The sequence below is a fragment of the Eucyclogobius newberryi genome, unplaced genomic scaffold (assembly GCF_026437365.1).
Source record: "Eucyclogobius newberryi isolate DKJ021-1_F unplaced genomic scaffold, fEucNew1.0.hap1 SCAF_20, whole genome shotgun sequence".
In the NCBI taxonomy this organism is placed as follows: domain Eukaryota; kingdom Metazoa; phylum Chordata; class Actinopteri; order Gobiiformes; family Gobiidae; genus Eucyclogobius; species Eucyclogobius newberryi.
The window spans coordinates 7,640,862-7,890,861 of record NW_027315835.1 but is presented as its reverse complement, the minus strand read 5'-3'; the positions used below and the strand labels follow the sequence as shown (position 1 = coordinate 7,890,861).

At 43.1% G+C, this 250,000-nt stretch overlaps 3 protein-coding genes across 19 annotated transcripts in view; 1 reads left to right on the top strand and 2 right to left on the bottom strand.

The window, feature by feature from the left end:
- nrxn1a (neurexin 1a) overlaps positions 1 to 32,766 on the bottom strand; it is a 177,317-nt gene extending 144,551 nt beyond the window's left edge. For 5 of the 17 annotated variants that reach the window (XM_072456744.1, XM_072456739.1, XM_072456745.1 and 2 more), the window contains exons 1-3: positions 31,498 to 32,766; positions 16,714 to 16,731; positions 16,220 to 16,249 (exon numbers count right to left, since the gene is read on the bottom strand). In XM_072456744.1, coding sequence (XP_072312845.1) covers positions 16,220 to 16,249; positions 16,714 to 16,731; positions 31,498 to 32,230 — 781 coding nt within the window. In that variant the 5' untranslated portion in view covers positions 32,231 to 32,766. The remainder of the gene's footprint in view (positions 1 to 16,219; positions 16,250 to 16,713; positions 16,732 to 31,497) is intronic. The other 12 variants (XM_072456735.1, XM_072456736.1, XM_072456738.1 and 9 more) reach the window with 4 other exon arrangements.
- A 76,094-nt stretch (positions 32,767 to 108,860) lies between these two features.
- On the top strand, positions 108,861 to 114,693 carry chac2 (ChaC, cation transport regulator homolog 2 (E. coli)). Its single transcript, XM_072456636.1, has 3 exons — positions 108,861 to 109,214; positions 110,257 to 110,292; positions 113,713 to 114,693. Exons 1-3 carry the CDS (start codon positions 109,080 to 109,082, stop codon positions 114,100 to 114,102), a joined length of 561 nt encoding a protein of 186 aa, XP_072312737.1. The 5' UTR covers positions 108,861 to 109,079; the 3' UTR covers positions 114,103 to 114,693.
- Positions 114,694 to 120,285: 5,592 nt separating this feature from the next.
- LOC140369005 (proteasome activator complex subunit 4B-like) lies at positions 120,286 to 244,539 on the bottom strand. Its single transcript, XM_072456203.1, has 48 exons — positions 244,373 to 244,539; positions 240,765 to 240,905; positions 235,330 to 235,446; positions 234,233 to 234,277; positions 232,911 to 233,060; positions 230,110 to 230,173; positions 228,849 to 228,923; positions 228,641 to 228,763; positions 227,968 to 228,060; positions 224,618 to 224,796; positions 221,493 to 221,579; positions 220,742 to 220,928; positions 219,411 to 219,500; positions 213,846 to 213,910; positions 212,781 to 212,931; positions 205,745 to 205,843; positions 202,709 to 202,778; positions 200,423 to 200,490; positions 197,748 to 197,951; positions 195,667 to 195,824; positions 190,708 to 190,803; positions 190,494 to 190,549; positions 188,890 to 188,946; positions 185,134 to 185,189; positions 184,923 to 185,021; positions 184,780 to 184,842; positions 182,605 to 182,700; positions 181,583 to 181,714; positions 181,222 to 181,431; positions 180,334 to 180,470; positions 178,302 to 178,355; positions 176,937 to 177,066; positions 176,775 to 176,856; positions 176,121 to 176,274; positions 174,312 to 174,378; positions 172,317 to 172,442; positions 169,469 to 169,621; positions 167,135 to 167,239; positions 161,943 to 162,034; positions 152,238 to 152,369; positions 148,858 to 149,063; positions 146,052 to 146,137; positions 141,082 to 141,210; positions 133,151 to 133,306; positions 125,466 to 125,604; positions 124,900 to 125,033; positions 121,159 to 121,294; positions 120,286 to 120,358 (listed from the first exon to the last, which is right to left on the bottom strand). Exons 1-47 carry the CDS (start codon positions 244,504 to 244,506, stop codon positions 121,160 to 121,162), a joined length of 5,382 nt encoding a protein of 1,793 aa, XP_072312304.1. The 5' UTR covers positions 244,507 to 244,539; the 3' UTR covers positions 120,286 to 120,358; position 121,159.
- Positions 244,540 to 250,000: the final 5,461 nt, after the last annotated feature.

Below are 250,000 nucleotides of genomic sequence, written 5' to 3'. Positions count from 1 at the left end.
TTTCCTAAGACTTACCTACTAGTATAAATAACAAGTACTACTAGAACTGCTGCTACTATTCCTACGACTACTATCTTCATACAAACTGGAAGTAGGCAATGGTGAATAGATGAATAAATTAATGTAGACGAATACATAAAAACAACAGTACAAAAAATAAAACTTTGTAAAAACAATAAATATCAAATAAAACATGTCTATTATGCACACCATTATCATTACTACTTCTACTACAACTACAACTATCCTCAAACTAGTACTACAACTGCCCCAACAACCACTGCCACTATCATAAAAAGAACATACTGTTAGTTGGTACTTGAAGTAAGCCAGTAAACACCTCTGGAGACGCATTCTAATTGGCATTCATAGCCGTTGCCGCTGCCGTCGCCGTTGCCACTCAAATGGCGCCGCCGCGTGATAAACCATCTTATTATCTTATCTTAAAGCCTCTCTCGTAATGACTTTATCTCCTGGTTAAATGGGCCATATCTCAGTTTTGTTCTCCAGCACGCAAGTGGCCAACCCGATCACCAGACGCTCTCCGCTCGCGCCGCACCCTCCCTCGCTCTCTCACCTCGCCACCAATTTGTGAGAGAGGCGTTACCGCGACGACAAGCGCGCGCGGATTCGAGTGGCTGTTTATTGCCCGAATATTCGCCGCTGATGAAAAGGATTAGCTCGGCGCCTGTTGGGTGCTTTTTTTTTTTTTTTTTGCCAGCGACTGTTGTGCTAAATTTAAGGTTGAGAAAGAAGAGCGTTCGCGTTTGAACAGTGATGTAACTGTGCGCTTTTGCCATTCGGGGGGAGATATTGACTAAAAGTGACTTCTTGACAGATTAATTTCAGATTTTAACACGGAGGTAACAATAATCAGACGGTTTTCTTGCAATCCGTCAGAGATGTGCTAAAAGGTGGCTGTAAATGGCAGTAAATCGCTCAAATAAAGGCAAATAAACTATAGTATTGGAAGATTACACAGTTTCTAGGTTGCGTTTATGTCGCTGCCTGGACAACTCTATGGGAGATTTGCTGTTTTTGAAAGAAATATCCACGATTATGATGATTTTTCTCCGTACCGTATTTTCTGGACTATAAGTCGCACCTTATTTCCTAGTTTGGCCGGGGTGTGACTTATACCCCAGAGCGACTTAAATATGATATTGTTACTTATTTTCACACTGGCAATCGCATATCACATGTTGATTATTTTCACAATTACAACCACAGGAGGGCGCACACTTACGACAGTTCGTTGCCTGTGCATCATGTAGCTGAAGGTGTTAGCGTTAGCATACGTACACCTATTCACCATGTTCTCTCATCTGTTATTATTTTAAATTGCATTTCAAGATTAAATGTCTGTTCTTGATCTTGGATTTCATCAAATAAATCCCCCCCAAAAATGTGACTTATACTCCAGTGCGACTTATATATGTTTTTTTCTTCTCTATTGTGCATTTTTTGGCTGGTGCGACTTATAGTCCAGAAAATATGGTAATTTATCAGGATTATGCTCCACAAACTTGCTGTGTTAACGTCCTTACAATCACAAACGATCACTTCTTTTGGGGTTGAATAATGGCGTGACCTTCAGTACGTACCGTGCACTGACAGAGAAGACGTTGAACTTCATGCCAGTTTTTGTTTCAGGTGAATGGGCCCAGTAATCACAGAGATATGAACCACAAACTGGGTCAATAAATCTGCAATACGTACAATACTGCTACGCTCGTATCGGTCTGTTGTTGTCGTGTAAACGCAACCTTTTGCAAAGCTGAATTATGGGTTTGAAATGTGTCTTAAAAAACGTTTTACAGTGATCACAAGCAATTGGGTATTTTTCCAACGGATCAATGAACAAAAAGAGGGATAAACATTGTCTTTATAGCCTCAAGAACGCCTGTTAGTAGAAATGCACACTCAAAGTCAGTGGACGCGCGGGAGAAGCTCTGTCACGATCTGTTTTTCTCACAATTAAAGACGCGTTTGCAGCAGGTAAACGCAACAACCCACTTTCCACCCGTCTCGTTGATGGGCGGCGGCTGGAACGCCACATTTTCATCCACGGGTTTTTAAAAAGGCGCTTTTCTATTTTCTGTCGGGAACACCACATACGAGCTGAACATGGAGCGTGATATAGTTTGGATTCTGTATATTTAAGAGTTGAGGGAGTTTTGTTGGGAAAATGTGTCGCGTTTTTCTCATTATTCACAGGGAAATGCGTGAGGTTGTTGGAGAAAGTGTGGCACCGGGAGGCGAAACCACTGTCACGTGTTCTGTCCTGTCGCTCAGAGATATTCGACTGAAGTTCACAACTGTTTTTGATATTGCAATCCCTCTGAACTTTGGAAACATGTACTTGGGCCTCAGAACTCCTGCCGTGGACACAATACATGGATACAGCTTTGGAATGTACAGTTCATGCATTAATTCATTCATTTACTTAGGTTAATTTATTTGTTCCATGTTCCATTTGTAATTTTATTTTGTATTATTTTCACTCTCTGGTCCTGTTCTATGTCTGTTATGTGTTTTATGTGTTTCATGTGTTTTATGTTTTAAAAACTGAATTAAAGAAATATAAAAAAAATAATCCAAAAAACGAAAATTGGCCATTTAATAAATAGTTGTTCCAATTGTTGAATGTTAATCAGAATAACTGCATTTTCTAATATCCAACAGTTTTGTGTGCAGCTGCTATAATAGGGAAAAGCTTAATATTTAATACTGGTTTTGATACAGCAATAATTATAAAAAACACATTTTTTAGACGATTTATTGTAATTTTCAATACAAAATGAACGCACCTTTAAACTACTCAGCACAGGCCCAATTTTGTCCTATTTATGTGGTTTTATTTCAGTACCGAGTCTCGTTCAAATGAGTATCTTGTTACAATCCTAGTTTTGTTGTGATTTTTTTAGGATATTATATTAGGAGGAGGTGGAATAAGGTGAATAGAAAATCCTGAATGTAAATAACTTTGACTAAATAGAATGTGAAAGTATTTTAGTCTATAATAGTACACGCGGTGCTAGTCCAGGGTAAAAGCGAGGCTCTTTGCAGCTGATTTAAAGGCTGTTTGTGTTTCCAATTGTTCTTGAGCTGAATCCAACAAACTGGCAACGGCAAGTGCTGGACGACCTTTGAGCGACGAGCGTGACCTTTGTGGTGTAGGTAGAGCGAGAGTCGGTGTAAATATGCATGAGTGAGGCTGCCCGCATGGACTCTTCACGGTCAGTGACGAGGGATGGAGAGAAGGGAGGGAGAGGGAGAGAGAGGAGAGAAGGAGAGAGGGATGGAGAGAGGAGAGGGAAAGAGAGAAGAGATGGAGAGAGGGGGAAGGAGGAGAGGGAGAGAAGAGATGGAGAGAGGGGAGGGAGAGGGGAAGAGAGAAGAGATGGAGAGAGGGATGGAGAGAGGGGAGGGAGAGGAAGAGAAAAGATGGAGAGAGGGCGAGGGAGGAGAGGGAGAGAAGAGATGGAGAGAGGGGAGGGAGAGGGGAAGAGAGAAGAGATGGAGAGAGGGGAGGGAGAGGGGAAGAGAGAAGAGATGGAGAGAGGGGAGGGAGGAGAGGGAGAGAAGAGATGGAGAGAGGGGAGGGAGAGGGGAAGAGAGAAGAGATGGAGAGAGGGATGGAGAGAGGAGGAGGGGGAGGGAGAGAAGAGATGGAGAGAGGGGGAGGGAGGAGAGGGAGAGAAGAGATGGAGAGAGGGATGGAGAGAAGGGAGGGAGAGGGAGAGAGAGGAGAGATGGAGAGAGGGATGGAGAGAGGAGAGGGAAAGAGAGAAGAGATGGAGAGAGGGGGAGGGAGGAGAGGGAGAGAAGAGATGGAGAGAGGGATGGAGAGAAGGGAGGGAGAGGGAGAGAGAGGAGAGATGGAGAGAGGGATGGAGAGAGGAGAGGGAAAGAGAGAAGAGATGGAGAGAGGGGGAGGGAGGAGAGGGAGAGAAGAGATGGAGAGAGGGATGGAGAGAAGGGAGGGAGAGGGAGAGAGAGGAGAGATGGAGAGAGGGATGGAGAGAGGGGAGGGAGAGGGAGGAGAGATGGAGAGAGGGATGGAGAGAGGGGAGGGAGAGGAAGAGAAAAGATGGAGTGAGGGGGAGGGAGGAGAGGGAGAGAAGAGATGGAGAGAGGGGAGGGAGAGGGGAAGAGAGAAGAGATGGAGAGAGGGGGAGGGAGGAGAGGGAGAGAAGAGATGGAGAGAGGGGAGGGAGAGGGGAAGAGAGAAGAGATGGAGAGAGGGGGAGGGAGGAGAGGGAGAGAAGAGATGGAGAGAGGGGGAGGGAGGAGAGGGAGAGAAGAGATGGAGAGAGGGGAGGGAGAGGGGAAGAGAGAAGAGATGGAGAGAGGGGGAGGGAGGAGAGGGAGAGAAGAGATGGAGAGAGGGGGAGGGAGGAGAGGGAGAGAAGAGATGGAGAGAGGGATGGAGAGAAGGGAGGGAGAGGGAGAGAGAGGAGAGATGGAGAGAGGGATGGAGAGAGGAGAGGGAAAGAGAGAAGAGATGGAGAGAGGGGGAGGGAGGAGAGGGAGAGAAGAGATGGAGAGAAGGGAGGGAGAGGGAGAGAGAGGAGAGATGGAGAGAGGGATGGAGAGAGGAGAGGGAAAGAGAGAAGAGATGGAGAGAGGGATGGAGAGAAGGGAGGGAGAGGGAGAGAGAGGAGAGATGGAGAGAGGGATGGAGAGAGGGGAGGGAGAGGGAGAGAAAAGATGGAGAGAGGGGAGGGAGAGGGGAAGAGAGAAGAGATGGAGAGAGGGATGGAGAGAAGGGAGGGAGAGGGAGGAGAGATGGAGAGAGGGATGGAGAGAGGGGAGGGAGAGGAAGAGAAAAGATGGAGAGAGGGGGAGGGAGGAGAGGGAGAGAAGAGATGGAGAGAGGGGAGGGAGAGGGGAAGAGAGAAGAGATGGAGAGAGGGATGGAGAGAGGAGGAGGGGGAGGGAGAGAAGAGATGGAGAGAGGGGGAGGGAGGGGAGGGAGAGAAGAGATGGAGAGAGGGGGAGGGAGGAGAGGGAGAGAAGAGATGGAGAGAGGGGGAGGGAGGAGAGGGAGAGAAGAGATGGAGAGAGGGGAGGGAGAGGGGAAGAGAGAAGAGATGGAGAGAGGGATGGAGAGAGGAGGAGGGGGAGGGAGAGAAGAGATGGAGAGAGGGGGAGGGAAGAGAGGGAGAGAAGAGATGGAGAGAGGGGGAGGGAGGAGAGGGAGAGAAGAGATGGAGAGAGGGATGGAGAGAAGGGAGGGAGAGGGAGAGAGAGGAGAGATGGAGAGAGGGATGGAGAGAGGAGAGGGAAATAGAGAAGAGATGGAGAGAGGGGGAGGGAGGAGAGGGAGAGAAGAGATGGAGAGAGGGATGGAGAGAAGGGAGGGAGAGGGAGAGAGAGGAGAGATGGAGAGAGGGATGGAGAGAGGAGAGAAAAGATGGAGAGAGGGGAGGGAGAGGGGAAGAGAGAAGAGATGGAGAGAGGGATGGAGGGAGGGGAGGGAGAGGAAGAGAAAAGATGGAGAGAGGGGGAGGGAGGAGAGGGAGAGAAGAGATGGAGAGAGGGGAGGGAGAGGGGAAGAGAGAAGAGATGGAGAGAGGGATGGAGAGAAGGGAGGGAGAGGGAGAGAGAGGAGAGATGGAGAGAGGGATGGAGAGAGGGGAGGGAGAGGAAGAGAAAGATGGAGAGAGGGGGAGGGAGGAGAGGGAGAGAAGAGATGGAGAGAGGGGAGGGAGAGAAAAGAGAGAAGAGATGGAGAGAGGGATGGAGAGAAGGGAGGGAGAGGGAGAGAGAGGAGAGATGGAGAGAGGGATGGAGAGAGGGGAGGGAGAGGAAGAGAAAGATGGAGAGAGGGGGAGGGAGGAGAGGGAGAGAAGAGATGGAGAGAGGGGAGGGAGAGGGGAAGAGAGAAGAGATGGAGAGAGAGAGGGATGGAGAGAGGAGAGGAAGAGGGAGAATGGGATGGAGAGAGAGAGAAGAGATGGAGAGAGAGATGTAGAGAGGGAGAGAGAAGAGATGGAGAGAGACAGAGAGGGAGAGAGAGGAGGAGGAGAAGGAGAAAGAGAAGAGATGAAGAGAGAGGGAGTGGGAGGGAGAGAGGGAGAGAGACATGTAGAGAGGGAGAGAGCAGGAGAGGGAGAGAGAGGGAGAGAAGAGATGGAGAGAGGGGGAGGGAGGAGAGGGAGAGAAGAGATGGAGAGAGGGGAGGGAGAGGGGAAGAGAGAAGAGATGGAGAGAGGGATGGAGAGAAGGGAGGGAGAGGGAGAGAGAGGAGAGATGGAGAGAGGGATGGAGAGAGGGGAGGGAGAGGAAGAGAAAGATGGAGAGAGGGGGAGGAAGGAGAGGGAGAGAAGAGATGGAGAGAGGGGAGGGAGAGGGGAAGAGAGAAGAGATGGAGAGAGAGAGGGATGGAGAGAGGAGAGGAAGAGGGAGAATGGGATGGAGAGAGAGAGAAGAGATGGAGAGAGAGATGTAGAGAGGGAGAGAGAAGAGATGGAGAGAGACAGAGAGGGAGAGAGAGGAGGAGGAGAAGGAGAAAGAGAAGAGATGAAGAGAGAGGGAGTGGGAGGGAGAGAGGGAGAGAGACATGTAGAGAGGGAGAGAGCAGGAGAGGGAGAGAGAGGGAGAGAAGAGATGGAGAGAGGGATGGAGAGGAGAGGGAAAGGGAGAATGGGGTGGAGAGAGAGAGAAGAGATGGAGAGAGAGGGGAGGGAGAGAAGGGATGGAGGGAGATGGAAAGAGGGGAGAGTGGAGCAAAAAGGAGAGAGAAGAGAGGGATGCAAGAGGGGAAAGAAAGAAACCGAGAACAAAAAGGGAAAGGAGAAATAGAAGGAGCAGCAGAGATGAAGAAACAGGGAGAGAGAAAGAGAGAGAGGGATAAAGAGAGAGAGGGATAAAGAGAGAGAGGGATAAAGAGAGAGAGGGATAAAGAGGAGTTTGAACGGGGAGGTGGGATCATGAGTCACTGCTGTGAGTCAGAAAACAGCTCATTTAAACATAAAACGACAGCAAAAGTAACAAAGAAACCTCGAAACTTGATCAAAACCAGAACTCACGCTGCATCGAAGAGGACTAAATTAGCTCTAAAACAGGAAATAACAACAAACAAACAACAAACAAAACAGGCCCAAACCAAGAGTCAAATTATGGTAAACGAGTCAAAACTAGGATTAAATCAGGACTGAACCAGCAGGTCTTAACTAAAATGACTACAAATCTGTACTAAATTATGACTGGGTAAGTAGTCAGGACTAAACCAGGTCTAAACCAGAACTAAATCAGGACTTAAACAGGTCTAAACCAGAACTAAATCAGGACTCAACCAGGTCTAAACCAGAACTAAATCAGGACTTAACCAGGTCTAAACCAGAACTAAATCAGGACTTAAACAGGTCTAAACCAGAACTAAATCAGGACTCAACCAGGTCTAAACCAGAACTAAATCAGGACTTAACCAGGTCTAAACCAGAACTAAATCAGGACTTAAACAGGTCTAAACCAGAACTAAATCAGGACTCAACCAGGTCTAAACCAGAACTAAATCAGGACTTAACCAGGTCTAAACCAGAACTAAATCAGGACTTAAACAGGTCTAAACCAGAACTAAATCAGGACTTAACCAGGTCTAAACCAGAACTAAATCACGACTCAACCAGGTCTAAACCAGAACTAAATCAGGACTTAACCAGGTCTAAACCAGAACTAAATCAGGACTTAACTAGGTCTAAACTAGAACTAAATCAGGACTTAACCAGGTCTAAACCAGAACTAAATCAGGACTTAACCGGGTCTAAACTAGAACTAAATCAGGACTTAACCGGGTCTAAACCAGAACTAAATCAGGACCTAACCGGGTCTAAACCAGAACTAAATCAGGACTTAACCGGGTCTAAACCAGAACTAAATCAGGACTTAACCGGGTCTAAACCAGAACTAAATCAGGACTTAACCAGGTCTAAACCAGAACTAAATCAGGACTGAACCAGGTCTAAACCAGAACTAAATCAGGACTTAACCAGGTCTAAACCAGAACTAAATCAGGACTTAACCAGGTCTAAACCAGAACTAAATCAGGACTTAACTAGGTCTAAACTAGAACTAAATCAGGACTTAACCGGGTCTAAACCAGAACTAAATCAGGACTTAACCGGGTCTAAACCAGAACTAAATCAGGACTTAACCAGGTCTAAACCAGAACTAAATCAGGACTTAACCAGGTCTAAACTAGAACTAAATCAGGACTTAACCAGGTCTAAATCAGAACTAAATCAGGACTTAACCAGGTCTAAACCAGAACTAAATCAGGACTGAACCAGGTCTAAACTAGAACTAAATCAGGACTTAACCAGGTCTAAATCAGGACTAAATCAGGATTTAAAAACACGTCAAAGTCGAGACTAAACAAAAAATTAGCAGAGCGCAAACAAGAAAAATGGAACTAAACCAGAACTAAACCAGCACACAGAGAACCTGGTCCGAACTAGAACTACACCGGGTTAAGTCTAAACCAAGTCCAAACCGAGCGACGCAATAATAACTAGCATGAGTCATCCCATTCTTCAGAAAAGCTGCTCAGTTGAACGCTGCCAGATGGAGGCGTCGCTTCACTCCACAGACGTTAAGCGTGGCTCTAAATTTAAATACATTTCCCCATTGTTCTGGAGTGCGTTCTTTCACACACACACACACACACACTCACACGCACGCACTCACACTCACACTCACACGCACGCACTCGCACACACACACACACACTCACACACACACACACACTCACACACACACTCACACACACACACACACACACACTCACACACACACACACACACACACACTCACACACACACGGGCGCAGGTTCTGGCCCCGCCCCCTCGCTGACACCACCATATGGGCGGCGGTGGAACTGGACGGGACCCAAAGCGAGGCGCACCAGTCGGTCCCGGCAAAGTACAGCGCGTCTCCTTCAGATCACACGACTAATAATAAACGCACCGAAAACACGCCGCCTCCGAGCGAGAAGCGCCCGGCGACGCCACGCGCTTAAAGGTGCACCTGCTCGTCGCCATGGTGATGTCATTGCTCCGCCACAAAGGTAAATGTGCAAAAGGTATAGGCTGTTGTAAATGGAAATAATACCAACAGAAAGAATCAAAAAGCGAATTATACATATTAGCTATGAAAATTAAAATGCCTGCAGAGTTTATTTAATTACTTTGTGATTTAATGTCTTTATTAATATGCCTGTAACGATAATTCACATTGTATTGAATATATAATTGCAAATAAAATATATTTTTATTAATTACATGTGTTTTTTCTTTACTCAAAATATAACTACATTCTTACTGTGCAGGGTAAATAAAATAAATAAAATAATATGAATAAAATAAATAAAATAAATAAAATAAATAAAATAAATAAAATAAATAAAATAAATAAAATAAATAAAATAAATAAAATAAATAAAATAAATAAAATAAATAAAATAAATTAAATAAATTAAATAAATTAAATAAATTAAATAAATTAAATAAATTAAATAAATACGGATTGGGTTAGAATGGGTTAAAATGCAGGTTTAGGACATTTAAGGCCTCCAAGATATCAAAATTGGGTCGCGTTTCCAATGATCTGACCCGTAACTTGGGCCCGGGGGCATCATCTGCTCGTCTCATCTCCGCGGCGACGAGCAGGCGGCAGAGACTGAACCGGAAAAAGGTCGCACTTGTGGATGATGAAGTCGGCCAAACTTAGCCGCACTTTTGCCCACACTCAATCACCTTTTTCATCGCATCCACAACCCGAGCCTCAGACAAACCATTTCCCTGGCAAACCCGCTGACGCCACTCACTCCACACTCCACCGTCTGCTACTCGGCTTTAAGCACATTCGCCTCCAGATTATTGCAGCTCAAAACGTTTCACACAAAAACTAAGAAAAAAAAAAATCTATTTCCACTGCTTATGAAAATCCAATTTGGCTCCATTCTTTTTTCTTTCTTTTCCCCTTCTTTCTGCTCCATCTCCTCCTCACTCCCACTCAAAAGTGATTAGTGATCTTCGGGTATCGCGTGGAGGATGATAGCTTTGTTTTAAATGGCGGGCGAGAGGTCGCGGCAGCTTATTACGCTCTTGTCCGCGCCGTCCGGCTCCGGAGCAGCGCTGTCCCTTTGCAGATATCGCTTCCAAGACACGTTATCTCAAACCCCCTCAATCGCTCGCTCTTCTTGCGCCGGGACAATTTTTCCCTCCATTTTCCGCGCGCGCGCGTCGGTCCCTCCGAGCGGCGGCAGACATACGTATATCTTTCTAACGCACACTTCGCCTCAAAAGAACTCATTTCAGCTCGCCGTGCCCTCTCCGGAAAGAAAGCCGCTTTAAGACGAGCGCCAACGGAAGCCGCGATTTGGTTGACAGTTCTTTACGTCTCGCGCGCACTTCAAGGCTTTCGCGCGGGAAATTGTCCCACCGCGCTTTCATCACGATGCTAATGTTATGGCGTGGTCGTGTGGTGACGACGCAGAGGACACGTGTAAATAAGTGTCGGTGCTCGAGGAGGGTGGAGCAGGTGGAGCAGGTTTTGATTCGTTGAAAGGACAAATGTATGTTCAAGTTTGACATCAAAGTCTGGTGTTTTCCGTTACACTTTTACGACGTCGAAGGAGCTCTACAGTCAAAGTATTTGTGGTTTTTTTCCTCCTGGACGCTTCGAAACGTTTGAAATATCAAGGGTTTAAACGCACGATGGAGGATCTACTGAGCGTGTCTGAAAAGAACACTTAAAACTCTGCTAAATGTTTATAAAGATTCAGAAACACATTTGAAATAAAACGGTAGGTCATACGTTACCGCACGTTACTGACTTTCACACTGTTATTATTTTATTTGTTTTATATCTACAGGAAAAAAACTCATGGTAAATTTACTTCCACTTTTTTTTTATTTTTGCCTCTTGATTTGGCAAAATTATCATTATATTTCTAAGGAGTCTAAAAAAGTATGCTAATTAGTAATAGCTACAATAATAGTCATAATCATGTGCAATAAGATAAGATAAGATATTCCTTTATTGTCCACGCATGGGGAAATTTCATTGTTGCAACGCAGGTAGATACAGAGGAAAAGGACGGATAACTTATAGGAAGTTTCAAAAAATAGAAGAACTCTTATAAACAAAACTCTTATAAACAAAACTCCTATAGACAAAACCTCTCATTTCTTAATAAGGAATTGAGGGGAAAAATAAAGATAAAATAATAAAATAGAATAAAAACAGCTATTATGACAAAACTGACATAATCATGTGCAATACTGTGACATAATGCCAATAATCCTGGTACAATATTTTCTGTCCATATAACAGCTGTAAATAAGAGTGTAATAGAGAGTATAAGAGTTTTTTTACAAGAGTTTTTTTCACAATTTTTTTTAGTTGGTTATCTGTTTTTTGTTAGTTTTTTTAATTATAATAATACTTCTTGTATTATGCAACACTGCAATTTCCCCATTGTGGGACTAATTAAGGTGATCTTATCTTAGATTTAAAATTGTGTAAATGCCATGAACTTATTACATTGTCAATTGTAATTCTACAAAACAATCATTAATGTACAAACTGAAAGCTCGTCTCGTCTGTCAGAGTGTCACATCAAATCCAAATCTTTTCAAATGTTTACGGCACATTCTGCAATTAACTCACTAAAGTAGCAATTTAGCAGCTTTCCTGAGCCGTAAACGCGACGCCGTTTAGAGGTGTGTTTGACGCCGAGACGGCTGCATCGCTGCATTACGTTCAGTTTTCATATGCTTTTGTCTGTTTTTACATTGACTGACAAAACCACATCGAGACCAAAAATTGCCTGTTATGTCGCAATAGTCCGTTAAAAAAAACTCATTTATTGTTGTTTGCGATACGTTTAGGCTGCAGTTATTTTATTACTTGGTTTACGGATTTTTAGATGAAATATATTGAACAGGCGGGCGAAATATAAATATAATTCCAATTTCAAAAGATTTTTTTCTTCCAGGTTTTCCCAAAATACACCACGGGCGACGCGCAGGTGAGTGTAACAGTAGATTTAGCGTGTTTTGCAATGGTAGAATTGACGCTTCTAAGTGGGTGTGCACCCTCCCCCACCCAGTCACGGCAAAACGCTCTGGAGAAAATGTGGTAAACGCGTTTAAAATGTGTATTTGCGATATAAAGGAGTTAGCGCTGCGCGTAGCAGACAGGGAAACGGGCGCGCGCATCTTCACATGCTCTCCCGGGGCCGCGCGCAGGGACGGAGCCGCTCCCGTCACAAACTCCCGCAGGATTTTGATGAAAAATTGCTTCACGCGCTCTTAACTTTTGACTTAATACCGCTTTTTATATTTCATTTAAAGCCATTTTGCGTTGTCGGCAGTACTTTATAAAAACAAAAATTGATAATAATTGATTCTATTTATATTGTAGAAATCAATAATCAAGTGCGGCGGATCCGTAAACCAGGTAATAAAATAACTGTGGCCTTAGTGGGTCGTTCAGGCGGGAAAAAAAAGGCAGATGAACCAGTTACACCTCCATTTGCACCGGCGCGTTTCATCGCGTCGACACCGGGAGCTAACGCCGACATCAAAACACGGCAGAAATATGAAACGCAGTTGTCAATGTGGCGAGGGCCTGTTATAACCTGTTTGAAAAAAAGAAGAATAGACGGCGCTCTAATCAGGCTATTCCCGTCCCGCGTGTCATTAAACGGCGCCGGGCTTTCGGAGGCTTCGGGCGGCGCTTGTCACAATGGGCAGACGGGCTGTCATCGCGCCCTCTCTTATCCAATCAGCGCGCACAATGGTCCGGGATCGGGCTGTCGCCGTCCAATCAGGGTGCTCATCAACGTCATGCGGAGCGGCACCCGCCTTCGCCGGCCGGGACGGGAGCGGCGGGTTTTTCACTTTGATGCATCGGGTAGTTTTAATAATTAACTCTAATATGAAAGGGCTGCAATGATTAATCGGAATCATTGTGTAACTTGACTGCGCGTGTGACTCTCACTGCCCACAATGCACCTGTTTGCCTCACCTTTGCTTCCACGGCGCCGCAGACATAGTGTTGTTTTGTACGTAATGCTTCAGGTTTCTGCTGAATGCTTGGAAATGAATAATAATACGATCGGTAAATTAAAAATACTTTGTGCGCTTCATAAAACGCTTGGAGTTGTTGGTGACGTCGTTGTAATGTGAGTTCAAGTTGAGTCAAATGTGTTTCGTTTGCAGTAAATGACGTGTTTTTGTGCCAGTCTGAAAAGGAACTGCTGGGTTGTCACGATACTAACGTTTCAATGACTCATTTTGACCATTTTGATGGCGCAATGAGAACAAAAAAAACTGTTTTGTACGACTTTAACTGTGATTTTCAACATAAAATAATATCACTTTCTAAGACGATGAGTGGTGATTGAGTCGACCAACATTGTTATGAGACGACCCATTGCTTTATTGGGATTAAAAACATAAAAGAAGAAAGAAGAACATTTAAGTGAGTTAGTTTTGATATTTGGGAGTGAATCATCGACTATTGGAACGATTGTACTTGTGTTTATGCCTGGGCGATATCTGCACAAATGTGTGTCTCGATAATTTTTTGGAGGAAAGTTTTTTCAGTTGAGGTTTACTCATCAGACAAATGTCAAATGGCTGTAAAATAAATCACTAAAGTGCAGAAAACTCTTAACGACGTTGTCACCTCATTTGAACGGTTGTAACGTAACAGCTTTTACTTATTTTTATCATCTAAATGTTTTACGAATGACCCACCTCTGATCGTAATCACTGGACAACTATTTATTTATTACACTTTAGTTGTAAATACTCTCTATATAGAAGCTTTCATTCAGCAGATTTCAACCTTTATTTGGTTAAAACTGTTAAAATAAGCGTTTGTCGCAGCCCTAATCACAATTACAAGTCAAATGTGCACTAGACACCTTTCTTATGGACCACCTGCTTGTCACCATGGAGATGTCGTGCCTTGAATGTTCCACAGTATGGCATTAAACTCAAGCCTCAAGCCTAAACTCAAGCCTCAACTCTGAAAACCTCCAGATTTATGGTTCTTATCCACGTCCTTTTGTCCTTTTAAACAGTTTTTGAGCTTTAAAAACATGCAAATGCAAACTCGATGGGTTTAATGCCATCCTCTGGAACATTACAGGCGAACATGTCCACTGAGAGAAGCAGGAGGTGGACAAAGCTTCACTCACCACATATAATATAACATCATATACAGTGAATTCCTACATGGAAGAAGTCTGTGTCACATCACATACTTCAATACAGCAATCGATTCAGTTTAAGTGTTTTATTCAGCTTTTTCATATCATATATTCTAAATTTAAAATACATTGGGGTCTACTTAAGTTATTAACCGCCCGCTAAAGTAGCAGAATCCTTTTTTAACATTTTTAAATTTACACAACCCATAGAAAGAGAAGAACAAACCCGGCGCTTGAATGTAAAATTGAAATGGGAAAAAGATCTTCGGATCAAACGCCGCTTTCCGGGATTAAGAATGAACAAACTGAATCCGGTAAATGTCTAAACAGCCAGAACTATTTCAAAAAAACGCCACATTTGAAGCGCTCTTTTGGTCGCACATCCGAGCCTTCCATTTCCCGACACAAACCGAGAGACAGAGCGAGAGGACGAGGCAAGAGGAGGAGGAGGCGACGTCCAATTTCACTCAAATTTCAAAAGCCTCTTGTTTTCGGGTCCACAATCACCAGACAGTTTGGAGTGTCCGCGGCGAAGTGGCATTGTTGTTTTTTTGTGTGTGTTTTCTTTTTGTTTTACACACTGCGGCGACATCTGTTCAGAGAAACTGCACAGACCGCGCGGAGCTGTGCTAAAGCGGAGAAAGCCATGGGCGAAGGAGCAAAGTAGCTATTGATTGCGGATGTGAAAGCTTAGCATGCTATCGCACACACACACACACACACACACACACACACACACGTACAGACACACACGCACACGCTCGCAACTCGCCGTTCCTCCGACCCTTGCGCACAGATGAGAGGATATGAAATGAAGTGGAATAGTAAAAGACCAAAGCAAACCATCCATGTAGTCGCTCGACCCTTTGGCGCCTTCGCTCGAGACTTGGAGCGTTGCCGAGGCAGAAAGCAAAGCACACAACCGCCCCATCCCCCCCATCCCCGCCCCCCAAGAGAACGCGATGGTCGTGGCGTTGCGGCGGAAGTGTCTCTCTGGCGACCGAAATGTCTCAAAAAGGCTAAATTAAGTGATGATTTATGCGCGTTTACGAGGAGAAACGCTTCAAATGAAAACTAAAATCGTACTAAATCTTCAAATGTTGTCTATTATTAGCTATTATTATCTTGCACCCAAATTGAATGTTGAATTTGTATTATATTTTGGGTGATTTTTCATATTTGACTAGTTCCCATTTGGCAAGTTATAGTCAAAACGTTGCTAAAATCACAGTGCATTTTGTTTCAATCGTTAATTATTTGGACATTTCATTTAAATTAGTCACAGTTGCCACCTGAAATGTCCAAAGAGGTTTTCACATTATAAAGAATGTAAATAATCTAATAAAAAAGAACGTCATTATTGTGGCTTTGTGGCAGAAATGTCTCAAAAATGCCAAATTATGTGATGATTTATATGCGCTTAAGAGTTAAAATAAAATATCATATTAAATCTTCAAATATTGTCTATTATTTTCAGTCAATCTGGCACCCAAATTGAATGTTGAATTTGTATTATATTTTGGGTGATTTTTCATATTTGACTAGGTCCCATTTGGCAAGTTACAGTCAAAACGTTGCTAAAATCACAGTGCATTTCGTTTCAATCGTTAATTATTTGGACATTTCATTTAAATTAGTCACAGTTGCCACCTGAAATGTCCAAAGAGGTTTTCACATATGTTAAAGAATGTAAATAATTGAATAAAACAAAGAGGAATTGTAAAATATCTGCTAGAATTAGGCGCAAAAACACATCAAAACGTCCTATAATTGACAAAGAAAGCGACTAACCTTTTGCAGTGCCTAGAGAGACAACTTCCAGCCGCGCCGAGTGAAAATGTGGTGGTGGGGGGGGGGGGGGACTGTGGGGGGAAGTGTTGGGATTTTGTGTCGTTTTTCTGGGGAGTGAGGGGTGAGTTTTGGGGGTAAAGAGTGATGGCAGAGCAGTGGACAACAGGAAGAGGAAGTTAAAGAGTAGCTCATACCTTGGTCGCCAATCATCAGGTGTGCCAGACCTTAAAGGAAGACAAGAGCACAGTCAGCACAGCAAGGAACCATGGGAAGTGTAGTTTTTGTACGTTTTCGTCTTTCCTTTTTTTTTTTTTTCACTACGTTCATGCTTTTTTTTCTCCTTTTTTTTTTCTATATATATGCGCATGTATGGAAAAAACCTGTCCCACTTACTCATCCTAGGCAGACGTCCAAAAACAAATACTTTTTTTTAAAGTTTAGCAAGTCAAATAGAGGATGAATTCATGTGTGATTTGTTTTACTTACCGATTTTCAGCATCGAAATTAACAAACACGCACAGACCAGCATCGATTTCCAACATAACATCACAAAATACGTTCTAATGTTACGTTTAACAGTAGCAAAGGCAATGCATGACTACACTGTGTTGGTAAAAGTTGTAATACATCGGTGGTTAGCGTAGATACATATATATTTAGGGGGAGAGAGAGCGAGAGAGTGACCTACCTGGGGTGTAGATGTGCTCTGAGGGAGGGGGAGGGGCGAGCCGGAGCCGAGCGAGGAGGAGAGAGAGACAGACATTCGTTAACATGCATGCTCAGCCCTTGCGCTTTCACCGACCGGTTACTTACTGTACATGCACAAACCGTCCGTGTTACCAAGGAAACAGACATGCAAAAAGAGGACACTATGGAGAAATAAATGTAAAAGAAATATAGTAAAAATAGATAAAAAACATGCAGAAAATAACTACATTCATACAGTACAACAGTGTTATTGGTCTGTGGGAAAAGAGGCCTTAGGGGTGCAACGGTACAGTTAAAATGTAGTTCCTCAAACTCATTTTATTCATTTATTTAGCTATTTTATTGTATTTGTTGTATTGTAATGTATTGTATTGTATTTATTCATTTAATTCATTGATTCATATTATTAATTTTATTCATTTTATTCATTTATTTAGCTATTTTATTGTATTGTATTTATGTATTTTATGTATTTTATTTATTTTATTTATTTTATTTATTTTATTTATTTTATTTATTTTATTTATTTTATTTATTTTATTTATTTTATTTATTTTATTTATTTTATTTATTTTATTTTGAGTGAGTCAATACAGACAAATAAGAGAGTAAAACAAAGAATTTGGTTTCTTATTTTAGCTCGAGCTCTGTCTTAAATTAAGGCATAAATCTAATTTTCAAATTTCTAGTTTTTTGTTGTTGTTTTTTAGCTTCCTTTCAATTACAAAATACAATAATACATTCTGTTCTATTAAGTGCAGGAAAAAACATCAACATAATAATCTTTGTACTGAAAATTGGCCGAACATCCTGAATATTAAATAAGCAAAGCCACATTTTAGCCTTTGTAATTGTATTTATTTGAAATAAGGACATAATAATGAACATCTGTTGTAGTTTAAACACGCCAGATCTTTTCCATCTGTAATTCATTCTCATTTAAAGGTGCTCGATATCGATTTTGATACAACAATGAGAATTGATGCTGTTATTTAAGTCAACGTTTAAAAAATAGAACAATAGACTGACATTTTCATTACAAAATATTAGTACTTAGTGTTCTTGCTTGAATTACTTCAATAATTGAGTGTTTATTATTATTATTTTTGTCTTATGTTATTTTATTTTTATTTTTTCTTTCTATTCCTTATTAAGAATATGAGAGGTTTTGTCTTTAAGAGTTTTGTTTATAAGAGTTTTTCTACTGAGAGTTTTTCTAAAGCTTCCTGTAAGTTATCTGTTCTTTTACTTCTGTACCTACTTGCGTTGCAACACCGAAATTTCCCCAGTGTGTGGACAAATAAAGGCTTATCTTATCTAATTAGTGCCGATTAATCCATCTCAGGAAAGGTCACATTTTGTCCTGTTTATGTTTTTTTTTTATATATATTAACCAATACTAGTACAATATAGTATATACTGTGGATACTAGCTGCAGTAAGTGGCATTTCCTCCACCATTACAGTTACATTGGCACAAAAGCGTGTATGTTTAAGTTTGTTTACACTATTTACATTACTTTTATCTCTCAATACGACCTCAACAGTTTTACTTTACACCCTTTTCAGAATCAGAATAGGTTTATTGCAGGTTTTTTGTGTGTGTTCCTGATGTTCTCGTACCGTTGCGCCCCCTGACAAGAGACCGCGACGGGCTCCACCCTCCACACGGCGGGGGCGGGGCCACTCCTACCTGCACGTTAGGATTCAAGCGTCGTTCACCCCTCGACTTACCTTGGAGCCTCTTCCTTTCCTCTCCCACGAGCCCCCCGGAAAACATAAAGCATGCGACGCACAACATCCACGACCGCGCACACACACACACAACCGTTCTTTCTTCTCCCCCCATTCTCTCTCTCTTTCTCTCGCACTCAGACTATGACAAGTTATAACGATGGGCTGAAAACGTGGATGGATTAGCAGTGCAGGGGAGACAAAGGGGCATGCATGATTCATAACTGTAAATGCGGAGTGTGTGTGGCGTTCAAAGTGGAGTTGCGTGAGAGTCCTGTGTGTCTGGACGCTTCTGCCGCCGCTAATGTATGGCAATTAGTCTGGCCACTGCACGCAAACAACGTAGGCTACCTGTGCGGGGAAAGGCAATCGGGCAAAGGCAATAAACAGCTAATTGCACCACTGATTTGCGACATTGATTTATTATTTTCAATGCAAAGGCAAAACGAGCTGAGAAAAATGTGCCCTGACCTGTTTAAACTATTAAAAAAACCATAGCATTATCTGTGAAAAACACATTTATTAAAATTACAATAAAGTTTAATCAATGCTTAAATTCACCGCCAAAAAAATAAATACACGTGCGGTTTTTATTTAATATTTTTTTCATATTGATCATTCATTTTTCACGGCATCATATTCTTATCACCATGGTTGAAATGTATAAGTATGAATAAAGATTATAACACGCTAAACCCTTATTAATTTAGTCTAAACGTTGTGATCTGTAGTAATAAAAGTGTTACATTAATATAGGGGAAATCAGTGGCTTTTCTAATTAGCTTTTTATCATTTACTGACGTTGATTATTCATTTTTCACAGTAATATGATCTTTAACTATGAATAATAAACTAAAAATGATAATAAACACATACTAATTGCGCCTAAAGTTTGTAATTTGTAATAAGAATTAGCATTACATTAGCATAGCAGTGGGAAACTGTTGGCCTTTGCTAATTACCATTCCACAAAGCTAACAAGCTAACCATCCCCATACAACTCCACTTCAAAACACAAGAACAATCGTTTTAAATGTGCGTTGGAGGTTGTTAATTGTGAGGTTATCGTGTATTCTGTCTGTGTGCTTTGTTTCCATGTTGTGTGCTAATCTTGCGCTCGTAGCGTGGCAGAAAACAGGTGGCGCTATTAGCATGCTAGCCGCGCTATGCCCTCAAGGACGACACTAGCCGAGCCGAGGCTAACGAGCCCGGTTCAGAGTGGCTTCACCGCGGGGCACCGACTGTCACATCTGGAGCGAACAATTCAGCTCAAACTAAGCACGCAAAAGACCGGATAAGATCATACATGAACCGAACCAGGAACGAACCAGGACCGAACCAGGACCGAACCAGGAACGAACCAGGAACGAACCAGGAACGAACCAGGACCGAACCAGGAACGAACCAGGAACGAACCAGGACCGAACCAGGAACGAACCAGGACCGAACCAGGAACGAACCAGGACCGAACCAGGAACGAACCAGGACCGAACCAGGAACGAACCAGGAACGAACTAGGACCGAACCAGGACCGAACCAGGAACGAACCAGGACCGAACCAGGAACGAACCAGGACCGAACCAGGAACGAACCAGGACCAAACCAGGAACGAACCAGGAACGAACTAGGACCGAACCAGGTACGAACCAGGACCGAACCAGGACCGAACTAGGACCAAACCAGGACCGAACCAGGAACGAACCAGGACCGAACCAGGAACGAACCAGGACCGAACCAGGAACGAACCAGGACCGAACCAGGAACGAACCAGGAACGAACTAGGACCGAACCAGGACCGAACCAGGAACGAACCAGGACCGAACCAGGAACGAACCAGGACCGAACCAGGAACGAACCAGGACCAAACCAGGAACGAACCAGGAACGAACTAGGACCGAACCAGGTACGAACCAGGACCGAACCAGGACCGAACTAGGACCAAACCAGGACCGAACCAGGAACGAACCAGGACCGAACCAGGACCGAACCAGGAACGAACCAGGACCGAACCAGGAACGAACCAGGACCGAACCAGGAACGAACCAGGACCGAACCAGGAACGAACCAGGAACGAACTAGGACCGAACCAGGACCGAACCAGGACCGAACCAGGACCAAACCAGGACCGAACTAGGACCAAACCAGGACCGAACCAGGAACGAACCAGGACCGAACCAGGAACGAACCAGGACCGAACCAGGAACGAACCAGGACCGAACCAGGAACGAACCAGGACCAAACCAGGAACGAACCAGGAACGAACTAGGACCGAACCAGGTACGAACCAGGACCAAACCAGGACCGAACTAGGAGCAAACCAGGACTGAACCAGGACCGAACCAGGAACGAACCAGGAACGAACCAGGACCGAACCAGGACCGAACCAGGAACGAACCAGGACCGAACCAGGAACGAACCAGGACCGAACCAGGAACGAACCAGGACCAAACCAGGAACGAACCAGGAACGAACTAGGACCGAACCAGGTACGAACCAGGACCGAACCAGGACCGAACCAGGACCGAACCAGGACCGAACTAGGACCAAACCAGGACCGAACCAGGAACGAACCAGGACCGAACTAGGACCGAACCAGGTACGAACCAGGACCGAACCAGGAATGAACCAGGACCGAACCAGGAACGAACCAGGAACGAACTAGGACCGAACCAGGACCGAACCAGGAACGAACCAGGACCAAACCAGGACCGAACTAGGACCAAACCAGGACCGAACCAGGAACGAACCAGGACCGAACCAGGAACGAACCAGGACCGAACCAGGAACGAACCAGGAACGAACCAGGAACGAACCAGGACCGAACCAGGAACGAACCAGGACCGAACCAGGACCGAACCAGGAACGAACCAGGACCGAACCAGGACCGAACCAGGAACGAACCAGGAACGAACCAGGACCGAACCAGGACCGAACCAGGAACGAACCAGGACCGAACCAGGAACGAACCAGGACCGAACCAGGAACGAACCAGGACCAAACCAGGAACGAACCAGGAACGAACTAGGACCGAACCAGGTACGAACCAGGACCGAACCAGGACCGAACCAGGACCGAACCAGGACCGAACTAGGACCAAACCAGGACCGAACCAGGAACGAACCAGGACCGAACTAGGACCGAACCAGGTACGAACCAGGACCGAACCAGGAATGAACCAGGACCGAACCAGGAACGAACCAGGAACGAACTAGGACCGAACCAGGACCGAACCAGGAACGAACCAGGACCAAACCAGGACCGAACTAGGACCGAACCAGGACCGAACCAGGAACGAACCAGGACCGAACCAGGAACGAACCAGGACCGAACCAGGAACGAACCAGGAACGAACCAGGAACGAACCAGGAACGAACCAGGACCGAACCAGGAACGAACCAGGACCGAACCAGGACCGAACCAGGAACGAACCAGGACCGAACCAGGACCGAACCAGGAACGAACCAGGACCGAACCAGGACCGAACCAGGAACGAACCAGGACCGAACCAGGACCGAACCAGGAACGAACCAGGAACGAACTAGGACCGAACCAGGACCGAACCAGGAACGAACCAGGACCAAACCAGGACCGAACTAGGACCAAACCAGGACCGAACCAGGAACGAACCAGGAACGAACCAGGAACGAACCAGGAACGAACCAGGACCGAACCAGGACCGAACCAGGAACGAACCAGGAACGAACTAGGACCGAACCAGGACCGAACCAGGAACGAACCAGGACCAAACCAGGACCGAACTAGGACCAAACCAGGACCGAACCAGGAACGAACCAGGACCGAACCAGGAACGAACCAGGACCGAACCAGGAACGAACCAGGAACGAACCAGGAACGAACCAGGAACGAACCAGGACCGAACCAGGAACGAACCAGGAACGAACCAGGACCAAACCAGGACCGAACCAGGACCGAACCAGGAACGAACCAGGAACGAACTAGGACCGAACCAGGACCGAACCAGGAACGAACCAGGACCAAACCAGGACCGAACTAGGACCAAACCAGGACCGAACCAGGAACGAACCAGGACCGAACCAGGAACGAACCAAGACCGAACCAGGAACGAACCAGGAACGAACCAGGAACGAACCAGGAACGAACCAGGACCGAACCAGGAACGAACCAGGAACGAACCAGGACCAAACCAGGACCGAACTAGGACCAAACCAGGACCGAACCAGGAACGAACCAGGACCGAACCAGGTACGAACCAGAACTGAACAAGGACCCAACCAGGACCAAAGTAGGACCGAACCAGGACTGAACATGAACAAATGTGAAGACTAGATAAACGTGTTCCTTGCCTGCATTTTTGAGTGAGTCCTTTCTAAAACTACTACTTCCTGTCATTTCTGTCATAAACACTTTGAATTTGAACAATCGTCACCTTTAAATAATCAGAATCAACTTAAAACTTCCACAGAAAACCATTTAATACATCTTAACTCCAGCTATTCTCTTCCCAACAATCGCCTGCTTTTTCATCCACCTTAGCGAGCGGCACACTTATTAAAAAGTAATATCCTCACGCTTAGATTTGAAAAAAAACTATATATTGTTTTAGAAGAGGTAGATCATTAGTGCGCTTGGAAGAAGTGGTAAATGTGAATAAAAACTCGCGCGGACAACATCAAAATGCTAATTTTTTCCGCTTTCACCGAGGCCCAAAAGGATGTGTTTTTACCTGCAGCAAAGCACCTTCATTTCATACTATGTTAAAGATTCATAGAGGAGTTTGAGCCTTTTTTAATTTCATCTTCTCCCAGCTATATTTCTTTTGGTACGAGGTTGCCGGGTTCAGCAGAACAGCATCATTTCACGGAAGGAAAAAAAAGTGACTCAGCCAACGCTCGCTGAAATAAACAGGCGGCGAAATATATTACTTCTGCACTTCAAGGCGACATCAAGGAGAGCGCAGCTTACTAACAAGGACGGATTCTGGGTAGGAGACGAGAACGCCTTAAATGTAGTGACCTTGGGGTTAAAAACGACACGACTTTAGCCTGTAAGCGACGTCAAAGTTTAATTTCCGTTGGGTCACATTTTTTCAACGATGTTGAGAAATCTATTCGCTTTCTTTTCTGACAAGCGTTGAAATTGCAATCGGATTAGTTTGAATTATTGATTATACTTTGCTATTGGAGCTAATTGTAGGACTAGTACGGGAATTTGACTTGAGAATATGTTTGTAGAGGTCTAAACTGCTGAGTTAGCGCTACATTTTTGCATTCCTGATACTGAGCAATGGATACAAGATACTTACTGTATATTTATTAGATTTAAGACGCGAATACTTTCTCCATTTTTACCAGACTTGATATTGACTAATTTGGATCAGTTCTGATTACATTCCAAACGACAAATAATGTAAAATTCATGTTGAAATTCTACATATTCGGCTATGTATTTACTGCTTTTGCGATAGTTGTTGTGATCCTGTGTTTTGGTTTTATTGCCGAAAAAGCTAATTATATACATTATAAGGTTGTCAAAATGATCAATACCTAAGTACTAATTGATACTACAACTAGCATGGAAACGAGATATTCTTTGGAACAAATATTGATATAATACTGGGTGAAAAAAGCACATAAACAGGACAAAATTGGACCTTTTGTAAATACCGTATTTTCCGGGTTATAAATCGCACCTTTTAACATAGTTTTGGCCGGGCTGCGACTTATATGTGATATTATTCGTTATTTTCACACCGACAACCACAAGAGGGCGCTCTAGGCTCTGAGCGACGCAGAAGAAGAATCAGCACTTCCTCTTCCTCTGGAGTTTGTGGAGTTGTTTAGAAGTGACACAGAGGAAGAAGAATTCAATGGATTTAGTGATTTGGGGTAAAACTGATGCTTTGGTAAACTTGTTAGCATGTTCTTTATGCTATAGTTATCTGAATAACTGTTCATATGTTACGCTAACATACCAGACACTTACCACAGTTCTGTCTGTGCATCATGTAGCTGAAGGTGTTAGCGTTAGCATACGTACACCTATTCACCATGTTCTCTAATCTGTTCCAAAAAATGTGATTTATATATGTTTTTTTCTTCTGTATTATGCATTTTTTTAGGCTGATGCGACTTATAATCCGGAAAATACAGTCGTTTTTTGAAAGTCAGAGCTAGAATCAAATCCCATGGTAACAGAACTATCCATTTGTGTTGAAAAAAACATGATATTATCTGTGTTTTGTTACTCTGGAGTTTGAAATATTAATAGAATCCCGTGTAATCTGGTGCCGTACATCGAAAGCCTGGTCAAGTCAATCGCTCGGCGCACTTTCCACTCGAAGACACGATTCTCCCTCGATGTTTCCACGCCGACACAACACGACTTACATTATTTACTACGAGCAGTTTTTCCACAGCGCTCCACGTCGTCCTCGATCGACTCGCAGCTAATGCAAGAATCAAAAGACTCGAGACTTGTTGCCGCTTCGGAGTCTTTTCATCATTATCTTTCCCAATAAACCCGTGCTATTTGCTGCTCCTCCGAAGAGAAATCAACACAAAAAACCTGCTGCACCTGGCGAAAATGGACTCGATCTTTCAAAATAAAGGCGCTTCTTCTCGTCACTAAAACATTTGAGGGCCAAAAAGACATTTACCTACTACCTACGTCGCTCATAGTAACAAAATAATTCAAAACGCTGATGAAAGACGGCCATTTTGAGACCTCCACCGACAACTAACACCAAGGTGGAACCAAAAAAAAAAGGAGATGTTGCACCTTCAGAAACACTCACACTGGAAATAACAGTTCATTTTCAGGAATAATGAATGGTTATTTAGAGTAGAAAGACTAAAGTAGCCTCTTGCCACAGTGGGGATTTTAAAAGCCTACTATTCAGCCTTCACGGTGGTTTTACTTTTGTTTTATTCGCTCCGTGTATGCAGTATTCCGGCTGGAGTAAAGTACTATATAGTTCAAAACAAACAAAGAAAAATACAGTAAAGTAACAAAACCTGAACGCTGCAGTTTGCGTCAGAGGACAATGTTTTGGAAAGCAGTGCACTTCAACTATGCTGCTAATGTACTGCTAACGTCTTTTCACGGCATAAATAGATCATGGTTTATTCGATGACTCGTAAAGTTGACGATTATCGAGCTGCGATCAATCGATTAACACATTTTAAACACGTCTGGGAGGCATAACATTTGAACGAAGCTGTCGTTTAATCGTAGAACTAGTACGAGAATTCGACGCATTTGAGAATATGTTTGTAGCGGTCTAAACTGCTGATTTAGCGCTTAATTTTTTACATAATAAGACGGAATATTTTACCGTTTGTGTCTTATAATTGCAGCATATGCGATTGGCTTATTGCAACTACTGACATTATGTTGCATTCCTGATACTGAGCAATGAATACAAGGTACTTACTGTATATTTATTGACATGTATACTTTCTCCATTTTTACCAGACTTGAGATTGAAAAGTTTGGATCAGTTCTGATTAAGATTAAATCCATAAATAATGTAAAATTCATGTAGAAATTGTACATATTTGCCTACGTATTTACTGCTTTTGCGATAGATGTTGTGATCTTGTGTTTAGTTTTATTGCAGTTTGCTTTCCTTACTTTTACTTTTACTCTGGCCGATGCTTCTAATTGTTTGTCTATTTTAACGTGAGTAATCTGATTTCTTTCTGACTGACGAGGACGAGACGAAAGTGCAAGAGAAAATGTTAAAGATTGATTGACTTTGTCTCCCAAATGCAACAGCGACGCTATAAATCCATGAATGAACTGAAATGTGTCAGCGGGTTTTTTGGGGATTATCAGATTTCTTCTGGGCAAAAGTCAGATCCAATTACTGGATTATCTGTTATCTGATTTGCTTTGGGTCATGTGTCCACTGGCAAGAGCCAAAAGGGCAAAATGACTAAATGATTAAAGGTTAAAGGTGGAACACTGCTGGACAAATGAGGGATTACAGCGACTTAAATCATTAAAGGTACAATGTGTAACCTTTCTAAAGGGGGGGTCCATCACCTGTTTGTCTCCATGGCGATGCTTTTGTAACTCTGTCGCAGTAAAAAAATTAAAAGGTGTGATATATTTGGCATAGAAAATCACACAATAAACAGTTTTAATATTGAAACGACTTCATGCCACAGCACGACAATCCTGCCACTACATTTATGTACTTCATTTGTATTATTATGAGTAGTGAAAGCAAAGAAAAGCAAAGAAAAGCAAAAGAAAAGGAAAGAAAAGCAATGAAAAGCAAAGAAAAGCAAAAGAAAAGCAAAAGAAAAGCAAAATAAAATTAAAGAAAAGTAAAGAAAAGCTACATATGATAAACACTGACGCCCTAAAACATCATCTCTCATTTATGGAATTAAAAGTTAGTGTGGCATTACATTTTCTATCGCCATGGAGACAAGAAAGTTACAGGCCGGCTCTGTGGGGAGGTGAGTCTGTTCACTGTAAGTTTTTCAAGGTATATTTGAGCAAGAAAAACGCCTTTATTTGTGAAAAAAGTGACATATACTGGCAGTTTTGGACCCTGCACCACCAGATATTACGTAGTTTACAGCAAACCGTCCTCGTACAATACAGTACTTTCACTGACTAAAGACTACACCTGAGAGGATTTATGGCATTATAAAAAAGCACGGATAGCTTTAAATTCAAGACTAATGGGCATTTTACTCGCAATCAAACCGAAAGGGTGATATCAGCTGTCGCGATGATCAAATGGAATAGGCTGCAGTTATTCAGTTAATGGAATTGTAAACAGGAACAACGCTTGATAGATCTCTATAATGTTCTGAAATACATTGGATTCTTGCATTGGTGCATATTTCGGTTGTTTAAAATGTGCAGCGTGGGCTCGGGATGATCGATACAGCTATTTACGATGACTAAACAACAATGAAATCCTTATATATTTCTTTTAATATACCTTGTCTGATAGATCACGTTTCCTCCTTCCTATGTGATCTGTTTTGGAAAATTAAACTTTCTATAAGATAAAGTGCAGTTAATGTGACATGAACAGCCAGATAAAAAGCACTTTGAGCTTCACTTCTAGGGAGGATTAGATTTAAGACTTGATTTTAAGACTTCTACAACTGTGAACATTCTAGTATGGTTATATTGTGATCTCAGTTATACCAATTATGAATTGACTGAACAATCTCTAGTGTGGACTGAGTTTTTAAAACTAAAAATCGCACATTTTTATCACGGTTCATAAAAATACCAATTTAATTTTTTTCCTTTCAAAAAACACTTTTACAAACAAGTTTTTATTTTTCTTACGGCTTCTGTCTTTGCTTATCTCTCTCATTTTATTTATTTTATATACTTTATATACTTTCATTTATTTCACTTATTTCATTTATTCATCCCTTACGTAAACTTTGCCTCCCGAAACCTTAAAACTACCAAATATAACATATTTAAAACTTGAACTTATATTGATAAATAGTTTCCCGAGCCAAAGGCGTTTCCACAGCCGGGTGGGTGGGTGGGTGGGATGAGGCGTCTGCTTTCAGTGGAGAAAACAAATTAAAGAAATGATTGAAAGGTCTAAACCGAGGCAATACTCGAATGTCAATTTGCATTAGGAGCCAGTGTTTAGTCTGCGTTGCACATGGCAGCCAATCAGCTCTGTTAACTTATCCAAATCTAAACACAAATGTATGCTAGAGTTAAATATGTATCAACAGAAAGCAGCTTGCACGAAAACCATGAAAATGTCCACTGCTAAGATCACATCGTTTTCATCCAGACTGGCTTTCGAAAATACACCAAAAATCCCCAAAAACGAATAAAAAACTAAATTTAAGTCGATTGTCAAAGGCTGAAAGTGTTTTGATTGTAGAAAGTCCTCTGCAAAGAACGGTTGGTTTATTGTTCTGCTGTACCAGACGTTTAGACCGCTGCATCAGTTTTGTCTTGTTTACGAGTTCATATTTTGGTCTTTTCACAAATATTAGAGTTGTTTACGCGTCTAAATAAATCGCAAATCGAATCTCAGTCGCGACAATTTGATTTTTTCCCCTCTCGAAACCGTCCGGTCAAAACAATCGATTTTTGAAGCCGTCGCTAGCATAACATAACGTAGCATTTGATTTTTGACGATAAACAGCAACAAACCAGGAAAGGCTTTTCAAAAATCACAATAAAATCTTCCGCATTAGCTCGATTAAACAATTTTGAGTGAACACAATGTCACTTTTAACCTATTCTACTTCCTTTTTCGCCTGCTACGTGTCCAAAATCTGTACCTTCTCAAGCACAAGCATCACAATTATCATACTATATTAGCTTTATTCAAGTTATTTTTTGTATTTCCATCAAATATAAAGGACCCGAAGCTCTTCTCCCTCACACATTTTTCTCTTTGCTTTGGGCCGATGAAAAGATCAGACCATGAACTGTGTATTTTTGTGATTTTTGTTCATTTTAGGAGAATATGCGGACGCTGAAATAAATATGAGTTAATAAGTAAACGTCGAGCCGCAACAAACGATTATTTTAGCAAGTCAAGCTATTATTTATTTTGTACATTGAGGCTTTTTAATACAATATCAACCAAATAAAGGTTTAAATGTGGCGACTGAAGGCTTCAAGGCAGAGAAAATGTACAAATAAAGTGTATTATTGATGGAAAATCTGAAACTGTCTATTCTTTTTTTGCCTTTCTGTTTGTTGTAAAAAGTCTTTTCATGTGTGTTTAATATTCAGTTTAGTCAAGATAAAACTAATGATTGTCCAAATATGACCATTTATCATCATCATCATTATTATTATTATTATTTTTAATATTTATTATTAAACTTTTTATTATTCATTATTATAATTCGTATTTTTTTTCTTCTTCATTTTAATTATTCATTCTTATTATTTTTTTTCTTATTATTATTATTATTTATTATTATTATCATCATTCTTCATTTAAAAAAAAATGTATTACCGTATTTTCCGGACTATAAGTTGCACCTTTTTTCATCGTTTTGGCCGGGGTGCGACTTATACTTATATTTATACTTATATACTTATACTCCGGAGCGACTTATATGTGATATTATTTGTTATTTTCACACTTGCAACTGCATTTCATACTCCAGTGCAACTTATATATGTTTTTTTCTTCTCTATTATGCATTTTTTGGCTGGTGCGACTTATAGTCCAGAAAATACGGTATCATTTATATTATTATTATTGACTAGTCACAATGACTCGATGAATGCAGCACTAACCAAATGCATTACAGAAGGAGTTAAAACTAGCAGGTTGTGTACATGCTCATGGAAAGATCTGTTTAAATTCCACGTTCCTGTTGAATCTTTCACTCTTTACACTCAGACGACGCGTGTGAACTAACCACTGCGCTTGGCTTTCCTCCCAATTAAAAGCCAGCAGGGAGCCGCAGCGGCCTCGAGAACGTCTGTCTGTGTGGTCGTCCCTACTGGCCTGGTCTCCATGGTAACAGAAGCCACCTCGCTGTCCATTAACGCTACGTCTGTCTGCTGTAGTCTTGAGGTTTGATACTCGATACTGACGTCACAATGTTGTTTTGGCTTTTGTTCTATTATTGCAGTAGAATGCAGTCGTTTTCATTTAATCTTATACTATCAGTACCGAAAGAAAATCTATATATTTTCATGTTAATTGCTCGTTTCTATCAGACAGTTCATTATAACTAACAAGGAGCCAAATCTATTCCATATTCTCACATAAATCCAACACGTCGACTCGCAAACTATTTGGGAAAGGTCCAACTTCATCCTGCAGTATACGTATCGATACTTGTGCAAATAGTTCGCTTTGATGACGTTTTAGTTGATTCTTTTTGACAATCTGAGGCCGAACGATGAACATTTGAACCTAAAACTGGAATAACAACTGCTAATTTCATCCAAGAATCCAGTGCGTTTCAGTTTGCCGAAGTCTAAACTAATCGTATAAAAAGAAAGTACGGCGTTTGTTTTCAGAGGCAACCACGTTCTCTGCCTCTGCGACGTACTCGTTAGATTGTTTTGCGGCTCGGCTCCGCGGCGTGGGGGTGGGTGGCTCAAATAAGGGGCGTGGCGGACAGGTCGGCGCTCTGACGGATGACGGCTGCCCGGGCCGTTCCTTTCCCATCGCTGACGTTTGGGAAGAAAGTGTTTGTGTCGTCCGCCGCTTCAGAAATCAATATCTCACTGTGCGGAGCTGAAAAGGATCCGCGTCCCGTCCAGAAGGAGGAGGCGAAGTACAGTGGTCCAAAGAGCTATTGATTAAAGATGCAGATTTGCTGTTTAAATTAACTCGAGCAAATCTTGAGGACAGAGGCAGCCAAGCGAGCCCAGGCATTTGCTGCATCATTGTGCTTCTATTATATGATCTAGTCTATTAACCAGGTGCATTATAAAGTATGTTGATATTTGTTTTGAACAGGTTGCCGTTTAGGAGTAATTGTGAATTAGAAGAAACAAAAATATTCCTCTTGAAAGGTTAAATAGTATTTAAATGATTACTTTGTATATCACCGCACAACTATACAGCCATTCCAGAAGAAAAAAAAGGAGTATATAAATACTGCAGTTGAATCAAATCAATGGTGCACGCTTCATTTCAACACAGAATGTATGATATGTGTGAAGGCCGTCTAAAAATCAATGTAAATCTATGAACACAGGCAGCCAGGTGTCAGCCACGTAACAGCCACTGACTTCAGCCTCTTAGCATTCTTCCAATTAAAGCCTCTCATCACGAGCCAAGCAGCACATCCCTATTGATCCACACCAGTGTTTAGCTTTAGCCGCAGATCCACGACATACCACCAGGGCCTCGCGGGCCTTGAGCTTGGCCTAAACCGTGTTGCGGTGTCTGTCAGAGCTCTTCATTAGAGTGAGTGTAGGTGAGGCTTCTCTGCAGGTGCATGTTTGATTAACACTGTGATGATGGTTTCCATGTGTCGCTCTGTGTGAGCGCTGACGCCTGGAGCGTCTGTGTCTGCCTTAAAATGGAGGTGTGATGGTCGTGGGTCGGGCCTTACCTTCGCTGCAGTCGTTGCCTTGGTAACCGGTGTCGGAGCAGTCGCACACGGCCTGGTCATTGACCACGCTGCAGACCCCTCCGTTCTGGCACTGGTGGTCTGGGCCGCAACCCGTCGTCACGGTGACGCCCTCGGAGCTGTCGAGAGTCGCCATCGTCCCGTTGACGCTCAGCGCCGTGATCCAGCCGCGGAAAGGCGGTTGCTCCCGGACCGAGGCGGAGGTGAGGCGCAGGGGCGAGGAGTGCAGCTCCGCCGTGATCCCGCCCACAAACGTGGGACTAAACACCGTCATATCTCTCCTCTTACTCTTCACCTCCGCCCAGCCCTCCAGCCGCCCGTCCACTTCCAGAGACGTGTTCCTCCAGTCCCGTTTGATGCGTACAGCGTGCCAATGGCCGTCGCTCACGGCAACGCCGGACTGCAGCTCGGCCGGCTCGGCGCAGAAGATGGAGAAGCGCAGGCGCAGATGCCCGTGCAGCAGCAGCAGCTCCAGGAAGTCACAGAAGCCCTCGTCGTCCAGGTACAGCAGCAGGCCCTCCTGACTGTGAGTCCGCAGACTGAAGCTCAGCACGCTCTCGCAGCACGCATTCCACACCGGAAACCGCCCCCACTGGCTGGACACCCCTCCGAACTCCAGCACTTCGCCCTGGGCATGGCCCCCCACGCTGCATAGGCACAACCCCAGGAAGAGCAGCGGGGCAGCCGCCCAAACGCACACCGCCATGGCACTCATAAGTTCCTCTCAATCTCACACACACAAGGCTAGAGCTGGGCCGCGTCGCCAGGCCTACAGCTCATGGTGACACTGCAGACGATCAGAGGAGCTGTGGTTCTGTGGGACGTCCGGAGATACAGGTGGTCACTGCAGAGGTTCTTAGCTCAGGCAGGGCATCGTCTTCAGCCAGTGTAATCTACAGTCTAACTCCAGCTCTCATTCATTCTTCATGAGCCCTGCGCCGCTCCAGGTGTGTGTCTGTGTGGACATGTGTCTCAGAGTTAGATATGTGACAAATTGGATGTGAACTCCATCTTTGTGCCCTAGATAGGGCCTTATCCCCCATGCAGCCAACTCCCCACGGAGCGCCTCTATGTGCTGTGTGTCTCACACAGTGGTAATGGAGAGAAATGACGCTGTCATAGCAGCCCTCCTCCTCCCTGTGTTAGTGGGGCAGATTTAGAGCGCGTGTGGGCAAATATGTGTGTGTCACTGAGGTGTATCTCACTGCCGCGTCATCACTCTCTCCAGCGACCTACAGAGAAACAGAGACAGCACAATCAGCCAGGGTCACACACACACTCCCCCTCACAAATATGAGGCCCTCAAAACACCAGAGCAAACTATCCCTCACACGGGGCTCTGATCACGAGCCAGTGCACAGCAGAGACAAGTGCACCGCACCAGCAGCGCGAGCTCCCATCATGCAGCAGGACATTCTATAAAGTGGAAAACCAAACCTCGTCTCCACCGTGAGCCGTATGCAGACGCGGGGAGCGCGCGTCGCGGGGTTCGCAGCGGTGAAAGTGCGGCTCCTGCGGGCTGCGGCGCGGTAATCGGCGGTAAAGCTGCAGTTTGTGTGGGCTCCGCCACAAAGAGCGGCGGAGAGCGGCGCTGCGGCGGATGACTCAAGCGCGGAGCTCTGATTGAATTAGCCGCGTTAATATTTCTATCAGAGACATATCACTGTTCAAATGCGGACGCGCGCCGTAAATTACCCTCATTGTTTTAACCCGAGGAAGGCGCGCGGGGAGGACGAAAAGCCAGCGACATCACGGTTATTGATAAACGGGGTGAATGAATGCGGTTGAAATATCGATTCTCGATTTGCGGCCATACCCCCCCCCCCCCCCCCCCCCTCACCATTTTCCTCCCGCTCCTCATCACCTGCCGCCAACGAACACTTCAAACGGAGCTCGCCTCGAGCAGTCCGTCGCGTTAAATCACTCCCGCCGCGCGCAACGACGCCAACTTGACCAACAACAATAAAAAAAAAAACACGTTTCGACGATTGCGCGTGCGGCACTTACCTTTTCGCGCACGTTTGTTGCCGCTTCCTCGGCACCATTTGGACTCCCTGTGGAGGAGAACCGCGAGGAAAGAAGAACACGGTAAACGCGTAGAACCACAAAAAATGCCAAATGAAAAAACAAGCCAAAAAGAAACAGTTTCTCGTCTCCGCGTCGGCGTTTTCCCGTCCGTATCGTCTTCCCTCGTCCCTCTAGCCTCTCTCTCTCTCGAGGAGGGAAAGGTGCAGTCTGCCGTGGGTCACGTGGTGCGCGCAAAGGAGAGGGGAGGAGAGAGAGAGAGATGGAGAGAGACGGAGGAGCGGGATGGGCGGGGCCGTGGGCTAATGCAGCAGCACCTTGGACAGCGCCGAACGCGATCGCCGCGAGAAGATGGAGGGGGGAACGCGATGCCAGGAGCGCGTGATGGGGCGTTTGAGTGGCATGGGATCGAGGTGCGTGGAGCCGCGCGGTGGGAGAGGCGAGGGGCGGGGCTTGGTTTGCGTGAAGGTGTCGAGTTTATCTACTTAAAACATAATACTGCAGACAGGAGTTCGTTCTTGAGCTTTATTCAAAGTCCGGACTGAGCAAAGACATTAGGGCCCCCCAAAAATACACATATACACATTTATCCACGTCACATGGTGTAAAAAACACAGACATAACGGATTAATATGTTGAAAAATTGCGCCGTGTGAGATTGTTTAAGAGGACAATAGCTGCTGGGATGAAATTGTCTAAATATCTTTTGGTCCTGCATTTTGCCCCGATGGCAGGTCCTGAAACGGTGCGTTCAGGGGGTGTCTCCGGCGCTGCATTATTGACCATGAACATATAATATTTCTGTAACTTCAGACGTTCTTAAACAAGTTTGCTAACTGGGACTTACACTTGGTCAACAGTTCACCGGTACATTCAGTGGAACCATTTATGGAAACAGAACAATATTCACTTACTAGAAGCTTTGTGAGGACAATTGAAAATGTTGGCACAAATTGATTAAACATGCACACCAAGGTTTATTCTTGATAAACACTGATATTTGAATGGATAAAAAGACTAAATAGGATGTCAAAAATACATAATCTAGTGTAAATGGGCCCTTTTAGAACATCTTCTTCTCATCTAGGCTCAAAACAGTTCTGTTGAGCCATGCTTTATCTGCACTCTTCTCCTTTAAAATTTAGATTATAATGATTATTTGTGTTTTTTTCTGTGATTTTAATGCATTTCTGTTGTTGTTCTGCAGAGCACTTTCAATTACTTCGTGCACAAATGTTGCTCTACAAATAAACTTGCCAACTTTGAGATAGCCTTAATGTGGATGTAAGAGTTTACCACTAAAGTGAATGACTAAATCACAAATAAATTAATTAAAAATGAGCAAATACAATCCTGAAGAGACTTACCATTCTGTGACAAGAAAATATCAAAACAAACATGAACTAGAAAATTTGCAATGGCTGAAGTCATTGCTAGAGTGTCTGCGTCTCTCCCTCTCCCCCAAAGAGTACAAGTTGTTCAAATGTCAAAAGTAATAGCACACGTACTACTGCGAAAGCGATCACAATGAGGTATAACATGTTGAAATCGGTTGAAGCGTTAAGGAGTTGAAATTGACTAAATGGAAAATCATGGAAAATATAATAATAAAAAATACGTGAAATGCAAGAACATATAGTCAGACACTCAATTAAACGGTTCATACCTTGGCTAACACACAAAAACGCTCATTAATTAAATCATTTGTAAAAACATGACGATTTTTTTCAGCAAATATCAATTAGAAAGTCGCTGTTTTCAAATGAATTGACCTAATTTGCGGCGGGGTTACTATGGAAACTATCTCCAACAGCATCAGCGCCGCCAGGTTTCCCGCCGGAGTGACCACCTCTGTCTGAGAAACTCCTCGCTTCCTCTCCTCTCTTGTCCCGTCGGCCACTTTGACCTTTTGGACCAAATGGCATTTTCAAATCGGGACAATTCCCGGAGGCTTTTCCAGTGCGATTGAAGAAGCCCCCAAATTACACCTACGGACTGTATCAGGTCATGTCGATTGTTCTGATATTACACTGGATGTTATGAATGTTATCAGGCGCACAAATGTACTGTATGTTCCGGTCGCACCAGCCAAAAAATGCATTATAGAAAAGAAAAAAACATATATAAGTCGCGTTTTTTGGGGGAACTGTATGTGATAAAATCCAAGACCAAGAACAAACATTTCATCTCGAAATGCAATTTAAAAATAATAACAGATGAGAGAACATGGTGAATAGGTGTATGTATGCTAACGCTAACACCTTCAGCTACATGAGGCACAGACAGAACTGTGGTAAGTGTCTGGTATGTTAACGTAACATATGAACAGTTATTCAGAGAACTATAGCATAAAGAGTATACAACATTGCATAATGTCTATATTGTGGACTATTATTTCAATATCATAATCACATTTGTACAATATAAAATTCAATAATGACTTAAGATTTGACTGAATATTACCACTTATTTTCAAGTTTATTTATTAGTAGTATCCGTATTTTTGCGGACTATAAGTCGCACCGGAGTATAAGTCGCACCAGTCAAAAAATGCATTATAGAGAAGAAAAAAACTGGAGTATGAAATGCGGTTTCAAGTATATAAGTATAAATATAAGTATAAGTTGCACCCCGGACAAAACTATGAAAACTTATAGTCCGGAAAATACGGTATTTTCAACCTCAACCCTAGTGCGTGGCTTTCAAATCGGTCAATGAAAACGCACATTAAAGACATTTTTATCCGGATTAGCGCGCTCAATTCAATTTCACTCGGCGACTTCTCACATTTCAAAAATAAAACCCGCAGTTAAATCGCCGAAACCGTGGACAGCAAGTCAGAGCGAATTTAAATCGAAGTTTGTCCGGGGAAAACATTCTTTGTGTGGCATAAACATGTTTACATCCGGCTGGTCCCTGGGGGCCCCTCGGCTCTTTCATGAGACCGAACCCCCCAAACTTTGATGCGGGGATATCACACTATGGAAACATGTAGCGACGTTGACTGACAGCCATCTGCACGCACGCCCTTCGTAAAGCGCTCGCGGTTTATGTAAAGTCTGAGAAAACAATCGGCGACGCTCGGCGAGTGGAGCGGAGCGGCAGATGATGTTTGCCAACCGTTTGCGCTTCACGTTGCGACGGAAGATATAATTATGTGTAATTGCCAAACATTGTTCCGTGAGCCGTGGGTAATTTGAGTTGTTTTCGATCGATGATGCCTCGATGTTCTTAAACTGGTTTCATTCAGCGTTTTACACTTGTTGGATGAACTGTCTTTTTTTTTTTTTAATAAACAAAGACAAAGCATGGCATTTTTTTTTTGCACATAATTTGACAGAAACACACAATTTATTTTGGGAAAGTTTCAGAAATAAATACAAAAATGCCCCAAACAATTTTTTTGCCAATCTATTTTATTGAAAATTTTAATTTCTTGATATTAAATAGAGAAGACTCGTCCAAACTAAAGCAAGGACTAAACCAGGTCTAAACCAGGACTCAACCTGGACTTAAAGAAGACACAGTTTTGTTTAGATTTGAATTAATTTTACAGTTTCTGGCAGTATTTGGATCAAATTGAGCCTGTTTTTTTGTCGTTTTGTGTTCGTGCAGCTCTTGGAAAACGGTTTCTGTTCATAAAAAGTGCTGTATAAATAACGTGAGACTTGTCCGGGACTAAACCAGGTCTAAGGAAGACACGATTATCAATCCAAACGAGGACTAAACCGAGAACAAATCAGGAATCAGCTCCGTCATTGCAAAATATGAAACAACAACTAAAGCAAATCTGACTGAACGTCTTAAAATGAATGTAACGGTAACACCTTCTGTCACTAGTCCCAGCGCTTTGAAGAAGAGAGTGAGAATGTCATTTCAAACGCACACTCAAACACAAACTTAAACGCACAACTCCTTCCCCCCCACACACTCTGTCACGTTCTGAGCGAGCGACACATTTAATCATTCTCCTCACGTAAACACACTCTACTTACACCAATCACAATCTCAACCTCGAAGCTCGAAAGGTGCGCTGCCTCCGCTCAGATGTTATTGCGTTTGACGGTGAAACATCAAACCGACAGGATCAGCACGTTCTCTCCACGGCAATCGAACGTTTCTGTCTCATAAGTGTTTTCCCGTGGTATTTTTTTGAAACTTTTGTTCTTCACGTTCACTTTCCTGCTCAGTGCGTTCTGAACTCTCGGTCGATACTTTGTGCAGGTCTGCGCAGCGTCAGAGTTATCGACCCGGTCTACGGATGGAAGCGCTCTCGTTCACTGCGACGGCTGCGCGATGACGGCGTTTGTATCGAACACGCGCAAAACACAGGACGTAGTAGACGCAACGAGAGAGAGCAAAAAACAAACAAACTAAAAACAACACAAATGGCGTCCAACTACATCAAATTACGGCGCAATTTATCGAGCGTATCGGGCGCCATTTTGTTGCCGTCCCTGTTCGCCGAGGCCCGATCTCGTCAGCTCTGGGAGGCTGAGCAGGACAGGACCTGGTTAGCGCTTGGATGGTGAACCCGCTGAAACGCCAGGGGCCACAGGGGGCGCTAGAGGGAACGTGGTTGTGTGCTCAGGGAAGACACTTCACCCGCAGCGCCAAGTGAAGTGCCTTGAATGTGGCAAATTGCTATAGAAATACACTTTAATGACGAAAAATCATAATTCATTCAAGTCATAATTTTGTGAAAAAGGTGAATTTTCAAATTGCAGAAAGTCCAAATGGGATTTTCACCGTTATTACCCAGTTCGTGTCATCCATTTTTTACTTTTTACTGCCTTTTTTGCTGCCGCCAAACGTATGCTCCACGTGTATCCATTTCCTGTGTCGATGGCAGGAGTTTTAAAACTGTCAAATCAGAATACATTTGAACTACTGTATTTTCTGGACTATAAGTTGCACTTTTTTCATAGTTTTGGCCGGGGTGTGACTTATACTTATGTGTAATATTATTCATTATTTTCACAAGAGGGCGCTCTAGGCTCTAAGCGACGCAGAAGAAGAATCTGCACTTCCTCTTCCTCTGGAGTTTGTGGAGTTGTTTAGAAGTGACACAGAGGAAGAAGAATTCAGTGGATTTAGTGATTTGGGGTAAAACTGATGCTTTGGTAAACTTGTTAGCATGTTCTTTATGCTATAGTTATCTGAATAACTGTTCATATGTTACGTTAACATACCAGACACTTACCACAGTTCTGTCTGTGCCTCATGTAGCTGAAGGTGTTAGCGTTAGCATACGCACACCATTTTCTGTACAATTGAACATATGATGGAAAACGTGATCTGATGTTGTTGCCCGTATTTCTCACCCCTCGCGGTCTCCTCCCCCTGACGGGCCGAAAGCGCCACTGACCCCTGACTCTTTGCCGACTCAGCGCGGGGAAGGTCGCGGCATGTGTGTGTGTGTGTGTTTGTGTGTGTGTGTGTGTGTGTGTGTGCGTGTGTATGTGTGTGTGTGTGTGTGTGTGTGTGTGCGTGCGTGTGTGTGTGTGTGTATGTGTGTGTGTGTGTGTGTGTGTGCGTGCGTGTGTGTGTGTGTGTATGTGTGTGTGTGTGTGTGTGTGTGCGTGCGTGTGTGTGTGTGTGTATGTGTGTGTGTGTGTGTGCGTGCGTGTGTGTGTGTGTGTGTGTGTGTGCGTGTGTGTGTGTTTATGTGTGTGTGCGTGTGTGTGTGCGTGTGTGTGTGTGTGTGCGCGTGTGTGTGTGCGCGTGTGTGTGTGTGTGCGTGTGTGTGTGTGCGTGTGTGTGTGTGATTGTGTGTGTTTCTGGAGATGAATGCGAGCGTGCGGGAACGACACGTCTGAACTGCCAGCCGAGAAAATCCACCGCCCAAAATAAAACCTGGTCCGTCAGCACACGCCACCGCTCCGACGCTCTCTTTCCCCGCCTCTCTCGTCACATCGCTCCCTCGCTCCCTGGCGTCTCTCTCTCTCTCTCTCCCCCCCGTTGTTTTCTCTCCTCTCCTTTCTCGATCGCTCCCTTTCTCATTCGCTTCTTCCTTTTCTCTCCGTCCCTCTACGTGCTTCCATATCTCCACTTTTTCTTTCTCCATTTCGCTCTCTCTCTCTGTCTAACTCTCTCCATCTCCATCTCTTTCTCCTCCTCCCTCATCTCTCTTCATGACCCCTACCCTCTCTATCTCATCCTTCCCCCTTTCTCTTCCACCTTTCTCTTTCTCTCTCTCTCGCTCTCTCTCTCTCCTTTTGTCTTTCTCCCTCTCTCCCTTTCTCTCCATCTCTCTCTCTACATGCTTCCATATCTCCACTTTTTCTTTCTCAATTTTCTGCCTCTCCCTCTCTTCTCTCCCCCTTTCTCGATCTCGTGGTCTCTCTCTCTCTCTCTCTCTCTCTCTCTCTCTGTCTAACTCTCTTCCCTCCCCTCTCTCACTCACTCTTTAGTTCCCCCTGTATCTCCTTCTCTCCTCTCTCCTCTTTCCATCTCTTTCTCCTCCTCCCTCATCTTTCTTCATGACCCCTACCCTCTCCATCTCCATCCTTCCCCCTTTCTCTCCGTCTTCCACCTTTCTCTCTCTCTCTCTCTCTATGCATCTTTCTCTTAACTCTGTCCATCTCTTTCGCACTTTCTCCGGCACTCTCTCTTTTCTCTCACCTTCTCACAGCCCCTCCTTATTTTCTACCTGGATCTCGCTCCTTCTCTTCTCTGTCTTTCTCTCACTCTCCACCTTCCTCTTCTCTTCACCCACCTCATTCCCTCTATGCCTCTCTCTCTCTCACCATCTCTCTCGCTCCTTCTCTTCCTTCTCCTCCTCTCTATCCTATCTCCTTCTCCTAAGTCCTTTCTTTCTCACGTTTCTCTCTCTGTTCTCCCCCTCTCTCTCTGCCTCTCCTCCCTCTCTCTATGCCTTTCTCTCTCCTTCTGACCTCATTCTCTCTCATCTTTCTCTCCATCTCCACTTTCCTCTTCTCTTCACCCACCTCTTCCCTCCATTCCTCTCTCTCTCTCTCACCATCTCTCTCGCTCTTTCTGTCCCTTCTCCTCCTTTCTATCCCATCGCTTTCTCTCTAGTCCTTTCTTTCTCACGTTTCTCTCTCTGTTCTCCCCCCTCTCTCTCTGCCTTTCCTCCCGCTCTCTATGCCTTTCCCTCTCCTTCTAACTTCATTCTCTCTCACTCCTTCTCTCCCTTCTCCTCCTCTCTATCCTATCTCCATCTCTATAGTCCTTTTTTTCTCACGTTTCTCTCTCTTTTCCTCTCTATCCTCTCTCTTTTCCACCCCCCTCTCCCTCTCTCTATGCCTTTCCCTCTCCTTCTAACCTCATTCTCTCTCCTCTTCCTCTCCCTCCCTCCTTCTCAGTGTGCATTTGTTTGCCACGTTCTTCTGCGCTTGCATTCGTGTCACTTTGGAGCCCCGGTTTGCCTGGTTTGTGGGGAAACGGTGACACAGAGGAAGGCGCAGATGTGGAACAGGCTGAAAATGGCGATATGAGATGAGAAGAGCGACTACATAGAGACAGTCCTTTGTCGACAGTCTCAGGCTCGACGTTTAAAACCGGATTATTTACTGTAGGTGAAATTATTTTTCTGTGACAGTTTGCGCTGCTGCATGCAAATACTCTTACTACACGGCTGTAAGATTAGGGATGGTTCGATTTTGGATTTCTTTTTCGCCGGTGTCCATTATTTGACTTGCTGCTGTGGTCGACCACCGATATTTTCCAATGCCTATATTAAGATTTTTTAAATACAAAGCAAAGACCGTATATTTGTGTTGTAGTTGTAGTAAAGTTACATTTGCACACTTGTAAAAATGCACCGTATTTTCCGGACTATAAGTCGCACTGGAGTATAAATCGCACCAGCCAAAAAAAGCATAAAAGAGAAGAAAAAAACATATATAAGTCGCACTGGAGTATGAAATGCGGTTGAAAGTGTGAAAATAATATCAATAAGTATAAATATAAGTTCCCACCCTCACCTTTGGGTAATGACCGAAAGAACAAGATCGCGGTCGAAATGAGTTTCCCCCGCCGGGAGGCTGGGCGCTCCCTTAGAGATAAGGTGAGGAGCTCGGCCATACGGGGGGAGCTCGGAGTAGAGCCACTGCTCCTCCACGTCGAGAGGAGCCAGCTGAGGTGGCTCGGGCATCTGTTCCGGATGCCTCCTGGGCGCCTCCCTCGGGAGGTGTTTCAGGCATGTCCCACCGGGAAGAGGCCCCGGGGAAGACCCAGGACACGCTGGAGAGACTATGTCTCTCGGCTGGCCTGGGAACGCCTCGGGATCCCCCCGGAGGAGTTGGAGGAAGTGTCTGGGGAGGGGGAAGTCTGGGAGTCCCTGCTCAGAATGCTGCCCCCGCGACCCGGCCCTGGATAAAGCGGAAGAAGATGGATGGATGGATGGATAAATATAAGTATAAGTCGGACCCCGGCCAAAACTATGAAAAAAGGTGTAATTTATAGTCCGGAAAATACTGTAGTAATCTGAGATGTAAAATAATTTGTTGCATACTCGTGTAATGCAACAGTTATTATTCCTTTCACTGCTTGATGCTCTGCAAATATAACTTTTACTTTTACCACCATGACTGCTACTACTAGTTCTATAAAGATGCTTTCGTCCAGAGTAATCCAGGGAGGTAAAGAGCTGTGCGGCTGACTCCAGCACGTTGTTGCTTTCCAGAGACTCTCATCTCGCTTTCCTGGGCCAATTGGAACGTGCACAAGTGTGAGATTCTAGGTGGGGGGCCCAAAGCGAGGAGAGCGGCCGGGTCGAGGAGCGGGACAGGGCACTCCACAACTTGGAATGGAGATCTTAGAGTGGTTTCACCTGCTTAAAAACATCAGGGCTCTTTAGGATGGGTTTAGGGATGTTTGATCCAGTGATCCTTTATTCCGTATTGTTTCCGTTGCCCACCTTCCTGCGCCCACCGTCCTGAGCCCACCGTCCTGAACCCACCTTCCTGCGCCCACCGTCCTGAGCCCACCGTCCTGAGCCCACCGTCCTGAACCCACCTTCCTGCGCCCACCATCCTGAACCCACCTTCCTGCGCCCACCGTCCTGAGCCCACCGTCCTGAACACACCTTCCTGAACCCACCTTCCTGAACCCACCTTCCTGCGCCCACCGTCCTGAGCCCATCGTCCTGAACACACCTTCCTGAACCCACCTTCCTGCGCCCACCATCCTGAACCCACCTTCCTGCGCCCACCGTCCTGAGCCCATCGTCCTGAACACACCTTCCTGAACCCACCTTCCTGCGCCCACCATCCTGAACCCACCTTCCTGCGCCCACCGTTCCTGAGCCCATCGTCCTGAACACACCTTCCTGAACCCACCTTCCTGCGCCCACATTCCTGCGCCCACCGTCCTGAACCCACCTTTGTGCGCCCACCGTCCTGAACCCACCTTCCTGCCCCCATCTTCTTCAGATGAGCCTGACTACTACTACAACTACTACTACTACAACTACTACTACTACAACTACTACTACTACTACTACTACTACTACTACTACTACTACTACTACTACTACTACTACTTATTATCATTTTAAAGTCTGCGCTCCTATGCCAGTCCTGCCACAGTTTGGGTGGCCCCTGGCTCTCGCGGTCCCTGATGTGTGCGCGTAAGTGAGTCACTGACAGGCAACCACCCTTTTCTAAATGAGATTAAATGGGAGGTTTGTCTCTAATCGCGCTGTAATGAGTTTCTGTGTAGCTCATACATTCACTAATTCCACTTGCCAATAGCTAAAGCGACCCACGTGCGCATGCGGCTATCTGATGTCCACGGGGGTCACCTCCTCTGCGCAATTTATAACAATTCTGCCGACCTGTCCTCATCGTTTCGCGATATGCTACATGTAACATTGGCTGGCGTGTGCGTAGACAGACAGACGGACGGACGGATGGATGGATGGTGGATGGAGGATGCTTTGGTTTAAGTGTAGACTCAGGATGCCAAAGGATCTGTTTGCGTGTCATTAAAAGTCCGGACGAGGCATTAGAATTGATCTTCTGACCGTTGGACAGAGGAGAGTGACCGATACGCAGTGGGTTTAAAGCAGGTGCAGTGCTTACAGACCAAACCGACAAGACGCAGGATCTATAGGGATTTAATGCAACGGTTCAGGCGACTGCAGGGCTTACAGTGTTGTACAGTATTTGCCCATTTGAATATTGTTTACAGTGTTGGGAAGTGAGTAAATGTATGTGCGGAAAATCCACACGCAGTACAGTTACTCTTTCATTTGTTACGTTCCTAAAATCAAAATAATACACGGCAGTAGTTCATCAATTAGACTTTGCACTGTATAAAAATAGTGAGTGTTTACGCTACTTCGGTCTGTTCAGTCTTCTGTAACTTCACACATTTCCAAAGTGTTATTTCCAACACTGATAATGAAAAAAAAAAAACTTGAAAATATTAACCAGTTGCTCAATACTCTGTAGATCAGCCTCAAGCTTGGAAAGATTAAAAAATAGTGCATAATAAAAGTACAAAATACAAGTTAAACAAATTGATACATAAGTAATTGAACATGTAAATCCAACTAATGTATTATCAAATATAACACATTTTTTAATTGTATTATTGAGTGGATAATTCGAGTCTGTGATCTTCGCAGTGACAAATACGCACTACACAAAGCCAAAAAGAATGTTTTTATGTGAAGATAAATTGCTTTAGTGGTGGCTGAAAGCCTTTGGTGCTGATTGATAGTCATGTTTTGTTTGTTTGACTAAACTACTCCATGAAAATGGTTGTATTTTAAATGTTACATGGGCCATTTTATGAATTGCCTGCACACCTCTACCCTTTAGTGAAATAAACATTCTTTTTTAACCTTTTTTATCTTTATTTTTCCCATCTGTTCTGTCTATAGGAGTTTTTGTTTGAAAGAGTTTTGTTTATAAGAGTTTTGTTTATAAGAGTTCTTCTATTAAGAGTGTTTTTTAAACTTCCTATAAGTTATCTGTCCTTTTCCTCTGTATCTACCTGCGTTGCAACAATAAAATTTCCCCATGTGTGGACAATAAAGGAATATCTTATCTTAAACATGTTATTTGAACTGTCTAAAGCCTAAGCATTATTATTTTAGTTTGAATTAATTTGCTGAATGATGCTCTACATTTGGCTCATCTTCAATCTCTTCTCTAACCGTGCTCCTCTCTGGCCCCACGTGTGTCCGTCCGTCGCCATGGTGAAGCTGCTGCGTGTGTCCGTCCGTCGCCATGGTGAAGCTGCTGCGTGTGTCCGTCCGTCGCCATGGTGAAGCTGCTGCGGGCGTTGCGGTCCCGGGGTCAAAGGTGCCGGGGGTTCTGTGCCGACGTGTGCACTGTAAAGCCGGATAATGAACAGTAAAACCAGTAACTAGGAGCACATGGCGGAGTCGCCTCTGGACCTCCACCTCCCGACCGGGTCAAGCGCTGTCACGGCGACGGAGCGATAAACTGGAGTAGCCCGGAGCAAGAGGGATAATAAATATTTACCAGACGCTGCATATTACATATTAGTACAGTCAAAGAAGAAAGTTGAAATACATATACTGTGTCATCTTTTATTGACTAACGGCTTTAACATTTTCGGTGTTGGTTAAATCTACATTTTCGTAAAGCCCGGCGAGGCCACTGCGGTTGTGATTATGGGCGATACACAAATAAACCAAATTGAAAATTGAATGTCTTATTTGCTCAAGTAGACATCCATCCATCCATCCATCTATTTTCTACCGCTTGGTCCCTTTCGGGGTCGCGGGTGACTGGAGCCTATCCCAGTGACTTCGGGCCTTAGGCGGGGTACACCCTGGACAGTGGCCAACTCGTCGCAGGGCCAACACAGAGACATAGACATTACAGACAGTTCACTCTCACATTCATTCACTAGGGCCAATTCGAACCCACGATCTCCTTCTTGGGAGGCAAGAGCGCTAATCGCCTTTGCCACCGCGCACCCCGAAATCAAATTGTAGGAGCGTTTGTTTCCTCTTCTCATTCAACCGCACAAAGTTGTACGTAGAGGGATATAATGTGATTTATGATGTCCAAAATATTACATAATGATCCTCGGGTGTCATAGATTATAACTATTTAGCAGGGAAAAAGCACAAGTATTCTAAAAAAGTGTCCTGTGATGTTCCACAGACTCAACAGGACTCTACTGGTTAGATAAAGGTGAAATAAAGGTGAAATAAAGGTTAGATAAAGGTTAGCTAAAGGTGAAATAAAGATGAAATAAAGGTTAGATAAAGGTGAAATAAAGGTGAAATAAAGGTTAAATAAAGATGAAATAAAGGTTAGATAAAGGTGAAATAAAGGTGAAATAAAGGTTAAATAAAGGTGAAATAAAGGTGACATGAAGGTGAAACAATAACAGGTCAGATCTGTGGAGAGAAAACCCCGCTCGCTGTAAGAATGCATGTTTTTAGGGTATTTTCAAAGCAATAAAAACACTTATAATTGAATGAATACAAGATAAATCTGTGTCTCCCATTAAGAAAAAAAAACAAGCTAAACAAAAAAAAAAAAGATAGTAGTATTGACATGTATAACTATATTTCTAGTCCCTATTATTAGATCAGTAGAGGCAATAAGAGACTTCGATATAAAAATCATTAAAAATCTTCTTCTTCTTTGGTGTTTTATGGCGTTCAGTGTTACATCACCGCCACCTACTGTTGTGTACGTCTTCAAAGTATACGTTTTACGCAATCTCTGACCAGTCTTTTCTTGGCAGTTTGTTGGTGTTGAGACTGGACACACAAAGTCTAAAGTTTAAAGAATAAGTCTAAAGTCTAAGAATAGGGTTACGTACACATAGAACCTTCAACTGCATCACGTTCCGTTCGAATCCCACTCTTGCCACGTCACACACTTCTCTCACCTCGGCTTTATTTATGTGAGCGAGTGAGCGATGTCCGCTAATCCTCTGTCAGTCAGCCTCGGGGCAGGTGTGACCTACAGTGCTTACACCGAGGACTGGCGACTGAATGAATAATACAGTGTAACGTAACTGTCCGTCAAAGTGTCTGTGTCGTTGGCAATAGTCTGCTGACAGTGGCACCTCCAGAGAAGTCTGCCTCGCCAATGTGCCCTCCAATTACGAGCCGGCATACGCATAATTAAGATATTTTCAGTCCACGTTACAACCCATTAATTGCAAATTAAAGTCTGATTAACATACGTATATCTTTATATTGCTACATAAAATGGTGATTAGCCGGCCCCCTGCGGAGAGATGGGCCCTGTATGAAGAACGGCCCCACATAACGGAGAGCTATAGTTGGTCATTAAGCGTATTGGAATGTGAGGTTAGACTTTGACGTGCTGTTTGCAGGTCAGCGGCGGCGCAGTCAAAATGTGCGGTGTTCATTTTGGCTTCATATTCAGGTGTGGGACGAGACACGAATCCCAATCGGGACAAACACGAGATTGGATCCACGGGAATTATATTAGAGACATGCGTTTGTTTTATCCAGTCTTATTGTTGCTTATCTAGAGGTGTAACAAACCAGCGTTAAGTGTGTTTTTCTTTTTTTCCGTCCAAGCCAAATGTACTGCACATGGAAGATTTTTTGCACATTCTTATGGCAATTTTATCTGGCGAGTACTTCCCTACATCCTTACTAATGCTTTTAAGATTGTATCAAGAATATAGGCAAAGATACTAATACTGCATTCAAGGGAAGACCGTGATAAAAAATATTATAGTACAGTAGGTCTTTAATTCAGCACTAAACATGTGGTTCAGTTCTAGTTAGTGGGTGATGCAGTTAGTTAGCTCATTAGCTATTTAGCGTGTGCAAGTTGAAATGTGATCTAATTTGGTTCGCTTTGTGTTTGTGTTGTTAATGGCCTTTTGAAAAGTCAAGTGTTCCCACATCAGGACTTAGTGTTCGCACGCCTTACCAGCAGCAGAGAGTAATGCCATGGGGAAACAAACAAAAGCTAGCTTGCTCCGGCATGCTAATGTAAACACACAGTTGTAATGAATGTTATTTTGACAGTAAAAAGGCTCAGAACGAGTTTGGCAAAGATGTATGATTAAAAACAGTGCAGGAGACCTCCGGGTCGCTACTTTTCATTAATTTAAATTCAATTTATTTTGCAATGGCCAAAATTACAACAGCAGTTTTCTCGAGGGGCGACAGTGAAAAAACGATCAAACAATGTTTATAGGGACTTGGCAATATCCCAGCATCACGTGCCCTTTGACAAATGTCCCAGGGTCCTCTGTCCTTAGACCCTCCTTCTCAGTCAGGAAAAACTACCAAACCTCCTTGGGAAAAAGTAGAAACCTGGAGGAGTTCCACAGTGAAGGAGAAATCTGACTTCCTCAGAAGGACGCGAGAGAGACTGTGGAGCTGGGCCCACTCAGGAGGGGAACCAGTTTTTCAGGAGGAGAACCAGTTTTTCAGGAGGAGAACCAGTTCTTCAGGAGGAAAACCAGTTCTTCAGGAGGAGAACCAGTTCTTCAGGAGGAGAACCAGTTCTTCAGGAGGAAAACCAGTTCTTCAGGAGGAGAACCAGTTCTTCAGGAGGAAAACCAGTTCTTCAGGAGGAGAACCAGTTCTTCAGGAGGAGAACCAGTTCTTCAGGAGGAAAACCAGTTCTTCAGGAGGAGAACCAGTTCTTCAGGAGGAGAACCAGTTCTTCAGGAGGAAAACCAGTTCTTCAGGAGGAGAACCAGTTCTTCAGGAGGAAAACCAGTTCTTCAGGAGGAGAATCAGTTCTTCCAGGCAGATGAAGAACCGTCCATGTGGAGTAGAGACCACTTCTCCAGGGACTGGAGGAGCATCCACAGGTCATGGAAGTGTCTGTTCCACTCCCGGCGGGGAAGTGGGAGAAGAAGGAAAAGGCAATGAACAGACACAAGTGAAATTAAATATTAAATATTGATAGAAAAGGTGGTCGGAAGCAGAGGATAGAGCTCAAGCTGCCATACTTATACCAGCATAGACGCTTCTAGGGCAGCATAGGTTTTTATTTCCCTTCCTAACTGGCCTGACCATAAGGCATTTCAAAGAGGAACGTTTAAGCCTGGTCTTGAATGAAGAGACTGTGTCGGCCTCGAATTCTGGGAACGGTGGATTCATGAAACAAGTGTGAATGAAGAGAAATACAACTCCAGGTAACATCCCTTTTCCCTCAGTGGTTCCTAAACTACCACCTCATGAACTGGCTAAACCCTCACTAGACTAAACTAGGACTAAATTATGATTAAAGTGCATTCAAACCAGGTCTAGACGTTCAAGACTCAAACATAAACCACCACCGGTCTATTATATACGTCTATATTCAATCTTCCCCTGGATGCTTTTTGCGAGACAGGGCCGCTCACTTCAAGCCGTTAGAACCAAAAACATCTGCCACTTTAAATCACATTCCAAATCCCAGTTTCACCTGCAAAAAGCGCGCGGCCACATCGCCGTCCACCTAATTGCTATTGAACTCCGGTGCACTCTCCGTCCGCGACGGAGCGGGGCGGCGGTGGAAGCCTAAATTAGGAAGAGCCGTCGGCCAATCGGAGGCGAGGGGGGGTTACCATGGCGACGGGACGGGAGAGCGGCCCAAGTGACACAGTGCGATCGTTGGGATGCTAATTGTCCATTTTCAATCCTCCATAAAGTTTAACAGCCACTCTGCTCCCCGAGTGTTATTCTAAGTAAGTCACAGAGGACAGCTCTGGGACCGCCGCTCCGACCGCTTCCAACGTAACCGCCTCGCACGATACCGACGGGTAAACACTAGAAAAGTACACAGCAGAGTTTGAGTGCGGCGGCGGGGTCAGAGTTTTGGCACTAAACCGGAGAAGAAAACAACAATCGTAACCGAAACATGCAGCGTATAAACCAGTGGGGGGGAAAAAGAGAGATTTAAATACCTACTTTCTGGTTCACTGGTTGGAAATGAGGTACTCCAGCTCTAAATCAGCTTTAAACCAGCTTTAAACCTGCTCTAAACCAGCTCTAAACCAGTTTTAAACCAGCTTTAAACCTGCTCTAAACCAGCTCCAAACCAGCTCTAAACCAGTTTTAAACCAGCTTTAAACCTGCTCTAAACCAGCTCTAAACCAGCTCTAAACCAGCTTTAAACCAGCTTTAAACCAGCTCTAAACCAGCTTTAAACCAGCTTTAAACCAGCTCTAAACCAGTTTTAAACCAGCTCTAAATCAGCTCTAAATCAGCTTTAAACCAGCTTTAAACCTGCTCTAAACCAGCTCTAAACCAGTTTTAAACCAGCTTTAAACCTGCTCTAAACCAGCTCCAAACCAGCTCTAAACCAGTTTTAAACCAGCTTTAAACCTGCTCTAAACCAGCTCTAAACCAGCTCTAAACCAGCTTTAAACCAGCTTTAAACCAGCTCTAAACCAGCTTTAAACCAGCTTTAAACCAGCTCTAAACCAGTTTTAAACCAGCTCTAAATCAGCTCTAAATCAGCTTTAAACCAGCTCTAAATCAGCTCTAAATCAGCTTTAAACCAGCTCTAAACCAGTTCTAAACTCTCTGAACCAGGTTCTGGACCAGGGTCTGAACCAGGGTCTGAACCAGGGTCTGGACCAGAGTCTGGACCAGGGTCTGAACCAGGGTCTCAACCAGGGTCTGGACCAGAGTCTGGACCAGGGTCTGAACCAGGGTCTGAACCAGGGTCTGAACCAGAGTCTGGACCAGAGTCTGAACCAGGGTCTGGACCAGAGTCTGGACCAGGGTCTGAACCAGGGTCTGAACCAGGATCTGAACCAGGATCTGAACCAGAGTCTGGACCAGAGTTTGGACCAGAGTCTGGACCAGGGTCTGAACCAGGGTCTGAACCAGGGTCTGAACCAGGGTCTGGACCAGGGTCTGAACCAGGGGTCTGAACCAGGGTCTGGACCAGAGTCTGGACCAGGGTCTGAACCAGGGTCTGAACCAGGGTCTGGACCAGGATCTGAACCAGGGTCTGAACCAGGATCTGAACCAGGATCTGAACCAGAGTCTGGACCAGAGTTTGGACCAGAGTCTGAACCAGGGTCTGGACCAGAGTCTGGACCAGGGTCTGAACCAGGGTCTGAACCAGGGTCTGAACCAGGATCTGAACCAGGATCTGAACCAGGGTCTGGACCAGGGTCTGAACCAGGGTCTGGACCAGAGTCTGGACCAGGGTCTGGACCAGGGTCTGAACCAGGGTCTGGACCAGAGTTTGGACCAGAGTCTGAACCAGGGTCTGAACCAGGGTCTGGACCAGGGTCTGAACCAGGGTCTGGACCAGAGTCTGGACCAGGGTCTGAACCAGGGTCTGAACCAGGGTCTGGACCAGAGTCTGGACCAGGGTCTGAACCAGGGTCTGAACCAGGGTCTGGACCAGAGTCTGGACCAGGGTCTGAACCAGGGTCTGAACCAGGATCTGAACCAGGATCTGAACCAGAGTCTGGACCAGAGTTTGGACCAGAGTCTGAACCAGGGTCTGGACCAGAGTCTGGACCAGGGTCTGAACCAGGGTCTGAACCAGGATCTGAACCAGGATCTGAACCAGAGTCTGGACCAGAGTTTGGACCAGAGTCTGACCCAGGGTCTGGATCAGAGTCTGGACCAGGGTCTGAACCAGGGTCTGAACCAGGGTCTGAACCAGGGTCTGGACCAGGGTCTGAACCAGGGTCTGGACCAGGGTCTGAACCAGGGTCTGGACCAGAGTCTGGACCAGGGTCTGAACCAGGGTCTGAACCAGGGTCTGGACCAGGATCTGAACCAGGGTCTGAACCAGGATCTGAACCAGGATCTGAACCAGAGTCTGGACCAGAGTTTGGACCAGAGTCTGAACCAGGGTCTGGACCAGAGTCTGGACCAGGGTCTGAACCAGGGTCTGAACCAGGGTCTGAACCAGGATCTGAACCAGGATCTGAACCAGGGTCTGGACCAGGGTCTGAACCAGGGTCTGGACCAGAGTCTGGACCAGGGTCTGAACCAGGGTCTGAACCAGGGTCTGGACCAGGATCTGAACAAGGGTCTGAACCAGGATCTGAACCAGGATCTGAACCAGAGTCTGGACCAGAGTTTGGACCAGAGTCTGAACCAGGGTCTGAACCAGGGTCTGGACCAGGGTCTGAACCAGGGTCTGGACCAGAGTCTGGACCAGGGTCTGAACCAGGGTCTGAACCAGGGTCTGGACCAGAGTCTGGACCAGGGTCTGAACCAGGGTCTGAACCAGGGTCTGGACCAGAGTCTGGATCAGGGTCTGAACCAGGGTCTGAACCAGGATCTGAACCAGAGTCTGGACCAGAGTTTGGACCAGAGTCTGAACCAGGGTCTGGACCAGAGTCTGGACCAGGGTCTGAACCAGGGTCTGAACCAGGATCTGAACCAGGATCTGAACCAGAGTCTGGACCAGAGTTTGGACCAGAGTCTGAACCAGGGTCTGGATCAGAGTCTGGACCAGGGTCTGAACCAGGGTCTGAACCAGGGTCTGAACCAGGGTCTGGACCAGAGTCTGGACCAGAGTTTGGACCAGAGTCTGAACCAGGGTCTGGACCAGAGTCTGGACCAGGGTCTGAACCAGGGTCTGGATCAGAGTCTGGACCAGGGTCTGGACCAGGGTCTGAACCAGGGTCTGAACCAGGGTCTGGACCAGGGTCTGAACCAGGGTCTGGACCAGGGTCTGAACCAGGGTCTGAACCAGGGTCTGGACCAGGGTCTGAACCAGGGTCTGGACCAGGGTCTGAACCAGGGTCTGGACCAGAGTCTGGACCAGGGTCTGAACCAGGGTCTGAACCAGGGTCTGAACCAGGATCTGAACCAGGATCTTAACCAGAGTCTGGACCAGAGTTTGGACCAGAGTCTGAACCAGGGTCTGGACCAGAGTCTGGACCAGGATCTGAACCAGGATCTGAACCAGGGTCTGGACCAGGGTCTGAACCAGGGTCTGGACCAGAGTCTGGACCAGGGTCTGAACCAGGGTCTGAACCAGGATCTGGACTAGGATCTGAACAAGGGTCTGAACCAGGATCTGAACCAGGATCTGAACCAGAGTCTGGACCAGAGTTTGGACCAGAGTCTGAACCAGGGTCTGAACCAGGGTCTGGACCAGGGTCTGAACCAGGGTCTGGACCAGAGTCTGGACCAGAGTTTGGACCAGAGTCTGAACCAGGGTCTGGACCAGAGTCTGGACCAGGGTCTGAACCAGGGTCTGAACCAGGATCTGAACCAGGATCTGAACCAGAGTCTGGACCAGAGTTTGGACCAGAGTCTGAACCAGGGTCTGGATCAGAGTCTGGACCAGGGTCTGAACCAGGGTCTGAACCAGGGTCTGAACCAGGGTCTGAACCAGGGTCTGAACCAGGGTCTGGACCAGGGTCTGAACCAGGGTCTGGACCAGGGTCTGAACCAGGGTCTGAACCAGGGTCTGAACCAGGGTCTGAACCAGGATCTGAACCAGGATCTGAACCAGAGTCTGGACCAGAGTTTGGACCAGAGTCTGAACCAGGGTCTGGACCAGAGTCTGGACCAGGGTCTGAACCAGGGTCTGAACCAGGGTCTGAACCAGGATCTGAACCAGGATCTGAACCAGGGTCTGGACCAGGGTCTGAACCAGGGTCTGGACCAGAGTCTGGACCAGGGTCTGATCCAGGGTCTGAACCAGGATCTGGACCAGGATCTGAACAAGGGTCTGAACCAGGATCTGAACCAGGATCTGAACCAGAGTCTGGACCAGAGTTTGGACCAGAGTCTGAACCAGGGTCTGAACCAGGGTCTGGACCAGGGTCTGAACCAGGGTCTGGACCAGAGTCTGGACCAGGGTCTGAACCAGGGTCTGAACCAGGGTCTGGACCAGAGTCTGGACCAGGGTCTGAACCAGGGTCTGGACCAGGGTCTGAACCAGGGTCTGGACCAGAGTCTGGACCAGGGTCTGAACCAGGGTCTGAACCAGGGTCTGGACCAGAGTCTGGACCAGAGTTTGGACCAGAGTCTGAACCAGGGTCTGGACCAGAGTCTGAACCAGGGTCTGAACCAGGGTCTGGACCAGGGTCTGGACCAGGGTCTGAACCAGGGTCTGGACCAGAGTCTGGACCAGGGTCTGAACCAGGGTCTGAACCAGGGTCTGGACCAGAGTCTGGACCAGGGTCTGAACCAGGGTCTGAACCAGGGTCTGGACCAGAGTCTGGACCAGGGTCTGAACCAGGATCTGAACCAGAGTCTGGACCAGGGTCTGGACCAGGGTCTGAACCAGGGTCTGAACCAGGGTCTGGACCAGGGTCTGGACCAGGGTCTGAACCAGGGTCTGGACCAGAGTCTGGACCAGGGTCTGAACCAGGGTCTGAACCAGGGTCTGGACCAGAGTCTGGACCAGAGTTTGGACCAGAGTCTGAACCAGGGTCTGGACCAGAGTCTGAACCAGGGTCTGAACCAGGGTCTGGACCAGGGTCTGGACCAGGGTCTGAACCAGGGTCTGGACCAGAGTCTGGACCAGGGTCTGAACCAGGGTCTGAACCAGGGTCTGGACCAGAGTCTGGACCAGGGTCTGAACCAGGGTCTGAACCAGGGTCTGGACCAGAGTCTGGACCAGGGTCTGGACCAGGGTCTGAACCCAGGCCTAAACCGTCTGAGTCAGGACCGGCCCGGATCTAAACCAGGTCTTTCACTCTCAGAGCGTGATGGGGAGCGTAGGTGTGGGGGTCTCTCTGGGGGGCCGCAAACACCTGATCACAACACTTTCTCTCCTCTCTCTCTCTCCATCCTCGCTCCCTTCTCTCTTTCATCTCTATTTGATTCTCTCTCTCTCTCTTCCTCAAACACCTTTTCACTCTCTCATCTCTCCTCCGCCGTTCTAATCTCAAATCTCCCTCCCTTTTTCTCACCTCTTTCCCTCTTCTATCCAAGCCCCCCCCCCCCTCCTAGCTCTCTAACTCTTTCTCTCTCCATCCTTGATTCCTTCTCTCTCTCGTCTCCTTCCCTTCCCCTCTCCCCCGTGTCCTTGGCCCCTCCTCATTTCCTGTTGTCCGGATCCATCTCCCCTCCCCTCCTCTCTTCTCCTCTCCTCTCCTCTTGTCTCCTCTCGTCTCCTCTCATCTCCTCTCCCCTCCTCTCGTCTCCTCTCCTCTCGTCTCCTCTCATCTCCCCTCCTCTCGTCTCCTCTCCTCTCGTCTCCTCTCCTCTCATCTCCTCTCCCCTCCTCTCGTCTCCTCTCCTCTCATCTCATCTCCTCTCCCCTCCTCTCTTCTCCTCTCCTCTCGTCTCCTCTTGTCTCCTCTCCCCTCCTCTCCTCTCCCCTCCTCTCATCTCCTCTCCTCTCCCCTCCTCTCGTCTCCTCTCGTCTCCCCTCCTCTCCTCTCATCTCCTCTCCCCTCCTCTCCCCTCCTCTCGTCTCCTCTCCTCTCATCTCCTCTCCCCTCCTCTCTTCTCCTCTCCTCTCGTCTCCTCTTGTCTCCTCTCCCCTCCTCTCCTCTCCCCTCCTCTCATCTCCTCTCCTCTCCCCTCCTCTCGTCTCCTCTCGTCTCCCCTCCTCTCCTCTCATCTCCTCTCCCCTCCTCTCCCCTCCTCTCGTCTCCTCTCCTCTCATCTCCTCTCCCCTCCTCTCGTCTCTTCTCGTCTCTTCTCCTCTCATCTCCTCTCCCCTCCTCTCGTCTCCTCTCATCTCCTCTCTTCTCCTCTCCCCTCCTCTCCTCTCGTCTCCTCTCGTCTCCTCTCATCTCATCTCCCCTCCCCTCCTCTCGTCTCCTCTCCTCTCCTCTCGTCTCCTCTCGTCTCCTCTCATCTCATCTCCCCTCCCCTCCTCTCTTCTCCTCTCCTCTCCTCTCGTCTCCTCTCATCTCCTCTCCCCTCCTCTCGTCTCCTCTCGTCTCCTCTCATCTCATCTCCCCTCCTCTCGTCTCCTCTCCTCTCCTCTCCCCTCCTCTCCTCTCCTCTCCCCTCCTCTCGTCTCCTCTCGTCTCCTCTACTCTCGTCTCCTCTACTCTCGTCTCCTCTCTCTCCCCTCCTCTCGTCTCCTCTCCCCTCCTCTCCTCTCATCTCCTCTCCCCTCCTCTCGTCTCCTCTCCCCTCCTCTCCTCTCATCTCCTCTCCCCTCCTCTCCTCTCCCCTCCTCTCGTCTCCTCTCATCTCATCTCCCCTCCCCTCCTCTCTTCTCCTCTCGTCTCCTCTCGTCTCCTCTCATCTCCTCTCCCCTCATCTCCTCTCCCCTCCTCTCTTCTCCTCTCCTCTCCTCTTGTCTCCTCTCCCCTCCTCTCCTCTCCCCTCCTCTCATCTCCTCTCCTCTCCCCTCCTCTCGTCTCCTCTCGTCTCCTCTACTCTCGTCTCCTCTCCTCTCGTCTCCTCTCTCTCCCCTCCTCTCGTCTCCTCTCCCCTCCTCTCATCTCCTCTCCCCTCCTCTCCCCTCCTCTCGTCTCCTCTCCCCTCCTCTCCTCTCATCTCCTCTCCCCTCCTCTCGTCTCCTCTCCCCTCCTCTCCTCTCCTCTCCTCTCTTCTCCTCTCCTCTCTCTCTACTCCTCTCATCACCTCTCCCCTCCTCTCGTCTCCTCTCTCTCCCCTCCTCTCTTCTCCTCTCCCCTCCTCTCGTCTCCTCTCCCCTCCTCTCGTCTCGTCTCCTCTCCCCTCCTCTCTTCTCGTCTCCTCTCCCCTCCTCTCGTCTCCTCTCCCCTCCCCACCTCTCATCTCCTCTCGTCTCCCTTCCTCTCCTCTCCCCTCCTCTCCTCTCGTCTCCCCTCCTCTCGTCTCCTCTCCCCTCCCCTCCTCTCCTCTCCTCTCCTCTCCTCTCCTCTCGTCTCCTCTCCTCTCGTCTCCCCTCCTCTCCCCTCCTCTCATCTCCTCTCCCCTCCTCTCCTCTCGTCTCCCCTCCTCTCGTCTCCTCTCCCCTCCCCTCCTCTCCTCTCCTCTCCTCTCGTCTCCTCTCCTCTCCCCACCTCTCCTCTCCCCTCCTCTCGTCTCCTCTCCCCTCCTCTCGTCTCCTCTCCCCTCCCCACCTCTCCCCTCCTCTCGTCTCCTCTCCTCTCCTCTCATCTCATCTCCTCTCCCCTCCTCTCTTCTCCTCTCCTCTCGTCTCCTCTCCCCTCCTCTCCTCTCCCCTCCTCTCATCTCCTCTCCCCTCCTCTCGTCTCCTCTCGTCTCCTCTACTCTCGTCTCCTCTCCTCTCGTCTCCTCTCTCTCCCCTCCTCTCGTCTCCTCTCCCCTCCTCTCCTCTCATCTCCTCTCCCCTCCTCTCGTCTCCTCTCCCCTCCTCTCCTCTCATCTCCTCTCCCCTCCTCTCCTCTCGTCTCCTCTCATCTCCTCTCCCCTCCTCTCGTCTCCTCTCATCTCCTCTCTTCTCCTCTCCCCTCCTCTCCTCTCGTCTCTTCTACTCTCATCTCCTCTCCCCTCCTCTCGTCTCCTCTCGTCTCCTCTCATCTCATCTCCCCTCCCCTCCTCTCCTCTCCTCTCCCCTCCTCTCCTCTCTCTCTCCCCCCTGCTGGTCATGTGGTCCCACAGACCACCTCCAGCAGAGCCGTGTGTTTAAACCACTTAAAGTCACGAGGCGGAGAGAGCTCGATGCTTGCAAAGGTGTGGTTCTTCTATCACGATGATAACGATACGGTTAGAACATATTTATATCCAATAACAGCAAAAACAAACAACAAATCTCTTTAGAAGACACCAGGGCACCCTATCTCGGAATGGCAAATGTAATGCGCCCAAACTGAGGAAAACACTATATTAATTCAACAATAATTTCCGCTCACTATGGTCAAATTATTAAACTTTTTCTAATCGAAATAATAGAAATGGATCCCAAAGAATGAGAGAAAGATGCTTGCAATGATGCAATTATTGTGACCAGACTTAAGTTTAAAGTTTTAAAGTTTTATTTTACTGTCAGCCTCGAGCTTCATTTAAAAAACACAATATTGTTGCATGTTACAGTATAAAGAGGCCAAGTTCCCAGAAATATTACTGCACACTTAATAATACAGTGATTCTTATTTTACAACTAACCTAAATAGAAATGTGTAAATGATATATATATATATATATATATATATATATATATATATGATAATTGTTTTTTCTCCTGTTCTCGTTGCATCAGCTGATCAGACAACTGGCCCCTCCCACTCTTGGCTTTATCAAAGTGGGCGTAGCTCATTGTAAATACATTCATTTTTTGTGTGAAATTAAAATAAAAACATTTAATTTCAGCCATTTTGATAAACTGTTCTGAGCTGTTGGAAATCTCCATAGCAACAGCTGTTTGAGTTCTCAGGGGGCGGAGCATAGGCAGAAGTATGAGTATGATACGATGTTTTATTTTCTTCTTACAGCTTTAGGTGTTTTATTAAGTATGAATTGGCCTTTACTCTATTCAATGTAAACCATGTTGTTCCTTTTCAAATATAAAATGATTAAATCAGTTGCAAAGTGAAAGAAAAGGAGGAAATGGACCTTCTGTGATTTTAATGTGATATTTATGAAGGTTATTCTGTGTTTTTATTACAAAAAGCTTTTATTTTTCACCTAATTAATGTAGCTTTTTTTTGTGCATTCGAATTATGTGAACTAATTTTTTTAAACATCCAATCACATAAAATTACATCAATTCAGTGTAAAATTAAAAAGCTTTGGTAATAAAAAACATAAAATAACCTTCAAAAATATTATCGACATTGCCTACTGTTATTGTCCAGCTGTTGTGTACTTCAGGCTCTGCACACTAAGAGTCCACTTCCTGTTAAGTGCACACTGGACACATGTTAAGTGCACACTGGACACATGTTAAGTGCACACTGGACACATGTTGAGTGCACACTCGACACATGTTGAGTGCACACTGGACACATGTTAAGTGCACACTGGACACATGTTAAGTGCACACTGGACACATGTTAAGTGCACACTGGACACATGTAAAATGCACACTGGACACATGTTAAGTGCACACTCGACACATGTTGAGTGCACACTGGACACATGTTAAGTGCACACTGGACACATGTTGAGTGCACACTGGACACATGTTGAGTGCACACTGGACACATGTTAAGTGCACACTGGACACATGTTCTATGTTCATTGTAACTACACCCGGAAGTAAACCTTTATAAGACCCAAACAAACCAAGACCAAACCAGGAAGTGTGAAAACAGACAGACATTCACAACTTTCTCCCTCCAATGAAAAACAATGACACAATTTGGTTGGATAATTTGAAAATAGATAAGAAGATTCTCAAATATTAGACAAGAAAGTTTTGGTTTGTGTCTTTTGATGATATTTGTCCAATCACACAGGGACATAAGCACCAGCAGAAACCACAAGGAGCCAGTGCAAATGTCACAATCAATTCACTTTGATTTAAAGTGACCACGGTTGCAATGATAATGTTTATATATGGAACACCAATGATCCAAAACCACACAACATTATGACAGAAGATTTTCACAGTTCCCATGTCAACCTGTGTAACGTGTGTTACCAGAGACATCACAAATAGAAATTCTGAAATAACTGCACAAAAAAGAATGTGATACTGTTTTAAATTGAGTTTTAAAAAACAAACATGAAAACAGAATGTTCTTTGCCCGTGCGTCGCATCCCGTCCTGTGACCCAGTGAATGTAATATCCACACAACACTGGCACGTTTGACATTTTTACATTTGCTCGAAACTCTTTTTACGTTATTGACAAACCGCTGGTACATGAGCTGCTCAAAATGTATATTCCTTTTAAAAAATGGTCAGACTTGTGCAAATTACACAAATAAAACATTGCATTTGACAATTTTTTTCACAAACCAGAATATTTGAATGGGTACATACAGTAAATACATGGCAAATTTGATCATATTTTTTGTTTTATTGGTTTTATTTGCAGTCTGATTTTAGTTGTTGACAGTGGTTTCATAATGACTGCACTGTGATACCTTCAGACCTCCTGCGGCGCTCTCAAAGCCCATTGGACACGCAAACGTCAGCCTCAGCTCACATTCTATAGCTTCAATCGCACAACGTAGCACTGTTAAACCAGCGCTGACGGTCGGCGCGTTCGATCATTTACAATCCATAGAGAGACGTTTCGCCTTCGATGTTCCATAGAAGGGCAATAAACATATCTAGGTTGCGTGTATTCAATTACAGGAGTTTTTATAGCCTGAGAAATAACAAGAAAAGCACGTATTCTGACCTGAACATTCCAGGCAAATCAGTAACATTTCCCTGCAGACAAACATGGCGCACAAAAGGAAACAACTAACCACAAAATAAAAAGACGTTTAGGGTTTTACAAACATGTTTTAAGGTGGATTGGAGTGATATAGAATAAAACAGCTGTGAACAGAGGTTAATTCAGACCAGGGTTTTCCAACTCGTGAAAGAACATCTGAAAGAATGTCCGAGCGCTGTATTTACTACTGTATTTACCACTGTATTTGCCACTGTATTTACCACTGTATTTACCACTGTATTTACCGCTGTATTTACCACTGTATTTACCACTGTATTTACCGCTGTATTTACCACTGTATTTACCGCTGTATTTACCGCTGTATTTACCACTGTATTTACCACTGTATTTACCGCTGTATTTACCACTGTATTTACCGCTGTATTTACCACTGTATTTACCGCTGTATTTACCACTGTATTTACCACTGTATTTACCACTGTATTTACCACTGTATTTGCCACCGTATTTACCACTGTATTTACCACTGTATTTTCCACTGCATTTGCCACTGCATTTGCCACTGTATTTGAGGCTGTTTTTACTACTGTATTTGCCACTGTATTTGCAGCTGTATTTACCACTGTATTTACCACTGTATTTGCCACTGTATTTACCACTGTATTTACCACCGTATTTACCACCGTATTTACCACTGTATTTACCACTGTATTTGCCACTGTATTTGAGGCTGTATTTGCCACTGTATTTGCCACTGTATTTACCACTGTATTTGCCACTGTATTTACCACCGTATTTACCACTGTATTTGCCACTGTATTTACCACTGTATTTGCCACTGTATTTGCCACTGTATTTGCAGCTGTATTTACCACTGTATTTGCCACTGTATTTACCGCTGTATTTACCACTGTATTTACCGCTGTATTTACCACTGTATTTACCGCTGTATTTACCACTGTATTTACCACTGTATTTGCCACTGTATTTGCCACTGTATTTGCAGCTGTATTTACCACTGTATTTGCCACTGTATTTACCGCTGTATTTACCACTGTATTTACCGCTGTATTTACCACTGTATTTACCGCTGTATTTACCACTGTATTTACCACTGTATTTACCACTGTATTTACCGCTGTATTTACCGCTGTATTTACCACTGTATTTACCGCTGTATTTACCGCTGTATTTGCCGCTGTATTTGCAGCTGTATTTACCACTGTATTTACCACTGTATTTACCACTGTATTTGCCACTGTATTGGTGAAAGTAGTGCTTTTCTTTACACAGAATTTATGCTCTGGACAGGCAGATTTGTCACACTTTATGCGCGACAGCTCCCCAATTGCACGGGAAAACTGTGCATCTGGCGGCCCCTTTTCTCCTCGTAAATTAAGTTGGTCGTGGTTAAATTTTACCCCGGGGGAGGAAAAGCGCGCACCGTTTGTTTTACAGTGTAGGGCAAAGTGGCAAATTCCTCTCGTCTTAATTCTGAATAGCTTTGGTTGGTCAAGGCCCTAAATTTGGGATTACACCAGATTTTGACGAAGAGACTAAAATTTAAGCTACATGCGGAATTTCTAAGGCAAAATGTCAATACGAAGAAAATGGTCACGAATGAACAGGTTGCTATAGAAAAAAAAAAATTGCAAAAGATTGGACCCCACATTTGAACTGCGCCCCATGGGAAATGAAATGTCGTCAAACGCACAGAAAATCGGCACAAAAAACGTTTTTCACATCTCAATAGAATAAACGATTCGTAAAAAAAGACCCACTTCCTCTTGTAATTCCTCCTTGAAGCAGGTGGTTATGTCTGGTTACACATGACTGGAATTAAACTCAGTGTGAAGATTTTTGAGAAGTATATTTACAAACGCTGTATTAATATGTTTTAACAGCGGTAGAACACACAAATGAGTGTGGGAGGGGCCGGGAAACACTATTGTGCCTTGAGGAATTGTCAGACGTGTACACATAGCGATTTACACGTCGATTTACCTGAATAATTTACCATTTTGGAGTCTCCTGAGCCTAATTCTGTCCCAAAAGCATTGCCAAATTGAAAGACCCATTGGTGGCACAGACATTATGCACCACAGTAGAGCTTACTAGTATTTTATAGAAGGTGGTATGTGCTGTTGTGTGTATTGTCAATCAAAAAAGACAACAATTGGGAATAATTTTAGACTTATTTTCTCATTGACATTTTTAACTATGGCATTGACTGTGGCAGCAGTTTTTTATCTATTTTATTTATTTTATTTATTTTATTTATTTTATTTATTTTATTTATTTTATTTATTTTATTTATTTTATTCATTTTATTTATTTCATTTATTTCATTTATTTCATTTATTTCATTTATTTTATTATTTATTCATTTGTGTATTTATTCATTTAAATTGTGTGTTATCAAAAATGACTTATCGTCAACACCATTTAACATTAAGGCTGCTGTACCCAGTATTGTCCATATAATTGAGTAAAATTTGCTTTCCTCCACTTCAGACGTGCCGTGAACGGGTCAAAACAAGACTGCTGTGCGCTGTCAGAATCTTCTCTAGATTTTACTCTCCCAGAACAAAAAGTGCGCCGTTGCTGTCGACATCACCATAACGACATAACGACAAAACTCCCTCCGGCCTCTGAAAGTTGCGTAAAAAGCGCGTACAAACCACTCACTGCGGTGGAATCATTAGCATGCGGGTTTGTACGTGAGAAAGTGAGGAATACCTTTGGACCGCTGTAAACAAATACTACTTATTCTCTCCCCCTCAGTCGTCACCATCTGTCCAACGTGCTCGCCGGTCCCCGTACCCCTGTTTGGGAAACATTAAATCAAGTTCAACCTATGGGCATAAATGTGCTCAAACATGTTGTTAGAGTGCAGTGCATAATTACATATAAATGCAGCTGTGACTCTTTCATATCTCCCTCTCTCTCTCTCTCTCTCTCTCCCTCTCTCTCTCTCTCTCTCTCTCTCCCCCCTCCCTCTCTCTCTTCCTCCTCTCGGTAGTCACGTTGGACACGCTAAGCTCTCCCGTCTTATCCCCTGTCAGCGCACCCACTTCCTCCGAGTGCTCTCCTCTTTCTAATCTCTCCTCCCTCCCTCTCTTTCTCTCTCTCTCTTCCTCCCTCTCTCTCTCTCTTTCCCACTCTCTAACGCTTTCTCTCGCTCCAGCTCCATCTCTATCCGTCTGCTTTGTCTCTCTCCCTCCCGTTCTCAAAACCCTTTCCCTTCTCTCTCTCTTTCTCCCACTCTATGTCTCCCCCGCTTTCTTTCTTTCTTTCTTTATCTCTTTCTTTATCTCTTTACCCCCCACTCTCTCCATTCTCTCGATCTTCCATGTCTATTTTTCTCCCCCATCTCCATTCTCTCTCTTTCTCTCCCTCTATAACTCCTCTCCTTTCTCTCTACCATTTTCTTCCTCCCTTTTCTCGCTTTCTCTTCCTGCATTTTCTCTTTTTCTTCTTCATCTCTCTCTCATCTTTTCCCCCTCTCCCATCTGCCTCCCTCTCTCCCCCTACGTCTCTCTTTCCTCTCGGCCTTCCCTCTCCCCCCCTCCGTTCTCTCTCTCGCGACCGCCCCGCTCGCTCGCTGCTCGTCCCTGGGCCCCCCTCCCTCCCCCAGCAGCAGGTTGCTAGGAAACTGTGCTCCATTGATCTAGAGGAGGCCGATGACAAGCTCCCATAACTGTCACGAAAAACCACAGCAGCAGCAGAAGCAGGAGCAGCGCACGAAGACGGCGAGGATGTGGCGAGGTGCGACGAGTCCGAGCGGACGCCTCTGCTTTGGCGTGTGGAGAAGGACCAGGGAGAAAGGAGGACATTTTATTTTAGAATCATTAGTGGTAAAAACTGTGTGGTGATGGGTAAATTGTCGGCGAAATGAGCAAATTCAGTGATACATGTTTTGAAAGAAGTTGAAAGAAAAAGTAGAAAACCCTAAAATGTCAAAATGTCAAAAATAAACATGTGAATCGTTCCAATAACTAGTAAATATTGATTCACTGCCATGGCTGGAGTTGGCATGTGTTTGCCATGGTTTTTTCTGTAGTTGACACAAATGGACGTAAAAATGCAGCAATAAAAATCAAACACAACAAAATAAATCCAGTTTTTAATAGAAAACATCTGACAAAAACTATAGCTGTTTGTTGTATTGTGGTTCCTCAAGAAAATGTAATAAACATTGAATTAACCGTGAGTACATTTACATGGCCAATAATGATCCGATAACTAGAATTTATATATATATTAAAAAAAAAAAAAAACGAAATCAGATCATGAAAATACCTGGTGATCAATTGTTTTTTAGAGTAACTCTTGTATTTGGAAGACAAAGTGCAATTCAAAATTTAAAAACTCTTTGAATCTTTAATATTTTCTCTTTCAGTTTTGTGTTTGCCACATTAATTTGCCCTGTTTTTTTCTTTTTCCCCCCATAATTTTCTTGTACTTTTTTAACAAACTAAATGGGACTTGAACGTTGGACAATTACTTCTTTTATGTCTTGTGCCATTTAGTTTCTCTCTATGTGTCATTTTCTGTGTTTTATATTTTGTTATAAGAAATTTTAAAAAATGTTATTAAAAAAATGAAAAACCTTAACCAGAGCCTAAATCAGACTGAGCAAAATGACAATCACACATGATTAAAAGTGAAATACTGCATTGTTCCTGGTTTCTTTTGTCATTTTCACCTTGACTTTTGAAATGGCAACGATTTTTCAAAAAAAGGGGGAGAATGTTGTGCTCAAATGTAGCCGCAACGTCACCCTCCTTTTATTGATCTGTGTGAATCCCTGCTGAATGTTTAATGACCATAAAAGATGTTCACATGACTCATTCATTCATTCAATGCAGTACAGATTATGGTTCATTCAGACCCTTTTATACACGTCTGGAGGGCTGAGTATGTGTTTTCACTGCGATAATTTAGGGGCACCAGTGAGTCAAGTGAATACAGCACAACTTGAAGTTTCGCGTTTCAAGTGCTGCTCAGTGTGTTCTTGAGCAAGACACTTTAAACCTGCGTGTGAATCCTTTGTGTGCGTGAATGACTGGTGTTGATCTAAGCAGATTGATAGTTTCACGTCCATCGGGGCACCAGAGATTACAGTAGTGTGGCTTACTATCACCAGGTGTGGAGTGAATGATGCAATGTAAAGCACCTCTGAGTGTCCAAAAAAACACTATAAATTCAAATGTAAATAGTTTTTAGTCGTGTTTAACGTACTCTTGCAGCCTCTAGTTAGAAAATATCAATGGGATGGAAATTCGACATAATTTTGAGTTGTAAATGCCTATAATTACTTTCAAAACCAAACTATTAAACTGTAACTATCTGTTAAATGTGCATGTGTGGGGCATTCATCTGTATGTATCATCTATTTTTGAATTTGAAAACCCAATCTTAATTCAAATCTTAAACCAGCAAGTGATAATAAGATAACTTTGTATTAAATGTGGCACTAACTCACTCAAAGAGTAAATTAATGTTATTGTGAAAATACAAGCAAAGGTGCAAAGCAAATATTAGAAATATATTTTTTCAAATTTTAGTATTTAAACTCTCCCAGTCTCCAAGTTTCTCCTCCTGTGTTTGGACCTGGCTCAGTCCCGTGTGAGTCTTGGTTTGGGTCAGACCTGGTTCAGTCCTGGTTTGGGTCAGACCTGGTTCAGTCCTGGTTTGGGTGTTGAAAACATGTTTAGATCGTCTTTGTCTTGGGTGAGTCCTGATTTAAACTAAACTAAACATGAGTTGGACCTGGTTCAGTTCTGGGTTGGTCCTGTCCTGCACTGACAGTTCCTCCTCTTCTGTTACTCCTGACATTCTCAAAGATATTGTGCATTATTTGTCTCCTTTTTGCTCGTCTTTAAATTAAAAACATTGCTGATCCCGCACCACAGATCCAGCACTATCCGCGCGTTACCTAAAGATGTGTCACTTAAGGTTTGGCGTCTTTATTTACTTTGTGTATTTTGCAAAGATAAAACGTGACTGATGTCTCGTCTGATGTCGTCTCCACATGTCCAGCACTCACACAAACAAGCCTTAGCGGCGCTTTTTTGCTAAACGAAAATGCTTTGGCAAAGCTGTTCTAAATTTAGAACAGGTCCATGCGGGCGACTGCGAGAGGCCCAAATGGTGCCCAGGGGCCCACTGGTGCGTGTTGGTGACCCCTGCTTTAAACTGTACCTTTGTTATGGCATCTCATGTGTCAAACTGGACTTAACATGGACTTTGGAGGCCTTTGGATCTCTATGATGTCACAAAACTGGGAAAATTCAAACCAGTTATTTTTGTGAGGCTCAGGGAAGACCACTTTGTGAACAGGATTAATTAAACAAATGTAAAAGACAACTCTATGTGTGTTTTTGATGAGGAAACAAGGTTATAAAATGATTAAAAGCTCAGAAAAGTCCATTTCGCATAATATGTGTTCTTTAAATAATTGATACGTACAATTCTAAACCATTATTATGCTCTATTTTCCCTCCCCACTTCCCAGAACTCAACACATGCCACTGTGACAATAAACTATTTAGACCCACATTGACAGTTTGTGAGCCTTGTATCTGCTCGCTATGGAAATGTGTCTATTTTACCTGGGTTGTTTTCGCCGGTAACACACTCTCTTCCCCCATCGGCATTTCCTTTGTTTCATCTTCCAGTGCCACCACATGCAATCGTGGCAAAGGCAGAGATTCGCCGAGATGGTGAGGCGCCACGGAGCGGGTCAGATTGGAGATTTGGCCAAGCTGCCGCGGAGAGGTAATTGTTTTCCGTGTAAAGGCCAAGGTTACAAGGAACAGGAAGGAAAAGGGGGGAAAATGCTCAGGCCATATTTTAGATTGCCTGACCGGCCAATCCCGTTAGCTTCCTGTTTGAATGCAGAAAGGGCTGGGATCGGACCATAAACAAGTGCTTGAAAAACGTGCTAATTCGTGGCCATCGTCTCTTGAATGTCCTTCAAACATTCAGAACATAATATATAACTTATTTTACGTCTTTTGATTCTGCCGTTCTGTTTATTTGCTCGTTTTTGCTCGTGTTTCTTCGGACACAAACTGGCCCTGGATTCCTCTGATTGGTTAATCCGCCTGTCAATCATGTCCATGTGAAATCGAGGAGGGCAGGATATGATTCAACACCGAAACGTCTTTGTAAAGTATTGTCAAAATCGCGTGGTTTCGGCTGATACGGGAATACTTCAGGGAGGTTAAAGGTGCATTTTTATGGAGTTTAGCCGTCATTGAGTAGATTCGCCTTAAACAAAACACATTTTAATCGAGCATAAAAGCTGGGGCAAAAGCTGGAGTCTTGACACCTTTAGACACAGTGTGAGAAGAAAAAGGAACTAGAGAAGCTGAAGATGTTCTGTGGTTATTATCTTCATTGGTTTTTATTTTATACTACTGTTTTCTGCATGTTCGAAACACAAGCTAGACGTGAAAAGGAGAGAAAGTGTATTCATATGAATGGCTTACGGTGACTATGACAGCAACTAAAATGGAGTTAAGATAAATATATTTAAAATTTAACAAAATTATAATTATTGTATCCCAGATTAGCTCTTTTTTTTAGGTTTATAATTGCACTTCCTGTTTGTAATTGATGACATCACACTAGGACACTAGCTTACTACCAGTGGGACAATTAAAAAAATGTATATGTATTTGACAAATAAAATATGTGAAACTTTATTTTGTTGAATTAATGTTTAGAGTCAAAAAAGTAGTTTCTTTTGTGTAAATTATGCATAAACTTGGAATGGACCTAGCTCACATTTATGTATTTAATTACAGGATTTTTATTGCTAAAGAAATTCCACTTATACTATACAGTCAACTGCCTGTTCACTGCGGTTGCAACTAACATCGATCAGCGATTATTTCTATTGCATGTTAATTTTTTAATCACACAGTCAATCAAGTAAAGGTTGAATTGCAAATACTGGAGACTTTTTAGAATATTTACACATAAAGTGTATTATTGATGAAAGTCAGAAATTCTTTTTTAAATATTTTATGTCGATAATCACGATTTATCAATGAATTGTCGCAACTCTACTCTTCACCTGAATATTAACAATGTAAAGTCTGTTCTTGCAGTCCAGAAATGAAATACAAAGACAGAAAAGTACAGTAACATTGAGGACTAACAATTGAATGATGGTTAGTTTGACCAAATTTGGGTTCTGTTCATGTATTTTTTAGATTTTAGACTGTAAACTAACAAAAATGTGTTTAGCATACAGATTTTGTGTATTGATGGGAGAAAAATGACCTGTCCTGGGAGTCAATGTAGCTGAAGGAGCTGTTTGCAGTGTTCATTTGTATTGGTAATGTGACAGTCCTGCTCCGTTACTCTTAAAATGTTGTGTAATGAACCAAAAATCCATAAACAGACCTGACACAGATGGTCTTATTGAATGGAAAATAATGAACACCAGCTACAATTGATGCTCGGTAACTACTGTCATTTCACTGAGACATGCAGGGCTTAGAGGTACAAATATTGTACATAAATATACAAGGTAATAATATTGGTGGTATTAGACCTCTGTTTGAGAAATCCACTCCCATGGACCACTCCTGGAGGAATGAGGGATTACATTGACAAATACATACAGTATCATTTGTATTAGCATAATGTGGAAGTAATAACCTACCTAAAGTACTTTTAATGTAAATAATACTAGTTCAGTACTGTACTAGTAGTATTTACGTTAAAAAGTACTTTTTATCCTCAATATTTTATATTTTATGGAATATTTACTGAAGGTCGTTTAGTTTGATTATCCCCTTTGTACACGTTTTGAGTCATTAGGCAGATCTATCTCCACGGAGACAAGCATGGCCAAGTCAGATCTGTGGAGAGGTGACCCCATTGCCAGAAAGTGATGATAACTCTCATTATTTTTGCACAGATCGAAGTCAGTCACAGTTTTCATGCCCCTGAGTTCAGACGGACGTGATTGACAGGTGGATTAGCCAATCAGGGACCAGCATGGCCCGCCCAGAGCAAAATATCACAGGGACGTATTTCTACAGAATCAATGACCGACTCATACACATTTTGATCGAAATGATAAATGACCAATGAGCTTTTTACAAAAAAGAAAAATTTCATCAGGAGTTTTTTTTTTTTTTACTTTCTCTTATTTCTTTTTTTCTTTTTTAGGGTATAGCGTGAATCACATACTTTGAAGCTGTACAACTACAGTACGTGTCGGTAATGCAACTTTAACTTTATACAACCATAAAACACTAAAGAAGAAGAACTTTCTCATGCGTCACGGAAGTAAACAAGTAAACAAAATCTGATTGCACGGTTCTGTTTGAGTTTTGGCTCGAGGCGTATTTGTATTTGGTGGAGAAACCTCCCACCAAATGTTACAAAATCCATCTTTAAGATTAAGATTTAACAACCTCTTTTATCCATTACTCTTCAACACAAACTACCGTCACAGCACACATTGATCCCGTCTCTTTTCCCCTCTAAAATCCCTCCATTTGTCTCCTTCTCTGACAGACAAAGAAGCGAAAGTGTGTTTTAATTGAGCATCTGCTGATAGTTGACGGATTGACGGCGGCGGAGGAGACGGAAAAGGACAAAAGGACGGCGGTGCAGTTAGAGACGCCCCTGCAGACCCATCTCCCTCTGCAAATATTGAATAAAACGCCGCGATCATCCCATCACGGCCTACACGGATCAGACTGATTGCATTAGGCCTGATGGGCAATTTACATTCATGTCATTTTTAAACTACAGTATGCGTAAAAGTTAGACAGAGACAAAATACTGGCCTTTATTGCTCGTATTATATCGGTTGTTGTTTGTAAAATTGTGGAAGTATGGCATTTTGTAGCTTAAAGGTGCACTATGGAACTTTTCTGTGTCGTATTAAATGTTTTAGTGTGTGTTTTATTGCTAAAGAAACCTTGAAAAACCTGCATTTTTACAGGGATGGTTTTTATGTGACAGATCATTTTGATAATAAAGTCATTCTGTATCATCTCCATGGAGACAAGAATGTGTTGGACCCTCCAATGACAAGAGTTACAATGTGCACCTTTAATGGAAAAGGCATTTACACCAAAAGTCGTGTTTAAGTCCATGATCTAGAAAATACATAAACGCATCAGTTCATACATCTTTTAGACAGTATTCTTAATTATCGGACCCTACTTTTATTGCCTCGCTTCTTTATAGATTCTAGAATTTACAACGCTAGTGAGATAAGTTACATCTCCAAAAAAAACAGTGCTTCTATGACAGCAAACATGTAAAATGAAATAAAAAATTTAAAAAATGAAAACAAATTAAATGAAATCGAACAAATAAATATATAAATATACACTATTAAATTTTTTTTACTATATATATACTTTAATGTGTCTCTTCTTTTATTCTATTTTTTAACAATTTTTTAACTTTTTTTTTTTTAAATTAACAATTTTTTAACATTTTTTTTAATTTTTTTAAATTTTGCACATAAAACAAGAACAAAATATTATATTTTAAAAAAACAACTACACAGAGCCAGTGAGAACTCAGGATAAGTAAAGAAAAAGTGAGGTGGTGTCATCCATAGAAAAGACGGGTTTAAAGTCCCGTTTTATCCATTGTTTATTCACTTTGTCCATTTGCCAGCGGCCATCGTTTCCACGGTGCGTATGTTGGTTATGAAGTCCGTCCAGCCCTTAATTGCCGGATCAGTTTGCGACGTCCTTCTTCCCGGCTGCCAGAAGTCCCCTCCGTGGTGCATTTACCCCTGAACTAGTGTTTCACCTTCCCGTCTCCGCCGTGTTACGTCTTAAACCCGATTACGTGTCTTGTCCGCGGCCGTGACAACAGCGAGACGCAGCGCGAGCCGACGCCGGGACAGAACGTGGCGTGTCAGAATCCAGTGACACGTGTCGTTTGATGGCTTCGCGCCCGCCCCCCCCCCCCTACACCTGTCAATCACACGCGACGCTCTGTTTTGACAACATTATTTAGCGCTGCACGAGGGCCCGCGGGACCTGTGGCCGTTTTACATTCGGTCCAAGTTTTATTGGTTGTAGACAAGTTATTAGTGTATTTTGAGCTCCAGTAAGGACTTTCAAAATAAAAGGGAGAGTACAAAAAAATAAAATGTAAGGTAAATGTGTAATGTTTTAGTCTAGTCCCAACCCACTACGGCAGTTCATGTGGCTCAAACATCTTCATGAATTGGCACAAATTAAGACTTTTGAGGTAGTAATGAGTAATATCTATTAGTAAGGTTGCAATGATTAATCGCGATAATCATGATTATTCGTCGTAATATTTGATTGTTAAAAAATATATCATTGTAAACTTTATCTCAGACTGTTAAACACCTGCCATTTTAATTTATTTATTTATTTTGAACAAATCATTCTTAAATAAAAAAAATGTCAAAAAAATAATAATATTTTTTCATTTTGTGTTGGTGAATATTCTCAAAAAGCCTTCATCATCATATTTCTACCTTTATGTGGCTAAAAATAGTATTTAGAAATTGTCATGTAGAATTTGAATAACCATTTAAACTTAATTAAATAAAATAATCATTAGTTGCAGCTCTAAATTTAATATTGTATAAAATTTGCTCGTCTAAACTGAGCTGAATTTGAATCTTTATTTATTTTGACCATGTTGCTTTGCGTAGGAGTCACTGTAAAATCGTTGTGGGGTCCAAATTGTGACTTAAACCTCCTCTTGTGTCATATTCACACACGAATGATGTCATAGCAGTATCATGAGAGCATTTATCCCTGAACTAGATTAAAGAGGTGCCTTTGCAGAGCTCTCTCCACGTTTTGGCAGTGATTCTAATTCAAAGACGCACTAAAACGTTTGTGGAGCGACGCTGAGTATATACGAGTCACTATCAGAACCAGTTACCGGTCAGATCTGTGGAGAGGCGGCCACGCTTCAGTTCTGTGTACACATTTTGAAGTGTGACATACTGTATTGATGGAGAAAAGAATCACGATGAAAGATAATATTGAAAGGAACTCAACAATAAACCCTGATAATGATAAATGTACGGGAAAAAGCTGAATAAAACAGTAAGTATTTACCGTATTTTCCGGACTATAAGTCGCACTGGAGTATAAGTCGCACCAGCTAAAAATGCATAATAGAGAAGAAAAAAACATAATAAGTTGCACTGAAGTATGAAATGCGGTTGCAAGTGTGAAAATAACAAATTATATCACTTATAAGTCTCTCCGGAGTATAAGTATAAGTATACATATAAGTATAAGTCGCATTCCGGCCAAAACTATGAAAAAAGGTGCAACTTATAGTCCGGAAAATACGGTAGTTAAAATCTTATTTAACTCTTCAACGATAAATTAACAAAAAAATGCTAATTTGTGCAAAAAAAAAAAAAAAAATGCACACACAATAAATACTAAAATAAAATGTTGTCTCATCTTTCCTTTATTGAACGATAAGTCAATAGTGTAATAATTCCTTTTCGGTGCCCTAACGTCACTGCTGAGGTGCATTTGCGAACAACCCGCCGCAGTAAAACCAGAGTTATCAGCGGTGACACGGCAGCGCTGGAGAGGAGAGTGGGCGAGCCGTAATGAGAGGGTTGGCAGCGTGTCCTTGGGCAAGACACTGCCGCTCACCTTGTCGCCGGCTTCTGAAAGACTGTGCATTGAATTGGAAAATTCTATGACGGTGACTGAGAATAGAAATCGCATGTTTGTATGGAATGGAAAGCTAACAAAGCAGATCAGGTAACGCTTTACTTGATTCCGAGAGAAGCATCTGTACTTTCTACTGCACTACTACTACTACTACTACTACTACTACTACTACTACTACTACTTCTAATACTGCTTCTACTACTACTGCTACTACTACTACTACTGCTACTACTACTACTACTGCTACTACTACTACGACTGGATAAATTACACACTTGGGCCATCAGCAGGAGTGTTTTGGGACTGTCCTGTCGCTCAGACATTTTGGACAAAGCGCTGCGGACTGTTTGTTTTTAAAATTATGTACTTGAGCCTCTAAACTCCTGCAATTCCTGTGCAAAACACAGTGAATGGATACTTATGGAACGTACTTTTTGGCTGTGGGAAGAAGGCAAAGACAGTGATCAACAAAACACTGCAGACTGTTTGATTTTAAGACTATGTACTTGGGCCTCTTAACTCCTGCAAAACACAATGAATGGATACTTCTAGAACGCACCTTCAGCTGAGGGAAAAAGGCTAAAATAAATAGATGATAGATCACACCGACAATGAAAGACATTAGACAAATGGGGAAAGAATGACATTTGGACTTCATTTGGAACCTGACACATTAGTCAGACGGTGGAACAGATGGACTTCTATTTTCAAACAAATGTGCCGTGGTTTTGTTTAGTCATTCTCCGTTTAGAGCTACGTTCTCGTGTCATTCTCCGTTTAGAGCTACGTTCTCGTGTCATTCTCCGTTTGAGCTACGTTCTCGTGTCATTCTCCGTTTAGAGCTGTGTGTCGTGTTCTGCTCCATGTTTAATACAAACTTGTCACTTCAGTTTCTTCCTTTGACCCAAAATGGCCACGTTTATCACATTTGGCACAAAATCTGTGTATTTTTCAACCAGTACTTCAAATACTTTTACTTGAAGAAGCTACTTTACGTGATACTTTTACTTTTAGTAACTGTTGTGTACATCCCTTTCACCATATCTCTCTTTCTCTGTTCTTTTTTTGCTTCCTTTACTCCCTCCTTCCTCCTCTCTCCCTTCTCTTTCTCTCTCTCCAACTTCTTTCCCCTCTCCCTCCTTTCCTCATTACCTCTCTCCCTCTTTCTCCTCCTTCTGTCTCTCCTCTTCTCCTCCCTCCTTTCCTCTCTCCTCCTCCTCTCCCTCTCTCTCTCCTTACTTTCTCCCCCCTCCATCTCCTCTCCCGTTCGCCATATCTCTCTTTTTCTGTTCCTTTTTGCTTCCTTTACTCCTTCCCTCCCTCCTGCTCTCCTCTCACCCTTTTCTTTTTCTCTCTCTCCTTCTTCTTTCCCCCTCTCCCTCCTTTCCTCATTCCCCCCTCTCTCTCTCCTCCTTCTGTCTCTCCCCTTCTCCTCCCTCCTCTCTCCTCCTCCTCTCCCTCTCTCTCTCCTTATTTTCTCCCCCCTCCATCGCCTCTCCCTTTTGCTTTATCTCTTTCTCTGTTCTTTTTTGCTTCCTTTACTCCCTCCCTCCCTCTCTCCTAGATACTTTTCTCTCCTCTCACCCTTCTCTTTCTCTCTCTCTCTCTCTCCAACTTCTCTCCCCCTCTCCCTCCTTTCCTCATTCCCTCTCTGTTTCTTTCTCCTTCTGTCTCTCCCCTTCTCCTCCCTCCTCTCTTCTCCTCCTCTCCCTCTCTCTCTCCTTACTTTCTCCCCCTCCATCTCCTCTCTCTTTTGCTTTATCTCTCTTTCTCTGTTCCTTTTTGCTTCCTTTACCCCTTCCTTCCTTCCCTTCCTCCTGCTCTCCTCTCACCCTTTTCTCTTTCTCTCTCTCCAACTTCTTTCCCCCTCTCCCTCTTTTCCTTGTCCCCTCTTTTTCTTTCTCTCCTCCTTCTTTCTTTCCTCCTCTCCCTCTCGCTCTCCTCACTTTTTCTCCCCCCATCTCCTCTCCCTTTTGATACATCTCTCTTTCTCTGTTCTTTTTTTGCTTCCTTTACTTCTTCCCTCCCTCCACCTCCTCTCACCCTTTTGCCATATATCTTTTTCTGTGTTCTTTTTTGCTTCCTAAACTCCCTCCCTCTTGTTCTCCTCTCACCCTTCTCTCTCTCTCTCTCTCTCTCTCCAACTTCTTCCCTCCCTCTCTCCCTCTCTCTCTATCTCTCCACTCCTTCTGTATCTTCTTACGCGTCCTCCATCTTGGCTCTTCTCCAGTAATTATCTGCTTGGTTTCGCGCTGACGCAACTCTCCGTCTCCGCTCTTCTCCTCCGTCATCCTCCATAAAAAGACAAAAACAAGCCGTCTTCCTGGCATCCTCCGCTCTCACTCGCTCGTTCCTCCGTCGGCATCGAGTTCTTCCTTATTTTTTCTTTCTTTTTTTTGGTGGGTGATTCACTTTTGTTCAATCCTGGTTAATCACGTTCTCTCCACATTGTCACGAAGTCTGAAAGGCGTGATATCGCTGTGGATAAAGCACCATGTTAGAGCTTTAAACACATGTACAACGCGGAAGTGGAAGGAAAAGATCACATGTGCAGGTATCCGAGTACTATTTAACATGAGAGATATCACTTTGAATCTGCTGCTTAGGACTGGGACTAAACCAGCACTAAACCAGGTCTAAACCAGGACTAAACCAGGTCTAAACCAGGACTAAACCAGGACTAAACCAGCACTAAACCAGGTCTAAACCAGGTCTAAACCAGGTCTAAACCAGGACTAAACCAGGTCTAAACCAGGACTAAACCAGGTCTAAACCAGGACTAAACCAGGTCTAAACCAGATCTACACCAGGTCCAAACCAGGTCTAAACCAGGTCTAAACCAGGACTAAACCAGGTCTAAACCAGATCTACACCAGGTCCAAACCAGGTCTAAACCAGGTCCAAACCAGGTCTAAACCAGGACTAAACCAGGACTAAACCAGGACTAAACCAGGTCCAAACCAGGTCTAAACCAGGTCTAAACCAGGTCTAAACCAGGACTAAACCAGGACTAAACCAGGTCTAAACCAGGACTAAACCAGGTCTAAACCAGATCTAAACCAGGTCCAAACCAGGTCTAAACCAGGACTAAACCAGGTCTAAACCAGGTCTAAACCAGGTCCAAACCAGGTCTAAACCAGGACTAAACCAGGTCTAAACCAGGTCTAAACCAGGTCCAAACCAGGTCTAAACCAGGTCCAAACCAGGTCTAAACCAGGTCTAAACCAGGTCCAAACCAGGTCTAAACCAGGACTAAACCAGGTCCAAACCAGGACTAAACCAGGACTAAACCAGGTCTAAACCAGGTCTAAACCAGGACTAAACCAGGACTAAACCAGGACTAAACCAGGTCTAAACCAGGTCTAAACCAGGACTAAACCAGGACTAAACCAGGTCTAAACCAGGTCTAAACCAGGTCTAAACCAGGACTAAACCAGGACTAAACCGGGTCTAAACCAGGTCTAAACCAGAACTAAACCAGGACTAAACCAGGACTTAACCGGGTCTAAACCAGGTCAAAACCAGGTCAAAACCAGGACTAAACCAGGTCCAAACCAGGACTAAACCAGGACTAAACCAGGTCTAAACCATGACTAAACCAGGTCTAAACCAGGTCTAAATCAGGACTAAACCAGGACTAAACCAGGTCTAAACCATGACTAAACCAGGTCTAAACCATGACTAAACCAGGTCTAAACCAGGACTAAACCAGGACTAAACATAAATATAAGGAGAATAAAAGCTTATGTAGGACACCCAGTTCTGAAATATGAATCAAGCCCGGTTTAAATGTCACGCTTTCTTTTGTTGCTATCTTACTGAAAATTGCCGTAAAAATTGAATTTTGCCCCATTTTTCTGGGGTTAAAACCTCAAAACAATCCAAACAGGCCATCGGTGAGATCTGTAGCAGCACTAGCTTCGTTCCACTGAGCTGGGGAATAGACACTTTTTCTTTTTTCATAATGCTAATATCATAAAGTATTCACAGAACAAAATCCACAAACCAACTCCCTGCAGTTAATGAGAAAAATTATCTTGAAGTCGACTAAAATGCGGGAAAATTGACTTTTTAGCCTCTGGATGCATATTTAGTACATTATAAGTCAAGAACAAATTAAGTTACAAATATATCTTTTATTACGCATATAGTTAAGTATCCAGACTATATGTACACGTAACATCAAGGTTGTAAGGCAAGTGGTTGTTGTTTGATATTAGCAAATTGTTCAGTACAATTGGTCTAAAATGATCTAAAGTCCGGTGTGCAGATGCTACTCCAGGGGCTGGTGTTTGCGTCGCTATGGGAGACAAACGCAATGTCCTGGAGGAAACAATGTCCTGGAGGAAACAATGTCCTGGAGGAAACAATGTCCTGGAGGAAACAACGTCCCAGAGAAACGTATGGATGACGTGGGGAATAATACAACTAAATGTGGTTTGGACGATCTTGTTAAAATGTCGAAACTGACCAAAAATATATTAATAATAATTAAAATACAGTTTTACCCGCCGTTTCTCGCCTTAATAGTTCATTTTTCATTTAATTTTGAGCGAGTCGGTAAACACAAGCAGAAAATAATGATGCATACATTTAGAACACGTCATGCCTTACGCACATTTGACTAATAATTCTGTTTTCATCCTAAAAATGAGAAGAAAACTGTATGAGTCCCACATCCCGATAACAACAAGACAAACTTTTCAAAAACACACTCATATTTCAAATTAATGAAACTGAAGCGCTCAAGATGATTTATTTCAAACTACTGACGCCTGACTTCACACCGCACTATATACATTTTCAGATATTTGTTTCTTCGTAAACATGCTGAGAACGATCATACTTTAATGAGTCTAATTCTCAGCAGCGGCAATTATACAAATGCCAATCATTCAAACTCCAATAATGACTCATTCTCCGAACAAATGTAAAACGAGCAAACAAATTTAGATTCTCAATGTTTTCATGGCAAGTACTACTCACGCACGCACGCACACACACGCACGCACACGCACACACGCACACACGCACACACACACACACACGCACACACACACACACGCACACACACACGCACACACACACGCACGCACACACACGCACACACACACACACACGCACACACACACACAGACACATACTTTTACCTCACTTTTTGTTATACAATCTCTGTTTAACGATCTAAATGTCATGTCACCTCCATCATCGCTCCCTTTTTCTGACTAAACTTAAACCAAGTCCAAACGAGACAAACTCCCTCTGTAAAGGAGATTGTACTTGTGTACTTGTGCACTTGTGTACTTGTGCACTTGTGTAATTGTGCACTTGTGTACTTGTGTAATTGTGCACTTGTGTACTTGTGTACTTGTGCACTTGTGTAATTGTGTAATTGTGCACTTGTGTACTTGTGTACTTGTGCACTTGTGTACTTGTGTAATTGTGTAATTGTGTAATTGTGCACTTGTGTACTTGTGTACTTGTGCACTTGGGTACTTGTGTAATTGTGCACTTGTGTACTTGTGCACTTGGGTATTTGTGTACTTATGCACTTGGGTACTTTTGTACTTGTGCACTTGTGTACTTGTGTAATTGTGCACTTGTGTACTTGTGTAATTGTGCATGTGTGTACTTGTGTACTTGTGCACTTGTGCACTTGTGTAATTGTGTAATTGTGTAATTGTGCACTTGTGTACTTGTGTACTTGTGTAATTGTGTAATTGTGCACTTGTGTACTTGTGCACTTGTGCACTTGTGTACTTGTGTAATTGTGCACTTGTGTACTTGTGTACTTGTGCACTTGGGTACTTGTGTAATTGTGCACTTGTGTACTTGTGCACTTGGGTACTTGTGTACTTATGCACTTGGGTACTTTTGTACTTGTGCACTTGTGTACTTGTGTAATTGTGCACTTGTGTACTTGTGTAATTGTGCATGTGTGTACTTTTGTACTTGTGTACTTGTGCACTTGTGCATTTGTGTACTAGTGTACTTGTGCAATTTTGTACTTGTGCATTTGTGTACTAGTGTACTTGTGCATTTGTGTACTTGTGTAATTGTGCACTAGTGTACTTGTGCACTTGTGTACTTGTGCACTTGGGTACTTGTGTACTTGTGTAATTGTGCACTAGTGTACTTGTGCACTTGTGTACTTGTGCACTTGGGTACTTGTGCAATTGGGTACTTTTGTACTTGTGCACATGTGTATTTGTGCATTTGTGTAATTGTGTACTTGTGTTCTTGTGTAATTGTGCACTTGTGTACTTGTGTAATTGTGCACTTGTGTACTAGTGCATTTGTGTACTTGTGTAATTGTGCACTTGTGTAATTGTGCACTTGTGTAATTGTGTACTTGTGTACTTGTGTAATTGTGTACTTGTGTAATTGTGCACTTGTGTACTAGTGCATTTGTGTACTTGTGTACTTGTGTAATTGTGCACTTGTGTAATTGTGCACTTGTGTAATTGTGTAATTGTGTACTTGTGTAATTGTGTACTTGTGTAATTGTGTACTTGTGTAATTGTGCACTTGTGTAATTGTGCACTTGTGTACTAGTGCATTTGTGTACTTGTGTAATTGTGTACTAGTGCATTTGTGTACTTGTGTACTTGTGTAATTGTGTACTTGTGTACTTGATGATAAAAATGATTTAGTTCGTACAGAAGCTGCACCTGTGGTGTATTGTGGGACGGGGCCGTCTTCGTAGCGCTTGGCAGGGAAATGGCTCCTCGCACTTACACTCTTAATTGTCCTCTCCAGAGAAGCGATCTGCTCCAGAGGATCCAGGGGTTACTATGGAAACGGAGCTTCCATACAGTGTCGACGGAAGACGGCGGCGTCCTCAGGACTATTCTCGCGCGCTTCCTGTGTCTCGTGTTGGTGCGGTCTTGACGTCAGGCCACTCGTCTCGGGCCAAACTGTCGGGATCCGGTTGTACGTCAAAAGAGCTCGAGATAATAACGGCACAAATCTACTTCTGGAATAAAAGTACAATGTCGTCCAAACTGGGCACTTCGCTCTCACAACGCTGGAGTGTTGGTGTCATGGAGTCTCTACAAGCACAGCAGAAGGTAGAGCGTTTACCAAGCTCCTGTGCTGTGGAATCAGCTCCTGTCCTGATTCCTCTCACTCCTTCTTACCTTCTTTCCCTCTTACTCCCTCTTACTCCCTCTTACTCCCTCTTACTCCCTCTTACTCCCTCTCACTCCCTCTTACTCCCTCTTACTCCCTCTTACTCCCTCTTACTCCCTCTTACTCCCTCTCACTCCTTCTTACTCCCTCTCACTCCTTCTTACCTTCTTTCCCTCTCACTCCTTCTTACCTTCTTTCCCTCTTACTCCCTCTTACTCCCTCTCACTCCCTCTTACCTTCTTTCCCTCTTACTCCCTCTCACTCCCTCTTACCTTCTTTCCCTCTTACTCCCTCTCACTCCTTCTTACCTTCTTTCCCTCTTACTCCCTCTTACGCCCTCTCACTCCCTCTTACCTTCTTTCCCTCTTACTCCCTCTCACTCCTTCTTACCTTCTTTCCCTCTTACTCCCTCTTACGCCCTCTCACTCCCTCTTACCTTCTTTCCCTCTTACTCCCTCTCACTCCTTCTTACCTTCTTTCCCTCTTACTCCCTCTTACTCCCTCTCACTCCCTCTTACCTTCTTTCCCTCTTACTCCCTCTCACTCCCTCTTACCTTCTTTCCCTCGTACTTCCTCTCACTCCCTCTTACCTTCTTTCCCTCTTACTCCCTCTCACTCCCTCTTACCTTCTTTCCCTCTTACTCCCTCTCACTCCCTCTTACCTTCTTTCCCTCTTACTCCCTCTTACTCCCTCTTACTCCCTCTTACTCCCTCTCACTCCTTCTTACTCCCTCTCACTCCCTCTTACCTTCTTTCCCTCTTACTCCCTCTCACTCCCTCTTACCTTCTTTCCCTCTTACTCCCTCTCACTCCTTCTTACCTTCTTTCCCTCTTACTCCCTCTTACGCCCTCTCACTCCCTCTTACCTTCTTTCCCTCTTACTCCCTCTCACTCCTTCTTACCTTCTTTCCCTCTTACTCCCGCTTACGCCCTCTCACTCCCTCTTACCTTCCTTTCCTCTAACTCCCTCTCACTCCCTCTTACCTTCTTTCCCTCTTACTCCCTCTCACTCCCTCTTACCTTCTTTCCCTCTTACTCCCTCTCACTCCCTCTTACCTTCTTTCCCTCTTACTCCCTCTTACTCCCTCTCACTCCCTCTTACCTTCTTTCCCTCTTACTCCCTCTCACTCCCTCTTACCTTCTTTCCCTCTTACTCCCTCTCACTCCCTCTTACCTTCTTTCCCTCTTACTCCCTCTCACTCCCTCTTACCTTCTTTCCCTCTTACTCCCTCTCACTCCCTCTTACCTTCTTTCCCTCTTACTCCCTCTTACTCCCTCTCACTCCCTCTTACCTTCTTTCCCTCTTACTCCCTCTCACTCCCTCTTACCTTCTTTCCCTCGTACTTCCTCTCACTCCCTCTTACCTTCTTTCCCTCTTACTCCCTCTCACTCCCTCTTACCTTCTTTCCCTCTTACTCCCTCTCACTCCCTCTTACCTTCTTTCCCTCTTACTCCCTCTCACTCCCTCTTACCTTCTTTCCCTCTTACTCCCTCTTACTCCCTCTTACTCCCTCTTACTCCCTCTCACTCCTTCTTACTCCCTCTCACTCCCTCTTACCTTCTTTCCCTCTTACTCCCTCTCACTCCCTCTTACCTTCTTTCCTTCTTACTCCCTCTCACTCCTTCTTACCTTCTTTCCCTCTTACTCCCTCTTACTCCCTCTCACTCCTTCTTACCTTCTTTCCCTCTTACTCCCTCTTACGCCCTCTCACTCCCTCTTACCTTCCTTTCCTCTAACTCCCTCTCACTCCCTCTTACCTTCTTTCCCTCTTACTCCCTCTTACCTTCTTTCCCTCTTACTCCCTCTCACTCCCTCTTACCTTCTTTCCCTCTTACTCCCTCTTACTCCCTCTCACTCCCTCTTACCTTCTTTCCCTCTTACTCCCTCTTACTCCTTCTTACCTTCTTTCCCTCTTACTCCCTCTCACTCCCTCTTACCTTCTTTCCCTCTTACTCCCTCTTACTCCCTCTCACTCCCTCTTACCTTCTTTCCCTCTTACTCCCTCTCACTCCCTCTTACCTTCTTTCCCTCTTACTCCCTCTCACTCCCTCTTACCTTCTTTCCCTCTTACTCCCTCTTACTCCCTCTCACTCCCTCTTACCTTCTTTCCCTCTTACTCCCTCTCACTCCCTCTTACCTTCTTTCCCTCTTACTCCCTCTTACTCCCTCTCACTCCCTCTTACCTTCTTTCCCTCTTACTCCCTCTCACTCCCTCTTACCTTATTTCCCTCTTACTCCCTCTTACTCCCTCTTACTCCCTCTCACTCCTTCTTACTCCCTCTCACTCCCTCTTACCTTCTTTCCCTCTTACTCCCTCTCACTCCCTCTTACCTTCTTTCCCTCTTACTCCCTCTCACTCCTTCTTACCTTCTTTCCCTCTTACTCCCTCTTACGCCCTCTCACTCCCTCTTACCTTCTTTCCCTCTTACTCCCTCTCACTCCTTCTTACCTTCTTTCCCTCTTACTCCCTCTTACGCCCTCTCACTCCCTCTTACCTTCCTTTCCTCTAACTCCCTCTCACTCCCTCTTACCTTCTTTCCCTCTTACTCCCTCTCACTCCCTCTTACCTTCTTTCCCTCTTACTCCCTCTCACTCCCTCTTACCTTCTTTCCCTCTTACTCCCTCTTACTCCCTCTCACTCCCTCTTACCTTCTTTCCCTCTTACTCCCTCTTACTCCTTCTTACCTTCTTTCCCTCTTACTCCCTCTCACTCCCTCTTACCTTCTTTCCCTCTTACTCCCTCTTACTCCCTCTCACTCCCTCTTACCTTCTTTCCCTCTTACTCCCTCTCACTCCCTCTTACCTTCTTTCCCTCTTACTCCCTCTCACTCCCTCTTACCTTCTTTCCCTCTTACTCCCTCTTACTCCCTCTCACTCCCTCTTACCTTCTTTCCCTCTTACTCCCTCTCACTCCCTCTTACCTTCTTTCCCTCTTACTCCCTCTTACTCCCTCTCACTCCCTCTTACCTTCTTTCCCTCTTACTCCCTCTCACTCCCTCTTACCTTATTTCCCTCTTACTCCCTCTCACTCCCTCTTACCTTCTTTCCCTCTTACTCCCTCTCACTCCCTCTTACCTTCTTTCCCTCTTACTCCCTCTCACTCCCTCTTACCTTCTTTCCCTCTTACTCCCTCTCACTCCCTCTTACCTTCTTTCCCTCTTACTCCCTCTCACTCCCTCTTACCTTCTTTCCCTCTTACTCCCTCTTACTCCCTCTCACTCCCTCTTACCTTCTTTCCCTCTTACTCCCTCTCACTCCTTCTTACCTTCTTTCCCTCTTACTCCCTCTTACTCCCTCTTACTCCCTCTTACTCCCTCTCCCTCCCTCTCACTCCCTCTTACTCCCTCTTACTCCCTTTCACCCCCTCTCTGTCACTCCCCCTCTCTCCCCCCTCCCCCCTCTCCCCCTTGTCCCACTGTTTCATTGTCCCTCTTCTACTTCCTGCTGGTATAAACCCTCCAGACAAACTGCTGTTGTGATGTTGTGCTTCATAAACATTGAATTGAACAGAACAATAACAGTTACGCGTTGGTTTTCATAAAGTCTACGAGCGTCGCTTTTAAAGTATTTACATTTTCCTGACCCCACATGAATAGATAGTTTGGCACTAAAGTTGTTTCCTGTCGTGAAAAGGATCCGGGCGATACCGCTGACTGGAATCGACTCACCGTTTTACATTTTAAGTGGTATATTTTGTGCGCGCCGCTTCACTTGTGGGACCGCCTCCAAAAAATCTGCCTCTCGTTTGTTCACGGTGCTCCATAGCGACGCCGCGCTGAGCCGACTGCTTACTCTACTACTCTCTTTTAAGCTTCACCTACTCACACAGTTTGTTTCCGTGCTTTTCTTTTGCAAACTTCCAGAAATGCTTCATATTTAGCTTCATATTTCGGACTAAACCTGAAACTAAACCTGGACTAAACAAGGACTAAACCTGGAACTAAACCTGGACTAAACCTGAAACTAAACCTGGACTAAACCTGGAACTAAACACATAATTACAGAAAAACGTTTAAAAAAATATACTCTGAGGTAAAACACTAAAATAAAACTAACTTTTCTGGTGGAAATGTAGTGATTTATTTGTGTATTTAGTTCTTACATTTTGAAAGATCCAGTGCTATTTTTAGAGACAGAGTGAGTCCGATAAACACGTCTCCGTCTGTCTTTCCGTCGCCTGTTGCGTCTCTTTTGTCGGACACTGTCTCCCACGTCACGACGCAGACGGCGCCTGAGCCGCAGAGCTTTACCAGGGTTCACCGCTAATCCCCACGGCAACGAAGGCCCAAGAACACGACATGTTTGAGGAGGACGCAGATCGAGGAGCAGAGGATGCAGATCAAGGAGCAGAGGATGAAGATCGAGGAGCAGAGGATGCAGATCGAGGAGCAGAGGATGCAGATCGAGGAGCAGAAGATGTAGATCGAGGAGCAGAAGATGCAGATCGAGGAGCAGAGGATGCAGATCGGGGAGCAGAAGATGCAGATCGAGGAGCAGAAGATGCAGATTGAGGAGCAGAGGATGCAGATCGAGGAGCAGAAGATGCAGATCGAGGAGCAGAAGATGCAGATCGAGGAGCAGAGGATGCAGATCGAGGAGCAGAGGATGCAGATCGAGGAACAGAAGATACAGATCGAGGAGCAGAGGATGCAGATCGAGGAGCAGAGGATGCAGATTGAAGAGCAGAGGATGCAGATCGAGGAGCAGAGGATGCAGATCGAGGAGCAGAAGATGCAGATCAAGGAGTAGAGGATGCAGATCGAGGAGCAGAAGATGCAGATCGAGGAGCAGAGGATGCAGATCGAGGAGCAGAGGATGCAGATCAACGAGCAGAAGATCGAGGAGCAGAAGATCGAGGAGCAGAAGATCGAGGAGTAGAAGATGCAGATCGAGGAGTAGAAGATGCAGATCGAGGAGCAGAAGATGCAGATCGAGGAGCAGAAGATGCAGATCGAGGAGCAGAGGATGCAGATCGAGGAGCAGAGGATGAAGATCGAGGAGCAGAAGATCGAGGAGTAGAAGATGCAGATCGAGGAGCAGAGGATGCAGATCGAGGAGCAGAAGATGCAGATCGAGGAGCAGAGGATGAAGATTGAGGAGCAGAGGATGCAGATCGAGGAGCAGAAGATGCAGATCAAGGAGTAGAGGATGCAGATCGGGGAGCAGAGGATGAAGATCGAGCAGCAGAGGATGCAGATCGAGGAGCAGAGGATGAAGATCGAGGAGCAGAGGATGCAGATCGAGGAGCAGAGGATGCAGATCGAGGAGCAGAGGATGCATATCGAGGAGCAGAGGATGCAGATCGAGGAGCAGAAGATGCAGATCGAGGAGCGGAGGATGCAGATCGGGGAGCAGAAGATGCAGATCGAGGAGTAGAAGATGCAGATCGAGGAGCAGAAGATGCAGATCGAGGAGCAGAAGATGCAGATCGAGGAGCAGAGGATGCAGATTGAGGAGCAGAGGATGCAGATCGAGGAGCAGAAGATGCAGATCGAGGAGCAGAGGATGCAGATCGAGGAGCAGAGGATGCAGATCGAGGAACAGAAGATACAGATCGAGGAGCAGAGGATGCAGATCGAGGAGCAGAAGATGCAGATCGAGGAGCAGAAGATGCAGATCGAGGAGCAGAAGATGCAGATTGAGGAGCAGAGGATGCAGATCGAGGAGCAGAAGATGCAGATCGAGGAGCAGAAGATGCAGATCGAGGAGCAGAGGATGCAGATCGAGGAGCAGAGGATGCAGATCGAGGAACAGAAGATACAGATCGAGGAGCAGAGGATGCAGATCGAGGAGCAGAAGATGCAGATCGAGGAGCAGAGGATGCAGATCGAGGAGCAGAGGATGCAGATCGAGGAGCAGAGGATGCAGATTGAAGAGCAGAAGATGCAGATCGAGGAGCAGAGGATGCAGATCGAGGAGCAGAAGATGCAGATCAAGGAGTAGAGGATACAGATCGAGGAGCAGAAGATGCAGATCGAGGAGCAGAGGATGCAGATCGAGGAGCAGAGGATGCAGATCAAGGAGCAGAAGATCGAGGAGCAGATGATCGAGGAGCAGAAGATCGAGGAGTAGAAGATGCAGATGGAGGAGTAGAAGATGCAGATCGAGGAGCAGAAGATGCAGATCGAGGAGCAGAAGATGCAGATCGAGGAGCAGAGGATGAAGATCGAGGAGCAGAAGATCGAGGAGTAGAAGATGCAGATCGAGGAGCAGAGGATGCAGATCGAGGAGCAGAAGATGCAGATCGAGGAGCAGAGGATGAAGATCGAGGAGCAGAGGATGCAGATCGAGGAGCAGAAGATGCAGATCAAGGAGTAGAGGATGCAGATCGAGGAGCAGAGGATGAAGATCGAGTAGCAGAGGATGCAGATCGAGGAGCAGAGGATGAAGATCGAGGAGCAGAGGATGCAGATCGAGGAGCAGAGGATGCAGATCGAGGAGAAGAGGATGCAGATCGAGGAGCAGAGGATGCAGATCGAGGAGCAGAAGATGCAGATCGAGGAGCAGAGGATGCAGATCGAGGAGCAGAAGATGCAGATCGAGGAGCAGAGGATGCAGATCGGGGAGCAGAAGATGCAGATCGAGGAGTAGAAGATGCAGATCGAGGAGCAGAAGATGCAGATCGAGGAGCAGAAGATGCAGATCGAGGAGCAGAGGATGCAGATCGAGGAACAGAAGATACAGATCGAGGAGCAGAAGATGCAGATCGAGGAGCAGAGGATGCAGATCGAGGAGCAGAAGATGCAGATCGAGGAGCAGAGGATGCAGATCGAGGAGCAGAAGATGCAGATCGAGGAGCAGAAGATGCAGATCGAGGAGCAGAGGATGCAGATCGAGGAGCAGAGGATGCAGATTGAGGAGCAGAGGATGCAGATCGAGGAGCAGAGGATGCAGATCGAGGAGCAGAAGATGCAGATCAAGGAGTAGAGGATGCAGATCGAGGACCAGAAGATGCAGATCGAGGAGCAGAGGATGCAGATCGAGGAGCAGAGGATGCAGATCGAGGAGCAGAGGATGCAGATCGAGGAGCAGAGGATGCAGATCAAGGAGCAGAGGATGCAGATCAAGGAGCAGAAGATCGAGGAGCAGAAGATCGAGGAGCAGAAGATCGAGGAGTAGAAGATGCAGATCGAGGAGCAGAAGATGCAGATCGAGGAGTAGAAGATGCAGATCGAGGAGTAGAGGATGCAGATCGAGGAGTAACAATGGTAGTTTTTTATTTATATTTTATATATAAGTACTGTGAGTATCTGTGTGTTTCAGTCACGTGATTGGCTGATGAAGCTGTCGTGAAAAACAGAGCGAAAAATGAAACTGAAAAGCTTCAAAAAGACGGTTCTGGGCTTTGAACCTGATCTACAGCCTCTAAACTCTCTCTCTCTCTTTCGCTCTTTCTCTCTCTTCTTTTTACATTTGTTTTACAGTATAGCATAAAACACATACTTTGAAGATGTACAGCAACAGCCCTGTGATTTGCTGCATGTCCTCCCTTCTCTCATCTCCCTTTCACACGAAACTATCCTGTCCAATAAAGCATTTGGGCCTAACGAATAAAATGAATAAAATCAAATAAAATCAAATAAAGAAAAGAAAATAAATACAAGAAATACAAGAAATACAAGAAATACAAGAAATAAAAGAAAACAAATAAATAAATAAATAAACAAAAGAAACAAAAGAAAGAAAGAAAGAAAGAAAAAAATACAAAAAAAGAGAAAGAAAAATAGAAAGTGAACAAATGTCAAAGCAAACATAATATCAAAACAGCTGAATTTATATTAAAAGCCAGTGCAAAAAAAACAAAAAACAACAAAGTAGAGTAAAACTATTTTGAATTAGTGGTTACAGTTACTAAGTAAAAAGTCTCCTCAAAAAACGTTGAGCCTCCAGGTCCAAAAGGTCAATAAGAATCCTACTGCAGAGTACTACAACTTCTACTCGAGTAAGAATACATTGGTAAAGTAAAGCAAAGTACATCGTTGCTGGACAAGGAGACGCTTTGTCACCTCTGATGTTCATTCACCGTTTGACATCTGGCGGTTTAGAGTTACAATTAGAGTAAACTATTGACTATGATTGTCATAAAGCTCGATAGTAAAATTACAGTTTTACAAGTTTAATCCGATTCTCAGTAAAAGTGTCATTGTGTGTTCTGTGTCGCGGTGCAGTGGCTTTCCTATTGTCAGTGCGTATTACAACCTCTGTCATCACATTATCTTTCAAATTTATGCCACAGAGAAGAGAAAGTCTTGGGAGAGAATCTATCACCATTTCTATTATACCGAGCTCAAAGACAAAGATGTAAAATATTTCACACCAAAATGAACTCGACACTCATTGTAATAATGTAATAAGTCTGTCAATGTGCTAATAAAACGGTTTAGGGAAGTGATTCTGGTCTGAGGACGGAGAAATTGGGCAAATATGATAATTTTATGCAGAATAGCTCACACTTGATCTGGTAAAACGCACTGACAGTTGTAAGTAACACGATCTAAAGGTCTAGAATGATTTTAGTGTGTATTTATTGCATTAGAGCCGTAAAACTTTTGTACGAGTTCCAACTTTTTTTTTGTCTTTTGTGGCAGAGGTAATTTGATAGTGGTTAAGCATTCTCCTTCTCTGAGAAAACGTGCACGGAACTTCCCTTGTGCAGGGTCCGAGGTTCAAGGCTTTTTAAAATAAATAACATAACACAAGCAAAACTTTGTCTGGTTGAACTTCGTCTGGATAACTGAAAGGTTACAGACACATTTGAATAACTACAAGTTGCGATTAATGCCATACTGAGGAATATTCCACGTAAAGAAATAGCCTCCTACGAGTAGTAGTAGTAGTAGTAATAGTAGTTGTAATAGTAGTGTAGTAGTAATAGTAGCAGTAGTAATAGTAGTAGTAATAGTAGTGTAGTAGTAATAGTAGTAGTAGTAATAGCAGTAGTAATAGTAGCGTGGTAGTAATAGCAGTAGTAATAGTAGTAGTAATAGTAGTGTAGTAGTAATAGTAGTAGTAGTAATAGCAGTAGTAATAGTAGTGTGGTAGTAATAGTAGTAGTAATAGTATTGTAGTAGTAATAGTAGTGTAGGTTTAATAGCAGTAGTAATAGTAGTGTAGCAATAATAGAAGTAGTAATAGTAGTATTGTAGTAGTAATAGTAGTAGTAATAGTTGGTAGTAATGTTACAGTGAAGGGTTAAAGGGCTGTAGTCAAAAGCAGTAGTATTAGTAGTGTGGTAGTAATAGTAGTAGTAGTAATAGTATTAGTAGTGTAGTAGTAATAGTAGTAGTATTAGTAGTGTAGTAGTAATAGTGGTAGTAGTAATAGTAGTGTAGTAGTAATAGTAGTAGTATTAGTAGTGTAGTAGTATTAGTAGTGTAGTAGTAATAGTAGTAATAGTATTAGTATTAGTAGTGTAGTAGTAATAGTAGTAGTATTAGTAGTGTAGTAGTAATAGTAGTAGTAGTAATAGTATTAGTATTAGTAGTGTAGTAGTAATAGTAGTAGTATTAGTAGTGTAGTAGTAATAGTAGTAGTAGTAATAGTAGTAGTAGTAATAGTAGTGTAGTAGTAATAGTAGTAGTAGTAATAGTAGTGTAGTAGTAATAGTAGTAGTAGTAATAGTAGTGTAGTAGTAATAGTAGTAGTATTAGTAGTGTAGTAGTAATAGTAGTAGTAGTATTAGTAGTGTAGTAGTAATAGTAGTAGTAGTAATAGTAGTGTAGTAGTAGTAGTAGTAGTAGTAGTAGTAATAGTAGTGTAGTGGTAATAGTAGAAGTAATAGTTGGTAGTAATGTTACAGTGAAGGGTTAAAGGGCTTTAGTCAAAAGCAGTAGTATTAGTAGTGTGGTAGTAATAGTAGTAGTAGTAATAGTATTAGTATTAGTAGTGTAGTAGTAATAGTAGTAGTAGTAATAGTAGTAATAGTAATAGTAGTGTAGTAGTAATAGTAGTAGTAGTAATAGTAGTGTAGTAGTAATAGTAGTAGTAGTAATAGTAGTGTAGTAGTAATAGTAGTAGTATTAGTAGTGTAGTAGTAATAGTAGTAGTAATAATAGTAGTGTAGTAGTAATAGTAGTAGTAGTAATAGTAGTGTAGTAGTAATAGTAGTAGTAATAGTAGTGTAGTAGTAATAGTAGTAGTAGTAATAGTAGTGTAGTAGTAATAGTAGTAGTATTAGTAGTGTAGTAGTAATAGTAGTAGTAATAATAGTAGTGTAGTAGTAATAGTAGTAGTAGTAATAGTAGTGTAGTAGTAATAGTAGTAGTAATAGTAGTGTAGTAGTAATAGTAGTAGTAATAGTAGTGTAGTAGTAATAGTAGTAGTAATAGTAATGTTACAGTGAAAGGTTAAAGGACAGTAGTCAGAAGCAGTTGTACTCACAAAGGTTTCATTATTGAGGTTTGATTAAATGTACTTTAAATCCGACGAGCAGAACGACCTCACCCTCAGCTCAGCGTCTTCGCCGAGAGTCCTTCACATCGCCGACACGCCCCGAGCGCCCCCAGACGCTCCACTCCGCCGCCGAGAGCCTTTGAGGATTTCAGGATCATCTCGCGAGGAGCGCCATTACGAGGCGGCGGCGCTCTCCGGCGAGTCGTGGAGTCTGAGTGACGTTTTTGTCCACCAGCGAAAGGAAGTGGACGGAGTCAATAGTGGAAGCGAGAGTTCTGAAGACCTCCGGGTGTCAGGGGGTCACTTCAGAGAGAAACGGCCGGCTCGAAAAACTGTCTGACGGTGAAAAGAAAATGGCCTTTGAATGAAAAGAGGAGCAGAAGAGACGACGAAGAGCAAAGAGCGAGGAACAAAACACACACGTGGATATAAATAACTGCATGTGAGTTTCAGACGGCTTCAGAGCATTCAAACGGTTTGCAATATTTATCGGACACAAGTAAAATGATGGTGGTCTACTATACCAGGGGTGGGCAAACTACGGCCCGCGGGCCACATCCAGCCCGCCAAGCTTGTCCAAGCCCTCAGGCATCTGTCTGCACTTGTATCCTTAATGAATATAATGTTAAATTAATTAAACAATAGATTCAATAGCCTATATTTGACAGAAAAGTGATATTTTATTTGATATTTAATTTTTGGGATTTTTTTTTTTCCACACCAATGATCGCGGGCCGGCCCTCCGCTACTTGCTTGGATTCAAATATGGCCCTCGGAGGAAAATAATTGCCCACTCCTGTACTATACTATAAATGACCCGGTTGAACATTTGTGGATTTTCTTTTTTTTTTTAAGATAAGATAATAAGATAAGATAGCCTTTATTTGTCCACAAAATGGGGAAATTCCGGTGTTGCAACGCAAGTAGATACAGAAGTAGAAGAACAGATAACTTATAGGAAGCTTTAAAAAACACATTTAATAGAAAAACTCTTATAAACAAAACTCTTAAAGACAAAACCTCTCATATTCTTAATAAGGAATAGAGAAAATAAAACAATTAAAAATAAAATAACATAAGACAAAAATAATAATAATAGTGGCAAAAGTAAACACTCTTATTTACAGCAGTTATGTGCACATGAATATGACAGTATTGTGTATGAATATGACATTGTGTATGAATATGACAGTATTGTGTATGAATGTGTATGAATATGACATTATTGTGTATGAATATGACAGTATTGTGTATGAATGTGTATGAATATGACATTATTGTGTATGAATATGACAGTATTGTGTATGAATGTGTATGAATATGACATTATTGTGTATGAATATGACAGTATTGTGTATGAATGTGTATGAATATGACATTATTGTGTATGAATATGACAGTATTGTGTATGAATGTGTATGAATATGACATTATTGTGTATGAATATGACAGTATTGTGTATGAATAGTATTGCACATGATTTTGAATATTCCATATGAAAATGCGTGTGTTCAATGAGGAAAGACGGTTATGATTTTAAAAGTCACTAATATTAGGATAAAAGTATTAGCATCAAACACTGGCCCCGGTTCGGTTTAGCCGGTCGACTCAGACGTCTGGACACGGCGCTCATGAGAGTATGAAACATGTTCTTTAGGAGAAAAAAAGATCATGTTGAATAACTGTTTGTGTTCTGAATGTTTGTCTATTGCCGCTGTCTGTGTCTTGTTGGTTGCAAAATGTAAATTGCTGTAAATTATTTCATACATATATTTCGTTTTTTTAGAGTGCAATACTTACATTTCAATGATAAATTAGTTTCACCTCAGGTCAACACAGAGACAAACACTTTGTGCTGCAACTAAATTGTTTTAAAGCGCTGGTCCAGTACCACCCACAGTGATGATATAATTTTATCTCATAGTGGATGTGCAAGTATGTTTTTATGTATTGTTTTATTTGATTGAATGTTTTATTTGTGTTTTATTTAGATGTGTCTGTGTATTGTTTCAACAGCGTACACATGAAAAAAACTTTTCTCATTGGGTTTTCCCTGTATAAATAGATAAAAAGACATCTTTACACACATATATGTCATGTTTGCTGAAAGTGTAATATACATACATATAATAATTACATATAAAGATGAACATACATTTCAAATCTGTCTCGAATTGCGTGTAGTGTCCATTCCTTTGCATATCGCCGCTTTACCATCTTGAAGTGGAAGTGAATCCAAACCGCATTTGTCATCATTTGAGTCTTTGCTTGTCATTTTAAGCGAAAATGCATCTCGCCGTTTCAACTGTTCTGTTTACTCATTAAGCTATGCAGGCATCTTTGATAATTAGCCTTTTCGCTGATGCTTTACCAGCCACACGGCGCCGCAGCTCACAGCCATAATGTTATTATTGCTGTGCGTATAACCTAATATACTCCCAGCTCAAATGGCCTCCTGACAGCGGCGGTTCATTACACTCTTTTCTGTTGTGCAGAACATCCACGCTATTATTCCACTGTCTTTCCCTTCAGGGCCGGCTGCAGTAAATCTTCTGCCTTCATTTACACCAATCCTCAACATCTACATCAATAGGAAGAGACTTAAAATGACAAAGAAAATGGTGAGGTTCAGGACGTAATGGAAGACAAACTTTTAGAACAATTAGACGCTTGGCAAACGATGAAAGCGGTGCAAAATAATAATCATGAAAATGTCTTGATATCGATGGTGTGGTGAAGAAGTGGCTGAATCGGCTGCGGGTTTGATGGGCGGTTGATGTAGGGGGGAGAGAGTGTACTTATATGAAAGGCTGGGGATCACTGGCAAGGGAAGGCGAGCTCTCCAACATCGATTCCCACACAGACATAACAAAAAAAACACAGAAAACAAGCTCAGGATCGGTCATAGTTGTCCCAGAAGAATTGTTGGATGGGTCAAATGCAAAAAGTGAAAGATGTGGACGGATGACCAAGAAGATTCAACGCAGACGGTCGAATAAACCAAAAAACAAAAGATCTACTGTTCATAAATGTCCAAACTATCTCAGTCTGACCTTCTAAACATCTGAGCCAGAGTCACACTGACCCCAATGACCACGAGCTTGTACTTCTCACTACAAGTTCATAAAAATCCACTTTCATAAACCAACCATCCAATATTTGAGTGTATCCTAGTGAGGATCTAAGCCTGAGTAAAGGCATTGCTTTATGAAGTAGTTGGAGAAAGCACTACTTTACAGAGGAGGGTTTGGACGTCTGCAGTGATGCGGTCGCTGCATCGACTGTTGTGGTAAAGAAGGAGCTGAGTCCAAAGACAAAGCTCTGGATTCACCGGTCGCTCTACGTTCTGACCTCACCTATGGCCATGAGCTTTAATGACCCAAAGGACAAGATCGCAGATAAAAGCAGTGGAAATGAGTTTCCTCCGCCGGGTGGCTGGGCGCTCCCTTAGAGATAGGGTGAGGAGCTCAGTCACACGGGGGGAGCTCGGAGTAGAGCTGCTCCTCCAGCTGAGGTGGCTCGGGCATCTGTTCCGGGGCCTCCTGGGCGCCTGTTTTGAGCATGTCCCACCGGGAAAAGGCCCCGGGGAAGACCCAGGACACGCTGGAGGGACTATGTCTCTCGGCTGGCCTGGGAACGCCTCGATTGGAGCTGGAAGAAGTGTCTGGGGAGGGGGAAGTCTGGGAGTCCCTGCTTAGACTGAAGCCCCCGTGACCCGGCCCCGGATAAGCGGAAGAAGATGGATGGATGGAGTAAATGTAATCGGACAGACAAAACATACAGAAACAGGTATTATCAAAGAACAGACACAAAAAGGACAAAATCAAATAATATCTAAAGTTAATGTGTAAGAAGTCATTTAACATTGTCAACATAAAGCTCAAAACATTTGACTGAAACAAGAGCACTTTTACTCAAGCAGAAGTAAAAGTACGGCGTCCGAATACTACTCAGAAAAGCACAATCTCTTCAAAAAAGCACTACCCACATCCGCATCAAAGTACATCATATTCCTTATTGTGTACATCCTAAATCGCGTTCCACTTTCAGGAACAATCATACGCACTTTGAATACAACACTTGCCACAAACGAAGAGAAAACAATGGCTCGGCAGCGGATCCGACGGATGAAAAGGAGTTGAACTGACACATCTTTTTTGACTTTACACAAAAACCCACTCACCACGCACATGCACGGCGACCGCAACCGCGTCCGATGACGTCCGAGCGCGAATGCAAAATAGACCGAGTGGAATTACGCACGGAGGAACAGAGCGAGGATGGAAACGCAACAATACAGTGGAGAATGTTGGTCACGTCCCCGATGAATAAACAGAGTGAGGAGTGGAGGTGGAGAGAGTTTGGGAACAGAGGGAGAGTTGGACCGGAATACAAAGAGAAGAGGAGCGCTGGGGAGGAGGGAAATGAATATGTAAAAATAGGTTGCGAGAAGTTAAGCAGACGTGGGTAATGAGGTACATTCTGTTAAATTCCACTTGTGAAAGGTCATGTGTTTTGAATTTTTGGGGGGATTTTTAAGCTACTTTGGACAGCTCCGACTTGGTATTTCCTCGAGTGTAACTTAAAGATTGCACAGATTGCTTTTTTTCTTGGATTTAGTTTACGTAGATTCACTATTAGTCATTATTCTGCCCATTTAAAATCGTAATATTGAACATCGGCGACATGGCGTCTCAGCCTCGCAACGAAAACGTCCTAGAGTCTTTTTGATGAAGCTTGTGTACGTACAAAAATGTTCTACGTCAAGTTTGTGGATCTATGCAAAGACGACGCGACGAGGAGGTTCAAAAACTCTGACATTTTTGCGTCCGGGCTTTCGGAGATGAGTCCGATGACGATCCGAGCAAAGAAAGATGAGAAGCTAGAGTACGTTTTCGTTTTGTCCGTGCACTTCCGCGTCGAGGTTTATAAATGAGATCCCTGGGCTTCTGATGATGTTGTTTTTTAGCGCAGAAACCTGTGTCGATCAGCTGACAAGACACGTGGCGGTAACATCACGTGACCGCTGTGAAGAAGACGAGAACGAGACGTTATGTCGAGATATGACGAAGAAAGCAAACGAGAAGGTCCTGGTTTGGACTCCCGGGCGGTGTGTGGCGCGTTTGGAGTTTGCTTGTTCTCCTCATAACTGCATCTTCAAAAAAAAAAAAACGAATGCTCTAAAATGACCTTTACGAGTCTGGTCCTTTACTCCGTCGCGCCTCGAGCTAAACTCAAACAGAACGGTGCAATCAGATGTGTTTATTCCCGCGACGCGTGTGGAACGAAGGAGCTCATTGGTCATCGCCGGTTAGGACGTGTTAGATTGACGCCGTTTAGTGCGTTACTCACGGATACCGAGAAAAATCCACGAGGTTTTTCAGTCCTCGTGATTTTCCCTCGTAGGCGGCCATGTTTGTTTTGAGCCGGACGGACCGTGTGTGTTCCCGATTGACTAATCCGCCTGTCAACCACGGCCGTCCGAACTCGGGGAGATGAAAACGGCGTCCAGACCGATATCGATCTGTATGAGAAACACACAGCGCCATCATTCTCGACAAGTGGAACCCCGTCTTCCTTTCTTACATTAGAAGCGCAAAGCAAGAAAACACAGACGTTCAACGCAACGGCGCACGAATCCATGAAAATCCCACCTTCAAGTGAGATAATTAACGATGAGGGACGCTCTTAAATGTCAGTCTTGCATAATTTCCTCCGATGACATACTGTACTGTGTGTCTTGATCGACTCATTCACGCACCACGTTCACTGGCACTGACAAGGTAGAATCAGCGTCTTTATTAACGGTCACAATGTTGAAAAGGAAACTCTTTTGTGTTACTATAGACTATTAATGTCACGATCATTAGGTTAATCGATAATCGTGGTTCTGATTCTGGTTACACTATAATCGTGAGAGCCAAAAAATAATAATCGGGACAATTTTAGAAGCAATATTAAGTATTTTTTGTTCAATCTCTCGTCCAAAAAATAGGCATAAATACAAAAAATATATATTTATCTGGCTGTGTTTGTCAAATTTTACTTTATTTTGTCTTTCAGAAAGTTCGATTTCGTAAAGTCGGTCACAAACTTGACAAACAGTGACATGTCATACAATGAGAATGAAAGAACATGAAAGACTTTTGTTTGGTCACAGTCTCAATAATCGTGAATAATGGTTAAATTGTGACGCGTTTTCCTCACAATAATCGTAACGTTTCATTTGATATCGCGTCCACTGCAAACAGACAAAACATTACAACGAGATAAACGACAGCGCGACAAAAGCGAAGCGTCTTGTCCAACACCTGACACCTGAACTACCGCTGCTTCTTGGTTGAGAACGTCACAATTTAAGGTTAAACAAGAACAGAAGTCATCATAAGTGACATAAAAACGACGGAAATTATGGAAAGGGTCGAGTTTGACGGACTTTGGACGAAATTTGACATTTACTTCGTACTACGCGTGCCTTCGCTTTCATTGGATGTCTGTTTTTTTACTTTCTTCTTCTCTGTCCTCCTCGATAAGCCTTGTTGAAACGTTACCTGCCCGAATTCATCACTGATTTTCCTTCACAACACAGGGGTGAACACAGAGCTGAGAGTCATACTGTGGCGTCGTGGCTAACCCGTCTTTTCTCTCATCGAAGAGGTCGTTGGCCGCTGTAAGAGTCGACGCCGCGCAATTAAAATCTGTCACTGTGGCGCCGCGTTTCCCTCGAGGGTCTTTTGAGGAGGCTAATCCCGATGTGTGACAGCATGCAGGGGGGTGGCGGGTGGGAGGGGTGACGGAGAGGTTATTGATCGAGGTCACGCTGCTGCTGCTGCTGCTGCTGTTGTTGTGGTGACGGCTATTACATGTGCGTTTGGATCTACCACTAATGGCGCAATGTGAAAACAAGAGGTATTTACGCCTCCGTTGGGCACACAGGGGTCTCTGCAGTTTATTGAAGGCGTGTTACAGGAAATGTGACGATTCCCATGGAGGGTCCGATGGAGGGTCCGATGGAGGGTCCGATGGAGGGTCCGATGGAGGGTCCGATGGAGGGTCCGATGGAGGGTCCGCTATCCATGCCACTGGAAATGTAACGTTTCCGACGGAGGGGCCGCCATCCGTGCGACTGGAAATGTCACGTTTCCGATAGAGGGTCCGATGGAGGGTCCGATGGAGGGTCTGATGGAGGGTCCGATGGAGGGTTCGCTATCCGTGCCACTGGAAATGTAATGTTTCCGATAGAGGGTCCGATGGAGGGTCCGATGGAGGGTCTGATGGAGGGTCCGATGGAGGGTTCGCTATCCGTGCCACTGGAAATGTAATGTTTCCGACGGAAATGTGACATTTCCGATGGGGTGTCCGCTATCCGTGCTACAGGAAATGTGACGTTTCCATTGGGGGGTCCGATGGGGTGTCCGCTATCCGTGCTACAGGAAATGTGACGTTTCCATTGGGGGGTCCGATGGGGGGTCCACTATTCGTGCTACTGGAAATGCAAGGTTTCCGATGTGGCACTCAAAAGCTGACTCATCCTGGTGAGTAGGCCCCGTCCGTCTGCTCAACCGAGGGGAAGGACAGAGACTGTTCTCTAGCTAAAGACTGCAGTAATAAATCAAAAACACTGTGGGCACATATACGAGGTACAAATAGCACTGTAAGAAGGTTAAAAGCTCTGAAAAGTCAATTAAGCATGATATGGGACCTTCGAGAAAACAAAATTGCTTTACAAAGTGAGTAAATACCAATGGGGACGGCACGGGGGGCGGTGAAAACCCGGACCGGCAGAGCAATGGCGTCTTATCCACAGGAGACAATAAAGATGACTCAGATATGTAAGAATCAATCTAAATACAACTTCCAGTGGTTAAAGGGGGAGGAATTATAATATGGTTAAACGCTTCTATAATAGGTCTCCTCTAAAGGCTAACATTAACGGCACGTGCTTCAGTCGAGATTGATCTTGCGTTTAATATAAAAACAAACAGGAATTCTTAGCGTTTTTGTCAGAGATGGGATTCTATCGACCTCTTAACAGCTCAGTGTTTGATTTGTGGTTTGCCGGTGGCAGTGGTTAAGAGCGTTGCCGATGTGCGACTGCGACCTCTGCGAAGGCTGAAAATCATGGGTTCATGACAAATGTCTCTCCCTCCTCTCTTCTCATTTCACGATTGAACTGTCCTGTCAAGACTGTGGGGAAAGTGGGACAGTTTTTTGGGTCTATATGTACTTTAGTTTCTATTTTTTTGATGGTTTGTTTGTTTTATGTCTGCTGTTGTTCTCTCTCAGGCCTATTTTTTTAAATAATTGTTTATCAGGTAAATTTATTCTTGTTTTCTTTCATTGCTCTTTAAAAAAAATGCTAAATTATAAAAAAAAGAACTGTCCTGTACAATATCCTAAAAAAGAAATAAAATAAGATCAAATAAAATCTTTTTTTTAATGTTTTATTTGCAATCGTGGGTTGCATTTAAACAGCTCTTTTTTTCAATTGGCTTTCATTCCGCCGCGTCGCTGTCCTTTGTATTTTTTCCAACTCTGGTGATGCATTGTGGTCTTTATCGACTAGTGACCAGCGCTGTGTCCACTACGTTTCAAGATGCTTTGTGGGAAATATCACGCTCTCTCCTTTTTCAACTGCTGACTCTACAAAATGGCCCCTATATAGTGCCTTATTTAGGGAATAGTGTGGATACTTTCAGAACACTTAGGTAAGGTTAAAAACTCTTTAAAGTTGATGTCTCGTTTAAGTAATAACATGCCATGACATCAGTAAACACCAATATGACTTAACGTGACCATTTTCCGCCTCTGGGATGAATAAAAGTAATTCTGACGTGTCTTTTACAACTGTTTTTCCATCTCCCTGATTCCTGTAAGATTATTTTCCTCAAACATCTTTGCTTGTGTTTTTCTGCCAAACACTTTAAGCCCTTAAGCCACCTTTTTCATTTCACAAACGCTGCCTTATCTCTATGCAAATATAGGCTTAAAACGTCTGTTACCTACTGTTCTCGCTCGTATTAAAATCTCTTAAAATATTAAACGAAATGGCAAACCTGGGAGGCGTTTTGCAGGGTTTTGTGCACAATAAAACATTCACGATGCGAGTGCAGGACTCAGGGGCCATTTACAGACACCATTGAGAACAAAATACCCACAGTGCTGCCTGCAAATGCACACGCGCGAGGCAACAAGTCTCACTTTCCAACACAATCGATGTTTTTCTTATTTTAACCTCTATTTATTGCATCAGAAACGATACAAAAAATGACAAAAGCAAGGTCATTATGCTAGTTATCTAAAAAAGTCACTAATATCTAAGCAATGCATGATTTTAAAGGAGCACTATGTAATTTTAAGATAATAAGATGGTATAGAAAGATAATATTAAAGGACTTTGAGATTTTAATGTTGTTTCCTTGTTCAAAAACAGACTTGTATTTTGCTTCCTGTTTTTAAAATCTGTACTCAGCCACATGTATTTTAGCGTCTGTGTGTGTGTGTGTGTGTGTGTTTGTAGACGAGATGTTTTACTGTGTTATTTTAAAAGCACTTGTTGATTGATTGGTTGCCACGTTTGATGAATCCTGTTTACGACTTCCTTTGGCTTCACAAAAACACCCGGTTTAAAATGTCCCAGCTTTTTGAGGTCAAACGCAGACCGCCTTAGATATTTTGAAGTCCGTAAATCATGGCCAGACGCGTTCTGAGCATTTCCCCTGTCCAATCACCATAATTACAACTGCGCGCTTACATTGGCTTGTCAGGGCAAGATAGCGTCTGTGTATTTCCCAATAGTAACGCCCTCAGCTGCCAGTAGATGGCGCTCTAACAATAAAAAAAAAATCCTGATGATGAACGCCTGACTGATTGAAAGTAATGTGCGGTTTCCAATGTATAAAGTATTTTAAGTTCTAAAACATGTGATGACCAAAGTAAAGATACTCAAGAACACGTTTAAAGGCTGATAACGATACAAACGTGTCCTTTAAAACACACAAGTTCATCAAAAACTCTACAGAATATACTAAATCGTTCATTCAATTCTCTGCCATGTCCTGGTTTTGAGGCTTTTTCCAGTCCGTGTGAATGTGTGAATGTGTGAATGTGCCCGGGGAGTTCTCTGTACAGTGTGAGAGGTGAAAGGTGCTGGTGGAGTCGGCTCTGGTGGAGTCGGGCTGCAGTGTCCCTAAGGTGAGAAATGTATGTTCCAGGAGATGGCTTCCTTCACTCCTGCCTCTGCCCATCTGTCTGGGCTCTGGACAGAGACATGTGGAGAGCAGAGGAGCGAGTGTGAGCGAAGAGCCGTCCTGCAAACCGGTGTTATAAGTGCTTTCTAACGTTGTGTACCCTTCAGCTTTTCCACCAGGCTGACCATCCGCTGTTCCTTTACTACTTATCTAGAAAGCCTGTTTATTTAGGTGCAAGGATAATGACATAACACTGTAAATAATCCACCGATCTAAATGTATGCAGGATAAAAAGATAGTATTTCAGCTTATATTGAACACAAAATACATGAATATGATTTTAAACTCGCACATCGACTTTTATCTTTTATTAAAATGTGATGTTAAATAAGCAGCTTTTTGAACCGATCCTTTCATTATTTAAGGGGATTTTCAATCTGCAAACGATTTCGTATACGCAAAAGTTCAGAAATAATATGGTTATAAATTAATTTAATGTATTCTTTCAACTGACTTCAACAGTTTTAAAGAAGACATATTATGCTGTTGTTTGTTATATAGTTATGATCTATGACACCCGCTGATCATAACTTTACATTTTGGACTTCTAAAATTGCAATATTGATCTAAAATAACAACAGTGTCTTGATGCAGCAGAATAAAGACTAAAACATGCATGATTCAACCCATAACACAACTTCAAGTGGGTAAATGAGGAGGAAAAATCATTATGAATCAATTATTAATTAAGTATAAAATTATATATGATGTATTTTATAGGAAGGTTAGAGATCTGTGCACGATGCCCTTTTGTTCTAGGGCCAGACACGCCCAGCCTCAGTGTGACTGTGGTGTCTGAAGGAAAGATTGGTGGTGGTCAGAGTTGATGGCCAAATCAGTCAGCCCCAGGGCAGCTGTGGCTTTAATGGCCAGTGGTGGATTAACTAAATTTTTCAGTAATGTAAAAGTACCACATAAAATATAGTGCTGGGAATCACAGGATCCCTCACGATTTGATACGATACACGATACACGGCTCACGATACGATAATATCACACACATCATAAATGTGCTGAAAAACATGAGAAAAACATTTTGTACGTTTCAGTCCAGATAAAAAATGCAGTGGAGCATTTACTCGAGTACTGTACGGTACTTTCACTGTTGCGCTTCAATGAGACTGAACGAATATCACAATGCAAAGCCAGAAATCCACGAGTATTGAATTAGAAAAGTCTGGGAGGAGGAAAAAAGTCTTATTTGATCACGTGCAGACTGAAACTTTTAAAAGTGTTCTTGCCATGTACAGTATTTGAACAAAATTCATAATCTCAGCTCCGGCAACATGACACAACATAAAACAATGAATAATAAGTGCACAACGTGACGATGATGAAACAAGGTGTTGGAGCAAAAATAAACTTTCACTGAATATAAACACAAAAACAGACAGCGCACGGTTCTGAAAAACAGGCTGTTTCCTGTGCTTTACATTCGACATGCAGCACCGGGCGGTATATACTGTACATATGTATTCTGTCCGCGGTTGCAAGGCTGCGCTAACCCCCGTGCGCCGTCATTGACTATGCATTAGCCCACAGCTGCATGTATTTGCCATGTTTTTTCCACCGCTACACCGTCCTCTACCTGTAAAATGTCATCTCATTCTCACAGACGACACGATGACCCGGATAATTGGCACCTTACGCAACACAACTTGATATACACAAAAAAGAAAAGAGCAGCGCGTTTCGAGAGCATATTCCGGGAGGTCGGCTCGACTGAAGTGTTGTGTATTTAATAATAATAATAATAATAATAACTTTTATTTATATAGCGCTTTTCAGTGACCCAAAGACGCTGACCATAATAAAAAAGGGGGGGGTATTTACAGACAGGGGGGACAACACGTACAGAACACATTAATATACAGATAAAATGAACAAGACAGAAGAAGTAGAGAGAAAAAGATGGGGATGTAACAGGGGGTAGAAGAGTAGGCAATGGGGTAGAGGAGGCTAGGGGTAGGGGAGGTCATAGGCTTGGGTGAAGAGGTATGTTTTTAGGCGGGATTTGAATGTTGTGAGTGAGGGAGAGTGGCGGACAGGTTGGGGGAGGGAGTTCCAGAGTCGGGGTGCTGTTCGGGAGAATGCTCTGTCGCCAAAAGTTTTGAGTCGGGATGTTGGTGCAGTCAGGGTGAGAGAGGAGGAGGATCGGAGAGCTCGGGTGGGGCGGTGGGGGATGAGGAGGTCAGACAGGTAGGGGGGGGCAAGGTGGTGAAGAGCTTTGAAGGTGAGGAGGAGTATTTTAAAGTTTATGCGCTGCTTGATGGGGAGCCAGTGGAGAGAGCGGAGAACGGGAGTGATGTGATCACGGGACCGGGTGTGGGTGAGGAGGCGGGCAGCGGAGTTTTGGACCATTTGGAGTCTATGGAGGGAATGGGAGGAGATGCCAGTGAGGAGGGAGTTGCAGTAGTCAAGGCGGGAGGAGATGAAGGCATGGATGAGGGATTCAGCAGCGGGGAGGGTGAGGCAGTGTCGGATTTTGGCGATGCGGCGGAGGTGGAAGTATGAGGTCTTGACAATGTGGCTGACATGGGGAGTGAAGGAGAGGGTGGGGTCCATGATGACACCGAGATTGCGTACCAGGGTAGAGGGGGTGATGGTCGAGGTGTCGATGCTGAGTGAAAAGGGACCAGTTTTATTGAGAGTGGATTTGGTGCCAATGAGGAGGAGCTCTGTTTTGTCACTGTTCAGTTTGAGGAAGTTGAGAGTGAGCCATGATTTTATTGTATAGATGCAGGTTTCAATGTGGCTGAGGGGAGGGTTTTGGGTGGATTTGGTGGTGAGGTATATCTGGGTGTCGTCAGCGTAGCAGTGAAAGTCCAGGTTGAGTTGGCGGAGGATGTGACCAAGGGGGAAGATGTAGCAGATGAAGAGGAGGGGGCCGAGGACTGAGCCCTGGGGGACCCCCTGCGTTACTGGGGAGAGGGTGGATGAGTGACCGGAGAGGGAAATGAACTCTTGCCTGTTGGTGAGGTAGGATGTGAGCCAGTCAAGTGCAGAGCCCTCAACACCCAGTTGGCGCAGCCTTTGTAGGAGGATGGAATGGTTTATAGTGTCAAAGGCTGCGCTGAGGTCTAGTAGTAACAGGATGTTGAGGGCCCCGGAGTCTGCAGAGGTGAGGAGATCGTTGAGTACTTTGACCAGGGCTGTTTCAGTGCTGTGAAGTGGGCGGAAGCCAGATTGGAGGGGTTCATAGAGGTTGTTTGACTGGAGGTGGGTGTGAAGTTGGGCGGCGACGATGCGTTCCAGCGTTTTTGAGAGGAACGGCAGGTTGGAAATGGGGCGGTAGTTGGAGAGGTTGGCGGAGTCTAGGGTGGGTTTTTTGAGGATGGGGGTGATGGAGGCCAGTTTGTAGATGGAAGGAACATGGCCGAGGGATAAAGACTGGTTGAAGAGGGTGGTGAGATGGGGGATGAGAGCAGGGAGGCAGGCCTTGGTTAGATTCGTTGGGAGGGGGTCGAGAGAGCAGGTGGTGGTTTTGGAAGCGGTGATGAGGTCTATGATATGAGAGGAGTTAACAGAGGAGAAGGTGGTGAGGGCAGGGAAGGGTGGGTGGTCAGGGAGAGGAGGGGGGGCAGGGGTGGGGGTGGTGATGGAGTTAATGGAGACGGCAGTCATGGAGCTGTTGATTTTGGAAATTTTGTCATTGAAGGCAAGGAGGAAAGAGTTGCAGAGGTCAGGGGAGGAGGGTGGAGTGATGTCCGGTGGCTGGAGCAGCTTGTTGACGGTGGAGAACAGGGTGCGAGGGCTCCGGTGGGAGCTGTTGATGAGGGTGGAGAGGTGGGCAGATTTGGCGGCTTGGAGAGCGTCACGGTAGGAGGAGATGTGTAATTTGAAAGCTTCGGCGTGGACGGTGAGGCGGGTTCTTTTGAGGAGTCGTTCGAGTTGGCGGCCAGTCTGCTTCATGGTGCGGAGTTCAGGGGTGTACCAGGGGGCGGGGTTGATGTATGAGACGGAGGAGGTTTTCCAGGGGGCTAGGGAGTCAAGGGAGTCGGAGAGGGTGGTGTTGAGCATGACAGCATAGTCGTCGGGGGAAGAGGGGGGGGAGTCAGGGGGGAAAGCAGAGGATATGAGCTGGGAGAGCGTGAGGGGGTTGACTGACTTGATATTGCGGTAGGTGATGGTGCGTTTTTTGGGGTTGTGGGGCGAGGGTAGGGGGGCGGAGAAAAGGATGCAGAGATGATCAGAGAGTGGGAAGGGGAGGGGGTGGGGCTTAGATATGGGTAGGAGAGAGGAACAGACTAAGTCCAGAGTGTGGCCTTTGGTATGGGTGGGGAAGTCAATATGTTGGGTGAGATGGAAGCAGTCCAGGAGAGAGAGGAAGTCGGATGTCAGTGGGGCGTTGGGGCAGTCAATGTGGATGTTGAAGTCACCAGTGAGTAGGAGGCGGGTCAGATCAATGTTATTGTCCAGTAGCAGTTCAGATATAACAGGTGATTTGTTGGCGAGGGAGCGGCAGTTCAGCAGTGCAAGGGAGATGGATGGGGGCGCGGAGATGGATGGGGGCGCAGGGGTGGGGGGGCGGAGGTTGCTGAGGTTGGCAGTGCGGCAGGTGGGGGTGACAGGGGGGCGAAAACTAGTCCAGAGTGAGGGGATAGGTGAGCCGTCGTTGGGAGTGTTGGTTATGGGAGAGACCAGAGCCCCGGTGGATGTAGCGGGGCCGGCGAAGGATCCCAGCTGAGCTAGCTGCAGAGGCAGCAGCAGCTGGGAGACGGTGGTTATGGTTGAGGAGGTGAAGGTCAGCAGCGGTGTAGGTGAGTAGGCGAGAAGTTGGTGGAGCGGTGGCCTGGAGGCGTGGGAGTGATAGTCCGAGGAGGAGATGGAACGTAGCAGCAGATGAGAGTAATCCAGTTAGAATGTTGGCGGTGGCTAGAGGCTGGTTAACTAGAAGCTGGTGGGCAGAGAGTTGTGAAAAAGCGGCAGTGGACCGGGTGTTGAAGCTGGTGGAGTGAGTGGCGTTGGTTGCCCCAGACCTTGTCTGCACGGCAGGGAGGCCCCGCGATACCATGACGGACCTCCGCATGTGTTAAGCCAGCTGTTAGCTGGCGGCTAGGGCAGTAGATGGTCCAGGAGTGAGGGAGGAGATGAGCGATGGACGGTGCAGTAATGTCCGATGAAGTTAAGGAACAGGGATGTAGACAGAAGACAACACAGAGACGCGGGAACAAAACAAACAATGGAAACGACTAACAAAACAAAGACGTTGGGACAGAAGCGGCAGTCCACATACCAGACGCCGGCGTTGCTCTAGCCCAATCAAGACGCATTTGAGTCCAGTTTTGTGACCAGATCGCCCCCGTCTGTGGAGCGGGGAAAGCAGAGAAACGGGGCTGTACCTTGGTTGTATGGGGCTGCTTTTCTCCGGGTGGAGCCGGTTACCCTCCACGTGCAGGAGAGTCGGATAACCTTAAACGACTTGAAACTACAGTACAAACAGTTGCAATCACACTGACCCAATACTTTTTTTACTCAGACTTTAGACTTTGTACTTCAATTTTTTACTACCGCGTCAGTGAACGTAAGTAGGATGTCACCCACACAAATCGAACTATGTAATATTTGGAATTTTGTCTGTTTGTCAAATTGTTCTGTTCTCTAGTTTGTTGAATTAGCAATTAAAAGAGCAAAGAATAAAAACTGTGATACAACAAAAGGAGCTGGGGTCCGTGTTGCGTTTGACATTAACAAATAGTTCTTTATTTCAAAGTAAAGGACGCAATTTTTTTCTCCTTCTATGTTTACGTCTTGTTTTGGTCCCTACTTCAATCGTTTTTTCCCACTTGGCCCAGGTTAAGATTCTTGCAGCTTTAGTCTTGCGTCTTCATCTTAAATTGTTTGGCTCAAAATTTATTATTTTTCTTTTACGACTTCCAGAACTTCCTGGGAAAAAGAAGTGAAGGTCATGTCAAGTATTTCTTTTATGCTCAAACAAAGATAAGACAAGTGAACAAACACGGAAAGTCAAGGCCATAGATTGAAAAAAAAAGAAAAGGCAAGCAATAAATACAAAATACATGTAAAAATGTATGTAGTATTCATGTTGTAAGATTATGTCCTTGTTCAAAACTAATCTCACTTCAATTTATGACGTCAGTTTATAAAATGTAAATCATATAAATGCATGTTTATTAAAAAATGAATCTACATAATGCATGAACTCCAAACGTTTACTTATACACACAAAAGCTTCTTGAAATGTTGTGTTAATGCCATTGTATATTTTAGTTTTTAAAAAATAAAAATAAATGTGACTCCAGTTTGATATCTGGAAAGAAAAAGAGTAAAAACGCGGAACAAGCAATATAGGCAGTCATTTCAACATAAAGTGGTCCCCCTTATGTATAACTTTTTAATAATCTAATTTACCTTAAAAAATAATTAACTGTGCCATTTTTTGCATTTCTATTTTCAAAACTGCATTTACAAGTGGACAAAATACTCTCTGTAGAACCTGCTTGGTCTTGTTTGTTTGCTGTCATTTTAGTTTAAATTATTAAATAAATTTGTAGTGGGCTCTACAGCTGCAGACGTGGGCTCTACAGCTGCAGACGTGGGCTCTACAGCTGCTGACGAGGGCTCTACAGCTGCTGACGTGGGCTCTACAGCTGCTGACGTGGGCTCTACAGCTGCTGACGTGGGCTCTACAGCTGCAGACGTGGGCTCTACAGTTTCAGACGTGGGCTCTACAGCTGCTGACGTGGGCTCTACAGCTGCAGACGTGGGCTCTACAGCTGCAGACGTGGGCTCTACAGCTGCTGACGTGGGCTCTACGGCTGCAGACGTGGGCTCTACAGCTGCTGACGTGGGCTCTACAGCTGCAGACGTGGGCTCTACAGCTGCTGACGTGGGCTCTACGGCTGCAGACGTGGGCTCTACAGCTGCTGACGTGGGCTCTACAGCTGCAGACGTGGGCTCTACAGCTGCAGACGAGGGCTCTACAGCTGCTGACGTGGGCTCTACAGCTGCAGACTTGGGCTCTACAGCTGCAGACGTGGGCTCTACAGCTGCCGGTAGGGCCCAGGCACCAGCAGAGCCCTCTTTCCTCCCAGCCTCCATCAGTGCCCAACCGGTGACCAGAGATGTTTCTCAACACTGAAGCTACATTGGGCGGCCGATGGTACGCCTCTCACTGCTGACAACAACCATGAGGCTGAGTTAGCTCTCCTGAGACAGACACAGGTGAAGAGCTTCCCAGAACACGTGGTCCTGCTAAGCACCAGAACGCCACTCTCCTCCACTAGCAAACTACCAACATCGTCTCCTGAATATGACAGATCTTGCCGCCTGATCCGTGTTGGTGGCAGACTCAGAAGATGCGACACTCTGAGCCCAGATGTGCTGCACCACATTCTCCTGCCATCTCTCACCCAGTCTCCAAGCTCCTGATTCAGCACTACGACAATCAGCAGCACCACCCTAAAGCTGAGCGCGTGTTTGCAGAGCTGTGCCGGAAGTACTGGATTTTGAGGAGTGGAGGAGCAGTTAAGGACCTCCAACATAACTGTGTGGACTGTAGGAAGTGGAGAGGCGTCCAATTTAATCCACCCAACACTTCACGCTCACACGCGCGCTCTCACCAGCCTCTCACGGGAGCGAGAGGTGAGACCTGTGAAGAACGCTCTCCGTACTACGCTAGGAGCTCAATCAGGACAGTTCTCATTGAGGTAGAGGGCATTCTCAACTCACAGCCCCTGAGCTACATGTCCTCTGACCTCTCTGACCCCAACCCAGCTACCCGCAGTTGCTTGCCGGACCCATCCCTTTCTCAGGTAGTGTATCCTGAGTCCCAGCTGCTGAGCCGTAAAAGATGGCGTCATTCGCAAGTTTTGCCAGATCACCTCTGGTAACACTTTATTCAACACTTACTCCCTACCTTACAAAAAGAAGGACATTACTGTAGTTGTGCTCATTGTGGACTAGCAAACCCCCCGATCCTTCTGGCAGATCGGGACAGTAAAGACTGCGATTCCTGGAGTGGACGGTCGTGTGAGGACAGCTGTAGTTCAAGTGAAGGACCTGCACTCGCCCTGTGGTTCGTCTTAACACCTCAGCCTTACCCCAGACAACTAGTGGTCAAATTACCCCACACATTTGGGGGCAAAGGACCTTCTGTGGAACCTGTTAGGTCTTGTTTGTTTGCTGTCATTTCAGTTCAAATGAGGTTTACATTCATTTGTAGTTTGTGGAATGTCCAGTAGAGGGCGCTCCAGCCATTGCGGGATAGGGTGTTCTATGATGTCAAAGGCGTTCCATTCCGTTACGCTTTTGAAGACCTCATTGGCGTTTAACTCGTGAGCTTTGAAGATAAGGGAGTATACGCAGCGGTACGGTTTTTGGTATATGTATGTTTTTTTTTCTCTCTCTCTCTTTCTTTCCCCCCCTTATGGCGTAAAACACATACTTACGCTATTAAAAGTAACATAACATCATGAGATCAGGGAACAATCAGAGAAGGAGAACAGTAAGAGACAGAAAGAAGCAATAAAGACTAACCAGTTTCCAAACCTCTAAAATATCACGTGGTTTACAGTCCTCGCTACGAGCTGCCATAACACCAAAGCAATGGAAGGAGTACTTTTACGGACTACGACAGAGTCTGAGGACTACGAAAAGTCTGAGGAATAAAGTCTGGCGGTAATGCAACACTCGGATGCCAACCGCCATAAAACAACAACAACAACAACAACAACAACACGCGTTTTACATTGAAAATCACAGAGCGGAAGTCGGCTCTTATTTCCCGTCCGATTATTTTGACCGAGTTGGATGCAAACTTAGCTAATATGTCCCCAAACGCCTATTTCCGCTCGCTTTATCTACATTTACGCACTTATGTAACATTAGCGGACTGTGTTTATCCGGGCGGTGACATTTGAGGAGATATTTTTAGCGTTTAGTCTATTTTTAAGCCGTCCCAGTGTAACTTCCGGTTAGCACAGCACTGAAGGTACAGCTCTTTTACTCATTAATAATAATCATAATCATAAACATGTGGGTTTTTGGTTACGGATCGCTGATTTGGAAAGTGGATTTTCCGTATGAAGAGAGGAAAATCGGGTTTATTAAAGGCTTCAGTCGGAGGTTTTGGCAAGGCAGCACGGACCACCGAGGAGTGCCCGGCAAAGTGAGTATTTATGCTACAAAATACACTGTAAATGTGCTCAAAAGCTCGTTTTATCATCATATTTTGTTATTTTTTGAATGAAACATGACACATTACTCACGAGCAGCACAGTAGATCTGCTAATACAAGAGCTAGTACGTTGTAATAATCAATACTATGACTTGATCTTTAACTTTAGCCATGTATAAAAGGTTAAAAGTATTATTATTGTTATTTATTGAAGTGTTTCAGTGATGTTTGACTTAATTTTATTTCAACATTATATTGATAAAACTGACGGTGTACTGTTAAATATTGCTGATTCATAATGACACAATGTATATAATAGTACTCATATCAGTTGCTTTTACTTAAATTGTACTTCTGTAGTTTTCAGACATGATACTTTTACTGCTACTTAAGTACCTGTAATACATTGCTCTGTGTAATAGTACTTTAACTAAACGTTTTGGACTTCTGTTCCATTCTCAGGAGACAGACGTATTGTGCAATGTGGATTATAAAGTCATAAACACATAATGATACTTGAAAAATTAACTATTTAAAAACAAAACATAATGTAAAATAAAAGATGATAAAACAATAAAATTAAATAAAAGTAAATCAATGTGTAATTACTAATTGCAATGAGGACTTGACTTACTACGTCTGCAGGGAAATAGTTTAAAGTATTCTATGGTTCTGATAAGCAGTTTTGTTTTGTTCATCATCTTTTTTTAATTTCTACATGTATTTTTAATTCTAATAAAACTACAAATACGTTTTTAGTTCAGTTTTAGTACATTTTTAGTCATTTTTTGCACCACTATGTTGTACCTTTACTTGAGTATATGAGTTTGAAGTAATGTTACTCTTTACTCTGTCAATGGTTTTAAGTTTTTTTTTTTAAAACCCAGATTTTGTGTGTGTTTTTAAGACAAACGTAAACATTGTTAGGTCTTGTCCTGGTTTGTTGTTCACTTTTAAAGCTTTATTTATTTCAAACGAGGTGCGTCGTCCCGTTATTCGTCCGCAGTGAACATCCCCTCTTCCTGTTTTACAGCCGGGTCGAGTGGTGACGCTGGTGGAAGATCCAGAGGTGAGACGTCTTTTATGTGACCAAACATCACGTCAAACCGGTTTGTTTGTCTCGAAGGTCGTGCTGGAGGTCGCCCGGTTCAGAGAGATCGGGCTTAAGCTGTGAAGTAAAGCGTTTGTTCAGAGCGCTGGTCAGTGTCGTGGTTTAATGAACGAAACACAGACTAGAACAAATATCAAGGGTCAGAAAAGGCGACAGTATAAACTGGCTTGTAATGACATAAAATTAGATAAAATGGCAAATTATAGCTACGACTGTTTAGGAAATACTGCTTTCTGTGTTTCCTAGACCCTCTTGGACTAAAATAATCTGTTTAGACATGTGTCATGAACTCACTAAAAATGTTTCTCATGAACCGTGACCAACATAAACTTTCTTTTGTACAAAATCCTTGAATTTGCTAAAATGTTAAGAATTTTCACTACAAGCTAAAAAAAAAAAAAAAACACTAAAAAACAACTGTATTTTCTGGAGTATAAGTCACAAAAAATGCAAAATAGAGAAGAAAAAACTGTTGCACTGGAGTATTAGTTGCATTTTTGGGGGAAATGTATATGATAAAATCCAAGACCAAGAACAGACGTTTCATCTTGAAATGCAGTTTAAAATAATAACAGATGAGAGAACATGGTGAATAGGTGTATGTATGCTAACGCTAACACCTTCAGCTACATGAGGCACAGACAGAACTGTGGTAAGTGTCTGGTATGTTAACGTAACATATGAACAGTTATTCAGATAACTATAGCATAAAGAACATGCTAACAAGTTTAGCAAAGCATCAGTTTTACCCCAAATCACTAAATCCATTGAATTCTTCTTCCTCTGTGTCACTTCTAAACAACTCCACAAACTCCAGAGGAAGAGGAAGTGCAGATTCTTCTTCTGCGTCGCTTAGAGCCTAGAGCGCCCTCATGTGGTTGTCAGGCTGAAAATAATCAACATGTGAACTGCAGTTGTCAGTGTGAAAATAACGAATAATATCACATATAAGTCGCGCTGGAGTATAAGTCGCACCCCGGCCAAAACTATGAAAAAAGGTGCGACTTACAGTCCGGAAAATACAGTATCTCTGCTTATGCTTCCAGAGTTTACAATATTACAATAAATCTAGTTCTGGGAGGTGGGCACAGGGACAACACGGTGAGATTCGAGTGTTGTTACATCCTCTTAATCCATTTGATATGTATTTGACACTCGGCGCTCTGTCCTTGTACTGCGTGTACTTTTGAAGAACTGCCTAAAATGACCTGCTGATGCTTCAAACGCGCCGCTGACTGTTGGAAGGAGATTTTGTCGCGACCGCTTTGAGCTTCGACTCGGCGACCTCGATGATGATGATGATGATTAGCCTTAGCTTTTTCTGAATATCAAACGTTTCCATTTCTAACCTCCAAAAATGTGACAAATTCGAACGTGCAACAAAAGATACAAACTTCTGACCAAACAATTATGATCATGATCATAATTTCTTTCCCAAATTAAAAATTCTGACCAAACAATTATGATCATGATCATAATTTCTTTCCCAAATTAAAAATGTAACTGTATGTTTGACGATTTTACACTTTTTTGGCGTCCGCCCTACTGGAGACACTGTGAACTGCAGTTTAAGAGAAAACCATTTACCATTTTTGTGTTTTATTGTCCAAAATACCATGCTTTCTCCACCGATCCCCGCAGACCCGCTCGTTTCCATGGAGATAAAAATAGAAAGATCTGTTGAATTAAAGCACACTGTGGAACATCTCCATTAGCGCTGCAACTAACGATTATTTTATCATTTCTTTTTACATACAATACATTTTAACCAAATAAAGGTTGAAATATGGAGAGAGTGAAGGCTTCATTTACTAATAAAGTGTATTATTGAGGAGAATCTGAAAAAAACCAACATGTAGACCAGGCTCCTTCCTCTGGGGCCAGCAAAAGAGAGGCTCAGTGGGACTTAAATGGTTAAATAAAGATCAATAATAATAATAACGCTGCCGTCTTTGTTTTACGAAACAACTCTAGGCATGTATTTTAGATTCTGTATAGTCCAGACCACAATTATGATTCGTCACAATTATTCTGATTAATTGTTGCAGCCCTGATCTCCATGGAAACAAGCGGTGGCTAACATAGTGCTTTTATTTGAAAAGCTGAATTAAAACATACAATTTACACTTTTAGCTAATAAAGTTGACCAATTGCGTAAACTGTAGATGGAGATGAACGCCCAGCTCCTCTTTATTTGCTCGTAAGTACATCTCTAGTGTTAGATTCTCCCTCACGTTCACGACGCCGCCGCTGCTCCCATTTCAAACAGAACAATGGCCCGTCGCGGCCTCGTCGTGAAAAGGCTTAATGGCGTCTTTAGCGCTTTTACGAAAGACGCGGGCCTTTTTTGAGCGCGTCGCCGAGGGGGAAAAGACAAAAGCAGCGTCGTCCGACCTTGGCAGCGTCGGGTACTTTATCTCCGTCATCACAACAGAGATGTAGCGATAGCGAGCGTGCGTGGCGGAGCGGTAAAGTACTGTAAGGAGTCCAGAAGTGTGCGTTTGTGTCACTGATGGATGGAGACGGCGCCGCGGCGGGATAAAAAAAGGTAATATCTGGTTTAGGGAAAGGTACGTTCGGTCTGGGAATGAGTCAGTGAGTCGAAAGAAGAAGTCACAGATGCAGCGTTTGGGTCGTGTCGAAGCGAGAAAGTCTTTGAGCAGGTAATGCTGAAGAAACAGATGAATAAATCACTTAAAATGGCTTTAGAGTGATGGTTCTGTTGTATTATCCTTGTGGTATTAGCGATGGGCAAATATCGCACGATCGATCCAATACCGATACCAGTGAGTTTTGTATTAGAATGCATTGAAAGTCAGATTTTCAGAAATTCCATATATTTACTGTTTCTCACACTTTATAAACTGCTAATTTGTTGGGAAAAAAATGTGCACAGTTTGAAGTTTGATGTGCGTTTTTTGCAGCGTGGTGGACTTAAGCCTCCATCGTGCCTTTTAAATCTTAATATTCGAACCTTTTTTAAATCCCTACGGCAAAAATAAGTGGGAAATTTACTCCCGGAAGTGGGCGGGACTGTTGTCGAGTCATTATTTTAGCTCCACCCCCAACTTGAACGGATTAAAAATAAAAAAATATATATATATGTGCAGATAAACAAAGCTATGAACAATGTAATTTAAAAGTGTGTAAAAATTTGATTCGGAAACAGACTTTTCTTTCTGCGTCAGTATCGATCTCCGGAATCGGTCCGTCTATCACTACCGTATTTTCCGCACTATAAGGCGCACTTAAAAACCTTGCATTTTCTCAAAAAACAACAGTGCCTTATAATCCAGAACTGTACAATTAACCTATATATGTTTAATGTAAACCTTATTTTCTGGATGTAAGACTATGTTCTGTTTTGTGATTCGTCAGGGCTGCGTTTGGGGCGTGGCCTACAAGCTGCCGACGGGCCGAGAACAGGAAGTAAAGCGCTACCTCGACTACCGCGAGAAAGGCGGCTACCAGGTCATCGCCGTGACCTTCCACCCGCGCCCGCCCGCCGCCGCGCCCCAGCCCGGCCAGACCTTACTCTACATCGGTTCCCAGGACAACCCGGACTACCTCGGCCCCGCCCCCCTGGAGGAGATCGCCAACCAGATCGCGGAGTGCACCGGGCCGAGCGGGCGGAACGCCGAGTACCTGTTCGAGCTGGCGGACGCGGTGAGGACGATCGCGCCGGAGGACCGCGACTCGCATCTGTTTTCTCTGGAGGGTTTGGTGAGGGAGCGGCTACAGAAGAGCGAGCGCCTGCAGACGGGCTGATCCGGGTCACGGGGCGGGACCCACGCCAGAAGAACCAGACGGAAGGGCCCGGCCGGGATAGTTTAAACATTTACTAAGAGAACATGTTACACTACATGGAACGAGACGGTGTAGTTCCTCATTCGTCCAGGAGGGCTCCAGTGTAGAAAAACATGAAGTTGTATCGTCCGGACTCGGGTTATACATCTTACAGGTTATATGTCTCACTGCATTGTCGAAACGTTTCTTTTTTCTTCCTAAAAACAGATTCCGGGCGATACAACTGAATGCTTTGTTCAACTACCGTATTTTCTGTACTATAAGCGGCACTGGAGTATAAGTCGCACCAGCCAAAAATGCATAATAGAGAAGAAAAAAACATATATATATAAGTCGTACTATATAAGTCGTACTGGAGTATAAGTATAAATATAAGTATAAGTCGTGCCCCAGCCAAAACTATTAGAAAAAGGTGCGACTTATAGTCCGTAAAATACGGTACATGGATGATACACGTGACGGTCACGGAAACTTTTTTAACTCGTTTCAATTATTTTTGTGGGAAAAATTCCGACCGAAAAGCTACAAAAAGTGCAGATTTAGCTCTATTTGTTTAATCTGTTTCATCTGGTATAGTGAAGTTTGAAATGTAAAAAAAAAGAAGCTAAATTAAGTGATTAATTTATTATTCATGTATATGTTAATTCATTAAGTTATTGGTGTTTTTATGCATTTCAAAATGGATATATGTGCTATAATAACTTGACAAATTGTAATGTAATGAGCAAACCTTTCCAAAGAAATGACTATAACAGTGCTATAAACCTCTAAATGTTTCTTATTGCTGGACTCAATAATAATGTGCTTATTCATGTTTGTTTTTCCATGACAACTTCAATGTCTAATTTTGTTTCTGAGTCTTCCATTGAGGAAAATGTTATCGTGTTTGCAGATCGTTCCTTTCTGAAATGATGTGTGAATAATGTGTGAAGTCGTCACAAAAAACATTTTATATACAGTATATTTTGTAGTTATGAATGGAAAGAAAATGTCACACTTAAGTTCAGGGACAAATAAAGAATGGATCCGTCCAAATTAACTCCTCTGGGAGAATAAACTCATTTCACACTGACAAGTTTGTGTTTTTTAAGTCAAATATAAACTGTTGTAACTCAAGGAATAGTTTGTGAATGAATGTAATGCAATTCTGGTTTAGTCTCATTCTAATCCTGGTTTAGTCCTGGTTTAGTCTCATTCTAATCCTGGTTTAGTCTCATTCTAATCCTGGTTTAGTCTCATTCTAATCCTGGTTTAGTCCTGGTTTAGTCTCATTCTAATCCTGGTTTAGTCCTGGTTTAGTCTCATTCTAATCCTGGTTTAGTCTCATTCTAATCCTGGTTTAGTCCTGGTTTAGTCTCATTCTAATCCTGGTATAGTCCTGGTTTAGTCTCATTCTAATCCTGGTTTAGTCTCATTCTAATCCTGGTTTAGTCCTGGTTTAGTCTCATTCTAATCCTGGTTTAGTCTCGTATTCTTGTCCTGGTTTAGTCCTGGTTTAGTAACATTCTAATCCTGGTTTAGTCCTGGTTTAGTCTCATTCTTGTTCTGGTTTAGTCTCATTCTTGTCCTGGTTTAGTCCTGGTTTAGTCTCATTCTAATCCTGGTATAGTCCTGGTTTAGTCTCATTCTAATCCTGGTTTAGTCTCATTCTAATCCTGGTTTAGTCTCATTCTAATCCTGGTTTAGTCCTGGTTTAGTCTCATTCTTGTCCTGGTTTAGTCCTGGTTTTGTATTCTAATCCTGGTTTAGTCTCACCTGGTTTAGTCTCATTCTTGGCCTGGGTTAGTCCTAGTCTAGTTCAGGTTTAGTTCCCTTAGATTCGTTCTACTTAAATCCACATTATGATGTAGCGTTTGCCTCAGTGTGAACGCACTGGAGAACGTTAAAATAAAATAATAAAAGTACATTTCCAGCACTTTCTCCCCCGGCCTGAAAACCATGTAATACACACACATATATATATATATATATATATATTTGGATCTACGGCTAATAAATACAAATATCTTGTAGCCAAAGCCTGCATAACCCAAAGTCAAAGCTCGTCTGATCAAACACTCGCTTCTTCTTCTTCTTCTTCTTCTTCTTCTTCTTCTTCTTCTTCTTCTTCTTCTTCTTCTTCTTCTTCTTCTTCTTCTTCTTCTTCTTCTTCTTCTTCTTCTTCTTCTTCTTCTTCTTCTTCTTCTTCTTCTTCTTCTTCTTCTTCTTCTTCTTCTTCTTCTTCTTCTTCTTCTTCTTCTTCTTCTTCTTCTTCTTCTTCTTCTTCTTCTTCTTCTTCTTCTTCTTCTTCTTCTTCTTCTTCTTCTTCTTCTTCTTCTTCTTCTTCTTCTTCTTCTTCTTCTTCTTCTTCTTCTTCTTCTTCTTCTTCTTCTTCTTCTTCTTCTTCTTCTTCTTCTTCTTCTTCCGTGTCGGACTATCAAAGTCAACAAGCTGCGCGTCAGGAAAGCCGTCGTCAACCAATTTATAGACTTCTCCGGCTTTGATTTACAGTCGCATCCGAAGACTGCGCTCGGCACTAAACCCGAGCGGCAGACGTGAGACGGGGATAAACCGAGCACATATATCACACCTGAACAGAAACAGGAAACGGACGCGCGGCGAGTCGGGCGGGGCGTTTATTTAACCGTCAATCAACGCGGGGGAAGGGGCGGGGCGGCGTTCTTCACTGTATTTGGCCAGGTCAAGTCAGGGTCTGAGTGAGTGACAGGTGGATTAGCCAATGAGAGTGAAGTGTGGACTGTCAGAGCGGTAAAGGTTGTCTTACCTGAGCCATGGGGCCTTTAAGTCTGCAAACAAAGACATTCTGCAAAAGTGAAGTGCATTGTGGGATTTCAATGGGGAAATTAGGATGAAAAATTTTGGACAAAATATGAATAAATTTAGCTGGTCTAGAAAATGAAAAACACATTTATTATTGGAATTTACATTATCCGTATTTTCTGGACTATAAGTCGCACCTGAGTATAAGTCGCACCAGACAAAAAATGCATAATAGAGAAGAAAAAAACATATATAAGTCGCACTGGAGTATGAAATGCAGTTGCAAGTGTGAAAATGGAGTATAAGTATATAAGTATAAATATCTGTATAAGTTGCACCCCGGCCAAAACTATGAAAAAAGGTGCACCTTATAGTACGGAAAATACGGTATTTTTAAATTTAAATAAGGGATCGGGATGATGGTTTTTTGAAGAGCGCAATTGAGGATTTTTTGTTTTTTGGGCAAAAACTGACAGAAACTTTGACCTCAACAACAGCTTTCATTTTATTTACAGACACGTTACAAACTTGATCACATATTTTACTTTTGTGATGCTCGATTACAAACTTGAGCCTTTTCCAACCTTTGTATTCAAACTAAAAGCATTTCTCCCCCTGGAATTAAAATGAAAGTCTTTAATGTCTTATAATTTACTTAATTCCGTTTCCAGTCGCCTCAGGTCCAGAATCTTAAACATTTTGCTGACATGTGATTTTAAAGGGTCGATATAAAGATCCTAAGTGTGAATATTGAGACAAATGTAGATTTATGAAATACATCACATTCTCAGAGCGTATATAAAAGTATATGTTACTGTGAAGTACATTGAGTCTTCATCATCTGCATCTCACACTGAACACTGTGTGTGCTACAAACATGTTATTCTGACATATCATATATTTAAAAAGAAAAATGTTTGAGTCCTCAAAGTTTTTTAACAATAATTTATTATTTATTATTATTATAATTAAATTAGGAGTTTAAGAGAAAAATTAAACATTATTAATTAGAAGTAAAAGGATAATTTAAACACCATAGTGTTAATATTAATTTAGGATTGCCATAGGTAGGTCCGAGAGGAGTCAGAGCTCACGAGGAGTCAGAGCTCCTCAGACCAGGTCCGTGAGGAGTCAAAGCTCCTGAGACCAGGTCCGTGAGGAGTCAGAGCTCCTGAGACAAGGTCCACGATGAGTCAGGGCTCCTGAGACCAGGTCCGTGAGGAGTCAGAGCTCCTGAGACCAGGTCCGTGAGGAGTCAAAGCTCCTGAGACCAGGTCCGTGAGGAGTCAGAGCTCCTGAGACCAGGTCCGTGAGGAGTCAGAGCTCCTGAGACCAGGTCCGTGAGGAGTCAGAACTCCTGAGACCAGGTCCGTGAGGAGTCAGAGCTCCTGAGACCAGGTCCACGATGAGTCAGAGCTCCTCAGACCAGGTACGTGAGGAGTCAGAGCTCCTGAGACCAGGTCCGTGAGGAGTCAGAGCTCCTGAGACCAGGTCCACGATGAGTCAGAGCTCCTCAGACCAGGTCCGTGAGGAGTCAGAGCTCCTGAGACCAGGTCCGTGAGGAGTCAGAGCTCCTGAGACCAGGTCCGTGAGGAGTCAGAGCTCCTGAGACCAGGTCTGTGAGGAGTCAGAGCTCCTGAGACCAGGTCCGTGAGGAGTCAGAGCTCCTGAGACCAGGTCCACGATGAGTCAGAGCTCCTCAGACCAGGTACGTGAGGAGTCAGAGCTCCTGAGACCAGGTCCGTGAGGAGTCAGAGCTCCTGAGACCAGGTCCGTGAGGAGTCAGAGCTCCTGAGACCAGGTCCGTGAGGAGTCAGAGCTCCTGAGACCAGGTCCGTGAGGAGTCAAAGCTCCTGAGACCAGGTCCGTGAGGAGTCAGAGCTCCTGAGACCAGGTCCGTGAGGAGTCAGAGCTCCTGAGACCAGGTCCGTGAGGAGTCAGAACTCCTGAGACCAGGTCCGTGAGGAGTCAGAGCTCCTGAGACCAGGTCCGCGATGAGTCAGAGCTCCTCAGACCAGGTACGTGAGGAGTCAGAGCTCCTGAGACCAGGTCCGTGAGGAGTCAGAGCTCCTGAGACCAGGTCCACGATGAGTCAGAGCTCCTCAGACCAGGTCCGTGAGGAGTCAGAGCTCCTGAGACCAGGTCCGTGAGGAGTCAGAGCTCCTGAGACCAGGTCCGTGAGGAGTCAGAGCTCCTGAGACCAGGTCTGTGAGGAGTCAGAGCTCCTGAGACCAGGTCCGTGAGGAGTCAGAGCTCCCGAGACCAGGTCCACGATGAGTCAGAGCTCCTGAGACCAGGTACGTGAGGAGTCAGAGCTCCCGAGACCAGGTCCACGATGAGTCAGAGCTCCTGAGACCAGGTCCGTGAGGAGTCAGAGCTCCCGAGACCAGGTCCACGATGAGTCAGAGCTCCTGAGACCAGGTCCGTGAGGAGTCAGAGCTCCTGAGACCAGGTCCACGATGAGTCAGAGCTCCTGAGACCAGGTCCACGATGAGTCAGAGCTCCTGAGACCAGGTCCGTGAGGAGTCAGAGCTCCCGAGACCAGGTCCACGATGAGTCAGAGCTCCTGAGACCAGGTCCGTGAGGAGTCAGAGCTCCCGAGACCAGGTCCACGATGAGTCAGAGCTCCTGAGACCAGGTCCGTGAGGGGTCAGAGCTCCTGAGACCAGGTCCACGATGAGTCAGAGCTCCTGAGACCAGGTCCGTGAGGGGTCAGAGCTCCTGAGACCAGGTCCACGATGAGTCAGAGCTCCTGAGACCAGGTCCACGATGAGTCAGAGCTCCTGAGACCAGATCCACGATGAGTCAGAGCTCCTGAGACAAGGTCCACGATGAGTCAGAGCTCCTGAGACCAGGTCCGTGAGGGGTCAGAGCTCCTGAGACCAGGTCCACGATGAGTCAGAGCTCCTGAGACCAGGTCCGTGAGGAGTCAGAGCTCCTGAGACAAGGTCCACGATGAGTCAGAGCTCCTGAGACCAGGTCCGTGAGGAGTCAGAGCTCCTGAGACCAGGTCCACGATGAGTCAGAGCTCCTGAGACCAGGTCCGTGAGGAGTCAGAGCTCCTGAGACAAGGTCCACGATGAGTCAGAGCTCCTGAGACCAGGTCCGTGAGGAGTCAGAGCTCCTGAGACAAGGTCCACGATGAGTCAGAGCTCCTGAGACTAGGTCCGTGAGGAGTCAGAGCTCCTGAGACCAGGTCCACGATGAGTCAGAGCTCCTGAGACTAGGTCCGTGAGGGGTCAGAGCTGCTGCTGTGTGTGTGTGAATAGACACAGGTCAGTTGAAATAATCACCCGTCTATATAAAGCCGCCTTTGGGGCCGTAAACTACTTGGCAACACTTAAAGTCCAAATGTGCAGCTGAACTATCGCCCACGGAAACGCTGCCTCTAGTACATGTGTAAAGACAAGAGTCATGCTCTACTGCTCTGGGACAGAGTCAGGCTGAATGGGAGGGCCTCAGGCGTAGTAGCAGGGGGGGCCTCAGGCGTAGTAGCAGGGGGGGCCTCAGGCGTAGTAGCAGGGGGACATCAGGCGTAGTAGCAGGGGGGGCACCAGGCGTAGTAACAGGGGGGGCCTCAGGCGTAGTAGCAGGGGGATATCAGGCGTAGTAGCAGGGGGGGCCTCAGGCGTAGTACAGGGGGACATCAGGCGTAGTAGCAGGGGGGGCATCAGGCGTAGTAGCAGGGGGGGCATCAGGTGTAGTAGCAAGGGGGCACCAGGCGTAGTAGCAGGGGGGGCACCAGGCGTAGTAGCAGGGGGGGCACCAGGCGTAGTAGCAGGGGGGGCATCAGGCGTAGTAGCAAGGGGGCACCAGGCGTAGTAGCAGGGGGGGGCACCAGGCGTAGTAGCAGGGGGGGCATCAGGCGTAGTAACAGGGGGGGCCTCAGGCGTAGTAGCAGGGGGGCCGCAGGCGTAGTAGCAGGGGGGCCGTAGGCGTAGTAGCAGGGGGGGCCGCAGGCGTAGTAGCAGGGGGGGCCTCAGGCGTAGTAACGGGGGGGCCTCAGGCGTAGTACAGGGGGACATCAGGCGTAGTAGCAAGGGGGCACCAGGCGTAGTAGCAGGGGGGGCCTCAGGCGTAGTAGCAGGGGGGCCGCAGGCGTAGTAGCAGGGGGGGCCTCAGGCGTAGTAACAGGGGGACATCAGGCGTAGTAGCAAGGGGGCACCAGGCGTAGTAGCAGGGGGGGCCTCAGGCGTAGTAGCAGGGGGGGCCTCAGGCGTAGTAACAGGGGGACATCAGGCGTAGTAACAGGGGGACATCAGGCGTAGTAACAGGGGGACACCAGCAGGTCCGTGAGCACCAGCAGCTGGTCGTCTGTGAAGCTCTGACGATGCTCCTGCCAGTTATCGTGATGAGTTCGCCTGAACTCTGATAATGTCTTCTTCACCGTCATCTGTGGTACAAAAACACACACACAATTACACAGCGGGCAGTCAGGGGCCCACACACCAACAAGTATGACAAATAATGAGGGGACGTCAGATCAGGGCTGGGTTAAAATCATAGAACAGCACCAAAGATGTTGTGATGCGCTCTTTCGGGAGGTACAAAGTAGAAGTAGCATTAGTAGTAGAAGTAGCATTAGTATTAGAAGTAGTAGTAATAGTAGAAGTAGTAGTGGTAGAAGTAGTAGTAGTAGTAGTAGAAGTAGCATTAGTAGTAGAAGTAGTAGTAGTATTACTAGCATTAGTAGTAGAAGTAGCATTAGTAGTAGAAGTAGTAGTAGTAGTACTAGCATTAGTAGTAGAAGTAGCATTAGTAGTAGAAGTAGTAGTAGAAGTAGTAGTAGTAGTAGTAGTTGTAGTAGTAGTAGAAGTAGTAGTAGAAGTAGCATTAGTAGTAGAAGTAGCATTAGTAGTAGAAGTAGTAGTAGTAGTAGTAGTAGTAGTAGTAGTAGTAGTAGTAGTAGCATTAGTAGTAGTAGTAGAAGTAGTAGTGGTAGAAGTAGCATTAATAGTAGAAGTAGTAGTAGTAGTAGTAGTAGCATTAGTAGTAGTAGTAGAAGTAGCATTAATAGTAGTAGTAGTAGTAGTAGTAGTAGTAGTAGTAGCATTAGTAGTAGTAGTAGAAGTAGTAGTGGTAGAAGTCTACAAAATCTAATTAAAATGCAGCTCGAGCTCCACAACAGGAGCCGACAGTCTCCACAGTCATGATCTTATCTGTTTACACTGATGAATAAATAATGTTGTAAAAGTAATTAATTCATGTGCAAATGTCAAGTGGAGCCATTTCAATTTATGATGAGGAATTTTTACAGAGTTTGGAGTGTTTAGAGCAGCACAATCTGACTAATGGAACAATGGGTTAGAGTTTTATTATTTACAATCATGACTATTGGGTCAAATATCGAGTGAACATCTTTATTCACTTCCATTCACACAGTTTGTCAAATGACTATAATTATGTCATGTGATCAGACTTCATGTGGAGTGTAGATCGCATTTAACGCAAATATTTCATCTTCTACAAAACAAAACAAAACAAAACAAAACATTGTCAACAGAAATGCATGTCTATAATCCAATTAATTGAATTAGTAATCCTTTTAAAGCTAAAATAAGTAACTTTTCCCATGGGCTTCAGTCACATGACTTATTTGCCATTTTGGAGACGTCACACGTGCTGTTGCCTCGCCGTTGTTAGGTACTCACTAAAAACACTACACAACATTTAAAATTAAAACGGTTGATACTTCGAGACAAAAGTCCTGGGTTTTGATCCTTTTCTACAGCTGCGAGTGGCGGAGACTTAAAAGCAGCTGCAGTAACTTGTCCTAACAAACTTTTGCAGACATTTCCATCTGCTCTTCCTCGTCCGCAGGTCCCCGCATTAGCATAGCCGCGCAATAATATGTAAACTAGCATTAGCCATCTGCTAACGACATGAAACAAACGGCTCAGTCTGGAGTGATGCCTGTGAGTCCACTGGTCCCTCCTGACCGCAGTAAAACACTTCTGGTGATAAACGGATGTTACAGAAGAGGAATCCTTTGTTTTGAGACTTTTTGTTGCTACGGCCAACAGTGAACATGCAGCTTTTGTCCTCAAGATGGCAGTAGCAACGAGTCTCATGTCACTTCAGACACACTTAATAATTTATTGTTAAGTTGTTTCACATTAATAGGGTAGAACTGGGCCAATAAATAAAGTATGGACATGAAAAAGTCCAATTATCCAAGTATTTAAGAGCAAAATATAATTAAAAGTCCTGCTCCCAGTTAGTTTGTATGAGTTCTTTAGGAGAATTCAACCAGACAGACATAAAAACACTGTGACTTTATCTGAATAACTTGTATTACATTCTGGGGATAAAAACATCAAAAGCTGAAGCTCCATTATTTCGACATTATTCTGCAAAAATATCTTTCTTTTCTATTTTCTACTGGATACATAACAATCCGCTGGGTAGAATTTGTCTTTTTACAGTGTGAATGTGTATTTTCTTTCAACTCTTCGTCTTTTCTTCTTCTTCTTTCTCACTTTGCAACGTGAGAAACCCCAAATTATCCTCATTTTTGGCTCTCGGTCCCTGTGTTGTATTATTCAGGATCTCAGAGCTATGGATTACATTGTATGTCGTCTTCAAGCTTGAGGTGACACAAAAAGATGCAATTTTCCCCTCAATTGGACGAGGAAATTGTGTTCTTTGGGCTTGCGGTGAGAGATCAGTCGGTGGGATGTTATAACTGTAGTAGGAAGGCACGGGGAAGAAAAGACTCTAGAGGAGCCACTGACAAACGCTGCTGTGGTAAATGTGAAACTGGCAGCCATCTTGTGCCAGTCGGACCAACCTAACTTGAACGGTAACGTAAAACCAGGTCGGAAGTGTCATAAATTGGATAAAATAGTTGTTTTTAAGTGTAAATTTACAAAATGGAACCGGACACGCTTTGGTATTTTATAATATTTGACATTTATATTATATTATATGTGGTAATGGAAAAGTAATGGACCATTGTGTGACCATTTGTTTTGTTTTTCTGATTGGACGCCATTTTGAGGACGTTTGACCATAGTTTATTTATTTTTGCAACTGACCTAATGTTACGTCACTTGGGCTGTGGGTCACTCTAGTGTTTTCTACTGTCACTGTGAGTACCTCTATGGGCTGTGGGTCGCTCTAGTGTTTTCTACTGTGGGTGTGAGTACCTCTATGGGCTGTGGGTCACTCTAGTGTTTTCTACTGCGGGTGTGAGTACCTCTATGGGCTGTGGGTCACTCTAGTGTTTTCTACTGTCACTGTGAGTACCTCAACGAGCTGTGCGTTACTCTAGTGTTTTCTACTGTGGGTGTGAGTACCTCTATGGGCTGTGGATCGCTCTAGTGTTTTCTACTGTGGGTGTGAGTACCTCTATGGGCTGTGGGTCGCTCTAGTGTTTTCTACTGTCACTGTGAGTACCTCTATGGGCTCTGGATCGCTCTAGTGTTTTCTACTGTGGGTGTGAGTACCTCTATGGGCTGTGAGTCACTCTAGTGTTTTCTACTGTCACTGTGAGTACCTCTATGGGCTGTGGGTCGCTCTAGTGTTTTCTACTGCGGGTGTGAGTACCTCTATGGGCTGTGAGTCACTCTAGTGTTTTCTACTGTGGGTGTGAGTACCTCTATGGGCTGTGGATCGCTCTAGTGTTTTCTACTGTGGGTGTGAGTACCTCTATGGGCTGTGGGTCGCTCTAGTGTTTTCTACTGTCACTGTGAGTACCTCTATGGGCTGTGGATCGTTCTAGTGTTTTCTACTGTGGTTGTGAGTACCTCTATGGGCTGTGAGTCACTCTAGTGTTTTCTACTGTCACTGTGAGTACCTCTATGGGCTGTGGGTCGCTCTAGTGTTTTCTACTGCGGGTGTGAGTACCTCTATGGGCTGTGGATCGCTCTAGTGTTTTCTACTGTGGGTGTGAGTACCTCTATGGGCTGTGGATCGCTCTAGTGTTTTCTACTGTGGGTGTGAGTACCTCTATGGGCTGTGAGTCACTCTAGTGTTTTCTACTGTCACTGTGAGTACCTCTATGGGCTGCGGGTCGTTGAGGTGCTCGCTCAGCTCCATCAGGATCCGAGGCATCCAGTCCGGGACGTCGTAGGGACTGGACAGAATACAGGCGCTCAGGCCCAACACTCCAGCGTGACGACGCACCAGGTCTGCGGAAAACGAGCATCAGTACAACCTGATCCAAATACTTCATTATATACCCAGGATATAAGGAAGGTGTGTGTGTGTGTGTTGATAGTTTTAATGGCTCAGGGGTTAGAATTGTTACCCTAACCCGCTCTGGTGAATAAATAAAGTATAAAGTGCTGTGTGAGTAGATGAGTTGAGGAGCTGTTGGTGTAGCTCTATCTTAAAAGCTTGTTTGATTTAATTAATAAGACAAAATAAAAGTTAATAGAAAATGGTGATTGATCAATGTGAGGCATTTGAGAAAACTGCATCACCGTTACATTATTGGAAAAAGTACTACGCTTTCCCCCTGCACCTGCGAAAGTGCGAACCAACACCAGTAGTTCTATTGTGTCCCGACTGCTTTTATTTATATCCTGAAGTGTGCGTGAGGCGTGTGCACGAGGTGTTACCTGTGGACGCCAGCTCTCCACGAGCTCTGGGGACCGAGGTCTGACTCAGCGTCTGGAGCTGTGACTGCAGACCAGAGTCTAGAGGCAGGAACTGGCACTGCAGCAGACCACTGAGGGTGGTGCCAGCCATGCCCCGCACCTAGAGGGGAGAGGGGGGGGGGGGGGGGGGGCAGAGGGAGGGCACGTGGGAAGGGAGCAGCAGACGGAGGGAAAGAGGGCGGGAAGGAAGGAGGAGAGGAGGGGGAGAGGGAGGGAGGGAGAGAGGGAAGGAGGGAGGGGAGAGAGGGAGAGAGGGAAGGAAGGAAGGAAGGAGAAAGGGAAGGAGGGGAGCAGAAGGAAAGAAGGAGGAAAGGAGGGAGCAGAATGAGGAAGGGAAGGAAAGAGGGAGGGAAGGAAAGAGGGGAGCAGAGGGAGAGAGGGAGGGAGGGAAGGAGGGGGGCAGAGGGAGAGAGGGAGGGAAGGAGGGGAGCAGAGGGAGGGAAGGGAGCAGAGGGAGGGAGGGAAAGAGGGAGGGAGGGGAGCAGAAGGAGGAAGGGAAGGAAAGAGGGAGGGAAGGAAGGAGGGGAGCAGAGGGAGAGAGGGAGGGAGGGAGGGGAGCAGAGGAAGGCAAACACGGTGAGAAGAATCAAATCCGACACATACGGGGATGGTGTGAGGGAGAGGAGGGTGTGAGGGACAGAGAGGAAGACGAAGAAGAGGGGGAGGGAAGGAGCCACGTGCAAACATGGCAGCTTCCAGCATAATTTGAACATAAATAATAAATAAAGAAAAAGGATCCGAATCTTTCCTCGAGAGATTTCCGAGACATTAGCATGAGCGACATTAGCATGAGCGCGATGACACAATCTGAGAAACAGGACGAGTCGGACGATCTTTAGGGAGACTAAATAGCAAAAATAATTCAGGAAGTAAATGGAGACAAAAGACAAACATTTAAACACTTCTTTATTTTGGGGACGTGCGAACAGAGTGTTAAACAGAGTCGCGTTCACGCTTTGTTTTGATCCTGGTTTAGTCCTAATGTAGACTTGGTTTAGTTCCGGTTTAGTCCCAATTTAGTCCCCGTTTAGTCCTAATGTAGACTTGGTTTGGTCTGGTTTAGTCCTAATGTAAACTTGGTTTGCTCTGGTTTAGTCCTAATGTAAACTTGGTTTGGTCTGGTTTAGTCCTAATGTAGACTTGATTTAGTCCCAGTTTAGTCCTAATGTAGACTTGATTTAGTCCCAGTTTAGTCCCGATTTAGTCCCAGTTTAGTCCCAGTTTTGTTCCAGTTTAGTCCCGGTTTAGTTCTAATGTAGTCCCGGTATAGTCCCAGTTTAGTTCCAGTTTAATCCCGGTTTATTCACGGTTTAGTCCCGGTTTAGTCCCAGTTTAGTCCAGGTTTAATCCCAGTTCAGTCCCAGTTGAGTACCAGTTTAGTCCCGGTTTAGTCCCAGTTTAGTTCCAGTTTAATTCTGGTTTATTCACGGTTTAGTCCCAGTTTAGTCCCAGTTTAGTCCCAATGTGGACCCGGTTTAGTCCCGGTTTAGTCCCAGTTTAGTCCCAGTTTAGTCCCAATGTGGTCCCGGTTTAGTCCCAGTTTAGTCCCAGTTTAGTCCCAGTTTAGTCTGGATTCCCACATGCCTTCTTTGTAAGAGTGCAGTCTTGTACGTGTCTTGTACGTGTCTTGTACGTGTCTTGTACGTGTCTTGTAAGTATATTTCTACAGTACATGAGAAATACGCGGTTATGTCATGTCTCAGTAAATAAACGGGTGTTTGAAAAGTACAAGCCTTGACAAGAACAGGCTTTGCAGCACTCGCATGGAGCACGAGCCTTTCAGCCATGTTTCCTTCACGTGGGAGTATTACAGACAGAATACTCCCGTGAGCCTGATCAGACTCCGTGTACTTCCCTGTTCGTGGAGCGTAATCTGATTTGACAGGTTTTTATAGATAATATTACGTCGTACGAGGGGTATAGTGATTATACTGTTCGATCCCAGCTCTCAACTGTATGCGTTTGTTGTGCTCTTGGGCAGGACACTTCGCTCACCTGCCTCGGGTTGTCACCAAAACATTAAAAAAACAAAAAACAACAACACCTAGATATGAATAAACCGTAAAAGTTTCATTTGATACAGCAAAAAATCTCACTAACTGGACAATTCCTGAATAGTTTTAGAATGTTTTTAGAATCTCAAACTATATCACAAGACTGTAATAAACTACCGTAATTTCCGCACTATAAGGCACACTTAAAAGTCTTTACCCGATTATAAGTCGCACTTTTTTTCATAGTTTTGGCCGGGGTGCGACTTATACTCCAGAGCGACTTATATGTGACTATTTGTTATTTTCACACTGACAACCACAAGAGGGCGCTCTAGGCTCTGAGCGACGCAGAAGAAGTATCTGCACTTCCTCTTCCTCTGGAGTTTGTGGAGTTGTTTAGAAGTGACACAGAGGAAGAAGAATTCAATGGATTTAGTGATTTGGGGTAAAACTGATGCTTTGGTAAACTTGTTAGCATGTTCTTTATGCTATAGTTATCTGAATAACTGTTCATATGTTACGTTAACATACCAGACACTTACCACAGTTCTGTCTGTGCCTCATGTAGCTGAAGGTGTTAGCGTTAGCATACATACACCTATTCACCATGTTCTCTCATATCTTATTATTTTAAACTGCATTTCAAGATGAAATGTCTGTTCTTGGTCTTGGATTTCATCAAATAAATTTCCCCCAAAAATGCGACTTATACTCCAGTGCGACTCATATATGTTTTTTTCTTCTCTATTATGCCTTTTTTGGCTGGTGCGACTTATACTCCAGTGCGACTTATATATGTTTCTTTTCTTCTCTATTGTGCATTTTTTGGCTGGTGCGACTTATACTCCTACTTATAGACCAGAAAATACGGTAATTTTCTCAAAAAGCGCTTTATAATCCTCCAGGTGAGCCTTATAGCACGGAAAATACGGAACTAACATATTGTGCAAAAAATATACTGTATTCTATTGTCTAAACAAATGATTGAAGCTGGTATGACGTAAGAACGTAACAATGTTTTTATCTCACAAATACATACAACAAATTCTTCCTCTATTATTTCGGAATTGGATATTCACACGATGACTTCCTTTGCGATCGCATTTCCACTTTAAGCGGGAACTGGAGGAACGTCTCGCCGCTGAAATATGATAAAAAGCACGTTGATTTGTGTAAAAAAATGTGCATAACATCAGCACAGTTCCTTTCTCTGGGCGGCTTGTGCTGGATTGTGTGGAACTTATTTGCGGCGGAGATCGGGGGCCGCTCCGCAAAGTCACACGACGGGAAAGAGGGGCGCTCGCGGCGACTTCCTGCGTACGTGAGGCGGATGGCAGAGTTAGCGCTTTGTGAAGCTGCTTTTCTTCCTGCATCCGCAAAAGTATCAGCCTCTTCCTGCCGTGCCAAAGAGCGAATCTGCCAGCGCCACAAGAGTCGCACTTGAGGAGTATTGTTCCGGTGTTTTCTTTCGTATAAAATGAGTCTTGTAAGGTTGAAGTGCGAGCGTCGCGGCAGCTTTACGCCTGTTTATGTGTACGAGCGGCTAAATGTGAAACAGCAACGCATTTAGGATGTTTTTATGTTGAGTAAGAAAATTCAAATCAATTTGTAGTTATTTTTTAAACATAAAACCACAAAAACATACATAAAACAAACTGATGTGAAGAAAGAGAGAAAGAAGGGGGAAAAAATATATGCAAAAAAAAATAAAAATACAGTATTTTCCGGACTATAAGTTGCACCTTTTTTCATAGCTTTGGCCGGGATGCGACTTATACTTATATTTATACTTATATAACTTATACTCCGGAGCGACTTATATGTGATATTATTTGTTATTTTCACACTTGCAACCGCATTTCATACTCCAGTGCGACTTATATATGTTTTTTTCTTCTCTATTATGCATTTTTTGACTTATAGTCCGGAAAATACGGGTAATGATAATAATAATAAATATAGCCTCAAGCGGCAATGATCGGCCCTAGCCACGCCGCCGCCGCCACGCCGCAAGAGGTTGTCCTTTTAATACACCTACTGCTGAATCCATGACGCTGTCACATCTTCACCCTTTGTTTTACCATTCAAAAAGCAATTTTATTTTGAATTCTTGGCAAAATGTGCGGCTTTGCCACACAGAGACCGTGACCCATGAGGTAGGAAAGTACGAGCGCTTTCCTACCTCATGGTGTGGGTCCCTGCTCACTGACGGGTACTTTCGTTAGTTTTGAGTTCTGTGTGTTTTTGGCCCTCTATACAGTAATAATGTTCCATTTTTGCATTACGTTTATATGCACGGAACATGCAAGAGATGGGGAACGTTTTCTGAGCGGTCGTCATTCCCATGTAAAGCGCTCATTTAGTGCGCACTTTTGCACGGGCTTCGCCCGTTTACAACGGTAATGTTCCATTTTTCTACAACTAATTAGTATGCACGGGGCGTGCATGAGTGAAGGAGTGCGTTAGTGAGTGTTTGGAAGTGGGCGAGCGCTTCGTGCTCGATTTCGTGCGCACTACATGCGCACTTTCACAGCCGTGCTTTGCACAGAGTTACGGAACTAATAGGCCTCTCGCCAGCCTGTGGCGCTCGGGCCTAATCATAATAAAAAAAAACTAAGTAAAAAGTCACATTTTGTCCGTTGTAGAATTTGTCTATTTTCAAATTGAGTCCGGCAGTTATTTATTCCATGCTGCGTATGTTATGATGTCTGTCCAGTCCAGTCCAGTACAGTTTGTGTCGTCCATTTTTTCTGTGATTTCCTTCTTCCAATTTATAGTTTTAAAAATATATCTTGTACAGTAAAAAGAAGTTCAACTCCAATAATAATTTTAGGGCATATATTGCTCAATGTCGCTCCAAATTACTACTTTTGCGATGACATTTTCAGTGAGTCTGTGAGTGCTGATGTTGTGTAATATATTTGGAGGGGAAAATTGCATCTAGATTCACATCAAGTCAAAAAATAGATTTTTTGTTCCTTAATTGTAACTCATGACAGGTTCTTTACACGCAGCGCAGCAGTTTGACATTTTGACGTCCCTCTCTGGCTTGATTACTTTGCAAAACGCCGTCTCTCCCGTTGTCGTATTGAAATCTGCTCCACACCCACAGAGTCAGCAGCACATCAGACCTTAACAGACGCAGCGCTGCTTTTGTAACACAGGTGCGCATCGATTTCCCACCGCGTCGCTCCCAAATCAATGCCAACCGGCTCTTTAAAAGCGCCTTTAAACGCAGCGGTACAAGTAAGACACCCGTTCGACCCAAAATGGCCGCCAGACGTCAATTTTTAGAAAGGGCGATGGAGAAGCGGTGCTGCGTGCGGACCGAAGGAGGCGCGGCATCAATAATAAATCACGACATGGCCAGTTCATCTAGATAAACATGATTAGGTGAGCTGCGTTTTAGATGACGGAGCAGCTTTGCTATCTTTAGTTGCCAAGGTTCTCAAACAAAGGAGGTGCGTGTGGCAACCCGGATGATTGTTTTGTCCAGAGGACGGAAAGAAAACTATTTTTGAATCTGGCGTGAAATACAAGGATAATGGTTTAGAAAGTGACGATTAAGGTTTATAAATAGTGAGACAATTAAAGTGGCATTGGCGCATTATCTGAAAACTTCTTTTACTTGCGGTCGCCAAGCACAGTAAAAAGAGCAATCTGTCGAGTTTATAGAAAATGAGAATAGAAATGTAATAAAGCGTTTGGCCGTGTCAATTGGTGCTTGTACAGTTGAAGTTGAACACGTTTTTAATGCACATTGTTCTGCGTTATTTACTGCACGCCTGTGGTCAAACTGGAGCCAGCGTTCGGACACTCAATGTGGCGTGTAACGGCGGCTGAAAGAGTTTATGGAAAAGGCCGCTAGGTCGCCTGCGTCAGCGCCAATCCAACGGTTTCAGGCAGTTTTGTGCTGTTGGATCTGTCAAACCAAACGACTGTGGGATTATTATTATCACGAGCCTGAAAAATGTCAAAGTCAGTAGCTCATCACGGCAGCAGTGATGGCGGTGTCAGGTCGTCTAGTGATGATGATGAGACTGATTAATACTTAAACTAGTTGACGATCTGAACTATTCCAGTAAAACTTATTGACGACACATTTTGCATGGAGAGCCAATAAGTGTATATGACTCATGATGTTGGTGTACAAATGAAGCCTAGAAGACCTAACTCCACCCATCTACGTCCACTGCTACGCCAGGACCGCCTCTCCCCAGCCTCGACCAACGCACCCGAGCTGGGCGTCCCCTGTCCGTCTGTGGCAGTCAGATTGCGTGGAACTCCTCCAGGTTTCTACTTTTCCCAAGGAGGTTTTTTGTAGTTTTTCCTGGCTGAGAAGGAGGGTCTAAGGACAGGGGACTCCCGGGACATCGCCCCTCGCACCTGCTCCTCCATCCTCAATCAACCCACCCAAGTCACTCCTCCTCCTCCTCCTCTGCTCCCGTCAGCGCACAGCCGGTCCGATATAAACCCTCATGCAGTTGGCTCGGCCGCTAGAACCGTACTGCGACCCACCGCCTCCCCTCCTCCTCCTCTGCATCCCTCTCATCCTAATCCTCCTCTCTACCTTCTCACCACATATACCACCACCAGTCTCCAGGCCCGGGGGGGAGACATCTAATACAAACAGATCATGGAGTGCCCATGATCGCAATGTCTTCCGCCGGGGTCTGAGTGCCAAATAATCCACGTCATAAAGCTCGCTAAACAGTCCTTTCTGCGTTTGTCTGACTCTCTCCAGGGTGAATTAACACCAGCAGAGGGCGCAAGGAGTCACCCCGCTCACACATGGAAGAGTAAAGCTGCTAAAAACAACTGCTGCTGGCTTCAAACGAGGTTCTCTGTGTTACGAGGGAAATAATGAAAGGCTGGTGAGTGTGTGGACGTTAAACACGAGGAGCCAGATTCCAGTATCGAGTATCGGCTCAATGCCAGGTGCTTGTACTCGTCAACGTGGTATCGATACCAAGAGCCGATACCAGTGTACTGCGCCGCGTCTCGTGGGCTCGGCTCGGCACTCAGCTGCAGGGTTCACCGTAAAGACACACGCGAACCCTTCTGCCAATTGAACTCGGCTTTCCGATGAAAATCTCTTTAATCATTTTAAACGCCCGATTTGCCATGGCAACCGTCCTAATTCTTTATCTTTCTGAAACCTGTGGATGGAATACATGGGATTTACTGCTATAATAGAGCCATAGATCCATCATTAGAAGAGAATATCAGTATCAGTATCGGGACTAGGTATCGGCAAGTACTGAAAAGGTCCTTGTACTCGTATCGATGTGGGAAAAAGTGGTATTGTTACATCTCTATTTACACACAATATACATGTTTCCCCTGTGATATTTTAAACTTAGATCCTGCTCTGTCTACGTCATAAAACCTCTTCACTCAGCTCATGTTTAAGAGTCTGTATCAATCGGTTCCAGATAATTAAATGACTAAATTAAGAGTCTCCTTTAACCAGCCAATACATTACTGCATTGTACTGGTAATCATACTTCAAAGGATGTAAACATGATAAAGCACAACTCATGAACTAGTCCACTTGCGAGCGCACACACACCACATTCAAAAGCATCGATTGCGCCGATACCGATCATGAATATAGGTACATTTATGATTTATGACTCTTCGGTTTCTCACCTCCAGCTGTTCGTCCAGGAGCAGCTGCATCACCAGGGCCCTGATGCGGAGGACTTGGCTGGGCAGGCCGAGCAGCGTGAACAGGTTATAGAAGACGGTGATCTGGAGGTACGTCAGGACGGAGAACCGGGCGTGCCACGACCGGTTTACCGACATCTGCAACAGGAAGAAGAGGCCAGCGAATGAAGAGGGACGTGGAAATGGCTAATCACAAGCTAAACAGTAGTCAACAATTTTCCATCCATGAATGACTCCAGTATGAACTTTTGGGGCTGCACAATATTCCGTTCAAGTATTGGTATCGCCATATTCTTAGTATTCTTGTAAATTCTTGTATTTTAATGTTAGGTTTTGTACAGGCCTATTCAAATGCTAACTTTATGTGAATGTTTTATTGTTTTTATATACATTTTTTATGTTTCAGGATGTCAATCTTTCCAATCCAATCCAACTTCATTTGTATAGCACGTTTTACCAACACAAAGTCTCCAAAATATGTACAAAAATAAAAATATAAAATACGTACAAAGGAAATAAAACCTCATTAAAAACAATATAAAATATACAATTTTTTTATATTTTAAATTAATCTAAAAATCTAAATGTTAAGCTTCTTCATCGAGAAATATTTATGGTTTACTTTTTTTTATTTATTTACTTTTTTTTAAAGAAGAAAAAGGCTAATTTCATGTATGTTTTTTTCCACCTAAATTAGCCTCGATTAGTGCTGGTTTTGTCTCACATGCACATTTTTGTTTGAATAGAAATAAAATTATTGTGTCAAAAAGTATCGCAACAGTATTCATATTGCAGTAGTACGGCCGTTACTAACGATTACTGCAGTAGTCGACTAGTCAGCCATTCTTTTGTTGATTAGTCAAACTTAAATGTATTTTTTATCGTACATTCTTGTCTTAATTTTGGTTGACGTGTCTGTGCATGAGGTTATGGCTGCAAGCAGTGCTAAAAAACAACATAAATATGTACTGATGGTTAATTGTTGAGATGTTATCCATGCGTTGCTGTTCTTGGAAACCAAAACGCGATCTTAAATGGGAAAGAAAAACGACGACCGGCCAAAATGTGAAATTAGATCTTTTCAGGGCAAAACACGGAGCAGACTTTTTCCACTTAGTTCATTTTCTTCCGACAGCTTAAGCAGCGAGACACATTATGTTTGGGTCCTTTGGGCAGAATTACACAGCCGAGTTTTTTTACCTTTTCTACATTTCTTTGGTACAATTTGCTCATATTTCGAGTCCATTTAGAACGTTCTGGGCTCAATAGCTGAACAAACAGTGGACATTGTATTCTTAATATTCATTATTTCATGTTCAAGGAAAAGAGTTCAACATTTTGCTTTTGTAGCACTGTCGAAAGGGCCTATATTATGCTTTATTCTGACATTTTAAAGCACTTTGGACACTTAAGTCTTGACATCTCCTGCAGTTTAACCTAAAATAACCTATACTTTCAAATTCACCTGAACAAAACGCAGGAAGAGAACTCTAAAACTGCACATCGAGAAGAAACGTGGTTTGTGGGGAGCTAAAAATCTTCTTTAGCGAGTTCGACGAGCCTGGGCGATGACGTACGGACTTTAAAAACACAGAGGAGCTCCGTTACATTCATGCATCACAAAAAAGTCGAGTACCGAGTAAGAGCGTGGCAGGTTGGCGAGCGCTAACTACTCGGTACAGTGTGGATGAACGAGAAGAGGGGGAAAAACGATCACATGCACATTAAAAGCGCTTAAAAGACGACGGCGTGCTTACAAATGTTAGCGTTACATCTGGTTATTTTCTTCCCGGTCTCGGCGCGTGCTCTTTTCATATCTCAGGCGAGCGGCGGTGGCGGAGCTGACGGCGCACCTGCAGCCGAAGGCGCTCGCCCGTACAAAGCGCACTCTAATTGCCGGAGGAGCTGAGGTGTACGCGCCGCATCTGCGTGCCGTTTGAATGGTAAATTAACCTAAGCCTCGCGCTATTCTGTGTGCGCGCGTAGACTACGGTTAAACTGTGCAACGCCGTAATAATCCTCCTTTGTTTTGTCTGTTTATTTCCGCGTTTGGGCTTGTTAAGTAAAGGAAAGAAGTTTAACCTGTTACCACCCACCTGTCCGCCGGCGAACATTTTCTATATCTCAAATATTCTCTTACATCATCACTTTTATTTCCGTGGTCAATACCAGCAAGCCATACATCATTTTAAAGCTTATTTTCTCAACAAAACGAATATGTCATTTACATTGAATAATATGCCCCAAGAAGCAATTGCCAATAGTTTGTGAGAAAGTCTCAACTTTTACAAACGCATGTCCTACCTGTTTGCTGTTTATGACGGACGAAACGGCTTTAATTCTGTACATCCTTGTACTCAGTCTGTCCGTAAGGAATCATTGAAAAACAATATCCACTTGTATTTTTCCTGAAGTTATCCGATTTCGAGATATTGTCAAGTAAACAAACTTTTCTTCGTTTCTCACCGGACGAGAATGCGCTTGTCCGCCGCATTTCTCCGTCCATAACAAATGACCTGTTTGACTTATACGATAGTGTTTGACATCGATCTCTTCCTTAGACTGTTTCCTACAGAATGAGACCATCCACGAATTTTTCTGTCACCGGGTTTGTTTGCTACAGCCTCCGGAGGAAAAAAATTCGGCGCTTCCGAAGCGCGCGTCCATCTTTGTTTTTAGCCCTTAGCTTCTGCTAGCAGGCACGCAGGAGACTTTGAGTGACATATTATTCTAGCCAGTCAGAAGACCTTTTTCCTGATAGGCGGGACAAAGGGTTTATTTACACAGAATTCTCCCTGTTCACGTGCGTAAGGCTCCGGGAAGGCTGTAAAGAGCCAGATTTCTCGGCAGGATTTTGCGCATAACGTTTTCTGATTTTATTAGCCTTTTGGACGTGCATTTTGTGAGATGTATGTATTATTATACCAATACAAAAATAAAATAAAAATATTATAATTTTTTTCTTTTTTTTTTTTACCTCTATATGGGAAATTCATGGGTAAACTCATATTTACACATTTTCACATATTTTTTTTTTAGCGGTTATAATTGCTATTAGTGGCCTACAAAACATCAAAATGTATGTTTTATGATCATAGAGGAGCTAAAATTGTAATAAAACAGTTTGGCACAGTTGGCACATATTTGGATCACTTGTTCCGAATATACTTTTTGATACAAAAAGGTCAACAGCACCAAAATGCCTGTTCCTAGAGATCTGAAACTTTACACAGATGTTGTCAACAAGATAAACATCATGTACAGTGAACAGCATATGCACACAATGAAGTATGTCATGCTCAGGACCATTACAAATTGACAATATTCAGGCGAGACTAAAAAAGGATGTTTTGTTTATGTTTGGGCCTCTGTAGTGTAAGTTCTGAAGCCCTGACAGTGTTCATGTGCACATCTGCAGAAACTAGAAGGCCTAAGCTTTCTAATTATGCATCACACTTGCATGTGGAACATAATATCCTCTTTTAATAAGCAATGCCATTTGGGTATGTCCAACCATTGTGCACAGGGCGAAAATAGGTGGGTGGTAACAGGTTAAGGAAAGAGAAAAATGTTGATTACATCCATAAATCTCCTCTTTGCTCTTCCTTTAGGCTTTACTTTGTTAGCATTAGCTTTGCCGCAGCTTCAATTCCACGTTACAGACTACAAATGCTTCGATATGGATCTGTTTTTTCTCCCGATATCGATATTTGTCTTGCCGTTGTGGCCAATAATCACGATGCGTCCGAATGTCCACGCCGCTCCCTACACATGACACTATTTAGGGCTCGGGACATTTTACATGCGGTCTAAACGTCCGGCAGGTGAGAAACTAGCGCACTCCAAATGTCCCTCCGTTTGGTCATTAGACGGGTCAATAATGCGAAGGTCGGGAAGAACAGCAGCGAACGGCGACGGGTTTTTAACTGGACACGAGGCGCCCTGAGATTACGTCACAGGCAAAGCATTGACCAATCCTGTCCGCTTAATGTCACATCCACGTCGTGTACTTTAAATACATGGTCATCCCGACAAATTGAAGTATTTGTATTAAAGTATATAAGTTGCACTGGAGTATAAGTCGCACCAGCCAAAAAATGCATAATAGAGAAGAAAAAACATATATAAGTCGCACTGGAGTATGAAATGCGGATGCAAGTGTGAAAATAACAAATATTATCACATATAAGTCGCTCCAGAGTATAAGTATAAAAGTATAATTATAAGTATAAGTCGCACCCCAGCCAAAACTATGAAAAAAGGTGTGACTTATAGTCCGGAAAATACAGTATGTATCACCGATAAATTGCCACCTTTATACCATTTAACTCAATGTAGCAACAATATCTGTCCAAAGTGTAATAAAGCTGTCATAAGCAGTCACAAGGTTTGAACTGAGGACTGTTTTTATGACGAGAGCTCTAACATTTAAAGCTTTAATTCAGTTTACAGACAAAGTGCCAGGATGTTGAACTCCTTGTCAGTCTGTTTTCTAACACATGCAAATGAAGTGTTAAACGTGTTAAAAGTGTTAACGTTTACCTGTCCACAAATGTCAGCGCTTCCAGGTGCTGAATAAAGTAAAACATAGCTGCTTGCTCTCTACAGACGTGACCTTTAACTTGGCCTGGTGTCGCCAAGTCATTTGCTCGTCTCCATGGAGATAGCAGAGTTTAATGACTGATACTGTGGCATACATCTCTTGCAGTAGCGTGCAGCGACTTTTTTGGGGTGTTCATCGATATTTAGAGGGTAATATTTGTATAGGGTGGGCACTTCCTCTCATACCAGTAAAATATGCTGAATGACATAAATAGTCTCGATTCACTGATCAATTAATGTCACAAATTAGCGCTCTATCTTATTAATTGACTGCCTGTATTTCTAACGAACGGCTAACAGAGCTACAAACAAGGACGTTTGTCTAAAAGATCGTTTTTAAGTCAGTTTGCCGAGACTTGGCGCTGCTGTTGCTTCGCTTCTCCTCTGCACATGCTCAGTTAGGCACAAGCTGCGAACATCCCTGATTCCCACGCAGGTTTATTCAGCGTGGTTTGAACTCAGATCCATGTGTTTGAGGCCGTGTGGTCCTCAGAGCACATGTGCAGAGCTCTAAAACAAGCTGCTGTCCGCTCTGGTTCTAAAAGCTCGCGTTAGAGAGCGGAGACTGAGCCGCGGTGGGAGAAGAAGAATCATGCTTCCCGCAGTACCGCTCGGCGTCCTATAGAGGCCAGTTAAAGACACCGTGACTTCCAGCCAAGCTTCAGCAGCAGAAGTGAAAGGAAAACAGGCGTATTTGGATATATTTCAGACCAATTTAAATATAGTTGTGACACACAGTCATTTTAGATTTCATTGGTCAATCACTGCTTGCCTTGATTGCCCTGACCGCACGCCACAACTTTGGCAAAGTAATAACATCTTCATGGGCCTGTCACTATATCAAATTATCGTTCAATAAGTGAAAGCTGGGAAAATATGTTTTGGGGCTCAATATTCATCACGGGCACTTATTCTTTGTACCAAACAACACATAATCGTTTATCTTTTTCATATGTAACATTTAGCTTGTAGCGTTGAGTAGCTAACATCATAAATTGACTTGATTGATTATGACTTTCTTTCTGCCATTTAGGGTAGTGTTAATTTAAAGAAAAAATAAGGGAATATCCTGCTTTCATTGTGTCAGTGGCATAAAGTAGTTCCAATAATCCTTTAACTTTACGTCACACTTAAAATGTGTTATAGTGGCGGTGACTTCATGAGAAAAGTTCCATAGTGCACCTTTAAATACGATACATTACTGCTGAATGCATAAGATAGAACGAGTATACTTTGAATTATGAGAACAAACTTGGGAACACGCTCCAAGAAGTAAACGCACCCAAGCAAGCGAGAGTAAAATAACGGGAGTATGGTGAGGTAGGCCTGCCGCCGGGGCCATGATCATTATTGAGAGGGAGGTGAAAAATTGCACTCGTACGAGCTCCGCAATGGATTAAACTGGAGAGGGGCAGGAAAAAATAAAAATTACCCCACTTCCTCCGGAGAATTAAATCCGGTGCGAATGGGGCTTAAGATAACGCAATGTTCATGGCTTTTACAGAAAAGAAGGAGCAGCAGAAGTGGCACTCGACGTAAGGTGCGACGAGGATGTTACAGCGCAGCTTTCCTTTGAGTATTTCACACAAACCGTTCATTCATTCCCACAATAATCGTTTGGAATGGAACAGTCAGAAGGGACTAAGGGAAACTAATTGTCATTCCATTTTTACATTCAAAGACTTTTCAAAAATCTCAAATGTTGAAAGTTTAAAGAACACATATTCTGCATTGTTTGTATGGTTTTTGGCCTTTAAAGGAGAAATATTCTGCATTATTTGTATGGTTTTTGGCCTTTAAAGGAGAAATATTAGACATTTGTATTGAGTGCCTTTAATTTAACATCTCTACAAATTGATTATGACAAACACAATTTACATTTGGATCTCTGTTGTTTGCCACAGGACTAGCAGAGTTTTGGCTTAAGTTTAAGATGATCTGGCTTCTCATTTTTGGGTCTCAGCACGCACTGCACCGATCGTGATTACACGGAAGAAATTCACAGCCCAGCGATAATTTATGGACTTAAAAAACAGCAGATTCAGCTTCTCAGAGCCACGTCACGGATCGAGAAAAGGTTAGTTATCGAGGAGATTCAGAACGGAGTGTTTCGACGCACGGAGGGGAGAGGACTTTCTCACCAGGATTCATCAAACCAGTGTGAATGAAGCTAAATGCTACTCCAGGTATGCGTATGATGAGGAAACAATGTTAGAACACTGTTAAAAGCACTGTAACAGGTCAATTTAGCATAAAATGGGTCCTTTAAATTGGCTCCTGGGTCGCTTTGCTTTGGAATCTCTTACTTTTAGAACACGCATTACTTTCCATCAGTCAGACGTTCACTCTTCAGGATTGGTGTTAGCACTTGATCTACCGGCAGTAGGGGGAAATAAACAAAAGCTGGCCGTGATATGCGAATGTAATGTAATGTAATGCTAATATTATGTAATGTAATGTAAATATTATGTAATGTAATGTAACATAATGCTAATATTATGTAATGTAATGTAATGTAAATATTATGTAATGCTAATATTATGTAATGTAATGCTAATATTATGTAATGCAATGTAATGTAATGCAACGTAATGCTAATATTATGTAATGTAATGTAATGCACCGTAATGCTAATATTATGAAATGTAAAGTGACATAATGTTAATATTATGTAATGTAATGTAACGTAATGTAATGCTAATGTAATGTAACGTAATGTAACGTAATGCTAATGTAATGTAATGCTAACATTATGTAATGTAAAGTTAATGTAACGTAATGTAATGTAATGCTAACATTATGTAATGTAATGTTAATATTATGTAATATAGTGTAATGTCATGTAATGTAATTTTATTTAATGTAATGTAATGTAATGTAAGCATGCAGTGATTTAGCGGTAGATGATTTATAGACTTAAAAAGATCGTTCTACCAATGACGTCACAAATCTGGAACAAAAGATTGCTTTTTCTGAGGCGTGAATGAAGCTAAATACAACGTGAGGCAGGTTTATGACATGGTTAAAAGCTCTAACACGTGTTATTTTAAGTTATGATGGAGGCTAATACGCTGTGGTGTGACTCATGGGCCACTGAAGGATTAAGGAATTATATCATTGTGACAACACTACTTGACGTGACATGTTATAGGCAAAGGCTCTCCATTTTGACACCACAAAATTGAATATATTTTTGTGAGCCGTGCGAACACCTCATGGTCGTTCCGGAGCGCGCTGAGGCGGCGGTGGAGGCGGCAGTGGAGGCGTGTGCGTACATATGTGCGGGACTGTTAGTGGGGTGCGTTTGTTACCTCCTCCAGCGCAGCCAAAACCAACGGGACGTGCTCCGGGTACAGCACGCCCTGGGACATGAGCGAGAGGCACGTGCGCGCATCCTGCTTCATCTCATCATAGTTCTCATCAATCTCCACCGGAGCGATCTGGAGAGGGAGAGAGAGGGAGAGCGCGGGAGAGAGAGAGAGAGGGGAGAGAGAGAGAGAGAGAGAGAGAGAGGGGAGAGGAAGGAGCAGAGAGAGGGAGAGAGGAAGGAGTGAGAGAGAGAGAGGGGAGAGGAAGGAGTGAGAGAGAGGGAGAGGGGAGGAAGGAGTGAGAGAGGGGAAGGAGGAGAGAAAGAGGGGAGAGGAAGGAGTGAGAGAGGGGAAGGTGGAGAGAGAGAGGGGAGAGGAAGGAGGAGAGAGAGAGAGAGGGGAGAGGCAGGAGTGAGAGAGAGAGAGGGGAGAGGAAGGAGTGAGAGAGAGAGAGAGGGAGGAGGAGGAGAGAGGGAGAGAGAGGGGAGAGGAAGGAGTGAGAGAGAGAGAGGGGAGAGGAAGGAGTGAGAGAGAGAGAGAGAGAGGGAGGAGGAGAGAGGGAGAGGGGAGAGGAATGAGTGAGAGAGAGAGAGAGAGAGAGAGAGAGAGGAAGGAGGAGAGAGAGGGGGTGGAAGGAGGAGAGAGAGAGGAGAGGAAGGAGGAGAGAGAGAGGGAGAGGAAGGAGTGAGAGAGAGAGGAAGGAGGAGAGAGGGGAGAGGAAGGAGGAGAGAGCGAGGGGAGAGGATGGAGTGAGAGAGAGAGTGGAGAGGAAGGAGTGAGAGAGAGGGGGGAGAGGACGGGATGAGAGAGGGGAAGGAGGAGAGAAAGAGAGGGGAAGGAGGAAGAGGGGAGAGAGAGAGAGGGGGAGGGAGAGAGTGAGAGATGGGAGGGAGGCAGAAGGAGAGAGAGAGAAAAGGAAGGGATAGGTAGAGTGAAGGAGGGAAGGAAATTAGAAAAAGAGGGAGAGAGAAAGGAAGAGAGAAGGGAGGGAAGGAGACAGAAATTTGCGAGGGAGCAAAAGAAAGGAGAGAGGAGTAAAAAAAAGGTGAGAGAAAGAGAGTGAAGGAGAGAAAGAAGGAATGGAAAGAAAGTGGGAAAGAGTAAGGGAGAGAACAGCGGAAAGAAAAGAGGAATGGCGGAAAATGGGGAGATTAGGAAGGGAGAAAGAGGGAGAGACGGAGCGAGAGAGGGGAAGGGAGCGGAGAGAAAGTAAGAGGAAGGGAGGAAAAAAAGGAGGGAGGCAAGAAACACACAGCCATGCAACCAGTAAATGAAGAGAGAAATTGAGTTTAATGGCCAAGTAAGATTGAGTGGGTAATATTATTGCTGTACTGGGACCTACAGTGTGTGTGTGTGTGTGTGTGTGTGTGTGTGTCGTAGGTGTGTGTGTGTGTCGTAGGTGTGTGTGTGTGTGTGTGTGTGTGTGTCGTAGGTGTGTGTGTGTGTGTGTGTGTGTGTCGTAGGTGTGTGTGTGTGTGTGTGTCGTAGGTGTGTGTGTGTGTGTGTCGTAGGTGTGTGTGTGTGTCGTAGGTGTGTGGGTGTGTGTGTGTGTGTGTCGTAGGTGTGTGTGTGTGTGTGTGTGTGTGTCGTAGGTGTGTGTGTGTGTGTGTGTGTCGTAGGTGTGTGTGTGTGTGTGTCGTAGGTGTGTGTGTGTGTGTCGTAGGTGTGTGTGTGTGTGTGTGTGTGTGTCGTAGGTGTGTGTGTGTGTGTCGTAGGTGTGTGTGTGTGTCGTAGGTGTGTGTGTGTCATAGGTGTGTGTGTCGTAGGTATGTGTGTGTCGTAGGTATGTGTGTGTCGTAGGTGTGTGTGTGTCATAGGTGTGTGTGTCGTAGGTGTGTGTGTGTCGTAGGTGTATTGTGTGTGTGTGTGTGTGTGTGTCGTAGGTGTGTGTGTGTCGTAGGTGTGTGTGTGTGTGTGTGTGTCGTAGGTGTGTGTGTGTGTGTCGTAGGTGTGTGTGTGTGTGTGTGCGTGTGTGTGTGTGTCGTAGGTGTGTGTGTGTCGTAGGTGTGTGTGTGTATGTGTGTGTGTCGTAGGTGTGTGTGTGTGTGTGTGTGTGTGTCGTAGGTGTGTGTGTGTGTGTCGTAGGTGTCGTAGGTGTGTGTGTGTGTCGTAGGTGTGTGTGTGTGTCGTAGGTGTGTGTGTGTCATAGGTGTGTGTGTCGTAGGTGTGTGTGTCGTAGGTGTGTTGTGTGTGTGTGTGTGTGTGTCGTAGGTGTGTGTGTGTGTGTCGTAGGTGTGTGTGTGTGTGTGTGTCGTAGGTGTGTGTGTGTGTGTGTGTCGTAGGTGTGTGTGTGTGTGTGCGTGTGTGTGTGTGTGTCGTAGGTGTGTGTGTGTGTGTCGTAGGTGTGTGTCGTAGGTGTGTGTGTGTGTCGTAGGTGTGTGTGTGTGTGTGTGTGTGTGTCGTAGGTGTGTGTGTGTGTGTCGTAGGTGTGTGTGTGTGTGTGTGTGTCGTAGGTGTGTGTGTGTGTGTGTGTCGTAGGTGTGTGTGTGTGTCGTAGGTGTGTGTGTGTCATAGGTGTGTATGTCGTAGGTGTGTGTGTGTCGTAGGTGTGTTGTGTGTGTGTGTTGTGTGTGTGTGTCGTAGGTGTGTGTGTGTGTGTCGTAGGTGTGTGTGTGTGTGTGTGTGTGTGTGTCGTAGGTGTGTGTGTGTGTGTCGTAGGTGTGTGTGTGTGTGTGTGTGTGTGTCGTAGGTGTGTGTGTGTGTGTGTCGTAGGTGTGTGTGTGTGTGTGTCGTAGGTGTGTGTGTGTGTCGTAGGTGTGTGTGTGTCATAGGTGTGTGTGTCGTAGGTATGTGTGTGTCGTAGGTATGTGTGTGTCGTAGGTGTGTGTGTGTCATAGGTGTGTGTGTCGTAGGTGTGTGTGTGTCGTAGGTGTATTGTGTGTGTGTGTGTGTGTGTGTCGTAGGTGTGTGTGTGTCGTAGGTGTGTGTGTGTGTGTGTGTGTCGTAGGTGTGTGTGTGTGTGTCGTAGGTGTGTGTGTGTGTGTGTGCGTGTGTGTGTGTGTCGTAGGTGTGTGTGTGTCGTAGGTGTGTGTGTGTATGTGTGTGTGTCGTAGGTGTGTGTGTGTGTGTGTCGTAGGTGTGTGTGTGTGTGTCGTAGGTGTCGTAGGTGTGTGTGTGTGTCGTAGGTGTGTGTGTGTGTCGTAGGTGTGTGTGTGTCATAGGTGTGTGTGTCGTAGGTGTGTGTGTCGTAGGTGTGTTGTGTGTGTGTGTGTGTCGTAGGTGTGTGTGTGTGTGTGTGTGTGTGTCGTAGGTGTGTGTGTGTGTGTCGTAGGTGTGTGTGTGTGTGTGTGTCGTAGGTGTGTGTGTGTGTGTGTCGTAGGTGTGTGTGTGTGTGTCGTAGGTGTGTGTCGTAGGTGTGTGTGTGTGTCGTAGGTGTGTGTGTGTGTGTGTGTCGTAGGTGTGTGTGTGTGTGTGTGTGTCGTAGGTGTGTGTGTGTGTGTCGTAGGTGTGTGTGTGTGTGTCGTAGGTGTGTGTGTGTGTCGTAGGTGTGTGTGTGTCATAGGTGTGTATGTCGTAGGTGTGTGTGTGTCGTAGGTGTGTTGTGTGTGTGTGTTGTGTGTGTGTGTCGTAGGTGTGTGTGTGTCGTAGGTGTGTGTGTGTGTGTGTGTCGTAGGTGTGTGTGTGTGTGTGTGTCGTAGGTGTGTGTGTGTGTGTGTGTCGTAGGTGTGTGTGTGTGTGTGTGTCGTAGGTGTGTGTCGTAGGTGTGTGTGTGTGTCGTAGGTGTGTGTGTGTGTCGTAGGTGTGTGTGTGTCGTAGGTGTGTGTGTGTCATAGGTGTGTGTGTGTCATAGGTGTGTGTGTGCGTCGTAGGTGTGTGTGTGTCATAGGTGTGTGTGTCGTAGGTGTGTGTGTGTCGTAGGTGTGTGTGTGTGTCGTAGGTGTGTGTGTCGTAGGCGCGCGTGTGTGTGTGTGTATCATAGGTGTGTGTGTGCGTGTCATAGGTGTGTGTGTCGTAGGTGTGTGTGTGTCGTAGGTGTGTGTGTGCGTGTCGTAGGTGTGTGTGTGTGTGTCAAAGGTAGGTGTGTGTGTTGTAGGTGTGTGTGTGTGTGTGTGAGCATGTGTGTGTCGTAGGTGTGTGTGTGAGCGTGTGTGTGTCGTAGGTGTGTGTGTGTGTGAGCGTGTGTGTGTCGTAGGTGTGTGTGCGTGTGTTGTATGTGTGTGTGTGTGAGCGTGTGTGTGTCATAGGTGTGTGTGTGTGTCGTAGGTGTGTGTGTGTGTGTGTCATAGGTGTGTGTCATCGGTGTGCGTGAGTCATATGTGTGTGTATGTGTGTCATAGGTGTGTGTGTGTGTCGTAGGTGTGTGTGTGTGTCGTATGTGTGTGTGTGTCATAGGTGTGTGTGTGTGTGTCGTAGGTGTGTGTGTGTGTGTCATAGGTGTGTGTGTGCGTCGTATGTGTGTGTGTGTGTCGTAGGTGTGTGTGTATCGTATGTGTGTGTGTGTGTGTGTGTGTGTGTCGTAGGTGTGTGTGTGTCGTATGTGTGTGTGTGTCATAGGTGTGTGTGTGTGTGTGTGTCATAGGTGTGTGTGTGTGTATGTGTGTCATAGGTGTGTGTGTGTGTCGTATGTGTGTGTGCGTGTCGTATGTGTGTGTGTGTCATAGGTGTGTGTGTGTGTGTCGTAGGTGTGTGTATGTGTGTCGTATGTGTGTGTGTGTGTGTGTGTCGTAGGTGTGTGTGTGTCATAGGTGTGTGTGTGTGTCGTATGTGTGTGTGTGTCGTAGGTGTGTGTGTGTCGTATGTGTGTGTGTGTGTGTGTGTGTGTGTCGTAGGTGTATGTGTGTCGTATGTGTGTGTGTGTGTGTGTGTGTCGTAGGTGTGTGTGTGTCATAGGTGTGTGTGTGTCGTAGGTGTATGTGTGTCGTAGGTGTGTGTGTGTGTCGTATGTGTGTGTGCCGTAGGTGTGTGTGTGTCGTATGTGTGTGTGTGTGTGTGTGTGTGTGTGTGTCGTATGTGTGTGTGTGTCGTAGTGTTACCTTGAACAGCAGCGGCAGGAGCTGCAGCTGCTGTTGGACGGGTGTGGTGAACGTTCGCCCGGCGCTCGCCATCAACCATTTCAAAACTGCCAAAACAGAACGTACGTTTTAACAGCGAGGAATAAAAACAAATATCGGCTCCGTGACCTTGCTCGCCAAACACAATCCATCTTCATCCGGCGTCTAATGGCACGGGTAATTTGGTAGCTACACATTTATCTACATAAAGCCGGGTAAATAATGGAAGCGGAAACGTTAATGCCCGAGATGAGGTCTACATTTAGTGTTTATGCTAAGTAAAAAGGAGGAAATAAGCGCTGGATATACATTGGCGGCCGCACGGGAGAGGCCTAACAAGCTGTGAACATGCTAATGACACGGGAGCAGATGGCGAGAGGTGAACGTGCCAAGAAACGCAGCGCCAGAGAATTATGCGCGTAACATGGGCACGGAACACGCAGGACTTTAGAGCGGTTTGGATCGAGACAGAACTCACATGTCGTCGCAGTAACGATCGTGTTTTAATATTCCATTTGAATCAATGAACAGCCGTTTTCCATATTTAGAATGGAATCAGTTGGTTATAATAATATAGTTGATCTGTAATACTGTAGATGTAGTGTTAGCATGTTTAGGATGTTTAGCATGTTTAGCACTAGCATGTCTTACAGCTGGAGACACACTACACGGCGTCATGAGAGTCACAGTACAAGACACTTTTACTTTACAATATGCAATCATTAATCTACACAAACATTATTATAGCATGTAATAATTATAGAGTGTAATTTATTCATGCTTTATACCGTATTTTTCCGGACTATTAGTTGCAAATTTTGGTCATAGTTTTGGCCGGGGGTGCAACTTATACTTATATTTTTACATATATACTTATACTTATATACTTATACTCTGGTGAGACTTATATGTGATATCATTTGTTATTTTCACACTTGCAACCTCATTTCATACTCCAGTGCGACTTAGATATGTTTTTTTTCTTCTCTATTATGCATTTTTTGGCTGGTGTGACTTATGCGACTTATAGTCCGGAAAATACGGTAATAAGCTGTTGTTTCCAGACTTGGCATTGGTTAAACAGCGACACGTGACTCATGACCGAACAAAACAGCTCAAATATATTAGGCTAGCAGTTAAGCCAACTCACTCTGGAAATGACGAAAATGGATATTTAAAGTGGCGACAGAGGTGAAGAAGTTACCGTATTTTCTGGACTATAAGTCGCACTGGAGCACAAGTCGCACCAGCCAAAAAATGCATAATAGAGAAGAAAAAAAACATATATAAGTTGCACTGGAGTATGAAATGCAGTTGCAAGTGTGAAAATAACAAATAGTATCACATATAAGTCGCTCCGGAGTGTAAGTATATAAGTATAAATATAAGTGTAAGTCGGACCCCGGCCAAAACTATGAAAAAAGGTGCAACTTATAGTCCCGAAAATACGGTAGATATGTTTACTGTGAAAACCTGTGTCATTTGTTATGAACGGCTCGGTCTGGAGGATTTGATGCATGTTTCGAACACCTAAACATGGGAGTCTGTGCCAGCCACTGTGCCACCGTCAACCATATAGTTAGGTATATGTGTGGCCAAACCGAACTGCCAATCACAGGTCACGGCCCGCGTTCAAAGTGACGAATAAGAGACGGGGGCATTATCCATCGACTCCGCCTTAAAAACAGCAGCGAGACGTTCGGTGGACGCACCTCGCTGCTCCTCGGACTAATTTAATGGATAATTTGTGACCCGTGAAAATGTCAATATTTGAGGCGCTCTTCAAACAGTGATTCAGAGCGACAGATATTTTTAGGCTGGTGGAAAATTCAACTGTGGGAGTTGCATTTTAGCACAAAAAAGAGAAAGATTTCATTGAATAGGCACAAATGTATGTTGTTTATCTGTTTGAACAGTAGAAGATGATGAGCATTAACTTGATGTCTTGTCAAACAATTATTTCTATTGCGCATTGAGACTTTTTAAATGCAGTTTTAACCAAATAAAGGTTGAAGTCTGGACATTGAAGGCTTTTAGATAGAGCGCATTTACAAATAAACCATATTATTAATGAAAATCAGATGTTATGTATTACTTTTTGATGTATTGATGTATGTTTTAGGATGCGCCGTCGTTATTTGGTCCTGAATTTAGCTCAACTTATCGAAATAAGTTGTATGTTATTAATCATTGCAGCCCCAGTGAACACACCCAGAGTTTAAGAGTATATAAGAATTTTTTAATAAGAGTTTTTTAATAAGAATTTTTTTTTAAAGAGTTTTTATGTATGAGTTTGCAACAGTTTTTTTATAAGATTTTTTTGGTATGAGTTTTTTGATAAGAGTCTTTTTATAGAGTTTTTCTGTAAGAGTTTGTGACAGTTTTTTTTAATAAGATTTTTTTGTATACAATTTTTTTTTCTTATATAAGAGTTTTTTAACAGGATTTTTTTATAAGAGTTTTTTTTTTTGATAAGAGTCTTTTTATAAGAGTTTCCCCCCTAAATTATCTGTATTTTTTATTATTATACTTCTGTGCCAAATCCGTGTTGCAACATTGAAACTTCCCCATTGTGGGACAAATAAAGCTCATCTTATCTCATCTTTTACCTCAAAAATAGCTGCCAAAAATATAAAAAACGATCCCTTTTCCCTCAGCTAAATCCGTTAAAACACTAAATGCGGCATATATAATATCCGTGTCCATATGATTAATAATGCATAACGCCGTGTCCTCGGACGCCCTTTTCCCGGCGCCCGCAGTGCAGCGCTGGTGTCCGCAGACCCACCCGTCTTGAGCAGCTTGACAGCCTGCGTGCGCTCGTCGCTGCCCCCCTGGGCGCTCCCCTCGCGGATGTGGTTGTGGATCTCGGGCTCCGACGTCAGGGGCTTGAGCCTGTCCAGGACCCTGGCGACGAACTGGGCCACGTGGGGCGAGGAGGTGGGGCGCGTGCGGGGCAGGGCGACGTCGATCATGAAGATGTAGGTCAACACGCTGGAGAGAGGAGAAGGGAAAAAGAAGAGGATGAGGAAGAGGAAGAGGAGGAGAGAGGGGGAGGCAAGAGGCAATGTTAGTGAGTATTTGTTGAACTTTGGGCGGGAAATATCAATCACGGTTGTTTCCTGAAATAGATGCAGCTTTCAATCTCAATTTCGTGAACGTAAACGAGACGAACTTATTGTCATTGTCATTTAACACAAAAAAAGTCTTAAAATTCCGTTAAAACCACTCGATTGGACCGCTCGATTAAACATCATTGACCATTGGATCGCCTTTCACTTAAAATTATATTATTGCTATTGCGCAGCCCTATTTAAACTGCTTGGAAGTAATAACAATGTATGATCCTTAGACAACACTGTTCCAGACACTCAAAGTCACTTCATAAATGATTAAGAGTGGACGATATGGAAACATAAACACATTTATTTATTTATTTATTAGGACAATGTACAATTATGTAAAAACAGAGACGCTTGTAACACTGTGTTTCCATCTGTCTTTTGTAGAGTTGGATTTATAACAAACATATACATATAACTGTCAATTAATCGGCGTCTGTCGTTTACCACTTTAATATTACGAGTGTCCAATTCAACCTGTAGCAAACGTTTACGTCACTTTCGTGTGGCAGTTAGATCTCGTCACATCTACTTTACGTGGCGATTACCATTGTTGTAACACGTCGCAGCTGCACTCATCCGTGAATTGGGAGTTCACAAGTTGGAATTATCAGCTCCAGCGACATTTCCTGAGCATTTTTCTCACAGTCGAGGGTGAGAAAAATCCCAGTTACCAGTTCCCACCATAGTCTGTTCACTGACAATGGCAATTAAACCTGTTCTGATGAGCTAAAATGCACTTTTCTGCCCCCGAGGCTCCTATTGGTCATGCTCTGAGTGAGTGACAGGTGAAGGGAACCAATCAGAAGGAAATAAAAGCTACTACAAAGATGTTTTTTTTCGACAGCTATAACACAACTACTTGAAACATCTTGTATTTATGTTCTTGGCAATAACAATAAATCAGTCTCGTTTCCCAAATGCGACCTAAACAGTTATTTGTGCGGTCGGTGTTTGAGCGCTGCTGAGCGGAAGGATCGCCGCTCCAGCTCGCGCACTGTAATCTGATTACAGCGAGAGCTCGCCCTGATGAGATGAACACATTTGGACGTGATTAAACCTAAACGAACGAGACGGCGTGAGTGCGGTCTGAAACACAGCGATATCCCAGAGCAACGGTGACACGGCGAGTGCTAGTGGTGTCGGCACTGAGGACCGGCGTGGCAGGACGGGTGTGGCAGGACGGGTGTGGCAGGACGGGTGTCGGGTGTGGCAGGACGGGTGTGGCAGGACGGGTGTCGGGTGTGGCAGGATGGGTGTGGCAGGACGGGTGTCAGGTGTGGCAGGACGGGTGTCGGGTGTGGCAGGATGGGTGTGGCAGGACGGGTGTGGCAGGACGGGTGTCAGGTGTGGCAGGACGGGTGTGGCAGGACGAGTGTCGGGTGTGGCAGGACGGGTGTCGGGTGTGGCAGGACAGGTGTGGCAGGACGGGTGTGGCAGGACGGGTGTCAGGTGTGGCAGGACGAGTGTGGCAGGACGGGTGTGGCAGGACGGGTGTCGGGTGTGGCAGGACGGGTGTCGGGTGTGGCAGGACGGGTGTCGGGTGTGGCAGGACGGGTGTCGGGTGTGGCAGGACGGGTGTGGCAGGACGAGTGTCGGGTGTGGCAGGACGGGTGTCGGGTGTGGCAGGACGGGTGTCGGGTGTGGCAGGACGGGTGTCGGGTGTGGCAGGACGGGTGTGGCAGGACGAGTGTCGGGTGTGGCAGGACGGGTGTCGGGTGTGGCAGGACGGGTGTCGGGTGTGGCAGGACGGGTGAGGCAGGACGGGTGTGGCAGGACGGGTGTCGGGTGTGGCAGGACGAGTGTCGGGTGTGGCAGGACGGGTGCGGCAGGACGGGTGTCGGGTGTGGCAGGACGGGTGCGGCAGGACGGGTGTTGGGTGTGGCAGGACGATGTAAATGTAAAGTCGGTCGTGTTTTTACCGTTTTTTTTTTTTTTTTGCCGTGTTTTTGCGGAACGAAACTCGCATTTTTCGTATGATTTAAAACAAATAAAAACGTTCAATAATATTTTCACAAACACACACGATACAGACAACATTTTCTTCGTCCAAAGTCTGGACACCAAATGTGGATCTCTTAATCAAAAAGACCAAACGCTGATCATTGACGATCAGATTATTAAGATGAATAATTGAGACGGTCAAAATGACTATAATTAATATGTTCATGAATTGTCTGAGAGCTTAAAGGAATAATAGAGGATTGTTTGGCTCATTTCCTCGTGGCGTGGGCAGTAGTTCTCCCACATGTCAATCATTGCCTGCGTCCTACTGCACACCTGCAGCCTCGTCCCCATACGTGGTTGATATGCTGGTGTGTGTTTAGCGAGTTCCTTCAGTGACAGTACAAACACGACACAGAGAAAGACTGAGTTCGAGCTCAGAAGAGACGGAACTCTGGAGACGAGATGATACAATCCACATTTTAAAAAAAAAGTCGCTTGAGTTCTTAACTCTGTGAACAATCCTCTATTATTCCTTTAAATATAGTAGAATAATGGATCTTGTCATAATCATACATAATGCATCAAGGTTAACAATTGAATTTTCCTTTTGGATATTTCTTTAAAAAAATACCATCGTTGTAGAGAATAACATGACAACAATGAGCTGCAACTAACAATTATCTTAGTGGTAAGTGAACGTTTGTGAAGTACACAGAGTAAATGCATTTTCAACAAAGTAAATGTTGAAATAAGGTGATTGAAAGCTTTTATTTTAAATGGAGAATATTACAAACGACTATTGATGAAATTCAGAAATGCTTTATTCTTTTTTGATATTTTGATTTAATTATGTCACTCTCCTTGTAATAAGAAAGTATTTTGTCATGTGTTTGAGAGTCTGTGTTGGCCAGAGAACGATTACCATTATCAAGATGTATGTATATATCATATTATTTTAGTATTATAATAGTCGAGTTGTCACGATTATTCCGACACATTTTTCTCTTCCCTTTCTACCATTAATCTAAACCAGGGACTACTTCTAATGTACTTCTACTGGTACTAATACTATAGTACTGCGCAGTGTTGTTGGCATTACCTGCCGATGCGCTCCCTCACGTCCTTGTACACCTGGGTGAGTTTGGGCTCCAGGTAACCAAGGAGACGGTGCAGTAACTCAGACACTCTCCACTGCTGCTGGGCCAGTCCTCCCTGGAGCACGTAGAGCAGGCTGCACAAACGTCACACAACAAACGTCACACACAGAAACGTCACACACAGAAACGTCACACACAGAGACCTCACACACAGAAACGTCACACACAGAAACGTCACACACAGAAACGTCACACACAGAAACGTCACACACAGAAACGTCACACACAGAAACGTCACACAAAAACGTCACACACAGAAACGTCACACACAGAGACGTCACACACAAACGTCACACACAAACGTCACACACAGAGACATCACACACAAACGTCACACACAAACGTCACACACAGAAACGTCACACACAGAAACGTCACACACAGAAACGTCACACAAAAACGTCACACACAGAAACGTCACACACAGAGACGTCACACACAAACGTCACACACAAACGTCACACACAGAGACATCACACACAAACGTCACACACAAACGTCACACACAGAGACGTCACACACAGAGAGGTCACACACAAACGTCACAGACAGAAACGTCACACACAGAAACGTCACACACAGAGACGTCACACACAGAAACGTCACACACAGAGATGTCACACACAGAGACGTCACACACAAACGTCACACACAAACGTCACACACAGAGACGTCACACACAAACGTCACACACAAACGTCACACACAGAGACGTCACACACAGAAACGTCACACACAGAGATGTCACACACAGAGACGTCACACACAAACGTCACACACAAACGTCACACACAGAGACGTCACACACAAACGTCACACACAAACGTCACACACAGAGACGTCACACACAGAGAGGTCACACACAAACGTCACAGACAGAAACGTCACACACAGAAACGTCACACACAGAGACGTCACACACGGAGACGTCACACACAAACGTCACACACAAACGTCACACACAGGGACGTCACACACAGAGAGGTCACACACAAACGTCACACACAGAGACGTCACACACAGAGACGTCACACACAAACGTCACACACAAACGTCACACACAAACGTCACACACAGGGACGTCACACACAGAGAGGTCACACACAAACGCCACACACAAACGTCACACACAAACGTCACACACAGAGACGTCACACACAAACGTCACACACAGAAACGTCACACACAGAGACGTCACACACAAACGTCACACACAGAAACGTCACACACAGAGACTTCACACACAAACGTCACACACAAACGTCACACACAGAGACGTCACACACAGAGACGTCACACACAAACGTCACACACAGAGACGTCACACACAAACGTCACACACAAACGTCACACACAGAGACGTCACACACAGAAACGTCACACACAGAAACGTCACACACAGAGACGTCACACACAAACGTCACACACAGAAACGTCACACACAGAGACTTCACACACAAACGTCACACACAAACGTCACACACAGAGACGTCACACACAAACGTCACACACAGAGACGTCACACACAAACGTCACACACAGAGACGTCACACACAAACGTCACACACAAACGTCACACACAGAGACGTCACACACAGAAACGTCACACACAGAGACGTCACACACAAACGTCACACACAGAGACGTCACACACAGAGACGTCACACACAAACGTCACACACAAACGTCACACACAAACGTCACACACAAACGTCACACACAGAGACGTCACACACAGAGACGTCACACACAAACGTCACACACAAACGTCACACACAAACGTCACACACAAACGTCACACACAGAGACGTCACACACAAACGTCACACACAAACGTCACACACAGAAACGTCACACACAGAGACGTCACACACAGAGACGTCACACACAAACGTCACACACAGAGACGTCACACACAGAGACGTCACACACAGAGACGTCACACACAGAGACGTCACACACAAACGTCACACACAGAGACGTCACACACAGAGACGTCACACACAAAAGTCACACACAAACGTCACACACAAACGTCACACACAAACGTCACACACAGAGACGTCACACACAGAGACGTCACACACAGAGATGTCACACACAGAGACGTCACACACAAACGTCACACACAAAGACGTCACACACAAACGTCACACACAGAGACGTCACACACAGAGACGTCACACACAAACGTCACACACAGAAACGTCACACACAGAGACGTCACACACAGAGACGTCACACACAAACGTCACACACAGAAACGTCACACACAGAGACGTCACACACAAACGTCACACAGAGACGTCACACACACAGACTTCACACACACAGACGTCACACACACACAAACGTCACACACAAACGTCACACACAAACGTCACACACACAAACGTCACACACACAAACGTCACACACACAAACGTCACACACACAAACGTCACACACACAAACGTCACACACAAACGTCACACACACAAACGTCACACACACAAACGTCACACCGGCAGTGAATTCAGTCTTAATTTAGTCATGTATTGTTATTTACAAGATATATCACTTTAATTCATTACTATTCTTTTTTTAACCCTTTCACACTATTGAATGGACCATATCATAACCTTTTGTACATTTTATGGTGGAAGTTCCGGCACCTTCTAAGATATTGCTTCAGTGTTCTCGCTGAGGGGTTTTAGCATGGCGAAAATGTTACTTACTTGTACTTTTTGCTCGCGCCTACGCCGCTAGCACAGTTTGTCCCACCGCCATCCTTCAACAACACTGTGCTCTGACTAGAATGTTCCATGGTTTGGCATTAAACTCATCAACCGTGCATTTATCAAATTTATTGGTCAAAAACAGGGGGCGCTGTTTTGGTAAATGCTGTTCTGAAATGACCTAGTGAGTTGCTCATGTTTAATGCCCCGGCGACAACTACCCAGATATTTGTGTAAATAATATATTAAAATCACTTCATCAGAGCCCAGCACCGCGGCAAAAACAAAACCAGCTTTGATCCTGGAAGTGAGGAATACTCTGTGTGTAGTTCAGTGACTAACACCATAGTCCTGCCTGTGTCCACACTGGGACAAGGACCATAGTCCTGCCTGTGTCCACACTGGGACAAGGACCATAGTCCTGCCTGTGTCCACACTGGGACAAGGACCATAGTCCTCCTGCCTGTGTCCACACTGGGACAAGGACCATAGTCCTGCCTGTGTCCACACTGGGACAAGGACCATAGTCCTGCCTGTGTCCACACTGGGACAAGGACCATAGTCTTCCTGCCTGTGTCCACACTGGGACAAGGACCATAGTCCTGCCTGTGTCCACACTGGGACAAGGACCATAGTCCTGCCTGTGTCCACACTGGGACAAGGACCATAGTCCTCCTGCCTGTGTCCACACTGGGACAAGGACCATAGTCCTGCCTGTGTCCACACTGGGACAAGGACCATAGTCCTGCCTGTGTCCACACTGGGACAAGGACCATAGTCTTCCTGCCTGTGTCCACACTGGGACAAGGACCATAGTCCTGCCTGTGTCCACACTGGGACAAGGATCATAGTCCTGCCTGTGTCCACACTGGGACAAGGACCATAGTCCTGCCTGTGTCCACACTGGGACGTGAACCATAGTCCTGCCTGTGTCCACACTGGGACAAGGACCATAGTCCTGCCTGTGTCCACACTGGGACAAGGACCATAGTCCTCCTGCCTGTGTCCACACTGGGACAAGGAACATAGTCCTCCTGCCTGTGTCCACACTGGGACAAGGACCATAGTCCTGCCTGTGTCCACACTGGGACAAGGACCATAGTCCTGCCTGTGTCCACACTGGGACAAGGACCATAGTCCTGCCTGTGTCCACACTGGGACAAGGACCATAGTCCTCCTGCCTGTGTCCACACTGGGACAAGGACCATAGTCCTCCTGCCTGTGTCCACACTGGGACAAGGACCATAGTCCTGCCTGTGTCCACACTGGGACAAGGACCATAGTCCTGCCTGTGTCCACACTGGGACAAGGACCATAGTCCTGCCTGTGTCCACACTGGGACAAGGACCATAGTCCTCCTGCCTGTGTCCACACTGGGACAAGGACCATAGTCCTGCCTGTGTCCACACTGGGACAAGGACCATAGTCCTGCCTGTGTCCACACTGGGACAAGGACCATAGTCCTGCCTGTGTCCACACTGGGACGTGAACCATAGTCCTGCCTGTGTCCACACTGGGACAAGGACCACAGTCCTGCCTGTGTCCACACTGGGACAAGGACCATAGTCCTGCCTGTGTCCACACTGGGACAAGGACCATAGTCCTGCCTGTGTCCACACTGGGACATGGACCATAGTCCTGCCTGTGTCCACACTGGGACATGGACCATAGAAAAGAACGTTGAAATAACTAAAGAAGCAGAGCTGGGACGTCTGCACTCACACGTCTGTGTCACGTCTGAAGAAACAACCGAACACAACTGTGTGAAAATACCACAACAATTCCACGTTCAAACACGTGAACAGAACGTCAGAACGTAAGAACGTCAGGTCCTGCTTTGGCACATCCCTGAAGAAAAGGCCCTGACACAGACCCCCTGACAGAAACCCCCTGACAGAGACCCCTGACAGAGACCCCTGACAGAGACCCCTGACAGAGACCCCCTGACACAGACCCCCTGACAGAGACCCCCTGACACAGACCCCTGACAGAGACCCCCTGACAGAAATCCCCTGACAGAGACCCCTGACAGAGACCCCTGACAGAGACCCCCTGACACAGACCCCCTGACAGAGACCCCCTGACACAGACCCCCTGACACAGACCCCCTGACAGAAACCCCCTGACACAGACCCCTGACAGAGACCCCCTGACAGAGACCCCTGACATAGACCCCCTGACAGACCCCTGACAGAGACCCCCTGACAGAGCCCCCTGACATAGACCCCCTGACAGAGACCCCTAACAGAGACCCCCTGACAGAGACCCCCTGACAGAGACCCCTGACATAGACCCCCTGACAGACCCCTGACAGAGACCCCCTGACAGAGACCCCCTGACAGAGCCCCCTGACACAGACCCCTGACAGAGACCCCTAACAGAGACCCCCTGAGAGAGACCCCTGACACAGACCCCTGACAGAGACCCCCTGACAGAGACCCCTGACACAGACCCCTGACAGAGACCCCCTGACACAGACCCCTGACAGAGACCCCCTGACACAGACCCCTGACAGAGCCCCCTGACCATCGCGGTTCAGGCTTTGAGCCAAAACAGTCCGTGCACAAGGCGATGACACGATCCTCCAGCCGCTGTTATACACAACGATCCCACGGTTTGAAGCACGTGTCAATAGATTTATAACAGCGGTTTCCTCTCCTCTGCACCTGCAGCAGCAGTGATGTTCCACAGCAAGGCCACGTTGCTATGGGCATGTGCAGCGCGAATATGAAACTATGCAGCTTTTCAGTCCACATGTGTTGGAGAAAGCTGGAGTTTTTAGAAATCTTCACTTTGGAGAACGGTTTGAAACGGCTTAAAATTGAGCTGGAGAGTACCGTATTTTCCGGACTATAAGTCGCACCGGAGTATAAGTCGCATCAGCCCAAAAAAGTATAATATAATAAGTATAATAAGAGGTAGAGTATAATAAGTCGCTGATTCTAACAAAACACAACTTTACACTTTACACTCACAATTCACAGGCATAAATGTTGCAACATAACATTAACTCTCGTCACCTCTGGCTGTGGCTGACGAGCTCTGGAGAGGGAAGGAGGAGAGGGAGGAGGAGAGAGAGGAGGAGAGGGAGGAGGAGAGGGAGGAGGAGAGGGAGGAGGAGAGGGAGGAGGAGGAGGTGAGGGAGGTGAGGAGAGGGAGGAGGAGAGGGAAGGAGGAGAGGGAGGAGGTGAGGGAGGAGGAGAGGGAGGCGAGGTGAGGGAGGAGGAGAGGGAGGAGGTGAGGGAGGAGGAGAGGGAGGAGGAGAGGGAGGAGGTGAGGGAGGAGGAGAGGGAGGAGGAGAGGGAGGAGGAGAGGGAGGCGAGGTGAGGGAGGAGGTGAGGGAGGAGGAGAGGGAGGAGGAGAGGGAGGAGGTGAGGGAGGAGGAGAGGGAGGAGGAGAGGGAGGAGGAGAGGGAGGCGAGGAGAGGGAGGAGGTGAGGGAGGAGGAGAGGGAGGAGGAGAGGGAGGAGGTGAGGGAGGAGGAGAGGGAGGAGGAGAGGGAGGAGGTGAGGGAGGAGGAGAGGGAGGAGGAGAGGGAGGAGGAGAGGGAGGAGGTGAGGGAGGAGGAGAGGGAGGAGGAGAGGGAGGAGGAGAGGGAGGAGGTGAGGGAGGAGGAGAGGGAAGGAGGAGAGGGAGGAGGAGAGGGAGGAGGAGAGGGAGGAAGAGAGGGAGGAGAGGTGAGGGAGGAGGAGAGGGAGGAGGAGGAGGTGAGGGAGGTGAGGAGAGGGAGGAGGAGATGGAAGGAGGAGAGGGAGGAGGTGAGGGAGGCGAGGAGAGGGAGGAGGTGAGGGAGGAGGAGAGGGAGGAGGAGAGGGAGGAGGTGAGGGAGGAGGAGAGGGAGGCGAGGTGAGGGAGGAGGAGAGGGAGGAGGAGGAGGTGAGGGAGGTGAGGAGAGGGAGGAGGAGAGGGAAGGAGGAGAGGGAGGAGGTGAGGGAGGCGAGGAAGGAGGTGAGGGAGGAGGAGAGGGAGGAGGAGAGGGAGGAGGAGAGGGAGGAGGTGAGGGAGGAGGAGAGGGAGGCGAGGTGAGGGAGGAGGAGAGGGAGGAGGTGAGGGAGGCGAGGAGAGGGAGGAGGTGAGGGAGGAGGAGAGGGAGGAGGAGAGGGAGGAGGTGAGGGAGGAGGAGAGGGACGAGGTGAGGGAGGAGGAGAGGGAGGCGAGGTGAGGGAGGAGGAGAGGGAGGAGGTGAGGGAGGCGAGGAGAGGGAGGAGGTGAGGGAGGAGGAGAGGGAGGAGGAGAGGGATGAGGTGAGGGAGGAGGAGAGGGAGGCGAGGTGAGGGAGGAGGAGAGGGAGGAGGAGGAGGTGAGGGAGGTGAGGAGAGGGAGGAGGAGAGGGAAGGAGGAGAGGGAGGAGGTGAGGGAGGCGAGGAGAGGGAGGAGGTGAGGGAGGAGGAGAGGGAGGAGGAGAGGGAGGAGGAGAGGGAGGAGGTGAGGGAGGAGGAGAGGGAGGCGAGGTGAGGGAGGAGGAGAGGGAGGAGGTGAGGGAGGCGAGGAGAGGGAGGAGGTGAGGGAGGAGGAGAGGGAGGAGGAGAGGGAGGAGGTGAGGGAGGAGGAGAGGGACGAGGTGAGGGAGGAGGAGAGGGAGGTGAGGGAGGAGGAGAGGGAGGAGGTGAGGGAGGAGGAGAGGGAGGAGGAGAGGGAGGAGGTGAGGGAGGAGGAGAGGGAGGAGGAGAGGGAGGAGGAGAGGGAGGCGAGGTGAGGGAGGAGGTGAGGGAGGAGGAGAGGGAGGAGGTGAGGGAGGAGGAGAGGGAGGAGGAGAGGGAGGCGAGGAGAGGGAGGAGGTGAGGGAGGAGGAGAGGGAGGAGGAGAGGGAGGAGGTGAGGGAGGAGGAGAGGGAGGAGGAGAGGGAGGAGGTGAGGGAGGAGGAGAGGGAGGAGGAGAGGGAGGAGGAGAGGGAGGAGGTGAGGGAGGAGGAGAGGGAAGGAGGAGAGGGAGGAGGAGAGGGAGGAGGAGAGGGAGGAGGAGAGGGAGGAGGAGAGGGAGGCGAGGTGAGGGAGGAGGAGAGGGAGGAGGAGGAGGTGAGGGAGGTGAGGAGAGGGAGGAGGAGATGGAAGGAGGAGAGGGAGGAGGTGAGGGAGGCGAGGAGAGGGAGGAGGTGAGGGAGGAGGAGAGGGAGGAGGTGAGGGAGGAGGAGAGGGAGGCGAGGTGAGGGAGGAGGAGAGGGAGGAGGAGGAGGTGAGGGAGGTGAGGAGAGGGAGGAGGAGAGGGAAGGAGGAGAGGGAGGAGGTGAGGGAGGCGAGGAGAGGGAGGAGGTGAGGGAGGAGGAGAGGGAGGAGGAGAGGGAGGAGGAGAGGGAGGAGGTGAGGGAGGAGGAGAGGGAGGCGAGGTGAGGGAGGAGGAGAGGGAGGAGGTGAGGGAGGCGAGGAGAGGGAGGAGGTGAGGGAGGAGGAGAGGGAGGAGGAGAGGGAGGAGGTGAGGGAGGAGGAGAGGGACGAGGTGAGGGAGGAGGAGAGGGAGGCGAGGTGAGGGAGGAGGAGAGGGAGGAGGTGAGGGAGGCGAGGAGAGGGAGGAGGTGAGGGAGGAGGAGAGGGAGGAGGAGAGGGAGGAGGTGAGGGAGGAGGAGAGGGAGGAGGAGAGGGAGGAGGTGAGGGAGGAGGAGAGGGAGGAGGAGAGGGAGGAGGAGAGGGAGGCGAGGTGAGGATGCAGAGGGAGGACGGGGGGGTGCAGCGATGGAGAAGAGGGCGATGGGGGCGGAGCTCTGTGGTTGCTCTAACAGGATGCTCGCTCAGCACACGTCGGCTCCGGTTACCGCTGCAGCCACTCGGAAACACGAGCCCTCGCCAATACTCCCGATCACCACGGCGATCGTATCATGTCGAGGAGGGAAGGCAACGTCCTCGTTCAAATGTGCGGAGAATTAAAGGCTTAAACTTACATCTAAACCGTATCTAACGACGACGCTGCGGGAAACTCAAGGCTCTAACGGCTGCATGTTCCTTTGACCTTGCACACGTGAGTCAGAGGACATTTGTGCATCTTCCTCACGCTGCAACTACAGATTATTTCTATTTTTTAGATTAGCCGACGTGTTAAATGATGATTATATAGTAAATTCAGGTTTTTAAATACAGTTTTAACCAGACGAAGCTGAAAAAAGTGTTGATTATGCAGAGAACATTTAGGAAAAAGCGTATTAATAATAAAATATCGTGTTTCGTGACTGTTTTCTTACAATGCGGCTGTTTTTGTGATAAAACCTCATTTGAAATAAACCGGGCCTAAACCCAAACTCCCATGACTAAAACGGAACTTCCTTTGCCAAACTTGAAAAGAGGTATCGATCTTAATGGGTTCTCATCTGTTTGAATAAAGGTGAACAAATAATACCATTAAAATACTGTAGTAAAGGGTTTAAAAGAGTTTGAACGTGATTGGATTTATCATTCAGAGACTTTAGTGCAAAGAAAACTAAACCAACACATTATGTTTGCTGACAAACAGGATTATTCGATTTTTTAAATGCAAGACCCAAAGGAAACAGATACTTATCGTATTTTCCGGACTATACTGGTGTGACTTATACTTATATAATTATACTTATACTCCGGAGCGACTTATATCTGATATTATTTGTTATTTTCACACTTGCGACCTCATTTCATACTCCAGTGCCACTTATATATGTTTTTTTCTTCTCTATTATGCATTTTTTCGCTGGTGCGACTTATACTCCAGTGCAACTTATACTTATACTGAAAATACGGTAATTGTTTTCAGCTTTTGTGAATTTCCCATTTCCAACCATTCAAATTCCAGTTTCAATAGATTGCAATGAATCTTACTGAGTAAAAAGCATAGATTTAAAATGACTTGGACACGGTCGCTCAACAATGCCATTTTAAAACAAGTTCTAATTACAAAGGTGTAAAAACAATAGAACAGTAATAACAAATGGAACTGTGGAGGTACAGTGGCCTGTGAGGGACATAATTACCTGGCATCCCTGAAGGAGCCGCCCTCCCCGCTGAGGGGGCTCTCCATCAGCAGCTCCAGCAGCCAGTGCAGCTTCCGGGGGTCACGACCTTCCTGTGAGACACGGGACAAGAATAAACCAGGTCAGACACAGACAAGAGGCACAAGCGCTCAGGACGGGACCTCTCTGCACTCTGGACCAGCACAGCCAGGTAAGACTAGCAATGAGATGTAAATATTGATATAGCTACAAGAAAATATGATCAACAATAGGGATGATGCAATATGGATTACCGTATTTTCCGGACTATAAGTCGCATCATTTTACATAGTTTAGGCCGGGGTGAGATTTATATTCCGGAGCGATTGTGATATTCGTTATTTTCACACTGGCAACCGCATTTCACGACATTCACAGCATTTTATGACAACCACAAGAGGGCGCTCTAGGCTCTGAGCGACGCAGAAGAAGAATCTGCACTTCCTCTTCCTCTGGAGTTTGTGGAGTTGTTTAGAAGTGACACAGAGGAAGAAGAATTCAGTGGATTTAGTGATTTGGGGTAAAACTGATGCTTTGCTAAACTTGTTAGCATGTTCTTTATGCTATAGTTATCTGAATAACTGTTAATGTGTTACGTTAACATACCAGACACTTACCACAGTTCTGTCTGTGCCTCATGTAGCTGAAGGTGTTAGCGTTAGCATACATACACCTATTCACCATGTTCTCTCATCTGTTATTATTTTAAACTGCATTTCAAGATGAAACGTCTGTTCTTGGTCTTGAATATAAGTTGTATATTTTTATATGTTTGTTTCTTCTCTATTATGCATTTCTTGGCTGGTGCGAGTCGACTTATACTCCGAAGCGTAGTCAGGAAAATCTGGTATTTTCTTAGCCTTCACTGATATTTGTCTTAGTGTGAAGAATGACAGACAATAAGATTTTAAAATCCATTGAAAGACCCACACATTTAATTAAAGGACAAATATCATGCATTATTTGTCGTTGGCCTTTAAACATACTCTTGAGGACCTTTGCTGTGGCATTTCAAGTTTTAGAACAATGAGAGAAAAAATGTTTTTTTTAAATGCAAAAAACAATATAACTTTGCCACAGCTTTGGGAGAAGCCAGAGTAACTGGGCTTTGGTTCCATCTATTGGCTGCAAAGGGAATTGCACCATTTAAAACCATTACACCATTTGCTTGCCTTGACTTCCTGGTTTAAGCAGCAGTTATTGATGTGATTCAGAATGTTTTTGATGGCCATGATTCATAACCAGGATTCATCAAACTGGAATGCATGAAGCTAAAAACAACTCCAGGTAAGTTTTTGAAGGAAATAAATAAAGTTCACAAATTAACGTTTCAATTTAGTAAGAAATAATAACAAAATGCAATTATGTGGGAAAATAGAGACGCTACAATAAAACATGTTAGTTATGATTATTGTGACAACCACAATTTAAGCATTATTCACGATTACTGACACCAAACAACAGTAAAATACTTAATAGATCACAAATCCTCTAGTATGTGGCCAGCCTTATGAAATCAAACTTTATGAATGAGAAAATAAAGTCATTAATTTAATATTACATTAAGTTAACATACACCGGATATAAAAGCTTTCATATATATACTTTTTAGAGAACTAAATGAACGGAAATAACTTATAAAATGGTCACAAAATATATATATTTTTTGTTTTAGCTTGATTTTTTATATCGGGCCAGTTCCAATATTTGAAAATCCTCCAGTATTTCTCATACCGATATTGGAAACCTCCCTAATCAACAACAATAATGAAAACAAACTAAACTTGATGCGTCTGACACAATGACACTCGCACTCGCACTAAAACCTTTTTATAAATGAACTTTGTGAATAAAACTGAGCTGCAATAAAAAGATAGCACAGTGTATCCAACTCAAACATTATCACACTATAAAAGACAAAGTTACCACTGATATTTAGCATTAAAAAAATCCATATTGAGCATAAAAACATCATGTATTAAAGTATTGAGGTCAAGGTTAGAGCAGTTTGTATTAAAGAGCGTTTCAGGTGCAGCTCTAAAAATATGCTTCTGCTGTGAGAGAAATGCCAAGAGTCTCTTTTATCTAACCATCTCCAAAGCCTGAACTAGAATAACTTATTTTCAGAAAAAAAACAACATGATAAATGTGCTGGAGAAATAGAGCTTATGCGTTTTTTAAAAGGAAAGCGTTTATTCCAGATGTTTCTTATTCGACCTAAATCACCTTTAATTAAGTCTCTATTAAGTTTTTATTTGACTAATACGTTCAGGCTAAAATAACTGTAACTATTGTATCAAAATGTACATTCAAATATCACAATGACGCCATATGGCATTTTGTACACATTTCCAGCACCGTTCAGCTCTGGTGCAGGTGATATTACTAGAATGTAAGCGCGTTCACGACTTCCTTAAACCAGAGCGAGTTTTGCCGCCACGCTAACGCTAACACCGGCTAATATGCTAACAGTGCACATGCTGGTTTTGGGAGGATAAAACACGCTATAATTAGATCCAGGCGTTCTATTTTTTAGGCCTAAAAGCTGCGTTTACAACATGTCTGTACAGGAGCAACGCAAACTGTGCTTTTTTTCTCTCTCTTTTTCCACAAAAGTTACGCAGTGTGCCTTTAAGTTGGCTAATGACATTATCTTGATGATTTAGAGTACGAGTTACAGCGACTGTTGCTGTTATTTGTAACTAAAACAATTTTTTAACATAGTGGTGCAAAATGTACTCTTTTTTTTGTTGTATTTTTAATTTCTTTTTTTGAATTGTGACGTTTATTGAGATGCCTCGCAGGATCAAATTAGCAGTAGCAGTTGTTATTAGCGCTGCTCAATAATATACTGTGTACTACAACTTTTAATTACTGCGATATTGACAGTATTGCAATATTTCAACATGCTTTTTGACACAATAATTTCAGCTACGTTACATAAATGTGATCATGCCTTGATGTTTTAATCATACGCTGTCAAAATAAAAACATAAATAAAATCATTTTTTTCATTTTAAAAACACTATAGCCTACATTTCTGTCAGATGAACGACCTTGGTGTTACTGCAGTATCTTTAGTTTGTTGATATTTTTGTGATATACTGTACAACTAGGTGTAATAACAAGCAATAGTTACATAGATTTAAAGGAAAGTACCATATTTTCTGGACTATAAGTCGCACCAGCCAAAAAATGCATGATACAGAAGAAAAACAACATATATAAGTTGCACTGGAGTATAAGTCGCACCAGCCAAAAAATGCATAATAGAGAAGAAAAAAATCACATATAAGTTGCTCTGAAGTATAAGTATAAGAATATAAGTATAAATATAAGTATAAGTCGCACCCCGGCCAAAACTATGAAAAAAGATGCAACTTATAGTCCAGAAAATACGGTAATCACAAAACATCACAATAGCAGCGCAAATGTAAGTAATTAAATGGAAACAAAACTAGTAATACACTAAAAACATAAAACGGAGTTACCACGTTTAGGTAAATAACATCTGAGGGGTTCAGAAAAGTCTAATTAAAACAACGCACAACAAATCAATCAAGCTTAACTCGACAAAACGGGTCTTGAAGCGATTTGTCAAGCAAACTCGTTTCTTCGGCCCGACACGGCGGCGTTCCTTTGGGGGGGATTTGCGGGGAACATTTGCAATTCTTTTTAGATGTCACCTTGGACTTTTCTCTGACATTTTACGGGCGGATTAAGATGATTGAGCAACGGCGGAGGCGCTAATGGCGAGCGAGCGCAGCTGGGGCTTTCAGGAAGAAGAGAAGACAGCGGGACGTCCGCGCTTTGTTTTGATGTGGACTTAGGCGCGAGCACGAGCGGCGTGATTGGTCGCCACTTTCAATTAGTAATTAATTTGTGCTCCTTTTAAACTGCTAATTAGTGAAGAGTTTTCTACCGTTTAGGGCTGCGGCGTACGGTTATTTTAGCAGTCAACGAGTTTGCAGTTATTTTTGGATTAGTCGACCAGTCAAACGAGTACTTTTATTGTATGTAGAGATTTTTTAAAGAACATTTTAACCACTTTAAGTTTGAAATGTGTTGACTGACGGCTCCGAGATCGAGACGAGTCACAAATAAACTGTACTATTGAGGAAAATCTGACAATCTTTATTCTTCTTTGACATTTTGATTTAATAATGCTGCTGTCTTTGTTATAAAAATGTATTTTCATATGTTTTTAGAGTCAGTATAGTCCAGATAAGGATTACCATGGTCAAAATGTGACTTTTTTGTGTGTTTATTCTGAAGTCGACCAGTCACGATTAGCCCATTCCTCGTTGCACTTCTGCTGCTATTTTTTTTAAATCTTTTCAATGAAGAAGAACATGGACCAAAATCTGTTAGAGCCGTTCAAACGTTGAAATGTGAACGTTTTTAACAAGACAAAAGTAGGCCGCAACAAACTATTACTAACATTATTATTTTAGTAATTGAAAAAGCCCTGTGAATATGAGATTTGTACAATATTTGACCCAGATTAAATTTAAGAAAAGCACTTGAGAACAATTTTCAGTCAGTTTTTGAGTGATTAATCAATTAACAAAGACAAAAATCAAGCCCAAAATTTAGATTGATCAAAACGAGGACAAAAAACAAAGAGATTAATTTTTACTACTACTACTACCACTACTACTACTATTACTATTACTATTACTACTACTACTACTACTACTACTACTACTACTACTACTACTACTACTACTACTACTACTACCACTACCACTACCACTACCACTACCACTACCACTACCACTACCACTACCACTACCACTACCACTACCATTACCATTACCATTACCATTACCATTACCATTACTATTACTATTACTATTACTATTACTATTACTATTACTATTACTATTACTATTACTACTACTACTACTACTACTACTACTACTACTACTACCACTACCACTACCACTACCACTACTACTACTACTACATCTTACTACTGCTACATCTTACTACTACTACTACTACTACTACTACTACTACTACTACTACTACTACATCTTACTACTGCTACATCTTACTACTACTACTACTACTACTACTACTACTACTATTACTACTACTACTACTACTACTACTACTACTACTACTACTACTACTACTACTACTACTACCGCTGTGTTGTTGCGACGTACACATGCAGTGGCGATGCACGTGCCCCAGTCCGTGTAGGTTTCCACGGTGATGTTGGCCAACGCGGTCCTGATGAGAGGACACAGCAGCTGCCACAGCCGCTCCACCTGCACGAAAATAATGAAAACTTTTTTATTAATATTGACTTTTCTTATCAAAAAGAGCTAACCGCGGTGCATTGGCGTGTACAGCTCAGGGCAAAGATAAATCACTGCAAAATCACCCGTTTCTTAGGTTTTGTATTGGACAGGAGAAATATGGAGAACTGGGCATTATTGTGAGGCCTGATGGGAATGTTCCTCCTGTTTTCTAAAGCAAACTTCACCTTTGAAATAGTGTGACTTTGGGTGGAAGAATTTAGATTTTGTATGTGTTATTATGTTCAGGAAATGAATATTGAAAGCAATTTGAGTTTGCCTTTTATGACTTTTTTTTTTTTTTTTTTATTGAATTAAACATCTTGATTTTATGACAAATGTAATTGTTGTGTAGCGCAATTAGCTATATTTCCTTTTACAAATTAGCAAAATGTCATTATGAGACAGCTTAATACTTGAAAGAATATTTAGTTTGGAAGGTTTTAATTTGACAAGTAAAATGTCCCTGTAATTATCCAAAACAACATATTCACAAACACTTTGTAATTGTATGTGATGTCATTATACATCACATCTGTAAAATAAAGAGTGACCAACTATTCATAATTGGAGTCAATGTAAAGTAAGGATATGTAGTTGCCTTGGCAATGGAACAGTCACAACTGAACTTGAGTTTCCACAGACTTTTAAGCTGCAGAAAAAGAACAAACACAAGTTTAGTTTAGACCTCGTCACGTGTTCAGCTCAAAACCTCCAGAAGAACATGCTCACTGAGCTGCAGCGGCTGCACTAGCACTGATTCATGATTAGTGCATGTGCTCGAGCTTAAGTAGTAATTAAGTAGTAATATAAGTACTAATACAAGTAATATTCAGTGAGTCTTTTCAACTGGTTTTAGTCGCAGGATCTGGGAACTTGGAGAAAGTATCTTATCCTGCTTTCAGATCGTCCAGAGAGAGGTAAAACACCAAATGAAAACATAAAACAACTCACCAAAGTTTTTGTGCCTAATATTTAATCAATGAGTAAAAGTTATATTTGATTTGTTGCTGAGGACACAGATAAGATGATCGGTGTGGAGAACAGCCAGTGCAGACGAGCGAATGAAAACTGCAACCAAACATGTTCTTCACGGCCCAGAACTCTGTCAGTGTGAGAGGTGAGAGCGCTGATGAAGGAGTTTGGATCTGAACTTATTTTTGGTTTGTTGGTTTATGATGTCACAATATAACATTTCAGTGTTACAATTACTGTGAGAAGACACGTTCTTACAATACAATATTCATTATTCAATTAGTCATGATAATTGACAGCAAGGAAAACCAACAGTAGAATCACATCGAGGTTCCCAGTTTTTTTTTCTCCTGATGACCCCTGTTTTTACCCGTGGATACATTGACCCCAACATCCTCCTCCCGCCCAAGAACCACTGACTTTTCTGTTTAATAAAGATGTTATAGAAGAGTAACGATTATAATACTAGTGCATGGTCATTGCTTCTATAGTCTAGTTTAGGGGGGGACCGGAGACCCCCTAAGAGCCACTGGGGACCCCTAAGAACCACTGGGACCCCATTAGAACCATTGAGGACCCCTAAGAGCCACTGGGACCCCCTAAGAACAACTGGGACCACATTAGAACCACTGGGACCCCATTAGAACCACTGGGACCCCCTCAGAACCACTGGGACCCCATTAGAGCCACTGGGACCTCATTAGAAACACTGGGACCCCCTAAGAACCACTGGGACCACATTAGAACCACTGGGACCCTATTAGAACCACTGGGACCCCCAAGAGCCACTGGGACCCCATTAGAACCACTGGGACCCCCTAAGAACCACTGGGACCCACTAAGAACCACTGGGACCCCATTAGAGCCACTGGGACCCCCTAAGAACCACTGGGACCACATTAGAACTACTGGGACCCCCTAAGAACCACTGGGACCACATTAGAGCCACTGGGACCACATTGGAGCCACTGGGACCCCCTAAGAACCACTGGGACCCCCTAAGAACCACTGGGACCACATTAGAACCACTGGGACCCCCTAAGAACCACTGAGGACCCCCTAAGAGCCACTGGAACCCCCTAAGAGCCACATTAACCATTCCTGCAGTTTGTGACCAGCCTTATTTTTGTTAAAAGTTATGAATCAAAACAGCGATAGATAAAAAGCACTTTGAGGCTCATTTTCAGTCCTTGTGACGCTCTCGTGACCTTTAGTCGTACGTACTTTGCTGAAGCTCCAGAGTTTGCTTCCTCGGATCAGCCCGGCGCTGATCTCGCACACGCAGCGCTGCGAGCTCTCGTGGCGGTCGGCCGAAAGACTCTCCAGGTGTGGCCATAGTAACGGGAGGAAGGCGTCGCCGTAGTTACGGAACAGGCCCTGTCCGTCAGAGACAAACAAAATGGTGGTCGAACAGAAGAAGAGGAGTGTACATGTAACAATGACCCAAATATTGTAATATAGTATCGTCAAAAGTCTCACGATATTGTGGAACATATTACATACGACATTGTCAAAAGAATCAAAAATCAGACACTGGTATCAAATCTAAATAAAAAACTGGACAAAATTTCTCATTTTCTGAACAGAATTACAAGGATCTTGGGCTTGATTAAGACAACATTGTAACATAAAGAAAGTTCTATTATTTTGTGTTGAAAATGAGTCTATTGTCTAAAAAAAAGATGCTTATCAAGACATTTCTACAGTTTCTACTTTACAGAATCACAATAAATATCAAAGCAAAATTGTACCACTAAGATTTGTATGTTGTACTGTATAATACTCATGTAACACTGACTGTTTCAACAATAAGGACATTTAACTGCAAACTGATTGAATTTTAAGAGGTCTAAAGCCAAAATGTGCAGTTATTGATAATGTTACCAACAATTTCACAATAAACAATAATACTGAGGATCGTCTACAGCATTGACACATTAATCCTGAAGCAGCGGTCGCAAACTTTATCCCCCAAAGAGCCACATCGGATCAAGCCAAACCAAATTAAAGTCAGAAAGAGCCATAACTGGATTTTACACAATAAAAACAGACAAAAATGTGAAATTTACTGATGTACATTAATGTTAGAAGAAGTAAGTCTACTATTTGTTGTTAATCATTTGACATTTTATTTATTTTATTTTATTGAAACTACTGCATGCTCCAAAACGCCGTCACCTCCTGAGGTCACAGCAGGAGTGAGGGGGAGGAGCCACAGCAGGGGCGAGGAGGAGGAGCCACAGCAGGAGCAAGGAGGAGGAGCCACAGCAGGAGCGAAGGGGGAGGAGCCACAGCAGGGGCGAGGAGGAGGAGCCACAGCAGGAGCACGGAGGAGGAGTTACAGCAGGAGCGAGGAGGAGGAGCCACAGCAGGGGCGAGCAGGAGGAGCCACTGCAGGAGCGAGGAGGAGGAGCCACAGCAGGAGCACGGAGGAGGAGCTACAGCAGGAGCGAGGAGGAGGAGCCACAGCAGGAGCGAGGAGGAGCCACAGCAGGAGCGAGGAGGAGGAGCCACAGCCGGAGCGAGGAGGAGGAGCTGCAGGAGCGCGAAGGAGGAGCTACAGCAGGAGCGAGGAGGAGGAGCCACAAGCAGGAATGAGGAGGAGGAGCTACAGCAGGAGCGAGGAGGAGGAGCCACAGCAAGAGCGAGGAGGAGGAGCCACAGCAGGGGCGAGGAGGAGGAGCCACTGCAGGAGCGAGGAGGAGGAGCCACAGCAGGAGCGAGGAGGAGGAGCCACAGCAGGAGCGAGGAGGAGGAGCTACAGCAGGAGCGAGGAGGAGGAGCCACAGCAGGAGCGAGGAGGAGGAGCCGCAGGAGCGCGGAGGAGGAGCTACAGCAGGAGCGAGGAGGAGGAGCCACAAGCAGGAATGAGGAGGAGGAGCCAGAGCAGGAGCGAGGAGGAGGAGCCACAGCAGGAGCAAGGAGGAGGAGCCACTGCAGGGGCGAGGAGGAGGAGGTACAGCAGGAGCGAGGAGGAGGAGCCAGAGCAGGAGCGAGGAGGAGGAGCCGCAGGAGCGCGGAGGAGGAGCAACAGCAGGAGCGAGGAGGAGGAGCCACAAGCAGGAATGAGGAGGAGGAGCCAAAGCAGGAGCGAGGAGGAGGAGCCACAAGCAGGAATGAGGAGGAGGAGCCAGAGCAGGAGCGAGGAGGAGGAGCCACAGCAGGAGCGAGGAGGAGGAGCCACAGCAGGAGCGAGGGGGAGGAGCCACAAGCAGGAATGAGGAGGAGGAGCCACAGCAGGAGCGAGGAGGAGGAGCCACAGCAGGATCGAGGAGGAAGAGCCACAGCAGGAGCGATGGGGAGGAGCCACAGCAGGGGCGAGGAGGAGGAGCCACTGCAGGAGCGAGGAGGAGGAGCCACAGTAGGAGCGAGGAGGAGGAGCTACAGCAGGAGCGAGGAGGAGGAGCCGCAGGAGCGCGAAGGAGGAGCTACAGCAGGAGCGTGGAGGAGAAGCCACAAGCAGGAATGAGGAGGAGGAGCCACAGCAGGGGCGAGGAGGAGGAGCCACTGCAGGAGCGCGGAGGAGGAGCCACAGCAGGAGCGAGGAGGAGGAGCCACAGCAGGAGCGAGGAGGAGGAGCTGCAGGAGCGCGAAGGAGGAGCTACAGCAGGAGCGAGGAGGAGGAGCCACAAGCAGGAATGAGGAGGAGGAGCCACAAGCAGGAATGAGGAGGAGGAGCTACAGCAGGAGCGAGGAGGAGGAGCCACAGCTCTGACCACTGTCTGGACGAGTGTTGTCCTGTGCTGCCCTCTCTGCTTCTACAGCCCTGAGCTCTGAGTCATGTGACGTGTCGGTCAGTGGATGAACATCTCTCACGCTTCAGCTGATTGATCCGGGACTTTAATGATCAACGATGTGAAAAATGGCTAAAACGTGAAATCGAGACAATTTATTTCTCAGGCAAAATCTCCCATATTTTGATTCCGTTTGCGGTTCAACTGCTGCTGATCTGAACTGTCCACAATGAGGGACTAAAAACGTCAGATTCTTCCGTCTTATACGATGAATACTGTTATGTTATAATAGTGTTATTCTGCAGAACCCTGTGAAATGAAGGGGGTTTGAGTGGCACCTTAAAGAGGCAGAAGCGGCGCGGGTTGAAGCTGTCTTTGCCTTTACGTTCCTCCAGTGAAAGAAACTCAATGAGCTGGTCGATGAACTCGCCGTCTGTGAAGTACTCGAAAATGACCTTTTCACCCTGAGCGGACAAAAGCACAAAGCAAACAGATATAATACAGACAATCATATATTGGTCAAGTGATATCTGGCCTTAAATGTCCAGCATACGGCGATATTTATTTAAAAAACGAGACATAAGAAAATGCGCATTTGTTGGAACGCTTTAACTTCGATAAGAAGATTGCACAAAACACAACTGCTCAAAAGCTTCAGTTGTCGTCATCTGAACAGAAAAACAAGACATTTTGACTCTCATTCAAAAGTCATTCTCAATCTGCAGATCTGGTCTGAGATACTTATCCTGCTCCGAGTTAAAAAAAAAAGAGAATCCGTCCTTAAACAGAAAGGGAGGTTTACGGATAAATCTTCCGGCCGTGTACAGCAGCATGTTGAAGCCATGAGGCGGCATCAATCCTGACCAATCAGACGCTGATCAGGTACTCATCAGTAATAAGGGACCTGCAGCCTATTCCAGGGCTGGATAAATAATGAATATGCAGAAATATCCCTTGAAAGATAACAAGGCTGAGCAAAATAATGTGTCTGTTTGCCGTAACCCGACCGACCCCAGTACGAAACTAGCCGACTGAAAAAAAAATATCAGCATTTTGTTGAAAAAACGTCAAAATCTTTTATTTTTCAATTATTTCGCCGACTCGCCGACCGGTCTTTCCTAAACCGCCGTGTCGAATATTTTTATCATGCTAGTAAACCTATCTGTCATCCCAAAGGACTGATAACGCACTGAGCAAAACATGTGCAACTTAATATTCAGTCTCTAACAAAACAGAACACGCAAAAGTGTCGTTATATCGCCTTATACAAGTTGGTTTGCCCTTGTCGGCGCCACTGAACTCTCCATAGTACATGTCACGCTCTATCACGGTGTGAAATTTGACTTACGCAATGCATTCTGGGATTGAAATACGCCCAGCAGCATCATCACAACAAACATGGCGGCGCCCGTGTCCCCCGCATGTTCCCCCCGCTTGCCTTAGCTACCAATATAAAGGATAACGCCGTACAAAAGGTCGATTGAAATATCTAACAACATATTCACAAACACTTTGTACTTGTATGTAATGTAATTATAGTCGGCTGTAAAATAAAGAGTGACCAACTATTCATAATTGAAGTAGATGTAAAGTAAGGATATGTAGTTGCCTTGACAGCCTGACCCCTGGACTGTTGAAGCCTGACCCCTGCACTGTTGAAGCCTGACCCCTGGACTGTTGAAGCCTGACCCCTGGACTGTTGAAGCCTGACCCCTGGACTGTTGAAGCCTGACCCCTGGACTGTTGAAGCCTGACCCCTGGACTGTTGAAGCCTGACCCCTGGACTGTTGAAGCCGACCCCTGCACTGTTGAAGCCTGACCCCTGGACTGTTGAAGCCTGACCCCTGGACTGTTGAAGCCTGACCCCTGGACTGTTGAAGCCTGACCGCTGGACTGTTGAAGCCTGACCCCTGGACTGTTGAAGCCTGACCCCTGGACTGTTGAAGCCTGACCCCTGGACTGTTGAAGTCTAACCCCTGGACTGTTGAAGCCGACCCCTGGACTGTTGAAGCCCGACCCCTGGACTGTTGAAGCCTGACCCCTGGACTGTTGAAGCTTGACCCCTGCGGTCACTCCGAGTCAAAAAATGGCAAAATTTGGATCTTTTTTTTTTGCCTTCAAAGTAAAAAAAATAAGAATTTGCCTACCATCCGACCCGCTTGAAAAATGTTGACTCGGGTTACAGCAAACAGTCCATTTATTTGGTGTGGCCCAATGTAAGTTTGTTTTGAATCAGCTCATTTCTGTGCATTTTGAATCAGTATTGTCACTTTTTATCGTGCGACCTCTGCGTTGTGACTAGCGTTCACACCTCTGCAGTCACAGCCACATACCTCACTCATCTCGTCATAGGGCAGGTCTTCCTTTGCCTTTTCACAACCTGCATAGATCATCATTTCTCTGTATGGAGCGGGAGACAAAGGGGGAGAAAGCGCTGTGATTTATAGATAACAGAACACACACACACACACACAAACACAAACACACAGAACACGCAAACGCGCTGCCTTCAAATAAGTAGCAAGGATAAATGCATGATTAAAAAGTCAGTTAGTCAGCAGGTCCTCGTCAGGAATCAAGACGGTGCCAAGACTCAGGCAGCGCCGCACTCATACATCAATTCTTTTATTTAGGGTGGACAGGAAGTCGTTCAGTCAACCTTATGTAGGCCAGGCTCACTGTAGGAGCAGAGCAACCTCCTGCCACTTATCCAGCCCCCGGGATCAGTCATAAGAGCACGGACGCAGAAGCACAAGCGGCACCACAGGGACAGTTTTTGGATTCATACGTAGGACACAGACCATAGAACAAGACATCGTAAAGTGCGTTTGACATGGTCCTAGTCGTGTGGTTCGGCGTGAATGTCCCGATTAGTGTGTCGAATGTGTCCATGTTCAAATTTAGTCTGAATGTAATTTGTTTTTTTTAAATCTTTTGATGTCAATGTCCAGTCGTTGAGTTTGTGTCATCCATTTCTTTGTAATGGCCTTTTTCCCTTTTCCACCAGAAGTATCCATAAACCGTGACCATGGCAGGAGTTTTGAGGCCCAGATACCGTATATTCCGGACTATAAGTCGCATTTTTCATAGTTTTGGCTGGGGTGCAACTTATACTTATACTTATACTCCGGAGCGACTTATATGTGATATTATTTGTTATTTTCACACTTGCGACCTCATTTCATACTCCAGTGCGACTTACATATGTTTTTTTTCTTCTCTTTTATGCATTTTTTGGCTGGTGCGACTTATACTCCGGTGCGACTTATAGTATACCGTATTATAGTTCTGAAGTCCAGTGTCAAAGACGATTTGAAATGCTCCATTGATCTCAGGACAATATTTTCTGAGCTATAGGACAATCCCAGAACACATGGTAATTGTGAGCCACTTGGCAACCAACATTTCTCCAGCCACTAATATTTCCCTGTGAATAGTAGGCACTTTTCCAACATAATTCTTTCCAAACATTAGAAAACACATAGATCTCTGGCTGTGAATTCTCGTGTGCTGTTGCCCTTAAGTTTATAACACTTTATTTCTGATGAATTCCTTGAACTTTTCTTAATATGCTCAAAAGAGTCCTCATGGTGCTCGATATTCTCAAAGAGCACGGCCTCATCTTTTAATAGATCCACGAGTTGTTCAGCAGAGCCATGGTTTATCGGTCTCCTTTCTCCTTAAGTGCTTGTTGTCATGGCGAAACCAAACCAAACCAAACCTGGGACTTTAAAAGCAGCAGGGCTTTGCACAGTCTGTGCTTGGCTTTTAATCTCTCGTCCGTGAATGGTTCTTTGCAAACGCCGCCAATCCGCTCGCGGCTGTGTTCTTACCGTTGTTTTTCTGCTGAAGCAAACTTAGAACTACTATTTTTTTACGCAAATATGTTTAATACCGAGAGCAAACGAGGACAATGTTGTGTCATTTTTGCCATCACAGTATAGCAACTACATCCCGACTGCCAACAACTACTACGACTACTACGACGACTACGACTACTACGACTACTGCTATTACAACTACTGCTACTACTGCTACTACTGCTGCTACCGGGGAGTACTAGCAGTAGTACTACCTGGGACCAGATGTCTCTTTACTCTGATCAGTCGCCTTCTACCACGTGCAGACTGCTGGAGTATTACCTGGGCCACGAGTAGTACCCCACGTGTGTCTTCTCCACAAAGGGCTGGGTGTCCCACTGCTGCTCCGTCAGGGGGAGGCTGGAGCTGTCGTACTGCAGCCAGCGGTTGGCCTCCCTGTCCCCCACGACCACGCCCTCCGGCTCCTCGACGCCACCTGCGCACAGACGAACGGGAAATTAGGGACAAGGACATAATGCGCGGAATAGTATTTTTATTATATAACGGAAATGCAGACAATATACTTCTCCTGACAGACAGCACGATGCAATTATTAGTATCGAGGTTAATTAACGGATATTGGAGCTGAAATTTTTCGGAAAAGTATTGTGATCAGATGTTTAAAAAGTAAGATTCTGTTCAGAGTGCACATTATAAACATTAGAAACATTATAAACAACTACAAGAGCATTGACATTTGAGAGAGGACTGAAATATGAGCTAAAAACATATGCAAGAATCACATACTGTACATTTCTGATCATGTTTGTAGAGGTCAAAATAACAACTATTACTTTAAATAAAAGACCATTTCCATTTTTGCCATTTGGTTTGTGGTTTTGCAGCCCTGACGAATATGCAATTGAACTTGAACTGATTTCTTATACAGTAATTCTGATACCACTTAATGTTCCCGGTGTAACAGATGCCACTCACTTAAATACGACGGCTTCACAGTTATTTTCAGTCTGGGCCTCTTCAGCTGCTTGAGAATCCCAGCCACGGCCGAAATGGCAACCTATCCGGCGAGGAGATAAGATAAAAGCAAATACGCACCACTCAACCATGAAATACACAAATACAAAGAGCTATAAACACCTTTCTTATGCTGATAGAGTCGTGGACCAGGCCCTGGGTGAAGTAGAGCACGGCGTCGGGGGGCAGCGGGTGGTCGTCCCGCAGCAGGAGCGACAGCAGGTCCGCGCACATGTGCTCGAACTTCCAGGGACTGAAACAAACGACGACAGAGTCAAAAACATACAGAGCTCGGGATGGAACGTCAAAAAAATGTCTGTTATGGTGGAAATCAGTCATTTTTGTAGGTGGTGTGCTACACAGAGCTTAGAGATACATTAGGCAAAACGATGTAAAGAAGTACACAAAGAAATACTACTGGTACATACATTTATCAATCTATTGTGTTAGAATATTTTTAATGAACGCCAAGTTTAGTACGTAGCGTCTTAAAAGCTCCATTGGTCATTAGGCTTTTTAAAAGAGTTTTTTTTTAATAAGTTATGTTTTTTTTTTATCATTATACTGTGTTTCTGTATCTAAACTGTGTTGCAACACCGAAATTTCCCCATTGTGGGACAAATAATATATTTTGGAGTAGCCCTCTGATGGTGCTTCCATAACCTGTTCATCTGTACTCAGCCTCAAAATTATATCCGAAAAATGCAGTTTAAAACATAACTTTTTTCCTTTTTGTTTTTAACTGGCTCTTTATGTAGCATTTTTAAAACAATATATACTTTTTATTCAAATTTTGGATATCTTCAAAACAACATTCATATTATGATCACAATTTTGAAACATTTCCTTTTTCTAGTCGAGACGCACATTTGAACATTCTAAATACAATGTTTGGTCTGCAGGTCTTGATGTTTATCAGAAGTAAACATTTTACCTCAAGGTTTTGTGGATCATGTGTAAATGGGAAATAAGACGTCAATGTCAATCACAAAATATTTTTCCCACTGTGAAAATTGTATGCAGTAATGGGCATTTTCCTTTCTCTTTATTTCTGTACATTTTAGTATCTTACGCTATTTTAATCAGGTTTTATGTTTCATTTTAGCGACAAACGTCACGACGACTTAGCACAAGAAACGCTCTCAAGTCGGACGCAGGAACAAACTGAAGCTGGCGTTTCATTCAAAATCTCGAGACATTTCTTATCCATTAATGTGCCAAATATTCAGATTTGTTTTGTTGCTTTTTTAAAACATTTTGCAGTATTTTACGCCAGGCCCTCAAGGTAAAGCTGGTGAAAGCGGAGCTAACTTATCCTTAAAAGGGGCATCGAGGTTTATGCGACGTTGGCCAGGGAAGTTAATGCCTTCTTCCAGTGTTGTAAATGAGGCATGTAATGGCACAGTGAAAGTCAAAAGAGCCGCTTTATGTCCGACAGGCCGAACCTCAAAAGATTCCAGTCGCTTTACATCGATGGGCAAAACTTACAGGTCGCTGTCTTCAAGGCAATCCAGAAGGTCGTTCACCAGCTTTTCATACTTCCTGTGTGACAGACAATACGTGTCAAGTCCATCCAATATTGCACAAAACCATTCTTTCTATAGGAACCTGAGCATTTGTGACGTTACAGAAGGCAATGGCTGTGTCTGAACAAAAAGAGGCCTCGCATGGATTTGCTCTTTCAAATATCTTCTATTTCTCTCACATTCGGAAAAAGCTTTGTGGTGAGACTAATGAACCGCAGCTAAACAGCATTGCACTAGTAAGTCCTCATCTGCACCTAAGCATGTCCCCGGGGCCACTGCTTTTGTGCATTACAATCCAAAGCCAGTTCAAGGGTTTTACAATTGCACAGATTGGCAGTCCATCCCAGGGCAGCTGTGACTACAAATCGGGCAGGTGTTACTTATTTAATTGTGATGGTACAATACACACTGCTAAATTATTATTACTTTTGTGTGTTGAATTGTGCATTTATCATGTTGCACTTGAATTAGGGCGCACGTCAATGAAAGGGGCTGTACCTGGACGGTGTGTGGAGTTAAAAGTAGGTCAGCCACGCCTACTGATTGTGTTGAGTGTGGCCCAGGTGTGTTGTGGGTGCTGTACCCCTGCGTGCCTCAAATGTGTGTATTTTGAACCGTGGACTTAATAAAAGTTGCAAAACGGAATGTACCGTCGTATCGTTCGAGGGTGCAACACAAACACTTGTTGGCGAATGGGCCTTTGAACACTCTTTGCCGCTGTGTATTTCCTTGTCCTTTGCTCTGTTTTTCACGTACCAAGTTATTTTTGGAGCCACACGGGTTGATTAAAGGTGCACTGCGTCAGGTGGTACACTTTAGGGTCCCTGTAGCCTATGGTGCATGTTTTAGGTCGATGGGGGAAACCGGAGCCTAGTCCAAACCCACCAAGCACAGGGAGAACATGCAAACCCAGTGCTGCCGTGGACCATCTTGCTGTGAGGTGGGAGTGCTAGCCCCTCCGTCATTGTGCCGCTTGTAGCTGTCTTTATTTTTCACCATTTTTTTACCATTTATGGCATTAAACTTAGACCTGTGGTGCAGCTAGAAGGTCCTGGGTTCGACTCCCGAGCGCCGTGGGCCTCTGTGGGGAGTCTGCATGTTCCCCCTGTGTCAGCATTTCTTTCTCTCTTTTTTTAAATATTTTTTTACTACAAAAACCTGCACAAATGGGCTCTTTCCCTCTGCGGAAAATGACAGTCTGAATCTCAGCGGGACTTTGATCTATCTCTGCAGGTGGCCAAATTACTGTTCAGATCCGTGGGGAGGTGACCCCGCTCACTGTTTTACCGCAAGGAAAATACTTTTTTCATGGCCGCATTTATTTATTAAGTTTTTTAATTATGTTTCATTATCTCTCATTAGCAATACAACCCCAAAAAGACACTTGACATGAACGAACACTCACAACTATTAGAGACTTTTATAAGGCAGCGGAGTCTGGGGATGTTATTCTTTTGACAAATCAATTGACCAATCTTCTTAGAGTCGACTACTTGCTTGTTTCTATGGAGAACCAGTTGTTTTGCCTTGAATGTTCCACAATATGGCATTAAATGTATATGTCCAGCCATTTTTAAAGGTGCTGTACCTGAAATCTACTCAATGTAATAAAGTAGCAGGACAGATATATTGTAAAAGCATCTATTCAGGGTTGTTTTATTGTATTTCCCAGTGTCCTCTTGATCCGATGGCAGACCAGGTCGACATTGTCAAACAAAGATGAATTGCAAAGAACACGCTCCGTTCATTAGCTCACAAATACTGTCGGGACACAGAGCGTTTTCAGTAGATTGGGAATACATTTGAAGCATTAAAGTTAAGTGCATTTTGTGTGACTGGAATGGCGCCGTGTCGGAAAATGTTAAGCACGTGATACTTTTCAGCAGTAAAAACACCTTTAATAAAATTATTTTAAAATGGGAAACACTCCAGGCAAAGCAATAACATCTCCATGAAGACAAGCAGGCAGGAAGCGTCACATTGGAAAGTTTTACCTGGAGTTGACAACGTTTCTGATGCGCTGGCGCTGAAGCCCCTCCTTCAGCTCCTCCCCTGTGGGAGTGTCAAACGCTGGAGCCGGGTTTCTGGACTGAGCGATTTGATTGGCAATTTCCAGACTCTCCTCGGAGACCTGGCAGCCCATGAAAAACACACAACAGGATATGAAAAACCATCAGAGGAAATTTTTGATTTGGATTTTTCTCATGAACCCGGGCAATTGTGTGGAAAGATTTAACTGCAAGTCCTCTTCAGAACAAGTGGAACCAAAAAAATGGGAAAAAATAATAATCAATCCTTTTTTGGTATTCTAGCGCTGCTCCAAACTTGTGATTACATTAAAGGATTATGTAGTATTTGTTTAGTTAATGGCGTTTAAACATGCAGCACATTTGCTTTGGTCAAGCGTTCCTTCAATGGTGTTCACACTCCATCTACTGGCAGCAGAGGGAACTACCATGGGGCAATAAACAGACGCTAGATTGCCCCCAACATTTTAATTCAAGCCTGATTTGACAGAAATTAACAGAATGAGCACGAGCACACCAATGTAAAAACATCACAGGAGATACAGGAGATCTACATTTGACGTCACAAATACGGGAATTTAAAATGAGCATTTTCCCGAGGCTCAAAAGAAGCAGAAAAGAAATTGGGATTAATGAAACTAGTGTGAATGAAGCATAATACAACTCCACATGTCTTTGATGAGGGACCAATACGCTCAAAACAATACATTTTGTCTTTTAAATATCGATTCAAACACTCCCTACTCCCTACAGAGTGAACTACCTCCTCCTGGCGAGTGGTGGTATTGCACCCGTGAGCGATGACCTCATGAGAACTTTGCGCGGTTGCTCTCCGGACTGATATCTATTACTCACGACGAAGAAGATCCCGATGGTGTCGTGTTGCCTGTGGACGCGATCGATAATGTCGTCCAGGAGGTGGCCGATGGAGGGCTTTTCCAGCGTCATGGAGGAGGAGAGTCCACAGCGCACCAAAGCGGGCCAAACTTCACCGATCCCGTCCCAATCCCTCACGCTGGCCAGACACAGCCCGCTCTGTCCACCCAAAAGACAGTAGAGGGCTCCCTGCAGGGGGAGACGAAGGCAATGAGCCGGATTAAGCACTAAAGAAGGAGAAATGTCATTCCTATCGCAGCTCTATGTGTTTATCGCAAAGGCTGCAACTATTTTCGACAGTAAAACACATGCTAACGCTACATGCTAACACGCGACAGACCTTGAACTGCTGCTGTGAGGCCGTGACGTGTTCAGGGCCCAGCAGCTGCAGAACTCGCGGGATAATGTCTCTGTAGGAGAAACTGTAGGTCCCCAAAGCCGTCATGAGGACACTCTGGGCTCTGCTGCGGACCTACAAGGCCATAAGAAAAAAACGGTGTCATTGTTTTGAGGCGGGCGATCTAGTGTCTACAAGATAAAATGTTTACTGTTGTTTTAAGATGTGCACGATTGGACTATAATGTTCGTCTTGTTGGTAAAGTGTCTGAGCAGAAAGTGTCAAGAGTGTTAACATAATTATCTCTTTTGTGCTACCACTGAAGCTCGGCTAGACACTTTGTAGAACATTTCTGATTGGATTGAAGAATAGAATATAATTTTTATTTGGGGAATGTATACCGTATTTTCCAGACTATAAGTTGCACCGGAATATAAGTCGCACCAGCCAAAAAATGCATTGTAGAGAAGAAGAAAAAACTTATATTTGGGGAAATGTATTTGATAAAATCCAAGACCAAGAACAGACATTTCATCTTGAAATGCAGTTTAAAATAATAACAGATGAGAGAACATGGTGAATAGGTGTATGTATGCTAACGCTAACACCTTCAGCTACATGAGGCACAGACAGAACTGTGGTAAGTGTCTGGTATGTGAACGTAACATATTAACAGTTATTCAGATAACTATAGCATAAAGAACATGCTAACAAGTTTACCAAAGCATCAGTTTTACCCCAAATCACTAAATCCATTGAATTCTTCTTCCTCTGTGTCACTTCTAAACAACTCCACAAACTCCAGAGGAAGAGGAAGTGCAGATTCTTCTTCTGCGTCGCTTAGAGCCTAGAGCGCCCTCTTGTGGTCGTCAGTGTGAAAATAACAAATGATATCACATATGAGTCGCTCTGGAGTATAAGTTGGCCAAAACTATGAAAAAAGGTGCGACTTATAGTCCGGAATATACGGTATGTTTGTGTTTGTGAATATTGCTCATAATTGATGGATGTAAGGATGTTTTTACCTGGCTGTAGGAGCTCGTGGACAGCAGCAGCAGGTCACAGAGCAGATCTCGATGGACCGCTTTGTACTCGCAGCCTTCTACCACCAACTTCCTCATCTAAGAACAAGAAAACAACAACATACAGTCATAGCACCGGTCATTTTTATCAATATTTAATCTTTAGTTAATCCAATTCGGACTAGAAATGTTATTTTTACGATTTTAGAGGTTAAGAGGAAATTAGAAGTGTGTTTTATTGACATTTAACTCATGTTCTAAGGCCAGTTTGAGCAGGAATGTGGTCTATTTCATGTTTTAAATGAGAACTGACAGAAATACCAGTGATCTTGCGCTGCCTGAGGCTATTCTGGCTGAACTCGGGGCCACGATAACGGTGTCCTGACAGCGGGTTGGTCGAACACGTTTTTGTCGAGTCAGAACTATATATAAAAAGTGAAATATTCAACTCATTTTTGCGATATACGAAGTACGCACGGGAATAACCTTGGTTCAGTCACGTCTGCGGCACGAGTGAGGTTCTCAAGTGGCCTTTTCACATCTCCAGTGGTTTGATTTCAATAAGTTAATTTGAAGACACAAATCGATATTAAATTTATGTCTTAAAGCAAAACTATGAGTCATCGTCAAAGAGGTTCATGAGCTTCAGAACGTAACAAACACTGTTAGTCCTGAACCTATGTCAGTGTCATTCATCTTCATAATCATGTGCAATACTGTCATAACCATGTGTAATACTGTCATAATCATGTGTAATACTGTCATAATCATGTGTAATACTGTCATAATCATGTGCAATACTGACTTAACCATGTGCAATACTGTCATAATCATGTGCAATACTGTCATAATCATGTACAATACTGACTTAACCATGTGCAATACTGTCATAATCATGTGCAATACTGTCATAATCATGTGTAATACTGTCATAATCATGTGCAATACTGACTTAACCATGTGCAATACTGTCATAATCATGTGTAATACTGTCATAATCATGTGTAATACTGTCATAATCATGTACAATACTGACTTAACCATGTGCAATACTGTCATAATCATGTGCAATACTGTCATAATCATGTGTAATACTGTCATAATCATGTGCAATACTGACTTAACCATGTGCAATACTGTCATAATCATGTGTAATACTGTCATAATCATGTGTAATACTGTCATAATCATGTGCAATACTGACTTAACCATGTGCAATACTGTCATAATCATGTGTAATACTGTCATAATCATGTGTAATACTGTCATAATCATGTGCAATACTGACTTAACCATGTGCAATACTGACATAATCATGTGTAATACTGTCATAATCATGTGCAATACTGTCATAATCATGTGCAATACTGACTTAACCATGTGCAATACTGTCATAATCATGTGCAATACTGTCATAATCATATGCAATACTGTCATATTCATGTGCAATACTGACATAATCATGTGCAATACTGTCATAATAATTTGCAATACTGTCATACCCATGTGCAATACTGTCATATTCATGTGCAATACTGACATAAGCATGTGCAATACTGTCATACCCATGTGCAATACTGACTTAATCATGTGCAATACTGTCATAATCATGTGCAATACTGATTTGATCATGTGCAATACTGACTTAATCATGTGCAATACTGACTTAATCATGTGCAATACTGACATAATCATGTGCAATACTGACATAATCATGTGCAATACTGTCATATTTATGTGCAATACTGTCATAATCATGTGCAATACTGTCATACCCATGTGCAATACTGACTTAATCATGTGCAATACTGTCATAATCATGTGCAATACTGTCATACCCATGTGCAATACTGACTTAATCATGTGCAATACTGTCATAATCATGTGCAATACTGTGACATAACGTCAATCATCCTGGTGCAATATTCGTTGTCCATGTAACAGCTGTAAATAAGAGTGTTATTATTTATTATTAGTGTTTTTTAAAGTTTTTTATAAGTTATAATTTTTTTAAATTATTATACTTCTGTACCTACTCTGTGTTGCAACCCTGGAATTTCCCCATTGTGTGACAAATAAAGGTAATAGTATCTTAATAAAGACTTAATACACTGTCTACGTTTGGTAACAGGACAGAAGGACAGGATGACTCCGGACCACCGCGACCGCCAAACTGACCTCGTGTTGCAGTAACACTCGGTCGATGAGCAGGGCCCGAATGTGCCGCTTTTTGCCCAGAAGCTGCGGGGGAAAAAATACAAAATAAAAATATATATATTCAAATGGCCCGATCGGAGCGGTCAATCGGCGGTCAACCTCACCCGGTTTTCCATGGACTTTTTTACCAGCTCGAAGCTCTTCCAGCGCGACTCGAACTCCTTCTTGTGAGTGCCGCGGAAGAACATGAGGTCGCTGATGATCTGGAGACAGAGACGGGGCGAGAATGAGGTGTCAGGCAGGCGGGAACAGGTTAACGGCGTGTCCCGTATAAATAATAGAGGGGTTACTATGGAGCGGGCAGTGGCAGAGCACCTTAATGATGACAAAAAGTGACTTGGTGTCGTCCTCCGAGTGCTCCAAAATGTTATCTGGAATAAAAAGGGAGAAAGGAAAGTGTTGATTCAAACAGTGTGGAATGATAGTCAACGGGAATAAGTTTACATAGATTTCTTGTTTCTAATGTCAGTCATTAAAAAAAACAAAATGGCAGTGTTTGCGTGAGTTGAAATTGGCAGCGTTTTCATAAGTTATACGTTTGAAAAGTCGGTCGTTGCTGAGCTGGTCGATACGGACTGAATCGTGTCTCGCAAAATGCCGATTAGGGATGTTAAGATTGTCCCGTTAATCGTTAATCGTGATTATTCAGGTCGCAATATAATCGTGAGAACTAAAATAATAATAATCGTGACAATTTTAGAAGCAAAATGAAGTGTTTTTTGTTCAATAACAGCACAAAAAATAGACCTAAATGTGAAGAATCTGTCTTTATTTGACTTTATTTTGTCTTTCAGAGAGTTATTTTTTGTAAAACCGGTCACAAACTTTAGGAAAAGTAACATTTTAGACCACGGGAATGAACGAAAATGAAAGATTTCACTTTTGTTTGGTCACAGACAGTCTCAATAATCGTGAATAATCATTAAGTCGATGTTTTTTTCTCTAACAATAATCGTAACACTAAAACTTGATATCGTGCTGACTTGATTTTGTGATAAACCGCTGTATTTCCAGTGACAGTAACTCATCTGTCGAGCCATGTTAGCAAAACAAAGCTAGCGCAGGTTAGCATCAGCCGTTTCCTGTTGATCAACGCACGGCACTCTAGACAATCATATTTCCAGTGCATAAAGCATCTGACATTATCCAAACCCTGTGCATCACATAAAGAGGCGTTAACACGTGGCGTAGATGTGCAGAGAAGTTAAATAAATGCTAAAAAGGCCGACAATAAACAATAAAACCATTGCAACAGTGTACCGTTTACGCTAGCTTTAGCCACGTCTGACTAAAATGTCTTTTTTCGTGAATTTCGTGACGTCTTTGTGATTAAAAAGTATACGATTCAGGTGCAATTTAGATTTAATTTATCAAGAAAATATGTGTTCTGTTTGCAAAGGTCTGATGCGAAAAAATCATGGGAAATTGACTTTATTATTTTACAGAAGTAGACGCCATATCTTGGATTTTTTAAGCGCATTTTAAGCCGGGTAAAGGCATTTTAACACATTTACAATTTCGATATTTTATGGCATTATTCTGATGACAATTTTAAGGATTTAATGCACATTAAACATTAACATATTGCAATTTTATGTCTCTTTATAAGCTTTCCACATGTTTGATAGTCATTAATTCAACCCTGATCAGGCTGGCATTGATCCATAAAGGAAAGTTCACTGTAAATATGACACAAATGTTGCTCATACTTTACAATTTTTGAGAAAGTCTGTTCAAAATGACACCTCTCTCAGACATTCCCTGCAGTGGGATGTTAAATCATACTGGTGGCAGACTAAATTATATGTAAATTTGACATTTCCAAGTTTTAAAACGCAATTAGTCCGCGCTTTTAGATCATCACGGGAAGAAACGCGGCTTCGTTATTCATCACAAACACACGCGTTCGAAGCACACGGCCACAAACAAACAAACAGACAAACAAACAAACACATTTGAAAGTTTTTAGCGCATTTATGTTAATTTTGTTGCATGGTCGGTTTTTTTCCCCCTCCAATTTAAATCTTTGAGCTTAGTTAATTTTCAGTTCACTTTCAATCCGTCAGTCCAAAAAACGTCAGCGTGAAATTGATTGATGAGCCGCATTTGCACAGCCAAGAGAGTAAACTGAATAAATCAAAAAATGCAACAGAATAATGAATACATTCTGACACTGTGGGCTTAATTTATGATTGCAATATCACTCAAAAAAGAATCATTTTCGAAAAGTTAGAACACATTTTTAGGGGGAAAGAAATATATATATATATATATATATATATATATATATATATATATATTTGTGTTTTTATGTACTGTAATTCAATTGTTTTGAAAATAAGATTTATCTTGCACCGCACATTAAACATTGGATTTATCATTTCATGCTACAACAATAATAAAATCTAGTTCTTTTTGTGATATTTCCAGTCCTTTTCAACATTAAAAAATACTACTACTACTACTATTACTTTATGTTACCGTGTGATTGTATATTAGATCTGTTAAAGCTCGAGTTCAGTCTAAAACGGTTCAGTAAAAGTCACATTTTGTCCCGTTTATGTGGTTTTTGGAGCGTTTGTTTAGCGGCTTCACTCACTCTCAGACTAAAAGGATTATTACCTAACAGTTTAAAAGTGGAGACAGGAAAAGATTTTGCTCTCGCTCGAATGAGAATCTAGTTTTTATTCTCGTTTTGGTATCGATTAATATCAGATTTTTGATACGTTTGACCACGGTGCGTTTGGTGTTCAGTACTTTTGATCATGCCGTACATACTTTTTACTGCTAAATTAAGTTATTCTAGGATCATAACTTCAATAATAAACAATGCACTGTATGAGGCCATTTGAACCACAGTGTATTTGATTGTGATTCATATTTTAGTCCTTTAAATAATGTCAGATGTGTTTGAACTAAAAGGCACGGCTTCTTTCATGGACTCAAACATCACCTCAAAACTGGGACTAAACCTGAACTAAACCAGGACTTAACCAGGACTAGAACAGGACTAAACCAAGTCTAAATCAGGACTAAACTGGGATCAAACCAAGTCTACATCGGGACTAAACTGGGATCAAACCAGGACTAGAACAGGATTAAACTGGGATCAAATCAGGACTAGAACAGGACTAAACTGGGATCAAACCAGGACTAGAACAGGATTAAACTGGGATCAAATCAGGACTAGAACAGGACTAAACTGGGATCAAACCAGGACTAGAACAGGACTAAACGGGGATCAAACCAGGACTAGAACAGGACTAAACTGGGATCAAATCAGGACTAGAACAGGACTAAACTGGGATCAAACCAGGACTAGAACAGGACTAAACGGGGATCAAACCAGGACTAGAACAGGACTAAACGGGGATCAAACCAGGACTAGAACAGGACTAAACTGGGATCAAATCAGGATTAGAACAGGACTAAACTGGGATCAAACCAGGACTAGAACAGGACTAAACGGGGATCAAACCAGGACTAGAACAGGATTAAACAGGGATCCAACCAGGACTAGAACAGGACTAAACGGGGATCCAACCAGGACTAGAACAGGACTAAACCGAGTCTACATCAGGACTAAACTGGGCTCAAACCAGGACTAGAACAGGACTAAACGGGGATCCAACCAGGACTAGAACAGGATTAAACTGGGATCAAACCAGGACTAGAACAGGACTAAACTGGGATCAAACTAGGACTAGAACAGGACTAAACAGGGATCAAACCAGGACTAGAACAGGACTAAACCGAGTCTACATCAGGACTAAACTGGGCTCAAACCAGGACTAGAACTGGACTAAACTGGGATCAAACCAGGAGTAGAACAGGACTAAACCAAGTCTACACCAGGACTTAACAGTGAAGAGTGAGCGCGGCCCGATTCCGCTGTCAGCGGAGTGAGTAAACAACACAACATCTCGTCTCCACCTCCTGTAACAATGTCATTCTCGGCGCACGTTTGAGTGGCAGGTCTGAACGGGGCGATTTTTTTTTGAAGCGGGCTTTTGAGAAAGACGGCGCGTCGAAAGCGCCGGGACGAGGGAAGAGTTCCGAATGCGCACTCACGTAGCAGCAGTCGCATGGTTTGGCAGATGGACTCTCTGTAGTTCTCCTGTGAATCATCTGGATGGGAGGAGACACACGGGACACACGGCGCATACTGAGCAGAGGCAAACAAATTAACGGCAGCTACTGTGGGCAGAGGTGCAGAGGAATCACGTGTACTTAATGAGGTCTGCTTGAATAACAGTATGTTACACCCTGTTGAATACCCCTTCTCTTTGAGGGATTATAAAGGTACGTTTAAGGCGAAAAGTCACTATGTTTCTCACTGTTCGATGCCGAGATTTCTTAGCAATAATTCATTCTAAGGAAATACTGTATTTTCTGGACTATAAGTCGCACCTGTCTTTTGTATAGTTTTGGCCGGGGTGAGACTTATACTCCAGAGCGACTTATCTGTGATATTTATCGTTATTTTCACATTGACGACCACAAGAGGGCGCTCTAGGCTCTGAGCGACGCAGAAGAAGAATCTGCACTTCCTCTACCTCTGGAGTTTGTGGAGTTGTTTGGAAGTGACACAGAGGAAGAAGAATTCAATGGATTTAGTGATTTGGGGTAAAACTGATGCTTTGCTAAACTTGTTAGCATGTTCTTTATGCTATAGTTATCTGAATAACTGTTCATATGTTACGTTAACATACCAGACACTTACCACAGTTCTGTCTGTGCCTCATGTAGCTGAAGGTGTTAGCGTTAGCATACGTACACCTATTCACCATGTTCTCTAATCTGTTATTATTTTAAACTGCATTTACAGATGAAACGTCTGTTCTTGGTCTTGGATTTTATCAAATACATTTCCCCAAAAATGCGACTTATACTCCAGTGCGACTTATACTCCAGTGCGACTTATACTCCAGTGCGACTCATAGTGCGTAAAATACGGTATGTAAGGTGTACTACATTGTAAAAACACTGAATGTACAATTATTTTATTGAAAAAAAAGAAGCTGAATTTGTCAAAACGGTATCACATGTATGCACTCCCTTTCCCCTCATGAGCAATAAAGACAATATTAATATCAAAATGTCTTTGAATATATTAGATGAGGTTTACGTTTCTCACTCAAAGTATTATTATTATTTTTTTAAATGTATAACATAAATTGTAGAAATGACTTTACACTTGTATTTAGACATTTAAAACATGTATTCTTTTTTTACCCCCTTTTTTAAATCAGCTCTTTTTGCAGCATTTTAAGTATAAAAAATAAACTTGATATGAAACGTTTGCATATTAAACAAATGCATTCATAATATTATCTATATTTCAACACTTTGTCCACCTCTAGGCGCTTTTTTCGTAATGCATTTTAATTGAGTTTGTAAACAGGAAAGTGCAATTAATCACATTTTAATAGAGATTCAGTCATTTTTACTCATATGTTTTCTTTTCTTGTGTCAGTAAAAGCATGTGATTTTCAGATTCACACTTAAGAGGGTAAAAAATGATATGAGATATGAATGAGAGGGAATTAATACTGAACGGAATTTGTATTTGGAAGTAAATAAAAAGAATACAGAACCTCTTGACCACGCTCCCCACCTCGGCCTGTAATGTGTTGCTATTGTCATATGCGTGTACATTTTTCTTGTTTTCTTACCATAGTCCAGCCCTATGTGCAGCCTGATCTCCCCCAGCTTCACCATCGAGGGCACACTGCGGACGAGGAGCGGAACAAGGCGAGACGTGAGGCGATTGCAGTAGTATTTGTCGAGGCGTGAGGCGATTGCAGTAGTATTTGGCCAGTACATACACGTATACATTCTATAGGCCTGTGCGTGTGTTTTTAAGGCCGCTTGTGTCATGGGACTCACAGGTCAGATACGAGCGGTCCATCCAGAGGCCGTAGAAGGCTCCCGGCTCCCAATAAACTGTGCTGCACGATGGCAAGGCTCTGCAACAGCTCCTCCCTGTGGGCGGCAAACACATTACAGGCGTTTGTTAAAAAGCTCATGTGGAAAATAGCAGAGGAGAATATCGTCTAGTACATGAAATGGTGAATCTAAATGAAGTGACGTAGTATTTTGTGTCACTGTATACATTATATACATGATGTCTTATCTTATGTGTGAGTTTTACATGTCTCAAGGCAGCGTCTGAAAACTTTATGGCTTTGGGTGCCACTTATGCCACAACCGTTGTCAATCACAAATCAAATGTCTTCTTGACTTATAGAAAACAGCTTCAAACAAACATGGAATTAATACTAAGTAACACTTAATAAATTAAGTGTTATTCTGATGCCCTATTTAAAAAAAACTGATACTGATGCTGATACTTTGACTCAGGGCATGTGCTGATACTGACACCAGTCTAACGTGTACTGTGTACTGTGTACTGTGTACTGTGTCACAAGGTACTCTCATCTTTTTATAGACAGAAGAGCAAAACAGAACACTTGTAAAAGTAGGCTGTCTCATAAAAAAATCTATTATTGAATATTTATTTTGAAATGTACAACAGAATAAAGTATTTCAGGGATTTTAAGAACTGTGTTTGTTTGTTTGTTTGTTTGTTTGTTTGTTTGTTTGTTTTTTCTTTGTTTCTTTGGTCGGGACAGTGCATGTTAATGAACATACATGAAATACAATGTGGTAATCTTGAAGCTGATGACTTTTCTACTTCGTCACTTCCAGAACTGGTGTGAAGGATAAAAACAACATGCTCAGGGCACACGGCTCATTATTGTGCAGAGTGAACAAAGTCAGTGTTAGCGCTCCTGTCACAGTTAGTTTTACCAAAGTTCAGCTTCTGCTCAAAAATGAGCCTCCACTTATTAGTGCTGAAATATTTAAACGATTAAAATAAATCCTTGCTGAGTGTCGTTCCAGAGCAGGGAGCATGTGAAAAGGCTCAGACGCCACGGGAATAAAAGCTCCTTTAAACTTTATTTGGACAGAAACGAGCTTCACCACAGGAGCGATACAAAAACCTGGGATTTAAGTGTTTCTTTTGGCATTCTTAGAGACAAAACTCATTTAATCTTGATAGTTAACCTGGTCTCAGCCAGGTTTACACCCGAGTGCTTGTTACTACGACAACTCAGAGCCAGCGCTGGTTAGCTACGTTAGCCTGGACTGCCCAGATAAACCAGGCTGTGACATAATCTCTCTGCATGGAACACCCCCATAATCTAGTGTCTATAATGTGTCATGGTCCATGTCTGTCTCATGCTGTATCCACACCGCGGCGTCAAAGTCACGCCTGACGCCCCATGTTGGACCCTCCTAGTTCCTAGTTGGACCCTCCTAGTTGGACCCTAGTTTCCATAGTTCCTCATATGTAATGTCCTACCAAACCCTGCATTTGTAATGGTAATAGTAATTATTCCGCAGCTTTTATTTAAAAAAAGCATAGCGAACTTTTTCACTTTTTGCACCGTTATTAAAATGTACATAATATATCATTGATTTTAGTGTCAACTGCTGCCATTTATCAGCTTAATAGATGCTTTCCCAGACAGCAGAACACAAAGTAAACAGTCCACTCTCCGGTTAGCATGACATCTCTTAATTGGTGCAATACTGCGCAGCAAGTAAACACCGACCGACTGCTGAACTATTGGATCTGACTATTTCATGCACTGTACTTCCCCGAGCATGAATACACCCACGTGAAACCCTTCCTTACACAACCATCTCCAGATGAAATGACTGTAGAACAACGTGAACTCATGTACTTATCGTGTATTTTACAGTATTATCATGATATGCATCCATTTATTGCAATATATTGAAGAGGCTAACGGAATTGTACATACGCCACTTTAATTAAATCCCTTGACAAATCTTTTACAATTTGTTACCGTCAATTTCAAAAGGTTTGAAATATAAAAGCGCTCTATTTCAATGCAGAAATTCAGAAATGGTACTTTGATATGGCGAGACGGCCCACGATGTTATTGTGAGACTTTTGATGATACACACAACACAAGAATAAGAATTACAATGGTTCTGTTATTGATCAAGTGCATCCCGATACAATACAATCCACGAAACTCAGATGTAACACTGTAATTACAACAGAGTGACTCAAAAGGCCTTTGCTTGAGACGAGATATCGCGACCTACCTACTAAAGATAGGCTTAGAATGGATTTTTACAGTTTAGGTAGTGACGTTTCCTTTAAAACATAACACATTTTGGAAGGCAGTTGTGAGAAAGCAAAATATTTCAAGCCGCTTTTCGAAGTCGTGACGCCAGAAAACCGAGCACTCCAAAAATGAACAGCTGCAAAAAGAATAGAAAACAAGGTGCACGATGACCGAGAGCGCCGCTAATGGAGAGAGTTGAAGAGACCGAGAGGCTTGAAAAGAACATCGCATGCTTGAGAAGCCAAAAAAAAAGAAAGAAGTAATTTACAAGAGCCGCATCAAGGTTTCCAATCAAACGTGATATAAAGAGAGAGTGTTCTGAGGAGCGGCGTGTTCGGGTAAAAGCTGAAAAAGGGATGGCATCGGTGACGAACGGGATGCAATTTCAGACGAGTGTGTGGAGGAAAATAGGTAAGAGTAATCTGGAGACGGCCATTGACACCGGAGATGAGATGGAAACGTTGAGAGGCAAGAACGTGGATATGCAAGAGAAGTTTGAACAGTTAAAATCACAAGTGAAAAGCGCTGCGTTCCGTTAAAGCCTGAACTGAATCAGGTCGACGGGGCTACGAAAGGGTTGCCTGACCGGCCAGTCCAGAAGGGTCTGGGATCCAACCCAGTCGCTCCGATTTCCAAAGGGAGTGATTGACAGGCGGATTAACCAATCAGACAAACGCATCGTCCGTTCGCGTCTAAATAAACATGGCGTCGTACGAGGAAAGAATAAAAATAACACAGACTGAGAAACGTTGCCGACTTCTGCCAAGTCAACGAGCGACTAAACGCAAAAAACTCTCAGTCAATCTGAGGTAAATGAAGTTATACATTTTGATCTGAATGTTCCAGAAATATTTGAGCGATGTTTTCCGCATTCGAGAGACATGTGACACGAATTAGCGGCGGTGGTTGGACCGGTTCATGCTTGGAGAGATTTTTGACGCCTTCCAATGGTCCGATTCCAGACCCTTCTGCATTAGAACAGACTGTAGGAGCGACTGGCTGGTCAGGCAAACAAAAGGGAGCAACAAATCAAGAGATGGTTCAAGAAGAATGTAAAAAGAAGTGGAAGAGGAGATGGAAACGTTGAGAGCCCAGAATCTGCAATTTGCAAGAGACGACATGGAAGAGCACCACGTTCAACTGTGATCTGAGAGAGATGGAGTCTCTCAAGAGTCGTGTTGGAAGAAGAAATCTGAGGCAAAGGAGTTGTCAAGAGAAACACGATATTGAATGAATCATTTAACGGACATGACCAAAGCTTACAGTGATCTAAAGGTCAAAGACACAAAGAATCAGAAGGATAGAGTTGTTGAAGACTATAACATGCACGAAAGGGCAGGAAAAACCTCAAAGCCACGTCTGAGAGTTATAATGTGTAAGCAAATGGATGCAGATGAAGCAGATATTGAGGCTATGAATAAGAAAATGGAGGAGAAGAAAAAACAGAAACATGAGAAAGAATTACAAATGCGTAAAGATCTGACTTAACCATGTGCAATACCGTCATATTCATGTGCAATTACTGTCATACTCACACGCAATAATGTCACATTCATGTGCATACAACTGATGTAAATAGTGTTTATTTTACCATTATTATTAGTATTATCTTGTCTTACGCTAGCTGTTTTTATTTTATTTTATCTTTATTTCCCCTCCATTCCTTATTATGATGAGAGGTTTTGTCTATAGGAGTTTTTGTTTATAAGAGTTTTGCTTATAAGAGTTCTTCTATTGTAAACTTCCTATAAGTTATTTGTCCTTTTCCTCTGTCTCTACCTGCGTTGCAACAATGAAATTCCACCCATGTGTGGACAATAAAGGATTATCTTAGGTTGAGCTTCAGAAAGTTACATCTGACGCCAGTGAATCGAGAAAGGAAAATTGTGGCTGTGAAAAAAGCAGCTGCTCAAAGACAATTTGAAGGTGCTTAAAAAGGAGAAAAAGTCTCTTAAACAAAGAAATAACAATATATAACAACAATGACGTCTCAGATATGGATGTATTTAATCAAACAGGGCTTTGTCAATTGATCAATGTGGCCAAATTAACTCAAAAAAAGGAGCTGTATATTGCACCGTATACTCAAGACGTGTCGGGAGTGTAGCAACGGGAACGGGTGAAAAACTGGAGCAGATGAAGGATCTAAACAACGACACACGGTTGGACATCAGGCAGAAACGGCAACACATGAAGGACAAACCTGGTCACAGCTCAGCTGTTTAAACCCTCTTGTGGCGCTACTCAAAGTTACTTAATCTCTTTGCCCAAAACCTGATGCTGTGTTGACTTAAAATCACACAAAAAGGATCTGAGAAGTTGCGAGTTAGCTACGCGCGGCTAGTAGCATTTAGCATGGAGCCTGGTGGAGTTTTGGGTAACACTTTGTAATAACTACACAATTTATAGCCTTAATAAAGCACAAGTCTTTCTTTGTGCTTCATTAAAGGCTAATTATGGTGTAGTTAAGGTGTAGCAATGGTTATCAACTGGAGACATCTGAAAACCGCTGCCAAAGCTCTCGACGGCTACATCAACAAACGTTTCAGAAAGTATTCAGGTCAAAAACGATCCATCTGTATCAACCCTTTACCACAAGGGAAAAACATTCAAATACATTCGCCGCCACTAGGCAAAGCTGGCGTTGCCGCGGCACAAATGGGCAGGTAACGGAACGCACCTGCTCATGCGCTGCCCCCCGGCGGCGTGCTTCCGAATCCGCTCCAGCTCCGGCTTCAGAAAGCTCTGCAGCAGCTCAAAGACGAAGCGCTGCTCGTCATCGCCGGGCACGTGCCAACAGACGCCCAGAGCGGACACGTCGCCGTCGCGGCCCCAGTCCTGAAAACACAAACGCAGACGAATATAGCGCCGACGGCTTTGAAATGACAGGATGTGTACGGACCCAACGAGGTGAAGGTGATGGTGACGAATAATTAAACTCTTCTTATTTCTTTGTGATTAATAATTTGAGGATGTCAATGATCAGCTTCAGTCAATCCTCTGTCAGTGAAAGCGTGTGTTTTGGGGCAGAGTTCAGGCTTTGAGCACTGGGAACCCTCAGGGGTGAGTTTTAGGTCCAACACTTTTCACTCCCTATAGATCGTAATCTAATCGTTATTTGTTTTTTTAACTGCACATAGCAAATAGACTTGAAACTTTTGGATGAAGAAATGGGACTGTATGTGATTTTTAAATATATTAGGTTGAGGAAATGATTATCGAAAGTCCATTTGATCTTGTTAAAAAAAATACCTATACATTTAATAATTATGGTCATATTTTTTAGCAAATCTCCCAGGCCTAAATGGACCAAAAAATTATAAAATTAACCACAGATATTTAGAATTATTACAATATACTCTCGTTTGAAGGATCACACTGGAAGTATGTTTTAGTACAGTACATGTTTATTTTTTTATTCAAATTTTTTATGTACTTTTGGATATATCTTCCACTACTTACATTACATCGCACTTTTTTGGACCCAGTTAAATAAGGACACCGCTCCGGCACGGCCCTCAAACCAATGAGATGTGAAACAAATTGCAAACGGTGCAAATATTAGGTAAATACATTGCCATCGTGCAAAGTAAACACTATTTCAGAGTCATTATACGTGATAATATCGGGGGGAAAAACAATTGGTCCATTTCCCGGTGTTTGAGCTTTCAGTTTGAGAAATGGGATTTGCCTTTTTACTTTACTTGCTTCGTTGATGGACTTAATGCGTCGTAATATATTTAACGCTCCCTCTGCTGTCCGTCGGCTGAACTGAGCGTCGCCTCTTTTACTTTCAATGCAATCAGCGCCAGTTTAAACCATCTTTAGCTCGCTGCATAAAAAGTGTTTACTCCAGCAACTTCCAAATTGCCCTGAAAATTGGCAAACACGGGGACAAATCCACTATTTAACCTCCCAATTTAAACGAAGAGCGAGGGAGAATGAGTAGTTTACAAGTTGTTTTGTGTCTCGGAGATATTCCTAAAGGGGACGGGCGCTAATAGCGGCGATAACGGTGCATTTTCGCGGGAAGGGAAACGAACAGCAGCTGTGTAAAGTTGGAGGAAGCGTTTAACGGCTAAATTGTAGTGATTATTACACGATGTAGAAGCAAATTCAAATTGCTTTTATCAAGTGTGTCGGTTGAGTCTGCAGCGGTGTGTCGTGTGCTATTGGTTCTGGTAAGAAAACTGTGTCAAATAATATAATCATGCGTTCAACAAAGGGATGTCAGGATTATTAAATTAATCAATAACTGTCATTGTTCAGGTCACAAGAAAAATAAGGTCTTTTTACGTCAATCTATATTCCAAAAATGCATCTAAATGTAATCTGTTTTTGTCATATTAACTTTCTTTTTCATTTGGAAAGTTACATTTCATAAAGTTGGTCACGATTTGTAACGTGTTAAACTATAGGAATTAAAGAAAACCCAAAATTGCACTAGTTTAGTCTCAAGTCAAAATTGTATGTTTATGTCATTTGTAAAAAGCATCAACCTATTCACCATGTTCTCTAAACTGTTATTATTTTGAATTGCATTTCAAGATGAAATTTCTGTTCTTGGTCTTGGATTTTATCAAATAAATTTTCCCCAAGAATGCGACTTATACTCCAGTGCGACTTATATATGTTTTTTTCTTTTCTATTATGCATTTTTTGGCTTGTGCAACTTATACTCCGGAGCTCTTATAGTCTGGAAATTACGGTACATTGTTGCTAGGTCGTTAGTCCCATGATCTGTGATGACATGTGACTCACCCTGATGGGGAGGTCTGTGTCCAGTCCTCCCGCCGTGCTTCTGTATTCGGTGGGATAGATGAGGGAGAACGAGCGGAGGGCGTGTTCCAGCAAACCGCAGGCCAAAGTGTAGGCCCGTTTACAGTGAATGCGGACGCACGACTTCAGCACCTTCTCCAGCTCCGCCCGGTACTTCAACAGCTGCAGTCCATCCACACGAGTGACCTGGAGGACAAAGAGATGACCTTATGGAGTAGTAGGGCTATGTGTAGCAAGAGGTCAAGTTGAACTACCGTATTTTCCCCACTATAAGGCGCACTTAAAAGCCTTTCATTTACTCAAAAAACAGTGTGCCTTATAATCCAGTGAGCCTTATATATGGATTAATTCTGGTTGTTCTTACTGACCTCTAAGTGATTTTGCGTGGCACACGTTTTGTTTCGCTTAATGCGCCTTATGAAAAATTATCATAAAAATACCATTCATTGACAGAGCGCCAGTGCATTCAGGATGTTGTGTGGACGAAGAGGAAACGAAATTAACAGTGTCCATAGATGTTTGTGTGATTCAAAAATTGCAATTTCTCTCACTTAACTGTAAATTGCAACACTAAAATCGAAGTGCAAAAATTAACTGTAACTTAATGCTGCGGCAACAATAACACTATTTTGATGTCATGATGTCAACATTTTGAGTTCTTCATTCAAAAGAAAGAGCCTGATTTTTACGAATACTCAGGATTATTGAAACTACCGCCAAACAACAGCAAAATCCTTAATTTAGTCACTTTAATTTAATTTTCTGTTTACATTACCATTCCTCCAGCATGTGATCACATTTATGAAAACAATGTTTATGTAGGTCACAATACTCATGAATATTCACCACTTAAATACTACTAAATTACAGACAAAACATGTAAAGTCAAACAATGCCCAATTCATTTTTGACTAAAACATAAAATAATTAGTAGGAATGGACCTAACCCAGCTGATATTTACCAATCCCAGGTTACTATCCTTAACCGTATCAAACTACCGAAAAGATGTTTAATTTCATAATACATAATAGTATTTCTACATCTGTTACATTACAAACTCAGAGTAGGTTCTGAGCTTTAAAATGAGGTTTCACATGTCAATATTTACCAGGCTGAAGTTGCTAAAAATGTTTGGAATCGATACCGGATCCGTTCATTTTTCCCGTCGGAAGAGACAAAAACTAGTAATACTCTAATGAAAGCTCTTCCCGTCACTTTCCTCACGGATACTGCATTAGGAGATGTCCGCGATACGTTCTGCGGCCCGATCGTACCCCACACATACGAGCGGCGTCTTAAATATTGAACCCCCTCGATAAATCTGCAAATCCGGACCACGGCGAGCACACACCGCGCTCCCAGGAGTAATAAAACAAAGCAGAAAGGGTATCGATACGTTCTGTTTAACGACAAAGCGCTGGGATATTTACGAGCGGGGAGCGGCGCGGGGCTGGGAAAAGTAACACGCACGCTCGTCATTTGTGATTCATGTAAAAAAAAAGGGAGTTAGTGAAATGAACAGGGCATACATCTTAGACAGGAACAACAGGAAAAGCAGGAATTAAAACAAGAATAATTAAAATTTCAAGAGTGGCTTCAGCTCAGTTTTGTCATCACATTACAGCTAACAACAACTAGCATGCTAACAGCGCACATCCTGGTTCGAGGAGGACAAAAATGCTTTATAATAAGATGCAAACAGCAAGTTGCGGCGTTGGTAAAATGAATGGGGAATACATCTTAGACAGAGAAAACAGGAATTAAATAAAGAATAATTCAAAATTCAAGAGTGGCTTCAGCACAGTTTTGTCATCACAGTACAGCTAAGAACAACTAGCATGCTAACAGTGCACTTCCTGGTTCGAGGAGGTCAAAAACGCTTCATAATTAGATGCAAACAGCAAGTTGCGGCGTTAGTAGAATGAATGGGGAATACATAGACATGCGTTTTAACAGTTTTCTATCGTGCATTTCAGACTTGTCAAGCAACATAAAGAATATAGAAGTTTTTAAAAGGTTAATCTTTGAAAAGGGATGCACTCTTACTAAAATGGGTCAAATTAGTCATCACTTCTGAAAGCTAACAACAACTAGCATGCTAACGGCGCACTTCCTGGTTTGAGGAGGACAAAAACGCTAAGTAGCCGTCTTATTTTCAAGAGTTGAATTTACACTATATACTATAAACTATACCGTGTCAGTTTTTATGTGTTCTTATTTTAAATATTTTTAGTTTCTCACCTCAGACCGTGACAAATACAAGATGTAGATTTACAAACTCAGAGACAATAAAGAGATTTTTTTTAAGTCTTGACTGAACCACATCTAATAAAGATAAAACAGGAACTGAATCAAGAATAATTGACTGAGTGGCTGAGTGGCTTTAGTTTTGTCATCACGTCTCAAAGCTAACAACAACTACCATGCTAACGGCACACTTCCTGGTTCGAGGAGGACAAAAAGCAAGTCACGGTCTTATTTTCAAGAGTTACTTTTATACTATATCTGTAGTGGAGTTTACACATTATAATCTATTAAACGAACAAAACAAACAGTCACTTTAATACAGGACTAAACCACGTGCCACTGAATCATTTTTACATCCATATTTTTGGTCATACATGAGTTCTTATTTGATATCTTTCCAGCTTCTCACCTCAGACAGCAGCTGCAGGTTCCAGATGAGCTCTTTGTCCAGATTCTCTTCGTCCTGCAGCTCCTCGCCTGCAGAGCGACACACACAAACACGCTCAAGACATCAACACTAAACATCCAGGCAAATACTCGAGAGGAATGAACGTTTATCAGTACGACGCCTTTGACATTGTTACGCCCTGTGAGAATATTTCAAAGTTGCACTTGTTTTCAGCTTTTAAATGTGGATATACATCGGTTTTGTCGAGTCATTTCTTGGATTTCACTTTCTTTACTTGAGTACAGTATTTTCTGGATTATAAATAAGTAAGTAAGTAAGTATCATGATTATAAATCACACCTTTTTTCATAGTTTTGGCCTGAGTGCAACTTCCAGAGCGACTTATATGTGATATCATTTGTTATTTTCACACTGACAACCACAAGAGGGCGCTCTAGGCTCTGAGCAACGCAGAAGAAGAATCTGCACTTCCTCTTCCTCTGGAGTTTGTGGAGTTGTTTAGAAGTGACACAGAGGAAGAAGAATTCAATGGATTTAGTGATACATTTCCCCTAAAAATGTGACTTATACTCCAGTGTGACTTATATGTGTTTTTTCTTCTCTATTAAGCATTTTTTGGCTGGTGCGACTTATACTCTGGTGCAACTTATAGTCCGGAAAATACGGTATTAGTATTTTGAGGTGACTGGTGTTGCCGCAAAGCTAAAATGTCAATTGGATTACAATACTAAATACATTGTTTATACTGCTTTCGATACCAAAAATCCACTGCTGGAGTTAAGCCGAACCGGATCGATACTCTTCAAACGGTCGACGAGTATTCAGGTTTTGAGGTTTTTGGGTAGTAACCACAGTTTCCTTTACGTATTCCGTCTGCGTGAGGAGTGACTTATACGTCGCGTCTCTCCCAGGGGTCACGAGGCGCCTCTAAACCACCGTAACTCCACAACTGTCACCGTATAATCGATTCAAATAAAGATAAATGTCCTGAGTTATCGCCATACATTTTTCCAATCATGTGAATCAAATGAAGTAGAAATGTATTTTTATTTGTCTTTTTTTTTTAATCCATTGCAGTTTCTTCCAAAACTAGCCACCTATAGATAGTTTTAGTCAAATAAAAAAATACAGATTTCCCTTTGCCCCGCTTCTAACTACAAAAAAGCGGAAAATCACAGGCTTTCAAATGTAATTGTATAGTTCTTAGCAGCTGGGTCATTTTGTAATTAAACTTCAACATTTGAGCGTCCTTCGCTGGAAGCAAAGTGCCTCTGAAAGTCTGATTTGATTAGGAGTGATTAGGAAACTGTTGGACAAACATTCGGTAAATTGTTGCGCCGCGGTGACTACAAAACGGCTTCAAACTGAGATTATTGAGCATCCATCGCCCAGAAACGTCTCTTGTAGTAAACAACTCAAAATTCCTCCCTGATTTGACTTTGTAATTTGTTGTTTGAAGCCTGCGTAATCCTCGTTAAACATTGCACAGCGCGACTCCTCGTTTTATCTACGCGAGCGCTATAAATTGGGATGTAATATTCTTTAATCGGAATAGCACATTTGTCACTAAATGTATCATAATCTATAACATACAACTTAATCTTTATACATGTGTGGTATTGTAGCAGCAGCTGTGGTAAATATTTATTTTTTTACCATCGTTCCAAAATGACAAAAAATACTGTGAGTAAACTGCATGATGATATTAATAAAATGTTTAATACTGAAAACAAATCTTTTTTATTGTTTTAGTGGAAAATTGCTTTTTTGTTTATTAAGCTCTTAAAAACAATTTTCTTTCTTTTTTCCTTAGCTTTTAATTGAAATGTTTTGACTTTTATAGTGGACAGTGTATTTGTATTGATTTGATTGATTTGATTTATATATAATTAATAATGAATTATTTTATTTATTTTATTTATTTTATTTATTTTATTTATTTTATTTATTTTATTTATTTTATTTATTTTATTTATTTGCATTTCTGTGTCTATTTTTCCATCGCTTTTTCAATTTTTCCCCACAAATAGCTACTTTATTGGCGAAAAAATATAATGAAAATTTACAACTCACCAAATAAAGTAAAAATTAGAAAATCATAAAAACCTGTCATACACCCTTTAAAACCAGGTTATTGGCAGGATCCTTCCATGTCTAAACCAGGTCTAAAAAAGACCTACGCTGTGATTGAAGCAGTACTACACAATGACAATAGCTTCAATAGCTAAAACCATAACTAAAATGTCATAATTTAACAAATACTAGAGACATAAATGAGATACTGACTGTTAGTGATGTTGAAGATGACGCTGCAGCAGTGAGGCACAAACAGACGGAGCGACTCGGCGGGATGACACTGCAAACAGGGAAACGCATACACAAACACACACACACACACACACACACACAAACACACACGATGAAACACATAGGCACAAACAATAAGCCCGCCAAGCATTGAAATGATATGAGCGACTGCTGCAATAATGGAGTACAATGAGAAATAGTTGGAAAGGAAGTCGATTTTAGCACAAAACAACACAACGCACAACGTAAAAGTTTGAAATGAGGAACAAGTAAACGTTTTAGGCCGGGATAAAGTGTTGAAATAATGAAGAAGATGTCGCGAAAGATAAACAAGAATCAGCCTAACAGTCATTAAATTCATTAAATAACGTTTATCAAATCAAATTAATTTATTTTTCAAATCAAATCAAATCAAATCAATTTATTTTTGTAAGGCCCAAAATCACAACAACAGTTGCCTCTGAGGGCCACAGGGAGAAATGAATCAACAATGTCTGTGGTGGCGATGGAGTCAGACAATGTCTGTGGTGGCGATGAAGATTTTTGTAAGTTTATACGAAGTACATTGAGCTGTTTCGTTGTTTTTCGAGGGTTCACACTTGACTGCGATTGGTCGAATTCGTCTGTCACTCATACAGAACGTGACAGAAGCTGACCAGTAGGGGGAGTTGACCAATCGCAGTGAAGAGTGAACACTTAAAGGCAACGAAATGTGTGTATGAACATTTACGACCAATAGTAGAAAAAGCTTCAGTTGTAGTCATTTGGACTCAGTTTGAAAAAGTAGACGTTTCGACTCTCATCCAAGAGTCATTGTCAATAAAATAATTTAGATTGAGAACTCCGATATTAATACTGTTCTGTGGTAAGACCCGCCCATTGGGAGGAGCCTTCCTGAAGTAGAAAGAGTTGTTTGTTTCAACAGAAACTCCCCCCTTGTATCTACCGAGCTAGCCTATTCAGAATCTTAATGGGCTATTAGAATCCTCTTTGTCTTTGTGAGGGCTTGGGCCCTCAACAGAGTGAAGAGAACCAAAAAGCAGGACAAAAGGGAAACTGAACAGAGAAGGAAGGGTGTTTCTATCCCTTTTGTGTCTGGCCTGTCGGAAAAACTGCAGAGAATTTTTAGACAACACGAAGTCCCTGTTTATTTTAAACCAGGAAACACTTTAAGACAAAAACTGGTTCATCCTAAGGACAAGTTGCCGACTCAAAAACAGAGCAATGTAGTTTATTCGATCCAATGCAGTGAAGAAAGCTGTAAAGAACGGTACATAGGTGAGACGAAACAGCCTCTACACAAGAGGCTTTATCAGCACAGAAGAAATACAAGTTCAGGACCACAGAGCGCCGTGCATCTCCATCTTGAAGCCTCTAATCACTCGTTTGAAGACGGTGAGGTGAAGGTTTTAAGCAGGGAGAAAAGATGGTTTGAAAGAGGAGTCAAGGAAGCTATTTTTGTTAAAAAAGAAAGACCTTCTTTAAACAGAAATGGAGGGCTAAGGTTTAATCTTCCTGTTATTTATAATGGGATACTGAACCCCTGGAAAGGTAGAGGACCAGGACCAGGTCATGTAGATGCTAATCAGGTACTCAGGGTGGTTGAGCCAGGGTCTCACAAAGACAAAGAGGATTCTAATAGCCCATTAAGATTCTGAATAGGCTCGGTAGATACAAGGGGGGAGTTTCTGTTGAAACAAACAACTCTTTCTACTTCAGGAAGGCTCCTCCCAATGGGCGGGTCTTACCACAGAACAGTATTAATATCGGAGTTCTCGATCTAAATTCTTTTATTGACAATGACTCTTGGATGAGAGTCGAAACGTCTATTTTTTCAAACTGAGTCCAGATGACTACAACTGAAGCTTTTTCTACTATGGAACACGCCTGGACGAATGAGGGATTACACCGACATTTACGACCAATAATATGATCTACAAACACACTTCGCTGCATCATTCCTGTACCTACTGCAGGAATAATGTATATAATGGTGATATATTTGAGGAATTGCAGTTCTGAGCAGTTGATGGTGAACCTCCCGTTTAAAATGAGCTTTCCCTCGATAAAAAAAAATAAGACGAAAGGAAATGTAGTGGGCGGGGACAACGAAGCGGCTCGCGTTTGAGCAAAGATCTGCGTCGAAGCGAAAAGCACCGAACCATATTTGATGCGTTCATTACATCATATTCCCTTGAGTAATTTTGCAGCGTTTTAGCTCATTTGGAGATCCAGGCTGTAATACACTGGACTAAAGCTGTTCTTGCAATAATATCAAGCTAAAATGACACGTTAAATAAGGTTAAATTAGCTGATACTTGAGATTTAAACATACCCAAGCATTTCACATGGTACGTTTATTTTATAGCACCATTTTGAAAACAGCAGTCGTCACGTGTCAAATCAAAGTTTATCCGTGAATATTTGTGAATTTCAAATGCCTCAAATTATGTTCCATTTACCGTATTTACCAGACTATAAATTGCACCTTTTTTCATAGTTTTGGCCGGGGTGCGACTTATACTTATATTTATACTTATATACTCATACTCCGGAGCGACTTATATGTGATATTATTTGTTATTTTCACACTTGCAACTGCATTTCATACTCCAGTGCGACTTATATATGTTTTTTTTCCTTCTCTGTTATGCATTTTTTGGCTGATGCGACTATACTCGGGTGCGACTTATATGTGTTTTTTTTTCTTCTCTATTATGCATTTTTTGGCTGGTGCGACTTATACTCCAATGCGACTTACATATGTTTTTTTTTTCCTTTATTACGCATTTTTTGGCCGGTGCGACTTATATTCCAGTGCGACTTATATATGTTTTTTTTCCCTCTATTACGCATTTTTTGGCTGGTGTGACTTATACTCCAGTGCAACTTACATATGTTTTTTTTTTCTCTATTATGCATTTTTTGGCTGATGCGACTTATACTCGGGTGCGACTTATTCTCTGGAAAATATTGTAGTTTAGTGAATTCTGTTAAAAACACCACACATCGTACCTTGGCTGCGGCTCGGCACATGTCCGCCACCATCCGCCCCGACACGCACGTCTCGAAGATGTTGGAGGTGGCGAAATGGTAGACCTTCTGCAGCGCCACCTAATGGAGAACCAGACGCACAGACCGGGGGGTCAAAAGTCAGAAGACGTATGGTGTGTTCATTAGCCGAGGAGAGATCGATACGAACAAATCAATATCTCGCACTAATGAAGAAGCCGTTTCAAACCGACGCTGACATGAATCAGTCGTGTTCGGTGATTTGCTGAACTGTCCGAATCGCTTAAGTTGACGATCAACATGTCAGGAAATGAGCTTAACTCTGTTTGAATTACAGCTGTTTTACAGCATCTGAAGGCAGAATTAAGATAAAGAAAGAAATTTGATTTAGTCAAGAAACTGGTTCCTTTTTTTATTATTTTACATGGACATAAAAACGGCTTTTAAAGGGTTTTGGCCGGGGTGCGACTTATCTGTGATATTATTCATTATTTTCACACTGACAACCCCAAGAGGGCGCTCTAGGCTCTGAGCGACGCAGAAGAAGAATCAGCACTTCCTCTTCCTCTGGAGTTTGTGGAGTTGTTTAGAAGTGACACAGAGGAAGAAGAATTCAATGGATTTAGTGATTTGGGGTAAAACTGATGCTTTGGTAAACTTGTTAGCATGTTCTTTATGCTATAGTTATCTGAATAACTGTTCATATGTTACGCTAACATACCAGACACTTACCACAGTTCTGTCTGTGCCTCATGTAGCTGAAGGTGTTAGCGTTAGCATACGCACACCTATTCACCATGTTCTCTCGTCTGTTGAGACTTATATATGTTTTTTTTTTTCAGTTACATCAGCTTTGGCCTGACTTTAACACAGTTTCAGAATCCTGCTAAACATGTTTCAGTCTGTAGTTTGAGGTCAGAGGACGTTCCACAGTCTTGACCCATTAAAAGAGAAAATTGACTTATTTGCAGAAATGGTAAACAGCAAATCTCCATTAAAACAAATCAGATACACATATACAATAACATCCATCATTCCCGCCATTACTTCTGCTGCGATCTCGTTCTGTGCCTCCACTGCTACTGCGGACAGGTTTCACGAGACTATTTGGGTAAATAATTTGCAGCAAAAAAAATGTCTTTGGGAACATTTAACATACATTAAATGGCCATATTTATATAGCGCTTTTCTATCTTCAAGAAGCAAACTGTTCTACCAATGTTTATATGTTGACAACGTTTGGATCAGAGGACGAGATCTCAAACAACTGAGTTACTTCTCACCTGCACAGACTCAATAAATGTAAATTATTGTCTGCATTTTTTGGTCAATATAATTATCAAAGTGTAGTTTATGTGTGTCAATGTAACTACTGCTTCTACTGCTGCTTCTACTGCTGCTTTTTCCAATTTATTTCAATCTGTCTTTTTCTCATCTTTCATCCAAACATCTTGACTTGGTTCATGACTTAACCTTGGACACGTACAGATGCACCGACACAACAATACATCACGCATTCAGACCGACTCTCCGACGTGCGTAATGACTTATGTCTATATTTCATTGGCGTGGGCGATGGTAGGACCCCGTTACCGCGGCGCACCCGTTACCTTTGCATCTTCATGATGGAGGACAATTTGTGGTAGGTTATGGGTGAAGTTAAGGCCAAGTTTTGAGCCTGGTTTTGATGAGATTATGGTTCAAATTAAGGCCAGGATGAGCGTTATGGATTTGCTTTAAAAATGTATCTTAAATGTGTGGGAAAAAGTCTTTGGGGTTGAATATTGTAACCACTTTCTGAAGCTATTGTGAAAACAGAACTTCGGTCTTTTGCCGACACTGCTGACTAATTCAGACAGTTCTGGGCTGCACCGGCAGGGCGCGGACGAGGTTGTGGCGCGGACAAGGTCGTGGCGCGGAGCGAAAAGAATGCTCTGGAAATACACACAAAAACAAACCGAGAAAGTTGTTTTTCACTCCAAATCCACATCTGTAATTCACTGTTATTCACAATGTCGATGTGACTCAAATTCGGCCTTTGATTACTGATACCGCCCCATTCGCATGTCATTCGCCCATCCACGAGCCACTTCCTGTCTCCACTTCCTGCTCCGGCTGTGGACTGTGCGAAACTCATGGCTTAAACCGAGAAATACAAGTCAAAACTAAACGAATCCTGAGCAGAAAATGTTCAATCTCAGTGGTCAGGAGGCGAGCGACCCAAATGAACTCTGCGGACCTGGCAGAACCATTCTTTGTTTTTTCCCCCCGGATACGGACACCTCAAGTTGGATTACCGTATTTTCCGGACTATAAATCGCACTTTTTTTCATAGTTTTGGCTGGGGTGCGACTTATACTTATATTCATACTTATACTTATACTCCGGAGCGACTTATATATGTTTTTTTCTTCTCTATTATGCATTTTCTGGCTGGTGCGACTTATACTCCGGAAAGTACAGTACTTTTTTTTTTTTTTCACTTGGAATATATATTTTTTCCCTCCTACAAACTGAACTTTAGACTTAAACTCAAAGGAACATAAACTGAACTTTCGCTGGAAAAACCTTTTTGTTGTTTTGAATATTTATTTGAATATTTATTAATATATAATTTAACCGTAATTCTGTGTTTTTGTGCTTCATTTCCCCACAAGCTCCTGTAGCGACCCAAGTTTATTCTGTCATTGCTCAAACTCAGCCCTAATACCTCTAATAATAACCTCCTAAATTAGCGTTAGATCGACTCGTGACTATCACAAAAACGCCCCGTAAAAAAGACCAAACGATGAATACATTTAGAATACATTTTGGTGCGGCTGCTTCTCGGTCACGGGCAAAATCTGGATTCAAATATGCTCTGACGTGGCGGGTCAACGCTTGGACGGGCGGTTCGAGACCTCGCACTGGAACGACGCCGCACGATTAGCCGAGAACATCGTGTCTGACCCCGGCCGTGTCGCCCGCACGAAGAGTCTGTGTCGTTACCATCTGGGCGTCGGCATCGTTTAACCAGGTCAGGCTCAGACAGCGCTTCATACGCCAGTCCAGCCTGAAGCTAAAGCTAAAAAGGAGTTGAATTCACAAAAAAACACACACAAATCAATGTCTTAATGTGTTTTTTTTTTTTGCTGCGTGTTAATTTGTGTGTAACGAAGCTGCACAATAAAGTGTTATCTATCTAAAAGAATGGAAAGACATGCAGTTCCGTTTTTGCAGACTGATTCAAATGTAATAGAATTGTATAGGGCTTAACAGATGTGGTTTAGTCATATAAAATAAATAAAATAAATAAAATAAATAAAATAAATAAAATAAATAAAATAAATAAAATAAATAAAATAAATAAAATAAATAAAATAAATAAAATAAATAAAATAAATAAAATAAAATAAAATAAAATATATTAAATACATTAAATTTAAAAAAAGAAATTAAATGAAACAAAATAAATAAATATATAAATACATACATAAATAAAAAATAAATAATAACAATAAATAATACAAAATAACATAAGACTTTTTTCTACTTGAGATGGAAATGGGGAAAAAAAAGACTATTTATATATCAGTATTTCAATGTACACAGACAAATTGTTTCCACACTATTTTGCTAATAACTGAGGATATTGGTGTTGTTCTGGCTCAACACTGACATTAAAACAGCTAAACTTACCCCAGCCTATTCTCTTCATGTGCGTATATTTGTGGGACAAGGACACTGATCCAATTAAACACACTTTTGAAGCGATGCCACTAACAAAAGTGAGAATGTGTTTGGAGTTGGAGGTAGCCCCAGGATCCGAGATTTAATTAACTTTAAAGTGCTCTTGTTTTGAACGAGGAAAATCCCCTGATGTTAGCGGAGGAGTGGTTAGGCACTGAACTGAAGGGAAAGTGAACATAACAAACGAATACTGTGCAAGAAATGAGTATTTGTTTTCTTGTGTGTATTTAGACAATTTAAATGTGACTCAGGGAACTTTCACGTGGAAGGCATTTAGGGTTATGCATCAATAAACCTAAACCTCATTGTTACGGTAAATGTTGTGTATTAAGTCCAAGAAAATAAATAAGTACTAAATGATTGTCTCTGTACTTAACCTGGAATGTTCTGCACTTTTCTATCTTCATGGAGATAAACCGGTGAAACAAGGTGTTGGAGTACTTTTGGGGATACCAAGTACTTTTGGGATAACAAATGTTTATACAGACCTTAACACTCGATACTGGTCCAACCATAATCAATAAATACATGCATGCAAATGGTTTAGAATGGGCTCTAAAGGACAAACGGAGCACCTGGCACACATGGATCAGTCTAATCTGATGCTAGACAATGAAAAAATGGTGATAAAAGTCTCAGATTGATGCCTGGAATGTTCCACAGAATGACATTAAACTTGAAGTGGGGTCACCTCTCCACAAACCTGTATTCAGGCCCTGTGTCATCACCGTCTCCATGGAAATAGATACACAGTCTACGTTGACATTGCAGGGCAAATACGATTTCTTTGCCCATTATGTAACCTGTATCTGCTTTTTTTATTTCAAATCTGACCCAGGACACTTTCGTATGTGGAAATAAATAAATAAATCGGATCTGTATTTTTAGAACGTCTCCAGATCCGACCTGAACGTCATCGCTAGGCAACATTTCCGGGATAAACGTGACAATTCTGAGTGAAAGTGGAGAGAAATGGCAGACGAAGGAGTCGAAAACTGTCAGTGGAAGAAGGAAGAACTAATCAATAAACGTGTGAGATACCAATTCAAGCAAAAATAGAGTGTTCGTGCCGTAATCGAGCGGTATTTGAGGAGATTGTGAAGGAGTCGGACGAGCGAGGGAGAAAGCGCTCGTGGCTGCGATGACGGCGGAAAAATAAAAAACCTTTGTGCGAAATTGACCTGCCATTTTTATCCCGTAAACACAATGTGACGTTGTGTTCTTTTGTGCGCTTGCGATCCACATCAAGCGGCCTTCCGTTCACACCAGACACAAACGACAGTCGCAATGGCATCTTTTTTGTAACGAATCAGCTTTGGGCATCAGACCCTAACAGTTCAACGGAGACAAAGGTGGTAGACCCTAAACCAGAGAGTTACATAGTGCACCTTTAAGTGTGATCTCTGTTAAAGGTCCCATATCATGCATAATCGACTTCTCAGAGCTTTTAACCTTCTTACAGTGCTATTGGTGCCTCATATATGTGCCCAAAGTGTTTTTTTGTTTGTTTTTTTCTGCAGTTTTTAGCTAGACAAAAGTCTACAACATGACCATATTAGGAACGGACAGAGAAAGACCATCTCTGTGGAAAAGTACCATGGTCCTGAGAGATTCAACCTTCATGCGCGAGGGAGCAGCACAGCGCCGGGTGGAACGTCGTGTGTAAGGGATAGTTGAACTATTTGTTTTAGCCAGTAAATTGTTAGGGAATCAATTATTTTTCACATGTCCACATCCTGTTGTCTTGTGTTCTCAGATTTATTGAATCCAACAGTGACAACATCTGAAACCCAGCGTTTATTGTCGGGGAAATGATCTTGCTGTTGTGTTTGAACAAAAAAAATGCTTCTCAGTTACACCGCTTGAAAAGCTAGTTCCAAAAAGCAGTGCTACAATGCCAGGAAAAAATACGAAATTAGGCTGAGCAAAATAATATGTCTGTTTGCCATAACCCGACCGACCCGGTACGAAACTAGCCGACTGAAAAAAAGAAAAACAGCATTTTTGTTGAAAAAACGTCAAAATATTTCATTTTTCAATTATTTCGCCGACTCAACGACCGGTTCTTCCTAAACCGCCGTGTCGAATATTTTTATCACGCTGGTAAACCTGTCTTTCATCCTAAAAGACTGATGACACATTGCGCAACACATGTGCGACTTCGGTCCTCCACATGCTTCTGTAACGAAACAGAAAGCGCACAAAGAAAGTTATGTCCATAGTACTTGTCACTCTCTATCACGGTGTGGCTTGATTTAAATTTGACTTACGCTATGCATTCTGTGATTGAAACACGCCCAGCAGCGTCATCACAACAAACATGGCGGCGCCCGTGTTCCCCGCATGTTCCCCCCACTCGCCTTAGCTACCAAAATAAAGGATAGCAGCGTACAAAAGGTCGATTGAAATATCTTAAGTAGTCTCCCGATCGGGTTGATCCAGACATTTTCCGTCATTGACTGTTGAAGTCTGACCCCTGGACTGTTGAAGTCTGACCCCTGGACTGTTGAAGTCTGACCCCTGGACTGTTGAAGTCTGACCCCTGGACTGTTGAAGCCCGAGCCCTGGACTGTTGAAGTCTGACCCCTGGACTGTTGAAGCCTGACCCCTGGACTGTTGAAGTCTAACCCCTGGACTGTTGAAGTCTGACCCCTGGACTGTTGAAGCCCGAGCCCTGGACTGTTGAAGTCTAACCCCTGGACTGTTGAAGCCTGACCCCTGGACTGTTGAAGCCTGACCCCTGGACTGTTGAAGTCTGACCCCTGGACTGTTGAAGTCTGACCCCTGGACTGTTGAAGCCTGACCCCTGGACTGTTGAAATCTGACCCCTGGAATGTTGAAGTCTGACCCCTGGACTGTTGAAGCCTGACCCCTGGACTGTTGAAGTCTGACCCCTGGACTGTTGAAGCCCGAGCCCTGGACTGTTGAAGCCTGGCCCCTGGACTGTTGAAGCATGACCCCTGGACTGTTGAAGCCTGGCCCCTGGACTGTTGAAGCCTGGCCCCTGGACTGTTGAAGCATGACCCCTGGACTGTTGAAGCCTGACCCCTGGACTGTTGAAGCTTGACCCCTGGTGGTCACTCCACCAGGGATCTTTTTTTTTGCCTTCAAAGTAAAAAAAATAAGAATTTGCCTACCGTCCGACCCACTTGAAAAATGTTGGGTCGGGTTACAGCAAACAGACAATTTATTTGGGACAGCCTTATATAAATATTTTTTTTTTTTTGCAAAATTGTGGCTTGAACGTATTTATCGCGTCAAAATGTCGTGTCTCCTTTCAACTCTGTTTACGAACGCACGGTCCGTTTACCTTGTATATTTCCACGGAGCACTGTGTGAGGACGGTGCTGACGGTGGAGGACAGGCCCAGCTCCACCAGGCTCTCCAGCTGCGTCTGGGTGTCCGTCTCCGTCTCGTCGCGCGTCTGCTCCAGAGTGGAGCTGTCGATCAGGGCGAAACACCTGCGCACGAACACACGGAGGCAACGCGCTCAGACAATGCAAATGTACGGCAGCTGCAAAGTGTCAAAAACCAGCCAACAGATTGTCAATTAGCCAGGACGAGCTCCAGACTGAACCAGAGGCGTCAGCGTGGCAGGCTTAGCCAAGGTGAATCGGGAAAACCATGCATTTGATTTGGCGATGTGATGCAGCAAGAACCAATGAAAAGTAAAAATACAGAAATATAAACTGTGACAAAATAAAGGCAGTTTTCGAATAGAAGCGGACTTTGACAGAATATGAATACCGTATTTTCCAGGCTATAAGTCGCACCTTTTTTTTTTATAGTTTTGGCCCGGGTGCGACTTATACTTATATTTATACTTATATACTTATACTTATACTCCGGAGCGACTTATATGTGATATTATTTGTTATTTTCACGCTTGCAACTGGATTTCATACTCCAGTGCGACTTATATATGTTTTTTTCTTCTCTATTATGCAAATTTTGGCTGGTGCCAGAATTCAGGGTTTAACACAGGTCTAAGTCAGTATTAACCAGCATTTATATAGTTTTAAGTCTAAAACAAGGTCTAAAAACAAATCTAAAACAGCGTCTAAATTAGATTCAGACATAAACCTGGGCCAAACCGGGACTAAACCAGCTCTACACAGGGACTAAACAGATGTGAACCACAAACACACACTTACATCTCTACTTCCTCCGTATGTAAACAGGCTTTGTGCAGCTGTCAGCAGTGAAAATGTCAAGCGCGCACTCCAGTCCTCAATCACCAAACGGGCGCTCTGGGCAGCGATGCAGACCAGTGCATCCAAACAGATCGACACGACACTCCCACGAGGCGATTGACAACATGTTTGTTTGTTTGTTTGTGCTAAATGACAGTTCGACTTCTTCCTTTGTGCGTTACCTGTCGAGAAACTGCAGCACGAAGTCTTCGAATTCGACGGTGGCGAAGCAAAGATCCCTCTCAATCTGCGGAAAAGGGGAGTAAAAGGGAATTTTAAAATATAGAGTAAGGTGGATTTTCGACACGACAAAATCTCATTAGTTTCTATTATTTCAGCAAACCCGAGACATGAAATAACAACACTTGTCTTTACGCCCGTATGTCTACATAATTGGACGCAGTTACATAAGATTTTGTTATTCAAATATGCTGCAATGTGTCATCTGATGGTTGAGATATGGGCTTGATAGGCAGGAGATAAGCACATTGTTTGACTAAAACTTGCTTTCGTTTTGGAAAATGTATTCATAAAAGCAATGTTATATACGAGCAATGATCATTATAAGTATTATCTTTCAGAAGGCATCAAGTTGTCGAAGTTTTTGCCCCTCAAGTGACTAAGATAACTTTATATATCGAGTAGGTACATTTTTATCCATCAAGCTACAGATTAATTTTGAAAAAAGTACAATTTGCACATTCAATTCAATTAAATTTTGTAACGTGCAAAATCACAATTGTCTCAGAAATACACCTGAATTAAGTATTGAAAAATGTGTTAATTTATGAATGAATGAATTTTTGAAAATAATATTGTCAATGTTGAATTTGAATATTGGGTGTATGTTTATAATTTTTTTAAATAAATATTATTATTATTATTATTACATTTATTTTCAGATTTTTGGTAGGATAAAATGTATATATCTGCACTTTTTTTGAGTAATTTAGATTTTTTCACATTTGTCTTGAACTTTATGTAATTCATTTAAAGACACATTTTAGCATATTTTTGTTGTATTGACAAATTATCACCTAATTATTACTATTATTGGAATAAAGTTGGCAAAATTGTCCAGCCCTGTTTTCTAACCCTCAATATTTGACTGTATTTTTATGTTTAATAATCAAAAAATTGTTAAAGAGAAGTTTTTTAGTGAACCAAAACAAATAGATTCAAAATGTGTTTATTCTATCTCATTTACATATTTACAACAACACGATTAAAATAATGATTTTATTTTTCACGTCACACTCAAACGGAACATTTTGCAGCACAAACAATATTATAATATGGTAATAGATTAAAACAGAAATGTAGGCGCTTTTAATGAATAAATAAAATTGTGCTTCGTGTGACATAATAATGACTTAATTTAACGTGGGATTTGAATTGACCTCCATCTGATAAGATTAAGGCCAGACCTGAGCTACGTGAGTCACTGTTAATTGCTTTCATGAGCCAATGGCATGTTTATTACATCATTAAGTAGTATTTCAGAACAGCTATGATGACGGACTTTAAGATGTGTAGCAAAAACAGACATATCACTTAATAACAGCGATTTGTTTTTGATCAGTATTTTTACAGCCCTTTTGATTAACGTTTATTGTATAGACTTTATAGTCTCCAAAACGACTATTGAAATATTATTCGTTTAACATTATCCACGGAGAAAAATCTGCATCTTAAGGCCTGATTAATGTTTTATTCATCTTTTCCTGCTTGAAAACATAATTAAATTAAAACTGCATAATAGCTCCCAGTCAAGTTAAATATGTTTGATTTTTTTCTGATTTTTTTGTACACATTCTGACCCAGAATTGGTAATTTCTTAGGTTTATAATAAAAACAATTTGGGACAAATACAAATATGTGGGAGCACCTTTAATTTGTTGAATTCATGTTTCAAAATGTTGTTTCTTTTGTGTAACTTCTGCATGAACTTTGGATGGAATAACAGATTTTTCCACTTTTCTCCAGAAAGAGCAATAAAAAAACACACCTATAATTTATATTCACAAAAGTTATAAAATGCGCCAAATAAAGTCAAAATTAGAAAAACGTAAAAACCTGTAATTTGCACTTTAACCACAGTCACTACTTGCCTAAAATTGAAAGTGCCCATGACAGGTTTTTACAATTTTCTAATTTTGACTATTTAGTGTATTTATATCTGTTGTACATATAAATTATAGTTTTACACCAATCGAGCAGGCATTTGTGGAGAAAAGTTGAAAAATCTGTAGAAAATGACAGGAAGTGACATCACACTTGGGACACTCATTCCAGACAAAGTTTATGCATAAGTTACACAAAATAAATTACTTTTTTGACATTCTAAACATTAATCCAACAAATTAAGTCGCTCTCGTATATCTTAATTTATCAAATTAAAAAAATTGTGACATTAGATTTTTTTTTCCTGGAAACAGGAAGTTGAATTATAAACCTAAAAAATGAGCTATTCTGTGATAACATATTTAACATTTTTAGCAACATTTTAAATGCTGCTAAACATTTAAAATGCAGTTTTACACACTTAACTGCAGTTTAGTTCAATGAATGGTCCGACCTGTAGGGGGCACTTTAACCCCTATTCTAAACAAGATTTGAACTTTAAATCATGTAGTTAATGCAATTACTTGTCCCCAAACATATATATCACACACCATAACAGGAACTAAACCTGGACAAGAGCAGGACCAAACCAGGATTTAAATACTGCTAATGGATAAATACTGCTTCTGGATAAATACTGCTACTGGATAAATACTGCTACTGGATAAATACTGCTACTGGATAAATACTGCTACTGGATAAATACAACTACTGGATAAATACTGCTACTGGATAAATACTGCTACTGGATAAATACTGCTTCTGGATGAATACTGCTACTGGATAAATACTGCTACTGGATAAATACTGCTACTGGATAAATACTGCTTCTGGATAAATACTGCTTCTGGATAAATACTGCTACTGGATAAATACTGCTACTGGATAAATACTGCTACTGGATGAATACTGCTACTGGATAAATACTACTACTGGATAAACACTGCTTCTGGATAAATACTGCTACTGGATAAATACTACTACTGGATAAATACTGCTTCTGGATGAATACTGCTACTGGATAAATACTGCTTCTGGATGAATACTGCTACTGGATAAATACTGCTACTGGATAAATACTGCTACTGGATAAATACTGCTTCTGGATAAATACTGCTTCTGGATAAATACTGCTACTGGATAAATACTGCTACTGGATAAATACTGCTACTGGATGAATACTGCTACTGGATAAATACTACTACTGGATAAACACTGCTTCTGGATAAATACTGCTACTGGATAAATACTGCTTCTGGATAAATACTGCTACTGGATAAATACTGCTACTGGATAAATACTGCTACTGGATAAATACTACTACTGGATAAATACTACTTCTGGATAAATACTGCTACTGGATGAATACTGCTACTGGATAAATACTGCTTCTGGATAAATACTGCTTCTGGATAAATACTGCTACTGGATAAATACTACTACTGGATAAATACTACTGAGTGATAAATACTGCTACTGGATAAATACTGCTACTGGATAAATACTGCTACTGGATAAATACTACTACTGGATAAATACTGCTAATGGATAAATACTGCTACTGGATAAATACTGCTTCTGGATAAATACTGCTACTGGATAAATACTGCTACTAGATAAATACTGCTACTGGATAAATACTACTACTGGATAAATACTACTTCTGGATAAATACTGCTACTGGATAAATACTACTACTGGATAAATACTACTGAGTGATAAATACTGCTACTGGATAAATACTGCTACTGGATAAATACTGCTACTGGATAAATACTACTACTGGATAAATACTGCTAATGGATAAATACTGCTACTGGATAAATACTGCTTCTGGATAAATACTGCTACTGGATAAATACTACTACTGGATAAATACTGCTACTGGATGAATACTGCTTCTGGATAAATACTGCTACTGGATAAATACTGCTACTAGATAAATACTGCCACTGGATAAATACTACTACTGGATAAATACTGCTAATGGATAAATACTGCTACTGGATAAATACTGCTACTGGATAAATACTACTACTGGATAAATACTGCTTCTGGATAAATACTGCTACTGGATAAATACTACTACTGGATAAATACTGCTTCTGGATGAATACTGCTTCTGGATAAATACTGCTACTGGATAAATACTGCTACTGGATAAATACTGCTACTGGATAAATACTGCTTCTGGATGAATACTGCTTCTGGATAAATACTGCTACTGGATAAATGCTGCTACTGGATAAATACTGCTACTGGATAAATACTACTGAGTGATAAATACTGCTACTGGATAAATACTGCTACTGGATAAATACTGCTACTGGATAAATACTACTACTGGATAAATACTGCTAATGGATAAATACTGCTACTGGATAAATACTGCTTCTGGATAAATACTGCTACTGGATAAATACTGCTACTGGATAAATACTGCTACTGGATAAATACTGCTACTGGATAAATACTACTACTGGATAAATACTGCTAATGGATAAATACTGCTACTGGATAAATACTGCTTCTGGATAAATACTGCTACTGGATAAATACTACTACTGGATAAATACTGCTACTGGATGAATACTGCTTCTGGATAAATACTGCTACTGGATAAATACTGCTACTAGATAAATACTGCTACTGGATAAATACTACTACTGGATAAATACTGCTAATGGATAAATACTGCTACTGGATAAATACTGCTACTGGATAAATACTACTACTGGATAAATACTGCTTCTGGATAAATACTGCTACTGGATAAATACTACTACTGGATAAATACTGCTTCTGGATGAATACTGCTTCTGGATAAATACTGCTACTGGATAAATACTGCTACTGGATAAATACTGCTACTGGATAAATACTGCTTCTGGATGAATACTGCTTCTGGATAAATACTGCTACTGGATAAATGCTGCTACTGGATAAATACTGCTACTGGATAAATACTGCTTCTGGATAAATACTGCTACTGGATGAATACTGCTTCTGGATAAATACTGCTACTGGATAAATACTGCTACTGGATAAATACTGCTTCTGGATGAATACTGCTTCTGGATAAATACCACTACTGGATAAATACTGCTACTGGATAAATACTGCTACTGGATGAATACTGCTTCTGGATAAATACTGCTACTGGATAAATACAGCTACTGGATAAATACTGCTACTGGATGAATACTGCTTCTGGATGAATACTGCTACTGGATAAATACTACTACTGGATAAATACTGCTTCTGGATGAATACTGCTTCTGGATAAATACTACTACTGGATAAATACTGCTTCTGGATGAATACTGCTTCTGGATAAATACTACTACTGGATAAATACTGCTACTGGATAAATACTGCTTCTGGATGAATACTGCTTCTGGATAAATACTGCTACTGGATAAATACTGCTTCTGGATGAATACTGCTTCTGGATAAATACTGCTACTGGATAAATACTGCTACTGGATAAATACTGCTACTGGATAAATACTGCTTCTGGATAAATACTACTACTGGATAAATACTGCTTCTGGATAAATACTTCTGGTTGACAGAAATGCGACACAGATACATAAGCTCTCGTTTGTGGCACATGGACTTACTTCGGTGAGTTCTGGGTGATGAGACGGAGCAGACGAGCAGTCGACCAAAGGCACCAGAGTCGTGAAGGTGGCAATGAACTGGAACGTTATCTGCGCCACGTAAAGACACACATTTATGTCGCGTTAAATCCACTCCATAAATCCACACAAAAAATATGTTCATCCTCCAGACACATACATCAAACAGCACATAATATGCAAAAGTGACATTTTTTGTTGCTCTTTGTTGCTTCCCTCATCGAAATCATACCTGTTCCTGTTTAGTGAGTCCTCTCCTCTATCAGCCTCATAAACACTTCAAATGTCCCAGTTTTATGACGTCATAGGTAAAGATCCGGAGGTTTCCTGAGCTGTTTTTAAGTCACTAGTCACATTTCTGTTTAAAATTGTGTTCATTACAACTGCTTACATTAGCATGTTGGGGGCAGGCTACTTTTTGTTTACTCCCTATGGCAGTTCTCTCTGCTGCCAGTAGATGGAGTGCTAATACAAATCCTGATGAGGGAACGCCTCGCAGATATAAAGTAATGTTTGCTTACAGTAGATACATAATTTTAAGTTCTAAGACATGAGATGCCAAAGCAAAGGTTCTCAAGAGAAGAGCATGTTTAAAGGACAAAAACAACATAAATAATGCATAATATGTGTCCTTTCTAATGTCTAAACGAGGTCATTAAGAAAGAGGAATAAATCAGTGACTAGGCTCAAGCTAAAGGCACATTCTATCACTTTTTTGGTCCACCACTTGCTTGTCTCCATGTATAGCACAGTTCGGCAAATGTATCTATCGTGCGTTTATTCAATTACAACATGTATTGCTCCAAAACATGTGTTTCTTTAGTGAGCGGGGTCGCCTCTCCGCAGATCTGACCCATCACATGCATGTCTGGGGAAAAGTTTTTGAGTTTAATGCCGTGGAACAGTCCAGGCAAAGCAATAAGATCTCCATGGAGACAAGCAGGTGACAAACCCTTCACCAGAACAGTTACGGAGGGAACCTTCATCTACCGTATTTTCTGGATTATAAGTTGCACTGGAATATAAGTCACACCCGCCAAAAAATGCATAATAGAGAAGAAAAAAACATATATAAGTTGCACTGGAGTATGAAATGCGGTTGCAAGTGTGAAAATAACAAATAATATCACATATAAGTCGCTCCGGAGTATAGGTATAAGTATATAAGTAGAAATATAAGTATAAGTCGCACCTCGGCCAAAACTACGAAAAAAGGTGCGACTTATAGTCCGGAAAATACGGTAAAATCTCCTTTAGCCTTTATAACACGGCGAACCACAGTCAATAGCCTCATTTATCGTTCCCTCCCTCACCATGCACTTGCTGAAGTCGTTGGGGTCCACACCAGGCAGGGAGCCCATGAGGAGAGGGACCACGTGCGCTCGGCCTTCTGGGTAACCGTTGCTGGCCGAGACGAGGCTCCGGGCCATGCCGATCATGCAGCTGAGGGTGGCCGTCAGCGTGTGGGGCTCGGTCAGGGTCTCCATGGCTGCGTACGTCCTGCAACCAGGCAACATACAGGTAATGGACGTGGAAAACACATTTATCTTCAGTTTAGTTTGTTTTTTTAAGTGACAATGTTGTTTTGTTGCTTGTTTATGCGCTTGTTTTCCTGTGCACTCTTTCCACTTGTTTTCCAATGTGGTTTTAATCTACAAAAGGCAAATTAATTAACTGACCTAACCTACCTGCTAAAGGCTTTCTTTATCTGCGTTTATCTGCATTTGTGTTTATATCTGTCGTTTTCATCAAAATATGTCACTTTGTAATCAAATGCATTTTTATAAATAGGGGGAAACATAAAAACATGGACTTATATTTGTCGTTAATGCAAAGCAATCGTTTGATCAAGTTGATTAAGTAAACAGTGATTGGTTTCGAGCATAATCTGAAGAGTGGAAATAGTTATAGTTTCATCTTAAAGAACGCTCCCATTGCAATTTATTACTGTATAATGTAATTGTATATATTTAATTAGGCCTATTCAACCCAAATAATCTTGTAATTAACAGAAGAAAAAAAATAAGTTACAGTTTACAGTTAGAAAATGAGCCGTTGACTTACTTTTCCAGCACTGATGGTATGACGAGCTCTGGAGTGAGGAGGGCCATGTTTTGGAGAGCGAAGGCTGCGTCGGCGCTTCCTGTCTTACTGCACGTCACCAGCAGGGGGCGCACGAGCAGACACAAAACAAACGGTTAATACTATCTAATGTAAGGCTTTTAATTTAGGTTCCAGGTCAGACCGCGCAGGAGCAAGTGGAGACTGGAGAGCGTTTAACTTACGACGCACTTTAGTATCAAACAGAGCCCTGAACGCTGAGAGTTTAGGATGTGCGCGTTATATTACGTTATAAAGCTATATTAGGATTTAGTTGTTGTCAAGAATATGTTTTCTTACAATTTAGCAGCTTTGCGACACCTTTATGAAGTGACAAAAGCCGTGTGCGTCTTCTGAGCGTCCACACGTCACTGTGATTGGTTCGATGCAGCTGTCACTCACAGAGGCTGAACGTAAAATGGGAGGAGTGGATGAGGAAGCGTAGATTGCATGAATATTATAGAACCGTCTTATTGGATTGGCAAGTCACAATTGCATGTATTATTTTGATCACGTCCACCTTTACTTCAGTTTATTCATTTTGTCTTATTAAATGCACATTTATTCAAGTTAAAAAGCGTAAAAGCATTGTTCAACATCAACACCAGCAGTAAACAGTCTAAAACATAGTAGTAAATGTATTATTTTGAGTTTTTTCCTCTAAACTTTATCCATTTATTACAGAGTGAACATTAGACAAGGCGTTATCATTGGCCAATGCAGTTTCAAACTCAGATTTAATAAATTAATCCATAACCGGTGTATTTTCTTTTGCCATTTGATGAAATAAAAGGATTTGTTTGAAAAAATATATAACTTTTAGATTTATAATAACTAACTGGAAGTGGAAGTTACAAAATCAGACGACAAAAACCTTCAAAAACACCTCGCAAACAATAAATAATAAAGCAATTTTTCCGTTACATTCATTCGTATGCGACCACTAACGAATGTAGCTAAATGAATGGATTTATCTTGCATCATCGTGTGGATAAGAGTGAGTGTTTAAAAGAGGAAGTGTCAAATACGCAGTCAGGATGTGGTGTTAAAACCGGGACTGAAGCATTATGAAGAGATAAATGTCCGGCTTTATCCTAAAAATGACGAGCCCACTCTAAAAAGCCCCGCTGTGTGACAAAAACACACTATCCTCCCACGACGGCACCTGCCGCTTCACTCCTGCCAGATCATGAACGCTTTAATACGTTTACGAAGACCAGCAAACGGGTCTATGAGTACGTTTTCTGCTAATTGGTTTGTAACATTATAAATTAGACGTAGGCCTGACTAAAAATGTCACCAATGTACGAAAGAAATTGTGATATATTAGTATTTCTTGACACTAAAGCAAAAAAAAAGAGAAAAGTCTGGTATTTTTCAACCGTATTGCAAATATTTTAACAAGATTGATGAAGAAACATCACGATCAAAAGCAACAATTGAGGCTGTGTGCTCCTCCTGCTGCCAAAAACACTTATTCTCTGAACTGTTAATGCTGAAAGTGTTTTTTTTTAGCTCCGTGCACGCTCGCTTTTTACTCCCCACTCTCTTTCTATTTCTCTCTCTCTTTAGTGCGGTGCAAGGTTAAAGTGAGGTTTGTTTGCGTATTGGTAAAATATTAGGCATTTTTATAAGTTCTATCAATGTTTTTCAGGGATAAAAGGCCAATATAAACCTGGGTGTGTTTCATATGAAGAGAAACGAGTCGTGGCGTGCAGCTGCGAGGAAACTTTGTCTCGATTGGCCACTACCTGGTGCACGCCGTTTATTCCCTCCATCAGAAGCCAAAACTTACTGCGGTGATGGCTCCCACAGCCGATTAAAAAAGCATTAACTGACTATTATAATGCTGCTTATGCGTTTACATTGCTTCCTCTCCGTGCGCCTTCATTAAAACAGTGTGTTTTGGGGCAGGAAGTTAGTGGCAGAATGAATGAAGTAAAACAACCACGTCTTCTCCTGAGATGACTCTCATATACAGCACTCTCAATGCAGCAGCAGAGCGCACGGACTGACCCACACAGTGGACAGGGACTGACCCACACTGTGGACACGGACTGACCCACACTGTGGACACGGACTGACCCACACAGTGGACAGGGACTGACCCACACTGTGGACACGGACTGACCCACACTGTGGACACGGACTGACCCACACAGTGGACAGGGACTGACCCACACTGTGGACACGGACTGACCCACACTGAGGATATGGACTGACCCACACAGTGAACAGGGACTGACCCACACTGTGGACAGGGACTGACCCACACTGTGGACAGGGACTGACCCACACTGTGGACACGGACTGACCCACACTGTGGACACGGACTGACCCACACAGTGGACAGGGACTGACCCACACTGTGGATACAGACTGACCCACACTGAGGATATGGACTGACCCACACAGTGGACAGGGACTGACCCACACTGTGGACAGGGACTGACCCACACTGAGGACACGGACTGACCCACACTGTGGACAGGGACTGACCCACACCGTGGACACGGACTGACCCCTGCACAGAGCAGTGTGGTCAAACTTTAACATCTATTTTCATCCATGTTCCTTGTTTCTTCACGTGTGCGTGAGACACTGCAGATAGCTGCAATAATGGCCTCACCAAATGAAATCGATTGCCTGTCACTTGCTGTTGCACGTGACAGTTGCACGTGACACTTGCACGTGACACTTGCACGTGACACTTGCACGTGACAGTTGCACGTGACACTTGCACGTGACAGCGATGTTGCTACTGCCATCTTGAGGACGAAAGCTGCATGTTGCACTGTGGGCTGTTCCAACAAAAGTCTCAAAACAGGTCGTTTCAGCTAGTTAGCAGTTGGCTAATGCTAGTTTACACAGTATTGGGTGGCTATGCTAATAAACGTTAGCCTACTTACAGACAGTTTTAACCAGCCTATAATGTCCAACTGCAACACTCATGAGGGGTGAACAATTAAGTGGGTCGCCAAAAGAGTTAGAAAACCACTGTTCTACAGTAACAAGAGAGAAAACCTTCAAATTGAGACTAAACGTTTATGTTATTTCAAAGTCACACATGATTGTCCAAAGTGCCGTACCTGTACATGGCCAGCAGGGCGGCTCCTAACAAACTCTGAGTGAAGTCTCTCAGGTCTTCGTCTGTGAGTCTCTGAGACTCAGGGACCAGAGTGATCCAGAAGGGGGCAGCGTGGCGCTCACGATGCACGCGCCTTACCACACTTGCTGGTAAACGCTGAAGAAGGCGCATCAGACGAGCCTGAAAAAATACAAAGGACACGGATATAATTAAGACACATATTATGCATTATTTGTACTGTCATTGGCCTAAACATGCTCTTGAGCATCTTTGTATTTGCATCTCTGGTTTTAGAACTTAAAAAACGCATCTGCTGAAAGCATACATGACTTAAATCCCCCTCAAATTAAGTACAATAATACCAGCAGACACACATGTGCTGTATGTCATGCTGCTCAGCACAACGATGACGTCGTGCAGGACCTGCACGGCTCCAGGACCTGCGAGGCACAAGGACCTGCACAGCCCAAGGACCTCCAGGACCTGCACGCCCTAAGGGCCTCCAGGACCTGCACGGCCCCAGGACCTGCATGGCCCCAGGACCTGCACGACCCCAGGACCTCCGCGGCACCAGGACCTGCACGGCCCAAGGACCTCCAGGACCTGCACGGCCCCAGGACCTCCAGAACCTGCACGGCCCCAGGACCTGCACGGCCCCAGGACCTCCAGGACCTGCACGGCCCCAGGACCTCCAGAACCTGCACGGCCCCAGGACCTGCACGGCCCCACGACCTCCAGGACCTGCACGGCCCCAGGACCTGCACGGCCCCAAGACCTCCAGGACCTGCACGGCCCCAGGACCTCCAGGACCTGCACGGCCCCAGGACCTCCAGGACCTGCACGGCCCCAGGACCTGCAGGACCTGCACGGCCCCAGGATCTGCACGGCCCCAGGACCTGCAGGACCTGCACGGCCCCAGGACCTGCACGGCCCCAGGATCTGCACGGCCCCAGGACATTTCACAATGTTTACAATAATTATCCCATATTTTTCTGTGCAGGTCAGCTCAACCTTTGCCCGAATTTAAGGGTGAAATGATGGGTTTCTCCAGGAGTTGCATTTCATTATTGAGCTGCTGGAGCACAGACGGCCGGCCAAGCGCTGAATGACAGCTTCATAAATCACAGCAACGGGACAACAAGCAGCTGAAAACACACTCCACCAAAGGCTTTATGAACGTGTGAGGTTTGAGAGGGATGTGAGAGAGGAGAGAGAAGGAAGAGAGATAAAGAAGAGAGGGAGGAAGGGGTGAGAGAGGAGAGAGAAGAAAGAGAGATAAAGAAGAGAGGGAGGAAGGGGTGAGAGAAGAGAGAGATATAAAGAAGAGAGGGAGGAAGGGGTGAGAGAGGAGAGAGAAGGAAGAGAGAGGAGAGATAAAGAAGAGAGGGAGGAAGGGGTGAGAGAGGAGAGAGAGATAAAGAAGAGAGGGAGGAAGGGGTGAGAGAGGAGAGAGAAGGAAGAGAGAGGAGAGATAAAGAAGAGAGGGAGGAAGGGGTGAGAGAGGAGAGAGAGATAAAGAAGAGAGGGAGGAAGGGGTGAGAGAGGAGAGAGAAGGAAGAGAGAGGAGAGATAAAGAAGAGAGGGAGGAAGGGGTGAGAGAGGAGAGAGAAGGAAGAGAGATAAAGAAGAGAGGGAGGAAGGGGTGAGAGAGGAGAGAGAAGGAAGAGAGAGGAGAGACAAAGAAGAGAGGGAGGAAGGGGTGAGAGAGGAGAGAGAGATAAAGAAGAGAGGGAGGAAGGGGTGAGAGAGGAGAGAGAAGGAAGAGAGCGGAGAGAGAGATAAAGAAGAGAGGTAGGAAGGGGTGAGAGAGGAGAGAGAAGAAAGAGAGATAAAGAAGAGAGGGAGGAAGGGGTGAGAGAAGAGAGAGATATAAAGAAGAGAGGGAGGAAGGGGTGAGAGAGGAGAGAGAAGGAAGAGAGAGGAGAGATAAAGAAGAGAGGGAGGAAGGGGTGAGAGAGGAGAGAGAGATAAAGAAGAGAGGGAGGAAGGGGTGAGAGAGGAGAGAGAAGGAAGAGAGAGGAGAGATAAAGAAGAGAGGGAGGAAGGGGTGAGAGAGGAGACAGAAGGAAGAGAGAGGAGAGATAAAGAAGAGAGGGAGGAAGGGGTGAGAGAGGAGAGAGAAGGAAGAGAGATAAAGAAGAGAGGGAGGAAGGGGTGAGAGAGGAGAGAGAAGGAAGAGAGAGGAGAGACAAAGAAGAGAGGGAGGAAGGGGTGAGAGAGGAGACAGAAGGAAGAGAAATAAAGAAGAGAGGGAGGAAGGGGTGAGAGAGGAGACAGAAGGAAGAGAAATAAAGAAGAGAGGGAGGAAGGGGTGAGAGAGGAGAAAGAAGGAAGAGAGAGGAGAGAGAGATAAAGAAGAGAGGGAGGAAGGGGTGAGAGAGGAGAGAGAAGAAAGATAGATAAAAAAGAGAGGGAGGAAGGGGTGAGAGAAGAGAGAGATATAAAGAAGAGAGGGAGGAAGGGGTGAGAGAGGAGAGAGAAGGAAGAGAGAGGAGAGAGAAGGAAGAGAGAGGAGAGATAAAGAAGAGAGGGAGGAAGGGGTGAGAGAGGAGAGAGATAAAGAAGAGAGGGAGGAAGAGGTGAGAGAGGAGAGAGAAGGAAGAGAGAGGCGGAGAGGGAAGAATGGGGGCTTTACGCTGTGTAAACTCGGGCTGTTGTCGACTTAAAAGGTCAAATCTGTTTCCCCGACACAGTTGTTTTGTAAAAGCAGCTCTTAGGGTCAAAATGAGACAGCTGTGTTCCGTCTGCATCTAATTATAGAGCATTTTAGTCTCCGCAAAGCAGGAAGTGCGCCGTTAGCATGCTAGTTGTTGTTAGCATGAATCAACATTGGAAAATACTCACTTTGGCCTCTGAAATGTGTGGAAAAAGCTTATAAACTTAAATTAATTTGGATGCTAAGAATGCATTAGGTAACAAGACATGTGGACCGTCTGTAATAAACTAAAACAGTTTTTCATGTTGTTAAGAGTAGAAATCAGGTAAAAAGTACACAATTCCTGATTGACTACAAACCGACGTTGTGCATCAGTTAATTGTCCAAAGGGAGCGTTGTGTGGACGGTATTATATCTCGAACCACGTACTATCGGAGCATAACTACTCGCATACAGAGAAGTACAATTGTCTCCTTAATACTGTATGTGAAACAACAGATTGAACTCGGGATCCACTCCAGAATCTTCCGCTAACTCACATCACGCCTTCTCCTTTCTGCTGCGGCCCTCCGAACACCTTCGTAATCACAATAACACAATTATTCGCCAAATTTAAATGTTAACCTGAGACGCCGATGGCCGATTAATTAACTTTGGGGTTTGATGGAGAAAGAAGAGAGAGATGAGAGACTGACCTGCCAGCGCCCGTGGTTGGACGGATGGTAGAAAGATGCGATGCTGCTGAAGAGGCGGGTCAACTCTTTCTGGGCGGGGTTTCCTGGACCGCCCTGAACATAAGAATGAATTGGATAATGAGTGAAACATTAGCAGTAGCAATCACAAAGGTTTGAGTCATATTATGGAGCACAGAGACGCTTTATAATGGGGCTATGATACAAAATAAATACCATATTTTCCGGACTATAAGTCGCACCTTTTTTCATAATTTTGGCCGGGGTGCAACTTATGTTATATTATTTGTTATTTTCACACTTGCAACTGCATTTCATACTCCAGTACAACTTATATATGTTTTTTTCTTCTCTATAATGCATTTTTTGGCTGGTGCGACTTATACTCCAGTGCGAATTATACTTCGGAAAATACGGTAATGCTGTTGGGATAAAACTAGCTTAATTTGCACAATACACACACAAAACACAGTTATTTGATTAAATTAATGACTAAACTGCCAAGTGTTTTAAAGGGATTTTCTTTTAAATCTCAGCAATCTTTCTTTCACTCTTTTCGTCACAAATTGCCACTTGACTGATGTAAAAACCACGATCAACCACAGGTACTATCTCACACGCAGTCACAATCATAAAAAACGTGAAAAGCTCGTCATAGTCAGTTTAAGGGACGAACCAGTAGAGCCGTGATCCACAGCACCAAGTGCCCGGGGTCGTACGAGTTGGTGAGATATCGAGGCGCCACCATTCGACTGACGCCCACGGGCAGATTCAGACTGCGAAGGATCCTGGTGAAAATCTAAATACATACATACGACGTCATCAATTAAACTCAACTAAACCAGACCCAAAAAAACAAACAAACACGGTAGTAGTTGACTCACTGTGGGGATGTACGGCGTCCAGTCCACGTACCCGATGTTGTCGTTTGCCAGGCGAGCGAACAGGTTCACGAGATGCTGCAAGACAAAATATTTTTACTGCAATGTCTTTTTGTGCGCTGAGGTCTATATGTTTCAGAATGATGGGAAATATAATTTAAACAAAATATTGCAGACAAAAAGTCCAGAACATGTTGCATACAGTTCAACAGGAATCTGAAATCAATTAATACAGCTACAAAAAGTGTTTCTTGTAACTATAAGTGCAGTAAAAATAGATTTCTTATTTGATTTATTGATTTATTTGATTTATTTATTTTATTTAATCTGTTAATTTCATTCATTTCATTCATTTCATTCATTTCATTCATTTCATTTATTTGACAGGACACAACTATAGACAAATAGACACATTATAGAACTCCTGCTACAATAACTACCTGACTTTAAAAACTACAGTAATTCCCGGGTCTACTACTACTACTACAACTACAACACATATAGTGTTGGGAAGTAACTGAATATATATATATATATATAGCGCTAGAGTATTCAGTGCAGTTATTCTTTCCTAAAATCAAACGATAATTACATGAAAATAAGAAGACGAGATGAACATTCAAGATCTCAAAAAGAGCACAATTTTGGCTTCAAACTGCAGTATTTATGAGAAATAGAAGACATCTCTTTAGTGGTGACGACATATTCACTTTAATCAGTGATGAATAATAAAAAGTGCATCAATCATGAAGCCGTTTTAATCCCATGTGGTGTTTTTAAAGTCCCAACACTGACCACAAACATCCAGAACTGCCACGACCCACTTACAAGACAAAAGAGTATTTTAAAGAAAAGAGGAATGAACTTTCCCTTCTGGGACAAAGTGGAGAGGACACACTAAATGGAATTTCTTATCTGGACACGAATTGGACACGGCCAATAACATTAACCACTTTCCAACGTCTCTGTCGCCAGGAAATGTCGGAAAACGCGTCGGGCCAAAAACAGTTTGAAGCAAAAACGGAAAAGCGACGTTTCGGTGGCTACGTTTGCACACAAATCCCATCGTTATCTGATGTGCGGAGTTGTCGGGTTATTGAACGGAATCGTGAACAGATTCTTTGTGAAGGACGATGCGGCGAAAAGCGGAATTTGTGGAAAAGACAGATTTTATGTTCCGGGAGTGTGAAATCTTCATGAATAACTGTCAAATCTTCTCGCAATAATCTTAAAATTGTAATAATTTGAAAGTTTAGTCACTTACGCCTTCCCAACTCGGCTGATTTTGCACCGCCACCCACAGAGACATCAATTCATCAAACCACAATCTGAAATCAGAAGAAAAATGGAAGAAAAAACATTTAGAAATTGTGGAAAATCCAAAAACGACAAGCTGTTAGCGACTGAAGTTTTAAGTTACGAAAGTTAATTTTGGTTTAAGTCAGTCAAAATGTTTTTCTTCATTATTGAAACATATGAGAAGACACAGAAACACAGATTATTTTTCAAAATTTAAAAACATTTAACGAGAAAAACAGGAAACAGAACACGGCCAGAGAAAAATGACAAAATGAAAAGAACAAAAAAACTAAAATATGACTTCTAAATAAAAATAAGGCCCTCAAACTCCAAAACTAACATTTGGTCTAAAGTAAAGAAGTCACAATATAAAATGTTAGCGTTTCGATTATTGTGGGAAAAAACATTAAACGATTTAACGATTATTGAGACAAACAGTCATTTCTTTCATTTCCATCGACTGACACGTTATTATTCCTTAAGTTTGTGACCGACTTTATGAAATGTAACTTTATGAAAGACAAAATAAAGTTAAATATGACAAAAACAGACAGATAAAAAGTTCTTTACATTTAGGTCTATTTTTTGGATGTCGGATTGATAAAAAAAAAAGCTTTTAAAATTGACACGATCAGTATTTTTTGGTTCTTACGATTATGTTGTGACCTGAATAATCACGATTATCGATTAAACGAATAATCGCCACATCCCTCGTCCAAAGTCGATCAAATTTGCCCAATTGGAAAGTTTGACCATTTTTTTGTTCTTTCAAACTTTGACACTTCACATTTAAAAGTAACATTCATTTAAAGCTCGTATCACAATGAAACGTGATGTTATTGAGCTCACAAAGGTAGAATTACATTACAATTACATTTGCATATAAAGTACAGTTTTACTTAATTTTTCTTTATTTCTTTTGGCTACTCTTTTTCTTCACAACAAGCACTATTTTTGCAGTTTTTTTTTGCAGTTTTTTTTGCAGATTCTTTGCTGATTTTGCACAGAATTATTTTTTATTTTTTTTACATCAGGGCTGACAAATTTTAGACGAATAACCAATTGCGATTTTATGATTAGATTTAAAATACGCTCACTTTCTTCTATTCTTCACAACAAGTCCTATTTTTGCAGATTTTTTGCAGATTTTTTGCAGATTTCTGCCGATTTTGTGCAGATTGTTTTTTTTGTTTTTTAAATCAGGGCTAACACATTTTAGACAAATATCCAATTGCAATTTTATGATTAGACTTGAAAGGTGCGCGCTAATACTAGGAGTCACGTCATGGTTAACATTTTAAAGTTGCACTATGTGGACAGTAGAAAAGTGACACAGTGCACCTTTAAACACGTCCGGGCGCATTAACATAAAACTGCATTTCAGAACACTTTGCACAGGTCTAAACTACAGCTTCGGCGAGTTTTTATACTAAATGAGACGAAATATTTAGTCGTTCGCCGAGGAATTCACGTTACTTAATGCAAAACGCCACTATTGAAATTGATTGCGGCTGTAACTGTCACTGCCACAAGCCTCGAGCAAGACAATTCCCCCACATCAAATATTCAATCCCAACAACAAAGTCGCTCTGGAGCTCTTCGCTGTAGGTTTTGGAGGAAAAGAAAAAGGTGAAATGGAAAAAGGCAGCGTAAAGATCATGTATTGTGGAAACTTGAGAGAAATTGCTGATGATTCCAACAGCGGGCCCCAGACAAATGGGTTTTCAGAAGAGCAAATAGAGTGAAGAACGGCTGGAAGACGCCGCGACCCAAACCACAATGCGACAAGAGCGTTTCCAAGAGAGAGAAATACGATCACGATCCCCCCCCCCCCCCCCCCCCGGTTACAGGCCGACACAGACAAAACAAGACAGAAACCGCTGAAGTGTAATATACGGCTCGATTGTCTGTAGTGTCCACGTTAAACAGACAAATATAAATATATGTATATTACACATGTTTAATTACAATCTGCTCGACGTCCATCTCAGATTAGGTCAACTTTCTCTTTTGAATGGATTTTATGATGATTATTTGTGCTTTTAACTGTTTGTATTGTGATTTTTTTAAGATGAACGCAACAAGTTCCTAATATCCATAATAATCAAAAATAATAATACAAATAATAATAATGATGATAATAATACTATTAATAATAATAATAATAGTATGCGCTTAATTTACATAGTGCTTTTATTATATAATTATTACTGATAATACAAAATAATTATTGATTACATCATTAATTTGAATGCAAAAAGGTCCTTATATTCTCAAATAATAATCATAATATATGCGTTATTTACATACCGTCTGTATATTATATTGTGATTATTATTTATTTATTTAATTAATTTGAATGCAATTTGATCCTGATATTCTGTCATATTATCAACAACAACAACCACAATAATAATAATGATAATAATAAATGCTTAGGTTTACATAGCACCTTTATTTTATTATTAATATATTTATTTTTCACACTTTTTTTTTTTGACTTACTAGTCAGGACAGTGTAGTGTAAAATGGGGCGGGGAAGGGAAAGGACATTCAGCAAACCGCCTGAGCCGAAATCAAACCCACAGAGCGGATAGAAGCGTGACGGCCAATCAGCATCAAAAACATCTCTAACGACGACCAACAACTGACACCGGGTCATAAGATCGTCCTGCATCTCTCAACTCGAATGTGACGCAGCAAAAGCACAAAAGGTTTCGGCCTCTTTGTCAAAGTAAAATGACGTATCCGTGTGTCTGAACTCACTGGAAGCCCCGGGCGTGTTCCTCCACGGGCGTGATCGTGGGCAGGAACAGCTCCATGTTGCTTACGGCCTTCTGCATGACCACGTCGAACACGCACAGCAGGGGGCGCCACTCGTCCAGCATCTCCTGAGTGGAGGAGGCCGGGAAGTACCTGGACAGAGGGAGGGAAGAGGGGAGGGAAAAGAGGGGAGAAGGGGAGAGAGTGAGAGAAGGGAGAGAGATAAGTGAGGGAGAGAGCAGTGTGGGGAGAGGGAGAGAGAAAGAGAAGTGAGGGAGAATGGAGAGGAGAAGAGGGGAAATAGAGAGAGAAAAGAGGGAGGGAGAAGTGAGGGGAGATGGAGAGTGAAAGAGAAGTTAGGGAGAATGGAGGGAGAAAAGCGAGGGGAAAAGGAGAGAAAAGAGGGAGAGAAAGGGGAGGGAGGACCGAGAAAGAGAAGCGAGGGAGAGAGCAGTGTGGGGAGATGGAGAGAGAAAGAGAAGTGAGGGAGAATGGAGAGAGAGAGGAGCGAGGGGAAATAGAGAGGGAAAAGAGGGAGAGAGAAGCGAGGGTGAGTGGAGAAAAATAAATGTAAAGAGAGAAGTGAGGGAGAGAGAAGTGAGGGAGGACGGAGAAAGTGAAAAAGTGGGAGAAAGAGAAGCGAGGGAGAGAGCAGTGAGAGGAGATGGAGAGAGACAGAGAAGTGAGGGAGAATGGAGAAGAGAAGAGGGGAAATAGAGAGGGGAAAAGAGGGAGAGAGAAGTGAGGGAGAATGGAGGGAGAGAAGCGAGGGGGAATAGAGAAAAAGAAAAGGGAGAGAGAAGTGAGGGAGAGAGAAGCGAGGGGGAATGGAGAGAGCGAGAGAGAGAGAGGAAAGGGGAGAGAGAGGGGAGATAGGGAGGGGTGGGAGGGAGAAGAAAAGAAGAGAACGAGTGGAGAGAGGGGAGAAAAGAGAGCGAGAAAGACAAAGAGGGAGTAAAATGAGAGGTGAGATAAAGGAGTTAGAAAGAGAGAAAGAAAAGATAAGAAGGTGGGGCAGGGGAGAGAGAGAGAGAGAGAGAGAGAGAGAGAGAGAGAGAGAGAGAGTGAGACAAACAGAAGGGGAAGAAAGGAAAGGGTAGACAGAGCAGAGAGAGCACATGACAGAGGTGAGGATATGGAAGAGAGAAAGAAGGAAAGGAGACGTAGATGGAAAAGAGAAGAGGGTAAAGAAGAGAAGAGCAAGTAGAAGTGAGATAAAATGGAGGAGAGAGTGAGGCGAGGCAAAGGCAGCAGAGGAAAGAGCAGATGAAAGTCAAAGAGACGACTGTATCTCCGGAGCGCTAATGACACGATCACAGACTTACAGGCGGCAGCTTTTCACCAACGCCTTCAAAATGTGGTCCACCGAGCTGCAAAGCGAGCAGAAGTTTAATAAAGACAGGCTTTTGACAAATGACAAGTTATTTTCAAACGGGAAAGATTGCGCGACATGTGTAAACACAATCAGGAAGTGAAGATTATGTGTGCATTTCTGAGGTGTATTTTAAAGAGGGCGTGGCAGGTTTGTACGATGTTCTAGTTTCGACTTTATCTGGTGTGTTTGTACCTGTTGCACGTAAACATTATAGTTTTACACCAATCGGGTAGGTGTTTGTGGAGAAAACGTTGAAAAGGCTGTGGGAGATGACAGGAAGTGACATCACAACAGGGCCACTCATTCTAGACAAAGTTTAGGTGTAAATTAGACAAAATAAACTACTTTTTTCACATTCTAAATATGAATTCAACTAAATAAAGTTGCTCACATTTGTCAAATAAAAAAATACTTTGATACTTTTTCAGTGTTTGCTGAGTAATTTCCTAGTGTGATGTCATCAATTACAAACAGGAAGTGGAATTATAAACCTAAAAAATGAGCTATTCTGGGATTAAAAAAAAATAAATAATTTTTAGCAACATTTGAAACCTAACTTGCATTTTAGTTGAATTAATGAATCGTCCCACCTGTAGGGGGCGCTTCAAGGTGCTACTGGGGCTTTGCGGATCGATTTTAAACACATTTTACTTATATAAAATGGGTAAAATAATCGTTGGAGGTTTCTTTCATATTTCCTTCTACTTGATTTGACATACCGTATTTTCCGGACTATAAGTTGCACCTTTTCTCATAGTTTTGGCCGGGGTGCCACTTATACTTACATTTATACTTATTATACTTATACTCCGGAGCGACTTACATCTGATATTATTTGTTATTTTCACACTTGCAACCGCATTTCATACTCCAGTGCGACTTATATATGTTTTTTTCTTCTCTATTATGCATTTTATGGCTGGTGCGACTTATACTCCAGTGCAACTTATAGTCCGGAAAATACGGTAACTAGCGGTAACACTAGCGTTGTTTTGACGCTAGTGTTAGCATCGATCAGTACGCAAAATTGCAAATTAAACGTCTTACTTTGGGAACCAGATGAGGCCGAGGTGCTCCGTTTTGGAGTAGACCACCCGCTCGTAAAGGTGGTACAGCGGTCTCCATGGCAACTGCAGGTCATCCCGGGACAGCAGCTCCTTCTTCCTGTTTTAGAGGCAGAGAGAGAGAGAGCGAGAGAGACGAAGGGAAGGGAGAGCGTTGATTATCAACCGTCCATCCACTTAATGAGCGTTGCTATGGCTCAGGGGGAAGTCTGATAATGTTTAAAAACGGGTGAATTAAAAAAATCAAAGTGTAATGTGGAAGCTGCAGTCGCTGGTAAAAATGACAAAGAAGGTTTTAGAAAATGTCTTGTGTTTTTATTGCGGCGCCTTTGACTTCTAACGAGCTTCATCGTGGAACAATTTGAACAATATTGAACTGAAATGATTATTTGATGGAGGCAATTAGTAAATCCTAAAGTGATTGTGATTGTTCTAGTTTAAAAGGTGCAAGTTCCTTTTTTTCTGGTGGAGGATTCACCAGCCGTTTGTCTCCATGGAGAGGTTATAGTTTATCAGAAATACTCCACAGTGTAGCATCATTACAGTTACATTGCCCTATCGAGTATTTGGTCTGTTGGAAATGGGGCGAGTCTTTGTGCCGGAAGATTTCGTGGAAAAAAATGACAACAAGTTTGTGCGAATGTGAAAGTCTTGAGAAGCGCTACAATGACACAATGACAGAAACTAAATGCTAATTGTGAGGCTAAAACTGTAAACTGAACCGCAAAATGTATTTACAATAAACTATGTCAATATCTTGTCTTGTACTTGGGGATCCACCTCTATCGTTTATCGTTAAAACTATTAAAATGCCCTTAAAAAGTGTATAAAGTTATATTTCTGACCTGTTGTGGTTAATTTAATGGTTTTGTGCACGACTTAAACCTCAACTAAGACATTAACTGACACCTTTCAGCACATTCCTGATGCGTCGGTAAAATATTGTCTAAATATTGTTTTTTTCTTCTTTGTATATGTTTGTTTTATGTTTTTTCTAGTTTTTTATCTTTAAAAAATACATAAATATTATTTGTTATTTTTTATCTTTGTATATTTTTGTTTTATTTTATTATTTATGTGTTTTATGTTTAAAAAAGTAAATAAATTGTATTTTTCATTGTTATTTCGTTTTTTTCTTTGTATATGTTTGTTTGGTTTTTATAATTGTTTTATGTTTAAAAAAAATAATAATTGAATTTTCTATTGTTATATTTTTTCTTTGTATATGTTTGTTTATGTTTGTTCTAGTTTGTTTTATGTTTTAAAAAAGTTAATGAATTGTATTTTTCATTGTTATTTAGTTTTTTTCTTTGTATACATTTTATGTTTAAAAAATGAATAAGTAGTTTTAAAAAAAGATACATATTGTCGTTATCAAGTTAATGCAAACAATATAGAGGTATTCACTTGTGTCACTATTGCCCGTTCACGTCTGAATATAAATCACAGTTGCATAATATTCCTCCTTTCTGAGCGAGCCCAGCGTTAATGGAGAGCTCGTGTTCAGATTGAAAAGAAACTCGTGCATATGGAAATGTCAGAGGGAGTTAGCCCACGATGACAGGCGCGGCCCGCGGCCCAAAGACCTGTCCACGAACAGAGCGCCGTCTCATGCCGGGGCGACGAGGCACGACCAGACTGGCAGCTAAGACATGATTCATTTGCAGGTGTGGACCGCAGGGTTAGAAACACCAGACACGACGGGCGGGCGGGCGAGCGGGCGACAGGGTGAGTGGGCGGGCGAGTGGGCGACAGGGCGAGCAGGCGGGTGAGCGAGCGGGTGAGAGGGCGGGCGGGTGAGCAGGGTAAATGTGAGTTTTCTGACACGAGGTAAACACAATGTAAGATTAGCTCGACTCATAGTGTTTATCCGTTTTTATAAGACCAGAAATAAATCAATTACCATATTTTCCGGACCATAAGTCACACCTTTTTTCATAGTTTGGTCGGGGTGCGACTTATACTCCGGAGCGACTTATCTGTGAAACTATATCTGGGTGAATAAAGAAGGGATGTTTTTTAATGGCACTTATCTGTTTTGGCAAATAAATACCAAAACTGATGCTTTGCTAAACTTGTTAGCATGTTCTTTATGCTATAGTTATCTGAATAACTGTTCATATGTTACGCTAACATACCAGACACTTCTCACAGTCCGTTGCGTTTACACCACTGAAACTCTGGACAAAAGCCTGACCCTTGTTACACTCTAATAAAACAAGTAAAAACACGACAGGTGCCTGCGGCGCGTTGGGCTGATGTGGCGGGCCGAGGAGTCAACGTGACCTTTAAAAAGCGATGAATCATGCACCGAGCTGCCCCTATCCCGCGCTCACCTTGTTTTGTTTGAACTCCGCACACAATTTTGTGCCTTAAAAACTGGAAACTATGACGGCACACTTTCCCCTCCGACTTCACATTCCTCTCGTCTGCTCCTCTCACGTCCGTCCAAACACAAGCAACATTTATTTTCAGCCGGGACGTTTGAAAAAAAAAAAACGACGACACTGCAAAACAACCCGGCAAATGGTGGAGAAGGTATTTTATAAAAAAGGACGACTCAGACCGGAGTATCAGATCCATCTCCGCCGCGTTGGAGAGTTAATACAAGCTTCAGCCGCGATCCTTCCATTTTAATTTAAACGGAAGCGCGGCTACAAATGACTCGCGCGATAAGACGTTGTTTTCTGATGGATGTGGGAGTCGCGGTAACAAGTGAAGACAAATGGGCTTTGCGTCTGGCTGAGTGTTCTCCAGCCGCCGTCGCGAGTGGCAGATGGGATCAAAACGCCGGCGCCGGGGCCCGCGGAACGGGGCCCGGCGAGCTTAAAAGGCAATAAACGCGCCGCTGTTTTCAGTCGCTTTGTTTGGAGTATTCCGCGGTGACGACGCACTGCTTTATGACTCATTTACTAACCGTGTCCTTCGCAGAGATTCACGACAGGAAGAAGACGCTGAAGTCATATTGTTCTGGTGTTTGGAGGCGCTGGTTTGGAGTATTTTGGTACAGAAAAAAGTATTTAAGAGTATTTAATGCAGTGTTTCGGGTGTGGTTCCTTCAGAGGAGAGAGGGATTATTCACACAGCCGCGAGATGTGATATTTCAGGGCTCGAAATGTACTTTTTTATTTGGTAGTGCTTGAATTTCGACAGTTGGGAGCGAAAATGTACAAAAAAACTGATTTAAAGAAACTGAATTCATTACATTTTGACTTTGTAGATGGTGTTACGGTGAAAACAATGCCATTCTAAACATCGGATTAGTCACATTTTGATCATTTCTAACCGAGGGGTGTCACGATCATGAGGTTAATCGATAATCGTGGTTATTCAGGTCACAATATAATCGTAACAATCGAAAAATAACAATCGTGACAGTTTTAGAAGCTAAATTAAGTATTTTTTGTTCAATATACATCACAAAAAATAGACATAAATGTAAAGAACTTTATGTTATCTGGCTGTTTTTGTCAAATTTAACTTTATTTCGTTTTTCAGAAAGTTACATTTCATGAAACTTGGGGAACAGTGACGTGTCAGACGATGGAAATGACAGAAAATTAAAGATTTCACCGTTGTTTGGTCTCAATAAGCTTGAATAATCGTTAAATGGTGACACTAAAATGTGATATCGTGGCATCCCTAGTAACACATGCGCTACTAAGTGTCTAAAGTTAGGAGCACGGATTACATTGAGCACAAAACCAAATTTAAAGAAGAGAAATATAAAGAAACCCTTCATTCATTACATTTTGAATTTTTAGATACATTGCATTGGTCACATTTCCATCATTTCTAAACACAAGATGACTGTAGTTACCAGGGCTGAGAATCACAGCGTCTCTCACGACTCGGTACACGGCTCACGATACGATAATGTCGCCATTTTGCAATACATGCGATAATCGATGTATTGCTCATGATATTCTATGATAAATAACAAATTTTTTAAAAGAACCCGATACATTTTAACAACGTTTTTCTTTGTCAAACCACGACCTGCACAAACGCATAATGAAATACACCAATTTATACTCTCTGGTCGTTTTGTGTTTTGTTCTATTTGTGTTTTGTATTGTCTATTTTTTTTATAAAATTGGAAAAAAAGAAGACGAAATACACCAATTTTAACCATCAAAACATTAAAAAAATTATAAAAAATTCAAATATTCTGCGTAAACATTCGTTAAACAAGCCACAAAATTGTAGCGAGGCCACAAAATAATTCTGGAAATCAAACCAAAAGTGACTCGATGGCAATATATCGACACAGCGGCCCACGATATCGATACCGTATCACCAAATTTAGCATCGCGGTACATGGATATTTCAAAATTTCTGCACACCTCTCGTCTCCCCACTGCATAAGCCACGCCCACACTCATCACATACACATTTACTGCAGCCTTTACGACACTGCTGCAACTACCGTATTTTCTGGACTATAAGTCGCACCGGAGTATACGTCGCACCAGCCAAAACATGCATAATAGAGAAGAAAAAAACATATATAAGTTGCACTGGAGTATGAAATGTGGTTACAAGTGTGAAAATAACAGATAATATCACATATAAGTCGCTCTGGAGTATAAATATATAAGTATAAATATAAGTATAAGTCGCCGGCCAAAATCAGGAAAATAGGTGCAACTTATAGTCCGGAAAATATGGAAAACATTATTTTAACATTCTCCTTGTCAAAAATTAAGCGTTGCAACCCCGCAGAGTGTTCTTTGTTCGTTCCTTCACAGGTTTGAGAAGACATTAACAGGTTTGACACGAGAACGCGGCCGTGATTAAGTGGCAGATCTCCAAGTGAACAATCCACTTTGTGAACATGCACGATCTCGTTACAAAACAGAGCACAAACTTCTACTATTCTCTAAACTACTTCTCTCTCTCTGGGATTTCACACCATTTTCATTTGTGCTTTTGAGCTTTTTAACTGCAGCCCAAGTCAACGCACAATACACAAACGTACAGCCGTAATAGTCTAAGAACTGCAGCAGGTTTGAAATCCAGGAGTGTTATTTAGCCTTTAAAATAAACTATAACAACTTTTTTTCCTGCAGCGATTTAGTGCAGCCAAACGTCGTGGTCTGAGGAGGTAAAGCAGACGCGCAGTCCTGCTTTTTCTGTAACCTCCAAAGCCGACGGGAACTTTCAAGTACCTTTAGGCAGAATCCCGGGTATTCCTCAAGGGGCAACGATCACAAAAAACAACACTGTATATTCAGAGTTTTCACATTGTTATTCAGGCTTTTTAACACTTTTTATACCTGGAATTAAGATCTAGCAATGTCGCAAATCTAGCAATAAACTCATTTCTAACGTCAAGATTGGTGTCTGCGCCTTCTGCTGGTTAGTAACGGGACTGTATTATACTGAAAGGATATTTGAAGAGTGAAGTGAACGTACTTGAGGAGCTGGATGAGGAGGCGAGCGTAGGTTTGCATCATGTACGGCTCCAGGTTCGGAAGCGTCACCAACTCGTACAGTAATTTCACAAAGAGGATATGGTCGTCTTTGCTGAAGCGCCGGCCGTACAGCTTTAGAAACCTGTGAGGAAGACACAGACATACTTATACTGCATGTATTTATACTGCATGTACTAGAATGACTGTATGTTGCTTTGGGGAGGCAGTAATTCACCAGAACTCAACGATCATCGAAACATGGCACTTAACTGTTACTACCAAAAGTAATACGATAAGATGAGATAAGCCTTTAATTGTCTCACAATGGGGAAATTCCAAGGTTGCAACACAGATTAGGCACAAAAAATAATAATAAAACACAGATAACTTATACAAAAACACTCTTGTAGAAAAACTCTGTGCGACCAAGTGCTGGGCCATGACACACTTTTGCTTAGGTCGAGGAAGTGACGTCAGCTACAGAGGACTTTACATTACTAAGCATTTCCCTTTTACATCCAATTAAACTCATCCGTCTAAAGCTTTTTCTGTGTTGTTTTGTGTCAGAAGGAGCTCGGGACAAACCCACATACAGTATAACGCCGACTAGACAGAGGAATAGGAACAGTACTGTATATTTTATTTATTTAAAAGCAAGAAAATGTACTTGGGTTACTGCGTTCAACAGTGGCGGTTCATGTTATTTTGAAATAATTTAAGTAAACGCATACTTGAGGCCACATACATGCATATTGTCAGTCAGTTCTCTAATGAACGTGTAATGAATGTGTAATGAACGTGTAATGAATGTGTAATGAACGTGTAATGAACGTGTAATGAATGTGTAATGAACGTGTGATGAACGTGTAATGAATGTGTAATGAACGTGGTAATGAATGTGGTAATGAACGGTTAATGAATGTGTAATAAACGTGTAATGAACGTGTGATGAACGTGAAATGAATGTGTAATGAATGTGTAATGAACGTGTAATGAACGTGTAATAAATGGTTAATGAATGTGTAATGAATGTGTAATGAGTGTGTAATGAACGTGTAATGAATGTGTAATGTGGTAATGAATGTGTAATGAACGTGTAATGAACGTGGTAATGAATGTGGTAATGAACGTGTAATGAACGTGTAATGAACGTGTGATGAACGTGTAATGAACGTGTAATGAACGTGTAATGAACGTGTAATGAACGTGTAATGAACGTATAATGAATGTGTAATGAACGGTTAATGAATGTGTAATGAGTGTGTAATGAACGTGTAATGAATGTGTAATGTGGTAATGAATGTGTAATGAACGTGGTAATGAATGTGGTAATGAACGTGTAATGAACGTGTGATGAACGTGTAATGAATGTGTAATGAATGTGTAATGAACGTGTAATAAATGGTTAATGAATGTGTAATGAATGTGTAATGAGTGTGTAATGAACGTGTAATGAATGTGTAATGTGGTAATGAATGTGTAATGAACGTGTAATGAACGTGTAATGAACGTGGTAATGAATGTGGTAATGAACGTGTAATGAACGTGTGATGAACGTGTAATGAATGTGTAATGAACGTGTAATTAATGTGTAATAAATGTGGTAATGAACGTGTAATGAAAGTGGTAATGAATGTAATGAACGTGTGATAAATGTGTGATGAATGTGTAATTAATGTGTAATGAGTGTGTAATTAATGTGTAATGAATGTGGTAATGAACGTGTAATGAGTGTGTAATTAATGTGTAATGAACATGTAATGAGTGTGTAATTAATGTGTGATGAACATGTAATGAGTGTGTAATTAATGTGTAATGAATGTGGTAATGAACGTGTAATGAACGTGTAATGAACGTGTAATGAATGTGTAATGAATGTTTAATGAATGTGTAATGAACGTGTAATAAATGGTTAATGAATGTGTAATGAATGTGTAATGAGTGTGTAATGAACGTGTAATGAATGTGTAATGTGGTAATGAATGTGTAATGAACGTGTAATGAACGTGGTAATGAATGTGGTAATGAACGTGTAATGAACGTGTGATGAACGTGTAATGAACGTGTAATGAACGTGTAATGAACGTGTGATGAACGTGTAATGAATGTGTAATGAATGTGTAATGAACGTGTGATGAACGTGTAATGAATGTGTAATGAATGTGTAATGAACGTGTAATAAATGGTTAATGAATGTGTAATGAATGTGTAATGAGTGTGTAATGAACGTGTAATGAATGTGTAATGTGGTAATGAATGTGTAATGAACGTGTAATGAACGTGGTAATGAATGTGGTAATGAATGTGTAATGAACGTGTAATGAACGTGGTAATGAATGTGGTAATGAACGTGTAATGAACGTGTGATGAACGTGTAATGAATGTGTAATGAACGTGTAATTAATGTGTAATAAATGTGGTAATGAACGTGTAATGAAAGTGGTAATGAATGTAATGAACGTGTGATAAATGTGTGATGAATGTGTAATTAATGTGTAATGAGTGTGTAATTAATGTGTAATGAATGTGGTAATGAACGTGTAATGAGTGTGTAATTAATGTGTAATGAACATGTAATGAGTGTGTAATTAATGTGTGATGAACGTGTAATGAGTGTGTAATTAATGTGTAATGAATGTGGTAATGAACGTGTAATGAACGTGTAATGAACGTGTAATGAATGTGTAATGAATGTATAATGAATGTGTAATGAACAAGTAATGAACGTGTAATAAATGGTTAATGAATGTGTAATGAATGTGTAATGAGTGTGTAATGAACGTGTAATGAATGTGTAATATGGTAATGAATGTGTAATGAACGTGTAATGAACGTGGTAATGAATGTGGTAATGAACGTGTAATGAACTTGTGATGAACGTGTGATGAACGTGTAATGAATGTGTAATGAATGTGTAATGAACGTGTAATAAATGGTTAATGAATGTGTAATGAATGTGTAATGAGTGTGTAATGAACGTGTACTGAATGTGTAATGTGGTAATGAATGTGTAATGAACGTGTAATGAACGTGGTAATGAATGTGGTAATGAACGTGTAATGAACGTGTGATGAACGTGTAATGAATGTGTAATGAACGTGTAATTAATGCGTAATAAATGTGGTAATGAACGTGTAATGAAAGTGGTAATGAATGTAATGAACGTGTGATAAATGTGTGATGAATGTGTAATTAATGTGTAATGAGTGTGTAATTAATGTGTAATGAATGTGGTAATGAACGTGTAATGAGTGTGTAATTAATGTGTAATGAACATGTAATGAGTGTGTAATTAATGTGTGATGAACGTGTAATGAGTGTGTAATTAATGTGTAATGAATGTGGTAATGAACGTGTAATGAATGTGTAATTAATGTGTAATGAATGTGTAATGAGTCTGTAATTAATGTGTAATGAATGTGTAATGAGTGTGTAATTAATGTGTAATGAATGTGGTAATGAACGTGTAATGAGTGTGTAATTAATGTGTATGTAAAAAAATGTAAAAAATTACTCTCGTCCGTTTCTACGTTTCAATAAATAAAAAAAGCCTTGTCAAGAGCAGGCCCGTCAGTCTTATTGATTGACAAATGTGTTGTTGGCACTCACGAGAAGAGCTTCCGGCACCAGAAGGCGGTCCCGGGCCACAGCTCCCGGACCAGCACGGCCCGGGACAGGTTGGCTTTGATTCCCGCCAGCAACTCATCGGCCTCGGGGTCCAGCCGGTCAGCGTAAGGCAGCATGCCATTGTAGACGATCTCCTTCTGTGGGACGAACCCTCCTGACCCTCCGATCGCGCCCTGGTTCTCCGCCGCCGCCCTCGCTGTCGCCGTTGTCATCTCCCGCCAAATTTCCAACTCGGCCTTCCAGCTGACCGCGCGCATTCGAGCGTGAGGGAAATGTTCCAAACGGCGTGGAATTGTTCTTGGACGCTCCGGCGCGTAATCCGGTGCGTCCGAGGCGGAAGGCGGGCGGTCATTGAGGGAAAGTATGTCACGCTAATTGAGCCACGCAAGCCGCTAATCCCCCCCTCCCTCGCCGCGCGCGCGCGCGCTCACCGGTGACCTGCCGTGCCAATGTCACTGCGTCACTTCCTGGTCGTGGTGTCGGTTTGACCCAGGCTTGACCTTTGTAATCGATATATTGTACTTTCAACACCTGTAACAAATGACACTTTTTAATTCATTCGTTAATAATTAATACAGCGCAGTCAGTGAGAATTCCAATGATAACGTCGAGTTTAATTTTGTTGTTGCTAGTTCCGGCTGTTCCGTAGCAAAGTCAAGCAAAATGAAGGTATTATATGGTATTAGTTTGTCAAATCATAACTATAGTGTTACTTCTATGGATTTTGGCTCTTGTTTACATAGTATGGTTGCTAGGTAACAGTTGCGGCATCACCTCTGCCTATGTCACAACTGCTGCTCATGTCCAACCAGGAAGTAACATTATAAACTTTACGAAAACGGTCAAACTGTCGACGAATGGGCAAAATGTCAAGTAAAAGCTGAAATATAATTGTGTTCACTACGTTTTAGAGAAATGTGTAGTCTGACCTGTCATATAGGCTTTAAAGTGCACGTGACTGCAGGTTTTCATGTTTATTTAGTATTACTTTGTGGCATAGAACTTGTGATAAATATCTTTAACAGTTTTATGTCAATAAATAATCCTGTGTCTGTTTTATAAATTAGAAAAGTTCCCTCCAAAAATACCGAGACAATTGGCAACACACACTTTTCTCAGTTTAAACAGTAATTTAACAAAATGAAGGTGTTATCAAGTATTGTAATTATTATTTGTCAATTTGTATGCATTTTGGCCCCTGTTTACAATACATACATACATACATACATACATATATATATATATATATATATATATATATATATATATATATATATATATATATATATATATATATATATGTGTGTGTGTGTCACATTGGCTGCACATCCAACCAGGAAAGACAATTATAAATTTCAAAAAAATGTCAAACTGGGGGGGAGGGGGGAAAAATAGGGGGAAAAAATAGGGAAAATGTTGAATAAAACCCAAAAATATAATTGATTGATGTTAATGTTTGGTCATATGCACTTTGAACAACTGCTGCAAGTCTAGAATGGAGGGACAAGCTTCATGCAAAACAAATAAATTACTTATATTTTAGTCATTTACAAACAGTGAACAGGCTTTTCAGATTCCCAGCTGAACTCTTTCAGTTTGTGGCCTGGTTTCCATGGTTTCTCGTGGTCTGACTTCACGTTGTGCGTTAAAACTGCATAAAACATGGCTCTTCATTTAGCACACTTCAGCCCCACATAGTCTCCTAGTAACGGTCAAAATCTTCTCTTCCAGATTACAAATGAGGTGTAAAATGTGGAGCAGTACTACATATCCCAGCATGCTCAGGTGTTTGTACGAGCGCGCGTTCGGCTCCCGTGTGAAGAAGAAAAGCTGATCCGCCCTGATCTGATAAATGGATTAGGACTCGCCGGCGTTCGACTGACTCGCAGCGGCCGACCTGATGTAAACAATCTGTCTGGTACTTTTTAAGTCAAATTTGATGTTGGCGTGAAAGATTTGACTTGTTCAGAGCGACTCTGATTGGCCTGATGGGGGCAGTATTCCTGCACTGGTCAAGCTGGGCAGTGCAGCAGCCAATATTGGTGGTAGTAAAAAGTACTGGCTCAAATATGTTTTCAAGTAAGAGTAAAAAGTAGTTGGAGAAACTGCTACGTAAAAAAAATTGCCGACAATACCTTAAATAATGCACATATTCTGGTGTTACCAAAATATTAGACCCAAAAACTGTCAAAACAATATCTGAATGTAAAGTGTATGAAGCCTTGAATGTTTGAATAATTGAATACTATTGATAAAGCTTTTGTCATTATAAAATTACTCACAGTGGGAAGAGTAAACGAAACTTGAATTCACGTATTTAGAATTAGACAAGGTTTATTCCAATAAAATTCACAAACATTGGAACTTGCTTTGGCGATTCAGTGCGACATACGACGATGAAAAATCACAAAACAACATATATAAAATCAAACAGAGCGTACATTAAACAACTCCAAAGCAAATGCACCAAACTACACAACAAAATGAACAAAACTAACGACATTGGACAATCTGAAAAAACTATAAATTGAAGTTTAGCGTCGACATTCATAATCAGAACATACACTATGTGGTTATTGGATTAACATATTGAGATAATGGACCTTGATTTAACAATGTGTGAAGCCACGGTACTTTTTAAGAAATACTGTGGGCCTATGTGTGATGTCGTACTTGCAGATATGGGCAAGATCTAGCTGTACTTTATTAATTATTGAACTTGACCGTTTCTTTTATTGATACTGAAATATTGAACAATAATGATGCCATATAAAACCCAATAATCATCTTTTCAGTGCAGTTTTGTGTCCGTCCCCTCGCTCTGACCTCGCCCTCCTCGTCCCTGCGTTACTGGCTTTGTTCCACGTAAATCCTGTTACTTAAAGCCACTGTAATTCTCCCCCGCGCACAAAAGGGCTAAGATCGCTGCCCCCTGTCCATAATGCGTCGCCCCCTGTAGGCCACCGAGGTTTAGTGCAACGCGGCTATTGTCGAGACGTCTCTGCTGTCGTATAATGCTCAATAAAGTTATCCAGTCTGGCGCTATCATAAAACATGGGGTGAAACCTACTCGATGAAGAGATAAAAGAAACATTTTATTAAAGATTTGAGTTATTTATGTCTGTCTTGCCGCTTTTTACGGGGCAATTGCATTAAAGTTGAACCAGAGTGGCCATTAGCAGCTGACATAAAGTATACTGAGGATATAATTGAGGAATAATGAGCCCTTTTGGGTTTTTTAAATGGATTCTGTTGTAGGAGCTGTGGCAATATTGACAGAAAGAACCGGTAATGCCTCAAAAAGGGCAAAAATATCACTTTACACTTAAGTTTGGGAGAAAAACATCAGCCGCTTCAGTCTCTTTTTCAGTCATTTTCTTACCGTATTTTCCAGACTACAAGTCGCACCTTTTTTCATAGTTTCGGCCGAGGTGCAACTTATGTTTATATTAATACTTATACTCCAGAGCGACTTATATGTGATAGTATTTGTTATTTTAACACTGCATTTCATTCTCCAATGCGACTTATATATGTTTTTTTCCTTCTCTATTATGCATTTTTTGGCTGGTGCGACTTATACTCCGGAAAATACCTTAATATTTCTGATTATAGAGGTGTTCTCAACAGATACTAGTGATCCGGCATCTCCATAACAACTTTTTGCAATATTATCCAGTTTTCTCCCACCTCTAACCCAAAGTGAGGAGCACATTTTGTTTATTCATACTGAAAAATGTCCCAGACTCATTTGTTTTTGTGATATTTTCTTGTATTTTTCATATATTGTCGTCACGCTGTAATATACGTTGCAATAATCTGCTTGCATAATCACTATAGTTTAGATTCAGTGTTCTTTTTACCTCTTTTATAAGCACAGACCTTGTTTCCTTCAGGCTTTTCAGGCTCGTAACATTGACAGCACCTGTTGCTCCGGCGCTGAATCACCTCCAGCCAGAGGTTTGTGGGGATTTTTCCATGTTATTTACTGCAGAAACAAAGGATTAAACTAAAGTATGAAGCGTTTGTGAGACGCACATGTGTTTGTGTGTTTGTGGTTACCAACTTCATCTGAAAAAGTCATTATTTCTCAGGCGAGTCGACAAATGGAAAAAACGACACGAGAGGATGAGGCAGATCTGACTGAGAAGACAAATATCTCTGGTAAAAGGGCACAATGTCACTTTTTTAATTGTTTTATTTAATTTTTTGAGTGTCTGTCACAGCTTTTCTGCATTCCACAATAAGATTTATTTTATTCATTTTTTAAGGATTTTTTAAGATTTTTTTTATCCCATGAGAATTTTTAAAAATCAACAAAAAAATGTATATAAAATAAAACACTAATAAACTCCACAGTAACTTGTACTTGAACATTTAGTACTGTTATGAGTGATTCCGACTATTTGTATGTATTAGTAGCTCTGTTATGCGTTTTATTGATTTGTTTCAATATAGTTTTATTTATTTCGCACAAAGTTACAGCATATGTCAAATGAAAAAACTGCACTTTCAAAATAAAACAGTGTATCTTAGAATAAGGACTAAACGATAACCAAATTCACTTTTTTATGACTAATAAAGGACAATATACTACAAATAAAAGATCAGACAAATGAAAACTACTACTCAAATAAAAAAGTACAGTTCAAAGCATGTTCACGTATATTTATAGTGTGTTGTTTTTATTTTTAAGTCTGCCAGTAAATCGTTAAAGTGATGGGCCTGTGGATGGGAAAGACATTTTTGGTATGGTTTCTGCATTTTATCAGCTGGACCGAATAAACCTCTGGAGTTTTGAAAAGACACACGTGAGTTATGTCCCGTCCTCACGATGCTGACGCACTTCAGCCACTCTCGAAACATGATTAATCCCAATTACGTCCAGATTTACGACTCCCTTTATGTGCGTTCTTAGCATTTGTCTTGCTTTTGTTGGAAATGATGGAGGATTTTACTGCTAAAAGGTGATACAACAGAAGATTTTCGCTTTTACTTTTACTCAAACATTTTTTGAGTAAATGCGTAAAATTGTTGCTTTTATTGCCTCTCTCAGACACACATTGGTCACCTTGACGAGCACGGTGTGTATTTATCGACCATAAAAGCGTGATCTGACTTTGAAAATGGCGTGCGCAATAATGCCTCCGCTGGGTCTATGCAGCAGAAGGCAGCAGGGGGCAGCAGAGAGCGGTTCTGTTGCGCAATTTCCATGATCAAACCTGTTTTGTAAATGCGCGTTCGCAATACATGATATATTACTGATGAATAAATGGATCAGTTTGGATTTCTGATTGGTCAGTGTTTCCTGGAGTGGGTGGGGATAAGAACAGAAGAAAGACAATACAGACAAAAGGATTGACAACTTCCTTTAAAGCTGAATTACCCCACAATGTACTTTATAAACTGGTAAAATCTAGCTTTCCCCTACATAAAGTGCACTGTAAAAGCAAAAGTGTGTCCCCAAAATCAAACTGCTACGTGCTTTATTCATCTAAATATATAACTTTTCATAGATTGCATTGCGCCACTTTGGGATGACATCTGATTGGCTGTCCTCAGGTGGTCCGCCCCGCTTCTGAAAAAGGTGTTCTAAAGCTGTTCGGGGGC

Bases quoted from the DNA above. Each gene is read 5' to 3' on its own strand.
- chac2 (XM_072456636.1), top strand. From the start codon at position 109,080: ATGTGGGTTTTTGGTTACGGATCGCTGATTTGGAAAGTGGATTTTCCG. The intron at 109,215-110,256 runs GTGAGTATTTAT...CCTGTTTTACAG, and splicing joins ACCGAGGAGTGCCCGGCAAA to CCGGGTCGAGTGGTGACGCT. The intron at 110,293-113,712 runs GTGAGACGTCTT...GTGATTCGTCAG, and splicing joins CGCTGGTGGAAGATCCAGAG to GGCTGCGTTTGGGGCGTGGC.
- LOC140369005 (XM_072456203.1), bottom strand. From the start codon at position 244,506: ATGCTGCCTTACGCTGACCGGCTGGACCCCGAGGCCGATGAGTTGCTG. The intron at 228,764-228,848 runs GTGAGTCAACTA...GTATGTATTTAG, and splicing joins GGACGCCGTACATCCCCACA to ATTTTCACCAGGATCCTTCG. The intron at 149,064-152,237 runs GTAATGCCAACA...TCCTCTCTCCAG, and splicing joins GTGAGGGAGCGCATCGGCAG to CGTGTTGACCTACATCTTCA.